Here is a 272,929-nt window from a genome sequence, read left to right as displayed (position 1 = left end):
TTGTTCTTGTTTGCTTAGTTGGTCTTCTAAGTTAGCGTCATGAATAGAATGGCTTTCGACGGCTGACTCTCAAAACTCAACTGTTTAGGGCAGTGGTTCCCAAGCTGGAGGTTGAGACCCACCAAGGGGTCGCAAGATACATCTGAGGGGTCACGAGATGGTTAACAAGACAGGAAAAAAGAGCACGAAACATTACACAACATGGCTTGTTTTAAATTTTGTCTTTTTTCTTGTGAAACACGGGAGAGTTTACCTCTTCAGGACTCTAAAAACTTCTGACAAAGAAACATCACTCTCTGGTTAAATTGCTCAAAGTTCATAAACATCCTGTTATGAGAGGTCACCAGCGGGCATTGCCTGGCTATAAAGGGCCACAAGCCAAAAAGGTTGTGAACCAATGCCTTAGTGATTTATTACCCTGCATTAAACCTATCTAACAGAGCTTAACAGAGGACAAGATTGTGTAAATTATGTTTCAAAGGCTTGTGCATCTTACCAACTGCAGAGGTGTGGAACAAACACTGAATACATTTAATTATGTGGCAATAAAAGAAATACAAAGGTCAACAGTGGGGATGCCACTGGGTTTCGGTCATGCTGCTCCAAATGCAGCTGAACCCGTGTGGCTCTACATAGTGACAGCCCAGCTCGCTGCTCCAGATGTGCGGACTGTGTCTCGTGGGACAGCTGCTCCTGCTGAACCCCCTCCAGGCTGTAACCCCCACTGCCCTGTCTCACTGCACATGCCTCCCATAATGGATGCACACGGACCCCCGGGCCTGTAGCCACGGCAACCGTCTCCTAAGTGGGCCGCAGAGGTCCCCGATGTGCTTGTGAGTTGACCCTTATTCACACCACGAGGGAGCGGAGAGGCTAAGTAGATAATAACATGACTCACAACACGGCTACTGTGACAAGAGAGGGCCGTCGTCTCACCATTAAAACCTCATCAGGAGACCATTAAACAGCAGTTAAACCGACGGAGGTTCACATGTCAGCTTGTGCACAGACATCACTGATTAACTCAAATAAACATGCATTTCTTAATGCCCGATTAGGACTGAAGAGCAACAACACAATAAGTTTATAACTTGTCAAGGCAGACTGAAGTTACATGCGCCTGTTAGTGCGCAGGATTAGTCTGGGATCATTACCGTGACATGGAACAGTGCAGTTAAAAACATAATAAACACTGAGATTGTGCCGAGTAAGCTGCAGCGCCGGTGGTTTCTGGCTGGTGACATGCTGACGGGGCGTCCATAGGAACGGCTGAGGTGCTGTTTACTGGCCCGAAGTCGCAGAACACCTCCGTTTCTCTTCAATTCAGGAGCATCTTAACTAGCTTCACATGATGCTAGGTTAAAGCCTTTTGAAATGGTGTAACGTCACACAACATTTTCTCCATGCTGGCATTTTTTTTGTGTGGTGCGTGAAGGATCTATTGAACTAACTCATCATCTCGGAGAAATGTTTTCATCATTCTAGTAAGCAGTGGTGGAAGGAAGTACTTTTTTAAGATCCTTTCCTTAAGTAAAAGTACATATTATTAGCAAGATGGTATCAAAAGTATTTATAATACAGAACAATGGCCCCTGTGAGTTTTATACTATTATATAAAGATTATTATTACGTGTAGATGCAATTTTACCGTTGTAGTTGGTCAGGCCGAAGCTATTTCTAATGTAGTAATTTAATGCATCATATTTTCTAAAGCTCATCATGTGTTTTGTATATAAAATCTTAATCTGTAAAGTAACCAGTAAGCTGTCAAATAAATAAATGTAGTGGAGTAAAAAGTAAAATATTTTTCTCTGATATGTTGTGGAGTAGAAGTATAAAGTAGCATGAAATGGCTTAACTACTTGAGTAAATGTACTCAGTTACTTTCCACCACTGCCAGTAAGTGTGGCTTGGCTGCTGTGTGTGAACCGGATGGCTGGGAGAGACGCAGCTGGGCACAGATGCCCGAAAGGGTGTCTGTTTTGAAGGGTGAATCGACGCAGAGCGGCCTGGTGGCCTGATGGAGAGCGAGCAGGTGGGTTGTTGAGGAGAGAGCCAACACTGGGTCCAGGTAGTGACCCTTAAAATACAGCCGCAGCCCAAACCGCCAGCTGGGGCACACGGACAAAACCTGACGCCGGCCCGCTGGGGAGAGCGAACTAGCCAATGAGTGATGCAGCTCTAGTCTCTCTGCCAGCATACAAATGAGAACAGCTGTAGAGCAGACTAGATGCTAGCTTCAAGTGATCCTCAGCAATCAGCAGACTGTTTGATATCAATCTGCTGTTTGCTCTTCAGTGTCTTTAATCTCTCTTCTTTGAAACTTAATTCAAAACCTCCCACAGACGGTTTCATCAGGGTGAAGAGTCTGGGAGGCGAGCGAGGGGACAGGAGGTGGGGTGGAGGAGGGGGTCGGAGACGGGGGCGGCTCTGCCTGTCTGAGGGCCCCATTGTGACAAAGCCACTTCCTGTCTGGAGAAATGGCAGCATTTTGTTATAATATTGATTGCTTTAGTGTCCTAATTGAGGCTGGGCTGCAGGGCTGAATGCCTGATTGGTGGGGGGGGGGGCACATTTCCCTTCAGCTACAATGAACAGAAGCTCGGTTTATTCTTAGCTGCATGGCTCCTAATGCCCCCTGCCCTGCCCAGCCCCCCCCCCTCCTTCTCCAGACCACCACATGAGCTAATACAGGGTCGAAGAGGCCCCTCTGGCTATGCTATGTCAAGCACTTACTACCCAGTATTTTTTTTCAGAGCACTAGCTAGCTAGTCACTCAAAAATATCTTACCTCCCCACAAACTTCGCTAAACCCCTCCCCCAAACAGTGATTGTCCAATCATAGCTTAGCAACCGTAACTAGGCACGGCAGACCCGTCAAGCTTTGGATTTCTCCAAATGCCAAAGAGAAGTGATCGGTGCTGTAGTGAGAGCGATACTGGACATTAAACAGTGTGTTCATCTGCAATTATTAGCATGTCCGGCTAACTAGCTCACTACCTACAGTAGCAACGTTATTTCCAAAGGCGCACATCATTAACAAACTACAAAAGTCCTGTCAACGACTAGCACATCCACCGTGTAGCATCTCCTCATCTTGTGGAAGTCGATCCTGGAAGCTACTACATCAGTTCAGGATTCTTGTTTTAAAAGGAGTTAGCTGGAAAGACAGCAACTCATGACGCTAAGGTTAATTAGGTAGCTATAGCTGATGAAATCTGCTAGCGTCGTCTTTTTAGCCGCCACATCGATGGTTGCCAGCGAGAAATTATAAGCCTGCTTTTGTCTGCCTCTGTCTGAAATCAAGCACCCCTTGTTTTAAAGCGGTAAATCTGCCACTGTTATCATTATAAACTGCATAACATGCCGAGCACATAACAACAGTAACTAAGGGCGGGGCTTAGCAAACAGCCCATTTTGCTATCCTTAATCCAGACCTTATGACCTCCAAAGAAACTTTTGCACTCATCCAGTTGGCGCCACATTTACATCACCATCCTAATAATTTAAGAATTACACTGCCCCATAATCTGTCGTAACACAATCCTAATGCATTTAAGGTGCAGGGGGAGTTCAAGTGTCTCCAGTAAAACCCTCCCCAACATGTGTTCAAAGCCCTGACTATTGTTTCCGAAACCCAGGCTTTTATTTCCACTTGAAAGCTTAGATGTGTTCCTCGTGCTTAAACAGGCCTGCTTTCTGTTCTGAAAGAGGCCGCACTATAAACACCGCTCACATTTCTGCAGCAGACTACACCGAGTGTGCCGCTGTCGCTGCGTTCACCTACAAACCCTCCTCAACAACACACATCGGCACTAATGGCTTCACAGAAGTGACATGTCTGCTGCAGCCGTAATTACTCATTTATGCTGGAGGCCTGAGCGTCGAGCCGTCGGTGTATGCGCATGGATTTAGTTGCATGTACTGGATGTGTGGTATCCATCACGGGGTTCACATGTATGTCCCAGGACAGGTGCTCACATCAGTTATGTCAGTGTTTATATATTAAGGCCTGGTCGCCCATCTACAAGTGAAGGTTATGCCTCCCCCCTCCCCTTTGATTGTCTACTGTGCCAAATACTTTGCCAAACAGCTGAGTGGCAGCCATTCACCAAGCCCCGTTTCTACGGCAACATTCGTCTGCCCTGACAGACAGACGACCCTCCCAGCCCACCCACTCATTCAGAGGACTCAATAGAAGAGACCACCAACACTCCCACCAAGCTACTTCCTCACAGGGGGCCTCGCGTGTCTGATCTCTGCCAGAGTCTGTAAAGACACCGTCTGGTGGAGTTCAGGAGAGGACAGGACCTTCGAACCATCGAGGGTCACATGGTTTCATATTAGTGTTGAAACAATTAATCAATAAATCAATCTAATCTAATCAATCTGCTGTTGTCATTGTGCAGGGCTGCAACTAATGATCGTTTTAATAGTAAACAGATCGTCCTGAAATTGATTTCTTTGTCCGACTTGCAGTCTAATACTCACATAGGTTAAGACAACGAAAAATTAATTGAGTAATGATTATCAAATAATTAATCATCAAAACAGATGCTGTTGAATTTTCTGTCGATGGACTAAAGATTAATCAGATAATAATTTTATTTAATATCATTGTAAATGTAAGACCTTCTGAATCTGGACTGTTGTTCAGACAAAACAAGACATTTGTTTATGTTGCCTTGGGATCTGGAAACTAATAATGGGTATTTTCCGCAACTTTTTGACATTTTCTGGATTAAACAATTAATCAATTAATCATTTTAGTCTATAGAATGTCAGCAAATACCCATCATAAGTAACCAGAGCCCATTGAGATGCCTTAAAATGTCTTGGTTTATCTGACCAGCAGTCCAAAACCCAAAAATATTGAGTTTACTATCAAGAAAGACAAAATATAATTGTATAAAATATTATTATTATTAGTTGCAGCTCTGTTTCACATGCAGAACTGAATAGACCTGCTGTTCTTGTCTTTAGAGGTAATAATAATGATGTATATATGAGCCGGTCATGAATTAAACAGCAAAAAACAGAACAGACAAATCAAATTGGTCTCTGATTTGGAGAGATTAAAAAAAAAAAAAAAAAAAAAAAAAGGCAGAATTCTTTCATCAGACAAAAATAAAATCAGCTTTGTTTCACTCACTTTCTGAATACTAGAGTGTGCCCGATGTTGTGCCATCTAAATCAGCCAGGATGAAAGCCAAACCCCACACTGCCCTGAGGGCTCCCAGTGAAGCAGTGTCTAAATCAGCGGTGGCTGTTCTAACTGCCACCTGACCTGAACTTGTGGTCTATTTTAGCAGGAGGGCACATGTGTACCCTCTCTCACAACAATGACAGGCCTCGTAAATCACTGACAAGGACAGGCGCTCATGCAGGCAGCAAGAGCAGGACAGCTACGAAAAGTACTACATTTATATGAGACTCTACACTGAATCTACTGTTAGCCACAGTAGAATAATGCAGCAGTGTTAAAATTAAACTAATCCTGCACAGTTTTGTTTTTGCATGAGATGAGGAGCCTCTGAAATGCAAATTAGATTAGACAGAGTGTCTCAAAATAGATATGTGTGCATGCTTCATATTTTCAGTAACGATTTCACCGGTTCTGTCTCTGTTCTGTAAGTTATAAGAGCCAAGTGTACCTATCATGCCTATAGGCAGCCCGTGTGACCCAGAACTCCCCAGAACTGTGCAGTATTTGGACAGCATTTTTTACTGGAAGTCAACAAGGTGTCAGACCACCAAACCTGAGAGCATGAGTCTGAAACAAAACAAAACATGCACATCAGGCTGCTGGGCCCAGAGCCTGAACTGGGATAGGACGTCAGAAACGTACAGTATCTGCATGTGGAGCCAAGCTCAGCTTACTGTAACAGGCTGCGATCAGAACATTTCTCATCCAGAGAGTTGTCTGGACTGGAACGACCGGGAGGGAAATATATAAAAGGAGACTGAAAGCGGGGGGAGAGAGGTAAGGGAGTCTGACTACAGGAAAAGGGGGAACTAGACTCTGTCTGACAATAGATATTCGTCTCTCCTGACTGCACACGACCTCTCCAAAATCAACACTCCTGATGTTTTTTCTAGCTGAAGGAGATATCTAGTCTGGCGACGGGTTGAGCGCTCCACCTTCGATGACCAGTCTGCCTGCTGTGGGTGAACTTTTGCCTGTCTGCTCCCCAACACCTCCTCCTCCTCGGCCCCTGCCACACCCCTGCCAACTCTTCCTCCTACATGCTCGTCTGTTGGCTGTGTGCTGCTTCTCTGCACGCCGCAGACCGCGGCACATAAATCCTGAGGGAATGAGCGGCCCAAAAGCTTGATGCGTCTCCTCAGAAAGCAGCCCAAAAAAAACACTAAAACAAAACAAAGTCAAAAAAACACTTGGTGTTTGTGTTATCCAATGAAGCCACCAACAGAAGCAGTAATTGTAGTGTTTAAACTAAAGGCTTAACTAATGAGTTTACTTAATGCCAGAGTTACATATCTTTATATATGACCCTTTTTATGCCAGAAATGACAAATGCTCAGTGATTCCCCCATAATTTTCTCCTGTGAAACGACACTTGCATCTCCACTAGGCTCTTTAACTTCCCAGGAAAACCAAGAGTCATTAAAAAGTTAGAGGAAATCCATTTTATTGCTGGTATTACTGACTGGTTTTATGTAGCTGTGGTCAAAGAAGACCCTCAATCATTTCATAACTTGACAAATAAACCCTGGTTAAAGTAACATTTGTATTACTTTTTTGATCTTTGTGAATCAGTTACAACATCCATCAATCAAAAGTTTTTAAGTGTTTGATTTCAAGTTATGAAGCCACTTTTTCCAGAAAATGCCCCAACTTTAAAAGAGCAATCTAGTATTGACTTCCATAAAGTCTAGGGGGTCACAACAGACAGATGTAAATGGTCAAAACTGAAACGAGCTGAGGCCGAGATATCTTGACTTTTTGGTTTCTAGTTTGACCCCAAAAAGAACGTGGGAGAAGTTTGCCTTCAACGCTTTCGGCAAGGAGGCTTTCCACACAACCTTCACCCAACATGTTGCTCTTTATACTACGTCACCAGACTTCCTAAGCGCTTTCTGGCAGAAAGCCTTGAAGGCAAACTCCTCCCGTGTGTCCCCCAAAAACACTGGAGCCTACATTTCCCATAATGAAACTCAATAGCATTTTTTCATTTGACTCCAAATGCCGGGCAAATGTGCACAGCTCCATACCCCCAGTTTGTGACACAACCTTTCTGTTACACATTTGAAGTCTCCAAGTTGAGATAAGTCTTATTTTCTCAAGACTTTAGAAAGCTGTCTGCAAAAGCCTCAGAAGACATTAAACGACTGTTTTCACAAGCTGAGTAGGACTCCTCGTGATGAGTTTACTGATCGCCATGTGTGAAATTGGTGGAATGTCCCTTTGAGAAATGTCCGCCTGCATGAAGAGAAAGTAAAACCATTCTGGACGATCAACACATCTGTCTTTTCAAACTGTTAGTCACACATTTTGTTGCCTATCAAAGTACAGAAAGAGAAGCATTCTGCTGTTCCAAACCCTCCTCCTGTATCAGGCTGCCGGTGTCTTGTTGGACCTTGAACAATGTGTGCATATTTTCAGACCCTCCCTTGGCGAGAGACATTAGTTCTGGCGCTGTCCAAACGACCAACGGTTCACAGGCAGTAAAGCAGCCGGGCAGGCAGTCCCTGAGCCGGGGATAACATTCCCACTTAATCTGAGCAGATGAATCCCATCTTCTAAATGTGCACATGAGGAGAACGAGAACAGAGAGACATTCTTCAGCAGAAACATTCAAATCAAACAAGACTTCTGCAGCCAAGCTTATTCCTGCAAAAACTCCTGCCAGGGCTGTTCGTTGATACGTCCAAGGAAAAAGCCAGAGTCGGGTTTCCATTTGAAGACAACTTTTCATTTCAAAATAAAGGGTGAAAACTATAAAATTAAAAGGAACAGTTTGACATTTTGAGAAATACACTTCTTGGCTTTCTTGCCAAGAGTTAAATAAAGTACATTGATGCCACTCTCATCTCTGTCCATTCAATATATGGCTACAGCCAGCGGCCAGTTATCTTAGCTTAGCATGAAGATTGTAAAGCTAGCCTGGCTCCCTCTGAAGTTCACAAAATCCCCCTACCAGCACCTCTAAAGGTCGCAACATCTTGTTTAGATTAAACACACGAGATATAACCTGTTCATTAGTGAGCTTTATACGTGCAGGTTGGCAGATTATGTACAGAGCTAAGATAGCTGTTCCCCCCTGTTTCAGTATTACTGCTAAGCTAAGATAACCAGTTGCTAGCTTTAGCTTAATATTTACCGTACAGACAGAACGTTGTATCAATCTTCTCAGCTAACTGTATCTAACTAAAGTGTACTTCCCAAAATGTTGAACTGGTTATTTCCTTTAATGACACAAAACAGAACAAGACTAACTGTCTACAGCCACACTAGCAGCCCATACAGTGGTGTTTTGAGTCAAATGCTAATATCAGCATGCTGACATGCTCACAATGAGAAACTAACATGTAGATGTTAAGCAGGGATCGTGTTTACTATGTTTACCAACTTAGTTTAGCGTGTTAGCATGCTAATATTTGGTCATAAACAAGTACTGGACAAATATGACCTGATGATGGTGCAAGATTAAAGTTCATCACCAACGTTATTACAATTCACCCTGACGGGAACATTAATATCTGTGCAAAGTTGCATGGCAATCCCTTCCATAGTTGTTGAGACATTTCACTCAAAACCACAAAAGTCAACCTCATGGTGGCGCTAGAGGAAAAGTCAGGGGATCACCAAAGTCAGTAGGATTCATCCTCTGGGCACCGTGAATGTAAATACAAAACTTCATAGCAATCCATTCAATAGTTGTTGAGATATGTCAGTCTGGACCAAAAGTGGTGGACTGACCAATCAACAGACAGATATAGATGTCCTAAAACCACGCCGCTAGTGTGGCTAAAAAAACTATTTGAAGATATTCAGATTACGCAATCCTTCACACAAACCACTGCACCTTGTTCCAAGCCAAAAGTTAATGTACTAGCAGCTCTTTCACACCTCGACCACTCACGCACACACACAGTACAGTAGAGACCGGCTGCCAAACCCTGACTCCTGACCCCCCAGCAACCCTGTGAGAGTGACCGACCCCTGGGGAGCGAGCAGCTGCCCTCAGCCTCCGTCTGATCACACTCCAGGCTCAGGCAGCACAGACGTACAACCAGACGAGAAGTGGGTTAGCCTGCCAAAAGAAAGCTGCCCCCCCCGTTTGCTTCACAGCCACAAAATAACATGTCGGAGAGCGCGAGAGAGAGACAGGCCGCTGACCAACAGTAACAGCTGAGGTTTCCTTTCCCGCTCTTTTTTAAAATTCAAATTCAAAGCAGTCAGCGCTGACTGATCTACCAAGACAACATGCAGACGGTTCAATCGACTGCATGACGAAGACATTCACATGGTTTGGAATAATGCAAATAAACATCTTAACAAGATATCACTCGATGATAATAAAAAAAAAAGGCTCTGTCAAGTAGAAAATATGTGACAAGCAGTCATTGAAGTCATCCACTGAGACTTCTTTTTTAATGTCTGAATAAAAATAACTTTGTTTCCATTTATAACTCGTCTGGCTCTGGGATTTGTGCAGCAGACAAATGGCAAAACATCTGGATTATCTAATTTTAGCTTTTACTCAGACAGACTGATTTAAGAGTACTTGACCCGCGTAAAGCCAGTTATTAGCTGAATACTTCTGCTTGCGTCTAAAGTACGGAGAGACGAGTCAAAGCCTGAACTCCACAGTTATAAACTCTAATGACCCGTAATGTGGCAGAAAGTTTCTCTCCTGCTACGTCGGGAGTTGGATCTGTGAGCGTTTTCTTTCCTGTGTCAGCCTTTCCACTAATATTTCAAAGCTTTAACTACGGGTCAGCTGTGGAACAGACGTCTTCTGCACAATATCGCCTTTCATTCTGTCGTCAGACAGCTGGATAGATTTCAATACCGAAGACAGTCGTATGAAAGACTCAAAGTGTCTAAAAGCAACTTCACGTCTTATTTATTCTGAGGGGGGAAAAAAACATCTCCCTCACACAACTGACTGTTGATGTTCCCTTGTTACCTTACCTATAACAAGCATCTTTTCAGAGCATCTTGAGCTGTATAGATTATTATTATTATTCTGTCCGTCCCTGAGGGATTTGATTGGTGGCACACCCTGGGTGCCTGGGCGGGTGTGCGTACTGCCTCAGCTCTGCACATTGTATTAGGTGATCAAATGAGGTGTAAAACATTTTATGCAACACAATTTGATGCCACATTTTAAAGGAAGTCTGGTGATGTTCTAAATATTTCTTATTGTCAACAAATCTCATGAAAAGACCGATAATCAATAATGAGCTAATCCCAGGTATTTCACTGTGTATCCAAAGTCTAATATAACTCATTCCTCAGTGCCACAGAGCTCCACTGTTGACCAAAAGCTATTAGAAAGACATGAATGACAGAGTGAAGATGTTCTTTTATTACCAAGAACATTCACATTGTATTTTATTTGTTTATCTTATTTTTTATTTTATAAAAGATTATACAATGTCATTTAATGCTTGAATATATACGTTATTTTGGTATTTCAGATTCAGAAAATGAATCCTCTAAGTGATTTATAAGTAAAAAAAATGCCAATGTTTCTCCAGTTTCAGCTTCTCAAATTTGAGTATTTGCTGATTTTCTCCGTTTTATACAACTGTGCATTGAATATCGTCTGGTTTTGGACTGTTGGTTTGACAAAACAAGACATTTGAAGACGTCACCTTGGGTTGTGAAAAATTGTGACGGACCTTTGTCACTGTTTTCTGACATTTTATAGCTAGATTCATGTAAATATAATCATCATATTCGTCTATAATGAGAATAATTTCTTTAAACAAACCTCTTCATTATCTCATTCTAACAGTTGTTTAAAATACAACTTTCAAGCACCTTTTATGACACATTTTGAGGTGCTGACAGAAGTGTTTGTTCTTGCAGGGCTCACATTTTCCAACTTTCACCACGGACACCTTAACCATCATCTAACTCTGTCAGCTGCAGGAAGGTTAACAGCAGACAGTAGATGAGCATGCTCTCTCCTAAAACTGAAAATTCAAATCTGTCTTGAAGGACAGATTCAATGTGGTTTGTTCCTTTAGCAGTTTTCCACACACCATTTATGTTCCTAAAGGCCTCTGGAGCTTTGTGGTTGGAGCTCTATTAGCTACTAATACATCCCGAGTCTGTACTGAACACTTCAACCACAGAAAAGAAGATTATAGAGATCAGTTAGCAACAACTGATGACACTCAGTCCAGACAAAGAGCCAAATCTACTGTGTATAATACGACAGGATGAGGCCGATCGAGACGGAGGTTTCTATAAATGCAACCGTCACTTTCAGCATACAGTATTTACAGCGAATTTGAATGCAGCCATGTGTTGCTCCCCTCCTGAACTTCCTGCTGACAGCACAGTTCTTGGAAGCTGGACTGGAATGCGGCCGAAAAAAAGAGACAATGAATGGGAATGCGGCCAGCGAGTCCTGCGTGACCTTGAGTCGCTGTGGGTCGGTGCTGAAGTCACTCTGGAAATCCCATAAAACAACAACTCCCACTTTGATATCAACACAGGAAGAAACAACAATCCTGCTTTCACTCCTCTCGCTTCTTTAATGGATAAAACATCAATGTGAACAAAAAGCAACTGCTGGTGTGATGCAACCGACTGTAACTACGCTTGACCAAATTTCACATTTTTTTAAACATACCACAGCAACTTTCTGCTCTCTTCTCTGAGCAACGGTAGAGTGATACCAAAACGTAAAACGATGATGTTGAGCATGTTGGCATAATTCTAACAATACATCTTAATGCTAAAAAGGCATAATCTTTCCTATGTTACGCTAATTAGCACAAAGCTGAGAGGATCACCAAAGTAATTACAATTCATCCTCTGGGGAACATGAGTATCTGTACCAAATTTCATGATAATTCATCCAACAGTCGTCAAGATATTTCACTAAAAACCAAAACATAGTGGTGCCGGATGGAAAAATCGTGGGATCAGAAGTCAGTAGGATTCATCCTCTGCTGACCACGAACGTCTAAACAAAATTTGCATCCAATTGTTGAGATATTTCAATAAAAAGACAATAAAACGATTGAACTAACCTAAACCCCTTGTGTAGGTCTTTGGAAGAAGGCCAGATCATTTCTTGTTTTCAGTGTAAACTTTGAAGCAAGTGAGACTGAGAGGACCTCAGGTTAAACAGAAGTCTCCCCACATGGCACATGGCAGGGAGAAGGTCTTTAATATCGGCTGCAATTACGCTTTTTGACGAACCAGCTGAGTGTAGTCGCCATGCATAATGCAATGCCAGCTCCATCTATCTCCCCATCAGCTGTGGTGGGGGTCGCGCAATTAGGCCACCACGGCCCATGGGGAAATGGCACTTCAGACAGGGAGCCAACAAAGACGATCATGTAGAGGAAATGTGACGCAGATTAACCCTTTCAGCACAACAGCAGTGGTGTTTACACCACTCCTCTGTTAAGACCTGAATGAGTGTGGTCACGCTTCCTGTGCACCATCACAAGGGAAACAGACTTGAATGGACAGTCTCAGATTGTGTGTTTATTATTACATAGGATGCAAGAGGACATAACAGCAGTATTGTAAGAGTGGGTGGGGCAAGGGACGCTGTTGATCAGCGGGGGGGGGGGCAAACAGGAGAAAGGCTGACAGGCCACAGAAAGGTCAGGATATGAGAGGTCTCGGCTGGCGGCGCAGGTTTATATTAACTCAGGGTGGTCCAAGATGACGGCAACACGCAAAAATGTCAATGAAGATATTCGGGACGAGGGAGACGTAAGAAGGAACACACACACAGAGGATCCAGAGGAGGCCCGGGCTGTGAGAACCGGCCTGGACAATGTTCCATTGAAGGGAGGAAGACAATAAAGCCTACAGACGCGGTGCCTCTCGCAGCCTTTTTTTCTGGGCAGCACACCAGACTGCCTGGGTGAAAACCGACGCTCTATTCTGCCGCTCGCTGTAAGCCAATCCTACAGTGCAACACCCTGACATTTTGGTGAAATAGCTGAATTCCCTCTGTGAAAATCCCTACACAGGCGTGATGTGTCCGGCGGTGGTGGGGCTGAGCTGGGAGTCTTCCCGGCATTTTTGTGGGCTAAACATGCAGCTTGGCTTGCACTAGAAAGGCATACCAGACGTGTGAAGCATTCAGCTCTTTCCTGTCTGAAAGCTTGAGAGATGGTGCTCGCAGAAACAACAGCCCCAACAGAAGGCAGATTCCACGTGAATTATGCCGATATCCGTTTCATTCTGAACAGGCTGGAAAACATGAAAACTTTAACTGGAAGTCGGCTGTTTTACATTTGATCCAAAATTTAAACAACTGACTTGGAGACACAGTCCAAACAGCAGATTCATGGTTTCCATGAGCATGTGGAGCCGGTGCTTGTTCATACATCATGTGAACGTCACGGCGTCGGTTCAGCTGACTGTCAACGACAACAGGAGAGGTGGCGGATCCACTCACTTCCTTCTGGGTTTCCCCCAGGTGTTTCCTCCGCCCTGAAGTCAGCAACATGCCCCTATGACGTCGCTCTCTGACTCTCTTCCATGCCCTGCGACCCCTTCCCATCAGTCCATGGACCTGAATGTTGACGTGACTCCTGTGTCAACCAGGAGAGAACTAACCGGAAACTGACACTATCAGCAAGGAAACACAACGAGGAGACAAAGCCAGGGTGGATACAGGGAAAACAGGGATCCCAAAGCGTGAAGTTTTCGTAGATCCACCTGAGATGGGAGCTTTAAATGTGGAAATTAAGAAGACAATAACAGCCAACACTGACACTTGATGTTCAAAAAACAATGGCAGAGTGCAGTGAAGTGAAGCATGGGATAGCTGCCTGTCCTCAGTCAACAATGCTGAAACATGGCACTGAAAATGACTCTCCGGAGAATTACAGCTAGTTCTGCCAGACTCGGAGCGAGGAGAGAAAAGAGCAGAATTATACAGTTCTGTGAGAAGAAGTGGAGTCACAGCTCATTAATCTCTTCAGCAAACCACACTCTCCAGGGAGAACCACAACAAACAACAACAACAACAGTGAGAAGACAATGAAAAATGAGTAAAGTGAAATGCAAAACTCAGGCTGATCTGTACGTTTAATAAATGCAAACAAGGACCAAAGAATAAGATGCAAACTTGGGCTGCAACTAACCATTGCTATCATGATCAATTCATCTGCTGGCTACTTTCTAGTTCATCGATTCATCGTTTTGTCTTTAAGATTTCAGAGGAAATCAAATGTCTTCAAATGTCTTGTTTTGTCCAACCAACCGTCAAAATGCAAAAATATTCAGTTTAATAAAGATATAAAACAGAGAAAAGCAGAAAATACTCGACTGATCGTTTCAGCTCTTTTTCAAAGTCTTGTTTAGTGATTTAAAAAATAGGAGAGGAAATGTCGCGACAAACTCAAACTAAGTCCAGGACAGTGCAGACAGTGAAAGTATCTCCCTGAGGTGCTTCCAATGGCAGGAATCAACATCAATCAATGGTCCTGGAGGGTACAGACATAGGCACATTAAAGCTGTCTTCAACATGCTTTTTTTGTCTGACCCACCGTCCCAAACCCCCAAAAATTGGGCTGCAACTAACGACTATTTTCATTATCGATCAATCTGATGGTTATTTTATCTTATCCATTGATAGTTTGGTCTGTAAAACATCAGACAACAGGAGAAAAAACGCAAGGTGACACCATCAAATGTCTTGTTTTCATTTTACTATAATGTGAGAGAAAAGCAGCAAATTCTCACCTTTGAGAACAATGTTCTGATTTTTTGCCTGAAAAATGGCTATAAGATTTTCAGCAGATCAACTAAGCAATTAATCGACTGATTGCTGCAACTCAACTCAATTTACAATCATATAAGACAGAAACTGGAAATCCTCACATTTGAGAACCAGGAACCTAAATTGTGGTCCATGCATTCTCTGTCCATCATCTAATCACTTCAGCATGACTAAAAATACTTCATTTATTCCACTAATTAAAAAGCATGTTTCTTCACCAATACAGCATATTTTGAATTGGTGGAACAAAGAAATGTCTGAGTAAATAATCATCGTCTTCTTCCTCCTCTTCTGGTGGGCAGTTGTTTAAGTTTTAATAACGCTGGAAGTTGTTTAAGGGCGTTTAAGGGATTTATGTTGTGACTCAGGGATGGGTGTCATAACGGGGCAGTCAGCCTCGCACACATCGTCTCCCCGGGGTTCTGCCCTTTACTCTGAACCTGCTTTTAATATTTGAGTGGACTGACGCATTTCCTGGCCTGTCCCTAGACCCGGTTCTGGCCCAGCCACGACCAGGAGCCTGCCCCCGCACACAGAGGAAGGCAGGGAGGACGGAAAAGGGGAAGAGAAGGGGAGAGTGTGAGGCAGGGAGAGAGAGGGATGGAACAAATCAAAAACAGATGCTTGTACACGTGTGATTCAGCATTTCAGCACTGAGCAGAGACGGAGCTAAGTGCATGTGGAGCCCAAAGATTTCTCCCTTTATCTCCTCCTCACACTTTCAGGGCAACGGCTTCGTATTTGTGTTGGACGTGCGACGATTTCATATTCCCCAGGTGACGACAAACACACAGCTGTATGCTTGAAATCCCCACTTCTATCAATAAGTTTATCCCATGGGGTGATAAACATGTAGCACGGGCAGATGTTGACACACCTGGAAAGTAAGGCTGGTCATCAGGGGAGACGTTTCAGAGACATGACGTTAAACGGCAAAATCTGTTAGTCATAACTCTCTTTTCAGACTTTCTATTTGTCCCGTCACACAGATTCAACTGTGTGTAAAGTTTATTTTATTTATCAAGAATGAAATACAGGAATGAGACCAAATACAGGTCACTGTGTCTGTGAGTCTCCTGACGAATGACGCACAGCCACGACCAAAGAGCCAAGCCCAGTCACTGTCTCGCTGAGAGGACAGCTCCTCACATGCTGCCTTTGACTGGAGGGCAAGCTTTTTTTTAAAAACAGCAAATCTCCTCCGGCGCAGTCTAAAAACACAGCTGAGAGATGGGCCCACGAGATACGAGGGATGCAGCCGAGGAAATTGGGTATTTTCCAATTAGTGTTCTATCTTGAATGCAAAAGGCAGTCTGTGAATTACCGTCCAGGCTAAACACACTGCGGCCCTAATGAGAAAACCTGATACAGATTAATCTGATTTTCAAAACCTAAAGCTGGAACCTCTGTGAAATGTTTCTAGGTCATGCACTCATGAACGAGGTCTTAAACAATCCAAGCTCTGAAAACACTTCATGACAGAGAGTTAGAGGAGAAGATCGATACCACTCTGTAATCCGTGTTGATTCACCCAAACAGCCAATGTACCAAATGTACAGACGTTAGCTGTAAGCTAGCTCGCGACGGACGCATTGACCATGTGTGTGACTAAACTCAAAACTCACCAGAAACTCTTGTTATTTCCCTTTATGAAGCAGATTCATAAATCTTTCTTAGCTTAGCTTAGCATAAAGACTGGAAACAGCTAGCCTGGCACTATTCAAACGTAACAAAATCCAGCTAGCAGCACCTCTAAAGCTCACTAATTAATTACACATTATATCTTGTTTGTTTAATTTGTACAAGTGTAAAAACAACATTATGTAAAGTGGCAAATTGTCAGTATTTATATGGATTAAACAAAAAAGATGTAACTTGTTAATTAAAGAGCTTTAGAGTCGCTGGTAGGTGGATTTTGTTGCCTCTGGACAGAGCCAGGCTAGCTGTTTCCCCCTGTTTCCACTCTTTGCGCTAAGCTAAGCTAACCGGCTGTAGCTTCATATTTAATGGACAGATGTGATCAATCTTCTAATCAAGACACTCCACACAAAAAAAAGCAAGTAAGCTTATTACCAAACATGTCTAACTATTCTGTTAACATGATATGAGAGCAACAAGAAAAGACTGATCAGAGAACTGTCGTCCTGTCGTATTATGCTAGCCTTTCCCGCGGTGCATCTGACAGCTCTACTTTACAGTACGGATAATCCACCAGGAACATTAGTCATACTATTTATATTAACTCAGAATTATAGTGCATTTCACATCGCATAGCCGGCAGCCCTCCGTGGAGTCACGTTGCAGATGAGGCTTAACTCCCTGACGCAGGGTCAGAGAGGGTTGAAGGTGCACAGATGATACTAATCCAAATATGAGGGATTCCAGCAACCTGTTGTTGGCTATGCTCCGATACACACATTTTCAACAAGCTTCTGGATGTTTCTGTCACACGACCAGGCCCGTCTGTGGGCAAACTGGTGCCCTTCCCTCACATATCAAGGGGAACGTTTTCTCTTCTAAACAGTACGAGACATCAGATATCTGCAGCCATACAGAATTGAGATCAGATGTTCGGTCTCCATTACCATAATCCAATCTGCTTGGGAAAACAAATGCGGAGTTGTGAGCGATTTTTGTTCACCCACGCTGTGAAGTAAGACCAAAGGCTTTAGGATTATCAGCGTTAAAAATCTGCTCAGTGTGTTCCAGTGTGTGTGTGTGATGCTGCACTCGCTGGCCCAGCTCTTGTTTTCTAACTCCCCTGCCTCGCATTAGTCATTGCTGGTCTCCTTCGCCATGGGTTGTGATAGGAATACTAATGCCAATTTACTACAACTCATCCATCATTTAGGGCTCAGGATGTTGCCATAGTGCTGATTCAATGTCTGCGGCACAGCATGCGCAACCTGTGGCAACACCGGATGGCTGGTTTGAAAGAGGAGTTGAGCAGAGTCGCGGCCACGAGCTTTGGCTATTAGATTTCATCGCACTTAATAAACCGTTCACACTCTCGCCGGCTGTGCAGCCGACTGATCGAGGTCTTTGTCATCTCTCAGGATGTCCGATGGAAGCAGATTAGCACGGTGTTCAGCATGCAGCACCCTGCTTTTCGTGGATCTTTTGTGCGAGCAGTGTGTGAAACGTCTTGCTATTCATTCAAATGAAATGAGAGGGGCAGCCAGGACTCATGCAGGGAGCCCCGTCCTGCATCACAAAAGACTCAGGGATGACATCATCTCTGCATCCTAAAGCATTTCACCAGGGATTAATCTCCTTTTACACAAATCATCAAATAACTTCCTGGATATAGAACATATAAATAGACACAGTATTACTATATACTTTATGCAGCACTGTTAGGCTTGCCGCCGTAGTCGGTGTTACACGGTGTTTGGGCATATACCGATACCATTACTTACCCACCGTCATTTTGCTTGTGTTTTAATAGAAATAACGTGACGACAGTAAGGAGCGTTGACCGGCAAGATGATGGCGGAGGTCAAAGCAAAAGCGCAGGTGGTTCTGCCATCATGGCCGCTCTCTTGATGATGTCCGGGAGGTCCCTTACGAGAGCCCCGCTGGCAGGCAGGTGACCAACAGGCGGGGGAGGAGCAGGATTCAGCCTCCTTCTCACTGTCAGACTCCGAGTCCATTGGGAAGAGGGGAGAACCAGGAGGGGAGCAGAGTCAGAGGACCCTGCATTGCACCGCAACGGTGAAGCCCAGCCGCCGTCATCATCATCCTCCCGAAGGGCCCGGGGAGTGAGTGCCACACCGACATGTCCAGGACCGAGGCCCGTCTCGCAGCAAGAGTCATCGGCGAATATCTTTTCACATAAAATGTCCGGTGTAATCAGTAACACCGGCGTTGTTTCCTCAGCGTGGCATCCCTAAGAACTGCATAAAATAATTAAAATGTTCCGCGAACACATGGGTGAGAGCAGCTTCATGTTGCTGTTTTCAAAAGGGTCGTATCGACCGGGAGAGAGCGCATAATGGAATGATGCTTAATGTGTTGGCTTGATTGATTGTTTTCCTACATATAGGCTGCATCCAACAGCACTCCTCATTGACTCTATAGTGCTCTTTATTCACCCTTCGCCATTTTATGTGTGTCTGAATTCTGAGAGATATTTATGCACCCTATAGTGCCCTCCTAAATTCCAACAATTCGACGAAAAAAGAAGTGTCCATGACCACCACCTTATTATACGCTGAGCTGGAGGAACTCTGCGGTCTCAATCTAATCCAGCTCCGAGGCTCCAACTGGCAAAAGCCCTTCATCTTAGAAAGATGAAAGCCTTTTCAGCTACTGGCGTTGTGCCTTCTCAGCAGGAGCGCAACAACGCCGTGATTAAGAAATCATATTGCTCTGCGTATCATTAGATCTGTTTGCAGTCCTTCACATCAGGATGACACCAATTGGACGTAAAGCCTCCAGGTGTGACACCTTGCCGTCCAGGGATTGAGCAGGCGAATGTGGGCCAATCCCAGATTAAGACACACGGGCCATCAAACTACACACTGCTGCTTTAATCCCTGGCACTTTCATTACCTGGAGTTGTTAGCTCCGGCGCGCAGAGCTCACTGACGCCCTTTAACAGGATGGTGGAAATGCCCGCAGGCAAGTGCCACTGAGCTTTCTCGGTCATTAAATCGAGTGAAAATTAAAATAGCAGAATAAACTCACAGCGGCGGGGGACATGGTAGTAGAGCATGAGTTTAATGCGTCTAATGCGGAAATCACAAGCAGAGGTCATTAAATTGATGCCAAACGGGGCACAGGCTTTATGGGTAATGTGTTTTTGGTTCAGATTTTAAATATGCAACAGAACACTCGTCTATAAATGATGAAGATATCAGCTGCAGATGGTGATGGATGTGACGGAGACCAGCTTGATTTCAGCAAAGCATTCGTTGTTTTTTTCAACTACAATAATGGTGCGCGCCCCCCTCAACCGGCCAAAGTCGCAGGCTTGGGAGGAGCACTCTTGGCTGAACAGAAGGGCCACTGACACAGATTCAAGATGGAAGGAGGTCAGTCTGAAATGGAGCAGAAGCAACAAGACCACGCAGTAGAAATCCCTTCCAGCTCCATGCAGCTGGAGATGCAGATCTTCCAGAAACACAAGAAACATCCTCCAGCCGCCCAAAAAGGGTTTCGTCACAATCATGAACCTAGATGAACCGGATACTTGGAATTCAACTTGACTCCGAGCATTAAGGGCTCACTTTAGATGTTCCTGGTTCCATTATGAATTTAACTTATATATAGTAGTGTGTAGTTGTTTATACAGGGGCAGGAACATATATGAAATCAGGGCGTTCAACTGAAGGGCAATAAGCTCCTCTCAGTAAAAGTGTATTAAATATGAAGTCAGCTAATGTAATCTCACTATAAACTCCTTCCCCACAGAGAAGGAAACAGATGGGTTAGAGTGCATCAGAATCCAGAGGCTGAACGAGTCGGGTACTTTCCAGCTCGCTCGACAACGCACAGTATGCATACAGGAGCTCAAACTGTAAAACCCCGCCCAGTCCGTACGGGGGCTAACTGTAAGCACCAGCATGTATTATCATCTACTGACTTTCAGTAGAATCATATTATAACAACATTAACATATAGTGTTATTGTTTCACTAAATTCTGTTGTTTAAATCATTGATTCCAGGATAAATTTTTAGAGCTTTTAGAGATTAGTCGATAAACAAAAGATTAATCGTTTAAGGGTCTAAAGATAGACGGTTTCGTATGCTGGAGAACATTTTAAAGCTCTTTGAGGAAAATTTGTGATTTTGGGCTGTATAAATAAATTGACTTGACATTTTTCAAGAAAAGGTGATCTGGTTTCAGCTTCTCAGCTGTGAAGATTTGCTGCATTCATTTGTCTTACGTGATAGTAAACAGAGTATTTTGGGGTTTTGGACATTTGGACAAGACATTTGATATATAATCGATTAATCTGCCGAATATTTTCTTGACAATCACAATCCCATCACAATTTCAAGAGCCAGTTAACCATGATATTACACAGAGAAAAGCAGAAGGAACCAGGTCATGTTTTGCATTTCTTGCTCGAAAAATGACTGAAATGATCAATCAAGATTCTGTTTGAGATTAAGGTTTTGTTGATCAACTAATCCATTGCTGGACCAATTCTTTACATTCTACTAATTCTACTTAAAAACTAACAAAATGAGTTATTAAACTTTTGTAAAACAAAGTGGATCACTTTGCTATTACTCTTACTTTTACTTGGCCGGACAACTTACTAACTTAGTTTCTTATCATTTAGTTAAATTCCCACTTAACAGGCGGAGTTAATTCATCTCTTACAAAGCGAGACATTACACCAGATGCTCTGCATTCCTCCATACCAGACATTTCCTGGAATTTGACATACACCCCCCTCACCATGTCATCTGACTTTGTGTCACAAATCCATCCATCCAGTCGTTCTCTCACAGACGCTGGAGACACAGAAGCAGCGAGCACCACAGGTCACTGGCCTTGGATTCCCTGCCTGTCGAGGCTCTCTGCTCTGCGACTCAACGACAAACCCATCACCATGAAGACGGCTCGCCGCCCCCAGCTGTTCACATGGGAAAGGAGGGAGGATCATCTGGGCTCGCTGCCCCGGGGCCATTCAGACGCAGAGAAAAGAGTCCGTCTCTCAGCGGAAGCAAGACGGATCTCTGGACAATAGTCATATTCTGCTGAAGGACTGTTAGGACACATGGACGGACCAGCAAGGAAAATCCCGCCAGCCAAGTCTTCTTAAGCTCAGCATAAATACTGGAGGCATTCATAGTGGTTCAGGGGCCGTAATCACAAAACATCCTGAGGCTAAAAGTAGCTCCTAAATATAAGAGTGGTGTGAGTCCTGAGTTGAGTTTTTGGTCTAAGAGAAATTCACAAAGCCATTTAGCTCCGAAGCCTCTTAAAAAGACCTGCTCAGAGTCAGTAATATGCTGCAGGTATTGCACTTTCTTGCATCAGTGTTGTCGAAAAACACAACAATAAGAAACTTTTAAAGCATGTTTTGATGGAAGACAAGTTCATACAGACCCAATCAGCTCACCAACAAATCAAAACAATCCAGTAACACCGGAGATGACAGTTTGCACAACTTTCCATGACTTGGACTTTGGAAAAACACAGTCTAAAACGCTGATGAAGTCTTAGCTGTCAGTCAGAATTCTTTATCAAACCAAAAATGCACTATGGCGGCTTTTTCAGACAGCAGCTCATTATGTGTAGGCTGCATTAAACAAACACCAACTGCAATAAATAAATAAATAACTAAACAAATAAATCTGACTCCATGGCCAAAGCTTCAACTTTGTTGAACTTCTGTCTTGACAGCGCTGACCTTTTAGGGGACAGAGTGCCAAAACAGAGGAAGCTATCGTAGCTTGTTAGCCGTGCAGCGCCATTTACTTTTATTGAACCTCCTCTGTCGGAGTAAAAACTGCTCCACAAGAGGAATGGTTTGCAGACAGTTGTGTGAACGTATTGTCTTGTTAGCGACCGAAGCTACACTGGCGAGTTTTCTAAGTGACCATTAGCAAACAAAGTTATCTCTATTCCATCCAATTTAAAAGTGTATGCTTCATATGAACTACAACAGAAGACACTGATGGCTATGTGAGTGAGCTCCCTCAATATTGTCCTCCAACAGTGTGTGAGTGTGACCTCAAATTAACACGTCAGTGGGGAGAAAACAGCTCAAACGTTGCGTGCTGCCAATGTTGTGCCGGAGCAAACACAAACACGCGAGTTCCTGCGGCCGTGTAATCATCACAGACCACTTTCCCAAAACAGATGTGGAGAGCATCACTGGCTGCAATCGCACATCTGCCTGAGTATCCATAGAGACTAAACACATAATACATACAGTTTGTTCAAGAGATCTCCAGGCCCTGAACTGAACTGGTGATTCATCACGTCGTAGAGAAGTGCTTAAAGAGCAGATTTAAAGGGAGAGAAGAAGAACATAACTGAACACCAGGTGATGAACTGCTAAATAGTTCAAGCTTGAGCCAACAAGGCTTACATGTGAGAGATAACCGCGCAGAACTGATTTCCTGCATGATTCTACACGTGGGGGAAGCGGAGCGTCACGCCAATCCTAATAGTGAAAAGCCTTGATTTTCCTGTACCCCGGGCCTGTTGCTTCCTTCCAGTCATCCACCTCCAGGGTTGTTACATAACACTTCATAGCGCTGCTTTTAGCTCCACAAAGGAGCCGTTTGAATGCTCTCTGAAAAACACGTTTACAAGAACATGCGCTCATTTTCAGCGTCTTTCAGCGTCTCTTCTAGTCTTTTAAACACACTGGGCAGCAGATAAAAGACTCTCAACATAAACTGGAGGAAAGCTCACAATATCTGAACATGGAGCGTACAGGAGTGGGTGTTTGAGCCTCTCAAGCTACTGAGAGACATCTGCACAAGTATACGAGGAGGAGGAGGAGGAGGAGGAGGAGGAGGAATATTTTCATTCCACCTTCACAGCTCCAGTCAGATAGGAGATAACTTTATTCACCCAACAGTGAGGCGTCTCAGAGCTCTAAATAACGAGGTAGGTGACTCTTTAGCATGCAGTTTGTCTCGCTGCTTAGCATATGAAACAAGGAAAGAGAAGGTTAGTGCAAATACCCTTCACTCAGCGCTTCCTGAGATGTGCCGTTCTCCGGCCCAGATGGCAGTCATTAAGGTGCTGCTGCCAAGTCTGGAAGTCTTTGATTTGGAAGCAGAGATTTTATCTCCGGGAGCACACACAAGTGCAGTGTTGGAAAGTAACTAAGTATATTCACTCAAATACTGTTACTTTCTTGAATATTTCTATTTTTATGCTACTTTATACCTCTACTCCACAATGTTTCAGAGGCAAATATTGTTCTTTTTACTGCAATACATTTATTTGACATAAAAAACATATGATGAGCTCATAAAATACAATGCATTGTTTAAGATTAAACCAGGCTAGTGACACCTTACAATAAAACAGTGTCTCGTTGGGGCTACTTGTCACGATGTTCAGATGTCTATGAGATTCAATTCCTTCCTTCCAAATGAATCTTCATACGACCCTTCAGATTCATCTTGTGACCCTCTGGAGGGGCCCAATCCCTAGGTTGGGAACCACTGGACTACACTACCAAACTGAACATAAAATTGTTAAAACAACTCAACCAGCTTAGCTTGGCGCCAACACACTGATGCATCCGTGTTAACAATCTAATAATGTCATATATAATAATGTATCAGTACCAGACTCCCTCTGGAGTCCAGCTTCATTTTATGTCTTTGTTTGTTAAAGAAAAGTTCAAAGTTGTAAAAAATGTTTCACTATTTCTGCACACAACTGTCTGCAGAAGAACTATAATACAGTCTATTTAAGGTGATTTTATCCAACTTGTTTTTGTGCCTTTTTCATTGAAAGTAATTAATATTAATTTCACCTGGTTTTCTCAGCTGGTCTCTACATGATTGTAAATGAAGTTATGTTACTAGCTCTGTGTATTCAGTACATTTTGCTGATAATACTTCAGTAAGACTTGTAATGGACTATCTTTCCACTGTTGTATTGGTACGTTTACTGCAGTAAAGGACCTTCCACCAGTGCACAAGTGTAAAAGATCCCCCTCTGACTCCCCTCGCAGCCTGAAAAGCTCTTGACTCTTTGGGAGCAGTGGACCAGGTTTAGATGTGGGTGTAGAAAATTCCTGCCTTATTTATGTAACCTTTGGTGCACGGCGGTCAGGAGCTTTGGCACAGACTGTGTGGGGAAACCTTCAGTTTCCTCTGACTCCAATGACTAGCGACGCTGTTTGAACTGGAGCTGATACATCAATCGATTAGCAACTGTTTTGATCATTGATTAATTGTTTTTAAAGCAAAAGTCTTCCAGATTCTGAATTGTGAGGATTTGCTGCTTTTCTTTGTCTTGTGTCAAAGTAAACTGAATATTTTTGGGGTTTGGAAGGTTGATTGGACGTCACCGTTGGGTTTAGCAACATTTTTCACTATTTTCTCACATTTTATAGGCCAAAACAATTGATCAAAAAAATAACAAGTAGTTTAATCACTAATGAAAATAATCTTTGGTTGCAGCCCTAGTATTATCATCTATTGACTTATAGTGGAATCATATCACCTTGTTGTTTTTAGGGCTACAACAAACAATTTCATAATCGATTTATCTGCTGATTATCTTCTTGACTAATCGATTGATCATTTAGTCTATATAACGTCAAATATCTGTCAAAAAACTAACAATTTAGCAAAACAAGACATCTGAAGACATTTGGAAGACAGGATTTTTAACTTTTTCCTGACATTTTATAGACCAGACGATTAACCGATTAATCGATAACGACAGAGGAATCATTAGTTGCAGCTCTAGTTTGCCTTGCAATCAATAGAGAGTTATAGGGGATATGGTGCCTTTTTAACTGTCAAATGGATGCTGATACATTAAAAAAAAACAAAGTATGGCAGCACGAGGGGAGAACCGATGAAATAATCTGATACTTTGATCTCAGCAGCTCCTACTGAGCCCATGTGACAATTTATATGGCTGCATTGCTCATCATCATCATCATCATCACGCCCGCTGTAGGACATGACTGACTGGGAGGCTGTGAAAACGCACACAAATCTGAGTGTAATTGTAATCCAGGCACCATTTATCGGATCAAAGTATTAATCCCACTGAGATTTAAGAACAACGTGCAATATGACAGAGAAGACAGAGAAGACACATGGACAGACCGCACTCAGTATCTGGGAGAAATAACGTGAAATAACCCGCACACACCAGATGTCGCGCAGCCTTGTATGAGAATTGTGGCGTTCAACAGTTCAACGAGCAGATAAGCATTCTTGAGTTTCATGTTCTTACCTAAACCGGGGTGAATCTTTAATACATTCTTCAAAATCCACCGTCATCTTGGGCCGGAGTGAAGTTTTTAACGCCTTTAAAATGCAGATTTCATGTCCCGGGTAGAGTAAAGCAGAGATGTAAGTATCCGATACAGAGATCCTGCCTCCGGCTCCGGCTCCGGCTCCTGCGGCGGTTCACTCACTCTCTCAGTCCCGCTCTGAGGCTCCGGAGCCGCTTCAGTCAGTACTGGACCCCGTGCTGCCTTCACGTGCTCCTGCTAAACTCGGACTTTTAACATGCCACGTCCGGCGTAGTCTGTAATATAACATTCATCTTATTTTAGCGGGAAACGATGAGCGGTGACAAGTAACATTTACTAAAGTGCTGTACTTAAGGATAATTTTGAGGTACTTTACACGTTTTACTCCATTACAGGTGGAAAAAGTAGATGTATGTTAGAAGTAAAAGTCCTACATTCAAAATTCAAAAAAGTGGAGCTTCAAAGTATATTTAAAGTACCAAAAGCAAAGTAGTAGTGGATTTCAGATTGTGCATCACTATAATGTTGCAGCTGGAAAAGGTGGGGCTGATTTTAATTACTTTATATACCTCTGGGTGGCTTGTGGATTTCCACCCCTGGATCAATAACGTCTTATCTTAACCTATAACAATATATCAGAATAATGCATTGACTATATTTTGTATTATTATCTGAATCTGAAAAGTAATTAGTAACGAAAGTAAAAGGAGGAAAGTAAAAAGTACAATATTTGCCTCTGAAGTAGCAGAAAATGGAAATACTAACTAATAATAAGTAAAGTACCTCAAAATTCTATGAACTTTGTAGAATTTGTAGTCATTCATATTACTTTATATACTGTTGGGTAGATTAATTGTCAAAATTGCATCATATTGTATACATTCCTATGTTTTGTATATGAAATCTTACTCTTCAAAGTAACTAGTAACAGATGTCAAATACATGTAAATGAGTAAAACGTATAATATTACCCTCTGAAATGTAGTGGTATAAAGTAGCATTAAATTAATGTTGTCAAGTAAAGTACAAGTATCTCAAGATTGTACTTAGATATACAAGATATCCTTGAGTATATGTATTTTGGTACTTTTCACCACTGATCACAGCAAATCGCATCATTTATCAGCAGCACAGTGTCGTTTTGCGCACAACTCGGAACGACTTTAACATTTCCGATAGCACTTGAAGGCAGCACGCGCTCAGCCCTCTGCATGAGGACGAGTGGAACGCTGACGTCACGTTCCAGCTCATTTGAATGAACACAACGTGATTTTCCTGAACAATCATCTCTTATAGGTAGTTGGCTACATACGATAAGTATTTGATGCTGAGATTCAGCCATTTTTCATTGTTTTCCATTAAAACAGCAAAAAGAAAACAGTGTCGGTCATTACAAGAAGACATTTAAAATATCCACAGGGCCTATGTTAGTTTGCTACACGTTCACTCTCATTCTGTTATTCTTTGCATTTTCAGCAGCCTAACCAAAAAGACAAAACAATTCTTCATGTGCCTCAGATTTTTCAGCTACATATCCATCAGTGAAGTGTGATGAAGGTGTTTTCATACTCTCTGGTGTTTTAACTCCACCAATGAACAAGCAAACACCCACGATGGCTTCAGTCACTGCTCCTGGTTCAGAGATGCTCCCTACAGTCAGATTCAGCCCTCTCATCTTTTTCACGCCTCTGATACAGTTTGTTTTGTTCTCCTGTCAGATCATCATGTTTTACTGCTGTGCAAGCCGTGAAATCTATTTAATGTAAAAGCCTGACTCAGTGAAACGAATTGCTTGATTCCAAAACACTTCTTTAGACCTTTAACACATCCTAGGGTTGCTATATATATATATCTACATCCCCATGCAGTTGTTAAATGAGGGTGTCTTAAGTGAATCCATTTCCCCATCGAGGCTATTATTAATTCACAGGAAACGGGAAAGCTTGGAGAAAGAGCCCCTGCCTGGGATTTCACTGCAGGTTTTCATAGAGCGCCATTGTTCCTTCTGATCCTGGCTTTAAAAAGGCTGCAGCTCAGGCCATGAATGGAGATGATCTCATCCACTCTCAGCAGAGGTGTCTTGACACCATCAGTCACTGAATCTCAGAGGAGCGATACAGACTTTATCAGCCGTGGCAGCTGCTCGAGGGATGGCAACGTTGGTCAGTTGGTCCACCACCAGACCGAAATATCTCAAAATCTATTGGATGGATTGCCATGAAATTTGGTACAGACATTCATGTTCACCTCAGAATGAATTGCAGTAACTTTGATGATCCCCTGACTATTCATCTAGCGCCATCATCAGATCAAAATGTGATTTAGATCCAATAAAACTGACGACATTCCTATCAGCCTCAGCTGTACTTTGTGCTTAGTGCTAATTAAGATGCTAATCTGAGAAGGTGAACATGGTAAACATTATAACTGCTAAACATCATCATGTCTGCATTCTGACGATAGCATTTAGTTCAAAGCACCACAGAGCTGCCAGCATGGCTGTTGACTCTTTCCTTGTTTTAGCTCTGCTGGAGGTCAAAAATCAATTTCACCGTAACCTGGAGATTATAAAAGACTATCACCATTTATACAGAAGAAGCAGGCGCTCCACTAATTCGGCGGCTGTTTTCCCTTCTTGCATAAATGTCCTTCACTGCTTTGGGGACTAAAACCCCCCACCATCCCTCCTCTCCGTCTTTGCCTCACCCCCAGTTCCTTTTACTAATCTGAGATCAAAGCACCTACTGCTTCTCTCTGAAGCTGTTGAGTCAGCAATCGGCTGATCTGAAAGTGCACACTGCTGGAGAAACTTAAGAGAAAACTTGGTATCATGCATATAATATATACCGTTCTGCATTTTATCACAGCAGCAGCACATGATCGTTGGTCCAGACATTCATGTTCCCCTTTAGCATGAATTGTAATAACTGTGGTGATCCCTTAACTTTTCATCTATTGCCATTGTCAGTTTTCAGGACACATATATCCAATACTGACTAATAATATTCCCACCACCCTCGGCTGTACTTTGTGTTTTGTGCTAATTAGCAAATGTCAGCATGCTAACATGCTAAACTAAGATGGTGAACATTGTAAACCCTCTACTTGCTAAACATCAGTATGTTAGCGTTGTCATTTTTAGCAAGTTAGCATGCTGATATTAGCATTTAGCTCAAAACACCACTGTGCTTAAATGGGAGGTGGGACAGAACAGCCTTTATGCTAAGCTAAGCTAGCTATTTTTAATGGACGGATATGAGAGTGGTATAATTTTTTCATCTAAATTTCAACAAGAAAGCAAACAAATGTATTTCCCAAAATGTCGAACAATTCCTTTAAGACTTGAGAAGGTAATCAGTGAGGTCTTTGGGGGAGATCATATGAGTCATATGATGACCAGAATGACAGCAAGATGATGTCATGTCATATAACTATCATATCAGTGATGGACTGTTCACGACCCATCTCCCGCTGCTTTGTTTTCCTGTGTGGCACCTAACAGGAGCAGGGATGGGGCTTTTCTGCCTTTGTGCAGGAAGAACGAGAGGAAGGGAGCTGTCGACTCAACCATTCTTACTCCCATCAGAGGCCCTCTCATGGCAGACACAAGCACTACTGCAGTGTGTAATCACTGGGAGAGATGTGTGGGTCTCTGGGAGGGTGACCTACTTTTGCTCCCCTCTTTGGTCTGCTGGAGAGAGCTGCGAGTTGCGCTGCTGAGCACACAGCTTGTAATGTTATCCCTTCTGACTGCAGGTGCAAGGCTCTACAAGCCACTACCAATGAGGCATGTACAGATGCTGCATGAATGTCCTGTATTATGCATGCATATGTCTTCACAGCACTGACTGACTCCAAAATGTATTCCCAAGTCTATTCTAAATGAATTTTAATCTTGCCAAAGGACTGCTGCGCTCACACTAGTGGCGATGTGTGTGTGTGTGTGTGTGTGCTGTACTTAGAAGATGAATGAGAGTATAGAGACATACTGGCATGATCATGGTGTTGTAGTATTTGTGTGACACTGTTGATGATTTTGACAGAGCTCTGCTGACTTTATTCATTCTATACAAAAGAGAATGAATGAATTTAAAAGAAAGGGGTTATGTGGCTAACTATTTCTTCACCAGGACTAATTGCCAGGAGACTCCAGGAAGTTACTGGTCCTGGCCAAGAAATAGTCCGGCACATAACTCCCCAAAAACCTGCAAATTGTCCATTGTATACTTCGGCTTTTGTATGGATTAGACAAAGACATATAGTATTTTAAGTAGTGAGCTTTAGAGTAGCAGTAAGTGGTGGCTACAAATCTGAGGGGTCACAAGAAGATGAACTGGATAGGAAAGCAGAAGAAAATTCATTTCTGCTGCACACAATTTTGTTTTCAAGTGTATTTCTGTACATTTATACCTCTACCTACATCTTATGCCTCTAAAAAATATTCAAATAAAACAAGATCATTAGTTAAACTGGTCATAACTGGTAGACTTATGCCATTAGGAACAAAGAGTCACAAGTAGACATAGCATTGTTTTAAGGTGTGCCAACCTAAAATGTTGGGGACCACTGAACTAAAGGATACTGCATGTTGTGATAATAATACTTATTTTGATAAATTATATTCTCGTTCTGCATACTGGGTCACATCCAAAAGCCCTTGACACATGACCTTTCTGAGTTTGAAACCCCCATTGCCCAGAAGCTGTTTGCAGTCATGCTAACACCACTGCTGACTTATTTAGCAGCTCTGCCAATGCACATTAGCCCATGTAGCTAATGTCTCTGCCAAAGTGCCTCTATGCCTCTGCACCTCTAAGCATTGCTCCTGGGGGGTGACACGCCTTCCAGCATCAGCTCCACTGCAGCACTGCTGCTGCAGCAAAATAACTTGGGGCGTGGGGGTTAGGGGTGGAGATTTCCATGCTTTTAGTTTTTCTATGTGTTACATAAATGTATAACTCATGATTCCCCCCCTCCTCCTCCCCCAAAACTCAAAAAGTTCTTGAGATAAAATCTTGATCTTAAATATGCAAGAAATCCAAAGAAAGACTTCTTCAGGGGGGAAAAAAGGAATTGTTCAGCATTTTGGGAAATCCTTTACTTTTTTTTTGAGAGATGAGAAGATCGATACCACACTCTTGATTGTGCTCGGTAGCCGCCAGCGGTTAGCTTAGCTTGGCATAAATACTGGAAGCAGGGGTAAACAGCTAGCCTGATAGGACTACAGGCATGCTAGTGTCTCTCTTATGCTGTGTTGGTAAAAGAAAACAAAGCTGTTAAATATACAATGAAGAAATTTGACAAACTGACAGGGTTTTACTTTGGACAGAGCCAGCCAGGCTAGTTGTTTCCACCTGCTTCCAGCTAAGCTAAGCTAATCATGTTCTGGTTCTGGTTTCATACTTAGTGTACAGACATGAAAGTGGTATTGATCTTTTCATATAACTCCTGGCAAGAAAGCTAATAGCCAAACTGTTCCTTTAAAGTCTCATCTGGTTTTTAAAATACGTTTAGGTCCTTCATGTGTGGAAGAATAAATGCACCACAAATTCTATATTTATGAATGGAACGTGGTTTAGAGTCACTCATCAGCACCTTGTCGTCACTTAATCTTTAATCTTTAAAAATATACCCTCCTAATAAACAGAGTCTCTTCAGAGCAGCGAGTCATTAGAAGTTTTGACCTTGGCTCCATTGTTAATCGTTTAGGGTAAGCCTAATTGCTTAAGGAGTCACAGGCTTTACGGCCCAAAGCCCTTCAGCGCTGGCCCAGCTCCTTATTCACTGGAAAGCTCTTCAAAAAGCTGCAGTATGTTGTTCCTATCAGTGATTCCTGTGACTGGACAATGACAGGATCTCATAAAGAGCAGATAGGGTGAGTACTGGGTCAGAGTTGGAAGTACTTTTCAGGAAGCCTGTTTCACTGCGTCAGCTTAGCTAGTATCAAATATTCACATGCCCAGAAGCAATCCAAATGCTCGCTGCCAGGTGTAAGGCATTTTGCTTATTCATATGACTTATGACATATGAGTTAGACAAGAAGATCGATACCACGCTCATGTTTGTCCATGAAGATGAAGCTGCAGCCTGGACACGATTAGCTTAGGAAGTAGGGAGAAACGCTAGCCTGGCTCTGTTCAAAGGTAATGAAATCTGTTTACCAGCGCCTGGAAAATCATAAATCGTCTTTATTTGTTACACTTTCACACATTTTTACGTTTAGTTTTTTTTTAAGAGAGCCAAGCTAGCTGTTTCCCCTATTTCCAGTCTTAATGCTAAGCTAAGCTAACCATCTCCTGGCTTTAGCTTCATACTTAATGGACATGAGAGTGGTGAGAATACGTGTATTTCCCAAAATCTCACACTACAGTATCTCACAGTGAAAACTGTCCTAATACGGACGAAGTAAAAGCACAGATTTATCTCAAGTGTTTCTATTATCGTCGTGCAGTTTAAAAATAAACAAGATTGAGAGTCTACAGCAATGCTAGCATCTCTGAGACTTAAATGCTAAAATCAGCATGCTAAGATGCTCACAATGGCAATGCTAACATGCTGGTGTTTAGCAGGTATAATGTTTACCATGTTCACCATCTTAACAGCGTGTTAGCATGCTAACGTTTGCTAATCAGCACTGAACACAAAGTTCAGCTGAGGCCGATGGAAGAATTAGAGATAAACCAAAATATTGATAAACACTCAAGACCGCAAATATAAAGGTGTAAATAAATATGCTACAGGAAAAGCCAGAGGGGCTGAATGGAAATGTACACAATTTCATGGCAATCCAACCAACAGCTGTGGAGATATTTCAGCCTTGACCAATGTGGTGGACACACCAACTTTGCCATCCCACACCAATATTATAATTTAATATAAAGGTGATTTTTGGTATCAGTCATATATGAATTAATACTTTTGGCCACAGTTCTTTATACAGCGCAATAATAAGGTCAGATCAGCCAGAAGGTTCATTCAATTCAATACTTAAAATGACCTTTAAAAATGGATAATAAAGAAAAGAAAGTGTAGACTGTAGGCTTTACTAACAATGCAAGTGACTGCTCTCCAGTGATCCTGAGGTGATTGTCTGAGTAAGGGTAAACCAACAAACCACAAGCTGTGAGTGCTTTCTTGTGTACACTTGGTTTTACACACCGTATGATGTCTCAGCTTGGACATTTTGTTCATTTCAACAGTTCTGCTCAGCAAACATGTCTGGCCAATGAAGGTGAACATTTGTTTTTCTGTGCACATTGTTTTGGGGGGAAAGTAGGGCAAGATGAGCTGCAGGCTTGTTAAGTGCCCGCCCACTGAATCACGACACACACACACACACACACACACACACACACACACACACACACACACACACAGACAGAAAAACATGGATACATATGAGCTATAATACCTTAACTGTAAAGTCAGGGATCACGGCGACGGTTCAGCACGTTATTTTGTTGGAATGATTCCTCGATGTCACTTTTTTTTTTCTCGCATTTCTCACAAACTAGTTCAGATTTTAAAGTGTCTGTTCCAACACGTGATGCTTTTAGACATCAAAGGACGGGTTTAATATCAGACGACCAGAAACAACAGATCTGAGTGTGTCTGATTGAGGCAGCCTCCTCTCGGGAACGGCTGGACGAGACCCTGAGAAATCACTAAGGCTGGCGTTGCTAGGCGATGGGGCTCGGCGCTGCTGAGAGGCGGGATGAGGGGATCCTGCGGAGGAGCTGCTCCCTATTGAAGTCTGAGTCTTTGATTCTCAGACGTCCCAGTTGCCTCACATACGTCCTCTGGCCGAGGTCCTTTCATGTGTACCCACACCATAATACCCGTACCAAAGTAATGTAATGTGATCACTGATTTTACACGGTACTTTAGATTAAGACAGAAGATACATCATCATTCACTTTCTGTTCACACTTTTAGTCATGCTAGCGGCTCTGGAGATGGTAATGTTGGTCAGACGGTCTACCACTTTGGTCCAGACAGAAATATCTGCAACTGTTTGATGGATTGCCATGACATTTTGTACAGACATCCATAGTCCCCAGAGGATGAATCCTACTGACTTTGGTGATTCCCTGACTTGTATTTCAGCGTCAAGAGCAGGTCAAAGTTTTCACTAATCCTGTGAAATATCTCCACATCTGCAGGATGGATTGGCACAAAATTTTGTACAAATATTCTTGGACTATTTATCCTAATGTCTTTGGTGATCCTCTGACTTTTCCTTTGTGGTTTTGAGTGAAATGTCTCGACTACAGTTGGAGGGATTGACATGAAATTTGGTACAGACATTCATGTCTCCCCTCAGAATGAACTGTAATAACTTTAGTGGTCCCGACTTCATTCTCACTGGTGAACATAGTAAACACGATACCTTCTAAACATTGGCATGTTAGCATTAGCATTGTGAGAAAGTTAGCATGCCGATGTTTCACATTTACGTAGAGGCTTGTGTTTAACTTCTAATTTGCCGAAAACTATGACAATTCTACCTACACAATTATGTATTTTGCAGATTGGAGGTGATAAATTAAGTTTATATTTAACTGGACAGCAAAAAAGTGAACAGAATAATCTAATAATAAAAAGGTCAATTGAAAAAGGTAAGTGGCTGAGGAGGTACAAGAGGTTATTACTTGTAGTGGTTGGTGGTGAGCCACAATGTTGCACTGGGTGACATCATTTACATGAACACACACACACACAATCCCACATACACTAGTGATGTAAATACTCACTATTAATCCGACACTGAAAATAATCCCAAATATATGTGCTATTTACTCCTGTTTTTAAAAATGAAACTTTACATTTGTGACCCATTTAAAGATTTATGTCTTCAGCAGGTACCGATGGATTTGGAGCTAAATGCTACAGACAGGGTAGTTGGTTTTGGTCTTTTCATGGGATTTATTGACAGCAAGAAAAGTCAAAAGTAAAAACAAATCTTTTTTTTTTTACAAATGATAGAAAACAACCTCACTGTAAAAAGAAATAAATAAAGCACCAGCAGAGGTTCTGGTCAGTTCCTTCACATAATGTTTATGGCTGGAAGTCAACATCCAGCTGCTAACACAATGCTGCCCCCATGTGGTCATTTCTGACAGGAGCGCCTCAATCTTATTTTAGGGTCTTAATTCTTAATTCATCAGTCAGTGACGAGACGCACCATCTTCAAACGTCTGCTCTTCTTGGTGTCAGGAGCTCAAGTTGCACGCTTTCCTCTTTTTCTTGACTTTAATTCTGTGAAACACAAAAACTGGTTATGTTAGATATCAAAGAATGTATGGACTCTTGAAGCAGCTGTGGGGAAGTGAACAGACAGACAGTTGATAACTTACTGACTGAAGCATTGCTGGTGTCACTGTGACGAAGTGCAGCTACTTCACCTGTTGTGATTGCAGGCTTTGATGTCCGTAACAGGTATTTAGGTACATGCTGAGAAACAAGAACAAGAAATGATCATTTATAGAGATTAACACCAAATTTATGGAAGGTTGTCTTTTACAGATCAGAATCAAAAACGCACAAAAGATGATTGGATGGTGCCTTATTTACCAATATATTCACGTCAATGTGTGATCAACTGAATTTTGTGTCTGTATCTAGTAAATATTTAAAGATCCCATTGATAAAATGTACACGGATTTACAACATAATGTGAATTATGTGGTTTTATGAGAATGTATATTTCATGAGAAAGAATAAAAGCTAAATCCATCTTAGAAAAGTCCTTGTTGAGAAGAGGGAAAACGCACTCTGGCTACACACAGATGTCCTTGACTGAGTAAACAAAACGCTGTCTCCGAGTGTTCACCGATGCCGGTAATCTAACAGATTAAAAAGGGCACTTAGAGCTCAGAGGAAGACGACACGAGCCTTTCAAAGGCAATGAAAACAGGAAACCAGGGACCAGGTGTATCAAAAGTCCCAACTAATGTCTACACAAGCAGCAGCAGCAGCAGCAACCCACGCAGATGAACCCAAGAGGGCCAAGACGCTTGTTTCAGACAGTAACCACAAACACCAGCAGTTGCCCCCCGTATGTGTGCATCACTGCTCACTGTACATGTTCAGGAACAGCAAAGCAGGAAGTAAGGTGAAATGCCACAGAGGCTTCTGTACAGTGATGGGTTAGTCTGGAACACAATCTGTACAATGAAGGAAACCACAGACTGCCTGAAGACGTTTGCTTTGCCCCAGTTAATGGCACACTTGAGGTTACTTAAATGACTAGTAATGCATCTTTTTGATGAGATGAAGTTCACACGCTTCCCATACTATCCAATTTTTTAATCTAAGGTTTATGTTCTTAATAAAAATGATTAATTTCACTTGCTGCTTTTGATTGATCTTAGTTGATTTTCGGGGTATTTTGTTTTATTATATTTCAGGGAATCCTAAGAGTCAACAATTTCAATGAAGAAACCTAAGTGAACTCATTGCTTGCTGTTTTAAGTGACAGAGCATCTGTTTTAATAATAATTTAAAAAAAAAAATACCTGGTCATCTTTGAAAAGCACAGAAAGTAGTTTAATAACTCTTACCACAGTTCTGAAGGTATTTCCAGAATCCTCAAAGACTCTTCAAACCACCTGAATGGAAAAATATTTGATCTGATTTGCTGCACGATAAAAAAAGATGTGACTGACCCCAGAAGTAATATTTGTCTATATTGATGTTACTTTCTATCATTTTATATTTTCATAAAAGAATACATATAATATAATAATAAGGAACCGGTTAAAATCTCTATTTAATGCAGCAAAGAGAATATTTTTTCATCAATCAGATGGTTAGAGGAGTCTCTGAGGACAATGGTAAGAGTTGTTACATGACTTCCTTGTTTTTTTTAAAGATTGTCTGGTATATACTTTTCAGAAAAAGGGATGTTTACCTCTGTGACTCGAGTGTAAAGGTGGAAAAGGTGATACATGACAGGAACAAACTGGGGCTAGTTTTTAGCTTGTATTTCCATACTGGCAATAATGTTAAAATATTGTGATGTTTTGGTCATATTGTTGAGCCCTAACTGTACACATATTGCGTATGTGCACATCGTGTAAATTATAAATTCTAACATATTGAAAGTGGGGACCTCACGTTGTCTGGTAGATAAACAGATGACACTGACAATGATGTTGAACTGACCCAGGAGGTTTGGGGGCGAGGATCAGGATCACCGCTGGCTCTGCTCTGGATCCTCTGGCTGTGTCGTCGTTCGGTGGAGCTGCTGGGGCGATTTATGGTGGAGGGCCGAAGGCGGCTGCTGGTAGGTGCAGTTTCCTCTACTTCAGCTAGGAGGTCCGTGAGTTCTCCATCGCTGATCTCCTCCTCCTCCACCATGACGCCATCTGTACCGGGACAATTTCACTTGTAATAATCTGTGAAAATCTACCCCTTTACTCAGTGAAAGTGTTGCTTTTTAATGGTTATTCCTCCTGTCAACGGTCATTGAACTACTTTGGCCACTTTTGGTAGAGCCGTTCCCATTTCATGCCGTTTCACTGCAACATTACAGAACCACATGCACATCTCTGCATGTTATAGTCGATTTAGAGCGGCTCACCTTCCTTTTCAGACTTCCAAATTTAGAAAATGTTATATCTAATCTATAGTACGGATGAATCTATTCTTGCAGGCAGCTACTAGCGTATTATTGTTGTTGTTTTTTATCTTATAATATTGTTTGGTATTTTACCATTGCAGTCCTGAAATGTTTTCATGTTCAACCACGTAATGCACTTTGTAACTTTGTTTTGGTAAGTGCATTTTATTTATTATTTTTATATTATAGTGTCAGTTCATGCCAGTGTGAAATCAACTGTCTCACAGTAGGCCATCACACTCAACACATTGACTACCACACTTCACTTACACTAACTAAAACCAGTGGCTACCAGGAAGTCAGGAGAGACACAATCATCAGATGCTATCCACTTTGGAGATGTGAAATATATGTGATTTTTATTTAATGGGCTCCAAACACCAGTGTGGTCATTTAAAGAAGGGCTACAATTTCCAGTTAGTTCTTGTGCAAAATAATTAGTAAACTACACAGCTTTACCTGTATGCTGAGGACTGATCGCACACTCAGGACAAATCCAGTCACCTTCAGGGCCTGTGTTTAATGATGGTGTCAAGCAGTCCGCATGATACCTGGAACAATAAGTAGCTTTAACCTGTATCTCCAGCAGCTCCGACAAGAGTTTGTAGGTGTTTCAGTGATATAAAACATCAGTGGAAAAAAAGGTCAAAGTCTGTCAAGTGTACCTCACTATAGTACTCAATATAATGCTACTGCTATGACTAAAATAAACACTGGTATGTACTGAACTTTAAAGCCCACAGTAATGTCATACCCTGAATCACACTGTATGCACACCAGCAGCCGGTGCCTGCGGTCGCTGCGCCCACATTCCTCGCAGATAACAGCATTGCTCCCCTCCTCTTCATCATCATCACCATCCTCCTTATTCTGCGTCCTCACTTTGATCTGAAGCAGCACAAACAGTTCAACACTGTCCACGTATATTTACAAGTACTTAGCAGAAAGCTTCCTTCAGCACGCTGCAAATGATCACCTTCTTTTGAATGTCCCCTCCAGGACACCGTCTCTGGTGGATGACGGCAAAACTGATCCGATCCACCGGGCAAGTGTTGGCCATCTGAGGTTCAAGACGGAGCGACAAAATTTTTACTTTTGATTTTTACAATGATATAAAACAGAGAAAAGCTGCAAATGTTCACATTTGAGAAGCTGGAAGCAGAGAACGTTTATATCATTTTTGCTTGACAGATGACTCAAGTGATAATCAATTAACAAAAAAATTGCTGATTACTTTTCCGTCTCAAATGCACTGCAAGAGATATGAAATGATTTTCATGTCGCTGCGTCTACAACTGTGTCTATAACCCTTTTTCTTAAAACAGTGAGCCATCGCAGTGAGGTAATTACACTTGTTTTGAAACACAAATCAACTTGTTTCAAGATATTGATGAATATCTTTATTTACTCAACAATTTTGAGGTACTTTATTTTCAATTTCTGCTACTTTATACTTCTACTCCATTACATTTCAGAGAGAAATATTGTACTTTTTACTCCACTACATTTATTTGATGACTTTAGAATTACTAGTTACTTTTCAGAATCAGATTAATAGTACAAAATATAATCAACAAATAAATTATTATGTATCATTATATATAGATTAAGACTTTATTGTTCACAAATTCACTACCTGGCAGTATATAAAATAATTAAAATTAGCCTCACCTTTACCAGCAGCATCAATAAAGTGATGTATACAAGAAGGCTTCAATAGTAATTATTAGTACTATAAAATACTACTACTTTTGGTACTTTTACTTGGTAAAATTAAGTAACATTCTTAATGCATGACTTTTACTGGTAAAGTATTTCTACACTGTGGTATTGCTACTTTTACTTAAAATATCGGAGTACTTCCTCCACCACTGCTTAAGACTGACATGAGTGACAGGTGAGGTGTATGTTTACCTGAGACCACTGAAGAATACATTGAAGGCAGAAGACATGCTGGCAGCTCTGCAGAGAGCCGACTGCTCGCCTTTCAAACGGGCTCAGGCAGATATAACATTTATCTGAATCTGATATCAAACCTGCACCCTCTCCACCTGAAGGGTTTAACACAGTGCACTTCTCCATGGTTTAAGTGTTACTACTGGACAAAAAAGTCTGTTTAAAGCAGATTTTAAACGTCTTTAACTGTAAAATGATGTCAACAATGACGACCATGTAACGTTACCAAGTATAAGTTACTTAGCTAGGTGTAGAAATACCTTTTCTCAGTCCAGTGCGTTAACATTAGCTACGACACGGGAATAAATTAAATCTAACGTTAGTAAACTAACAATATCGTGAAGCTTTTTTTTGGGTACGGATTTTTTGGAGGGGCTTTTAGCTAGCTAGTTGTACAGCATATATTACAGAAAATGTTAAGTGAAACACTCAGTTAGCTAACTGCTAGCTGCTAGCTACTACCTCTCATGTCACTTCATGTTCCGCGCTACACGTAAAAACTTCCGGTCCTATATTTTCAGAATAAAAGCGCCAGCTCCACTATTCTAACATTTACTTTTTTTTATGTTTTATAAAGTATTTAGGAACCAAACCATACTAAACTGTTGTGAGTCCTAATTCCATGAACAAAACCTTGCTTAGAGTATTTAAAATGTAACTTCAAACTACCAAAACTTGATTACCAACTGGGCAAAGTGGGTAACTGGCCATGGTTTTACTGGGTGGCAACTGGTTTGTGGCAATTTGATAAATGGTCATTTTATTTGGGAAAATGCATTACTAAAGAACAATATCAACTTATATTTGATATATATCTTATACTGTTTCAGTGCAATACGTACATAGTCATACACAACAGTGCAATACATACATATATATACACATGCATATTCATTGTTATTGTATATATCTTTTTACTTTTATTTTTCACTTAAATACTGTAAATGTGTTTATTTTTATTTTCTATTTCTTATTTTTATATTTTGTGCATACTTTCAGCTCTAAATTGATGCTACTTTCTACTCTTGAATGGGAGCACCGGTGCTGTACAATTCCCCCCTCCCCCGGGGACCAATAACGTATTTCTGATTCTGATTCTGATTCTGATATGATAAGGTTCTGTTTTATTGCCCGATCTTGAGGACCTGTCTTGCCACACAGCAAACCTGTGGCCATGTACTGTTCCAGCATAGGAATACTGTACACAATGCACAGAGAAGGAAAAGACATAGGCGGTAACAGGGGTCCAGCAGCTCATCTTTGCCCCTGAAGCCCTCAAGCAGGTTAATGTGGCCATACAAACTATTGACAGGAGTCTGACTTCACTCACAGGAGCTCATGTTGATATATTAACTGTACAACATGGGTTAAGACTTGTGACATATATCATCATCATCATATCATTACAGAGACCCCAAAATCCTGGAAGATTATATTATTTTATCTTGTGGCAAGATATGGATCTTGTGCGCACACAGTATTATCTTGTGTGCACATGCCAGATGTGGATCTTGTGTGCACAAGATCCACATCTGGCATGAAAATGCATCAATAACTTCATTAACAAGAGAGCAACCATAGACTGTATGGAAATCTTGAAGAACCAAATTTAAAGACACTCCTTTAGTTTTTCATTTAGCTCTGCATGCCCATGAATGCAAAACTGGGTAACCTTGTAAATTGTGACATTAAAGGTCTAATATAAAAAGCATGTAAAGCATCAAACTACCAGAACAGCCCTCAAACGACATGTATAAATACACTCAAAATAAAGATTTTGTTGCCTGTTGGAAACGTAGGGGATAGAGATAGATACTCATACTCATCATATATAGTATCTTGCAGTACTGCAGTTATAACATAGCCTCGTGCTATTGTTTCCTGCCCAAACTCTACACCTACAGTACATAAAACAGGAAATGAGGAGGCCTGAGCAAAGAGCAGCATGATATATACTCACTGTTCTGAGGAGCTGCGCTGAGAGGAGCTGCACACACAAAGTGCGGCAACAAAACAAAGCTTTTATCTCACGAGTTTTAAACATGCAGTGTGGCTTTCTGCATTTGGAGATCAGGCGAAGGAGCTCCTGAGCAGGTAAGTGTTTTGTTTTGTTTTTTTACAATATATAGTCTAGCTTTAGTTTGTGTTAAGATTTTACAAATATAAATCTAGTGTTTCAGAAACGTTGTAATCCCTGAAAATGTGGTGAAAAGCCTTCAACATCATACAACTGATTCGGTGCTCAGGATTTATAGTATTTATATACATATATATATATAATTATATGTGTGAGTACACGTGTGTGGTGTCAAGTGTAAAAATGTTTTTAGTCAAGTAAAAGATTTGTTTCCGAGGTAGTGTGAAAGTAAAAGTGGAAAAACTCAACTGTCAACTGTCTTGTGTTTTTTTACTGAATGGAAACATGTTTGTTTTGCTACGGTTACAGAAAACAGCAGCGTTTATGAGAATCAACCTACGCTGTGTGACTTTCATTCGACTACACTTGCAAAACAATCTGCAAAGATGAACGTGACAGACGGCGACTGCAGTGTCCCTTCAGCAGAGTACCAGTACTACCTTTTCCCAGTGGTCTACATCCTAGCTTTAGTTGTCGGTCTACCAGGAAATCTGGCTGCCCTCTTCGTGTTCACCTTCAGGACCACTCCACGCACAGCCTTCAGCGTGTACATCAGCAACCTGGCTCTGGCAGACATCGTCATCCTCTGCACTCTACCCTTTAGGATCCACTACCACCTCAACAGTAACAACTGGGTGTTCGGGGACGTCGTCTGCCGTGTCACTGGGATTCTGTTCTTCACCAACATCTACATGAGCATCTGTTTCATGACTTGTATCTGCGTGGATCGCTACATGGCCACTTTACATCCGCACGCCTATCTGAGGCTGTGGAGCCCCTGGTGCTCTATGGTCGTGAGTGTGGTGCTCTGGTGTGTAGCTGGAGTGGCTATGATGGTTTTTATCCTCATGGGACCTCTGGAAACCAATGAAGACCAACCTGGAAGCCAAAGATGCTTTGAGAATTTCGCCAAGACTGAGTGGAGCTCACGTTTGGCGGCGTACAGCCTGCTGTGCCTGATCTTTGGCTCCCTGCTGCCCTCCATGATCATCCTGGTGTGTTACCCGCTGGCTGCCAGGCGCATTTCCCTGATAAGGACTAAAACAGCCCAAAAAGCCGTGAGGGTCATTTACACCATCCTGGCCATAACGCTGCTCTGCTTTCTGCCCAACCATGTGGTGTACCTGCTGCACCTCCTGCGACGCATGGACGTCATCCGGAGCTGCTCCTTGGCCAACGCCATCTACAACGCCAGGCGGGTCACCATGGCGCTCGTCACCCTCAACACATGCCTGGACCCTGTGCTTTACTACGTCACCACCAACCACTGCAAATGGAAGAACTTAAAGATGACATGGCTGTGGAGACGAGTCAGGAGGAGGAGGGGTATTTATATCATTGCAGAGAGCTGAGTGAACCAAGAGGGGCAACAGCACATGCATACTATAAATATAACTCTGTATATGCTTCATTGTCATTGTATATGTAACTTCAGTGACGCAAAAATTAGACTTTTCTATAAAAGTGTTTATTCAAATGGGCTTTGTACATCAAAATAAAGGGACAAATCAGAATTTGAGTACCTTATTTTTCTTTATCTTGTGCAGTTCTCACTATGAATGAGTCCATGAAAGAGTCTACAACATCACTAAAAAAGAATGGGCCAATCAGGGCAGCAGCCTGTAGTACATTTAGGAAATTGGCTTAATTTAAGGACCACTATCCCAACAGTGAAAAGGAGCAAATTCAGCCTTAATGTTGTTGAAGGATTTGAAATTCTTTGCGCTCAGGAGTTTTCAGCCTCCACAAATCCAGGTTCAAAAGAGTGGCGGTACATGAATTATTTTTAGTGTAAATGTTCCTTCAAATGTTCGTAGTTTTGGAACAAAAGATATTTCAGCACAGTCCAGACGGAAGCCCTTTTTTCAGCAGAGTTGAAAGGAAGCTCCCCAGGTCCTCGTCCTGACAAAGAAAACCAGGACAAGTCAAAAAAAGAAGCATTGTAGGAAATTACAAAGCACCATATTTTCACTTTAACACACATAAACTTAAACAGAGATTCCAGTGATATACTGAGATATCAGTACATAGAGGAAGTGCAGACAACTGACTAAAAGCAGCATTACTAACTGTACATTATATGTCCCAGTGGTTCCCAGTCATTTTACCTTATGACCCTTTCAAATTAAGTAGTTGCTACTTGCGACCCCTCGTAAGCGGTAAAACTATCTGATATCCCACATGAAAATAACTAAATATTGATAAAAAGTCAGAAAAAAGGAATATAAGTTTGTGTTTTTTTCTTAAATCCTATTAATGGGTTTAAGTTTTGTGGCACCTTAAGACACTTCTGTGTGAATTTAAGATGCCAGAAATACACAGTCTTTGACCTTTGCACGGAAAAGATGAAGCCACAGAAACCACTCTCCTTCCATTGCACAGAGACTCAACAGGCAGGTTTCCCCACCCTCTACTCTCATCGTATTCTCACTTTCAAAGCCCCTACTATCATACTGTCCGCCCACACAAGTGTCTTCACTTATTTATCTCTTCTTTATTAATTTTACATTACAGCAGAGCTATAATATTTGAGAGATGTGCTCATATTGTTGTGGTGTATTTCCCAGGACTGGGTGACAGTGCAGAAATACATATTCCCCCATCTGTAGTGGACATAAAGTAGAACATTTCATCATTCAGTTCTTCATGGAGGAGTGACCACAACCCACAGCGGGTTTTCAACATCATTGCTGCATGTGCAATATGCAGTATGTTTTTACGCATTGTATAAAAATAGTATGGGGTTGAATCATTACACCCACTTTATATTCTAATTTGCATTTATGTCTATTCTTTAAGTCATGCGAGTAGCTTGCCAGTGTTTACGTAACGTCTACAATGTAAATTGGTGAATATAATTTTGAGATTTAAGCCATTTATTCATTTTGGTATCATTTATTCAGATATGATCTTGGTGACTAGTTACCTAAAAGTAAATATGGACCCCGGACTCAGCAGGGTTGAGGGTCTCTTGACTCTTTGCAATTTGCCTACAGAAGGGTGGATGATGCAAACGCCACAATGCTCAACAGTCTCAAGAAGATATCAAGAATATCTCCACAGGGCTGTGTCCGGTCGCCATAACTGTTTATTCTCTACACCAGGGGTGTTCAACTAAAATTCAAAGAGGTCCAGTTAGAGAAGATTTCCTCAAGCGAAGGTCCGGAACATCATAATGTCTAACTTGCGTTGTGATTTAGTGTGATATAAATCGAAGTAGCCTAGTAGTTGTATCAACGTCTGCATGTGATCAACAACTGACATTTTGACCATATTTATTGTCACTTAACATTGAACTATATAGATATATAATACTGTAGATATGTATAATGTTCTTCTCTCATTAAGTAAAAGAAGGGCTGCATTTAAAAATAAAATAGAGAAAATAAATAAAATAGCTTTTGAAAAATTGTGCATCTTAAAATTAAGTGTTTAATTTTAGAAAAACTAAATAAAGTGTAGCAGCAGCTTGAGTTTCCCTTTTTCTTTGTTAACCGTTTCACATCTCGACTTCCAGTCTCCACCAATTTCACAATAAATAATGTGTCTTCTCTCCCTCCCGCTCACTCGTCTCTCCGTCTTCTCTCCCTGTGTCGTTCACTCGTCTTATCATCGGTCACTCGCCTCTCACCTCTCTTGTCTGTCTGTATTCAGAGTCGCAATGTTTAGCGCCTGGAATGCACAGATTTGATTGGCTGAGTAGCATCACATGGGCTGGCGTAACTCGTATGCAAATGGTCTGTGAGTTTCCTGAGCTGCTAAACCAGCGCCGCAAAGACTAGAAAAGCTTAAAATAGAAGCGCCCCATCAAAATTTAAAATCCCTTAATAATTTATTGATTATAGGTCCGGGTCCGTATAGGCTGGCATCTGGGTCCGGACTCGACCGCGGTCCGCCTGTTAGTGACCTATGCTCTACACCATCAAATGCAAAAGTCAGTCCAATCTGCAGATAACACAGTGGGTGTCAGCTTCACTGAAGTTAGTGATCTTGTACTGAAAGTGTGAAGATCAGACCAGGGCCAGAAGTGGAAACTGTACAGAGCTATGAGTACTTTTTACTTTTTTTTATCATCAACTCTACAATTATCTTACTGCTCATGGCCTCCTGATAACTGTCTTGGTCCAGACCTCACCGCAGTACAGAAACAGCTCTCGTCAGAGTTGTCAATGATCTTATTAGAAAGACTGGAATCATGGGTGGGGCTGTCTGGCAGAAGTGCTACAGCTGCCATGTCTCCATAGGAGACAGTCAACACATCGTATGGAATTCAACAGGGATCAATCACTTGTATTTCTAACCTGTAAAATGAACTATTGTAATGGCCCTCTCTCTGGCCTGTCAACTGTCTTGTGTTTTTACTGTTTATGTTTTTATGCTGCCTTTCTGCCTCAAGAATGAAGATCAGAACTGACGTCAACGTGTGAGGCATTTAAAATACCATTTAAATGCTGTTGTAAAATCCAATCAGTGAAGCAGAGACAATGAAAATGTTTCACCTGATAACTCCAGGAAAGTAGTAGGACTTTGGTGTTGGTGTCTTCAGCGGAGGAGGAGACTTTGATGACGATTGACTCCACCATGACTGTGCCGTCAGGGAGGTGCTGGATGGTGTAACCTTTCAACACACTGAAGCATAGAAATGCAAAAACAAAGGTCATCTTCTATGACACAAAATGCTGCCGAAATGAAAAATGTTAAACATAAATATGATAAATAAGTTAAAGTGTTCTGCTGAGAGTAGCCAGCTTGTAATAATCGAGCCTCCACAACAACAAGCATCCAGGAATAAACGAGATAAGATAAAAATCATACTGTATATGCTCAAGTAAATAAATGTGAGCAAATACAAAAGAAGGCAGAAAAACATTGATACGGTTCAAAGGAGGATGGTAGAGAAAGTGGATTGTGTAGGTGAATGGCAAAATAATGCAGATTAGTAAGTAGAGTAAGTCTGAGTTAAGTCTTCCTGCAGGGCTGCTCTCACCTCTTGAGGTGTGTGTAGATCCTGTGAAGCGTGTCGGCGTCGCTGTGTGGGTCCTGGAGCTGCACGCGGCAGGTGAAGCGTAACTGATGTTCGTTGAGGCCGAGCTCCTTCAGGGCCTGCTCCGACGACACCAGCTTCAGACTCTGTGCTCGGGGAAAAACAACCAGGAAGTACATCATCATCTGTCGATCGCGATAACCGAGCAAATCCCACTAGATTGCAGGTCATCAACGTAAAGGTCACAAAAGTATTTAAAAACTCACTGACATATAGTTAGAAGTATGTCATAACAGTGAACTTACGTTTTCTTTCATGATCAGGGTTCCATGCATGGCGCGAGGTTTTTTGGGATCAGGAAGAGGCCCTTCAACACAAGAAAGGTTTAGAAAATAAATAAATCAACTAAATTAATAAGTAAATGATTACATAAACACACTGATATTATATTTAAATTTTAGGCGCAAGGTGTAATTTGTGATCATAATCATCTCAGACATGTCTTTTTTATCAAAAAAACCCCCCAACTTTATTAGCAGGCAAAAATGACCCCCCAAAAAGCAGGTTCAGGTTCATTTTTAAGAACAACCAAAGCGTAGTGAAGTAACATCTCAATGAGTAGGATTAATATTTATTGCGTGTTACATCAAAATGTTGTTCTTGCATGGATTGATTGTGTTTTTAATTATATATTTAGATTACTGGTGGTATACCCTTTAGTGGGTATTTATGTATGTTTTATTCTGAATGTAAAATTAATGCTTTATGTGTTTTTACATGTTTGATTTCAAGGTGCAATGTTTTAATTCACAATAATTAAACGATAACACTGTCTGTGGCTGACGACTTGGAGCCGTTGTACTGTCCTGATAAACACCACTACTCATTTCACTGATTTAGAGTCCTATCATCTCACATACATGACATTTGTCATTATGACAACTTATTTGGGTCATGACATTTAGGTGGCACAGGGCAAAATAGCTGGGTACGCCAACAACTTCAATCAAAATGTCTTCATATATAGTCTATGGTCAGGCCCAACAAACAAAGTCCGAAACTGAAACTGTGTAGGCATCCCTAACCTGAACCATCATTACCAAAGACAAACGTTGTGCCACGTTATTACTCCTTCAGCTGTGAATTAAACAATCCCATTTCATAAGGTTTCTAAACCGTCAACAAAACTTACCTCCAAGAGCCATCTCCCTCTTGAGCAGGTTGAGTGAGATATCCACGGGCACACTGGGGTTTGTCGTCACAGTCACTGTCTCTCCATTGGCTGGCATGTAGCAATCTATGCCTGCCATTTAAAAACAGACACATTAATAACAAGACTGACAACATCTCCTCCTCCTACTGTGAGCATGCATATATTAACCAATTCATTTTAATGAGCCAAACAATACTGCTGTGTTGTTCACAGGTCTACTTTGCACATCTGTCTAAAGCTGTAGATGGAGATGCACTTACTGAACTCCTGTTCAATCTTTCCCTTGAGGAACTCCATCTTCGCTGCCTCCCCGTGTACCAGCAACATGTTTCGAGGCTCTGCCATACGAATGAGCTGCATGATGCCCTTGGCATCTGCATGGGCACTGAAGGACATGTACTCCACCTGCAGCTTCACATCCAACTGTAAGAATCACAGAAAAAGTAGTCAATCACTAAGCCAGTGTTGTTTTTTGGGTTAGTTTTAAAGGAATAGTTCAATATTTTGGGAAACACTCTTACTGGCTTTTGTGCCGCGAGTTACATAAGAGGATCGATGCCACTTTAATATCTGTTTCATTAAATATGAAGCTAGCTTAGCTTACTATAAAGACTGGAGGCAGGGGGAAACAGCTCGCCTGGCTCTAGTGGTCCAAAGCTCACTAATTAACATGTTATAACAGGTTTGTTTAATCTGTGCCAAACCAAAGTGTAAAGGTGACATGTTGTGGTTTTATAGGGAGTTATGGACTAAAAATAGTCCCACACATAAACATGTAACACAAGTAAGTGGTAACTTTAGAGCCCCTAGTAGGCAGATTTTGTTACCATTGGAAGGAGCCAGGCTAGTTGTTTCACCCTGCTTTCAGTCTTTATGCTAAGCTAAGCCTCTGGCTCTAGCACATGTTTAACAGACAGGTATGACAGTGCTATCAAACGTATTTCCAAAAATGTTTAACTATTCCTTAAACTATTCTTTTAAGCACAAGAAAGATGAGACAGAGCACGATGAAGGTCATATAAAAAAATATGTGACTTTATCTGCAGAGCTGAAAGACGTAATTCAAGCCATAAAATACAGCTTATAACGGTTTAACTGACTAAGAGGAAATTAAAAACTCTCTTACTGTCGATCTCCCTTCCATCTCCAGTTTCTTCTGCCCATTTAGGATCTTGTGACCGATTGTTCCTTGTACACAATACCCAGGCATGATTACCTGAAACAAAGTTTCAAAAAAACTAGTTGTTTATCAAGTATATTTACAGAAAAAAAAACCCATCTTCCATTTCCTTACGAGACTCACCATGTTCTTCTCATTGCCAGCCCATTTCTTGAAGATCTGCAGAGACTGACCAGCGTGCAGCATGCCCGGCGTGGCAAACACCACCTGGAAGTGTGCACATAATTTGAGTTTTCATCCTGAAACTTCTTAAATACTCGTACACGTTGGAGGAAAAACAATACTTACCATAGGTCCAGGATTATCAGCATAGGAGCGATCGAAGGGCTTGATGTGCTTGAATTCAAACATGTTTCTCTGTACAAAGGTTTTTCGAATCTTCTGGTTGGTCCATGTTATGAAAAGCTTGTAATAATGATTAGCTTTCTCTGTCAGCCCAGTGGAGAAGTAGATTGGGGCCTTTAGGTTCATTCTCTCCCTGGTTGGTGAGAGGAGGTAATTACAGAGTGTGTTAATATGAAAAAAGTTCACTCACCACCATTATCAAGCTGAAAGGCAAAATGAGTAGGATTTTCCTAAAAAGAAAAGTGTATAGACTCATACAAAAACTAGTCCCTCTCAATCATCACTTATGATTGTGTCTGTATCTGCAGAGACCCTCTGCTTGTATTTTCTTATTTAGCTGTGTTTGGGACGTTTCTGGGTGGTGGGTGTGAAGCCCCCAGCCAAGACCAGCCCAGCGTGCAGATTCTATAAAATTTTAGCAACCAGGCGCCAGATCGTGAGCACGCATCCAAGAGGAAGCTATGAGTGAATGTTGTGTTTACAAATCCGACTCATTCTGCCTTTAATTAAACGAATACAAATATTTTAGGTAGTTGTTATTTTTTTGTCCAGACAATTTGTGACCTTTGTGTATTGTAATCATGTGCAATGACACCACAACATTATGCATTATTATATCCAATTGGAACGCCAACAAATATGAACCAGAAAAATGGTCTTTATCTGATATTACTCAGCCAGGGAACATGATTATCTCCACACATCCTCGTTTTTGCGGTCTTATTTCCAGCTTTGACAGAGACTTATTTACATTCACGAACCTATACTGATGTTTAAGAGAATATAAAGCTTATATAAATCTTGCTTCTGGGGTTTGTTTTAAAAATGTAATAAACAACCCTACCAAAATGTTTCCAGCAGGATGCAGAGTTCTTGTGCTCTTCCGAGGGCAAAAACTGGAATGAGAACCTGAACAGAGAGAAAAGATAAGAAAACAAAGATCTTAGAAAAATTACCCTGAATTTGTAAAACCTAAATTTTCTCTTCATGACACCAAACAAAAAGGAAAGAAAACTAAAAGCTCCACCCCAAAATAGAGAATTCCACTAACTGTAACTCTTACCTTTCCTCCTCTTTCTATGCTTTCATGCACTTTCTTCAAAAAGTCCCTCTCTCTGCATCTCTTTGAGTCACGGATGGTGGTGGCATATGTAGACTCTGAGATGAGGATGTCTGGACGGCACTTATCGATCCATGCAGCTCTGCAAATATATGATACAAGGATGAAGAGACTGCGCAGCGTGTAGGCTTAAACTCCAGCATATGATCATTAAATGTCACTTACCCTAAATGCCTGTCAGGTGTCATGTTATAGTCTCCCTAAAAATGAAAAAGACATTATTCTGACATCACGGCCGTCAAATTCACTGACTCTGATACAGTGCAGATTTGTTTACACTCACAGTGTACACCACAGACTCTGATCCCACTTTGATGTGCACCATGGCAGCTCCCAGGACGTGGCCTGCATAGTACGCCTTGATCTCCAACTCATCATCCACCTGCCAGCAGCACAACAAAAAAACAGCTTGATTCACCATCAAAAGAGACGAGCAGCTGGTGCAGAAATGATTAATAGATGGATATCTGGGCACATGAAAAATTATATCGGCACTGCACCTGGACAGTTTGGTGGAGGTTCAAAGGTACCACTTTCTTCATGCAGTCCTTGATCATCTGCGAGGTGAAGAAGTTGGTTTCTCCCTTTTTGTCGACGGTGATCTTCCGGAAGTCTTCCAGCAGAATGGGACAGATGGCCTTGGTGGGATGGGTCATGTAGATGGGTCCATCGTAGCCCACCATCTCACTCATGAAAGGCAGAGCGCCACAGTGGTCCAAGTGGAAATGGCTGAGAAAGGAACCGGTGTAGCCATGTAAAAACACCATGTTTTATTCATTATATTACATATCGATGTGAGAAAATGCACTATATGCTACAAATATCAGGACAACAAACCTGATGATCACGCAGTCCAAAAAGTCTGTCAGACGCCCATTCTGGGTTATATAAGAAAAGTCTGGGAAACGTCTCTGGAATTAAAATGCAGAGTTGCATTTAATTAGGATTATACTGTATCTTCTTCACAAGTTCCAAAACATATGAGACTCACTATATGAAGTTTTTAAAACCAGGTTTTGTCAGTGCATTCAAAATAAAACTCCTTTTGTAACAAGACTGTTGCAGGCTAAAGTCACTGGAGATGCAGCTAAAGAGTAGGGAAGAGGGATTACACTTTGAAATTAGACTACAATTATTTTTTATCATTGTATAATAAGTAATGCTGTATCTCTTATATCTAAATCTTCATGGCACAACTTCAATGTGTGTTGTGTTGTTATCATGATTTGGGGGCAGGCCTGGACAGTGGTGAAAATAAGGTAGAGTCATTATGTTATTAAGTTTTTGTCCTGTGTTGTGCTTCAATTTTAACATCCTGTTTGTGCACCTTTAGTTTCTGCATGTCCAGCTTTCATGTTGGATTGAATCTGTGTTAAATGTGTTACGTGTAGGTTGTTAATGACAGAATGAAACCAAACCAGAGGTTTCACTTACATCATCGTTGTATCCCATGTGCATCCCACAGTCGAGCATTATGTTTTTGCCTCCAATAGAGACCAGGATGCAGCTGCGGCCGACATCCTGTCCAGCACCTTGGAGAGGGAACAGCTAAGTTAAGAGAAAGCTCAAAGACACCCAGTAAAAACACACCAGTAAGTTAGCTTCTCCAGCTAACAACGGCTATTACTTAACAGCAAATGGGGAAACTTACTTGCTGTTTTTTTGACCATCACAACATAAAATACACGAGTTATTACTTTTCAAAGAGAGTCAGACATTTAGCGACAAGATAACTTCAAAGTTATATAAGCTACACACTTATTGTTGACGGAACTAGCATTGCAGATGCTAGCTAGCCACTGTAACGTTACTCACCCAGTGGAGTTACTTTTATTTCAGGCATGTTTTCTCATCAGGCAGCCTGGTTTTGAAGCCAGATGAATGACACCGAGACAACCCTGACGACCTGACTGTTTCCGAGGAATAACCCCTTGTTTACGGGGAAATGTTAATTGTCTAACTTGTATACATGCGGGTCATTTCGAGTAGCGACGTTTTTCTACCAGTGTCAAGCTACACACAGTAAACCGTCAAAACATCCGGCCATTGCCTTCAAAATAAAACCTCTTTTGCGATCCACGTTACAAGACTTTGTTGCTCATGTAAAATTCTGCATTTTTGACCCAGTTTTTAGAGCCAAATCACTGTCGAGATGAGGTAAAGGGAGAGAAAAATTTGGATCAGTGCATCCCCTCTCAATACATTTAAATTTACACAACATATATATTTAAATAAAGAATTTAATATTTCCCCACCTCAATGTACCTATAGTAGTGTGGAGACGGCTTTGAAACAACATTTAGACCTTCATATAAGGAAATAAAAATGTACAGAAAAAATATCTAGAACATTTTTGGTGTCTGGTTAAAATTTTTGATGGGGGTTGGGGTCGATTGGGGGAACTGGGTGACTTAAATATTTATGAAACTACGTCCTACGTCCCTGCCTGGTTGGGGTCTGAATTAAATAAAGTAGTCTAGTTAAATAAATCACAGTAACTAATATAAGTGAAGCTATAGGACAAGAAACAATTTCCCCCGTGTCATTTTTCACACCAGTTTCATCTCATGTCACCAATTGGAATATGGCATTTAAATTTGTTTTAAAAAAGCAGGACAATCATATATATTTTACAAATTAAATAGACATTGTACAGCCTAAATTGATGTCTATTACGTAAAAAAGTAATATTCTTCATATTCTTGCTTAAGTGCTGAACTCCCTACGCCAACGTTTTCATTTTGAAGGCAGCCTCACCAATTTCCGGTGTTTCCCGGCTCGAGTCTGCGCAGTAGCAGCGGATTAGAACAGTAGTGACTTGTACCACGGACACGAAGAGAAATGCTTAATTTTCCTTTCCCTTCAAAGTTTTCTGGCAGGTAATGTGTCCCGTCTTTGATTGTATACCTCAGGACGTACATTTGTTGCCACCTGCAGTTTGTTGGGAGCCGTTAGCCACGTTTGCTCATTCATTTGTTGCCTACCCGCTTTTAGCGATAGCACTTCCGTATAGAAAACCATGGCTGATTCTGTGGCATCAGAAGACCAGAAATTCTGCTTACAGGAGGTGCTCGACACTTTCAAGTTGTGTTTGTCGGAAAATAAAGAAGTCTATCTTGAACACTACGTCGCTGGGTGGCGTGGCCTTGTAAAGTAAGTGATTTAGGTTCAAATCTTTTGGCATGTGTTGGACTTATGTAGGTTCACCTGTGTTAACTGATAATAATAATAATTATAATTTGTATGCACTTACAGCATGGTTATACTGTGTATACTACACTAAGGTGTTCACAGACTGTTTTGTTTGTCCCTTCTAATAGGTTTCTGAACAGCTTGGGGAGTGTGTTTGGCTTCATTTCCAAGGATGCTGTCAACAAGGTCAAGATCCTGGTCAGCTACCTGGATGGTGAGAACGGGTCCCAGTATGTCACTGTCCAGTCGATGGTAAAATATGAGCTGGAGAACGAACTAGTGGACCTGACCAAGAGAGGCAGCCATCCAGAGTCAGGCTGCCGTACTCTACTGAGGCTCCACCGTGCGTTGAGGTGGTTGGAGCTCTTCCTGGAGCGCCTCCGCACCAGCAGTGAGGACAGCAAGACATCTGTCATGTGTGCAGAGGCCTACAATGAGTCTCTTGCCCAGCACCACCCTTGGGTGATCCGTAAGGCTGCGGGCATGGCGTTCTGCGTGCTTCCTGGGCGTCCTGCTTTCCTTGAAGTGATGAATGTAGGCCCCCCGGAGCAGGTGGTGGCCATGCTAGGAGAAGCTCTACCTCTTATCTCTGAGGTGTACCAGATCACAGAGGACCTTTACGCTCAACATAACCTGCTTGACTTACCATAGAGAGCAACAAGTGCTACTATCTGCCACTGAAGGCCTGTCAAGCTACTACTACTGTTTGGTGATTTAAGTGTTGTGCATTCTCTGAACAGTGTTGGGTACAAATGATTAAACATCATTTCACTGACACTTACCTGTACCTACTGCATTACCAGTTTTTAATATAAAACAACTGTTAATTATGGTGTTGCATGATTATCTTTACTCTTTATAACGCACTTCTGAATGATCACACTTGTAGATTTATTTGTTTTTAATTTAAATCAATGAAGGGAACAACAGTGGGGTCCAGAAGTCTTTGCTCACTGCTAACAGCTGTTTGTTTTCATTATCTATCAAAAAAAACTAGTTGATACTTCTTATTTTACATTATTTAAGTAATTTTTTCAAGCAAAAATACCAAATATATGATAGTTTCAGTTCTCAAACCTAAGAAATTTACAAATTTAAAAAGTTAATTGAATATTTTTGGGGTTTTAACCAATTTGATAATCAGCAGATTAGTTGGTAATGAAAATAAATGTCAGTTGCAGCTATTTAGAACTGATACCAATCATGATTTTATACGGAATAATGTAACAACAGGCCCATTAGGTCAGCGGAAATTGCTTCCATCTAATACTAGATGACCTGATATTGGTCGATACCAGATAGTGCATAAATTACTACGGTCTTGTAGTAAATATGGAGGTAAAAGACCATTGGAAAAATGCAGCCTTAATGGCAAAAAAGTCTAAACGTGCCAACAGTACATAATAAAGCAAAACACTCTCTAACATTACAAGACAGAAGTGCTGGAATAATGTGGATCCTTAAATTTCTACAGAAACAGAAACATATTTGCAGTTCAATGGCCAAACCAAAGACTATGTTTTTACTTCAAGGAAACAGATCTGTGATGTTGCTTTTGAAATGCTTTTTGGTAACTTATGAAACAAAACGTTTGTAGTTGTGGACTCAGAGTTGTTAACCCCACTTCAAATGATCTCAAGGTGATTTTGTATTTAATGTATAAATGACAATATATGCTATGGTATTCTTTATTTGAAGTGATTGGTGTATTGTTTTACAAGAATGTACTGTACTATATATATATAATATATATATATATATTATCATGAATTCAAACTGAATTTATAATCATTGTAGCATAATAAAAGAAATTCCACTTGGTTGATGGTTGTGAATTTGTGTTATGTTAGATGTTACAACTGATTTATCATTTGAGAAATGTTTGAGGTACTTGTACTTCACATGAGTATTTCCATTTTCTGCAACTTATTTCTTCTGTTCCACTTCCATGTCACAGGGATATGTTGTTTTTACTCCACATGTTTTTGATCGTTGACAGTTACCAGTTCCTTCACAGAAAATTTACCAAATATCACTAGCCTAATTATCATCCAATAATATAACATGTTTTATTCTGAAATGGGCCTTTCTGCGTAATGAATACTTTTTCTTTTGGTATATTTTGTTGCTACTGTACTTTTAGTCAAGTAAATCTTTGAATGCATGCCTTGAGTATTTCTATACTGTGTGCCTCCTCCACCACTGCTTTTACAGCTGGAGCTCCCAAACAGAACTAATGTGCCAGACTTCAGTTCAAAAACCACGTTTATAAGCAATTCTCATAAATGTAGAAAAAGTCATGAAGCATTATAATGATGTTAAATATGTTTTTGGAGCCGTTAAAGAGGGCGTGAACACTTCAGATCATTATGGTTAAATCGGAGTAATTTGGCTGCAGTTGCGTACTTCCAACACCAGGGGTCTCCCCGCCTCCAACATGCAAGTCGTCGTCAAGGCAACCAGACTGGCATGGCAACCTCGCTGACGCTTAAGAGCAGAGAGGTACTTCCTGCTGAAACTGGATGGAAAGCGACTCAAAAGTAATGCGCACAAACGGCGGGTTTCTTTTTAAAAAAAAAACGTTTTAACCTGTAATTTAGCCTCAGGAGAAGGCGTCTGTTCTTCCAGGAAGTAAAACAGCTTCTAAAACGGTCTTTGCAGCAGCTGGGCATGCTTATCTTCAAGCCAATGTTAACTTAGGTGTGACTTTCTGTACTCGTTTTGTGAAGGCTTGAAACCAGGAAACAACTGGGAATCTTCACTGACAGACTTTTCTCTCCAATGCTAAAAAGAACCTTAACAGCTGGTTATCGATGCATTTAACAAGGCCAAAGTCCTCCAAAGGGCGAAGCAGACCGGCTGTGAACAACTCTCTGTATGCAGGTGACACAGACAGCATCCAGAGGCCACCCGTGTCTCCAGACTCTGCTGTGTACAGCAGGCTGGACAGAAACCTGCGCTCCCAGTCCCAGCCCATAATGTGGCAGGCCAGCCAGCTGAGCCAGGATGAAGTTCTGCAGATGCTGCAACACGCCCCTGCTGCTCCACCGCAGTCCTTAAACAAGTACAAGGTTCTTCCATCCATAGAGAGGAGGCAGTCAGAGGTGAGTCCTGGAAGAGGCCTGGACAAACGGATGTCCAAGCTCAGCCTGTCTGATGATGCTATCCTGCAGCAAAGGCACAGGCATGAGGAGCCAGATCTCCCCACAGAGACCAGTATCTCTGAGGTGAACAAGAGGGCTGCTGTGCACCTCAGGGTCTGGCCTAAGCCCCCTGACCCAGGACCAATAATGACCCAAGAGGCCGGTGCCACTGGCAGTTTGCTCCTAGCTATCCGAGCTCCATGCGGCAGGAGGTTTCAGCAACACTTTGACCCCGCAGACACTCTGCTGACAGTGAGAGCCAGTGCAGAGGTCAGGTATGGAGCCCAATATGGAGACGCCTCCATTGAGACCATGGATGTGCCACGCAGGTCCTTCACAGACATGGATATGACCTTGGCCCAGTGTGGCGTCTTGAACAGATCGTTGCTGTGCATCTCTCAGAATGACGGTGTGGTGGAGCATGAGTGAGCTGGGGGCTTCGTGGTGGAATTTAAAGCCTCCCATCTCCACTCAAAAACATGTTTTGCTTGTTGTTACTTCACTTGGATGTTTGAGCTTCACTTTGCGCGCTGATTAATGTGCAGAGTTTGATGCTAGAAGGCTGTTGTGCTCACCTTAAATCTAAAGTTTAAGATGTGAACATAAAAACATGATTTTGTGACATCACTAATTTGGAGCCAATCGTGGTCCAAGATGCGACTTACACAAGTGTGATGAGGAAGCTTGAAACCTGCAGCTGCACTAAGAATGGACTTAGTGAAGTAGAAGTTAAACTGTCCAGCAGCTGAACTTTTGAAATGAAAAATATTTGCATATTCATAGATCCAATAGGGGAGAAGGACTTCCGGAGCCCCAGAACTTTTTTTTCCTTTTGATCTTGTTCCCACAAGATATGTTGTGATAAAAATATATCTTTCAGGACTTATGGGGGCTCCATAAGGACTAAATGTGCTTTGAAGAGTTTTTTAATGGAACTTCTTTGTGGAAAAAAGACATATTGGACTCAAATTATTAGTATTTTCATGTCTTAAAACATGTCTGGAGGATCTAAGTATACACAAGCTTGTTTTTTGTAACTTTTATTGATTGTAGCAAATTCAAAACACTTAAGTCCATTAATTCATTTCAATTCACTTGTTTTGCTGTAATATTGCACAGAAGACTCCACGCAGGTTCACTTAAGTGTATCCTGGACAGCTATATGTAACCATGGGGAGGACGAGGACATTTAAAACGACATGTTTGTTCTGTTTCAGTTAGACTACACAAGACTTAATTCAAAGTAGCCAGTAATTAGCAAGTTAAGAACTTTGATCTGCTGTCAGTTATTGATTATCTAGAGAAGAAAATCTGGTTCATTTCTGTGATGGTTGCAGTAGTTCTGGCGTATAAACGCAGCAATCTTCCACTTCTTTTCTGTTTTTGGTTGATGTTCTTAAGCACCAAATAAAGTCTTTTGTTAGGACGCAGAGGCACAGAAGTACATTAGTCTAAACACAAATACAGACAAGTTATCCTTACTCTTGTGACTGGGTATGTGTTGAGTCATTAGTCTAGATGAGGTGCAGCAGTTCAAAAGCAGTGAAAGCACAGGTGTAAATAATGAAAATGAATGATGGCTCTCACTATTATTAACACCTGTGCTTTTCTTTCTGACTCAAAATGACTGCAGTGAAAAAGGCCTGTGTCAAACAACCCTCACTCTGTTCTGAAGTACTCCTTTTATGTCTTTTCATACTGAGCCACAAACTGATTTCTGGATGGATAAGAGCTTTTTGTTGAAAAATAAAAGTACCACAATATGACTAATCAAAATCTAACCCTTTCAACACAAATTCAAGACAGACACAACTCCTGCACTCACGGGGGGATTTATTAAAACAATCACTCACTTAAAGTGCAGAGAATTAGGAGGTTACAGGCTTCTTTTCTTTGGAACATATTGTATATACCATGAAGAACTATATTTTTGTCATGTTTAATAAAAGGTTCTGAGCAACTGACTCAGTCTTTTAGATGCACCCAATATAATGGTCTTACTTGATAAGATGCCAAAACTTGTCCTCTGATGAGCTACAGCTGTCTTTAGCATTTCAACTGCTAGAAACTGAATAATGTTTTACATGCAACTGTATATTTATTTATTTATTTATTTTTGTCCACCCCCAAAAAAATGAGCAACAGCTTCGGCTTCACAGTCTGATACACTACCAAATTAAGATATGATGAAGCGAATTGTCAGCTACCACTACGCTGAAAGAGGCATTTAAAAATCACTCAACCCTGATCAAGCCATGCAAACATCTATAGATGAGACACATTCTTATGTCCCACCAATCCTACATTAATAATTCACTTCAGACAAACACTGCAAACCATCAACTGGAGTATTAGCACCACCCTTCTTAAATGCTGTTTTGACAGCTGGTGGTTGGTTTATGGTCTCTGGGAGACAGCTTAAAGGCTTAAGGTGACTTCAGTGATCAATCAAAGTCGGACACATCAAACGAAATTTAAGTGAAAACTTTGGCAAAAATTGCTGCCTTGAAAATAAGTTTGCATAGTCAACATTAGCATGCATCTCTCTTCTATAAACAATAAACCCTTGAAAGAACTCAAGTCACATTTGAGGTAACACGATAACTGCCTCAGTATTGGGTAGTGCATGTAGCAAAGCATTCAGCTCATCAGGCTTTCCATTTCCTCAAGATTGCTGGTGTCAAGTTTCGTGATTCTCCTGTCTGTGGGAGAAGGAGAGAGATAAAAGTCATGTTAGGATCCTCATATTTGCTGTTTTACACGATCAAACGGAAAGAAACAGGAACGCACTGAAATGCATCTCAATTTGGTTAATGATATCCATGCTGTGTTTGCTGTCAACCATATTGACAGCAAATCCTCTTCTGCCAAAGCGTCCTGTGCGGCCAATCCGGTGAAGGTACGTCTCATTGTCGGCATTCCCATCTATGTCCACAGGGAGGTCAAAGTTGACCACAAGTGACACTTGTTCCACATCGATACCTGTAATCAAATGGGTTGACGATATTTATACTCAACTCCCAACATAAAGGCTATGTTTTGATTTTAAAATCTGAATCTTGTCAACCTTCATCTCCCTCACCTCTGGAGCACACGTTCGTGGTCACGAGCACCTTCTCCTTGCCGTTCCTAAAGCGATCGATGACGGCGGCTCTCTGCTCCACGGTCATTTCCCCACTCAGCAACGCCACCTGGTGGCCCTCTTTGGTCAGGTTTGCAGTCAGCCAAGCAGCCATCTTGCGAGTCTGAAGAAAAAGTCAGCTAAACTGAATTGCTCATACTGGGTCCTGTCAGGGGACATTTTCCTGGAATTGGAACATTCTTGTTATTTGTGGTAAATTAGATAAATTTATAAATTTTTATCAAATCATAAGTCTTAAAGCAACATGTTTTGGCTTACACAGAATGTATTAAAACATCTTATCGTCCGTCCATTTACCAGAATTCAACAGCACATTTACACCTGGCATTAACATGCAATATGTATCTGGATATCCTATCTGGACAAGGAAAAACCACTTCCTAACTGCTGTCCGGCAAAAGCTACAAGTAGTAGCAGTAGCTAGCAAGACTTCCCTTCTCGAGGGACATGACAAGTTTGCTGACGTCCTCCAAACCTGCCTAAGGAAAGTGGATATTTAGATCTGATCACACTGCGAGCAGAATGGAGATAATTATTAATACCAGGTGTAAATGCAAAGGTCTGGGTATCGGACGTCATTATCGGATTTCAGATCCAGACACAGTTCACCAGGTGTGCATGGGCTCCAACAGTGAAGCAAAACGTGTCATTTTTAATCATGAAGTGTGGGTTCAAACAGCTAACTTACATGGCAGAAGATCATGGCCTGTGCAATGGTGAGGCTGCCATATAGATTACAGAGTGCTGTGAACTTGTCCTCCTTCTCCTTACAGACCACATAAAACTGCTTGATGGTGTCCAGTGTCTCCTCTTCACGCTTCAGCCTGATGATGTTGGGATCGGGAACCACCTGCTCTGCAAACCTCCACACAGAGTCCTCAAAGGTCGCAGAGAAAAGGAGCATCTGACAGTCCTTTGTCAGCTGTCTGCATTAGTGAGGAGAAAAGGAGGAAAATATTGTGGCAAGAGAAGCTTATTGACAAAGAAAACTATCATCATCATCATCACCATCAGCAGGTTTCTCTGAAAAGGAACCCACCTATGGATACGTATGCTCTGGTCCCGGTGACCCTGTGTGGCGATCATCACATCAGCCTCGTCCAGCACAAACATAGTAATCTTCTTGGGGTCAATGAGCTTGTACTTGGTGCACCAGTCGAGGACTGTGCCCGGTGTTCCTATGACAATCTGCTGCTGCAGTTTGATGCCTCGCTCCACTGAACAGAAAGCAGACATTCATGTAGTAATGTAACCAACACTGGCTCTCCAATGACTTAAAATACCACACTGCTGCTAATTCCATCTGACGCAATTACAATTATGGTCACATTCTTACTTCTGTTGCCCCGAATGCCGTATGCCAGTTTCACATCAGGACAAAATTTCCCCATTTGCTCGATTACTTGACCAATCTGCAGAGCAAGCTCGTATGTAGGCGAGATGCAAAGGCACTGAAAGAACCAAACAGTTTTTAACAGTGAGTATATTTCAGCGTCTACAACTGAACGAGGACGCTGGCTGGCTCTGCAGACTACATGCTGTGCTTACTTGAGTCCACTTATTGGCTGGGTTTACATGGCTGAGCATGGCCAGAGAAAAAGCAGCAGTTTTACCCGTGCCAGACTGCGACTGGGCGATCAGATTCTGAGGTCTGGAACCAGAGAAAAAAAAACACACAAAGAAGTGAATAAATCAAACAAACCTGATATGAGGAATTTTTTTTATATAACTACTGCAATAAGTTTTTGTCATTAAATTAAAAAGGACAATAGTTACAGTCCATTTTCAAGCAGAAACAATTGGCTTTTTGTTAATCAATTTAAATAATTTCTCAAGCAAAAATGCAGAATGTTTTTATAGTTTATCTATAATATAGACAGATGAATCAATAGTGAAAATAATAGTTGCAGTCCTGCATTAAAAGAAGAATGGCTCAACCAACATTCCTTCAAAATAGAGCTCCAACAATGATTATTTTCATAATCGAGTATTCTGTGGATCATTGTTTTTTAATTATTTGAAAAATCTAGATTCTATAGAATGTAAGAGAGAGAGATCAATTGCAATTTTTCAATCCAAGGTGACGTTGTCAAGTTGCTCATTTTGTCAAACTAACAGTCCAGAATGAAGGTGTTCAATTTTCTATTTCATAAAAGAGAGAAGAGCAACACATTTGAGAAGCTTGAGCAAGAAAATATTCTGTATTCTTTTCTTGATAAACATGAAACAATTAATCGATTATTTTGCATCGTCAAACCCATAGTACAAAATGCAAAGATATTCAATTTTAATGGCATAAAAAGGAGAGAAGAGAAACAAATACTTACATCTGAAAAGCTTGCACTTTAAATACTTGTTTTATCCCCTTGATAAATAACTTGTTGATTTTCTGTCCATTGACTAATGTGTGAATTGATTACTTGTTTCAGCACTTCTTCAAAGAGTAAAAATGAACTCACGGCTGTGCCAACATCATGGGCAAAGCATTCTCCTGGATCCTGGATGGTCTGTTGAAACCCATGTCGTACACACCCTTCAGCAGCTCAGGCTTCCTGTTAATCATCAAGTCAAAATAACAACAAAGCGTTTGAGGACAAATACATGAGCTCATCCGTTTCAGACCACTGTCACAACTCACAGTCTCAGCTCCTCAAATGTCTTCACGGAGTACAGAGGAGAGGTGGGGTCCCGCTGCAGAACCTCCACCTGGTTTCTGTTCCGCACCAGAGATCTGCGGATCAATTTGTTCAACAGGGACTGCTCAGCCAGGTCCACTTTGTCCCCGTCTCTTCTCCAGCCTCCATTTTCAGTCCTCTCCGGCATAATGTTGCCTGCACAGGTGGAAACAACGCCAAAAGTCCGTCAAACACCACCACAACTAACTTAGTTGGGATGTTAATAAGTGGAAACCGTTAATTAAGTTACCATTTATGTCTCCTCTCATGTTACGTGGACCACGGACTCGATCCACTTTCTTTGAGAAGTCAAGCTGGTCGGAGAAAACGCAGATTTACCACATTAGCTAAAAAGTAACGCGAATACCGTTAGCAAGCCATATTGCAGACGCTGACAGCACAGAAGCTACGTAGCATATTTAGCTAACCTGCTAACGAACGATGAGCCCGTTAAATGAGCCCATGTTTGATGTTACTTTTGAAGCCGTTTGTCACCTTTAAAACTCACCTGTGTGGATGGAGTTGTAGCCTCTTGAACGTCGACCGCGACCGCCCACGAGTCTTCGGACATTTTAAAACATTAATTGAGTATTTCTTTCGAGACAAACAACACTTTTATCTAAAAGTTTGATGTCAGCGTGAATGATGTGCGTGAAAGTGAAGTGACGACGTGCCGCTGTTCCGACCCGGACCAACCGCAACCCGCTGGACCACACCACTGATGCTGCCTTCAGGTAGGTAGGACACATCGGGTATATCGATATTTTTTAAGACATGGGCCACCAGAAATAACCAATCAAAGGCGATAAATAGGAAGATAGTATTTTACAACGTCACTTAATGTTAGCTATAATTAGGTGGCATATCTTGAAGTGAAAAGTGACGGAAAAGTTTAGGAAACTCCTATTCACAGCTGATTTCACCCTCTGATGACTATTTAAAAGTTAGTATTATGTTTCTCTTTGTACGATGTTAGCTATAAAATATTTGTGTGTTACATTGTCCTATTTATGTCTGTTTGTTTATTTTTAGAACGAAAAAGAAACACTTGAATGCATGTGTTCTTATATTTACGAGGTTTATGAGGAACGTGTGAAGGCACCGCAGTATTCCCACCCTGTCTGTAGAGTGAACCTGCTGACACACCCATCACACATTATCCACACAGAGCTACTACATGATAAGGTATTTTACCAATTAAAGGAAATAGACTGATCTAATCTTTATGTAAATTCATTAGAAAAACGAATTGCAATAATATTGCACGATATGTTTTTTATCAGGTTATTTTTTCCAATTTAAACTTTGCATTTCATAAGTCTTACTCTAATGAAGTGTTGGGTGATTAGTCACTGTTGTAATCTTGAGTTCAAGGTTATGTTACAGTGTATAAATCTCTCTATAAATAAAATATATTATTATTTTCTTATCTCTTTTCACTGTAGGGCTGCAACTAATGGTCATTTTCATTATTGATTATTCTGCCTATTATTATATTTTCAATTAATGGATTATTATTTTCTTTATATTAGGAGGGTTAAAGGCAAATTCCACTTAGATTTAGATGTTTAGATGTTAGATGTTGAACTAGGGCTGCAGCTATTATTTTGATTAATCGTTAAATCGTTTAATCTATAAAATGTCAATCACAATTTCCAAGAGTCTAAGCGGTCATCTTCAAATTGCTTGTTTAGTTGACCAAGAGTTCAAAGCCTTAAAAACATTCAGTTTACTATCATATAAGACAAAGAAATGCAACAAATTCTCACATTTTAGGAGCTGCAACTGTGGAATGTTTGGCATTTTTGCTTGAAAAATAACTTAATCGAAGATTATCTATCGCTCAGATCTATTGACTAATTGACTAATTGTTTCAGCTCTAATACACAGCAGGTCATCTCAGTGCTTGACATGGGAACAGAAATATTTTATTTGTATAAAACGCATTAAACATTAATCAGAACTTCCTGTCTGCCGGTTAACAACACGCTTGATTATGTTGTGTATGACGGGGACACAGACTCTGTTCAAAGAAGAGCTTAGACAATTAATCGACTAATTGATGAATCAATTCAATCAATTATTATTATAAGTAAAAAATACTGAACATTCTGTAGTTCCAGCTTCTCTTATGTGACAATCGGCTTGTTTTCTTTGTCTTAAGTGATTGTAAAACTATATTTTTGGGGGGTTTGGACTATTAGCCTAAAAACAAGCAAGCAATTTGATGACATCGACTTGAGCTTTAGGAATTTAGGGCAACACTCACAATTTTCTGACATCTTCTAGACTTACTTCAGAGGAATTTGCCTTTAACCCATTTGGTTGTTGTGACAATGAGAGAAAGTGAGTGAGCGTGTGTGTGTGTGTGTGTGTGTGTGTGTGTTGGTGTGTGACCATGTTTGAGAGGTTGAGACACAGATAGAGAGTGAGAGGGAAGGGGGGGGGGGTGAGTTTTATTGGCTGCAGGTTGATTCAATTTGGAGGCGGATGTTTCAGCCAACCCACCCCCACACATACACACACACATACACACACACACACAGACAGGCAGACACCATCTACATTTTCACGACTACCAAAATGACTTTATAAACACACATTAATTGTCATGGTAACCTTGCAGGAAAACAGATGGATCAAACCGAGTGATCACAAAACACAGAGGCAGCCAAACACCCACATTGGATTTAAAACATTAAGAGCTTTCCAATCACACCGGAGAGAGGAAGACAGAGAGATTATAGGTGATACGAGAGGGACATGTAGTGCTCCCTCACCCACCCATCTGTTCCTCCAAGCCCTTTTTTCCCTCCTGGTGTTACAGTACATGTCATTTACTCTGATCCCTAGCTATTAAAAAGGATACCTGGATGTTTCCTGTTGTCATCGATGTCAGGGAGGGCTGGTGGGAGTGGGTGGTGCTGATGCTTTGATTGCGCATCTGAAGGGAAGGGGGTGTTTATTGGAAGGACTGGACCCTCTGTCTCAGACCCCCCCCCCACCCCCCCCCTCCCTCTCTCTCTCTCTCTCTCTCTCTCTCTCTCTCTCTCTCTCTCTCTCTCTCTCTCTCAAAGCCCTCCAACTCCAGCATCCACAGGGAAGAAGAGGAGGAGGAAGAGGAAGGGGAGGAGAATAAATGCAACAGTTTTTGCAACCACATGTTGCTGTGCTTGATTGAATTGCTGCAGCAGCTCCTACCTACCTTCCCTTTCTTTGCATTGTGTGTCTAACTAACAATGTGGCCGCTGCATCTGTAGCTTCTGCCACCTGTGGCAGCACTCCTATTCCCTCTACGCCACAGAGAGAGAACAAAAAAGGGGAGCTGAGAGAGGTCGGAGAAGGAGGAGGATATCTTTCATGATAAGTGGACTTCTGACAGAGAGAGATCCTCGCTGCATGCCCAGCTGACACAAATGAAAGGTAAGATAATGAGGCTGATACTGTGATTGTATCAGATGCATTTTAATGCCGCAGTATGTCTTTTTGATGATGCATATATTAAACATCCGTGTCATTTGTTTGAAATGAAGAAAAGGTCGATCGGTCAGATGATTTAAAACTACCGGTGATGCATCTTGATTTACACTGTAAACAGATATGCAGACACCAACAGGTGGTTACCACAGTTCTCCGTTTTGACACTAATGAGTGCAGAGGAGTGTGGCAATGTTGATATGAAATGTTGAGAGTTGATGGTTTGCTGGGCTTTTAGCAAACCCAGGAGGGAAGCAGGGTGATTCATGTGACTGAGCCAACCTGGAGAGAAGCATCCTGGGACTGCCACTTTTAACACTAATTACTAAAAGCTGAAAGACCGTAAAGAAATGATGCCTGGAAAAAAAACCTGTCATGCCAGCTCATATAAATGTAGCATGCAAATGCATAATGTTTATACCACCTTTTGTATGAGGTAGAGCTTTAATTTCACATTAATGTGTCATTGTTTATTCATGTTCAGTGTCTGTATCTCATAACTTATGTTGCAAGCATTGGGAGTTTGCAGTCCAGCTGTGCTTGAATTTTTCTTTTATTAAGTCTTTGTTTTATTCACCTGTACGAGGAGATCGTTTCTATAGAAGGTTAAAGGGGTTGCTTTTAAATCTGTGGCTGACTGGACACATGATGGCACTGTTGAGACAGGCAACTAAATAGTCTGTAATTACATCTGTATGACCTTTTCCTCACCATAAATAACCATGTGGTGCCTAAAACCCCGGTCTGACTATTTGACTATTAGACTGATCGAATTTGTTATTGATTCTGAAGGACTTCTTGTATAGCCAGGCAGTGTGAAGGTTGTGTCTGCGGAGACCAGTTGAACCTTCTAAGTGTATATGATTGTGTGGTTTGTGTGAAGAAAAGAGATCGCCTGGTGTTTTTAAATGCTGTCTTAGAAAACCAGTCACAGTATCACAAATAAAGGCACACTTTAGAGATGTTAATGGTCAGTCTGCTGGCAAACAAGCAAGCAAGCAGACAGAGCTGTCTCTATGGAAATTGCTTTCGTCATAACACTTCCTATCAAGCCTGTGCTGTGGCTCTGGTCGTGCAGCAGACACAGACCCTTGACAGCACATAACCAAGATTGCTGGTGGAGGAGACGACACTAACAATAAAGCACAGCCCCGAAGCAACAGATAATTTTATTGTATATCTTACGTAATTAGCAGCGCTGCATTCCTCCCTAAGCATTTATCTTTATGTATCTGAAGTTTCTTTTTTTCACCTCACATGGCACTGAATACTGTTTTTTTTTCTTCATGTAATGATGATACAACCCTAAATCTGTTTTTACTGCCGTGACCTTTATCTTCAATGCTCAAAGTACATTATTGAGGTTGGAATATCTATAAAACCTGCTGCACTGAACTGACATTTAGAGAGCTGCTTTCAGAGTCTGTAATGAGACACTGCTGTGTGTTTGATGTTATTGCTGGGAAACAAAAGTGATAAAGGAGGAAGGAGGCATTCTGCTATTGAGACCCAAAGTGTTCAATATAAATAAATACATATGCATATATAGAATGAATAACCACTTGTGTGTAAAATTTATAAATAATAAAATGCTTTTTTTTTTAAAAACTCTGTTTATATTTCATATTACTCTTCATGACAGTGGCGTTGATGCCCCCTCCAAGCAAGCTCAACAACTACTGCCAGATTTAGCCATTTAGCACCGGTTAGCTAGAGCAACAATAAAAAGTAATTCTGAATCAACTATCTAGCTGCTTCTGTAAAAAGAAAAAAACAGACACAGAAGCTAATATTGCCCTTTTAATTACTGAGCTTAATAAGGCTGCACATGCTACCTACATGGCTGGCTAACTAGCTACATCAAAATTGAAGAAGCAGTGTTAACAGCGGCAGCTAACATTAGCTAGTTAATTCAGAGTTACCAAGGTTGTATTTTCATTCTCACAATGTTTCTAAGAGAAAGACACACAACTCTGTGAAGACCAAAGAGACAGACAGTCTTTCTCTGTGGTTGCACAAGCCAACAGGTGCTAGCTAACAATGCTAACACTGGCTCTTCACTGCCATCTGGCCTAGCTAGTTAGCCGACTAGGTAGATAGCATGCGCAGCTTTGTTAAGCTAAATAAATAAAAGGAGGTGACAGTACTGTTTACTGTGTTTATTTACAGCACCAGCTATTAATTGATTGATTCAGAATAACTACCAAACTTTGACTGAATAACTGGCATTGTCGTTGCTCTAGCTAACGGCTACTGGCTAAATTTGGTAGCAGTCATTGAGCTTTCTAGCTTAAGAGTGAATAAGGGCATTTGTGAAATGATAATTATATCCAATAAAACAGTGTTATTATTAATAATGAATTTCAGAATAATGAGCTGCGTTGAAAAAAATTCTAAAATTATTTTACACAATGTATTGTATTTAAATGTTTATTTATTTCATTATGTCCTTTTTATGTATTTAATATTGAACAGTATGCCTGTGACAGCTTTTGTTTCTGACATAAAGTATTATTATCTGATGTGTCTTTTTATGACGTGTCGACAAACCAGAATCCTAAAACCAGCACCATGCCTGGACTCATTAACAAGGAGAACCGGAGCGCTCTGCCCCTCAGCGTCTCTGACATCACTTCCTGTGTCAGGGGTTATACTCTGGCTATGACAGCCTCTATGACCTATGAAAATATTGAGGATCATGCAATTGAGGGTGAGTGCATACACTACAGGAGACTCATTTGTTTACTCAAGTTAAGTGAAGGCTTTCAACTAATTTAAACCCGCCTTATGCTCTCAAACACGCTGACTTTTATCGATTGAATATGTGTAATTGCTTGTTTGCTGCCTCTGGTTCATGCCCTTATTTCTGTTTTTTTTCCCTCTTTTAATGCCTGTTAGGGATGTTCATTTATCCTCTGGAGGAAAATTCTATCGTTGTGGGGTTTGAGTCTATGATATCCAGTCAGATCATAACACTGCAAATCAAAGACAAGGCAAAAATTGACGACTGTTATCTGGATTGCTGCAACACATCTAATGGAGGCCTCCAGAGTGGCAGCGGTAAGATTAAAGCTGCTGTAATCAATGTTGTGAAATTAGCAATGAGTCAAATTACTATGTGTAATGTGAAAGGTGTCGCTCGTAGTGATGAACCCACAGAGAATTGACTCTGCAGTTCATCTTCAAGTCTATGGAGCATGTTGTCTATTCAGCTCATTGTTTGGTTTTATGTCCTGCAACTTTACTGTTTTTAGCTATTTTTGAGCGCTTAAACAAGTCTACACTGAATGAGCAGATAATTGAGGCATCAAAAATAACTCTTGGCAGTTTTACAGCTTTACAATAGCTTAAACGCGTCATAGTCATATAAGTTGTGGGACTTTTTGTAAAAATTGGTTGTTTACTAATTTAGTCTGGTGTTACAGGACACATAGTGATGGATGAGGATTTGGAGAGGACAGTGTTAGTGGTTAACCTTGGGATCATCCCTCCTATGGAGACTGTCCATATTCTGGTGAGTACCTCCTCTGAGCTCTCCACCCTGCCCAACGGTGGCATCAGGGTCTCATCCCCACCGGTGTGTACACCCCGGGTACAGAGGACCATCAACGAGGAGCAGGGACTATCCCCAAACTTCTCCAGAATGTAAGAAAAAACAGATACATTCATGAAAACAATATAAAAGCCACTTTCTTGTTGATATTACACCATGTTACATGTTATGGTGTATTTCAAAGTTGGATTTTTAGGCCCTAAGTTTATGTTTGTATTGATGGAAACTGAAAGATGGCTCCATTTTAATATAGTTATGCTGTGCTACTTTTAGGCGGGACAGACATACTTGTGCTTCAAGTCCTCATGATCAAACTCCCAGCTCCCCTCAGCTGTGGTTGGCTTCACTGCTGGAGGAGGAGGCCATCAACTCCATGGACTACGAGTTTAACTTCCAGCTGGAGATTCGGGCTCCCTATCTCCTCGCAGGTTAGAGAAATGCACCCATGAGCTATCTAAGAATAATTTTGCCAATGTGTATAATGATATAACAGGCCTGAGCAATCACTTGAGCTATCCTGTAATCAAGCTTCGGGTTTCAGTGCTCCTTGAAAGCTTTCATGTCTGCAATAAGAAGTTGTAATTGTGACACATCCTGCAGTGAAATACAGAAAAGAGAAAAAACAGCACTGTTCTTTTGTGTCTTTGTTGCATTTTTGGGCAACACTAACCTTGTTAAATGTTTTGAGAAATAGGCTAATTTGCTTTCTTGTTGTGAGTTAGATGAGAAGATTGATGCCACTCTTGTGTTTGTCCTTTCCATACGAAGTGTAAAAACAACAGAGTTGTGGTTTTAGGGGGCAGTAAGTGCTATTTCTTGGTCAATAGTCTGGCACATAACCCCACATGTTGATCAGTAAGCTTTAGAGGCGCTGGTAGGTGGATTTTGTCACCTTTGGACAGAGCCAGGCCAGATGTTTCACCCTGTTTGCTGGCTGTAGCTTCATGTTTATTCTATAGATGTGAGAGTGGTATTGATCTTCACTTCAAACTCTCGGCAAGAAAGCATATTTGATAAGCATATTCCTTTTTAAATAAGTAATATTCCTTTGAACTTGACAACTTGTTGAATTGAGCATCATGGGAATTCTCTCATGCTAATTCATAGTTGTTGGGTTGTTTACTCCTCATGTTTGTTTAAACTGCAACAGCACTTGAAGGCGTTAGTGCATAAGTTATCTAACTATTTAAATCTTTTGGAAATGTGTGCTCCTGAGAGTAATTTCAGTGGGACCTGCTGGTTTGTTATGACTGGAGGTGGAGCCACTGGTTATCTGATCTGCTGTGGTTGTTGCTCTGTGTAGGTGTAGAGAGCCCGTCTCATGCCATCCGAGCTGATGCGGACCCTCTGGCCCGCTCTGCCACCAGCGTTGTCATCACTCTGGCTGACAAGTACACTTACGACTGTCCTGTCAAAATCCTCATCTACCCCAGCGGTAGGTCCACAGCTTCAAAACTCTCTCACTGTGCAGTACTGCAATTAGTCTTTTTCGTCCCCTCTCAAGTGCAATATTTTGAGATTGTTTACTTCAGCTCTGTCAGGCTTCTTTTACAGCATGTTTTGTGTTGAACTTATAATCAGATCATTTGCGAGGTGATTCATCGACTCACTTTGTGTGTGTGTGTGAGGAGAAAAAACTTTCCATTGTTAATGTATGATATGCCGGCAGACTCCGACTCCATTATGTGGGTGTACAGCGTCAGATCTTTTGTGTTTTTTTTCCACCTGTGCTCTCATCTCTCTCTCATTGCTGTCTTGACCTACGCTATGTGTGGGCCAGTTGTGTCCCAGAGGCAGGAATGAGCCCTGGCCTTGCTGATCCAATAGGCCTCTTATGAAGGTTTTGTTCACAAACAGACTTGCTGCCAGCGCTGAGCAATTTAATTCAGCTCAGACTGGTGCTGCAGTTTTAATCACAACATGGATGCTCAGCTTGAGCAGAGAGATGGAGGAAACTGAGCTGCGTAACAGGCATGCATGTTACAACAAACAAAACAGAAAGGAACAGTCTGTTTTCATCATCAGCTTGATTGATTAATGGCCGCAAACACAAGCTGCGTGTCATATAAATCATTACAGGGTTTCTGCAGGGTTCACCAAGTTACATTTTAGACTTTTTAAGACACTTTTAATTCTACATAGAATGCAATTTAATTCCTGTTTTATAGTCATATAGTCGATTATGAAATATCAGTGGAAACCAGTAAGGATGATAAGGCCTAGAGTTATTCACCAAGTACATGAATTTATTGATATTTATATTACTTCTTTGTTAGTACTTCCCAGCGGTATATAACAATTATTCCCAATAATATCATCAATTATTCATTAAACATTACCTGAACCTGGATAAGCAGGTGGATGGATGGATAATTCATTTAAGGTCCATATATTAATTTTATATAAGGTCAGAGGCCTAGAACAATAATATTGGTGATTTCTCTGCCAGTTTTTGCTAAAATCAATGTTATATAATAGTCCAAATTCCCAGGATTCACTCAACTCTCTTTTGTTTTCTTGAGACCTATCTTTATGTGCAATCACCTCTTCTTTCTCACATCAGTATGGGGATAATTCTGCTCAACTGATTACCACACTCCCTCACCCTGTGCTGCTACCTGGTGTCAATTTCAGGCATTGTCCATCTGCTTTATACCAACTGTGTCACTTTAGAGCCTCATCTGCCACATGTGCTCATTGAGAACGGAGACATGATGCAGGAGGAGTACGATGAGTATCTTCACGGCCGCAGCGATTTCATAAAGGCCACCAAGAAGGACTCCAGCAATGAGAGGAAAGTGAGTGTGTCACCGACATCAGCACCATGTACTTGATGGGAACACTAGCAAACCTAATTCATTTTGAGGAGAGTGGTAAAGACTACACAGTAGTGCAATGTCATGAATGATGAAACAATGCCCTGCAACAAATACTATTTTACTATTTGAAGCTGCAGCGATTATGTCACATTGTTTTGTTATCCAATACTATGATACCACAGACTAAGGTTTCAAAATGACTATAAGGTAGGATCCGCTCCCGTCTCACATATTCTTAACAAATACTGAACATCATGATCTATGCAAAGGTTCTAGTTTTGCAGTTTTATTGCATTGGATTGTAGCAACTTTTGTAGGTGTTTATGACACTGTGTCCTGCCTCTGTAGGTTCATAGTTTCATGAAATGTGGAGAGTTGTACATTTTACTCAATAATAATAATTAAGTATTTGTATAGCAGTTATCAAGCTAGGAGCAAAATACACATGATAAATACATTTACAATTAAATAATCCAAAAGGTAGAACAATTAAAAATTATTGAAAATAAATAAACTTCAAGTCAAGTGGTTGCATAACCGAGCAGTATTATTTAAACAAATATGACTAGTTGTCAGTCAAGTCTGTAAAAGTGTAAAGCAGAAACAAATCAAATACTAACTTGGAGGACTGTTCCAGAGCTGAGGTGCCAGTACAGCAATTGCTCGATGACCCTCTGACTTTCACCTGGACTCTGGAACCGCTGGCAGGCCGAACCCAGCAGATCTAAGAGGCCTTTTTGGACAGTGAGGAGTTAAGAGTTCACTGGCGCCTGGCCATGTAAAGGGTTTAAAAAAAAAAAGTGCCAGGAGGCTAAAACTGGGGTGATGTGAGAAGAGCGTTTGGTCTGGTTGCAGAGTTCTGTACAGTCTGAGGTTTAGCTACACCTCGGGCACTGAGGAAGATAAACAAGGCGATGACGAAATAAAAGCATGAATCATCTTCTCTGTGTTGCTAAAAGATAACATTGTTTTGATCTTGTAAATATTCCTGAGTTGGTAGAAACATGATTATACCAATTTTTTTGTGTTCTGTCCAAAGCTTAGCTCACTGTCGAAGATAACACCCGGGTTCTTAGCAGTGACCTTCATATTTGGGATAAGGGGACCTCATTAAAAGAGTTCATTTTCTACTCTGGGTCTACAAAGGCAGAGAGCACTAACCACAGAACCAGTGTGAGAAAAAAAATAGTTTGAAGTTTACAAGCTGTCAGATGCAAATGCCTTCATTATAATGCCTTTACTTTTTGATCATTTACAGGCCATCGTTCATAGGAATTAAATGTATGTTTTGCAAGGTGTCTGTTTGTCCGTCTACTAAAATATCTATATATATTTATAACATACATGTAAATAAAATAACAAATATATTTTCAATTGAATTCAAATATGTGATTTGAAGGTAGCTTAACCACTCAAAATCATATGAAATCTACTAGTCAAAAGCTCAGATGGGAGTAACTGCTACTCAGTTAAGCTTGTTAGCTTTAGCAGTTTAAGTAGCCTTTTCTTTTATCTCCATCATGAGTAGACTTAGCTACCTAAATAAGTTATGTGGAATAACAAACTACCATGATGTTTGTCAGCAAAATCTATATTTTTCTATTACAGATAATAGAAAAAATCAGTAAGTAAAACTAGTTTTAGCTTTAGCTAAGGTTAGCTGTGGCTAACTCACCAGCTAGTTAGCGTTCACTTCACAGCTAACAAGTTAAGGCACATTTCATGTGTTGTTTTCATGGAAATTATGAATTTCTATGGTATGATAATTTCTTCTATGGTGAAACAGAGGAAATTCTGTCTATTTACAGTTCTGCGTTTTGCCTCTGTAGGTTACAAGTTCATATTTATACCAGTTAAGCATCATTGTTTTTCAACTGCCTAGTTAATAGAATAGCTTTGCTTATAAACTTATGAGAGTCATGTATGTGTCCATTCACATCTCTCTGCTATGATGAGGTTGTTAAGTGACCAGCAGACCTAAACAGGAGACGGAGAGAGAGAGAGAGCACTTTGCCATAAAAATGGGTTTCTATGGAAACACTCCAAAGGAGTTTTTTTTTTGCCTTCTGTAAGCGTTAAATTAAAGCCTGCATGCATTCAAGTCCAGTTATCTCATGGTGCCAAATCCCCCATGATTTATGATTTCGATCCCTCTGTCTTTACAGGTAGATATCATTCACAGGCGACTCCATAAGGACCTCCTCCACAACCCTGTGGTCATGTTGAACTTTTGCCCTGACCTCAAGTCCATCAGCTCAGACCTGAGGAAGGTTCACGGCGAGTTTATCTTCCTCATTGACCGCAGCGGCAGCATGAGCGGAGTAAATATCAACCGTGTGAAGGTATTCTAATCTCAGTGTGGCGTGCGGTGTTACATTTCTTGTATAGACGCAGATGCAAAGCTACATTAAGGCACACACTAATTTACATATAAATTGTAAGATATCACACATCATCACCAGTTTAAAGATGGGTTATTCTTAAATGATATTTGCAGATTACACTGAATTTGTTGAAACGTCTAACACAAAAAAACGATCAATATATATCTTATATGTCTTTAAAGAGATTAAATTGAAAGCTAAAGCATCAAAAGACATATCAGAATAAGAAATACTTTATTGATCCCCGGGGGGAAATTGTACAATATATCATTAGAGGGTGTATAACTGCTTTCAAGGCTCACAGCCATACTGATTCTGCAGTCTTTGGAGATTATAGATGTGGTTAGCCAGCTGTATGAAGGACATGTACACAAGGGTATTGATCCGTCAAATCATTCACTATTCACCAAATGTCTCCCAGTTGCTAGGTTTTAGGCAGCAAGTCTTTGAGGTCTTATCAGACTTCATGCGACGTTTCTTCAATACCTAAAGAGCCGAGTCAGGATCATTTAAGGTTTATGTTTGGCTGCTTTTGCACTGACCCTGTTCTGCGATGTGATGTTCATTTGTGACTCAGACTCTGGCTTTTATTGAATGTGTCTGATTCTACAGAGTGTGGGCTTAAAGCCAGGACAGTGATGTAATGACTATTTACCACCGATCTTCCAGGAAATCCTGCAGAACACCTTTTAAAAACTGTGACATTACATATTGAATTTTCTTTGTTAATGCAGCTGAACAGGCATTTTATTGTAGATTGTCTGGTCGATGTGGTCTCTGTGCTCTCCACCTGAATGAAGGTTGAGATAAGTGGTATTCCTCTAGAAACTGCTCCTCTGCTGTAGAGGAGGCAGCGATGGATGAAATGACACTGCGTGATGCCATTCACTCCTCTCCTTGAGAAAAATCTACTGTGCAGATAACAGCTGTGTAGAGCACCGTGCTTCCATCCAACCAGACATCAGCAGACGTAGTCGTATTGCAGTGGAAATGATCAAATAGTTCAACAGGACATTAAGCACCTAATGAGCACAAGAGTTTTGCCTTTTATGTGCGCAGTCTTTGTTCTGTTCTATTCTCTGGACATGAACTTAATCTGCTCTCGGTCTCTCTCTCTCAGGATGCCATTGTGGTGATTCTCAAAAGCCTTGTGCCAGGCTGCCTTTTTAACATCATAGGCTTCGGCTCTACATTCAAATCACTATTCACAACCAGCCAGACCTATGAGGAGGTAAAGAAGTTCTCACTGCATGATGTATTGCCTAATTTGATACAGATGTGATGTACTTAGCTAAAGCAATAAGATGCTGTACTGTAAGATACTGTAACTCTCCTCCTCATCCTCCCAACCCAGGAAGCCCTGGCCCTGGCTTGTGAGTATGTTAGGAAGATCAGAGCCGACATGGGGGGGACCAACATCCTGGCACCGCTCAACTGGATCCTGAGGCAGCCGATGTTCAGCGGACACCCCCGTCTGCTCTTCCTGCTCACCGACGGGGCCGTCAGCAACACGGGCAAAGTTATCGAGCTGGTCCGCAGCCATGCGCGCTACATCAGGCAAGAATTACTGTGAATGCACTCAGGCTGATAACTGATTCTCAATGTTCAGAACAAGGGAAAAAGATCAATAATGAGTGACGTTGTTAGGGTTATTGTCATTATTGTCTAAGGAACCTTTGTTGTCAAAGCTGTCATGGCCTCTGAAGAGTTAAAAGTAAGCATGTGGCAGCCACTGTAGAAGTAACAGCACTGGAAGAGAGGCTACTGTATGTTGTGTCAAAGCAAATTAAAATCAATTCATTTTTTGTTGATGCTCATTATGCAAATAGCAAAAGCGCTGCTCACGGATAGCATAAAATCACATCCAGGGATTGTCTGGGGCTTAAATGGAACATGTGGTTATGGAGCTATAATCCTCTCAAAATGAAATCCAGGAATGAACACTGAATGTTGTGTCAATGTCAAACATATTTATCACTGCAAAGAATCTGTCAGAGGCATTCGTGCGGCGTAGATTTTAGTAAAAAAAAAAGAAAAGAAACAACATTGTTTAGAGTCAGGAAATAAAAAATGCTGCGAACACCAACTGTCAACTGATAGTGAGCGCTGGTCTCTCGCTGTGAATCCCTCTCCTGAGTCACTCTGGAAATAATTCTTCTTCCCCTTTTTAATGGATGACTGCCCCCAGATGATTGCATTAGGTACACAGAGCCAATTCCTGCGTCATTATCACACTATGCTTACAGATCAGCGCGGCCAGTCAGAGACAAGACCAAACAACGATGAGTCTCTGTTCCAAAAATCCACATTAGGTTTTTAACTATGTAGAGGGTGACATTTCCGTTTTAATCTGCACTCTTTCATCTCATTAAAAATGCAAAAGGGATGTAGCTGGTGCAATGAAATTAGCCAGCTCATCCCTCGGTGAAAAATTGAATAAAAATGGTCAAATAAAGCATCAGCCGACCTCCCCGGAGAACTCTGAGAAGCAGCAGGCATGTCTCAACTCTCCACCGTGAAAGATAATTTCCTTTTGACAAATTCGATTGTTTATAGTTTAGATCTAAATGTGTGCACATCCTGAGAAGACACCTGTTATCATGCACGTATCTCGATCTGTCCATGGAGCTGCAGTGTTTAATGTGTCTGTGCAGATGTTTTACGTTCGGCATAGGACAAACTGCTTGCAGGAGGCTGGTGCAGGGACTGGCGACAGTTTCCAAAGGAACAGCGGAGTTCCTGGCCGACGGAGAGAGGCTGCAGCCCAAGGTACTCATTTCCAGCTTTGTGTATCACTCCTAACGACAGCCAGCTATTCTGAGGGCCACTGGAGAGCCATTATGCAGTGGTTTCCAAGCATTGAGTGTCTGCCACTGATACCAATTAGGAAATCATATCTCAGAGACGCCATTCGCTTTATGTACAGGTCACGGTAAAGCTGTTTTTTATATCTGAAAGTCAAATTTTGGTTGGCTTATTTTTGCTCCACAGATGATAAGGTCCCTGAAGAAAACCATGTCACCAGTACTCAGTGACATTTCCATCGAATGGCTCTTTCCTGAGACCAAAGAAGTGCTGCTGTCCCCTGTGGGCAACACTTTCCTGTTTCCGGGGGACAGTCTGATCGGCTACAGTGTGGTCTGTGATATCACCCGCTACCATGCCAACCCAAAATCTGTAAGTACAAGAAAAGAAACAAATGATGGCATGCAGGATGACTTTCTGTATTGTGAATATTTTAGAATGGCTTGTCCGTTACCTCTGAAAGGTGTTACTATGAAGAAGCACTTGTCTTGGATATGTCACCCACTCATAATCTCAACAGGATAAGAGGAGGCGATACAGCATGATGCGCTCCAATGAGTCAGCCAGCTCTGTGTTTTACCACTCTCAAGAAGAGGACCCGGTGAAGTCAGGTGTCGACAGCCAGGGGTCTTACAGGGAAGTCCTCTCTGGACCTCTGTATGACTCCTGCCAGGACTCCCCAATAGACAGCAGCCCTGCCACTACGGAGCAAGACACCGTGGGTAAGAACCTGTGCCCATGCCGACTAGCTAGTTGTTCTATTTATTCCAAACAAAATGATGCTTTTGAAAATGTACAATGAATCGCTCTGTGCATGGCAGAGGATAGTCCTCATTCAGGAAAGAGCTGATCTCAATCAAGAAAAGCTGTGGTGAACTGTGGCATCTTTTGAATCATTATTGTATTAACAATCAGCAAGTTACAGAAACTAACAATTATTTGTATGACGACATCAAGGATTATTGTTTTGACATTTTTTGGATTGACTATTTCTATTTTTGAACAAAACATCAGGGCTGGATTGTAAGACATCTCCAAGAAGGCGTGCGTACAGTACCAACCAGATAGTAGACTACAACCCGGCAAAGAAGGCCTACACTCCCAGTGATCCCAGCTCTGTGGTGCCAAAGAATCCACTGAGGAGAGCCAAAGTCCAGGAGCTGATAGGCCAGATGAGCCCTGAGCACGAGGCGCAGTGGAGGAACGACTACCAGGTATGGTCCAACACTGTGAAGAGTAACATTCACATGATTGCTTTTAAGATGATCTGCAATGAGTTAGTTTGTAAAATGGGTCAGCTATTATTTCTGAATCACTTTGTAATTTAGTTGTAGCTACAGCCTCCAAACTGAGCTTTCTTCAATAATGATGATGATGATGAGAATAACGACAATCTGTTGTGGTTAAAGGCAGGACAATCTTATTTTGTATCAGTACACAGTTGTCATATTGTCATTGTATGGAAAGAATTATATTTGTATTCAGACTGTGTTGACAGATTAAACAGCCATCTGACCCTTGTCTGGACTGGAGTATAATCAAGAACAGACTAATATGCTCTCCACAGTAATGAGGGGCAAACTTTATGAATGGTAATTAGGTTTGAATATTGCTCAGGGAGCATCCTAGTATAACTAAACAGAATTCACTGAGCTGTGAAGAAATGATATCTTCTCTTTGTGAATTCAGTTGAGCCATAGCACTCATGCCATGATTAATCTATTTCTAATAATTAAAAGTCAATATAGTAACTTTTTTTATTTGTTTGTATATTGCCACAGAAATATAAATTAACCAGTGCAAGAGGGCAGAGAAGAGGAAGGCTTGTATGACTCAAAACAGGATAAATAATCCTTCTGTTACATTCACTTGAATAATTTGATCAAACTGCAGAAATTAAAATTGATCTTGTAGCAATTAGAGCTGAAGTGATTATTCGATTAATCAACAGAAATATAATTCCATTATTTTGATAATCGATTAATCGCTTAAGTCACGTTTTAATCGAAACATTCGCTTGTTCTAACCTAATCTAATCTTATGTGATAAAAAACTGAATATCTTTGGTTTTTGGAACTTTGTTACATCAAACAATAAGAGTTTAAACCGAAGAATGATGCTCTTTTAGTGTATTTTTTTTTAATGATTTTATGTGATATTCCTTTTTAATACATAGCCAAGAGTCTGTATCATTTGAAAGCACCAGTGAACACACTGAAATAATAGCTAGAGACCATCTTGTGAAGGGATCACACCAGCCGCGACGCCAAATCAGTACGTATGGTGCAATGGAGCAAGTGACATGAGAGAAGTGAGTTTGGTGAAGCAGGTATACTGCCAGATTTATTCAATATGTCTAACCGTCCTCAACTTTAGCCTATGTTACTGTTGACATACATATATGTATGTCTTAGAGTGATTGAGGAGGTTGATTCCACATCTTGTTAAAACCTGATTGCACCAGGGAATAAAAAAAATGATTTTGTTTTCAGCCACAGCTGGCGAGCCTGTGTGCCACATCTTCCAGAGGGCGTCCCGCCAGCGGTCACAGGCCACCCCCGCAGCAGGAGCCGCTTCTGCAGCAGGAAGCCGACTCAGAGCTTCATTTCCATTCCCAGTCTCAAGACAACCCTCTGCTCAGCGGCATCGGCGTGCTGCCAACAGCTCGCAACACCACTGGGGAAGATGGATCCAGATCGTCCACTGACAGCCCATCTGTTGGCAGCACTGGAGATACAGGTGAGACAACAACACAACTGTTCTGTTTTACTGAAATGTCCATGATTGTCTGTGTTTGTGTGTTTTTGTTTGTTTGGTTTTTGGTGAATATGTCTGCAAGTGTGTTATGTGTAGGTTGTTTTATAACAGAATAAAACCAAACCAAACCTATCAACACATCTTAAAGCAATGAAACATTTTAAAGTTGTCATAAGGGTTTAAAGTAGTAATGGTCTTACACCCTTACTGAAATTACACATTAGGATTATACATTTAAAGGATTAGTTCAACATTTTGGGAAATTCCTTTCTTGCTGAGAGGTAGAAGGTCAAAAGGCTGTTAAAAAGCTACATCCAGGAGTCAGTTAGCTTAGTTTCTTAGCTAATTCAGCTTCAAATTTACTGTACAGACATGAGAGTGGAATAAATCTTCTCATCTAAGGCACAAAAACAATTTTGCATATTTCCCAAAATGTCAAACTTCCTTTGACAAGCCAGGACCACAGTGGATTTATTCAGTCTGATCTGACAAGTATCTTGACATCCATCATGAATGAGACAGGCTGACACTTAAGTCTTGACAGATGATCGAGCACAGAGGTGACTCTATCGCAGAGGGCAGGAAATGTTTTTCTAAATTTGGGAACAAAACAGAAAATTAATCAGGAGATGAATGAGGAACAAAAGAGGTTGCACTTTAGAAAACAATTATTGGAGGTCCATTCAAGCAGACATAGAGCTTTGGAAACATAGGTGATGAATTAATTAAACAAGCTTCAGAGGGATTCAAATACATGTTGAGTAACAAACGAAAGTACACATTCAGCTATCAAACCTTGCTCCTGTGATATTTCAGATGGTTATGGACACCAGTTATGCCAAGCAGAAACCCCACAGGAGACCCCAACGTCAGATCTGTGTGCAGCCAACCAGCACAAAGGTGACTGCAAGGCCGTGGTGTCCGGACTGCTGTGTGGGAAACCAGTCAAGTGGGAGGTCGTCTTTGATATCGAGCCCTTCCTGAACGGCCGGGAACGTGAGGAAAAGGTTCACGAGGAGCTGTGGAATGAGACCTTCCACCATATGGCTGGACGCTCCATCATACACGACTTTGAGCACATGGCGGATAAGGAGTGCGAGATTGAGCACGGTGAGCTCTACGGGGATTTAAGTGTTTAAAGGAAGATTTGGGGACATTGAGTAAATTTAGAGGATTTTAAGATTATGAAGACAGAACAGGAGGAGGCCTACTTCTGACTATTTTGTTGTCTAGCTGTTGTGTCTTATCAACTTATTTCACATTAGTGTTGACAATTTAGAGATAAAAATTTAAAGGAATAGTTTGGGAAATACACTTATGCTTTCTTTGTCTTCATATTTGTCAGCTTGACGCGATAGCCAGGAGACAGTTAGCCTAGCTTAGCATAAAGAGTGGAAACAAAGGGAAACAGCTAGCTTAGTTCTGTCCAAAGGTAGCAAAATCCGCAGCATTAAAGAAAAGGATAGGGTAGGTTGATTTTTCTACCTTTTGAACAGAGCCAGGCTAGCTGTGTCCTCACGTGCTAAGCTAACCGTTGCGGTTGCTTCATATTTAACGGGCAGATATGAGAGTGGAATCAATCTTCTCATCTAAATCTTGGCAAGAAAGTGAATAAGCGCATTTCCCAAAATAATGTAATCCTATAATTTTATGCTTATTGTAATTCACAGGCTCTGGGAGAAAGTACCAGGTTTACGCTATTCACACCAGCAAGGCCTGCAATATACTGAGCAAATACACAGTGTTCGTTCCCATCGACCTGGACACAAATGAGTATTTGCAGACATGTATTGAGTACATAAACCCCAGTAAGTCATGTGGATTTACCACCCATTGTTCAGTCCTCTCCATGTGTTTTAACACAACATAACCTGGAACAACTTCATGTAGTTCTTTTGTTCATAGTTGATAAGCCACGAGAGTGTGGTCTATAATGTTATGTGCTACAGTATGCTATCAAAATGACTGTTTTCAGGTGAAGGTCTGAAGAGGGGCTCACATTCCAGTTCTCGTTCAGGGAGCAGGAAGAACAGAGGGTACTCCATCGGACTGGGTCGCTCTCAGTCTGGCGGCATGTCGGAGGAAGCTGAAGATGTCCTGCTGCCCAACAGTAGGCTGCATTCGATATATTTAGCTCACATTTCAATCTCAACTGCATAAACAGCAGAAGGAGCTTTAATTTCTAGATCACTAACCAACAAGAAATACAGCAGAAAGAATAGAAGATAAGAGCTACAGAGAAAAGTAGAAGGCATCTCTTATTGAGAATGAAAGTAGTGAGTGTACAGTAAAAGGAATATCATTCTTTGGAGAGAAGGTGATATGAGATTTTTCAAGATTTATGTTTATATATTTATTCAAATGTGTCTTTATTTGAAATGGAAAGGTTGCAGTCGCGCACCGCCAACACTGGGAGCTGTGAGATATTAAGGGCTCAGAAAGCTGCGCGCTGCTTTACATTAAAAATACTTCAACTTGAGCAAAAAGGGCACAACATTTTAAATTGGTTTTCAGTGGAGGCATAGCAACAGCAGGAGCTAAGACTAGCACACTGCTTGAGCATCTGCTTGGCACTGCCAGTTCAAAAAGATGTGCACAGTGGGCACAGATGCAGATGAGGTGCTGTTTAAAAACAACCATTTCTAGTTAGGTTTTGTGAGAAAAAAGAGGGAATGATTTTGTAAAGAAAATTCAACAAAATAAAGGACTGACTGACTCATTTTCAATCTTCCTGATCATTATCTTAGATGGAGATGATGGTGTCTCTCCATGCAGCACCCCCACCTCCTCCGGCTGGGATAGATGTAGCTTCCCGGAGGGTAAGTAACTGCAAGACATTAGCCGGTCAGTGCATTTGCTGGATCTCATCAATTTTTCTCCACAAAGACCTTTGACATTAACTGCCTGGCAGCCTCTTGTCATTTTCTGAGCAACATTGTTGTATCGTCCCAAATGTGAAACATGAGATTATTGACATTTCAGTCCCTCTTCTTGTAAGTGATGACAGAACTCAACACAATTTTGTGGCTTGTATTGACGGACACTGTCTGGACCTTTTTGAAAAAACACCAATGAGCACATACCGAAGGCACAAACACACACACACAATAAGGAGTGTTTCACCTGCAGAGGAGAGAATATATGTCCTCCGCTGTCACTGTTAAATCTCAGTGGGTGCGTTTTACTTCTTTGTTATGTGAGACTCATGTTGAGAACTAAATAGTAAAGTGACACTGCTTCTTTCTCTCTCTCTCTCTCTCCTTCCCTGGTCTAACTCTGTCTCTCTGTCTCCAAGTCTCCCAAAGGAGTCCATCTGTGACATCTGACCAATCACAGAAATCGGTGGAGAGCCTTTTTTCTGCCAGGTGGGTGGCTGGAGACTGGCTGGCCACAAAAATGTGCTGTAGCTGTGGTACCGCTGCAGGAGCAATGACTTCAGCCTTATAATATAAACTGCTGCCTTACAAGGCAGAGGATCTTCTAACATCTTCATCTTTATCCATTTCTGTCTGCTGATTTTGACTTTTAGAACATGCTGCTTGAGGCTTATGTATCAGGACAATACTCGACTATTCCATGACCAGTTGTGACCTTGTAATGATGAATGACATTTTCTTCTCCTTCCAAAAACTAGACTAAGAGTCGAGAGCTAGCGGCTCAGTGAAGCTGCACTTATGAGGCAAAGGCTGGGTGAACAGCCAGACGCCATAATTGACACACATTTACAGACAGTCTCTCCTGGCATTCATAGTGTTGCACTTGTTTGTTCAGTAAATTTTGACCCGATGATGGCGTTAGATGAAAAGTTAAGGTATCACCAAAGTTATTACAATTCATCCTGAGGGGGACATGAATGTTTGTACCAAATTTCGTGGCAATCCATCCAACAGTTGTTGAGATACTTCAGTCTGGACCAAAGTGACTCTGACTGCCATAGAGCCGCTCTGCTAGCATGGCTATAAATCCTCATTGCGCTCAATTCAATTTGTTTATCGGATTCATTATTATATGGACATCTATATATATACCAGAATAATCAAAAGAAACAATTGCTTTCCCTATCTTCATAGAAACAGCAGAATAAATCCAATAGTAGTGTGTGCTTCACGTCCTATACACTGTGATGTAAATCTGCTTCTCCCTCCCCTCTGTAAGGTTGGCCCTCAGCAGGACTCGTCTCCTGACTCGGGCTGCCAAAGGATTCATGTGTCGATCTCACAGCAAGTCCGGTGATTCAATTGGAGAGAGTGACAACGAGAACAAAGACTACATTCCTCTGGTGGGTAGCAGATCTATACATGTGAATGCCCTGTCAACATGCAGGTTTTTGGATGGACGCTAATTTGAACCGACTGTCTAAAGAGGCGAATGTGTCACAATCTGTTGAGTCGGTCAGAGTGCATGGGAACAATAAGCTGCAGCAGTTCTAAGCTGTTTTGAATAGAGGGCTGCGGTGGGCAGCATGTAAAAGCATGCTGTATCCTAGATTCAAATCCAACTGAGGGCCTCTGTTATCATACCCCTTTCTTTTCAAATTCATCTCGTCTCTCTGAAAGAAAGAAATAAAGTAGAACAATAAAAAATATAGAGATGATAAACAGAGGAGGTCAATGGTGGATACCAGCAATTTAATCAGTCATATATGCTCAGTTTAAAATAGAACATCTAGTGTAAGTAAATTCATGTTGTAGCTGGCTTACGCGTGACTGTATAAATAGTATTTTGCTGTCATTTTAAACAATAAAAACCTAACTGACTATGGAAGGAGTCCTATAATCTCAGCCAAGTAAACTGAAAAACATTGTGAAAGGGTTTCTTTTCAAAATTGGTGTAAAAGCAACAAGTTTTTTCTGAGCATTGTCTTTTTGCCTTGCAAAATAAATTACCAGCAATAGAACAATCCTCTGTAATTCAAACCTTTGCTTGGGGGCCTTAAGCAATGTCCAGGCTCACTGTAATATTATAAGGCCAAAATCTGCCCCTCCTGAAACCACCGAGACCTTGAAGGAGGCTCTAATTAGGCTTGTTCATGGATTATTCATCACTTTGCAAATTCAATGGTAACAATACATCTGCCAAAAATGATCAGAATAGCTGGTCCCAAAATTATTTTCCCTTCCTTAAACAACAATAACAACCATAGAGGTATCCAGTAGCATGGCACCTCACACCCAACTGGAGCCCAGCTGGAGCAGTTAGTGATGAACCATAGAAGACTGTTGTTACAAAATGTGAAACTCCTCTACAAGTACCACTACACTGCTGATTAAAATAGAAATAAATAAATAACGTACTTTAGTTCAAACTGTAATGTGTTTCCTTTTGCACAGGTGTTGTTGCAGCTGGCTAGTGGTGCATTTCCCCTGGACACAGCTCTGTGTGATGCCATTAACGTGCCCATGGACAAGCTAAAGTGGACGTCCCCCTTCAACAGCCACCGCACCAGTCTGGGCCACCTGTCTCACTCCAGTGGACGTCGTGCTGAAAGTACCGATGATGGACGCAGATCACCATGCGAGCCAGAAATATATCAGCAACCTGCAGAGCACACTGTAGGCATCCACAGCCCTTCTCAACTGTCCAGGAGTGCCTGGACAGATGCTGGTCCTTCCTCATTAGGCAGTCCATCCCCTGCTGCTGAGCCACAGCTCTCCCCACACTCCCAGGTGGACAGTGGACACGGCTCTGGGTCAGGGGGCTTGGAAACAGCATCGCCCGGCGGTGTGCTAAAGAGGATGGTGGATCCAGAGAGCATGGTGTGGGCCACAGCCGTGGCCCTCGCCTGGCTGGAGCACAGCTCTGCCAGTTATTTCATAGAGTGGGAAATGGTAGCCGCCAAGGCCAGCATGTGGTTGAGTGCGCAGGAAATCCCAGAAGGCCGAGACTTAGCCTCCGTCAAGGCTGCTGCCAACCAGCTCTTCATCATCCTCAGACACTGGGATGAAAACCTGCAACTGAACATGCTCTGTTACAACCCTAACAGTGTCTGAGGCCTGCTAATCCAAGACTGGAAATACCGACCACCTAAAGTACTCAATTCCATATGATACTATGCTAACTGAGGCTGTACTATGCTCTGTTCAGCAGTATGTCCTCTGGAGTCTGATTTTGCCGTTGCAGTTGTGAACAATGTGTATTTTCCTCTGTTTGTGTGCTGTTCCTCCAAACATATCACAGGCTCTTCAGAGGCACTTTGTGCAAGCTATTACCTCGCTGGTGCCATATACTGTAGCTGGATCCCTGTTAGCAAGGGATCTATAATCAGAGTTATGCCACAGATTTGAGTTTCATGGAGAATAATGTCAGTATTAAATTAGTAGCATGCTAGATCACTGACCATCACCATCTGAGAAAAGCTCTTATTGTCATCATATTGATGTTATGGGGAGAATGCTGCAAAACAATTGTAAGAGAAAACTTTTCCTCTAATTGACACATACTGTTTTTACATCTTTACAGCATTTCCTGACTTGATTGTATTATGGAAAAAATGTTACATGACAACATCTGGGTACTTGCTAGCAGTACTGCCTGTCTTTTGTAATGCCTGTTACCATTACAGTGTTGTTAATATTTGCCATGTTTGCAGTTTGATTATAGCAGAGAGAGAAAAATATGCAAAAAGATGAAGAAAATATAAAATATAGGTTAAGATTTGGTTAAAAAAATAAGTGGCTTTGGTGGGAATCTATTAATGTGTATCCCACTAGCATGTTTACTGTTTAATGATACATACAGTTTATATTTTTTCACATATCTGAGTATACATATATAGACCGTATATGTCTTGGAGTAGAGTTTTTGATCATGCCTTTGTTTTTTGATTCAGAGAGAGTAATATACCTGGAATCGGTTGCACCATCTGTTTGCAAATGAAAAATTAGCCAAGTTTTAAGTGAAGTGTTTACTATGTAAGTGGATATTTATGCCTCATTAATTTAAAAGGTGTTGCACCACACAAACTAGTTCTTACATAGAGATTAGTTGTTGCTAAATATTTACACCGTGTAGCTGCCAGGTGTAACTGTTGGGTAGCTAACTAAACCACCTGACAAGGCTAACATTACCTTGCTAATATATTGGTCATTCAGGCTAAAAAAGAGGATTCTCTGTACAACAGTTTGACATTCATGGTTCCCGGAGAATTAAGCCTAGTCACTTGGTGATCCCCTGACCCTCCCCCTAGCGTCACCATCAAAATTTTAATTTGTCCAACACTTTGCTTTAAGACCAAATACCTGCAAAATGAAAGAAATTCCCATCAGCCTGGGTTTTACCTTGTGTTTAGTGCTAAGTAGCAAATGTTAACATGCTATGATGCTACACTGAGATGGCGGACGTGGTAAACATTACACCTAGCAACATTAACATGTTAATACTGTCATAATGAGCATGTTAGCATTTAACTCAAAGCACTGCTGTGCCTAAGTATACATGATGAACACGGAAGTTGCAATACCCAGAGTGGCCACAATAAAATCGCTTCACAGCCCAGCTCAGTTCCTGGGGGCTTGCAGTAGGCTCTTAGTGTTGTTAGAGTGATGCTATTGTGACTGATTGGTTGCTTTTGATTGGACGCTGCTAAAGATCTTTCCTAGCAACCGATTTACACATTACTGACTTTACTAGCTAAGGCATTCACAAAGTTTTAATGGAGAAACCTGCTCTAGTAAATCATTAGTTTGACACTAGCGAGCAGTTAATTAGAATTTAGGAAGGACGATACACTCAAATTTAGTAATGATTTACTCACAGCTGGTGCAACCCAATCATGAGGAATAGGTGCCGCGATCAACAGTCCTCCTCTGGGAATCAGAGAGGAAAGAGGAAAGCTAGTTCTGTCATGCTCACAGCTCATTTACCGCAAGTGCCTAACCAAGGTTTAAAGTCGGCAGAAAATGTTCACTGCAGTTTAATCATTGTGGGTAATGATTGGTTCTTTTTCTCAAATATATAGTAGGTACTCTTCTTTCTTTCTTAAAATGTTTGTGGCCTACGTAGGCGTCTTTCTGTACTGATTTTCCTCTTTCTTATTCCATTGCAGTGTTGTTTTACTCAGGTATTTATTCTTTTTTTTTTTTCTCAGGCTGAGGTACATAAATCCTTCTGCATGAACGCAGGTGTTTATGTTATGATGTTTAATGATTGAAATGCCACATTGGAGCTCTTACCGCAGTATTTTGCTCTCTGAAATGAGAAATAAAGTAGATGTCATATAGTAATATTTTTGTGCTGTAATTGCAGTAGTAAGTGCAGCTGTAATTGTTTTAAGTTGTATTTTTTATGTACTGGGTCAGTTGTATGGTGTTTCAACTTGCTGTGTGTGCCTTTATAAATGATTGTTGACTGTTTGAGGCTGTTGAAAGCGTCTGTAGTGTCTTTATAACTGTTGATGCTATGATCTGCTCTGCAGGTGCATGTAATAAAATAACTACAATCAAAAGAACAGGTTTTATAGCTTTTATTACCCCCCTACTAATAACAAGGGGTACCTCAAGGCTCAATGCTTGGATGCCTTCTCTTCTTAATATACACCCATTTACTTGGTGAGATTATCTTCTCACATGGTTTTTGCTATCTTTGCTATGCTGATGATACCTAGCTATACTTATCCTTCCCACCAGATGACCCCACTGTCTCGAAGTGGATCTCGGCTGACCCTTGAGGGAACGGAGGGCCGGAGAGTCCAAAATAGAGGAAGCTATCATAGCTTATTACCTGTGTGTCATCATTCTCTGTTCAAATATAAACTGATCTACAAAAGATGAATGATATGCAAACAGTTGTGAGACAGGAGTCTATCGTACAAATATGCATTTTAAATGAGTTGTGGGCTGCCAGCATGCACATTAAAACCTCCTCAAATGGTCCAAATTTTGGCAGCATGTCTGTTCTTCAATCAGCCAAAAAGAGCACGTCTGTGTGCTTTTCACTCCTCCCCACTGGCTCCCTGTTGCTACTCGCATTTCATCATTCATGATCACCAACAGTTGCACCCACATACTTGAATTCCCTCAGTACCTTCTCACCTAACATACTTTATCTCATTTCCTACGCACTTTATACCCTGCATCATGCACCTGAAGTCCTGTGGCACTTGAAACTGAATTTGAAACTGAGCGTTGTGGCACTTATTCTCAATGGCTTCTCCTCGATCCACTGTGGCTTGGACTGTACCTCATTTGTACGTTGCTGAAGCGTCTGCCAAATGACTAAATGTAAAGAACCAATTATTAAGTAACCCTTTTTGCTCCACACTACATACAGTACATACCATATCTACTTATTGTAATTCACAATGAACAATGCCTTCTCTAGTAAATCCCAAAGTGAGAGATGTGCTGTATAATCCCATCTGGCTCAGTAGGTGATGTGATGTCAAGGTGACATCTACTGCATTGGTTGTATTTCTTCCCCAATTGACACAGAACATGCCTCATTTACAACAAATGCTGCCATAATATGGCTCCTTGAAATCAAAGACGACACTAGTAATTAGGATGACAAGACATCATTTACACCATTCAACCTATTACAAGGTAAAAACATGCACAGCATGGGAGATAGAGATTTCAAAAGGGTGAGTGAAGGAGGAATGGAGGGGGAGAGGGACAGAAAACAGGCTGTCCAAGAAAAATGATAGCTCATTACTGTGGCGCTAATATCCACCTTCACGCCTGCTTTACACATCAAACAAGACTCAAACAGTTCCTGACAGTGTACAGTGCTTTGAAGAGCACACACACACACACACACACACACACACACGTTATATTATCTGGCAATTTATTCAGGTGCATTGTGATATTACATGTGGGAACAGCAAACATAGCATGCCTATTAATTTCCCCAATACACAGACAAAGGACAATTACCTTATAAGAACTTTAAGCAATGTACTGTTGCTAGGCTACTAACTTTGAGATAAGGCATGAGAAAATATATATTTGGAACTCATTTAATTTCAATTACAGTATATATTCTCTACGTGTGCTTTGTTTAGTATAATATGTGATTAACCCAAGTGAGAAGCTGCAGCAGTGTGGTTAATTTTCTTTTTTCCACTGATGGACGCAGTATTTTAATTTAGATTTAGGTTGAAAAACATCAAACCTCTCATTTAGCACCACTCAGACAATCATCCTTATGTTTTTTTTTCTTTTTTCACACAGGTCTGACTGTACCTCCAGTGCCAATTATTCTCTTACATTACAGCTACTTAAACTCCTTTGGCTGCAGAACGGAGGCTGATGTCTAATTTAATCCGGGCCGCTATATCACAGCAGTTTAATGTGCTCATAAATAGCGCATAAAACAAAGACGAGTAATTGCACTGTCTGGTTGAGAGCTAGTCTGGAGGTTGGTCGTGGGGTACAACAAATGAATCTTGTCTCAACTTTGGGGTGCAGGATGATTAGCAGTTCCCATGGAAACCAGTTTTTTCCCCCAACATGTTCTATCTGAACCGCCGCAGGGAAAATGATCTCAACAATGATGTTTATTTAGCGTTGGTTCAAAGTGTCCCCAAATATGTCTCATTTATTAATTTGTTTACATATTGACTGACTTAATTACTCTATTTATTGGTTTATATTGGCTTTATCATTGGTAGTTTTACATGAGGCATTTGATGAATATAAAATTAAGTCTATATAAGCCACGTGACTGGGTGTGTGCAGGCTGGGACAATTACCAGCCAGATTGACATGAAATTTGCTTTGGATATTCACAGTTCCCTGAGGATGACCCCTGACCTTTTGTCTAGTGCCACTGCCTGGTCCAAATTTACCTTGACCAGCACCTGCTTCCCCAACGTTTTAACCATACAGTATAATAACTTCTATATAGTGATTTGAGACTTTGTCGGGAAAAACTGTTGAAAATGTTGTTTTATTTGTTACGTTTAGATCAGAGTTTTATCTGTATGCGCTCAAAGCCGGAGAGGGGGGACCATTGTTGCCGTGTAGCAGGATCGGGATGTTCGTCATCAAGGACATCAACAATGAAGTCATGGGTCTTTCTGACAGTTTTCTTGGTCTCCTTGTGTGTGTGTGTGTGTTTCCTCCAGGTGATCCTGTTTCCTCCAACACCAAAATAAGTTTAGGAATATGTATTAGGAATGCTCCTGCCACTGTCTCTGACCAAGATCCTAAATAGTTAGGATTTCTCCCACATGACTGTGCTTCTCTACTCAGTCTAATTTTGAGTCTTTATTCATTTGACCTTTCATTATTAAGTGGAGCTGCTCTGTGGCCATCGGATCAGACCGAGGTTGTTCTGGGCAGCTTCCAGGTGTGAAAGCATGTAACTGTGTGAGTGTGAACAAGGCCTTCCTGAAAGAGACAGCGTGGCTCTCAGCAAAGTAAAATATGATTAACTCTCTGCTAATGATGATATCTGTTTAATCTGTATAAAACAAGAAAAGGAGGAAAAGAGACAAAAGTTCTTTCTTCAGCGTCCTAAAAACAGACAAAACCAGCTCATTTGAATTTGTCTCCTACCCTATTGAGTATATATGTCAAATAAATGTAGTATAATGTAAGTAAGTCAAATATTTCCCTTTGAAAGGCAGTGAAGTAGAAGTACCATAAAATGTGTATACTCAAGTAAATTCAAGTACATCAAAACTTCAGTGAAGTACATTACTTTAGTTCTACTTTAATTTATATTTTCTTGTAGGCCTGAACAAATTATGATCATGTGAGATGATTGAAAGCTCAGGAACAGCTACTACATGGACCTTTAGGTTAGTTAGCTACCCAACAGTATAACAGTATAACATTTGATCCACCTCAACCAGCTACAACATTAAAGCGCTGTTTACCTATTAATGCATTAGTAATATAATATATAATAATATAACACTAAAAGGGTTCATTGTGCATAATAAGTACTGATACATTAAGTACATTTTGCTGATAATACTAACACTTTTAATGGAGTACTTTTACATTGTGGTATTGCAATTTTTACGTAAGAAATATATTTGAATTCTTCTTCCACCACTGACTTCAATCAACACTGAAACCTACAGTCTGATGATGAGAACATGTATGTGTGTATGTATGTAGGTATTTTCATTGCAACATCTCATAGCTGTGTACTGAGATCATGGATCAAAACTGTATTATTTAGTTGAGAGACACTCAAATACTTGGTTTGAACAAGGTGCTGGAGCCTAATCGAATCGAAAAATCAATGCACCGCCTTGACAGCTAACACTGCTTTTTTCAGATAAAAGAAGAGAATAACTGAAGTGATTCCAGGGTGCAGTAGAAAATAACTTTTATGAGCTTTCAGTGAAAAACGAAATACAATATGAATGAATTCGTCAGGATTAAGACTTTAATCCGTATAAACTGCCTCTGATGCCATTCTTATTAATTAATTGCAATGAATTAAAGTACAGTGCTAAACAGGAGTGAATTGTACATTTAAATGTGTGTATTTTGTAAAACCAACATATTTACAATTATATTATTATTCATTTGAAGATTTAGCAGCCAGTCTCCGTGGTTTGTTTGAGCAGATTACACAGTAATCCCATGTGCTATTCAGATCAATGTCCTGTCTGAGGTGTTATTTGCCTGATTAATCTTACTGTCTGACATAACCTTTGTTTTAAAAAAACACCCTCACATCTGACATGTTAGTAGTTTTGAGGGTCACACCAGACTACTGTGTGAATTCTGAGGATTTAAATCAGGGCCAATTGGTGTATGTGCAGGAAAAATGCTGTCTCTTTTAAATTGCAAATGTCGTTTGTGGGAGAGTAAATCCTGCACAGTAAACATCTCACCTCCGTCATTAAGCCCGTGTATGCCTCTTATCATGCAGTTCTTGCACAGCCCTCATGTGGCATTGAAATTCAAAACTCTTAAGTGGGGAATAATAAGAGGGAATGTCTTTGATGGTTCACTCACTGTCAGTACAGTGACAGCCCCTGCCGATAAAAGCATTGGAGGACTCGAAGGAAGGGTTTCCATGGTGTTGGGCCGGAGATGCTGCTTTCATGTTCGGAGCACAATGGGAAAGAGTAGTTTGTTAATGCGTGATTAGTGGCTGAACAAGTGAAGCTTTCACAAGTGAGACCTCTTTTGGTAACATTGCTTGATTTATAGCCATACTTAAAAACAAAAGAGTTAAAGTCAGAATGTACGGCAACCACCTGGCAACAAATGTTCGAAAGCTGATACGACATCTTCATGAAAGCTAAACACATTACACAAAAATACGTTGGCCAGAAAATATTCTACAGCCGTGCTAGCATCTCCGTGAGGCTGGACTCGTGTCGCTTTCAGGTCATACAGGATGGTAAAGATGGGAAATATTATGTTATCAACATCAAGTTGTATGGTTGTACAATAATTAAAATATTGTATTGACAATATATCGCCATATTATCGTTGCTTATTCAAATTCAAATGTTTTTAGCGACCTTTAACGAACACAATTTCCCACAAAACCTCATGGGCTGAACGTCACAGCTCGACATAAGCAGTCCGTGAGAGTCGAGGAGCTGTGGAAGTTTTTAGACGGCAGAGATTAGAACTTGAAAGCTTTAGTTTTTTTTTATCGTAAAAGTAATCGTTGTTTAACTTTTTAATTTAAACAATTTCTTATAAAACTGCTGTAGTGGATTTTCTTGTCTGCTGCCATTTTCTTGTTATTGTACAATACAACAACTTCTCCACCTCAGACAAGCGTAAAAACTTGTTTGCGATATTTTGACTTTTTCCAGTCAGGTTTTTCTTTATTTTTTTCATGGCCATGTTGAAAATGTGAATAAAAACATGGATGGAAATGTTTTTTTTTTCCCATACCCCTACAGCCACACTGCTAGCATGACAAAAAAAAGCATGTAATTAACAATAATGCTGAAAGAAAAAATGGAAAATAAACCAAGAAAAGGATCAGCATGAATATTTGAGTAGCTCAGGGTCAGATATGGGCCTGATGGGACGGTGGCCATGATAAGGCTTTTAGTGCCATTAATTCAGTACTTCAACAGAAACGACAGCATAATGCTCTTCCTGCCTGATTACACTGTAAATCTGACATTTAGCTCAGGTTTCTTCAGAGACCAACCGGCATCAGCTCACTCCTGGAAAATAGATGTGTGCCAGCTGCTGAATACTAATGTAATGATAATACCAAGGTCCCAATTTAATGTTAACTAATTCATCTGATATTTCTTAGCATAATGTGGGATAATAAAATGTTTTTTTAAACAATACAGAATCATTTAAAAGTACAAAGGGCATTCTTGTGTGCTCAGACTGCTTTAAGTCGGCCTCCTCTGGAGCCTGATATGCATCCCTGCTGGCTTAAATTGAATCGTGTGGAAGAATCTTCTCCTGCCTCCAGTCTCCATCATTTGCTTTTCAATTGTCTGACTAAAAATGTGCTTAACCGATAATCTATTTTCTAAAAAATAAAAGAATTTCATTCTTTCCTCACTGACTTAAGATGACAAACTGTGGCTGGCTCACAGTGACAGAGCCATTCGAATCATTAAATGCCACCACCGAGACAAAGCCGAACAGCATTTCACGCAGAGCTGAGCAGCTGGACATTTAAAATATGTAAAGGCAGTTTTAAATGAAGCAAAAGAAAAAACAACAAAACAAATAAAAACCCCAGCAGGTGTTGAAAACAGCTGCTTGTGGTGGGGGAGCACTTCATGCTCTCTGACTCTGAATCCTGAATTCCTGATCTCCCTCTCAGGCAGACACCCCCCTCTCCTGGCAGAAACCTCCATCTTCTTTCTCCTTGTGTCTTTATTTTACACAATGACTGTGACAATTATTACAGTATTTCAGTTTTTCCACAGCATTTGGTCAACATTGCATTTGTTTTTAATGAGGTTTCAGTTGCAAATAGACAGTGAGTTGAAATGTTTTTGCCGATTCCCAAAGAAAAGCAGGTTCAAAGTCCAACCATCAGAGGCTGTGATGGTGCAGCGGCTGCCCCTGTGCTGCACTCTTTAACAAGTTTTACGTTGCCACCTGCTCGGTGTACTCTAGCCGAGTGTCTGTAGAGCCTGAGCACGTCTTTATTAGCAGGAGGAAGAGGACAGGGTCAGCCTGCTCCCTTTCACCAGAACAAGGAAACGACCTGACAGAAGCTTGTACAGTGATCCCCCACCACCCCGCCTCACTCCTCAGACTCTTACACAGATATTTTAGTGTGAACCACAGCCTTTCCTCCGCCTCATCTGCGCTGCACAAAACACGACCTTAAATGAACCGCGAGCCCTCACCATGGCTGAATCCTACAGACTGAAAAGACTGCACACACCAAATCAAATGTCAAGAATGAGAACAAGACGGCCCCAAAAAGATTTTAGGTGAAGTTGTAGCTAAATCTGATAGAATGCATCTCTTCTCTTTGTATGAGAATAATGGTTTTTGTACATGATCCCTGACAAATAAATGTAATAAATTAAACATGACGCTTTCTGTGAAGTGACATTTGATATAAAATTAGAAAATGATTTCATTTGAATTGTTTGTTTGACAGTTTCCGTCATCACCGTCCTCTTCTTCCTGTATGTATATATATATATATATATATATATATATATATATATATATATATTGTATCTTCTCGCTGAAATGTTCTGATGTTACGTTAAGTCAGTTTTCATCTTTTTTCTTTCTAATTATGGTGCATATGTTGTTTACCACACACCTAACCCTAACCCTGACAACACGATTATGACAGAATGACATTCCTATCAAATGACGTACATATCCATGAAACTGTCACTGATTTGAGGTTTAATATGTGCTAAATAGTAATGAATTCGAGCAGCAGTAAGATGAATCTTCAAGGGCAACAAGATAAAAGCTGTAGACAGTTGGCTGCACACTAAACTCTGTTTTCATACTGATGATTAAGTGCAAAACATTTCTATTGTGTTGTTTACAACATTTAGGCTGTGTCACTGATGCACTGTATTTCTAATACACACCACCACTTACTGACAGTTAAACGCGTCTCGAATGTAAGAACACTCTCAGTAAATGCTCTTAACTTCTAAGATTGATCGTTGTCGGGACACAGGGCTGATGTCTGTCAGTGTCTAAGTAAGATGAAATCTCATTTCCTCTAATTTTACAGGTTAAAAAGTTGATTTGAACATTTGATGGTAAATGATTCAGCACAGCTACCTACTATTTATCTATAAGTATAAGTACAATTTCCCCCCCGGGATCAATAAAGTATTTCTGATTCTGATGTATGAGTACAAGTAAAAAAGTGCAACAAAAACCACTGATATCACCACAGCTGAACAGACAGCTTTTGAATGACATATTTCCAGCGTTACCATGACTGTGAAATGCTAAGTAGTATTACACGTTTCTATATTTCCACATTAGCTGTTGTAAAGAGGCACCACCCTGTCTATAGTCGCCCTGCAGATGGGGCACTTCTTTGGCTCTGGCAGGGCATCATAGCACTGGACACAGGCACACACGTGACCACACTCTAGAAACACACAAGACCGTTCCCGGCTCAGGCAGACAGTACAGCTGGTGGGCGACACGCTGCTTTCCTCCATGTTGAGTTCACGCATACGTTTCTTCTGCAGCTCCTTGAACTCCTCCAGCATGCTCCTCTCCTTCTTACTCTGTCGGCGGTGAACGTATCGCTTCCACAGGATGAAGAGAAGCGTGGAACAAGCGGCGACACCGAAGACAACAGTCAGAATCCTCCACAGTCTGACGCTGTTCCCCTGCTTCCTGAGAAGAGACTCGTAGTCCAGCCGGGTGAGGAAGTAACGGAAGCCCTGTTTAGGAGGTTGGAGCTTGATCAGGTTGTTATCCAGGACCAGCTCTCCTACACCTGTGACGCTGTCTCCCAGCCGCAGCATCTCCTCAGTTTCGTGGATGCCCTTGGGTCGCTCCCCGCTGATGAAGTGGCCGATAACGTTGGACAAGGACTGGACTGTGGGGTGGAAGTTCTCGTAGGTGGTCTCCAGGTCCAGCTCTGCAGCGTCTAGTGGACGTATCACCCGGACTGTGGCCGCGATGTCGTCATCATGAGACCCGAGGACAAATGGAACTGTGTTGGTGCGCTGGTGGATGACTTTCTCTGTGTTGTTCCTGGTCACAAATATCACAGTTATTAACGTTTGTTTAGGGTTAACAGTTATTTTCATGATCAATTAATCAATTAGTTGCTTGGTCCATAAAATGTCAGAAAATGTCAAATGTCTTGTTTTGTCTGACCAACGGTCCAAAACCTAAAGATATTCAGTTTGCAATTATGTAAAACCAAGAAAATTTTAATTTTTGGCATTTTTGTTTGACAAATCACTCAATGTATTAAAAGATTATTAAAATAGATGGATTGACCAATCAATTAATCTTTTCAGCTCTATTTTTCTTAGCTGTCACTTTAAATTCCAACTGAAATCCTATTTAATCGTCTCCTTTTGCATTACAAATACTTTCAACATGTTTTTAAATATATTGTTAATATTGAAAAGAATAATAAAGGTCTTTTGTGAAAATATGATTTATACTACTTTTCCTCTCAGTGACTGCAGTGACTAAATGGACCTGAAGTGACATTTGCAGGTACATTTACATGCTGTTTAACGTGCTGCAGCTGAGCAGCTAATTGGCTATCTCGCCTGCAAACTGTGCACTTTTTGTTTGGTGATTGTCTCTTTGGTGGCTCGTTCGACAAGCTGAAGTGCAGGTCAAGACGTCTGTTCATGTCTGTACGTAAGTTAGACAATGGTTCAAAAATGCAATTTTATTTCAGGTGCACACAACAGCACGAAACTCCCAAGAAAGCTTCATCATGCCTTCTGACTGTATACACTTTACTCAGAATAATTTAAGTGTTTCAAGCCACTTACTGACTTACCAGAGATGAGTGGTGCGATTCCACACCATCTTTTCCTCCTTCAGGGTCAGCCTTTCAATCACTCCTTTGCAGTTGTCAACAAACTGGCTGTTCAGAGTTTCCTTCACAGATCTCACAACACCTGCAGAGTACAATAAATAGCACAAAGTGTAAAACTATTGTTAGAATTATTACATTACATGAACGAAGTTAATTAGTATAAGTTAGAATTTAATAGTAAAAGCGCACTCCCCAACACAGTGGGAATGTGGCTCAACACACCTTCTATAACAGCATATGGGACACATCTTCCAGGAGTTTCAGACAGGATGTTTTTCAAATCCTGGTCAATGGAGACTTTCTTGGCTTCCTGTGTAAACAAACATTTCAGATTAACAAATGGAGCATACCAGGGAATAAATTCACACACTGCTGACATTCAGCTGACTAAGACAGAGTGTGCTGAAACGTGGCAGACCTTTAATCTGGCAACTGTCGTAGCTCTGCTCCTGTAAATGGAGTAGAAGAGCGCAGTCAGCGCTGAGCTGGTGGCTAAAACCACGATCTGTGCAGTTGAGGGTTTCCCACTGGAGTCCATCCTGTGATCTGCTGCATTCAGTGCTGCTGTGACAGAGATGATTAAGAACTTCACTTAAAACTGTCAGTCAAATATATGTTTGTTGTTGTTACACAAAACCAAATGGTGGAAAATGTGTTCAAGTTTGAGCTAATTGTACTTTTACTACTGCTACTTTCTACTTGTACTCTAAAGCTGCAGCTAACAATTATTGTCATTATTTCACAGCCCCAGATGACAGCTTCAAATGTCTTGTTGAAGATAAAACTACTCAACACCATGTTAAATAACCTCAGTCTCGATCAGACACTACATTAAAATGCTGCAATAAATAATAATAACAATCATATAATATATGATATAGTACTCTCAAAGTACTTTCGATGCTTAAACTTACACTTTGCTAATATTTCTCTACTTTCACATTGTGATATAACAACTTTAAGTAAAACGTATTAATATTTCTTCCACCACTCCAACAAAACATTTATAACAACACAAACTGACTGTAAATGAGCCCAGGGGCTGTTAGGTTTAACTGAACTTAAGTTAAAGACTAACTGAACTGCCTTGATAGTACTCCAAAGAGACTACAGTTAGTAGACATTGACACAGTCCTGAAATATCGATCATTTTGATGGCTATGGCTTCTTTAATGTCAGCCATGACCTTCCTTCAACGGCACATTGATTGATTGATTGATTACTGGACTCCATTAAGTGACACCATTTGACACTGCGAATTCTCCACTAGCTTAAGTTAACACACGATAACTTAATGCTAACGCTAATTAAATCCCAACCTTGATGATGACATTGCCCTTCTTATATAATACTTTATGTATATCCTTTTGTTTGAAGCCTCTAAAACCCTAAAACGTAGCGTTTGCGAGCAAACTAGCCTATTTCCTACATTTCTTGTAGCGTCACACACTTCCTTAATTGAGCTCACTAGCTAGCTAAATTAGCACTCTGCTAGCTAGCGACGCTTCACCCAAGTTAACGTGATTTAACCACCCGTTTAAAAGATACTGGAGCCGCCATGTTACAAAGCATTGTAATGAGTAATTATAGTGTACGGAGCGCTGTCAAGGGGTTTGTCAAACCTGTGTTTACACTCGTCCCACTGTCAACAGAGCTTTAACAACAGCCGCGGGTCTCCACAGTTCAAAACAAATGTCAGTGAAGCAGCTGAAGCGCAATATTCCTCCCTGCCAGCAGGTGTCGGTGTAGAATCATTTATGGTGAAGAGAAACACTTTGACATTACACAGCAGGAAAAGCACAGATCATAAAATGCTTGATGGCTGAGCTCCACTTTCTGGGCTTACTGGGACACTTGAATAAAACACCTTCATTAATGTTATTAGTAACACCTGTGCTTTTCATCGGCTGTGAAAAGGCCACACTACCAGCGGTGGAAGATATTACTTAAGTGAAAAAAAGCAATAAAACAAGTATAAAAGTAGTCACTATGCAGCCAAAATGGGCTCTGTCTTTGTTACATTATTATATATTATACTATTAGATTATTAGCAGTTTTAATATGCATTTTAATACTGAAGCTTGCTGTAGTCCAGCTAATTCTATTCAATTTACTAAATAACACAATATTACAATATTCACATGGGAAAAAGTTACAATATTACTCAAAAAAAGCCAGCATACATACTACAAAACATGTGCTGTTTATAAAAATAAAAATCAATTGTAAGGGGAACGTGTTATTAATGATAATAGTTACAAGCTAGGCCTGTCACCTCTTTGCTTCTCTGTGCCCAAAATAAATATAATTTGATGATCCAATTATTGTTAATTCACTCATAGGTAACTGCCTTTCATAAAGTAATTAAGTAATAGGTCAAATTTTCATATATCAATAAATGTCATTATCATGTCTAAACAATAAATGTCTCATTCTTACGCATTCGTCTTGTGTCACTGCAGAGGACATAAAGTCAGTGCGATAATGACATTAATACAGATTCCAGACCATAATAATGTGAGGGGGCACCCACAGGCCACCAGGAGGGTACAAAGACTTTCTCGCCCTGAGTTGACCCTCTGATGATGCTTTCTTCACTAGTATTGATGGCAGACTCCAACCTTAAACCATGACTTTGGGTCTACTTATAATTCCCACACACAAACACACACACAGCTACATTTGGATGACAAAAGAAAAACACAGGAGTAGATTGGGTGTTGTCAGACGACACAAGGCAGGAAGTGTGAGTCAGTAGATTTATAACAAGGAGTTCAGTCGAATGAGTAAGCCTTTTGTTTTGATGAACTCATCGCTGACCAGAACCATATTTCAGCAGAATAACTGCCTTTTTATGGATTGCTTCTTTGCACATTCTCATTGCATCATGTGAATGATGTATTTCTTCAGTTCACAACAGGCAAACGTTGTTCTGAACAAAGATGTTCTTTTACTTGAAAATCCATGCAATGAAGTTCAGCATAAGTTCAATCAACCCCCCCACTTTAAATATAATGATGTAATGGTATCACGATGGGGTCTAATCGCCAAAGACTCTTCACATTTCTTATCTTTATATGCATGTGTCAATAAAATATTATGTGGAGAAACTATATGCAACTTCAGTGATTTTGTTATTTTTGATCAATAAATAGATTATAACAGACTACATAGAAAACTGGGGACATCCAGATGATGGGTCATATCGGCTATGTACTTATTTGCTCCATCTGTCAAAAACACCCCACTACAATCCATTAAAAACACTGGTGGAGCACAGCGTTGTGAGCGAATAACCCAAAAGTGAGCCATGGAGCAAATAACCAGCGCCCAGTTTCAGTCAATGATAACTTGCGTCAGAGCAAACAGAGCTGCTCTGGGTTAAAAACAAATAGTGCATCTATATTAGTGGTGTTTTGCAGGTGAACCACACGTCTGAACATCTGCTGTTGTAGTATATGTTTTCTGTCAGGGTAGAATAAGATTATATGTCCGAAGTCATTACTGGTGATTATATATTACACTGTTCTGGCGTCATTTTCAGCCTATATGTTGTTTTAGCCCGCGTAGAGTTAGCATACTTCAGGCTAACATGATGATCAAGATAACATGTGAAAAAACTATAGATTACAGGACGCATCCTGTAGACATGGATGTTCTGCAGAAGTCATCTATTTTGATGAATTTCTGGCCCTTTTTGTAATGCACAAATTGAAAATGTGCATTTAAAAAAAAGGTTGAAAACGTACTTTGAAAGGCACTTTAGAAGGTAAGGTCGCCAAATGTAAAGGAATGGAGTGAAATAATAACTCACAAAGGCAAAGAGGACAAAATGTGATGAATCACAAAAGTGTTTAAGGATAGGAATCAATGGATGATCTGTATCGGCCAATCCAAATCTTGGCGGCCAGTGAAAGCCTTTGTCTGCTGTCTCTGCATTCACTCATCTAAATACAAATCTAAAAACACAGTACATGCTTTGGACCGGCCTCAACAAAAGTTGTTAATATAATATGTTAGATTTGCCCCTGAAATTTAAATGTAAACATTAACTTAATGGCCTCTTCGCTGAACTCCCCTTTAAAAACTTTATTGGTTCAATAATGTAACAGGAACAGCTGCCACATAAAACTCCTCTGGCTGAATCAGTCTGACATAATCAACCTGACGTGAATGATTAGCCTGCGAGAATTTGCGGCTTGCTTCTGACGGGAAAAAAGGTGCAACCTTGTTTTCAACCCCGGCAAAAGAACAGAAAAGTCCTCTGGGCTTGTATTCAGCATTAGTCACCTCGTTTTGTGGACAGTCTACCTTGCAGATCCAGTGCCCCCTCTGCCCACATAAACCTCCCACTTCCTTACTTTCTTTGTGTCTGTCACATAACGACTTCCGATCAAATGCTGGCCTGACACACATTCACGTGGATTTCAGACAGAAATAGCGGCAGCAGATGGAGGCAACAGCTTTATGGGAGGAGTACAAGAGGCGAGAAGAACATCATATGTGCCCTCTTGATGCTGTTGAAGGGATGACAGTTTAAGAATTTGCTGTGACTGGTTCAGATAAACCTGGCACCTTGCCGACCTGTGCAACTTCCAGACAAACCCTGTAGAGGCCAAACACACAACACACCTACATTTCAGGTGTCCGATTTACAGCACAGATGTTGAAATTACATTAAAATACCAGAGTAATTAAGTGCAAAAAATATATAAATAATGAACTAACTTTTGAAGTGTCAGATTTTAATAACGAGCTGCAGGAAGCTGGCACTCAAGTCTCAAAGTTTCAGCACACCCTTAACTTTTATGTCACTCCGACTTGACAAATAGCATTGTGAAGCATATGAATAGGATACAGCATCGATCTTTTCAAGTCTTTTTTAACTTCACTCAGGTGCCTTTCATGGACTCAAACATTTGACATCAAGGATGCGATCAAAAGTTTTTGGGCATTTGGACAAAGACTTCAAATGCAGAGTCTCTTGTGTAAAACCCATTTGGAATAATTGGAAGATTCTTTCTGTTCTCGCACCGAACCTTCCAGCTCTATCCTGGCATACAGTCTGCTTATTCTCCCACTGAAAAGCACATTATTTGGAAAAGTCTCAGTTCCTCGAGATATTGAAATCAGCTGGCACTCTGTGCCTGGAGGATTGCCTCTGACGATTACTCAACAAGAGCGCTGGATGTATTTAAGCTATTTGGCACAGACTCATATTCTGTCTTTCAAAACTTGCAGAACCTGCAACACATGATGAAATGCTAATGATGCTAATGATACTGAATATGGGGATATCAGTAATCTCCAATTATCACAGCGTGAATAAGGGAGGATAGAAAATGCTGTATTTCTATGAAAGTGTGCATTTCATGGAGCTTTGAATTTGAGCATGGATCCAAAATGTGCTTTTAAACTGCAGGGACTGATCCTATAGAGAATCTGAAAGAAATACTTTGACATTTTGAGAAATGAGCTAATTCACTCTCTTGTCAAGAGTTAACAACCAGGCTAGCTGTTTCCCCATGTTTCCAGTCTTTATGCCAAGCTAAGCTAACCGTCTGCTGGCTCCAGCTTGGTATTGAACAGATAAATGTAGTATCAATCTTCTCATCTAACCCTCTTTAAGAAAACAACTAAGCATATTTCTCAAAATATCTAAGTATCCTTTAAAATGCTCTTTACCTGACTACATTCAAAGGTAACACAACAAAATCCGCCTACAGCACCTCAAAACCTCACTAATTAGCATGTTATGTCACATTTTTTGTTTTAAAAACAACAATTTGCTGGAAGTCAGTGTGTCACGTGAAGAACCACAGAGACTCCAGGAAACCACTGGCCTGGCAAAGAAATAGTCCCTGTAAAACCACTAATTGTCGTTTTTACACTTTAGTTTTTGGACAGATTAAATAGATGAGATGTAACGAGTTAATTAGTCCATTTTAGCGATGCGGGTTGGCAGATTTTGTTACCTTTGGACAGAGCTGACAGAGTCTTTGTGCTAAACTAAGCTTCATATTTAACAGTATTTAACACATTTATCATAAAACATAACATCAACAAAGAAGATATAACGCGTTAATAAGTAATCTGGTAGGTGGATTTTGTTACTTTCAGACTGAGCCAGGCTAGCTGTTTCTACCTGTTTCTGTCTTTATGCTAAGTTAAGCAACACGCGAGTGGTAAATCCTCTCGGCAAGAAAGCAAATAAAGGCATTCCCCAAAATGTTGAACTATTCCTTTAAGTGCTGATCAAAAACTGAAGCTATGTAAAATTCAAATGCAAACATGCACTAATTGGCTCTCATTTCTAACTTGTCTTGGCTAATTGGCTCTTATTTTGTCTTTGACCTTACATGTAAACTAATAAATCACTTAATGTAGAGCAGCACTTTCCCTATGGTACAGTACAGGAGTAAATGAGGGGGAGTTGACCCGCGGGTCTCCTGTGACTGAATTGTTCTCCTGATTAAAGGAGGGAAAGAGCCTCCTGTATCTAATGTCCTACACTCTCCCTGTTTATTAAACTATGATTCACTCGAACTGCATTATGTATTCAGGCGAGCCAATGGGAATCTATAGCGTGGGAACGAGATGATATTGATTTCCATCCCTTGAGGCTTATATGTCCTTTTTTTGTAAACAGAGAAATTACTTCAGCTCTAGTGTTCGTGGCATTCCCATATCATTTTTGTGAGACTTGTTTCTTTCTTTTTTTGATTGTGTGTAGGCGTGTTATCTATCGCAGCAGTCTGATGTATGAAGAGAACAGCATCCCTTTCTGTCATCATCCCCTCTCTCTCGTTCTTTACTGTGTGCTGGGCTGCCTCGCTGCCGCCCTCACGTACAGCCATAAATCAGCCATCTACGAGCTGGGACCTTCTCTGCAAGGCCCCTCTCATTGATTACGCCGCGCTCGGTAAGTGTGGCGTGATGAAGAGAGAGCCCAATTCAATTAGGCTGGCTTGCTAGACAGAAATATGTAGCATACGCTGCCCCGGATAAAAGGATGTCTTCAAAGGCAAGGAAAAGAAACTTAAGGGTAAGGAAGGAGAATTTGGGAGGTGAGGGAGGTGTGTCACTCTGATAAAAGTAATTGAATTGCTACGATAACATTCTGCACCCTGGGTTGCCTGCGTGAGGTGATGATGGATGTAAGGAGAGCGAGAGATGAGGGTAGAGTTACAGGAAATGAGGACAACTCCGGAGACAAGGGCTGAGCTGGAGATCAGGTTGCAACCTTTTTCAAATGTGCAAATGTGTTAAGTTTTGTACATTTTTGACGTTCATGGTCCTCAGAGAATAAAGCTTACTGCCTCTGGTGATCCCTTGATTTTTTGAGGTTGACACCTTTGTTTTTTATTGAAATGTCTCCACAACTATTGTGTGTATTGGAATTAAACTTAGGGCAGATATTCATGGTGCCCAGAGGATGAATCTCTATGACTTTGGTGATCCCCTGACTTTTCCTCTAGAGACACCAGGAAGTCAAAGTTTTCACTTATCCAGTAAAATATCTCTAAATGCACTAGATGGACTTTGTATTATGTATTACTTATTCATGGTTCCTAGAAGATGTATCCTAATGACTTTGGTAATCCTCTGAATTCTCATCTAGCGCCATCATCAGGTTATAAATGCAATTTTAGCAAAATACTTCAAACCAATGATATTCCCATCATCCTCAGCTGCACTTTGAGTTTAGAGCTAATTAGCAAATGTTAACATGCTAACATGTTAAACTTTACATGCGAACAAGGTAAACATTAAATCTGCTAAACATCAGCATGTTAGCATTGTCATTACGAGTATGTTAGCAGGCTGACCTTAGCATTTAGCTCCAAGCAGCTCTGTGAACAGTACAGCCTCACAGAGCTTGGCTGTAGACTCTTATTAGTCATAGTTTTTTTACTCCACTCCCCATTTTTTAACAGATGAGTTCATGGTGAAGCTCTGATGCATTTGCTGAGTGTTTTAAATTGACATTAGTTCCAGTGGAAAATGCTAATGAATACAAGCCAGAAATACTTTCCATTAGACTGTTTGATGAGTATCTCTTTAACCGTGCCAAAGGAACTGCTAGTCTTCCAACAAGATGCAACACGTTTATATGTTGATGATAGTAAGTGCATACATAAGGTAGCTTCTAACATTCACCTTGAATGCAGACAGAGTTATTAAAATGTACCACGCTCTCTGAGAGAACAAATTCAGTCCTCACAGTTCAGAGCAGTACACACTTAAATTGACTGCATGCACAGATCAGTGTATTATATTGCTTTTCATCACAGTTAAATCTCTTATGAACAAGTTGTTTCACACTTTCACTTGCAGGAGATAAAGAGACTGGACATGTAACACAGCGGAGAGTCGAGACATTTCTGTAATTTCACTGAACAACCCTCTTATACAGGATGGGAACTCGGATGGCAGATAAGTCAATACCGAAAACACGCGTCCATTTCTGTAAAGGCCACGATTGATTTTTTCAATTTAGCATATCAGGGTCCGCGTTAAGCTCCTGTGGTTAGAGATGAGCTATCTCGCAGCACAGAGGTGATTTATGGGACTACAGCTGTTTGTATAAAGCCTCAATCTCACTGTCTTTGGAGGCTCAAGAACATACTGTACCAGCTCAACCTGGATCAGATCCTGGTCCCACTCTTTTTATTCACTAAACATCAACAACTAGTCTGAGAGCAAAAGTCTCTTAATCATCTCTACAGGGTAGTGTCTCCTTTATGGCAACTGCCTAGACTATTCCCAAACCATTAAATCAGTTTTTACCATTTCCTAACAGTCTCAAGTTTGGCCTCATACCCTCTGGCGATGCGTGTGGTTTACAAAGAAGCTCTTTTCAGCGCGCCTCCCTATTATTCCCTGAGAATAACAGGGGTTTTAAAGAGAAGTGAATAGATAAGAACAGAAAAGAAAGTTAGTAGAAGAGTCAGTTCTGCACTAAAATCTGCTCTCTCCTTTAAATAATTGGTATAAATCACATTTACATATGAGGCAGTGCCTCTAAAACAATTCAATTTATTCTTCTATTCATGGTTTTGTTCAATTCACAGCACACACCAGTGGTAGAATAAGAGACATTTATTTCCAGTGTTGCCACAGTAACTAACCTCTCCGCAGAGAACTTCATCCACCATCTACACATGACAGTGCAGTCCAAGCTGCCTGGCGCAGCTCGGTGGCAGACACAGATGATATTTGTTTTGATTCACTGCACCAGAATCCTCCATTTAGAGAGCAGTCGCCCTTTTTCTACCCTCGTTATACAGTTGGAGCGGTCACACAGATGTTTGGACACACAGCATTAATGTAAGACAGATGTTCCCATGTTCCCAGACCCATGTTCTTTAACTCATTGCACTGAATGTCAACCCATTCTCCTAGAACTAATTTGCAACTGCAGATATGTTTTTAGGGAAACATAATGCCATATGGATTTTTTTTTATCAGCATAATAAAGAAACATTTTTAATGAATGTATCTGCAAAGTCACAAAATGTTGATACTGAATGTTTCTGCAAAACCTTAACGCACAACGTATTTTATTTAGTTTCCTACATTATCTTTACTTGATGATTCAACTTTTTAATGGTTATGTTTCGCAGCTCTGTGAGGCTGTACTGAGCTAAAAGCTAACATTAGCATGCTAACATGCTGACGTTAAGCAGATTTTTACCATGTTCACCATCTTAGTTTACTGTGTGAGCATGCTAACATTTGCTAATTAGCACTAAACACAAAGTACAGCTGAGGCTTCTGGGAATATCAGAGATCTGCTCATAAACCAAAATATTGAATTTGTGATTAATAATATAATAATAAATTAATAATTTGGAATAAGATTATTAAAAATATTGAATTGAATGAAAAATTGCCAATCACCAAAGTCATTCAGATACATTGTCTAGGAAACTCTCTACTACATATTGTAGTAGACCCAGCAAATGTGATATTTCACAGGATAAGTGAAAGCTTTGACCTGCTGGTGGCTCTATCAGAAAACAAAATCTCTCGGTAATCTATCCAAAAGTTGTTGAGATATATCAGTCTGGATGAGACAGGATGTCTTTACTTTATTAACATTTAACTGAAACTATCTTTTTGTCATAAACCTGGGTCTGTGGCGTCAAAGTCCTGCTCTTTGTCCGCCCACCATCCACAAGGTAGCATTTCCTGTACTGGAAAAAAACCCATTCTCGGTGAACATAATCCAGGCAGCTGTTCCGTTTACTTCAAAATGTAATTGACAAAACAAATGAGTATGAACACAATTTGTAGGCGAGAGGGTTGAGAGTTTATACATTCTTTTGCTTCATTGCTTCTTTTCAAGAACTGACATGCAATTAGAAACAAATTGTACGGTGTAGAATATAAATTACATTTTCAGTAACAAATATTCTGGGACTCCTTATTTCAAATGCATAATTTATAGTTTCATCCACTGAATGTTTAGATGGAAGTTCTTACAAACTATTTTTAATTCCTTTCTTTTCATTTCCTGCTTAATTATTTACTAATATCACTCTAATGGAAGTTTTAAATCCAATCCATAATTGACCATACATTATATATATATTTAAGGTACTTCTTTCACCCACATATTTGTACAGTCTGTCTGTTGTGTGTTTCTCAAAATTGCTGATGTAAACAAAGAAAACTAACCTACAGCATTAGAGGACAGTACACATTTAAATTTAGTTGTTATTCAATGTTGCTGAATTGCAGCCTCAGGCGGGGCTCTGTTGGCTGTTCCTAAAAACTAAAGGTGACCAGGCTTTTGCAGTCATGGCCACATTAAAAAAGCTTTTTATTAATGCTAGCACACAGTTTTATTTCTGTTTTTATTGTTGTTGTTATCTTTTATTATGGTTTGGTATTTTATTCCATCTTTTTTTTTTGTATTTTCATTGTCTGATTATTTGCCTCATTAGAGTGCTGAAATGTTTCAAGCTTTCTTTTGAAGAGTGCTGTATAAATAAAGTTTATTATTCTTATTTTTAATGTTAATCCATGTATTAAAATACTGATTTGAGAGTAATACCAAGTTGTGATTTTGTGGTTTGGATCCATACCTCTTTTATCCTCATGCTAACAATGCTAACAAGATCATTCTGTTGACAGACTCATCTAAACATCACGCTAAACATGAAGTATTAATTAAAATCTATGGACCCGACTGACTTTTTACTCCAGAATTCACATAAGTTCACGTAAGTCCCCTGAGAGGGAATGACTGGGCGATGTACCCACTTCCTTGTGTTTACAAGAAACAAGAATGCAGTGATACCTCAGTGCAAAGCTGGACGGATAAATAATGCTTTGGTAGGGAGCCATTTGGAAGCAAAACAACGAAGCAGGGAGGGGGTTGAGGGTGCCTGAGCGCCGGGCTAAGGCTCCTGCACTGATCAGCGCTGCGTGATGCAGACAACAGAGGAGAAAGAGGAGGAGGAGGAGAGGAAGGAGGAGCGAGCGGGGGCACAGACTGGCTGAGGCTCGCAGCTCTCAGTCTCTCCTCTGAGCTTCGTGAAGCAGCTTCGCTCTTGCTTTTCCTCTCTCCCTCACGCACACACACACACACTCACACACACACACACCGGCTCTCCTACTCTTTTGCCTGAGCTGATAAGAGCAAACGCGGCGGTCGAGGGGCTCACTCGCTCCAACTCCTCCCGCACCATGCTGCCCTGGAAAAGGAATAAGTTTGTGCTGGTGGAGGATGAGGCGAAGAGTAAACCCAAGAGCCTGGGGACCGGGCTGACCTACCACTCCATCCTCTCCTCTCTACTGCGCTCATGTCCCGACTTGCTGCCCGACTGCCCCTTCGACTGGGTGGGCAGCATCTTCCATACCAAACGCCAAAAGGTGCAACTGAACAAAGAGGAGCCTGTTTACAACGTGCGCTACCTGGGCAGTGTGGTCACCATCACGGCAAAGGGAGACGGCTGCACCCAGGAGGCGGTGGCCAAGATCTGGGCGAGGAGCAACTACGGGGAGCAGAGTGTCAAGATGAGGTTAACGGTGGGACCCCAAGGCATCCGGATGAGTGCTGACAAATCTGGGAAAAAGAAACCCATCCATCTTTACTCTCTGAACAGAATCACCTACTGCAACGCTGACCCGTGCCGGCCCAAGATCCTGGCTTGGATCTACAGGCACCAGGTCAAGAACATGGCCGTGGTGCTCCGGTGTCACGCTGTCCTGGTTAGCAAGTCAGAAAAGGCCCAGGCCATCGCCCACAGCCTCTACCAGAACGCCACCTCCGCCTTCAGCGAGTTCAAACGGCTGAAGCGTCAGAGTGATTTCCGGCACTGCCAGCAGCAGCTGCTGGGTGAGGAGGCGGTGCCCCTGATGCCACTGAGGAGGCTGCTGAACGGGCAGTGCCACTACAGACCGCCTGCTGACAACCCTGGGACCGCCACCCGCCTGTGCTCCATCACAGAGGAAGAAGAGGAGGAGGATGACGAGGACAGCGAAGACGAGAGGCAGGAGGTAGAGGAGCCAGAGGAGGATGCAGAGGAGCAGCAGGAGAAACAGAAGGTTTTAACAACAAACACAGACCCAACTCAGTTATTATCAGAGTTGGACATTGGAGATATTGCCAGACTGGAGCAGTGCCAAATCAACTTTGTCAGTGACAGCAACAACAACACGTTTACATTTATAACCTCTCTGGTGTGACGGTGTAAAGAATGCGATTCTGCAACACTATAGTAACACATTCCTCTCTCTGCCCTTCACTGGTACCCCACTCAGGCTCCCTCCTGCCCCCCCACCCCCGTCCACGCGATGTGAAGTGTTTACCAGAAACTTCTCCTACTGCCGGGTGGTGGAGAAAAAGGGCAGAAGATCGTCCTGTGGGATTAATTTCTATCCTGTCCAGGTGGCTCGGATGCTGGTTTTGACTGTAGCAGTTTGGGAAACTGCGTGTTTACAAAGAGGGCTGGTGATGCACAGACCAACGATAGCACAATGACGAACGAGGACAATGGTTTCAGAAAACACGAGAGCGCTGAGATCACTGACACAGGGGGGGGGGGGGTCACATACTGATCGCAGCACCGAGCAGGATGTGTTTATTAGTCCTCTGTCTCGTGTTTTTTTGTGAGTATAATTAACGCCGTGTTTGCCAGCAGGGACACTTTTTCGGATCGACTTGTAATATTTTTTCAGGGAGGTTCTTTGTAAATTTGTGTAATTTTTCTAACATGACAATCCTCACTGAAATTGTTCACAGACTGACCCTTCTGAGCGCTCACAATCCCAAGAAGTTTATTACGGTTTTACTAATGACACAGCCGACTAATGAAAAAGGCTATAATTTAGGAAGCAAGCCATTGAGTCGACATGTTTATTGCTGTCATTTGTTACCACCTTATCATTTATGCATGACATGTCAGCAGTAACCTTTTCGTGCTGAGCTTTTGTCTTTTTTCATGTGACATCTTTGATCCATCTTTTAAAATGAACACTGTGATAAATGTGTGACCAGGGACGAAATACACAACTGTTCATGCAGCAAAGTCTAATTTATGTAATTCATATATATATATATATATATATATATATATATATATATGTATATCTGTGTCACCTGGTCAACAAAAACAGATCTCAACTTGCCATTTCTAGCCAAGTTTTGTTAATGCAGTTTTTCCACATGAGCCCTCGCAAAAATGCAGATGGACCCTTACAATCTAACACACTGTTTTGAATATGACTATTCATAATTTCCCTGTTGATAATATCTGTGCTACCATCTAAAGATGCATTGTGATTATTATGAGATGAAGCTATTTATTTTCCAAATATCATGAATAAAAATTACCCTCACTTGGGCTTCCTTCTTGAATCTCGGAGGGAGGGTATTTCTAGATGTTTTCAAAGAGATTATTCAAATGAATCCAACAACTTTGCATTCCACTAGTGTGCATTTGCATTTTCATGATGTGAAAATGTGTGTAACCTACACTTCAAAGACAAAAAAACACAACATATTTACACAAGCATAATCTGCTTCCTGAGCTATAAAACTGTAAAAAAAAAGACACACAACGTCAAATGTATGCCAGTAAGTCCCATCAGATGTTAATGCAGTTTGATAAACATCTGCAGGCCTTGTATTGGCTTCTCAGCCTTTTACTCTGAGGGGAGCAGTTAATCAGCGGATTGAATTGTTCAGGAAATGAACATAAAGCACCTGCCTCGGCAGGACGGCTGTCAGGCTCTGACGGTAGCGAGTGATCCAAAACGGGGACCTGGAAGTTGACTCACCCATCAACCATTTTACTGCAAACATCAGCCATTTTAGTGATGACGGAGTCTTTAAAAGGTTTTACTGGAATCACACAAACATCAACAATGAAACATGTATAACTGGAACATGTTATGTGCAGTCGGGCAGATTTTGTCTTTCAACAACGAATAATGTTTTTTTTTTATATTCCATATCATATCATCACAATATAACATTGCAGTGCAATAAATATTTCACTGCTCTGTGAAATTATTGATGGTAAAGCTGTTCATAAATTCCGTTTAATTGTCTTACATAACAACATCAAAAGCTGTTTGATTTGACAGAGGAGAGTCCTCATTAAGAAGTGTGCTTTTGAAGAGGAATAGGTGCTGCCGCTCTGTTGATGGAAACAGAGTCATTAGAAGTTGGTTTGAATTACTGAGATGGATTGTTCTGAAGGTATACTTTCAGCTGGAACCTTCAAGATCAATATTTTTCTTTTCCTCGAAGAAAAAAACACCTTTGAAAAAGAGCAGGTCAGAGGATAGATAATAATTCCCGTGCCCTTCCCGCAAATCCACTCATAGCAAGGATAACAGCAGAATCTGAATACTAAGAGAAGCTGTTTTTATTGCTTTATTATATTTTCCCTGCATTTTAATCCCCAGCCAGTTTGACGGGCTGCTGTTCGGCATAGATAAACAGTCATATACACACATACGGTGCACAGTGTGATAAAGTCAGACTGTTTGCTCACTGACATTCATGCAGAAATGCATTGTGTCTGCCACTGCTATGTTAACATGAAGTGGTTAGCGGAGGCACCACAGTGCTTTTATGTAAACATAATTCTTGTCAAGGCAAGCAGAAGAGAGGGAGCAGATGGCAGCAGCAAGGTGCACGCTGGGCTTTATCACAGTCATCTTCCAGAATAACAAGGGCTCAAGCCCAGATCCAAAGCTTGTTGTGTTTTGTCACAGAGGAAGCTCCTAAACAACACGAAACCTCATCAAACATGGCAGACACTGGCCTGTCAAGTGCCACATATTACCGTGGTGTGCCATTTTGCAGCAGGGTGTCTTTGGAGACCCAAAAAGCTGCTTTTGCCTGCACACAGCTGTTCAAAGGTTTCGTCATCCCCACGCAGCGTCTGTGAGGCAAACACAGGACAGAGATGAGTGACAGCACCGCTCGCCTCCATCACGACGAGGAGGAGCACAGGAACAAAACGTTGCGTACCAGAGCAGCTGGCAGCAGGTGGCAGTCCGTTTTGTTCCAGTGAGAATTGTACAAAAAAAAAAGAAGTGTTAAGCAGCTTTTGTGTGAAGATGGCAGAGAGGAAGAACAGTCCGTGCAGAGGAAGGAAGGACACTGTGGATCAATGAGGCTCTGCTCAGTAACAGAGAGAACAGTAATGAGACCTTGTAAAAGAAAGTGTGTGTGTTTTAGAGTTTATGCTGCTGACTGTACAGAAATCTTATTCCACATATTTACTACGAAGCGTTTTCTGACCTGATGCTCCCGTCAGCAGGTTTAAAATAAGTACTTAGTTAAGTTTAGAGAAAAAACGTAGTTTGTTGACCAACCAGTCTTCACCCTTTCTCCAAAACATACTTTTTGAAAACACTTCCGATGAAGTGTAAATTTTCACATTTGTGTCGCAAGTCCAAGTTTTCTAGTGCGGCGTCTTCATTGCTTCATTATTCTGCACCTAACCACAAAGGGATCATTACTTCCCCCTGAAAACACCCCCTGGTACCTCAGGTGTACCGGTACTCTCTGTGAGAACCGCAGTTGTACTGGATGTTCTTCTCCTCAAAGGCCACACGGGGCAACAATGAGCCCATTCCACGTTCAAACACAAAGTTCAACAAACGAAGGGGAGATTTATGCTTCTCAGAAGTGTTTTCGCAAGAGAAAAGACTTCAAAGAAGAAAACGAACTGGTTTGTTTTTGCAAATGCACATCTGGTTAACTATAACCTATATAATACCTTCACCTGACGCTTAGAGGGCTTTGTCACTTGAACGTAAACATTTTGGGGAACTTGTTGAAATGACCGATGCTGCGGTTCTTCTTGGGAGGATTATTTGACGCTGCGGCCATTCTACAGTCGAAGGAGAAAACTTGTGTGAAGAGTTACGAGTTCAAATGATCAGACTATCAAAGCTAACAAGCATCGTTTTCCATCTCATGCATATCTTACAGCATATTCTGAGAAAAGAGTTGCACACCTGGCAATTTGCAAATGAGATGCCCGGCGTTTTGCCGCTCAGCAACACTCAAATCACTCTGTGACAGGATTCTCTCTCTCTGTTGGTACAAACAACAAAACTGCACTCTAACTGTAAGATGCACATTCATGATTTTTTTTTTCTGGCTTGACTGAAATACTTTGCTTTGAATATTGTATGATACAGCTTCTCCACGTAGTCTTAAAGTGAGTGAGAACTCATTAGACCAAGTTGTCAAATAATCTCCTGGGGCCACAACTGTTCCAGTTGAGTGTGAGATGCAGTCCAGACCTCTGCCAAAAAAAAACAAAAAAACCTTCAGTGCCAGTGAGCACAACTATACAGCTAACTAATTCATGAGAATCAGAGATTAGTTACTGCCATGAAACATTTATGGTTTTATCCCATAAAAACATAATAAGTACCGCCAAAATTGTCGGGGAAGAAGTCTGAGATGAAGAATCATGCCTCAGGAAATGCATGCGTGCATTTTGTTTAATGAATTCAGAAAAGTGAATAATATCTCCGTTGTCTCTTTTCTCCCTGGAACACTGCATGCTTCTTTTTTTTTTTGCAGCAAAGGCTGTAGATGAATCTATGGTGGTGAAACGACTGAATCCTACAGTCTTACACGGTGTTTCAGTCAGCTGCTCATCCCTGCTCTCCTCATTGCTGCCAAGTTTATTGAAAACGAGCCACAGAAGACATTCGCTGCCCTTTCCACCACTATTCCACTATTAAAGCTGTTCAAATTACCCTTTGCAAAATTGGAAAAGGGTTCTTTAAAGATTTTTGGTAATAATGTTACATAAATGAGAGCAGATCCTTTTTATAAAACCTGCATGAGGAAATTTAATAACCTGATGTCTTTCTACCACGGGCTACAGAACGGGAGGATTGCAGGAAGGGTGCACGTCACCAGCTAGCCATAACAGACTAATTATGACATCAATAACCTTGAAGCACAGTTCAGTGTTTCCATAGTGTTCTTTTATGGCACACAATTGGAGACGGTGCTGCTTATATCCTTGTCAGGTCTGTTTAAATTGTTCTGTGTTCGTTGTGCTCGTGCGTCAGATGCTTCGCTGACTGTGATGTGGTTTCACGCTGCATCAACCTTATCCGACACCTGTGATGGACGCTGACTGATGTCATTAGATAATGACATTTAGTCCTGGTAGATGTGTCTACCCCCCAGCCCCCCCCCCCCCCTGTTCAGACAGATTCCCATCCGGCCTGATTCAGGTCGGGCCAATCACACGTTTATCTAGCATGAGGCGGGTTTAAGTGAACAACCAAGATGGCTGCCGCTGATGTGATACATTCTGAATCCGCTATCGCCTCAGTGTTAAACAAACTGGACGTTATGTACAAATGGTAGTTTCTAAATCATGTCATGCCAAACGTCTGTGTACTATGTTGAACTAGAAGCCATATGAATTGGATGTTGGAACTAGCTACCGAGCCTAGCAGCCTAACCGCTACCTCACACGCTCTGCTGGTTGTTGCGTCCAGAGGCATTTGGTCTTCGCCCGTTGATGACATCCCTTGGAAATCAAAGAATTTCCAGACTCTTTTGCATTTGTGAAATGGTCTGGTGATACCAGGCTAACTGACATCAACAGCTGGTAGTTGGATGAGAAGTTCAATAGGTGGCAAAGGCAGAGTAAGGGAAAGGAGATTCATGCGAGCGGGCAGGCTTACAGAAGGCAACTCACAGTCAGTCCAAGGTCAGGTAAACAAAACTAAGAGGGCAAAAAGTAGGCTGGCAGGAAGACATGTCTGGACCGCTCGGCACAAAGACCATCTGGCAGAAGTGGGCAGGTATACGCTGCATACTAACGGCCTGATTAGGGGAATGAGGGGCAGGTGTGCTGGCAGAGGAACATCAGGTGAAGTCAAGTTTTCATCCAAATGCAGCTCAAATGTTTTTTAAAAAATCCAGAAAATTAGCAAAAGAAAATGCGAATTAATGTGCATTTCCATCCAGTACTGTTCCACACTCTCCAGTCGGTGCCATTAAACCAGAAGAAGAGGGCGCAAACAGATGACTTCATTAATGGAGCGCCAGTCAAAACTCAAACATTACAACTAGAAAACCACGGAGAGAACATAACGGAAATTTGGCATCTCTGTTTGTTTCACGTATTTATTTTCGTCTCTTCAGTGGAAGCTTAAGTGATTTTTTTCAAATTTTTATTTTTTATTTAATAATGCACTTTATTTAATTGGAACTGGCCAAAAAACATTGGATGGACTCTTAATGAGAGATTGCATTAAGTTACAGACGCTGGTGGAACAGAGGCTAGTGACATCAGGACTTCAGCTCTCTATATGAAGCTACAACCCGGATACAGTTTGCTTACCTTAGCATAAAGACTGGAAAAAGGGTGAAATAGCTAACCTGGCTGTCCAAAGGTAAAAAAATATGGCTACCAAAACCTCTAACCTCAAAGCTCATTTTGTTTTTCATACGAAATCAAACAAACAAGATTTAACATTGAGTTATTGTGCACTTTAGAGGTGCTGTTTTTTTTTTAACCTTTGCATAGAGCTAGGCTACCTGTTCCCCCCGCTTCTCATCGTTATGCTAAGCTAAGCTAAGTGTCTCCTGGCTGTCGCTTCATATTTAGCAGATAGAGAGGAGAGTGGTATCAATCTTCTCATATGCTTTTCCTTTCACCTTCTCCCTGTACTTGTAATGCTATCTCTGATAAATAACATCCACTGGGTTGCAATGAAGACAATCTACCCTTTAGATGTCTTTTTTGTCTTTGTTTTACACCACTGCTGCAGATGGAGAGAGGAATAACATTACAGTCGTGTCATTTGCCTCCTTGCTACAGGCTCACGATGTTTAGCTCTCACAAAACACCAGGGGGCAACAGGAAAGTAATTGGCTGCAATTATCATCACATTTGCTGCTATTTGCAGTAACAGTGGAGGTGTACTTGTCATTATACCTGTGGGTCTGTGGGTTCAGTCTGAGGCAGCATGTTCAGCTCTTTGATGTCTTAGTAAAAAGCGTGACTAATATCATGACGAAACGGAAGCACTTTGGAGAAAGTTTTGTGAAGTAGAAGAAAACGAGGCTCCATCAAGAAGAGCAAAACATCCCTATTTACCCCCGAAGCATTCTGTTGGACAGTGAAGAGGCAATCAGTCCAGCATCCGTTTGTTTCCAAGTTTCCTATTACCTGGGGAACAAGGTACCAGAGAGCAATCACTTAGGCACACAAAACAAAGTCATATAAGAAACTGGGCCAACACACACACACATGTATGCGCAAAGGCTGCAGGCATTTCATTTAGGTAGACAGTGTTTGAGGATAAGATAAAGTTGTTTTTTTTTCTGTCTTTGATGAGCTACAGAGAGTGGCAGGTGGATAGAGGGGGGCAGTAGAGTGGGTGGACTTGGCCGGCATGTAAGTGGGTTGGCGCATGCCACAGAGGGGGCCGTCTATGGACGCGAGCCATGGCCACAGTACCTGAATAAACAAGGATGCACAAAAACAAACAGGCTGGACCTCTGCAGCCTATTAGAGGGGACACGCCAGGGTACATTTCAAGCTACGGCAGCTTTATTTTCGACATCTCTCTATGCACTGCTGACCATCAGTGTAATTGATGGGTTGATTTCCCTCAATCGAATTTTTCTTTTAAACAAAACAGCACAGACAACAACAAGAGAGAAAATAAGAACAGAAATATATGTGAAGGTTACACAATTGCAGACATGTTTAGAGTATAGGTGTAACATAAAGCCTACTCATGCATTACAATGCCAGAACAAGGCCATCGTTCTGCAGTAGGCCTTTTAGTCAGGGTGTAGGTGTTTAAGGACCACGGCAACGTATACATGTATACATTGTTGGCACATGCAATAGAAAGAGCTTGAAATGTCTGTTAATGAATGACATGGGTAATGTTAGACTCTCCACTTTGATGAAAGGAAAACGGATCCACTCAAACTTAACCTCAATTTGAAGACATGTCATCGTCATCATCCTTTTTAATCTACCGTATAAAACAGGGAGAGCAGGCAGCCTTCCACCTGTTGAGGATTAATTGTCCAGCTAACAACGAAGCAAATGCTGCAGCAGTTGACTGATGCTTTGCTCTGCAGAAATTGTTATAAAAGGATTTGGTTTGCACACTTCCCATTGTTGATGGTGACATCAATTGGAATACATTTTTGTTCATGTTTCTCTGGAAGAGAGACAGTAAGTTACAAGCAGTAATAAATACAAATAGTTGGGGAGTGCATGCAATCACTAATGAGATCCCAGGTGGAGTGAGGTATTGTCATGTCTTGTTCCCATGCATCTTTAGTATCTGCCATTATTAGAGGATTTAAATGTGTTGAAAAATATCATAATAATGTATTGTAATATTGTCATATAATCATATAACCTAAATGACAAATTAAGGGATCACCAAAGTTATTGCATCCAGTTGCTGTTGAGACATTTGACTCAAAACCACAAATGTGAATTTATGGTGGCTCTAGAGGAAAAGCCAGGTGATTCACCTTCATCTGCTGGGCACCATGAATGTCTGCACACAAAAAAAATGGTCATGGAAATCCATCAAATAGTTGTTGAGATATTTCAGTCTGGACCAAAGTGGTGGACCGACCAATGAACCAACCGACCGCCATCTTTAGATGGCTGCCAAAAAGTGACGTACCGCTGAACCTTTTAATGAAATTGAACTCTCGAGGTACGTATTGCAACTTTTCTTTCCAGAGGTAAATTCAATTAAACCCCTACAAAATACTACAGATATTTAATAACACCTACTCGTGAGACAATTTAGGAATTTTCTATTTTCTTGGGCTGTTTCATCAGTCTAACCAGAGGTATTGCGTTCCACTTGGATTATCCCATTTGGCAATTTACATGCATGACAAATCCCTCTTGCTCTCTCAGACAGTGTCCGTGTTCATTTGGGATCAGCAGGAATTCATTATAAAACCTGCCAATCTCCACAGGGTGCAACCTTGAAGCTAAGGTTAAGGGGGGGGGGGGGGGGGGGGGGCGACGTCGTCATCAGGGACGTGCTTCAATAAAGGATAAAATAGATTAAAGATGCAACGCGTTACATCACACGAAGCTTTATGTCATGCTGAAAGATGTACAACATTAGCTTTGTGTATTTTTAACAGCAGCACATGACACATAACCGCTTGAACATTCAAGCATCTATGAATTTACCGTGTCTGCATTTAGCCGCTCTCCCAACTCACTCATTTATTCACAGCCAACTTTTCTTCATCGTTTCAGTGGAGGTGAGTGTCCTTGTATCCATTTTGTCAGTTATCTCTCCACCACTGCATGACACGTCAACTCTGAATATGTTGACAAGAGCTGGAGGGGAATACTGATGTGGTCCCCAAAAGCAAAACACACACACGCACACACTGTAATGCTAATTAATTTTAAAACTCATCATCTCCTGCGTCTGAATTAGGAAAACAGACAGCCATCGCTGCAGATCACTCAAAAAATGTTCCCTGAATATCCTCCAACCTCCTGCACATGCTGTGCTTGATTTCTTTCATCAAGAGCCTTCATTACCTTTCACTAGGGACTGAATGTGTGCCGTTGGCTCCAGCTGTTACCGTGATATGTATCTGACTTAAAGTTTAACTGATATTGGAACTCTCCAAACATTTTGTGTGAGAAAATATAAACTATGACGACACTGCACCTTATTTGTTGTGCATATTTTTCAAAAGAGGATAAAACCGTTTTTATGACATATTTGTGGAAACTGTGTGTTCAGACAGAACCCTGCATACAAAGTCAGTGGAAAGAGGTGATTAGATGTGGACTGATGTGACGACGCGTCTGTGTGAGTTCAAAATGGTTCAACTTTTGCAGAATTTGCATATATCCTGGGGCTTAATGGATCTTTAAATGTACAAAGATGTGAGGGAAAAGGAGCGAGACTGGAGGGAAATAACTGGATTTCTGGTGAGTTCACTCAGAAGTCTGAGCAACCACGCAAACACACACAAAGGCAGTCGGTACGGCTGTTGCTAGCTAGCTTACAGCTAACATCATCAACGGTCCAGCGGTCACTTCTGGCTGAACACAGAAGTCTCTGAGCACGTTAGCCCACGGCCTACGAACGTTAATACAAGACGCCCCTCCCCCGTTTTTCATCAACCCAAATGTCGATTATGTACCGCAGTTCAAGTCATCCGTCCTTTCACAGCATTCAACATTTAGAAGGATCCTTCGTACAGTTAAACAGGATTACCAACTTTGGCTGCCTGACAAACAAATATTATATAGTTTGTTACGCTCTTGGTTCCTTAAATAATGAATCCAAATTTGAAAGCTGTCCCTGTCAATTAGCTTGCTTCATGCCAGGTTAGTCGGAGTGTGGCCGGCTTGCTCGACCGCCTTCTGGGCTCCCGGCGCAGGTGTTTCGGTTTAACGAGCGACTCTGTTAACTGGCGACTTTCAGCCGTCTGTTGTTGTCATAGTTACCGCAGCTGTTGAGAGCAACTTGCTCGCTTCCTGTTTTCAACAAGCAACATTCAAAATGCGACTGAGTGTTAGCACGTGACACGTTTCCTCAAACAAAACTCCAAAGACAAATCAGATAGGTACATTTTGATGAAAAACTTTCTGTTTTCAACAATATTACAATTAAATTTCTTAATTTTTAGTACACACAGATAAATAAATGATGCAGAAAAATAAATACAACGTATTTCTGGTAATAGCAATTTTGACGAAATAAGTACACATCAAAACATCAAACAGAGTGCATATAAATATATGTGTGTGTGTGTGTGTGTATATATATATATATATATTTGAATGTTAACTAACGCATTATGGCAGGAACACAGACTGAAAGAAGCTGTAATCCCTGCTGAAGTGGACTTCCTGAGATGTATGAATGTATAAATGGAGCTGCCATTTTGTGAGAAGACTTCCTAAATGGAGCCTCAAAACCTCTGAACAGAAGTTTCATCTTCTTCACACCACGATATGTATTTTAGCGTTTAACACTAGCTTACATTACAAAGCCAGTTGTAGTTGGTGAATGGTGTGCCGCCACCAGTCTGTTTATGAACAATGACAGACAATACAGTCACACTGGAAATGAAAATCACATCTCTTTGCATTTCACATTGTAGCTCTTTGTCATATTTTGTAATGAAAGTAATTTTGGGATGCAGTTTTTGTTGGATGGTTTGCGATCCCATAGACAAAATGAACCCAGTAATGTGGGCTCTGTTTTTATCAGGAAGAGCCACTACAGTTATTTTTGCACTGTGATCTTACATTAAGTAGATTTTTGTGCTCTTAACTAGGGTTGTGGTTGCATTTTATTCCATCTATTTTAGCTCGTGGTCATGTGTTTTATACTGAATATGGTGAAAAGTCAATGATGATACACTTTAAAACTGACTAGATAGTCTGAGACGGAGACACTTTCATCAGCTTCAGAGACGTAAGACACATGACTTGGACGGGAACCGAGGTATTCAGTTTAGTACATGTTGGAGTTTTAAATATTCTGCCTTACAAGACATAGATTGATTGAGAACGATGGAAACACTGAGAGAAAGAATAAAAGAAAGATGAAGCTTATTCATTTGAGCAAACATATCTTTTCGTATCTCATTTAAATCACATTTCTGTTTAATTCGAAGCCCACACAGTTCTCTCCAGACGCCGAGTCTGTCCTCAGGCTACGCTCTCTCCCTCTCTGGCAGACTGGTTTTCTGGCCTTTGATCTGCGAGTGCTAAGCTACTGTTTGCACACTGTCATGAAGCTCTGCCCTGCTGTATCAGCTCTGTGCCTGCACACTGGCTGTATGGTAAACAGATTGATGAGGGGGATTTTATGATGATTTACCATGGATAATCGAATCAAAAGAAATAGCCAGGTCACTTACATAACATTCATCAGTAGCACTTTGTGCTCATTTGGAGTGTGTGAATGTCTGCATTATGCACAATAAGTACACTTGCCCTTAAATGCAGCTGAACAAGATGTCCTCATATGGAATTATATTTGTGTCTTCATTCTGCTTTGCACGCAAATACATCTGATATTATAGAGAAATGTTTGATACACAAAAAATATTGAATCTGAGTGAGCAAAAAATCTGCTGTGTACTTAATACATTTCAGTGTTTGCTATTATCCAAATCAGAGCACAATAATAACTTCTGTCACTCTGTTTTACTGTGGATGTATTATAATGACTGGAAACCGGACTCCAATTCATTTAAATTAAAACTACAGAGTGTATAAGCCAAAAATGTTTTCTAGCCTCCAGGTTTACTTCAGTGTTGTGCGTCCCACTGCACATTTCTGGTTTGCCAGAGTCCAATATTGACTCAGTTTAAGCTCTGTTTATGGTCTCCACCAACTCCTGAGGGAAATGTCTGCCTCTTTAGCAGCTAAACGCTCCAGTATGTTCACCAGCTAGTTGCTAACTGTGTCTGTCTGTCATTTGGTGCTGGACAGGTGGCACACTAATATGATCATTTTAGCCAATCACTGCTTTTAGTATTCATACAAAGTGCATGAAATTGATGCCAGTCTCGGTTTTACATTTTCTGTATATCTCCCATATAGGTGTCTATCTTGAATCTGCTTCTCTCAGTCTGGCTCAGTCCTTTTTTGCTCAGCTTCCCAGTTGATACGGATGAAATGCCATCTGTAGATATGAGGCAAGCAGGAAACCATGTAGGCCAGGCAGGTTTGTGGCCAAGGATCATCTCCATTTAGCCATGAACCAGGGTTTGCTTGGCAGTGTCCTTTTAGCTTCCCAGAGACTCTTTAGGCCGAGACAGCTGCCGCTCTGCGCTCAGCAGCCTCAGAGCTGTGACCCAGAGCGCCACAACAGAGCTCACCGCCTCACATCCTGTACCAGACTGGAATATCTGTATCTAATGGCAGAAGAGCACATTTACAGTCTCATTTAAAGGCAAAGTTAGATTTTTAGGAGGACAAAAACAACCTATCACGCTAGGACCTCTACATGCTCACAATGACAATGCTAACAGGCTGATATTTAGCAGGTGTAAGGGCTGCGTTTTACTACAAAGGAAGTGGTTCATGCGATGTGTCAGAAATCAGAAGTGTTTATACCTGATCTTAACTATCACATACGTTAGAACCTTAAAAAAAACACTATCTTCATAATTGATTGTACTGGAATGATTGAGGAAATGTTTAATCCTGTGCAGTTATTACATCCATCATGACACTATGTGGACGCTGGATATTTACACACACTGATATCATTTAAATATGGGGTTGACGCTGGATATTTTCATTGTCGTGGCAATCAGAGAACCTGATGCAGTCTAGTGTAGGTGAGATGACGGTAATGAAATACCTGAACACAAAATATCTGTCTCAGTCTCTTGTTCCTAAGAATTCTTTATTGCTTGCGTGCAAGAGTCGCCCCGTACAAATACAGGAGAGTCTGCCCAAGAAATTATTGCACTGCATATATACTCAGAAACAAGTCACAAGTTTCACCACCTCCTGCAATTGCCCCAGCCATTTTGCTTATCTAATGAGCAACAGTCTCTGCTTTGTATATTCTATATCTTGTGATACATAAGACACAGTACTTGTCTTTATAATCCTGTCAGGAGGTTGTCATGCTACACACACACACACACACACACACACACACACACACCAAAGTATCGGATAAATTGAGATTTTGACCTGATGACGACAATTATTGGATGGATTGCAATCAAATGTGCTACAAACACTTATATCCCCTGTACAAAATGTGCAATATTTGTCTATATATTTCACTCAAAAGCACAAATGCATAGCCATTATGGCACGAGAGGAAAAGTCAGGGGATCACCAAAGTCATCAGGTTACATCTTCTTGGAGCCATGAATATCTGTGCAACATTTTCTGCCTATCCACGCGGTAGATTGAGGTTGAGTTATTTCACTACATGAGGGAAAACTTTGATCTGCTGTTGGCACCTGATGAAAAGTCGGGATCGCCAAAGTACTTTAATTCATCCTCTGGGCATCCTGAATATCTGTACCAAATTTCATGAAAACCCATCCAAGTTGTCGACACTGAAATGTCAACCTCATGGTGGTGCTCGAGGGAAAGTCAGGCGATCAGGATACATCCTCTTGGAACCTTGAATATTTGTAAAAAAACAAACAAACTTTGATCTGCTGTTGGCACCAGATGAAAAGTCAGGGGATCATGAAAGTACTTAGGATTCATCCTCTGGGCATCATGAATATTTGTACCACGTTGTTGAAACAAAAATGTCAACCTCATGGCGCTTGAGGAAAAGTCAGGGGATCACCCAAGTTACAAGGGTTCATCCTGTGAGGACCATGAATGTCTGGACAAAACTTCATGTCCAATCCAGTTAATAGTTTACATAAGGGACCAAAGTAATGGACTGACTGAAAATTACAACTGCAAAATGAATCCCTTCTACCTTTGAGAGGAGGTGCTGCTCGATCCCATAGACATAACTTTTTAGCACTACTCAGATGCAAATCTTGTCTGACTGTGAATATGTAGAAAACAGGTTAAAATGGGTCAATTCTGGCTGAGGGAGATCTAAAAATTAGAGTTCCTATGCGGAAAGTTTTTAAGAAAGAGCTGAGGAAAGTTGTCATGAAAAAAACACCCCAGTGACCTCAATTTGCAACTGGAAACTTAGAGTCGTCATTTGCAAAAAAAAAGAAAAAAAAGAAGAAGGTACGTAGTAACATCTGCTGATGCCGTATTCAATAGCAGCCCTGCCTGGAGAAAGAAATTGATGCCAAATCGTCCTCCTTCCACTGATAACGAAGACGGAAGTCAGTCACACACCATACAGTGAGTGAAAACCCTCACATTAAAATGTCATCACCATGTTTAAAGAAAAAAAAAATCTGTGATAACAACACCACTAATTGTTAGGAGCAGCAAATCTGACAGACAGAGATAGGCTGAGACGAAGTTGTCTCCACTGTTGTGTGTCTGTTTTTTTTGGCAGTTTATTGCTTCCTGGAAGAGTTTCAATGATTTATGCTGAAAACAATTACCTCCGATAGTGCTAGGGAGAGAGAGACCAGCAGGATGTGGCGCTAACAAGGCATTTAACATCAGAAAATGATTGCTGCAGTGCACACAGCAAGCCACCTCGAGTCTTCATTACTCATCCATGTACACTATTTGCCGAAAAATGGAAGGAATAGCACGGTATGGTAAATCCTCGGTAATGACCTGGACAACTCCGGACCACTGTGGATAAGTGTGAGCTATATTCATGACACTGAAAGACATACATTTGCATGCAGGCTCAGTATTTTCTTAAATCTTATTTGAATCTAAAAATGCTGGAAACCAAAGAGTCAAAGCCTCCATCTGTGAAATCATCAAGAGACCAAACTTGGAGCTGTTCCACTAATAATTAATGGCGAGAAAGATTTTTTGGGGACTCAGAGTTTAGCTGAGTATCTTACATCAATTATCTTTTATTTTATTTTTTTTTTACTGTAGTGCTAGAGGCTTTGAGCTGAAACATTATTATCTCCACCAGATTTTCATTCATTGACAGCCAAGCAGCTGTAGGATTTGACTTGTTGTATCACCGAGGCAGTCGGGGCTCCCTTGTCTCTTGCTTGGAAAAAACATTTCATGTTAAAAAAAACCCCACACACAATCCACATAAACAAGACTGAGAAATAACATACTCTTCCTGAATTTCAGCTGAATTTTATTGAAGATCTGTCATCAATATTTACTATTTTGCTTTTGTTCTTACTTAAAAAAAAAAAAAGAGCCTCCACACCATATGCTGAGCTCTCTGAGCATATGCTGTGAAATTTTAGGGGCTCCTGTAGTTACGGCTTGTGAGATTAGTTTCTAATCTGAGTTAGAGGTTTGGCCTTACCCACAAGAAAACGGCAGTCCTTCTTTGAAGTTGATTGGCTGTAAAATATGTAAAGAGAAGGCAGAGGGAGCCATGCATAATCAAGTCCCATCTCTAATGTCAGTGGAGGGAATAGACATAGAAACACAGAGTGCCAAACGCTGAAATACTATACAAAAAGGAGAGGAGCCGTTTTTTAGCCTATTTTAATTTTACAGACAATAACACTTCAATGGATATTGGTAGTTAAAATATAAAGCAGCTTTTACAATATACCGGAAGATGTGATGTGTTGCTTTATTGGAGATGTGAGAAATTAATTAACTGTCCAGATAATGAACATGACACCCAGTTAATATTATTTCATTTGATTAGCTTTCCCCTTGTCAGCTGTAGTTATCAGTGGATTAGCCCTATGTGTGCTAGTCTGAGGTTGGAAGTCCTGGAAAGCCATTAGTTTGTATGGAGGCTCTGTGTCAGCCCACTCCAGAATAAATTGGATCCGAAGGATTTACGGCATACCTGATTGCAGTGGCTTGGGGGTAATGAGAACCTTTTAAAATGAGATTGCCTTTGGGTGGGGGCATCGCCGGAGGGCCCTAACCTCTGGCCCCATCCCCCATGCTGCTCTAACAACACTGCAGACATTTTCAGCGCCCCAACTCGTCTGTTAGAATAAGCACACCTGCCTGTCACGGCCACCAGAGAGCCAGACCCGAACCCGACTTCCATTCAGCGGGCCTGTTGTGAATTCGGCAGCAGTCATATCAGCTCCTGACAGTGGCTGCGGCTCAGTTAATCTCCTGAAGCCTTAAACAATGTGGAGGCAGGCAGAGGCAGGGCCTGCCAAGCCCCTCAGCTAAGCTGCGTCTCAGAGTGGCGAATGATCCCCAGCAACACTCGTCTCTCTGCTCTGCTGTGCTACAGCCAGATGTGGAGTGCAGAAATGTGTAGAAATGCGTCTGACTGCTTGAAGCAAGTCAGCTACTGCAAAGGAACCTCATTCCTTCATATTTTAGCGATGCTAGCTGTGTGTCTCAAGGGATGGCAATGTTTGGTTTATAGGTCAGTCCATCACTTTGGTCCAGACTGAAATATCAACCACAACCACTGGATGTGTTGCCATGACATTTTGTACTGGCATTCATGGTCTCCAGAGAATTAATCCTAATGACTTTGTGATCCCCTGACTCCACCTCTCGCACCATTATGAGGCTGACATTCATGGTTTTGAATGAAATGTCTCCCTAACTATTGAATGGATTGGCATGGCATTTTATACAGATATTCATGTTCCCCAGTGGATGAATCCTAATGACTTCAGGGATCAACTAACTTTTCATGTACTGTAGTGAAATCATCAGGTAAAGGTTCTCCCTTATCCAATGAAATATCCCAACAGTTACCAAAAGATGTATCCTAATGATTTGTGTAATCCTCTGACTTTTCCTCTAGCGCCACAAGTAGGTTGATATATGGGTTTTCACTGAAATATCCCAACAACTTTGGTTCAGACATTCATTCATGTTCCCCTCAGGATGAATTGTAATAACTTTGACGATTGCTTAACCTTTCCTCGCCATCATCATGTCACAATTTAAATTTGTCCAATACTTTGCTTTATGATCTTTATGACTACCTGCACAACGAATGACATTCAGCCCCAGCTGTACTTTGTTTTCGTTAGCATGGTAACACTAAACTAAGATGCTGAATATGGCAAACATCATACCTCCTAAGCATTAGCATTGTCATTGTGAGCTTGTTAGCGTGCAGATTTTAGCATTCAGCTGAAAGAACTGCTCGGCTTTAGTACAGCCTCACAGAGCCGCTAGCATGGCTGTAGACTCTTAGTTTTATTTTAAAATGCATGCATGTGTTCATCAGGGCCACATTGTAATTCATGTGTTTTCCCTCCTTGAATATAAAGCATATGCTTTTTTTCACACTTCTTCTTCTATATTATAGTAACACAGTGAAGGGCACCGGGGAGGCAGGCTGCAGATGAGATACCAAAGCCATTAGATAAATCAAATGTGCAGAATCAGTGGAGAGGAAGGGTATGGTACAAATTTCCCAGTGTTTGAAAGCATTGCCTCCCACACTTGACACAGTTAATCATGAAGCTCTCACTGACGTCCATAAATAGCCCCACATTAGTCAGTTCACACCGCCTCAGCGTTCTGCATGAGACGCGTAGATGACACGACTGTGACTCCGTAATAATAAGTAGGAGTTGTTATGTCCACACACTGGCAAAATCTATTTCACCAAAGCCATTAGGTCTGTGCTATTTATGAAAGCTGTTGTGTAGAACTGCCTCACATCCTGACCCTTTGTGAAAGAAATTAAAACTGGCTGATGGGAAAGATAAGCTCCGGCTGAATATTCCTCAAGAAGATCGGCGAGGGAGAATATTTTGAGCTGATTCAGTGGAAGTTAATCAAAACATGTCGCCTAACTCTTCCTCTCCTATTCACCGTGCTTAATTCACCATACGTTTTTTGGTTATTTTGCGGATTGAGTTGCATTGTGGGTACTGTAGGTAATAGGTTTTGACAAGGAAGACGAATGCATGGAATAAAAAAGATAACATCTCTGGTTCTACTGTATGGATTTGATTTGACTTTTTAAAAAAACTGTCCATCATGAGTCGGACAATGTTGTTGGAGTGAAATGCTAATTCAGTATAGTACTCTTTCTAGATCATTCAGATCACAGCATAGAGAAATTACATAGATAAGGCAAGAAACTACAATTCAGTGTAGATGTAGGTGCTCCACAAATGTGTAACTGAGCTCGTAAGACCGTCCCTCTCCACAGACAAGTGACTAACAAAGGAATACCACTGTCCACTGTTTGAGGACAGTCTTTCGCCTAGCAGCAGCCTCAGTGGCCTAATGGATAAGGCACTGGCCTCCTAAGCCAGGGATTGTGGGTTCGAGTCCCATCTGAGGTGCGAGTTCTGAGCAGAGTGGCGCAGCGGAAGCGTGCTGGGCCCATAACCCAGAGGTCGATGGATCGAAACCATCCTCTGCTATATTGGCACTTTTACAAATGAACTGGATGTCTTTGGACTGTTTGATTGGACAAGAACACATTTGAAGTCTCTGGCTGTATTCGAAATGGTCTACTATACTAGCAGTACGTAATGATTTGGCCAAAATGTAGCGTGCAGTATGTCAAAAATGGCAGGGGCATGATTATTACTTCTGCTTTCCAAAACTGGACACTGGCTAAGCCTGGCCTGGCATACTGTAAAATTAAATCAATCTAACAGTTTCATACTACGACTATGAAAGGGATGTCGTACACATACGTGCTGCATTTGTCAGTTGTGTGTAGTCCGGCTCCGGCTCTGGGAAACTGCAGCAGGTTGTAAAGGGCCTTTTGTGGCTCCAGGTGGAGCTGTGTGAAGTCTAATAAATTGCCTCAAGTCATGTCACGTGAATCAGCGTTGGTTGGGGCTGACTTCTGTAGTCTGCTTCCCATCTCTAACTACATTAGCTGCGACTAGCATAACACACCCGAATTACCTCCATCCAAAGTGGACTGTACAGGAAGCCAGAAACAACCTCAGATACAATCCTGATGAAGGCCAGATAGCCTTAATCATTTCATGACATCACATGATGCACTGAAGAAGAGTTGTTAAATGTGCTCCAGTCTTGAATCAGTTATTTGCGTATGCTGTGTGATCACAACTGTCATCTTTAAAAACAGGTTGGACTGGCGGGAACGATTCTGAGACTGAAATTGAACCATTTGGAAGCAGCATCATTTGCTGCAGCCGAGGCCTTCGTATTTCATCTTTATCTGTTTGGAAAAGGCGCTGTACCACTGTTATTCATTTCAGAATGAAATAATCCGCCGTTAGTAATAACATAATGTCAGTCCGTTTCCACTGGGCATTTGTGTGATTCACATTTCGGAGCTGAGGTACAGTAATCACCTGAGAGAGGACTGACAGTGGCTGTGCAAATGTCAATAAGTTATTGCCTTTCAGAGCTGAGACTGAAAAATCTCCTCTCCAGCTCTCCTCACAGAGGAGTCCTCGTGAGGCAGTCTGGACTGGAAAATAATAAGTAAGCAAAACTCTAATTGTTTCATACACAATCAGGTTTTATGAACCCTTCCTTCCTCGGAGCCGCTCAAACCCCCAAGTTAAGATTCATTAAAAAACTGCCTCCGCAAAACGCATCTTAAACCTCTCTGAGTCGAGATCAGACACACAGCTTCAGTCCACGCAGGCACGCAGTGTTTCTCATCCACTGAGGCTTTGAATAATAAATGCCAGAACGTTTCTTGACTTCATATATTATAGTAAAGCTTTGTACACTTCACCACTTTTATTTAAAGATTTACATACAGCCTCTGCTGCACTTTAACGCCCTGAAAACCTATTTTCTCATCAGCTTCTTAGTGCGAGCAATAAAATCCTACATGAACACAAAATGTTCTGCCAAAGTTAAAACATGTTTTTTTTGTCTGAGGTATTTTCACTGGTTTGAGATTCAACTGGGCTCAACTAGAAAAGGCGGTGTCACATACTTCTGAGCACCAATCAGGATTTAACAATATTTGAATCCGAATTCAACAAGTCCTTCACATTAAAGGACAAAATCCGTTGTTTGTCCATGCACTGTAGAAGGACACAGAAGCGTTTTCTCTATCGGCAGGATGTCATCACTTCTCTGTGTCTTCCAAGATTGGTTCAAATCACTATTGTTAGGTTTAGGCATAAAAACGACTTGGTTAGATTTACATCGTGTTTTGGGTTAAAATTAATACTTCATTCAAGTTAGGGGAACTTAGAGTTAAGGTTCAGGAAATAATCAAGTCAAATCTTATCAGACCACATCCTGATCCAGACACAGTCCTGATGAAGCAGATTAGATGGGTTTCTCAGTGTTAAACTCTTAATGAATAATACCTATTGGTGTTTTAGTCGTTAATATTTAAGGTTATGGAGAAATACTTAAGATTTGAAACCAAATCTTTGGGGGCTTTAAAACTGTTAGCAAGCTACGCTAAGTTTTAACATTTCAATGGTTACAGTGGCGCAGTGTAACAGTAGTATAAGAAAAGAAGCGTGAAAAAGTCAGCAAATTAATTCAGTAATATGAGCTACATCAGGAATTTCTATCTAAACTTTGCCAGCATCGGCTGCTGGTTGTACCGCTCAAGTGAGGCTGTAACGGCGAAACTCTGCATTTTATTGTTTATGAATTGAACTTTTCATTTGTTAAGAGAAATCATGTTATTTCTTCTTTTAAAAGATACATGGCCTTGCTTGTATTATATACATTGCAATGTATTTATTAACTCTTAGACTTCAAGCATCTGCTTAAATGCACTTACTAATAAAACATATAACATGCAGTGTGGTATATTTACTGATGAATACAGCAGGGCTGCCCCCTTGTATCTCTCTTCTATATGTAGTTCTTATAGCATTTTGGTAATATCTGACACATATACTGTAAAATGCAGTTAACCACATGGGGTTGAAAGTGTAATATACTGTGACTTTATCCATTAGTATGACTCGTGACTATTAAAAAGACTGAAGTCGTTCATTATTCGTCTTAGTTCAAGGAGAAATATTTCATGTAGTAACAGTCCAGCTCATAATGAAAGCCTCTCTGAAAATAACAGAATGAACGGAGTTAATTCAGTACAGCGCCCTGCGGAAAGCTGACTCGACTTCTTTATTAAAATTTCAACCACCAAATATTTATACAACTACCAATATGCATGAATCACAGATCTCTGCAGAGAGGCTCCCCTGATGGAAGAGCGAATAATGAAAGAGCAGAAAAAGCATTTGGGGATAAGCTTCCTTCCTTTCCTCAGTATTTTGACTGAATGGGGTCTAAATCTCACTGATGGTATGAAGGAAACAATAATAGCACTCGTCTGCAGAATAATGGCAACGGTGAAAAGGACAGGGAGAGGCAGACAAAACAAGAGCAGATTTGGAAAGGGGCTTAAACAGCCACGAGGTTACATCAAAAGGAAATAGGTCAGGAAAAGTGGAGTCAGTCTTGGAGATCTCTCCTCGGAGCATGCATGCGGAAATATCAAAAAGAAGATTCCCAAAGCAGAATTGTATATTTATAAACCTCATGGTTGTTTTGACGAAGCAGAACGGAGCGACTGACTGAAATATTCTGCAGCTAACTCACAACACATTCACAGCCAATAACTGCGAGCGGAGCAAGAACACAGCCAGAAGCACAGAACAGATCTTTAATTTGCATTAAACATTCAAATGGAGTCGCATCAGCTTTCTTAAACAAAACTACGACAAAAAATACTTAATAATCTCCCACAACCTGCTGTGCTCTTTTCACTGGGCGTTGCATGCTAATACACCTTAGCTTTTTGAACATCCTTTAGTAGTAAAGGCATCTTATGTAGCTATGATTTAAAACATGCTTTGTATTCAGCGCCCATGTGGATGTGCTCCGAATGTGACATTACATCCTTGAAGTCTGTTTGACAAAGCGCACCTCTTTGTCTTGTGCTTGCACTGCAAACTGTTGAAGTGCTCTGCCTCAGTACGAGAAGAAAGAGCAAATTTACATTTCAATTTAGCAGCTGGTAATTAAGCCACACAGCAAAGCTCCTCCGTAAAGTATGACTCGAGTTAATTGTAGATTAAAAATAAAATCGCTCACATTAATGGGCCCCAAAAGTCCTTGCATTTGTGTCCTCGCATGCCAAAATAATAATGTCAGCAATGATTTACTGCTCAAAAAGCATCATCCTCCTGGTGGGGCTTTAGTTTTGTTAGTTCAGTAAGCCGCATCCCCGAAGTCGAGAAGCGACATGAGCTGCATGAAGTGAACGGCAAGTTTGTGTCTGCAATGAATCCTGCAGATCCAATAATTTCTCTTGATGAACACTGGGCTTCATGCTGGTTGATGATAGTTTATCTATTTATATGGCTCATAAAATCATTTTTATAATCATTACTCCTCTAAACACAGTGTGACATGTCGTTAAACAGAAACTTCTCTGGTCTGTTTTCTGCCTGCCTGCCATCACGACTTCCTGATGAAACACCGGAGAAATGTAATGTATGAGTGTACATATATACACACACACACAAATTAAAGGAAAAACCTGAATAAAAGAGTGGAGAGACATATCAGATGCAGATGCTTCCATACACCAGGGCTCATTGAATGGTTTGGTAAGTATGAAAATGAGCTGTGCTTTGCTTTTAGTGGTCATTAACATTTGCATGCTAACACGCTAATCTAAGATGGATTACATGGTAAACATTATACCTGCTAAACGTCAGCGTGTTGGCATTATAATGTGGCTCACAGCACCGCTGTGCCTACGGTTGTGTTTCATAGCATCCTCATTCATTTGAATGGGGCCGCTGCGTTGGCTCAGTGGACAGAAAACACTGTCATCGGGCAAAAAGTTGAACATGGCTCAGCTTTTGCCGCAATCATCCGGCAAGGCGTCGGCAGATTAATTAGTAACCTGAACACTGTACTTCCACTGTTTACCTTGTGATTGAGGCGAGAAAACAATGATCATAACCTGTCACAGTTTCCTCCTCAGTTCCCCTCAGCCCTCTTCTCCCAGGCCATGTTCACACCCCCTCGTTGTCCACCACCTGCCTCACTCATTCACACACCTGGTCCCTTTCCTCATCAGTCCTGCAGCCACCCTTCACTACATATACCGGTTCACTTCCTTTGTTCCTTGTCGTATTGTAAATCGTTTGGTGTGCTTCGTGTCTCCAACGTCTGTATGCTGTTTTGCTCCTGAGGCCCGTTACCTGCCTGTTTGGCTCTCTGGTTTTGACCTTTGTTCTGCCGCACCATCCTGTAAGCCTTTGTGCCTCTTTTGTTAATAAATCTACTCAACTGCATCAGTTTGCCTCCTGTGTCTGTGTTTCCCCATTGCCCTGTATACCCACCGTGACAACATCCTGATCACTTTCCAGAGTTGTTAAATCCTGTATCGTATAATAGACCGCTGTGCAGTGTTTTGGTGTCTGATAAAACTTCAAACTCACAGATCTACTACTCAAACTGGCCATCCTGGATCCTATTTCATCATTTTAACGGTACCTGAACAACACACCCCCACAAACGCTGCTCCTTGTGTTGTTTTAACGCAGAACTTATTTAATCTTCTTTTCATTCTTTCCAGGTTTGGTTTTCCACAACATTGCACAGTGGCATGCATCAAAACATTTTTATTTGATATTTACTTTGTATGATACAGATGGTTTCATAACACAGCAGTGATGAGGTCAAAGGCTGCAGCCACTCAAGTAAAAAAAAAAGGTACTTTATGTATGTCACGCTCTTTCACTTTCATGATCTACAAGCCTAAACTGAGAGCCGATCCTGCTGTTAAATGACCCTCTGTGGGTTTCTACCAATTGTCCAGTTTCACAGGATAGACTTCCTATTAGAAAGCAGCAGCTGGAAAATGAGCAGTCTGAGTGAGGGAGCCCAAGTGAGACATTAATGTGGTAGGTGGGAAAGAGGAATGGTTTGCAATTTTCTTCTCCCAACACACACCAAGCTCTCTGTGCATAAACCCATAACTTGTGTTTCAATCTGCAGTCGTTGAACCAGAGATGCCACAAAAATACAACAACTATTAAACAGATATTCAGCATCCAATGGGGGCAAGAAAAAGCTACTTCACAAACTTTCTGACGTGTTGTTGGAGTTGTGTATGAACATCTTCAGGAGGGAGGAGGGGTCGAGAAAGGTGCGAGCTGAGGGGAGGAGGATCTTAAATTATTGAGAGAGCAACTTTCAACTTTCATTCACTCATCCCCGTTAATAATTTATTTTATATCATTCCCTTATCAGATTTATTCTAAAAGTTCAAAATAAGAAAAGATCAAATAGTTACATCAAACAGAAGGCTTTTGTGTGTGTCACAGGTCATAAAGGAGAGCTAGCCATCCTGTCTCTGTGTCAGGGCGTTATTCTCCTCATCATCTTCGCTAGAAAAACCAATATGATAAACAATACGTCAGTTTTTGGATACAGAAAAGATGTGAATCTTTTGTTATTAGTGCTTTAAAACTGTCTCTCCAGAGAGTGCATCATTTTTTATCAGCCTGCCTTCCACTTTCATTTTATTCCGCATCATAACAGAAAGCAGTACACAGCTGTCTCTCTCTTGTCCCCGAGCTGGACTTTAATCTGTGTTTTGATATTCAACGCGACGCTCTTTGGAGCAGCTGTCTGAAGGAAAGGTCTCCAGCGCACCTGGCCATGCGACTCGAGCATCATACAACTGGTTTGATTATGAGGGACAGTCAGACATCTGATCTCATACATACCAGACAATATCATCTCATTTAATTCACATTTATTTTCATTATGTGGAATCTGGTGATGGGTCTCAAGTCCATCAGCACCCAAAAGATTCTGACCCCCTCCCCGGCCCGATAACTTTCACAAGTCTTTCAAAATCATAAGCTGTGTCCCAAATATATACTACATACTAATTCTGTAAGCATGTGAGTGTGTGGTGCGTTCACACAGGAGAAGTTACTAAATAAACTATACTCAAAACAATCAATTTACATAAAAAAAAACCTTGATATTTGACTGTGCTGACACTATTCTCACACAATGCATATACATACTTATACAATACAATACAGCTGGGAAAAAAACTCCCCACAAACACCTCAGAAAACAAAAAAAATCAACTATTAAATGATGTCGTTTCTTTTGGAAGTTTAACTGGCATTGTTACTTTAAAGTCACAGTTTGATTGACACCTGACAGCGCAAGAATTTGATCATTTCCTGTTAGTATAAAACAGTTAAGTATGTTGATTGTACACTATCATATACTATATCCTATTAAAACAGATGAGTATATACTGTACATGGTCAGTGTGTAGTATGGAATAGGGACAGAGCGATAGTATTTATTCTTAGAAGAAAGTGACACATATCATCCTGACAATGATGCAAACATGTCTTGCAAGAAACAACAGTATAAGTTTGTAGTAATTATAACTTGATAAGTTAAAAAGTAAAAAAACAGTTTTACAATGTGCCTTTGTAATGGACTTTAGGTTGATGATGTATCGTCTCTCTGACCCACATGATGAAGGATAATTATAATGGAGAATGGGAACATGTCCAGACTTCTGGCTTTATCTCTCTGAGGGTAATATTTCTGTGGATTTGTCTGAAATGCGAGGAAGGTCATGCAGACAAGAAGAAAACTTTTGCAAAGGCTGAAGAAAGCGGAGGGGAGAGAAAGAGAAGGTTACTTTGAACATTGACAGAGTGGAAAAACCAACTATTTTCATTCAGTATTGAGGACGTGAACTGTTCTTACTGCCAGGTAACATCCATTTGACGGAATGAAACACATCGATCTGGGAGTCAAGCGTATTTTGAGCTGGCCCAACAGACCTTTTTTTCATGAATAAAAATCAGTGTAATTGTCCAGGTAGCTCGTGGAGAACTGCGGGTAGAAAACAAGTTTCTGGGGGAGATCAGCTGCCAAAAGGAATCACTGTCTGTCTCACTAAAGAAGATATTTTCTGAAAAACTAAGCATTTTATTTAATTTACACTGAATCCATACCCTTTGTTCTGTTTCAGCACATTTATACTACAGCAGATTAAGAGAGTATCAAGGCTTTCGGGCGTATTCGCTGGGGATTTTTAAGCTGAACCAGCAATATTCCAGCAACTTCATATATCTGCACAGTGTGCGGCATTTAAAAAGACTACTGTAGCTCTGGACTATCAGACAGCTTTTCAAATTAAAAAGACTGAGACCGGCATGAGTTGGTGGCTCGGGGCTTGGATAAATTAAGTTGTCAGTGGCCACTCCGTGTGATTCATAGGTTTACAGGCCGTTTGTTTGTAGTAACAGATGCTGCTTCGCTCTCAGGGCTCTCAAGAAGCACAAGACATGGGAAGAAGGACCGTATAGTAAACACAGCTACCACAGAGTATGATGAAAGGATGTGATGGATGCAGGGATGCTCCCCGAGGGGGCCACAGCTTTCCACTTAATGATGGTATTATAGCAGCTGGCGGTGAAGCCTTGGCATGAATTACAGTATCCGCTGCAGATAAAACCGAATCCACATTGTATCCCATAAACAGCACCTGTGCTCGATTGGCATATATTTAGTAATTTTGCGTATGCAGACAGAATTGTATTGTTTATATAATATTGTTTGCACCAAATGATCTTATTGCTTATTTTTGCATGGACAGCGAGTTTACGAGTAGCTAATTTACATCTAAACATTTAAAGTTACGTTTGTGTTGTGATATTTAAAAGAACAGTTCAACATTTTGGCAAATACATCATATCTGTCTATCAAATGTGAAACTACAGCCAGCAGCCAGATCCCTTATCTTAGCTTAGCATAAAGACTGGAAACAGATGGAAACAGCTAGCAGCATCACAAGCACCGTTATATCTCCACTGCTTGCCTGGCAATGTCACTGTGACGACAAGATGACAGGAAGTTGCTGCACGCGGACAGGAAATAGTTCCAGCACGTAACTCCCTGTAATTCCGAAAATTCATTTCCGTTTTTGTATGGATTAAACAAATGAGATGTAGCGTGTTAATTAGTGAGTTTAGAGGATGGAAGGTGGAATTCTTTACCTTTGAACTGAGCCAGACTAGCTGTTTCCCCCTGCTTCTAGTCTTTATGCTAAGCTAAGCTAATTGGCTGCTGGCTGTACCTTCACATTCATCGTACAGACAACCAACTATATTCAGTTTAGCATAATTTAGCTTCATCCGCTGCACTACCTCTTTGAATGTTCTTTATGAAGCGAGTTTCAGTTACTGTAATTTACTGAAATGGCGACTCTAAACTCTAACTGATCTCACTTAAACCAAATCGGGAATGAGCTAAATCAGAATTTGCTCCAGTCTGACGTAGCCAGCCCCTCATCAAGGGCGCCATGTGAAGTCCACTTCAAAGAATTAATATAGTAAACATAGCGAAAGCTGACGCAGATGGAGATTTAAGTGCAGGGATGTCGGCTTGTTGTGGCGACGGCTCGTTAATCCTAATTAGAGCCCTTCGCTAATGAAGCCATTAGCCCCGTTATATAGCCAGAGGCATGATGGGCCATGCTGCTCCTGCTGCTGCTGCTGCTACAGATGCACTTGTTTCCATCTTGTTCTGTTTTACCTTCACAAGTGGCCTCTAATAGACAATAAATCTCAGTCTCGTGCACTTTAATTTGGCAAATAAGGCTTGTTTATGAACAACTGATTTTCTATTTTAATACTTTCCAACTGATGGAATTTCACATGCAGCCAGTGCAGTCTGTGCATCCTTTTAAAATTGCATACCAACGCCACAAATTGATTCTTGAATTAGGCGATACCTCTGAATAGCATCTTTTGTAGCTGAGGTTTGCAAGGACGTTTGTTTGTACTTGTGAGGAAGGGCGACAGTTGGCCCGAAGGCCGAATACTGAATTAATCTACGGTGAACCCGAAACGCTAATGAATAAAAGACTATCTTGGCAGCGGATCTGTCCGTACTGCGTGTTGCCAGAAAGTCACTGAATGAATTATTTGGTAATCAAACATCATCACAAAGTGGCAGAGAGCGCTGCTGAATCAAACAGACGCCACAACACAACAAACGATTCTGTATTTGATTGTGTTTTATGGTTTTTTTTTGCGTGCTTTCTCAATTTGGTTGTTTGCAGCATGTTTCAGCATGCTGCATGCAGTATTTGTTGTCATGTTTGTAAAGATATTTTCTTCATCTGCTTGTGTTTTGTCTTTTTTGTTTTTTCTTAATCTGCAGTGCGTTGAGCTCTCAGCATCATGACTCCTGTCTCTGTTCGGAATCGGCCAGGACGTAACATGGATCTCTTTAGATCAGGTCGTTGTACTCCAACATCCCATCAGTCTCTCTTTCTCCCCATTGATCGCCGCCCCTCCTCTGCGAGTAATCACTGGCTGGCAGCGAAGGGAGGGGGGTGACAGCGATTCCTGCTTTCTGCATATGGATGAGATGTAATCTGTCTGCCATCTCCAGCTGGAAGTGCTATCTGGCGGCCGCGGGGCGCAGGAGTGGAAATGACTCTGTTCTGTTCAATCATTGTTCCCTCTTGAACCGGGTTTCTTGAACGTAGCTGAGAGCTAAAAGATTTTGCTTTCACACACACACAAGGAGAGGGCTGTCCCTTTGATGAGAAGCATCCACTTAGAGTATATAGTTTCAAGGCGACAGTCTCTGCGACCACTGACCTCTCGGTGTCCATCTCCGGTCCTGCTATATTCTCTCAGCGACAGAGATAATTTTCTTTAAGTTTCAAGTTGCCGGATCACCCCTGACATTGCGGCTCTGCAGAGAGCAGGCTAGACATCCTCTCAGATTGGTAATCTGCAGAGCGCCGCATGATGAAAGCAGCTCAGACTCGGATGTGACATCGTGTGTGCTCTCTGACACGGGATCGAATGTATTTCTTTTCCTGTGAGACTAAAGAAGCTTGTTAAAGTAGCTTTTCTGTGTGTATGTGTGTGTGTGGGGGGGTCCATTGAAGATTCAGACTGTTTGCCAAGTACATTTAAGATTCCGTCTGAGTGGTTCAACTTCAAAAAGAAATTCAGAGCCAAACCACAGCACACCCACCAATCACTGTCAAAGCCTCCCTTGCTTCTCTTTGCGCGACAGCTTTGGAGATCTCTCCTGTCTCCTTCGCAGATTTGGATGGAAGTGTGATTATGGTCTCTTCTGAGTGGCAACATCAATTTTACACAGTGGAGCTTCAGAGCACAGGAAGATTAATTGCTCCACTTTACCCTCTTGCTTCTTTTGCCTTACGCAGTTTCAACTTTGTCTCGTTCCATAGATGTCAAAAACAAAAGTCTCTTGGCGCCGATAACGCAGGACTTTTCTCTCTTACTTTGCGCTATGTTGCCGCCGGTTTAATCATTCTTGTCTGATCAAAACATTTCAGTAACTGTCTGGACACAGGTAGTGCATTATTCAGTGTGGACAGGTGTTCTCCTCTTCTGTACTATGTGGCATGTACACTGGAGGCGTGTGAAGTACACGCCGAGAGCAAGATGTACAACAACGATGTTGCCTCCGTAGTTTGTTGTTCCGTGAAGATGCATCTTATTACAGGATTAGACAGGAGACATTGGATGTGTATTATGAAAGTAAAGGCAGTGACAGTTATTCACATCCAAACACAACAAGCCTCATGGCAAGTTTGAGACATTCTGTCAACTCTGATGGGATCAGATATTTTGTTTAATCCCCTCGCGTCGCCCCCCCCTCTATCACTAACTTTTTCCTCCACACACGTCCTCCATTCGCACCCCAAATGTTCTCTTTCCCACCATCTGACAGCGACACCTAACACAGGCAAGACATGAGTGTCACTTCTGCTTCATCAAGTTTTAAATTAGCACAGTCGCTTACTTATAATTATCTTACACTGTGTGGACCAACAGTCACATTAACTGCACAGTAGTTTCAGCAACTTCCTGGTATAAGACAGCACTCAGATCCTTTACTAAAGTAAAAGTATCAGTACCACAGTGCAAATGTTAGGTTACCTGTCCGCGCTTTTCTTTTTCTTTCTTTTTTTTTTTTGTTGCTGGATATTTGTGTTATAATACTGAGTAAAACTTCAAATTACAAAAAAAAGTACAAATACATAAATATTATCAGTGTTCTTAAATGATCAGAAATTAAAGTACTCATTATGCCAAATGGCATATTATTATATAAATTATATCACTGGATTATTGTTACAGACATGTTGTTAACACGTAAGCAGCATTTCACTGTTATAGTTGGTCGTGTTGGAGCTAATTTGAACTATTTCATATACTGTTAGTCTTTAACAAATCATCTTATTTTATAAACTCTTCACAGGTTTGGGTATAAAATCTTAATCTGCAAAGTAACTAGTAACTTCTTAGACTAGTAAAGCTAATGCCAGCTGTGTCGCAAATATCTGCGATATTCAATATTTTTCTGTATTTGTAGTGCGTTTCTGTATTTCGTTGTTTCTTCTGTTTTTGTTACACACTTTCCTATACGGTTGTACTTTCTGTAATTGTGGCATATTTTTGTATTTGTACATTTTTTCTCAATTACAGTACTTTAGTAAATGTACTTTACCACTTACAATTAAAGCAACCACGACAATACACGTGTTAGGATGTTTTCACAAGTGAGTCTGTCTTGTTAAGTCGGTAAAGAGGTGGGGGAATCATGTCAGTGAGCTCTGATCTGAGGCTTCGGGGGGGTTATCAGCAATATCTTTTCACCAGAACAAAGCTCTGCCTCCCTTTGATGGCAGCCCTAAGTTAGGAAACATGATTAAAGTGCTCTACTTTCTGCTAATCCTCTGAGGGGAAACTTGATAAATCTACTGAGCAGCGAAAAGGACGTGGAGGGGGGTGGGGGGGGGGTGAAAGCAGCATTTCAAAATGTGTCTTGTCATTCAGTCTTTACATGTTAAAGACCAAAACCAAAGATGCATTTTTTAATTAATGAACAAATAAGTTCAGTGAAATGTTTTCAACTGTGCATCCAAAGAATTTCCTTCCACACTGTCTCCCTTCACTGTCTCGGGGGATGAAAAGAGAGATGACACACTTCACTTCTCTCTCATCCTCCGCGGTAAATGTCTTTCATGGAAACTGAAGTGCTGTTAGTTGCAATTATCGTTCCCGTCCTGCATCTCAATGCTAATCACTCTCTATTTTGCGGAGCCTCCAACCATTTCAGGCAGTCTGACATTTTACATTGTACTTGAGCCTCAAACTCTTTTTTTTTTGTGTAATTGTTTACTACTTACACTTGTGTTGTAGCTTAGCAGATGTCCTTTGTCTCGAGGTTTGCATGTTATGTAACAAAGATAATCTCCCGCATCTGGAGGGCCGCCAACTTGATGAGTTACACCTGCAATGTTGCTCCCAAATCACAAAGGCCCTGCACTGTAGAGATTTAAGGAAACGCTCCCACACACAACAACACAATGGCTCACTTTAAAACACTGCAATTATTCAGAGGAAAACAGGCAGCGGCAAGCTCAATTATATGTAGCAGGGATGGATTGCACCATTTGCGCACCATTATGTGGCTACTGTGGAGGATATCTCGTCGTCCAGTGCCACATCCCTGACTCCATAAACGTGAGTGGTTCTTAATATTCAGCCGTGCTCTCCCAGGTGAGCACTGCCAAACCTGTCAGGGCGTAACACGTGAGCTATTCATCTCCATTTAGCCACAAACTCTCTCTCAATGGACAGAGGAAACAAATGGCCCCACTTTCCACGTAATGGATTTTATCGCCGACTGCTTGTAAAACCTCACAAAGTGTCGAATTATGAGATAAGATAACTATTAAATTGAGGATTCTGTCTTCTCCAACTAGAATCGACGACTTATTTCTGCATTAGCTAACGGTTCGCTTTCTCTCAGGTTTGAAGCTCGCCAAAACAGTTGACTCTGAGTGCTTTATTTTGTCGAATGGAAGTAGTCTGAACTCGAGCGGCTGATTCAGTCGCTCAGCCTACTCATTATCCTGTGGATCTGTCCTCCTGTTCGAGACCAGCATCTATTTTTGGTGTCTAATTCAGCCATCATGATGGCTTTTACTATGAAAAGCAACACAAAAAAAGCTTGACTGTGCAGTAAAAATGCAACATTAGACAAATTAGAGGAATCACAGAGGGACTCTTCTCTGGCATCCCCTCTGTCCATTTCCCTTTTAAAAAAAAATCAATTGCAGAATGCAGTAATGATCATCCTTTCTAATTTAAAAATAAAAATCATAATTCAGCCTTTGCCTCTGAGCCAATTATTCCATCTTCTGCATATTTTACACATGCCAGTTGTCCCAGATTCATGAAAAAAAAAAAGCCTCCTGGCTGAAGCCATGTCAAAGAATTAAGGGGAGAGAAATTATTTAAAAAATAAAGTAAAGTGCATGAATCTCTGCAGGGTCGGAGGAGAGAGAGGGAAAGTCAGGAGAAAGAAAAGGCAAAAAGAGGCTGTTTGTGAAGATGAATGGCTCTTTGGTTTTGAAGAGAGGGCCGCACAATAATCCGGTCACGTTTTCATCCCAGCTTCTGTCGTGCCTCGGAGCTTCCTGGCATCCCACTGAACACCAACAGTTGTCTGGCCTCCAAGACTCGCCTATAATAAGTATAGAGGACCAGGGACATTCAGGCTCTCCTCTCTCTCGGCCCTGTTCCCTCCATCTGTCTCATTTCTCCTCTGATGAAGCCTCTCTGGCCGAGTAAAAACACATTCATGACCGTGTTGCATTTTTGTACATTTCAATTAAAAAGTCTGATGTAACGTTTTCATGTACAGACACAACACTTCACAGGAAGGGCTTATTATAATCAAAGAGGAGGAAGTGCCAGCAGGCCTGCACCTCATCTGTTGTTTTCCTGCTCCTCATGCTTTAATGATCAAATGCCCCCTGGTGGTTCAAATCAGTCATGTGCATTTTAATTTTCCTCTCCTTTTAACAGCCACTACTTTTCATCTTCAGAAAGTTGCCTGAATATAAGAACATCTTTTGTTAGCAACAGGAGTAGTTTTGAAGTACTTGTACTTTACTTGAGTGTTCCATTTTATTCTACTTCACACTTTAATTCACTACATTTCTGAGGGAAATATTTTACCTTTTACTCCACTATATTTATCTCACATAAAAACACCTTAAATACAGCACATTGTTAATCAAACCAGTGCTTCCCAGTCGTTTTGGCCCTTCAATAAAACAGTGTCTAGTTGGGGACCCTTGTTATGTTTCAGACGTCTCTAAAATTCTCAGATGGTTCTCATTTAAATAATAATAGTTTAAGGCCCAAAAGAGGGACTCTTGTGACCTTTTAGAGGGAGAGACCCTTAGGTTGGGAACCACTGGACTAAACTACTTTAGTTAAAAGTAGTTCCACCTCAACCAGCTACATCAGTAAAATGCTACATGCATCAATCTGTAAGTAGCATTTACTTTTACTTAATTTTGCTGTTAATATATCTGTAGGCAGGATTTTTATTATTATGATTATATTATTGTATTGGAGTATTTTTTACATAGTTGTATTGGTGCTTTTAAGTAAAATGTCTGAGTACTTCTTCCACCCTGCCTAAATGTCTATTGATGTGTACACCTTCTCACCCCTGATCTCTGCCTGAGGCATTATAGTTAACTTTGTTCTTTGAATGAAAAACACATATTGTAAAATAATGGATGGCCTAGTTTTGCATCATTATCATTGTAAAACATGTTTTGTCATCCCAGCTTCCACAAAGCCGAGTCCGTTGGGAGAAGCTGCTCGGGGAGCGGTTACAATCTGTATGCCTCGATCAATACTTTTCCACATGAAACACACAAACCCAGCGAGGGACATTTCCCTTTGTGAGCACATATAGGGAACTGTGGATCAACCATGTCAGGCGATATACTCCAACACTCCCCGGAGAGGCCTTCTCATGCCACAACAAAAAGGAATCAGCCTTTATGCAACCAAGCCTGTAAAATCAGAGGCATAAAAGCCCTGAAACCCATCAATCACATGGGGCACTGACACACCCATCATCACAGAGCAAACGGGGCCGAGCGGTGAAACCAGAGACGCCTCTGAAGTAGGCCATCAACTATTCATTCTGTTGTGATACGCCAACACCTATCAGGTGTGATGCAGTCTGTACTGATTTCACCTCTTCCTCACAGGAATCACTGCTGGCTGAGGAAGGAGTCAGTCCAGCAACACCTGGACTTTACATTACACAGATTGCTCAGAGGGGAAGACTGGCTCCATGCATATTTCATTAAGGCAGTCCCGTTTGGGGGATAATTCCTCAGCTGCTTTAGTGGCTGGTGACAAGAAACTAAGAGTTACACTCCGTACCAAAAGGGATCGATGTAGTTTTAAACCATTATCGGTGTAGTGACTTATTCATTGTAATGGCTTTAGGTATAAATGACACAGCATGAGGAGGACTTTGCGAGTTATCTGTCCGAACAGCTTGTGTAATCCGTTGTTCAGAAGCAACAAGCGGCGACGAGCCTCCGAGCTGCGATATCGGCTCTGTGATTACAAATAAAGAAGTCACCCTCAGAGTGGGGATGATCGGCACATTTATTAAAGTGTATAAAACAAGAAAACACCACAGTTCACGTCATTGTTTTATAACACGCTCACAATTTCAATCTCTCTTTCTGTTTGTTTGTTTTGTTTACCTAATTCCAACTCTCACACTTAAAGGTGCTTTATGCAGAGTGCCAGGTTTACAACACCACTAGTCCATAAACCACAGGAAATTGGCAGTAATCATTGACCTACTAATTAAACTAAAGGACATGCTCAGAAAAGGCAGCTGCTTTGACTTCCTCCACACACACACACACACACACACACACACAGTATATAGATTCCTAATCATTGTAACTGATAGTTCACATTCAGTTTGACAGAAATTCTGTGTGTTAATGGTTTTATCTTGATTAAAATGGTGTGGAAAATGACTCTATAGGGGAATGAACAATTTCCTGGGCTGCAACTGATAATTATTTTCATTATCAGTTAATAGTATGAATATTTTCTTGATTGATTAATTGTTACGTCAGAAAATAGTAAAAAAAAAAAAAAATGCTTTCCACAACTTCTTTGAGCCCAATTTAACATCTTTTTTGTGCCAAACCTAAAGACATTCAGTTCATAATAATGTAACAAAAGGAAAATCTGCAAATCCTACTTACTCAAAACAGCTGCAGTTTTCTTATTGTTTCAGTTCAAGTCTTAACAAAACTAACTAGCTACTGTATTGGATTGCATTGTATTGTGCAGTTGTTGCTGTTACTGTGTCAATGACCTGTGCACGAGCATCGAATGCTCCTGCGATCTTTGATGTTGCAGTTGTAGCACCGGTTAAACCTGGTTCATTGTGCATGCATGTGCTTACAGCATTTCCAATAGTTCTCCATGAGGCTTTGAAAGCATTGATTTTGAGCAGTGATATGGCACCTCATTCTTGATGTTGTGGAAATGTGATCAATATATCCTTCTTTTTTCTTTTCTTTTTCTTACCAGAGGGGTGTCGGTGGATTATCCATCGCTTGCTTTGTTTTTGAAATGTTTTAAACGGATCAACAACAGACTGATAAATATTCAAGCTTGAACATTTTAAGGAATAGTTCGACTATTCTGTTCAATATGAAGGTGGAACGTGGAAATGGTTAGCTTAGCTTAGCACCAACAAATAGTCACATAACCCCTGTAAACGTTTTTACACTTTGGTTTTTGTACGGATTAAATAAACGCGATATAACTTGCTGGTAGGCGGATTTTGTTACCTTTGGACAGCATGGTTTCCAGTCTTTATGCTAAGCTAAGCTACCCGGCTGCTAACTTCATATTTAGCGTACAAACATGACAGTGCTTGTGACATAACTCTCAGCAATAAAGTGTGTTTCACAAAATGTCAAATGATTTCTTTAACACATAATCAAATGTACATAAATGGTAAAAAGAACATTTATTGAATCAAAGAACTGAAATTGAAATGAAGAACCCACATTCTCCAATTTCTTGTAATCTCAGTAACACTGGCTTCTACTTCTTGTTACACCTGCTGTAGTAGTTGAATATGATGTTGTCTATCCACCTGCGGTACTTGGACACAGTAGTATAGACTCCAGGAAACTGAGCATCAGCACATCCTCTCCCCCAGGACACCAAGCCATAGACCCGGCCCTCACATACAAGTGGACCCCCAGAGTCCCCCTGAAACAGCAGGAAAGAAGGACACATCAGGGGTGACATGATATTCTTCCAGGCTTCCTACTAGAGTTTTACTAAACAAGAAACTTAAAGGACAGGTCTGGTGATATTCTCTATTTTTCTTATTGTCAATAAATCCCATGACACTGAACTGATCCTACTCATATAGCTGATAAAGCTTATTCTTCTGTGCCATAGACCTCCATTGTTGTCCAATTGTTGCACTGGGTCACATGTTCCTTCATTACGAAGAACATGGGCACTGTAATTTATTACATACACCATCCTGCTGCCGTAAACACTCACTACTGTAGTAAATGCGTATTAATCCAGAGCTGAAAATAGTCCCCAACAAATACACACAACTTATTCCTGTTGAGTAACGTTTGCTAAGAACTACAGTGGCCAGCTGTTTCAGGAAATTACTTATTTGAGACCCCTGGTGGAAGAAGTATTAGTAGTGTTAGTCGTTTACTTAGTATGGAAAGTAAAAGTACTCGCAGAAAAATGGTTTCTGTCAACTACATGTGTATATGTAGATACAAATATAGTAGTATAGTAATATAGTAAGTCAGAGTGTGTTTTTTTCCCTTTTGTTCAGACTTTTATAAAACTGTAAAAGTATATGTACTATTTATAGGTCCTCTTACCTGACAGGCATCCTTTCCACCGATACTGTAACCGGCACAGAGCATGTTTTCTGTGATCCTGCCGTCGAGGGACTCGCTGCTGTTGCATTTTTCTGTGGAGACGATGGGGAGCTTGACAGTGCGGAGGGTGGAGGGGATCTGGCCTTCAGTGGGGTTGGTGTATCCCCAGCCTGACACTCGACACACTCTGCCCTCCGCTATGGAGACGCCGTGTCGGGGCAGCAGAGCGATGGAAACGTAGCTGTTCAGATAGACAGGGGCCTTCAGCTGGAGAGACGGTGGACAGTGAGATCAGTAAACAGACCTACTGAGTGTAACACCCTCTAAAAATATACCAATAGTTTGAATACTGTACCTTTATAAGCATAATGTCGTTGTTGTTGGTGATGCTGTTGTACTCTGGGTGGGGGACCAAAAGTTGGGGCAGGATTTCCTGCTCTGTGCCCTCGTAGATGGCCAGAGAGTAGTCTCCTGCAACTATCATCATTCTGTTCACCCTGCAGAGACAAAAAGCACATTACAGTCAGGTGATGCAGAGATGCCACGTTAGCTTTTAAATGGTTCTCGCTAATATTAAAGGAATATCTATCTGTCTGTTAAATATGATGCTACAACCTTGACCATGCAGGGACAAAAAATGCTTTTTAAAATGTAGCAGTGGTTAAAAACCAGACAAACAAACTGATGAGATGTTAGTGTCTAATTAATTATTGGAAATTATTGAATTTCCTAGCCGGATTATATGTGTCCTAGTTGGATTAAAAAAAACATAATCTACTTCAGGTTAAAATATAACATTTATTTCTTCAGGTAAATCCCGTAAACTGTAGATAGAAATTCATTTTTTTGCCAAAATAACTAAATTAATGTAAAGAGAAGAGAAAAAGATGAATGATATCAGTGTTTTACATAATAAACTGAATTACTTTTTAGTCACTACACAATAGATTGTCATTATACGTTATACGTTTCAACCTTTTTTCTCTGAATTAGTAGTCTAGATTTAATCTAAACTTGTCATAGCAGGAAAAGCACAGGTTTAAATAATGATGGCTCTGCTCCATTTGGGCGTTCCAGTAAGTTGTGACAGTGAACCAGCAAGCAGAATACCAGGTTCCTGGAACTGGAGCACTGAACTGGAATGCAGCCTTTATTAAGGTTATTCATTTCGCCTGCTTTTCCTGCTGTGACGTCCAAATGTCTGCCATGAAAAAGATCCGTGAGGAACTTGCAACCTTAGCTTGACTCATTATCACTGTATTAAGTTTTTTGCAGTGAACTTGTTTGCAAACAGTTGAACATTTACACGACCAGCAGTTAGGAGGCAACATTAATATTTGAAGTCATGTTTCTTGCCACCTGACAAATATAAGTCCAGTATTCACTCTCCTTTTAGCTTTCTCCGGAGACAAATATCTGCCTTAAGGGTTAGAGTTAGGGTTAGCTGGGAACGTTTTTTCCAGGGCATTGTGCTGTAAGTAGCAGAGAGGTGTTGAGGGTGAAGAGTGGGGGTACAAAGTGCAGGACTTTGCCTGTGGAGACCGGGGCGCACATCCTGAGTCCTGCTTGTGGTTAGGTTTAGGCAGCAAAAGCCCTTTGGTTGAAGTTAGGAAACAATTTGCCTTTTTAAATATTATACCAAGACCTTGATCTTTCCCTAAACGTAATCAAGTGCTTTGAGTTCCCTAAATATAACTATAAAAAAGTGGATGTTGTGTTTCACTAAGCATTTTACAGATACGTCCAGTATCAACTAGAACCGCAAAGGACGATTATTTTCATTATCCATTCATTTCAGTCTGCAAAATGTCTCAGAGTCCAAGGTGATGTCTTCAGATGTTTTGTTTTGTGCAACCAACAGTACAAAACTCAGAGATTCACTTCACAATGAAATAAAAGAGACAAAAGAAGCAAATCTTCACATTTGAGAAGCTGGAACAAGAGAATGACTTGAGTTTTTCTCTCTCTATATATATAAATACATATAAACATAAATGACTAGTAAAACAATAGTGACTCAGCACTGTTATTGGACAGCTAACTGCTGTTAATACGTTGAGGGTTTTTGAGGACAGAAGCTGTTGTTTGTTGACTGAAAGGGAAGCAGGCAACACTGACAGAATATCAGTTTTCTGATGTACTACCGTAACCCAAGAGTCTGGATTAAACACCAAACACTGTCTAAAATGATTGCTTCCTTATATGCCAAACTGTTTCCAGTAAAGAACGTGTGTTGTCAGTGAGCCTTGAGGCCATCACATGCTTGTGTCAGATTCCAGATACCACAGAGCTCCATTGTCACTGGCGTGCTTGTATCACTTTCATGTGCTTTCTCTCGATAACTTGCAGATCTGACTATCTGATTTGGTTTGAAATGACTGGATCTTTGAATGAAACAAAGGTGCGGAGTAGACTGTGACCCGGGGTTTGTTTTACCACTTTGTCTTCCAGCCTGGAGTTCAGTGCCTTTCATACACAGCGGAGGTAAATTAAAAGAAATCAGCTCACCCAATGTTACAGTGCGCTGCTGTGATCACCCAGAACTTATTTATCAAGGAGCCCCCGCAGAAGTGTTGACGCTCTGTTGTCTGTATCGACACGATGTACTTGATTGAATGTGGAACTGGTGCGTATCCTCCCACAATACGTCCCGTTGCCACGTCCTGACCTGCGACACACACAGAGGGGAAATAAAGACGAGCTTAGATCGGATTCATAGAGAGAGAAAAACACATAAAACAGTCCATAAGGTCTGTGTGCAAACCACACAGGGCTAACACAGTTGCAACGTTATTACCGCGGCTGCAGCATCAGCAAGAACAATACAAGTCATAAAGAAAACAACAGTTGACTTCAGTGCACAGATGCTTCTGGCTGAGCAGATCAATGAAAAGCAATCTCGCTCTCTGAGGTGCATTGATTCACAGTGACCATCATTATCTATCTGATGTTAACACACAGACGCGCTGACTTGATTTGGATTTGTACTCTTCATGTAGTGGTTTGAATCCTAAACAGCAGCAGTGGAAAGTAACTAAGTACACTTACTCAAGTAGTGTTACTGAGTATTTCCTTTTTGAAATATTGTACTTTTAACCCAACTACATGAGTTTGACAGCTTTAGTTACAGATTTGAGTTTTTACATACAAAACATATGATGAACTGAATACAGAATAAAATAGTTAAATACCACAACTTTGACCGACTACTTCAATAAAATGTTGCGTACACATTAACTATTATTATTATTATTATTAATAACTATTATTATCAGTAGTAATAATCCAATAATATATAATGTATAACTTTCAGGGGCTGTTTGTATATTTTTACTTTGAAGCTTAAATACAAATAATTTAATTAAGTGACATTTTCAATGCAGGACTTGTAAAGGAGTATTTTTATATTGCAGTATTGCTACTTTTACTGAAGTAAGAGGTCTGAATACTTCCTCTGCCACAGCTACATAGAGGCTCTTATTCTGTTACAGTCAGTTAGGTTTAACCAGGTTTAACACTAACCGAGAGAGCTTCAACGTGTCTTAAGATCATTTTAAGATTGTGTGAAGAGAAAAAATGAAAAGAGATGCAGAGCACTCAAATGGATCAGCCCCTTAAATGTGAGTTCCCAGGCCTGTAGCTACCATTGAGGACACATCCTCTGTGTTTCTTTCCTGGGAGTTTTGGGGGTTTTAATCAAGGAGCACTTTACATTCTACAATTAAAAGTAAAATCCAGTACTTTTACAAACTTATGACTACTTTTAGGAGAAGGATTCAATATTAACCCATCAGAATTTTATTCCTGGCCGTATAGAGCAGGCCATTACATTGGGAAATAAAGTTTGTTAACTCAATAAATAAAATATGAACTATTGGGGTGACTTTGGGGCACTTGGACTCATGACCTCGGTATTTTTAAATTCCTGGCTTCGACCCTGAGAGTATCCACGCTGTGAATATTTAAAACTTTTTGACACTGACTGAAACCGTGTGCATCACAGAGACTGAGACACAGAACTGCCATCAGGGACGAAACAACACCCTCTCATTACTGTCCTCGATATCGATCCCAAGCTGTAATTAGCGGCAGTGGTGTGTGTCAAGAGCAAAACACACCGCATGGATTGGGTGTGTGTGTGTGACATAAACACACACATACAGGTGCCTTAGAAAGCATTATGTAACGACCTTGGAGTCGAACCTTGAAAAAGATGGGGCTCCTGTTGTGTGTCCTATGGGCTGAACTGAATTTGGTTACTGCACACGGATCAGTACACGAAACTCACTGCTTGCTGCTAATGTAGTTAGCTGCCATTAATGCAGACACACATTAAATATTCTGCTCATATTTTCAAAACACGATAAAATGATTAAGTCTGTCTGTCTAAAGCAGTGTCTGTTACCTGCTACCCAGATCCTAGACCAGATCAAGATGTTTATCGGAGTCCCCTTTCATGTTTTATCTTTGTGACATAATTGCCAGGCACAAAAGGGGGTGTTGGCCACAATGACTTATTGTTATCTTATTATTCGCCTTCATCTGCTGAGGTTTCAAATTCTTTGGGTGAGTAAGAACACTTTTACTGACCTTTTCGCTTCAAAAACTCTTTATCTCAGAAAGATGTCTTTGCACAGTTAAAACAATAAATAAAGAAGACATTATGACATTTAAAAAAGGAAAGATGTCTTTGTTACAGGGATTTCAACTATGTAACTGACTATACTAAAGTTTTAAATGAAGCTTTAAAATGTAAACAAGAAGATCAGTTCATCACAGAACTGTCGTTACAAAGGCGAGCCTAACTAGATATTACAAACATCACAAAACAAAATGATGCTGTCTATTTTACGTGTGAAATATTCTCATGTTTTCATTTGAAGTATAATCTATGCCAGTTCTCCCCCTTTTTCCTGATCACTCTGCTGCTGATTTATGATTTAAAGCACTAAGATTTTAAGATGTCGTGCCCAAATGAAAATGGCTCTGAGTCACACTTTTTTTTGTCAAAAGACCATCTCAAGGGAGCATCAGAGCTGAAAGTGCCTCAGCTAAAAGGGATCTTTTGAAACATTAATAGAAGGGATGCTAATAACACATTAGAAACACATTCAGCCCATGTAAACACACTTTCAATCTATGAACCCAAAACTGTGAGTGTGTTGTTTTTCAGGATGTTAGACAACACAGTGTGCATCCCAACTTTCCTGTCATCGTAACCCAGAGGCTTAACATCACCTGAAGACCTCTCATGCATACATAAATAATCTGTAAATTCAAGATAAAGAATCAGAATCAGAATCAGAAATACTTTATTGATCCCCGGGGGGGAAATTTTACAGGACCGGTGCTCCCATTCAAGATTAGAAAGCAGCATAAATTTAGAAATAAAAGTATTGTACAAAATATAAAAATAAGAAATAGAAAACAAAAATATACACATTTACAATATTTAAGTGAAAAATAAAAGTTAAAAATATATACAGCAGCAAGCGTACTTACAGTTTACAGCCAGGACTTCCAGCAGTATACAAAGCAATAAAGACGGCAGGTCCATAGTGAGACAATGGGATGAGCAGTCTGCACGCAGAGAGAGAGCCTCACCTGTGTGCTACTTCTCTAATGTTAACAGGAAGACATCTCACCTGCACTCTCGGGGTTCCAATTTCCGTTTCCATGGTCACCTCCTTGTCCTGGACCGATATATAATTGAAGCTTCCACAGCTCGGCCCCTTGTTTCACCTCTTTCGTGACATACGCGAGCCGTCCTATACTGCTATCATTGCTTATATAATCCCCCAGTTTACTGAAGGCCCCATTCACTGTCACATAAAAGGTGAAGCACACCTTGCGTTAATTGTGTTGTCATCATTCTGCACGTCAGGGCCTTTATCATGTTATTGTACAGCCACTCGGCGGCTGTAGCCCTGCCAGCTACGTCCAGTATTTGACATATTTCAGCTTGTGATTGAAGCTCCTAACGTGGATCAAATGGGCTGCTCAATAAAAGAAGATACAGTAAGGGTCTCTGTAGCTCTTCATCACTGTACAGTCTCCCCTCGCTGGTTCTCCCAGGAGGGATTAATAAGGGTTTTGACTGATGACAAGCAGCAGAAGCTTTTGTATGGGACCAGGTCGAGCCAGCACTGCTGCTCCACATCTATTCTGGGGCCGGGTGTCATTAAAAATGGAGCACAGCTCAGGCAGGTCTCATCACTGCTCCCATCCCTCTGTGGAGTTCCTGACCTCTGCTGGCTAATAGCCCTCTCTGTCGCCCTGCCTGCTACTGATAGCTATAGCCACGCTCTCTGATACCTCTCACATCCCCTGAGTGCTGACCGCTGCCTTTTTTCCACATGACCTGCTCCTCAGTCCAAGTGCTGTCATCATTGCACATGGCTGCCAGCTCCCGGTTCTCACATTCATCTGTCTGGTCCTGGAATGAAAAGACATCTGTTTAGGACAAACCACGATGCTGTAATCCCTAAAACTCTCCTCTTTGTTTTGATACACTCACTTGTTGTATAATGTTCAGTTATGTTATCAATAAAGGCTTTTCTTGATTGAGTGAGTTAAGAGGTTCAGCAGTATTTGACTTTATTCAGGACTTGACACCAAAAAACTGAAGTCACTTGAAAAACAACTAAATGATGACTCTGTAACCAAATGTTTTACTGGAATGGAGGCATGTAGATCCTGAGATGATCTTGGTTTACAGTCTTCAGACTGGGGTGGCACTAATGTTTTATCAGTCCAGTATCACAGTCATCACGTCCCCAAAGGTACCAATGACTCAGCACTGGATTTCTGATCAAACTGCAATTCCTTCTTGGAAAAAGGCCTTAAGTTACAAATATGTTCAGCTAGTCAACGAGGGATTCCTATTATATATAAGTAGATCATTTTACTTTATCGTAAAATATTGGTTGTTATACAGTATTACAGTACAGCAACAAGGTGCAAACAACATGACGTTTTTATCATTTAACATAGTTGTTAAACTGTAGAAACTACCGTATTTCATTTGTGACCAGTAGCCTGAGGAAAGAAGCTCCTTTAGAGTTTGGTGCAAATTTCCCCTAAGATAAAAGCACATAATCAAAATATGATCAGACATTACTTGCTAAGGAAAATGTACTGAATGACACGAAAATACAACAGAAGAAAACAGAAAATATACTTACTAGCTGGTAACATTAGCATACCAGCTAACGGCCCAGACACGCTCAGGCAGCCTGGAACAGCGGCATCTTGTGGTTGGTCATCGCATGGGAAGCTTCATTAGCGAGATTCATTGTTAGCAACTATTAATTAATAGTTAATTTAATTTAATTTAATAGCTTGCGCAGTCCTCATGAGGATAAGAAACATTTTACAGTGTTTGCTGTGCCAGGGGATGTTCAGGTTAATTAATATTCACTACTGAATGCCAAATATAAAATAAATATCAGGTTGTATAGAATGTACTTTTGTACTTTCAAATTACAAATTACTTGAATTTTAATTAAATACATTTTGTCATACCAGTATTTTGTATTTTATTTTGATACATTTGATGTATTTTTAATTTGTAACAAGATACTTTTGGATGCTGAATGTGTGAATTTACAAAGAGCTCCTGTATAGTAGCCCACACCCCCCTGGGGTGGATTAGCTTCATTCTGAGGCCCTGGTCGAGTGTTAGAAGTGATATGGGCGTTGTCTGCTGGCTGGTGCAGGTCGTTACGGTGAAGAGCGACCTGAGCCTGAAGGTGAGAAGAGCTGCTGCTCCTCCCTATTTCAGCTGCGGTGATCCAGGCTGATCAGGATGCCTCCTGATACCTCATGAGTCTGTCACCTCCCTGTGGAGGTACTCCGGGAGGAGGAGGCAGACCGGAGGATTACATGTCCCTGGGAATGCCTCGGGTTCCCCCAGGAAGAAAGTGGCTCTGGATATATCTCGGTTAACTTGCTGGGCCTTAAATGACCATTTCTTTATCATTTTCTATTAAATATATTGTCTCTTACTCACAATTACCTGTCTGATCAATGCCTCTCTTTTTCCTTCTAGTTTTAAAACACTTGTTTTTACACACCTCTTGCTTTATGCTCATTAATTTATTATTTTATTTATAGCTGAAGGGATTAGTCCATTAATGGAGTAGGCAATAGTCAGAAAATTAACGGGCAATTATTTTGATTATTATTCATTTCTTTAAGCAAAAATGCTGCATTTTCTCTGTGAGGATGTTCTGTATCATTGTAGGATGAATGTCTTTGGGAGTCTTTTGGAAATTTGAAGAAGAAATTGTAATTTCTTTGCTTCGTGACATTTCATAGACAATTAATGAATGAATGAATAAGAAAATATGTTTTAGTTTCAGAGGTTTCCAAATAAGAGCTATATTATTGTTTTTAGTAGTAGTTGTGGGAATAGTAGCATTATTAGAATCAGTTTTTATTACTATTTATTACTCACTGAATAATCCATTCCTATGTTAAATTCAGAGGCCGTAGTCAACATTATCTCTGGTGTGATCAATCTGTGAGATACTGCACTAATGTGTATAACGAAACTGGGACATGTAGAACAGTAGAACCATACCATGGGAATAGTTGGTAGCCGCCTATTGTAATGGAGAGAACATTATGTACAGCCAGAGAGCAAACTGAGAATGACTAAGATGAAACATCCTTTGATTTATCTATATGTAATTCACAGATTTAAAAAGGGAAATCAATAATAATGTCTTTTACCTGGCTTTGATCAGTGTTCTCCATTTTAAAAAAAGGGGAGAAAAAAGACTTCTTTAGTCAATAAAATTGTCACTGAGACTTTTTAAAATTATATCCGCTACGGAACGGGCAAGAAATTCACATCACAACAATAAGTCAGAGCAAATCTCATCACATCAACAAGGTCATAAACATTTATTCTGTCCATAACCTGGTGATGATGATGACCATGTAGAGGCGTTCCCATCCCAAATACCTTCATATCCCAAGGTGCAAGCAGAAAACTAGAGCTTAGAAACAGACATAATACAAGACAACACATTAGCTTTGTCAAGTAGTAGGTCAGTTTCATTGTTGCAGCGTGAGATGGTCACAGTACAACACCTGACGAAAAGATCATTTCAACAAAAGCTTTGGCCGAGGTTACAGTTACACTATAAAAGGTAACAGGAGAGCATTGGTCCCACCAGTTGGAGAAACTCTGAAGGTTGCTGTGTTTGGGCTTACAGGTAAGTAGAAGGTGATTCTAACCATTTCTGTTAATATATATATATATATATATCTATATATATATATATCCAGGAGTCTGCCCAGATATCAGGGAAAGATGGTGTTTTCACAAAGAAAACTCTCTATTAACAGTTTATTTTGTGTAATATATGTTAAGATTCTATTAGAATATATTCATACTGAAACTAGAGCATAACTCTACTGTAAGATGATGGTAATTTAGTCGAGTATGATCATGAGACATTAACATTTTAAGCGAGGACCTGATACTTGTGATGAATTACAGTTCATTAATTAATAAGAAGGTTATGAACTTTTTGTCATTAATTAGTTTCACTACAGTAACTTACAGCTGAATCTAAAGATTATCTACAAAGTGACTTTAGGTGTCATACATAGTCCAGTAAGGGTTAAATTGAGACGTTTCACAGACTTAGGCTGCAAAGTTGTACATGTGTACAGCCTATTGATAAAAGGTATAACTCTATCATAATTTGGGATAATGCATTCCTTTTCTTTTATTTCACACAGCGTTAATTAGGATTTTATCCTGATTGTAATAAAGTTAATTGGCACATTATATGCTGTGTATAGAAGCTGCCAAAAAGTCATGTTTCTGCATTACAGATAATAAGTAAAAGAATATGGCTCCACTGCGAAGGTCTACTGTGCTGTTGCTTTTGGCTTTCTCAGTATCAGGTAAGTTCCCCAATCACAAAATGTTAATTCCTGCGTGCATAATAAAAGGTATCCTGGATGTAGAACCATGTTGAAAGGAACTTTTACAGAGCATCGGCTGACCCGAGGGTGAAAACAGAAATGTATATCAGGATAAACCAAACGTGGTGACGTGGCCTAAAGACCGCCTTCAACCTCTCTCTTCTGTAGTGCATTAAGATTGTAAACACCAAAGAGCATTAAATATGAAATAAATTAGAAAAAGAGCTCACATGGTGCCTATTCTCCATGTCTACAGAGACATTTGCAGCGAGGATCATTGGGGGTCAGGAGGTCTTGCCGTACTCTATCAAATATCAGGCATCCCTGCAGACTGAAGAACAGAAACACTACTGCGGAGGAACCTTAGTGCACCCTCAGTGGGTGGTGTCTGCTGCCCACTGCTGGAGACCGTGAGTACTGACACCGCACAGTTGCAGTAATAAACGCTGATGTTTTGAGCAGTGGTGGATGGGTATAGTAAACACTGTAAAAAAAAGTACTCAAAGTACTAAAAGTAAAAGTATTCAAAGCAGAAAATGTGACTGATGTATTATTATTACTCAGGCATTAATGTAAAAGCAGGAGTTTACATTTGATTTGTAGTTCGCTGAGGTGGAGCTCATTTTGAACTATTTTGTATCAGACTGCAACTAATGATTATTTTCATAATGGATTAATCTGCTGATTACTTTCTAATCAGCAGATTAATCAATTGATTGTTTGGTTTGTAGAAATTCTGAAAATAATGAGAAACGCCCACTGCAATTGCCCAGAGCCCAAAGTGACACCTACACAATGCTTTGTTTTATACAACCAACAGTCCAAACATTGAAATTATTAACAATAAAATACAATTTCTGCATGAAAAATGACTGAGAGATTATCCCTAACCCTAACCCTGTCAATCGACTAATTGTTTCTGCTGTACTTGTACATTTTCATATGTTTTGTGTGCAAAAAAACATGTAAAGTAACTAGTAACTAAAGCTGTCAAATAAATCTAGTGGAGTACAATAAAGTACAATATTTCCCTCAGAATTGTAGTGGAGTAGAAGTAGAAAATGGCATTAGAAGAAAGTAGTGTCAAATTTGTACTTGTGCAGTACTTGAGTAAATGTACTAAGTTCCATTCCCCCACTGGTTTTGAGAAGAGTTAAGATGTGAAATTGATGTGAAATTGTCATTTTACTGTATTTTACAGTTAAAGGGTGAATTCTGAAGCACTGTGTGTCTGTTTTTGGCCACCAGGAGCAGCTTGATGAAGGTGGTGTTAAGTGAACACAGCCTGGAGAAAACAGAAGGATTTGAACAGGTCTTTAATGTCTCAAAGATATTCGTCCACAACTATAACTACAAGACATTCAACAATGACATCATGCTCATCAAGGTAGGCAGAAGTGACGCAGTCTTAACACATGCATACACTCTTCACTCTGCGATTGCTTGGTCAGCATGTCTAAGCTGTGGTACCATAACTTTGGTTTTGCGTTACAGCTGAGTGAGCCGGCACAGCTGAATGCCAACGTCCAGCCAGTCGCTCTGCCCGATGAAAACACTCCTCCACTGACGCATGATGTCTGCACAGTGAGCGGCTGGGGTGTGACACAGATCTACAGTTACTACCTCTCTCCTGTGCTTCGTGCTGTGGACGTGAGAATAATGCCTTACTGCACTTATTACTACTGGGGGAGGATCACGTCAAACATGCTGTGTGCTGGATCTCGATTTGGTGGAAAAGATTCCTGCCAGGTACAGACTTTTTCGTTTTTTCTGATTTTGTGTATTGGAAGCTTGCGTTGAATGCTATAATAAGTTCATATTATTTTATTATAATTAATATTTCCCTTTTTATAGCTGTGCATGCTGTGTGTCATATATATAAAATCAAAGTACACACTCATGTAAGTTTCAAAAGGGAGTAAGATGTCATGATGTCATGACTGACAGCTGTGATTGAGCAGATCATTACTGTGCAGACTCTGGTTCCAAGTGATGTCACCAGCGCAAGATGGCAGCGGCCGTTTTGGTGTAATTTTTGTACAGTGGAAGGAAGTGGAGACAAATTCACAGTTCATCCTGAATTCCACCTCCTAGTTGTTAAGTTTAATTTCACTAAAAACCAGCCTTGTGGCGCAACAGGAAAAGTCCTGGGATCATTAAAGGCAGTAGTATTCATCCTCTCAGGACCACGAAGGTCTAAATAACATTTCATGACAAATCTAGCTGTTGAGATATTCCGGACTGGATCAAATTGGCGGACCAACAGACCGACGTTGCCATCTCTAGAACCACAACACATGCTGCTAGCATGGCTAAAAGTCGCCTTTTGGCTAACTCTGGCACATTTACATTAATGTTTATTAATATGCACAATCCCTGTTAAATAAAAAAAAATGACTTAAATACTATGGAGTTAATACTGAAAACTAGTGTATACCATTCAAGACTGGAACTGAAAAGATCTTAAGACCAAAATATGTTTGTTCATCGTCTCGAATTTGTCTTGATGATCCACAGGGTGACTCCGGTGGTCCCCTTATCTGCAATGGCTACCTTGAGGGCATTGTCTCCTGGGGTATCAGCTGTGCAAACCCATACTTCCCAGGAGTCTACACCAAAGTAAGGAAATACAGCAACTGGATCAACTGGATTATCAACAATGACACACCATGAACAGTCGCCACAATCCTTGATGAGCAGCCTGTAGAGATGCTTCTGGATTTATTCATTTTGAAAACAAACCTTTGTTATTACTAATTACTTTCTTTGTATTTTTATAGTACTAAATGTCAACTTCACACACTTAGTTTAATTGCAATGTATAATGTTCGGGTATGCTATATAGAGACAGTTTTATCAGTCATTAATAGATATATGGTTTCCTGGAAATATGTTAATATGCATATAATTCATTGATTTTCATTCATTCATCGCTCTGAAATGAGATACAGAAATAAACCCATTATTATTAGCATTATTATTATAATTATTATTATTATTTGTAGTAGTGGGCAGCTCTGCGGACTGCTGTTTGTCACTAAGAGCGACACCTTTCATATTACATTTAGTCATTTAATCCATTGTAAATATAAAAGAAATATTGATTAGTGCAGCTTTAGGGACATCATACCAAAGTACTGGGTCAATACACTGACTGGTGATACTTTCCTAATGTTACAACAAGCACTGAATAAATGAATAAACCATCCACAGTGACAATAAAGATGAGTTGTTTCTCTTATGCCGAGAGCTGTCTGTACATGCTTTTAGGAATCTCTTGCCTTGCCATCACAAGAGTGGCGCAATTAGTAATTAGGAATTGTTTAAGTTACATGATGTATGATCTTGTGTGGTCGTTGAAACATTAAGTTGGACAAAATCAAATATGAATGTAACCAATAACATGCAAATTGACAATTGATGTCTCACATGCAAACATTAAATAAGCTAGATGGCAATAAGGCTCAGGTTATAGAAACATCGCATCTGTCTATCAGATGCTGTCAGATTTTTAAAATGTAAAATAAGTGAAAAAAGTTACTTTTATTGTTTCAAATGAAGATTAAAAATGAACCAGAAATGATTGGAAAGGCAGAAAAAAAAAACCCTGACATAACTTATTTAAATAAATCTCGCTAACTTTTTGTCTCATATGTCAAGGTTTAAGACCATTTTAATGTGTTTTTTACATACCGGCCCACATAATCTCACAGCTCATTGAATACGGTTTACCTGTTTGTGAAAATTATTGGTTATTGGCTCTGGTTTTTGATAATTCTGCCCCTAGTGGTCAAAACCATTAAGGCTTTGCATAGACTACCTAGGAAAAACTTTTCCCCAATACTTTTTTTTAATATAAAACTGTAGCCTGTACAGAATAACATTGTGTTGTACAGTAAACAAAAATAAATAATAAAACAAACAAAGATATTTAGCTTCTCGCGCATGCGCAGTAGTAGTTGTTTTGTTTATACAACACTGTCGTTGTCAGGTAGAGCGTTAGCTGCGGACTGTGTGACACAAGCGGACTAAATACACGGCTTAAGTTACCTTTCTGGGTAAATTATGTCTGTGAAACACGCCATTAGCCGGGGGGTCGAGCTGGGCCGGTCGGTCTTTCATCTGGGTCTCCTCAAATCGGGTGGCCGAGTCGTAGCAAAGCTCCGAGCTGACCGTTTGCGTGTAGGCCCGTCGGTCCGCACCGTTCAGCCTCAGGCTTTCCTGCCGTCTCGGTACCGCTATTATCGCACCTCTCTGAAGGGCCTGGCAGCTCAGCTTCAGTCCGCCGGCTTCAGGAGAAGGTTTGGCGGCGGCTCTCCGCGAAACAGGGCCGTGTTTTTGGCTTTCGGTCTCGGCGTGGGGCTCATCGAACAACAGCTTGAGGATGACAGGAAGAGTGCGGCAACTTGTCAGGAGATCCAGGTATGTATCACCTGAGACACTGTTGTTCCTGAAGTAATGTTGGGGTACTTTTACTTTTGTTTCCATTTTATGCTACTTAAACTTCTACTGCATTATATTTTACTGACAACCAACTGTTATACAATGTTAAGGTTAAACTACCAAAGGAGTTACCAGTTGTACCAACTACACCACTAAAATGCTGCTTACTTTATAATGTACAATATATATATTATAATACACAATATATACATAGTAATATACCTTATTGTCCTGCATAAGAATTTTGACTCTCAAGTATATATTGCTGATAATATTTGTTATTTTACTTAAGTACTAATTTTAATCAGTTTTCTTGTAATGAGATGTTTTAACACAGTGGTATAACCATATTTAGTAAAAAGGATTTGAGTACTTTTTCCACCACTTGCAGTTATTATTAGGTTATTGTATATCGTCATGAACTTTATTGAGACTGATAATATATAAAAGTTGTCCACCTGCTTTGCACTAATGGTGTCCATTTCCCTCTTACTACTACCACTACTGCTACTACAGGTAGGGTGATGCCTTTGTAGTCATCGCCTGTTGACATGCACTTTGGTTGCTGACCTGACATATCTAAAACTATGTAATAATGTGTTTTTACATTACCTACAACTTGTTATTTTGTGTTAAGAAATATTACTGGATTGAAGCTCTCAAAACATTACTGGACGGAACAAAGGAAATGTTTCTGCCTTACTGGGTCTTTGGACAAATTGTTTGCAATTTAATTGCATTTTTTGTTTTGTTTTAGGAGCTGTAATCCAGTGTGGAAATACTCTCTATTTTTCTTTGAATTAATCTGTTAATCTTTCTGCATCTTAAAAAATATTTCTCCCAATCTGCAGGCAGTGTTTAGCAAGAAAAGATTCCAGGGCCCACTGAAGCCATTCACCTCTGGATATAAACTGGAGGATTACATTATTGGGAATCAGATTGGGAAAGGCTCCAACGCTGCCGTGTATGAGGCTGCAGCTCCGTTTGCCCCTCCGAAGGAGAGTAACAGCTCCCTGGTGCAGCTGAGAGAAGATGAAGAGGAAGGGGGGACAGAGCGATCTCTGACATGCTGCTCACTAAGAACCTTCCCTCTGGCTATCAAGATGATGTGGAACTTTGGGGTAGGTATTCTACAATATTCCACACGTCTCCATTAGTAACGTGTGGGAAAACAGACGGCAGACACACATTAGTAGTGACAGGTATTTTGTTATGCCATTTGTTTGCAGGCAGGGTCATCAAGCGAGGCAATATTAAAATCCATGTCACAGGAGCTGGTGCCTGCGAGCCCCCTGGCCTTAAAGCAGGAAAAAGAACAAATCACTGTGGATGGGTGAGTATTATACCTTCAGTGCTGTCATAGTTCATTACTAGTCCTGCAGTGCTAAACACATCTGTGCTGTGATCTCTCTACATGCAGACATTTTGGAGTCCTTCCCAAAAGAGTGTCAGCACACCCTAATGTGATCAGAGTGTACCGGGCTTTCACAGCGGACGTCCCATTGCTTCCAGGTGCCCAGGAAGAGTATCCAGATGTGCTACCAGCAAGGCTTAACCCCGATGGTCTGGGCAACAATCGTACTCTTTTCCTGGTCATGAAGAAGTAAGACCTTCCATCTTTCACCTCCTTGATCAATTCAAGTGAATTTGAATGCTTTAAAAACAAATGTCACCAGCTTCATCTTAAAGTTGTTATCTTTAAGTCCTGGTGGATTTGGTGATACCTGTGCTTAGTCAGTCATTCTCGCCACGAGCAGTCGTGATCTACCTTGCTGAGAAGTTAGTCGCCTACAACTCTTCATCTAACAACTCCCTGTGGCTGCTCCTTCTTGTTCCACTACTCCCTGTAATATTTAAAACTTGTCCACTTTCAAAAAATTATAAATGATAAAAATACATTTTTTTGATAAACAATCACTGTCAGCGCTAACTTTGATTTCCTGTTACTGCTTCACAATAGAAGCCATCTCATGTTTTGCCAGTTGCTGAATGCTTTTAATGTGAATTAGGAGCAGAAGGAAATGTTCGGTTTGAATTAGCAGTAACTTACAGCTCTGACACAGCGGTAGGTGAGTGAACAGTGATGCTGAAATCAGTGAGATAAAATGACAAATAGTAACGCTGGATTACATGCTGCATCGTTTCCTGAAGGAGAAAAGGCTGAAGGCATCCAGTTCGGTAGCAATAGCATCCTGTCTTCTTCTGTGCTGTAGTTACCCCTGCACGCTGCGACAGTACCTGGAGGTGTCCACACCGGGCCGCCGGCAGGGGACTCTGATGGTGCTGCAGCTCCTCGAGGGGGTCGACCATCTGTGCAGACAGGGTGTTGCCCACAGAGATCTCAAATCAGACAACGTGCTGTTGGAGTTTGACTCTGGTCAGAGAAATATTCAGTCAGTAAGAGAACAGCTCCAGTTGTGATTCCATCAGTGCTATGTTAAAATTGATTTTGCTTTTATGCAGGTGGTTGCCCTCGTTTAGTCATTACTGACTTTGGCTGCTGCCTGGCTCAGAGTGACTCCAGTCTACAGCTGCCGTTCAACAGCATGTGGGTCAACAGAGGAGGGAATGCCTCCCTTATGGCCCCTGAGGTAGGCTTAAGTAGCTCTTAATTGTTATTAAGTAAAAGATATTCTAATAAAGAAGCAGTTATTTGTTTTCTACTGTTTTGTCTATATTGTACTAATGTAAGACAAGATGGTACATCTCAAGGGGTTATTCCTAATAAAGAATTTCCATAATAAAGAAGCAGAGCATTATTAGTTGCAGACAATAAAAGAAGACTATGTTCTAATGTCATTTGAGGGATGATAGCAGCATCAAATTACCCATAATCACAATTTAAACAACCCCCAAAGATTTGCCTTTGATGCAAAGGTTACTCACAAAAACACATGGGCTCTCATGAAAATGTTCTTGATTGTCCTTTGGTGCAATAAGTCATTGTGCTAAATACAGACTGACACAAACAGAAGTTTGACACATCAATAAAAATGTTTAGTTTAAATAACTACTGTACTTGATCAATAATAAAGGTCATTACAGTTTTAAGTAAACACACTTTTAATCACTTTAATTTTCATGTGTCTGCCCAAAGGTGGCCACTGCAGTTCCCGGGTGTGGCGCAGTGATTGACTACAGCAAGGCGGATGCCTGGGCTGTTGGTGCCATCTCCTATGAGATATTCAGCCAGCGTAACCCATTCTATCGAGCAGTGGGACTGGAGAGCAGGAGTTACCAGGAGAAGCAGCTTCCTCCTCTGCCCTCCAGTGTTCCAGCTGATGTGCAGCTAGTGGTCCGATTACTCCTCAGGAGGAACCCAAGCAAGGTATAGCGGGGGCTGTGAAGTGTTTGTTGGGATACTGTGTGCTCGGCCAGTGTAAACACAACATTGGTATATTATTATTATTCCGTTGATATCTGTTGCTTATTTAACAATCCAATCTAAATCCAACAATGACTTTGACTGGTAATATTCTGTACATGGTTAGTGCAAGACTCGTACTTTGGAGTTTTGTTTTTTTGTCCTCCTGATGAATGATCCACTATGATCACTAGCTGAAAACGGGGGTGATGAGAGCAGTGAGAGTGAACCAAAACAGCAAAGTTGTGGAAATAATCCCAAAACAATGCGCTAAAAGGTGATTAAAAAGCTCTGCATGAACATATAAGGTGATCATTCTCTGTAGATTAATCGCTGCCACTGACTTCTTTCACATTACACATTGTCATTTTTGGCCATTGTTAATATGAAAATATTGATTGTTGGTGCAGCTTTAACTCTTTGATACTATAATACTCATACATGCTATTGTTACTCTGCAGCGCCCCAGTGCCCGTGTGGCAGCTAACATGCTGCATCTTAGCCTCTGGGGACGGAAGGCCCTGGCCAATCAGGACAGCGTTGGCATGAGGAAGCTGGCTGATTGGCTGCTGTGCCAGTCTGCTGTGGTTCTCCTGAGGGGCTGCAGAGGACCCAGTGGGAACATGGTGGAGGCAGAGCTTCAGAGGAGCTTCCTATCTATCCTGGACCTGGAGGACCTGCGCACCGCTGTCGGCTTCCTCCTGTATGGACGAGACCAGCGTCAGGCCTGCATACTGTCTGCATAGATCCACTCTCACATAGAGTCACTGATATGGATAGACTGGGAGCCTAGAGTTAAAACCTGCTTCTGACATCTATATTTGTAATATTTAGGCTTTTCCCACTGACACTGTACTCTTCCACTGTTCTACATCCTCTGTCTGACTGTTAGTGTATTCCAGCAGTTATTGTGAATTATCAAATGGTGTAATTCACCTTTTTTAGATTTCCTGGTCCCCTAAACCAGTGTTGTCTATTGCTGCTGAAATTGCTGATCTGCATTTTCAGGAATTTATTCTCACAAACTCAGCATCACCACAGCATCAGTAGGAGTTAAAACTAAGTACTAGTGCCCCTTTATGCAAAAAGCAACAGGTGCTTATGGGTGCATTGCATCATGGACTATTGAGGCTACTGTTGGTGGAGAAAAAATCTTGATATCTCTGTGTTCTACTGTTAATTTCTCCTTAAATGAGTGCTGTTTGTCAGCACCAAACGACTAAATCAGCCCAGAAATGCGAGGTACCAATGGCTGCTGGTATTTCTGTTAAAAGAGTGGATATTTTGTTTTACAAGACCCAACACTCATACAGTTGTTGATACCTGTATGTTTGATTAAAATTGGTCCGTGTAGGAGGTTTGGACTGATGAAGGTGAAAGATGTTTTACATTTGAGTAAAAAGTACATGCTGTACTTATCATACTCTACTGTGTAGGGCAACATTAAGTGGTACCAGTGGGTGTCTGTGTAAGGTTACGACACAAACAATCACTTATTCACCCATTCTGCACAACGTAATGTGTGTAAAAAAAAAACAACAACCCTGTGACATGTTACTACTCAGTTATCACAATGATGATGGTAGATAGCGTGGATGATGCAGATTATTGACCGACCTAAAGGATGTGAATGTGTTTTGTTTTGGTTCCCGAGGTTTGCACTTTATGTCCATGTTTGCACTCGCTCAGAGCCATTGTTATGGCTTACTGGTGTTTGTTTGTTGACAGTTTATCTATATTACCATTATATTCTACTAAATTATTTAAAAAAATAAGCCAAATCCATTTTTTGAATAGAGGAACTTCACTATGATTTGTTATCAAAACTAGTCACATTAAGCCTACAATCATATCATGCATAATTAAATATTATAATCATGTGGTCAGTTAAGGATACAAGATATAGAGTGTTTAAGTTTTCATACTAAAGATGGGGAGATATATATTTGGATATATGTAGATTTTCCTGCTGTGTTTCAGAATAAAAGCATCGGTTTGAAAAGAGCTCTGAATGGATCATGCCTCGTTTATTTAACACCTTGTTTCTATGTTAACATCTCTGCAAGGTAAGTGAATTTAGATACATTTTTCAAGTTGACAGAGTTGGTGAACAATAAGAGGATTTAGCAATAACAGGAGGAAAAGATTTGATACACAAGTGCACTTGTTCCAAAATATAAACTACAAGCTAAACTATATTTTTTAAAAGGTTATTTAATATGGATTAGAGTCAAATATCTTTGGGGTATTGGAGATCTTGCAAAGGGAAGCCATAGCTCAAATATGATATTCTGCAAAACTTCGTAATGTTATCTTTTTCTCCAATCAACAATTTCCTCATCTGATGACGTCTGAAGGCGTTGGATTTAGTATTTCAAGAATATGAAAGACAAATCAATGGTTAATTTGTCATTATTCACAAAAACATTTAAGTAATAAGTAGGTTCAATAAACAACACAGAAACAACTTCACGTTACAGGATTTTTATTTAGGACAGAGCAACTCTGAACATAGCCGAAACTGGACAAACACTTCGTTTCTAAATTTATTTAAGAACAAATGAAATCATTTGTTTCCTGTTGAGCTTGTGCTGTTATGTCACTTTTAATTAATACTCCTCTCCCTCCTCTTCTCCCTCACCCTCAATGGAGTCGACTCCAACCTCCTCATAATCCTTCTCCAGAGCGGCCATGTCCTCTCTGGCCTCAGAGAACTCTCCCTCCTCCATACCCTCACCCACATACCAGTGAACAAAGGCACGCTTAGCGTACATCAGATCGAACTTGTGGTCGAGCCGAGCCCAGGCCTCTGCAATAGCAGTGGTGTTGCTCAGCATGCACACGGCCCTCTGGACCTTGGCCAGGTCTCCACCAGGAACTACGGTGGGCGGCTGGTAGTTGATGCCAACCTTGAAACCAGTGGGGCACCAGTCCACAAACTGGATGGAGCGCTTGGTCTTGATGGTGGCAATGGCAGCATTCACATCTTTGGGCACCACATCACCACGATACAAAAGGCAACAAGCCATGTACTTGCCGTGGCGGGGGTCACATTTCACCAACTGATTGGCCGGCTCAAAGCAGGAGTTGGTGATTTCTGACACTGAGAGCTGCTCATGGTAAGCCTTCTCAGCAGAGATAACAGGAGCATAGGTGGCCAGAGGGAAGTGGATACGGGGATATGGCACCAAGTTGGTCTGGAACTCTGTCAGATCAACATTGAGGGCACCATCAAAACGAAGGGAGGCAGTGATGGAGGACACAATCTGACTAATCAACCTGTTCAGGTTGGTGTAGGAGGGACGCTCGATATCGAGGTTCCTACGACAGATATCGTAGATGGCCTCGTTATCTACCATGAAGGCACAGTCAGAGTGCTCCAGGGTGGTGTGGGTGGTCAGGATGGAGTTGTAGGGCTCCACCACAGCGGTGGACACCTGGGGAGCTGGGTAGATGGAGAACTCCAGCTTGGACTTCTTGCCGTAGTCGACGGACAGACGCTCCATCAGCAGGGAGGTGAAACCAGAGCCGGTGCCACCTCCGAAGCTGTGGAAAACCAGGAAGCCCTGAAGGCCAGTGCACTGGTCAGCCTGGGGACAGAGAGGGCGAGACAGTGAGCATGGTCATTTAATTAGATATTTTGAATCAAAATTAGGAATTGGTCCATCCTGACTACCAAATTACACACCAGTTTGCGGATCCGGTCCAGCACCAGGTCAATGATCTCTTTGCCGATGGTGTAGTGTCCACGGGCGTAGTTGTTGGCAGCATCCTCCTTGCCAGTGATCAGCTGCTCAGGGTGGAACAGCTGGCGGTAGGTGCCAGTGCGCACCTCATCTAAAAAGGACACAGGTTGAATCACAAATGACTTGAGGGTTTGACTAAATGAAATCAAGAGACAACAATGAGATCTATATTTCCTGAGAGTTTACCGATGACAGTGGGCTCCAGGTCCACAAAAACGGCCCTGGGGACGTGCTTTCCGGCTCCAGTCTCACTGAAGAAGGTGTTGAAGGAATCGTCTCCTCCTCCGATGGTCTTGTCACTGGGCATCTGTCCGTCCGGCTGGATCCCATGTTCCAGGCAGTAAAGCTCCCAGCAGGCATTGCCGATCTGTACACCTGCCTGACCGACGTGGATGGAGATACACTCGCGCTGCGGAGCAGAGAAAGAAGATTTGCATTAAAGAAATTGACAAAGGAAACAGATTTTCCCAAAAGACTGATGCAAATTAAAATGGAGGTTCTTGAAATACAAACCCTTTTTTTTGAGAAAGCCTTTAAATGAACAGATCAGCACTAGCTGCCTGCTTCACCTTGCATGTTACTGTTACACCAGTCTGGTTTCTGTGACGGCCTCCCTGACTGAGCTGCAGTCCATCATTTATTTGACAGGCGCTCGTGCATTTTCTGCTGCGACATAAAACTGTGTCTATTGCGCATAGGATGAGAGGATTATCTAGGTCATACTGGACATGTTGCAGTGGGCGTCTCTTTAAAAAGCCACATTCACGTTCACACTGACTTATTATCTTATCATCTATTTTATTTTTTATTTTCTAGTACATATTAAATGGTGATATTATAGGTGGCTTTGTTTTATGTAACGCATAAAGACAGACGATTTATAATTTCACATGAAGTGATCTCTTGAACAGGGAGCCCTGAATTGATGTTATATATATATATATATATATGTATATATGTATATATATACATATATATTTATTTATTTATATGAAAGCTGCACAAAGGCCCAGAAAATGGGGTTGACACACTTGCACATTCGTGTTGAAAATAGCGGTCAAGCGATGGTATCTAAGCTGATTAAGACGAGTTATGTGGGAAGAGGATTAGAGGTTTGTCGTGCAGGAATGCATTAGACTAGACTACGAGAAAACCAGGGCTGTTAATTATCATGCTAACAGCGTTTCTAGAGACAATAGGCTGCAGCGTACAAGGAGACAAAAGAGGGTGCCGGTGGAGAAATCTCCTATGGACCTACGCTCTCCTCCCCATCACCTTTAATATAGATTACACTTTCAAACCAACACATGTGGACATAAGATGCTACAAATGACATTTAAAATCGCACTTACCATGATGGCTTGTCGTTATTATGCAATGTAATGAGACAAGTCTGGGGAGTGTCGGAGTCGGAGATGTGCGGGTGTCTGAAGCGGAGATCTGCTGACGCGCCACGTGCTGCCTCTTGAGGCGGATAGGTGAAGTGCGCGTGTTAAAAAAACCCCACCTTCCCTCAGCCTGCCGCAGTAACCGTTTCACGTCCAGAACCAGAGCAACCGGGATGATGTAATTGTAATAGGACTGATTTTGATCCCAAAACCTCACGTGGGGGAGGATGTGTTGATGATTTAGTCCAGGCCCGCGCAGGTTACACGTGCTACAAATGCAAAAAATAGGGGGATGGAGAAAGGGGCCATTTATATGTTAATTTAAACCCACTGTCCAAATCACAGGAAGTGGAAACTATCTGATGGTGCTGGGGGTCTGGGACCAGGACTTGATGCTGCCCCTCCCACCTGCTCCGTTACTGATTTGTGCACTCATGCTGCCTTCACGCTCACAACCATGTCGTAACTTTGAAAACCCATCATGAAAAGTAGCAAATGTATATATCTCATCCGAGGTGATGTGATACTGCGTGGCGTTTATGTGATGATCAGAGATGGCGCATTCAACACAACAACGTATGGCAATTTAATTACATATTAAACACTATCCTGGTGGTCTTTTTTTTTTTTTTTATCATTTCCCTACTTCTAATACGGCAGGGAAAGGTACGAGCTTTGGAGGAGACACTGAAGGTAGCAGTAGAAGTCCGTCTCACCACTACTCACACAGCTCTACACACTCATAACTCTCAGCAAGTATGTTTTCAGCTCGGAAATACTTAAATATAACTCGCACTGTTATTTGGCCAGGGACTGCAGTGGACGTCTTCTGTCTAGGGTCGAGACAAACTGTGTCTCTCTGCAGCGACAGACGAGGTCTGTGTAGAAATCCCAGCAGAAAGTGTTCAGGGAAACGCTTCAATGTGCCGCCGAGCGCCGAGTTTGTTGCGAGGGTGTCCGGGATCCCCACCATGGCCAAGTTACCGTTCCAGGAGACAGCGGACGGGCTCGATGCGGCGTTTGTCGGCGTCCCAATTGATACCGGGACCTCCAACCGACCGGGGGCCAGGTGGTGTTTTTCTCTGCAGCTGCTGTTAAAAAGTGTGGACCTGTTGCTGCTGACCATGAGTATATGTGTCAGCAGCAAGAGTCACTATTACATTACACTACTACTGGCAGTGGTGCAACAGTATATCCCTCAGCGCAAACACAGCTATTATTTATTAAGGTTGTAAAGATACATTTTAACTGCAGTTTAGTTCATAAGGAGAATAACTCTTACATATTATGTATGTTCTCTACTTCTCTACTTAAGTTTTTTCAAGTCAGTTGATCATATGGCAACAATGCATTTAGGCCTATCTGCAACCACATAATAAATGATCAGTGGTGGAAGAAGTATTGAGATCTTTTACTAAAGCAAAAGCAGCAAAAAAGACTCCACTAGAAGTATGAAGTATATAAAGTCCTGCATTGAGTTTTCATTGTGCAGAACGGCAACATTCAATGTTATATTTACCATAATTTATTGGAATATTATTAGTAATGGATTAATGTGTAAGCAGCATTTTAATGTTGTCAAAGTAAAGCTAATTGTAACAACTTCAAAATACTGATATTTAATCTATGTCATTGCTTCATATTTTAAAAATGCTATAAATGTTTTGTGTGCAAAAGTAACTATTGTTGTCAGATGAATGCAGTAAAAAGTACCGTAACATGGAAGTACCTCAAAACTGTACTCATGTACTGTTCTTGAGTAAATGTACTGGTATATTCCTTCCGACACTGCAGGTTTGGTCCCAGGCAGATCAGAGTGGAATCTGCCCTGCTGAGATCTTACAACAGTGGCACCCGGGCAGCACCTTATGAGTCCCTCATGGTGGCTGATATTGGGGACGTCAATGTGAATGTGTACGACCTGAAGGACACCTGCAAGCGCATCAGGGAGGCCTACAGAAAGATCCTGGCTACTGGATGTATTCCTCTGACAATGGGTGAGAGTGACTAGAGGAAACAGAGGAATGTGTTTACATAATGTCTTCACTTTCTAGACAGATGAGCTCAGTAAATATTTTATAACAGCGAGCTCTGCAATGGCTGTACAATTAATAGCTCATGTTCGATCAAAGGTCACACGTTAAGGAGGTTTTGGTGTCTGCAGGGGGCGATCACACAGTTGCATATCCAATCCTGCAAGCTGTTGCTGAGAAGTAAGTAGGCTGTGCTTCGTTGCATGTGGCTGTACATGAAACATAGCCTGTGATCAGATATTATTATCATATTATCATCAGTCCACATGGCCTGGACACGTTTAGATAACTTTTTCTTTGTTTGGACAGTGAACAAAACAATGTTTTTCATTATCGATAAATCAGTTTGATTATTTAATTTGTCAATTTGTTAATCATTTAGTTAGAAAGTTGTGTGACCAACAGTCCAAAACCTGAAGATATTTAATTAAAATGATGAAGAAAAGAGAAAAGCAGTAAATCCTCACATTTAATAGTGATTTGTCAAATATCAAAATTGTTGCTGATTCATTTTCTGTTGATCAACTAACTGATTAATCGATTGTTTCAGCTCTGGAACAGATATTTTCATATACATTTTCTCATGTGTTAGAGACATGAATGTGCCCTTTGATAAACTGTATGGCTTTTTGCATGACTGTACATTATTTATAGATGTATGTCAACCCGCAACAAATCAAGCAACATCTAGGACAAAGTTTAGACAAATTAAAATCTGAACCTGAATATTAATTATCTCTTAAGCATTTCATACACTGTGCCCCCGTGCCTCACTCAGTCTGTTCTGTCATCATTTGTCAGGCATGGCCCAGTGGGTCTGGTCCATGTGGATGCTCATGCTGACACCAGTGACGTGGTCTTGGGGGAGAAGATCGGACATGGGACTCCTTTCAGACGCTGCGTGGAGGAGGGGCTACTGGACTGTAAGAGAGTGGTCCAGATCGGCCTGCGCGGTTCAGGCTACTCTGCAGATTCATATGAATGGAGCCGGGCGCAGGTACCTCTGCTAGAGTACTGGAGGTCTTGTAGATAACAAGGCAATGCCTCAGACAGACGCCAATAATCTGGTTTTACTGCACAGCCAATAGTCCATAGGGGCCTGACAATTTCTTGGCCAGGTGCAGTGACTTGAACCCCCATCTTTATGCTAAGCTAAGCTAAGCTGCTGGCTTCATATTTACAGTATAGACATAAGAGTTGTATCCATCTTGTGAGCTCAGATGCCTGCACTTGGTCAAACAATCATTGAGTCCCGCCAACAGAGACTATCCTAAGTATTGTAAAGTTATGTTTCCGTTGTTGGGCAGTAATCATTTTCCATATTGTCCCTTTTAAACCAAAAAAGAACGATTGTCTTTGATCAAACAACCCTAATGTGTATATTGTACAGGGTTTCCGTGTGGTACAAGTGGAAGAGTGTTGGTTCAAATCTCTTGCACCTCTGATGGCTGAGGTCAGGGCCCAGATGGGCAGCGGCCCAGTTTACCTCAGTTTCGACATCGATGCTCTTGACCCAGGCTTTGCCCCTGGAACAGGCACACCAGAGATAGCGGGGCTTACTCCCATACAGGTAAACATTGTGAAACAGACTTTAATCCTATCTTCTATGACTTTAATCTGAAGACACAACCATATTCAGTCAGACAATGAATAAAGAATTTAATCTAATGTTCATATAGGAGGTACTTTTTTAACACAAGTTCATTTTCTGTACTTATTTATCTTCTCAGCTGTATGAACACTAATATATTTTTGTTATCTTGGTTGGATTTAGGGCGTTGAGATTATTCGGGGCTGCCGTGGTCTTAACCTTGTTGGATGTGATCTAGTGGAGGTGTCTCCACCCTATGACACCACAGGTACTTTTCACATTTTATTTTTTATCAAGTTATTCTTAATTTTGCTTTAGTACCATTATTTATATATTTTTTATTCCAACAGGGAACACTGCACTGACTGGTGCCAACCTCCTTTTTGAAATGTTGTGCGTGCTCCCAAAAATGAAATACTACTGATCATTACAGACCACACAGAACTGAACTGAACAGAACAGGTGGTTTGGTAAAAATGAAAACAGATACCCAAAGGATGTCCTGCTGAATGAACCAGTATGGAAGTCCTCCAACAATTACAATTGAATGTTTTAATCAATAAACATATTGCATTTTATTACAACCATCAAGATGATAAATGCACTATTGGTGACCAACTGAAACATCTGTCAGTAGCATCATTATTTGCACTAACTTGTAAAAGAAAGAATTTTCAATAAATCCATGTAATATATTCACCTCATCTTTCATGACATGATTGTGTACAATATTTACAGTTTGACCTCACTTTCATGTGTGCGATATGTAACATGATTCTACATCACATCAATATGATAATACATCAGTCAGTCTTTGCCGCTTGGAAAACATTAAGACCATGAAATTGCCCGTTTGTTATTTTTGCAACATCTCCATTCACACAGTAGAACTGGCAGCTGTATTGAAATGCATGAGTGTATCTGTGGCAGTCACTGTGTAAGGTCCTTGTTCTGCGTGAGGATGTCACGAGTGGTGTCTGTCGCTGTTCGTACTCACAGGCAAATCTCAAAACTTCCTTGCTGTTGGTAGAGGCAAATGAGAGAGGTCCATAAAACAAAAGGTCTTTTCATCACCTGTGATTAGCAGGATGCAGTATCTGAGTGGAGGATATACATTACAGTAAGTTAGCAAATACAAACTCATATCTTGTCTTATCTTCAAATTAAATGTTTTAGTCATCCTTTCTGTACTGCACTGCCTGTACAATGTATTTACTCACTCCAGAAGTCTCTGAGGGAAGAAGGTCTAACACAAACTGCCTCTGCGCCTCCTTTGCTACATCGTCATGGAATAAAAACTTTACTTTGCCATTGAGAACTTCAAGTGTCGATGGGGTGCCATCAGTACTGAGGTGATTGGCTAACCGTCTCTCATATCCCATATAGGATATCCACAAACACACACACCAACCCTTTCAGCTTACATAGAGGACAAGGCTGTTGAATAATATTGGATGATTTACAGAGACTCCACGTCCTGCTCCATCTCTTCAGAATCAGAATCAGAATCAGAATCAGAAATACTTTATTGATCCCCGGGGGGAAATTGTACAGTACCGGTGCTCCCATTCAAGAGTAGAAAGTAGCATAATTTAGAACTAAAAGTTTGTACAAAATATAAAAATAAGAAATACAAAATACAAAATATACACATTTACAGTATTTAAGTGAAATGAGGTGAAATGAAAAATGAAATGAAAATACAAAATATACACATTTACAGTATTTAAGTGAAATGAGGTAAAAATATATACAATAACAATGTATATGTATGTATGTGTTGCACTAAAGTGTGTGACTATATATGTATCGCACTTAAACATTTTGAATAAATAGTGAGGTGGTGTATGAACAGGTGAGGTAGATACAGATACGGATTCCAGTCTCTTCCTGAGTGTCTGACATTCAGAGAGAGGAGTTAAACAGTCTGATGGCCACAGGCAGGAATGATTTCCTGTGTCGCTCAGTTGTGCATTTGGGAGCAATGAGTCTCCCACTGAAGCTGCTCTTGTGTCCGACCAGTACGTCATGGAGAGGATGTGAAACATTGTCCAAGATGCCCCGCAGCTTAGACAGCATCCTTCTCTCTGACACCACCGTCAGAGAGTCCAGCTCCACCCCCACAACGTCACTGGCCTTGCGGATCAGTTTGTTTAGTCTGTTGGAGTCCGCCACCCTCAGCCTGCTGCCCCAGCATGCAACAGCATAGAGGATAGCACTGGCCACCACAGACTCATAGAACATCCTCAGCATAGTCCGGCAGATGTTGAAGGACCTCAGCCGCCTCAGAAAGTAGAGACGGCTCTGGCCCTTCCTGTAGAGGGCATTAGTGTTCTTTACCCAGTCCAGTTTATTGTCTATGTGAACTCCCAGATACTTGTAATCCTCTACAATGTCCACACTGGCCCCCTGGATGGAAACAGGGGTCATCTGCGCCTTGGTCCTCCTCAGATCCACAGTCAGTTCCTTTGTCTTTGTCACGTTGAGCTGTAGATGGTTCTGCTCGCACCATGTGACAAAGTTCTCCACAACAGCCCTGTACTCCTCTTCATCACCCTTACTGATACATCCAACTATTGCTGAGTCGTCAGAAAACTTCTGAAGATGGCAGGTCTCAGTGCAGTAGCTGAAGTCCGTGGTGTAGACGGTGAAGAGGAAGGGAGAGAGGACAGTCCCCTGCGGGGCCCCGGTGTTGCTGACCACTCTGTCTGACACACAGTGTTGTAAGCGCACATACTGTGGTCTGCCAGTCAGGTAGTTGACAATCCAGGACACGAGGGGGGCATCCACCTGCATCTCCGTCAGCTTCTCACCCAGTAGAGCCGGACGGATGGTGTTGAACGCACTGGAGAAGTCAAAGAACATGACTCTCACAGTGCTCGCCGGCTTGTCCAGGTGGGCGTAGACGCGGTTGAGCAGGTAGATGATGGCATCCTCCACTCCAAGTCGGGGCTGATAGGCGAACTGAAGGGGGTCCAAGTGTGTCTTGACCAAGGGCCGGAGCTGCTCTAGGACGAGTCTCTCCAGGGTCTTCATGATGTGGGAGGTCAGTGCCACGGGTCTGTAGTCCTTGGAGCCACTGGGTCGCGGCGTCTTTGGTACAGGAACGAGGCAGGATGTCTTCCACAGCACGGGGACCCTCTGAAGACTCAGGCTCATGTTGAAGACGTGGTGAAGTACTCCACATAGCTGGGGGGCACAGGCTTTAAGCACCCTGGGGCTGACACCATCGGGGCCTGCAGCCTTGCTGGAGTGGAGTCTCCTCAGCTGTCTTCTAACATGGTCGGCAGTGAAGCACATTGTAGAGGTGACCGGTGGGGGAGGGGTGGAGTCATCAGGTTGAAGAGTGCCGTCAGCCTGGGGACTGGGGGACGAGGTGTGAGGAAAGCTCTCACAGGGGGGTGGGGGGCTGTGAGGAGCAGGAGGGGGAGGGGGGAGTGGAATATCCATCCAGACATGCTGGATGCAGCTGAAGCACCGGTCAGAAGTGATCTTTATTAGGTATGGTCTCCTGTAGCTGTCAGGCATCACGTCGATGACATTCTGGTGACTGTACAAAGGAAAGTTTAAGGATTTGTTGAAACAAAAGCTGACATGATGACCGCAGCAACCACTGCTGTGTGGCCGGGTGTCAATAGTCTCATGGCCATAATTGGCATGCTTAACTGATGTTGGGCAGAACAAACCAAACATTAAAAAAAAATGACTGACCTCATAAGATTTGTCAGTCTTGGTGAACATGCCCTCAGCATTGTTTTAGCAGGATGCCTTGAGAAGAAGAAGGTCATAGTTCAGCTGTTGTAATTCTCTTCACTGTGGTACTCTCTAGTACCCACTGTCATTATATTATTGGCTCAAAGAATTGACTGAAGTTTTTGTAACAGGAGACATATTTAATCCTGCAAGGATGAAGACTACCTGGTTGCTTTCCACAATATAGTCTTGTAACGGTGAAGACAACCAGTTTGCTAAACAGGGTGAAAACAGCAAATAGCTACTAACCTAGCTAGCTAATTGTACAGCTAGGCAAGCTAGGTACTGTAAGGTTATATGAGCCCACTAATACAACAACATAGTCCTGCTGACATGTCACGACTCCAGTTGGTTTGTGACATTATTCCTCGAGAATAAAATATTACACTCTGTTTTTTTTCATGACAACCGTTGTCTTGCCATAGTTGTAAGTTTTCAGCAGTTTGCTTTATTCTTGTGTTTTTCGGCAGCGGCGCGCCGTAAACTAAATCAAATGTACCCTGTTTCCCCTCCCCTTGCGCTCTTCAGTGGACCAATCACAGCAGACGTCGATGTAAACAAGGAAGTGGCTAATGAATCCGTGCAGAGATTAGAGAAATGAAAAGCAAACTTCCAATATTTGTACACGACCAAAGTATCATTTCACTTTCACAAATGAGTGGAATCATTGCGCATATTTTAGGACACCGGCTGACTGACATGGCAAGAGCTACATAATTGGTTTGTTTAAGCTTTTATGACTCTATCCTCCTTACTCAGTTTGTTTCTAATGGAGACAATATAAATCTCATGAGAGGCTTGGAGCCATCAAACTACTATGGTAGCCCTCTTGAAAAAGCAGGAAAGAGTTTTCACCCGAGACATAATCGATGATAAAGGTAGCATAGCTGTGCAATTTATGGCATTGTGGTTCAGCTTAATTCTTTTGTTTGTGGGATAGTTATGGACGCTAGAGAGCCACCCTTAATGTGATGCTGCAGTGCTACACACCTGAGTAGTAATATCATAGCTGTCTCTAAAGTTAGTCTTTGTGTACAGTCCATGGTTAGCCCCCATTAAATAAATAATCTTTTTTTTTTTTACAAAGAAAACCTGGCCAAAATATCAGAAGTAAGTTTACATTTTATAATAAGCTAATTCACCAAAAGGGAATCTCACAGATGAAGAGATGAGTCCATTGACACTTTACAAGCAAAAAAATAAATTATTTCCTTTTCTTTGTGTTTGTATATAAAAATTATAAAATGGTTATTCGTCTATGTGGCGCAGTGTCCTCATCATAAACAGTGTGGCAACCTGGTGAGAAGATTCAAAGCACTCAACTTTATTGTGAAAGTCAAGACAAACTTGAAACGAAGACTAAGAATCATTCTTCTGTGTCTGAAACTTAAATGACATCTAAAACTTTGAGCTCATGTTTGATAAGCAATTTTTTATCTCCACATTTCAGCAAATCAAACATAAACTATCAGAATTACCTAAAAGGGATCATAGCCAATATGACTGCTGTGTGGTTCACTTTGTCTCGTGGTACAATCCACAATGATTGCAATAAATAGAGCCATTCACAATATAAGTTGCTGAATCATCTGGAGCGTTCTAAAGTCCATGTCATAGTTATCTCAGTTTGAGCTTGGAGACTACAAATCAAATAAAAAACAAGTTGCATGATGGGAGGTGTAGGATATTTTCGGGCTTGACACATGTCAGGGACTAGAAGTCATAACATGTATTCCATTCACTGACCCCTTCTCAAGTTCAGATCCAGATGAGTTGTAAGACCTAATGTAGTGTAGTGCTCATATATATATTCATAGGTGAGTCACAGTCCCTTCCCCAGTGCCATGGATGATGTGGGCAAACAGCATGTCCCAGTTCAGCACAAAATACTTGAGGTAAAGAGACACGTTTTGAGGTGTTCCCTGATAGGTTACGCTATCCATAGGTGGAGCAGATGACTGGACGCAAGTCACTTTGACGTCATCCAGCAGCGCCTGTCTGAGCATCTCCAATGGATGGACTGGATGCCAGAGCCGTGCTGCTCACCCATGAGGGACACTCTGATGTCCTAGTAAACTTTTCCCGGTGTGTCTGTGTTTGAATGTGTGTATGCGTCTGTGTTTATTTTGGTTAATGATAGCACAGTCTTTTGGATGCAAGTCACTGCTATAGATAGACTTGACTTGCTATGTATGTCTTCCTGATGCCTCTTTGTCCTTGAGTCAGGCTCCTGATGCGTCAGGACACTGGACTGAATCCCCACCAACGACTTGATGACGTTGTTGATGATGGTGAGCTTCCCTAATTATACCCCATTGAATCCTCTTGACCATTTGGCGCTTTTTATTTCACACATAGACACATCTGATTATTGACTGTGCTCATCTCTAGGTTAATCATGATGTCTCTCAAAACTCTGCAAAGGGACGAGAAAATTCCCAGTTAATTTAACTTCCTCTGCAAATTAGAGGCAAAGATTAGCTTAACAAAACTCCTTCCTTTTCTGGCTCTTATTTAAATCCTCTTTAATAAACTGCTCTTATAGACAAAATGCAATTTTGTGGAGTTATTTGGTAGAAATGGGGGGCAGGCAAGGACATACATGTTTGGGAGATGAATGAAAGGAAATGGGGGAAAAACATTCTGTGTGTCCTCCTCCAGTATAACTTTATGTGTATCAGAGTCCAAGGGCGTTGACCCCCACTGAGAGCGGAAGTGTTTCATATTCTTTGGCTGATCTTTCGCTCACTGTCACAGCTGTTTTCTACAGCTGCGTAGTCCAGTTCCAGTTGGCAACACACAGTTTCTCTAATGGAATACACAGAGCCGGTGCTGAAGTGAGTCATCTGACATCTTCACCACCATACCTCATGGCTGAATCTAATAATGTGTGCAGAATGCAAACACAGCAACTAAACTGGGAGTCAGTCAGATTTGGCTTCCGCTCCGAAACTTCATGTTATGAAGGATCGTCCCTGCTGGATAAAGTTGTTTCTCAGTAGTGACAAAAAGCTGTTCAATAAGCCTGACGTTAATATCTGAATTTGGTTATTTGCTTCTGTAGTTTATTCAGCTCTCTACCCCAGCTGTGTTAGCACTTACGCCTTTCTAAAAGCCAGAGAAAAATGAGACATGCAACTTTTGTACTACATTATGTTGTTCTTCTTTGGGAAATATATACTGTAAGCATGCAAGTGAAACATAAGTGTGCTTTACTAGACTCTAAACTCCAAACACCATGTTTGTGAGTCACAGAGGACTTGGCAACGCAGAAGTGGAGGATGCCGTAGCATCCTTAAGGTTTCGTTGAAGGGTACATTGGTTTTTGGGACCTATAATAATGGCTTGAGACAGTTTTTACTGAACATGTTTGACACAATTTTTCCAGTAGTTTTCTGCTGACAGGAGGGAAGGGAGGAGTCCCTAAATCACACCACTGTGGTCAGTGAGATGCTTCTAGTATGCATTCACAGTCAAAGACCAGAAATGATCTCTCTGTGGTATTCAAGAGGAGTCTAGAGAGCAGAGGAACACATTTCTGCTCCGTGGCCTGCAGTTGTGATTCAGCCTCTGAGAAGAATGTTGTGGTAGTCTTGAATATCGTATAAATAAAAAGGGAAATAATAAATATTTCAACTGTTGATTATTTATTTGTCCTATGGCAGTGGTTTCCAACCTTTTTGGCTTGTGACCCCTTAAAAGTCTGTGGGGTATATCCGTCTATCCCCCTGAGGTCCCATGTCTTCATGTCTGAATTCTACACATGCCTACAGCATCCACTCACCTACAGTAGCTATTAACACAGCTATTGTACAGTGAGACGCTGAATGAATTTAAAGTCCCACTCAACAACATGTTTTGCTAAATGTTACTTCACTTGGATGTTTGAGCTTCACTGTGCAGAATGATGTATGTGCAGAGTTTGACGCTAGAAGACTGTTTTCACATCCACCTGCTGAAGGAAGAACATTTCTCTGCGCTCACCTGAAATTTGAGTTTAAGACGAGTTTGTCATAACTAGTCGGGAAGCCAATCATGGTCCATATGCATCTTAAACAAATTAGAGAAAATTGAAACCTCCAATGCACATACGCCGGGAAGGAAGTCAAAGACATCTTGTGCGTAGTATTTCAACTTTTGAAACATTTTGCATAATCATAGATTCTGGATGTTTCAATGAGAAACAAGCAGTACATTTTTTTTTAAACTTGGTAATTGATTGTGGATTTGTGGAAGAAAACGTGTCTGAAAACATGTCTGGAGGGAACCTTTAATTTTTATAACATAGCTTTTGTAATCAAATTAGATCTCACAAGTGCTACATTCAGAACATACCGAGCAACTTGACAAGCCCATCCTGTTCATCTCCCTTTTAGCCTATTTTGGAGAACAGCTCCTCAACATTTCTATTCAGGGTTCAGCTTTTAAATTAGCAGCAGCTGTTGTCTCGCATCTCTAAGTGTTACAGTGAGCTCGTCACACTGGTTACATGAATGGACACAAACATACAGTCCTCCACACAGCTCCTGACTTCGGTCCTGACAAGTAGTTTACAGTGTATTTCTGTGTGTGGCTTATATTTAGGACATTTTCTCTGATGGGACAGCAACACGGGACAGTTGTGTTTCTATTTTTATTTGATGCTTGAGTTGGTCCTTTGTATCCCCTGCATGGAGAAGTCATTTTAGTCTTTGGTGTAATGCCCCCTCTAATTCCAGTAGAGGGCACTTAATGCTCAATTATACTGTGTTTCTCTTTTTAACTTGTTTAACAGTGACATAAAATATTTTTCTTATATTTATGGAAAGTAACTGAGTACATTTACTTAAATATATTTTTGTACTTTGCTTGATTATTTCCATTTTATGCTACTTTATACTTCTACTCCACCACATTTCAGAGAGTTATAGTTACTGCTCACTTTAATATTGTACTTTTTACTGCTCTACATTCATTTTACTGCTCACTGGTCACAAACGTAGTTACTGGTCACTTTGCAGATAAATATATGAACTGTATGATTTGTTTATAAAATAGGATGCAGTATAAAATCAGCTCCACCATGACAACATTGAAATACACCTTAAGTTAATGCAGCAGTAATAATACTCCAATAATTGCCTACATACTGTATATACAGTGGTGGAAAAAGTACTTAGATCTTTTACTTGAGTAAAAGTAGCAGTACCACGGTGTAGAAATACTCAGTTACAAGTAAAAGTCCTGCTTTCAAAATGTATAATGTATAATAATACATCATAGTTTTTTATTAATATTTTGTATTAATAATCTGAATCTGAAAAGTAACTAGTAACTGAAGTTACCAAACATTTAAAGGGGAGTAGAAGTATAAAGTAGCAGAAAATGGAAACACTTGAGTAAAGTACAAATACCTCAAATTGTACCAAAGTACTGTACTTAAGTACATGTACTCAGTTACTTCCCACCATATAGTAAATATAGAATCTTGAAAAGGGTAATTCTGCCTAATGAGTACTTTTATAGTTTAGCTGCAAATACCTCTGTACTTTTACTCAGGTGAAAGTATGAATGCAGGGCATTTACTTGTAGTGGAGTATTTTAACACTCTTTTATTGATACTTGGACTTCCACCGCTGCGATAAACGCAGACGGTCTTTCCGTCCGTGTTCGGGTATGATGTGAGTCGGTTGGTGGGCAGTGTGTGGCCATGTAGAGAGCCAACATGGTCTACTAGGTGGCGTCTCTCCACACTGGGATGAGCCGTCTTCTCTTTCAACACTCCCTGAATTCCATTCCGCCTTTTACTTTTTCTGCAGCTCTCTCTCTCTCTCTCTCTCTCTCTCTCTCTCTGCTCAGGACTTCCCAGTGACTTTGCAAGACTGCATTTAGCCCACAACAAGTCCCAAGTATCGGAGTGCACAGGAGAAGAGTTTGGAGCCTCTCCGAGTCGATATTTTACGTCCAACACACATTAAAAAAAAAAAACCCCAGAAACAAACAAGCGCGAAAAAGGATCCGTGTTACCTGTTGATGAAGTCCCACCGGGTGCGGGACGCAGAGGAGCAGCCGGGTTTCTTCACAGAGAAGAAAAGTCTGAAAAAGGTGCAGGCATCACACCGCTCCAGCGGCCAGGAGGAGTGAAGGACCTCGGCTTTTTCCTTTCCCCCAGCATTTGCAGCCTGTGCTGGGTTGGTGGAAAATGGGCACTCCGACCACTTCGATCTGTGGACTTATCCTCTCTTTGATACTCACATGCCAGCTGGTTACTGTAAGTCAGCTCAAACTTTTCTCTTTGCTCTTTCTTTTCACTTCTAAACTCTCTCCTCTTTGGATCTTTGTGTTTCATTCACTCACAAAAACCGACCAGTGGAGCCATTTATTCCCCCAGAGGTCAAGTCAAAGTTACAAATCAGTGCTTTTATGTCCTATTAAAGGCAAAAAAGAAAGAGAGAGGCATGTGTTGATGTTGCTATTTATGTTCAGTGAATAGTGTGGTTTGCTGGTGCAGGTCTGCTCACATGCAAGTGGGCTGTATAACAGATTCCAGCCCACTCTGTCATATCAGCATGTACTGTAAAGATGCTTTTAAAAGTAATATGACAAACTAGAACCTGCTGTTGAGTGAAGCTGGGCTAAGTTTATCCATAGAAACAAGCTATTCATAGTCTCCCAGGAGTCCTCGGCTCCTAAAGCTTCTCAAACTTAGTCAGGCTACACTTTGCATTGCCTACACTGCCTTTTTGTTATTGCACATGTGTGGAGTTGACTTTATTTTATGACATTTTGTGCCAAATATATATGAAAACGTGCATTGATCACCAGTATTTCTGTTTAGTCCTTTGTGTCATCACACATTTAGACTGACTTCTTTTATTTGTCTTCCTTATCAATTAATCAGTCTTGGAAATCCTTCAAAATAAGAGTTGGGGTTCATTTGCAAAAAAAAAAAATGGCTTAAAAAAAACAAAGAATCCACTTGGTGCCATGATTATATTGTCAATTATTGGATTAATCATTTAGTGTATAAAATGCCCAACACAAGCTCCCGGGGACCAAGATTATGTCTTCAAATTGCTCGTTTTGTCCAACTAATAGCCCAAAACCAAATATATTTCATTTACGATGATATAAAATAGAGAAAAGCAGAAAATCCTCATATCTGAGAAGCTAGAAACAGAGAATGTTTGGCTTTTTTGCTTCATAGATGACTGTAATGATTCATTGATTACAGGGCTGCGCGATATGGCAAATAAATAAGATCACGATATTTTTTTCCACGTTGATCAATATCGATATATATCGCGATAGATAATTTGCCAAGTTGCCCCACTAGTGCTAACATGTGCTGGGATGGTACCTTTTCAAATGATTGCGTTTCCCATCTTGTTTGGCACCGACCGATGGCATATTTTGCAGACTGCCTTAATCTGAGTTTTGTCACTTTTGAGATATCCAAACCACTTCCATATAATTGACATCATGTTACCTTTTTTTCAATTTCCTCAGCTTTGGAAGATACCGCAAGTTCACTTTTGTGCACTGTTTTCGCTTTCAGGCCCCTTGGTTCCACTCATTTTCCCCTCTTTTCCAGGAGACATCCACTTTCACATCCACTGTAGCTCAAACAATGCTTTGCGTTCTGAAATGGGCGTGTACTTTGACGTGCAAGCCAAATACTGCAGACTGATTGGCTGTTGTTGCGTTTATTTCTGTTGTGTGATAGGCTGTTAGATCTCTTCATATTGAGTAGAAATGTCCAAACTTTATCATCGGTAACGACATAAATGTCACGATCCCGTATCGAGATCGTTATATCAGCCAGCCCTAAGTGTTTATCAAAATTGTTTCCGAATAACGTTTAATTGTGTCATCTCCAAGATACTGCCCATGGACTGTTGGGTGTGTATTCTAGCCTAATTAACGATATTTTTACGCTGCTATATCTGTGGTATGAATCATATAGAGGAGCATTGCCTTGCTGCTGAGAATAGACCCCCCCCCTCAACCAACCTTTAGAAATCCCGTCTGGTCTCTCACCTTTATGCCCTCCAATAAACAGAACTGTCATGGCTGAGATATCTGTGACTCCTCCTGTGTTGATTTGATCTGAAGCAAAGCCTTCTTGAATGATGGGACGTAGTTGCGGTGGCCAGCAGACATAAATCTTTCACCTGCTGGATGTAGAATATATGAGCTATGGTGTTGATGACTTCAAAGTAAATTTAACATCCGTGTTGAGTTACGTAACAGTCGCTTTGTGTCAGTTCACAAGGTTGAGACAAAAGGTGCTTTACCTGCCTCCTCAAAGTCCACACAAGTTATGTATCATCAATATCATGGATCCACTAAAGCTATCCAGTCCCCAGAGGGCTATCATGATTGTTGTGTGCTGACACCGGAGGGTAATAGGAGATGGCGCTCTAAACCTCAACCACAGCCTTGATTGACTACTAGGCCAACAATAGCAACATAATTGAATTATCTGGAACCACAAGCATCTGTTTCTTGCATTACGGCTTTGAACTACAACAGGCGGCCTGTCTCTTGATTCAATTAAGCACACGTAGCGGTGTTACTACGTGCCCTCCTTTCTCCCCGCTGGAATGTCAGGGTCATGCGCATCAACTCAAACAATCAAAGTCAATAAAAACTCTCGGTGGGTGAGAGCTCTCCGTCACAAATGAGTCCCCCATAGCCTGCTGGGAACCACCAGCAGTACTAGTGTGAGAAATTATCCGAGTCAAGTATTTTTACAGCTCGATATTAAAAAAAAAAACGGACTCATGTTGAGTGTTTTACAAGTGAAAATGGATTGATAAGGCCTGTGGTCTGTGCTTCTGGTCTTATGTAATCTTATAAAAAAAAAAGAGTGAGGCCACTTTTCTGATGTATGACATCAGTCCAACCGTGAGCACCACTGCTGACAATTTTGGCTCAGAGATCTCTCCCAGTATAGACGGTCATAAGTGTCCCTTGACTTCATTGGGGGTTGGACTGGGGGTTGGGGGAAGGGCAGCCTGGATTCCTACGACTATAAAGTCTGCAGAGTGTGTGTCGTTGGCGTAAGTTGTTCTCTCTCTGTAACTCAACCCCGTCATTTGCCGCTAAATGTTACGCAGCGACAGTTTGATCTGATGATTTATTTAGTCTGTGCTGGGTAATGTATTGGCTGGTGGCGAGGTGGTTGGTCTCTCTGTGTGGCGCTTTTAGTCATTGCCGGCTACCTGGTGTTTAATTCCCATTCAGAGTCGATGAGGACTCTATGGAGTTGCAAAGCACAGCAGTGCAAACAGCGACTCCACTCCACAGTTTGAACAGTAGGGGAAGGTCTGCCCCCACCAGACCCATTCACATAATTGCTTGAAGACTGGGTTCAGTAAACAGTGCATTGTTGAATTATAGCCCCAGGAGAGAGGCCATCTTGGCTGATGGGACAATGCTGCACTGAAGTGGCTCGCCCCCTCCTCAAGCACGTTGGCACATATGGAGCGCAGGCCGGGAGGCTGGCATTTGTTGACTCTGCAGTGAGGTGTGACTTGGGCCGGTATAGAGGTCAGAGAGGTGAGGACTCTGAACCTGACTCTGCTTCTCTGTTCAGCGGGGGGGGGGGGGGTCCTTGTGATTTATTCACAGCTGAGATTATATCCCACTGCACAGTTTCCTAAACTTTTCACTTTTAATTTGTGTGTACAGTTGCACACGTCACGCTGCTCTTTTCTTCTCACCATTTGACTGCAGATATTAAATGTTTTACATGTCTTTGTGAAATGCAGTCATTCTAAAAAAAAAAAAAAAGGTAAATGAACAGGACCAGCATTTGTTCAGCATTTGCTGACCATTTTCTGTGTGTATTCCTCTACTATTAAGCTGAAAATATTTCAAATATTTTTTAGTTCTTCCCCAACAGAGAAGTGAGCTTAGGTCGGTTTTGATTCAGCCTGTAGCTCGGTATTGGTAGCAGAGGCACATCCTCCTCTGCCCGACTTAAAGGAGCTTCTAGGCTTTTACTACTTTCTAGGCTGCCATTGGCATCTATTCATTTAACTAAATCAACTCTTGTCCAGGTGATCTAGAAGTGAACACCGTGTCTGCATGTATTGTTGCAGTAGTGTACCATACTGATGCAGTGCAGGCACTGTAGTATTTGTCTGATTCTATTTGCAGTTTGCAGCCAATGCCAGTGTGTATTTTTGTATTATTAGAATATAATCAATGCAGACATTCTCTTGAAAGAATCTTATTTTCTCTTAACCTCAGAGATCAGTGAGATGCATGTGCTGTGATGCTAATTAGGAATTTGATTGCAGAGATGCATCAAAGCCTTAAAGATGGATAAAGTAGAATGGGGTTTCCAACCCTGCTTGAGACACACCCTCACACACACACACACACACACACACACACACACACTAACGTCTTCTCACAATGCATTGCGCTCTGTGGCTACAGTAGTGCCGCACTTTCATGCCCCAACATCGCATCCGTGTCGGACAGAAGAGCCGACTCCAAACACAGCTGCACCTCAGCTGGTACAGCGGCAGCGCTGTGCATGTGCTGACATGAGCATGCATACTCTTGAGTGCCGCCTGTTGTAACTAGAGTCCCACTCCTTCCATTCACACCTCTTCACGCCTTTATGTTTTCCCTCTCTGAAGCGCATGTCTGTGTAGTGCTTTTGTTTCAAACCACTGTTCAACAGACTCACATTTATGTATCATTCTGAAGCTTCTGTCAGGTCAAGTGCCTCTCGGTAATTAAATCTTCAAGGCTTTACGTGGAAGAAAGTTTTAATGTAAGTATTCATTTTGAGGTAATACATTTCAAGCCAACCATCAAACCTCTCTGATTACCACACCTGTCTATTATTTTCACTTTGACAACACAGTGCATTCAACACACCTCCAAACACTGAGCAATGTTTGTTAAAACATACTGTAAGATCAGTGTGGTGTGGAAGCAGAGCGGCCAAGGGATTAAAGTGGTCATCCTTTAACTAAACAGGCCCAGCTTGAAAATCTGAAAATATCTGATTTACTGAGGTGCCTGTGAGCAAGACACTAAATTACTACCAATTTCTGCATTTTGCTCCATAGTAAACCCTGTAATTTGACCTATGTGCTGTGCAGGGATTTCCTGGCAAGAGTCATTAAAACAGCAGGTTCACTGTCCACATTGTATAATGTGTAATTGTTCGTATTGAGAAGCTAAAAAAAGTGATCAGAGCTGATAAACTGCGTAAAAAAGTATATATCACTCTTCATTCCTGTGTTATGGAGCTACAGGCGCAATAAACCCAACAGAGTTCATGGTGAGGTCACAGAATGTCTCGAGGACACAACACAGTCTACACCACAAGCAATAAAAAAACAGCTAATCTCCAGAAACTATTTGTGGTAGCAAATCACAAATGTCAGATTTCTTCCCTCACCGTGTTCAGTCACTGCTTGTGCGAGGAGTATTGGATTATTATTATGAGACTTAAGAGAAACTTACTTGTTCACTTTGTAAAAAAGTTAATACAAAGTGTTTTTTCTTCATTTCCTTTGGAATTCACTCATTTTTGCTAAATGAGTGGTGAGCTTTCATTAGATGTACTTTAATGCCAGTGGTCACTGTGGAAATAGTGATCTTTACATCCAACACAAGTCGCTAAAGGACTGACAGACTGGTACAGACTTCAGTCTTTTCACATTGTATTACCAGCCTTTTTCCCAGGCTGTACCCCCAGCTCGCACTCATTAGAGATTCATTGAAATGCTAAGTTAACTGTATTGCACTTTCCCTTTGAAGGTGCTCTGTAGTTGTCTGTGCCCTATTGAATCTGCCATTGTCTTTGCAAGCGGCATTGATGTGAAGTCACTTGGGCATTCTGCTTTTTTGCTCAAGGGAGCTGCTGCATTGTCTTGTATGGTCCCCTCCCAACTTATACAGCTACTCTGATGGGGGTTGCTGCCCTTTTCACCGAGACGTTTTTGTGTGTGTTGTGAACAGAGTAGATTTTTTTTCCAGGGTACTTAAGTTTGCTAAAGGAATGCTATCATTTTTTTTCCCTCCATTGTCTTTTAAAACCAGGTTTGACCCTCACATCCCGTGAAGTGTTTATAAGAAATCCCACCCTGGAGTCTTATCAGAGCTGATGATTTCTCACTCCCTGAGACTCCACTTCCTCTTACTGTACAACAAGTCTCTACCTGTGAAACAGAAAGGCTTTGCAAGACTTTATTGTTACCTTAAGAAGATGCAAATTCACCTAAGCTGTTGTTAAACCCTCAGTGTTCACAGAGGGAGGTCGGCGAGTGGAACTCTGCAGGCTTGAGGGTGTAATTGCTCAGTGAAAAGTAAATACAGGGGAAACACTGGCTTCCCCTTTCTGCTCACTTTTATTTAATTCGGGAGCTTGTTTGTAGGCAGTCATACAAGCCTGCTGCTCTTCAGGAGCCTAATTAGAAGTCTTCACAAATTAAAGGTTTGTGTGTTTTGGACACTAGAGCTGACTATTCTTCTTTTTTTATAACGAGCTACAGCAAATCTGAAGACTGAATTGAGTTTTTAGGAAAGTAGATGTGCAGTGTGAGAATGGAAAGCTCGACTGTCATAGCAACAGTAACTAAGGGGGGCAGGCCTCTTGATACCTTTTGAACTATTACCATTACAGACATAGCAAATATCATAGCAACACGTAAACTGCTACAACATGTCAGCCTTTGAAGCCACTGTGGAAATATGTGCCATATTGCTTTTGTTTATGGAAGAGTTCAGCTCTCAGGTAGTGGGCCTTCACTGTGCCCCCTCACCGAGGCTGCAGAGGCCCTCAGGAGAGACCGGAGGAGAGCTGCACCAGTCTGGTCTGTGTTATCATGTCAGCTGCCGTCCCAGGAGACAACTCTTTTACTTTGTTATACACACATCCTCACATCCTTGTGTTCTCACAGGATTTTTTTTTCTGTTTATCGTTTTCACCCAGTTTGTCCTCTTTCTGCTCACTCTTGCGAGCAGCTTTTTACTGTCTATCAAATCTCTGAATCCTTGCACATTTTTGAGGAGTGGTGAACCAGTATTTATATCATAGTTGTTGCAGAGAAGTCATTTGTACCCGCCTGGCTGCCTGTGTCTCCAGTAACAAGGAAGGCTATTTGGACAAGCGATTGGCTCCATGATGAGATATCTTTAGAGCTGAAAAGCAAATGAGTTTGTGGTGAAGAGGTTGCCGTCTGTCCCATTGTTTTGGTGCAGTGACTTGTGATGGTCTAAAACGTTTGTCCCTTGCTGAGTCACCATCCTGTTGGGGAAATGAAACCTGGAATTATCTACAGGGCAAGAGGACCCCATTTCCCCTGAAGCAAAGTTTATTCAGGCTTTCCTGTGAGCAGTTCAGATGTCCTGCTCTATATATGCTGAAAGAAATAACCCAGTGTATTTGTTGTTTTTCCAGCCCCATACCCATTTTTTCCCAACTAAAACCTTTTTGTCTGTATATTTGAATTTGAAAATCCCCATAATCTGTAGTAATTCTACTTTTTCTGCATTCATGTCTCAACAAGGAAGTCTTATTTAAACATCTCCCCTGCGTCTTCAGTCTTTGTTTCATGCAGTAAAGATATAGAGGCTTTTATCACAGGTTTTTATTTCTTGCACAGTGAGATCTACTTCTGTGACAGCTGGTCACAGAGTGTAGTTGTAAAGCTGTACAGAAGTTTTCACAAGTTTTCACATCTTGGCAAGTAACACGCTGAAACTAAGGATTAATGAATTCCCCTGGACCTAATTATGCCAAAGTACAAGCCCTTGTTGTTTTTATGTCCCTCTCTTAGCTAGAATGTGATATTTGAATTTCCATCACAGTGTGTTTCAGCTGAGAAGAAGTGCTTTGTTGGAAATATTTTCCATTCAGGTTTGCTGCTTTTGAAGATGCATGTTCCATGCCATGAGCCAAACTGGGTTGTAATGGAAAAAGTCTTTGATAGACAGACAGACAGACAGACAGACAGACAGACACACACACACACACACACACACACACACACACACACACACACACACACTCATTCATATACTGTATTTTTAATGAAAAGTAAATATTACTCACAGAAATCCACAGAGACCTTGACCTGATCTCAGGACGTAAAGAAGCAGAAAACCTCTGCAAATATATAATGATAATATGATATGTCCTAGTTGCTTATTATAATACATCTGAATATATAATATAATGTTTAATATTACAATGAGTAAAAAAACATACTGTAAGAATGATCTGGTGCAACTATTGCAACTTGGTAATTGACTGTTTGCTGTAGCTAGCTCGCTAATAAGCTAACTTTATTTGCATGAGTTGGTTGAAATCACTGTCTCTGACTGAGTGTTAAATGTTTCCAGCCAACTTGTTTTAAAATGAGAACCTGTGAAAGGGGTCTTAAATGCATTTGATGGCTGCATACTGTACATGATATTGTGCTAAAAGACTGAGGCTAAAGCTGCAGGAAAAGCATTGCTCTTGTACTGCAGTGTTGAGCTAGTTAGTCTTAGTGTAAGTATGATAAGGAAAACTTAAAGATGAGACTGTTTTTTTTTTTTTTTGTTCTAACAAAACCCTTCTACTTAGCTCATTTATAGGCTTTTCACACTGCACCTAACCCCAGGCTAAGAAAACGTCCTGGCACATTCCAAGAACCCCAAATTTAGCATAGGGCTGACTGGCCCTTCTCCAGAGCAAGATTGGCCCCAAGTTTGCGGGGTTATCCCCTGAAAATCAACTAAACACGGGGCTAAAAGGAGCCAGTGTGAAAGGGACTAAGAATATGCAGTGTGAAAAGCCTAATACTTATTTGTAATGTTAGCTTAAAGTTTGATAGCATTCAGGAGTTACAGCTATGATTGCACTGTTGCTGCTTGGGGAAGCAAACGGTCAATTGCGCTAGTTTAGTCTTTCCTACTACCTCCCTGGACCTTTGCACTTTTCAAACAACTGCATGTGTCTTTCAGTTGATATGGTCTTCATGACGCTACCAAGAGATGCATGACTTTTTTTTGAAGTGGGGTGGTAGACAGTACCATGCCATTGATAAGAATGGAATGTGGACCCTGTTGGTGGTTGAGCGTTTCACTAGATTAAAATCACAGCTCCTTGTATGCTACTGGAAACCATCACCATTGAGCCTTCTGATCATTTGCAGACACAATTCTTATTGAAGCCGATCCAGATCCCCATCAGGGAGAAGCTAAGTGAAGGATTTCAGATTTTATCTTTATTCATGTAGACTATTTCCAACTAAATACAAAGACTCCTTAACCACCACGCTGACTAAAGTAGCTTAGCATCCATCATGTGCCCGGAGGCTTGACAGTATGTGAGTCTACCCAGTACCTGGCAGGCCTATTGAAGCTTAAGGTTGGCCCTGTAAAACAGTTGGTAAGGCAAGGGGAATTTCTGTGGTTTTAGACTAAAGTGGCTGTATGTAATTTTCTCTCCACCCAAACCATCTGTTGATCCCGTGGAATGAGGAGTCATCTAAATACCCAGCCGAAACGCTTGTTTATGTACTTCTGAAAGCTGCAGTTTACTGTTCGATCAGAGATGTCACAGACAGAGACACCAACAGATGAGGAGATCTATTGGGAAAATACTATTTTGAAAGTTCTCCACTGTATATGTTTCACGTTTCTGACATAGCAATATGTAACTTCTGTGGAAGCATGAGTCAGCCTGTGTTCCCAGTTGAGACATACAGTTTACAGTAAGTAGCTGGTGACCACTAACAATGTCTTAACAACACCACATCACTCAAGTCCGAGTTATGGGAACAGCAGCTGTCGAGCATTGCAGATTTTCTTTAAAATCAGTGCACAGTTGTTGGGATGTTGGTTAAATTTTGAACACTCATGAGGCCATTTCAGATTTATTTCCTTGATCTCTTTTTATAACCATGTGAGGTACACATATGGGATTTGCTAATCTAAATTACAGATCTAGTTTGACCTTGGTGTTCTTCCGTAATCATCAGAGACAGTGAAGGCCCCACTTTTCTGTTCGGCTTCGTGCAGGCAGCACCTCAAGCCAAGTCAGGCAATTATTGCTTTAAAAGGGGTAATTAAATGGTTCTTCCCCTGAACTGAGGGTCTGTGTGATTTATGTGGACTGTGAGCACATAGAGGAAGCTCTTTCAGCTGTGCCAGGATGAAGAGGCCCTGTCTTCCCTACCAGGCTCCACCTGCTGAGGCTCTATTATGACCCTGTCATGGGTACAAGGGGTGTAGATGGGGGCACACTGGGGCTAAAATTTGGCACAAACACTAGACTGCAGACTGCAGTCAGATTCTCTGGCACAGACATCAGTCTTGCCTTTTAGGCACATGGTTAACTTCAGTCTGTTGTTTCACCAGGGCTTTCCTGGTGCAGGGATAATGGAAAACAAGATTTGAGGGAGATAATAGAAGAATGAGAGAGTTGTTTTTTCATGCCTATTTGTTTTTTAGAACGGGCCGGCCAGACAGGCAGAGATTAGGGTCTGATCAGCCCTGGGTGCTGTGTCTCTGAGGGCAAGTCAGCACTATTGCTGCAGCCCAGGGGTAGAGCTTGTCCTCCTGATATCATGTACCCACCCATAATATGTCTAGTCTGCATTCAAAAAAAAGTTGTATAACTGTTGTAAATATGCTGCTGTTTTGTCTCGTTGCCTGTAAATACATTTCTAAAAAAAGAAAGAAAACACTGTTGCACTTTCCTTTACACAGCGCTCTTGAATGTCACCTACACAATCTACAGAGCTTATGCTCGATGTAAAATATGTGTATGGAAGTTGGCACTTGAACTCTGAGTGGCACTTTAAAATGTGTTGCATGGATCAGTGGAAACAGATTTTTCCATTGAGTGGTGGGCAGCAAGAGCCGTTGTGTTTCTCTCAAAAACATTTTAAAGAACACCACAACAATGAAAAATAATAATAATAACTGTTCATAACATTTATTCAAAATACTGATATATTTTATTTTTCAAAGGTAAATGTTTATTATATTCTAAGGGATAGCATGCATTTTCAGTCATGGCTCATCCTTCTCTGGTCCAGCCCCCTGGGCAGGAATACTTGGGTAAGCGAGGAATGGACATTGTTATGTCTATTTGTTTTACAACATTTTTATTCATGTAAAAATGTTCTGTTTTTGCACATTGTCTTAGACAGCAAAACATTCACTGTAAAGACCTGTCAGGAGTGACGGAGTGATGTAACCTCGCTGGTGAAAGCTGAGTTTTAAATGATCCTCTTTCTGCTCTTTTTTCCCCCGTGAAAGGTCATGAACTGGCTTGTGCTGGCTTGTCCATTAGCACAGTGATGATGAGTCACACATAGAGCAGTCTGCAGTTAGTTTCACTGCCTTCTCTCGTATACCTGACTGGTTCACTTCGCTGATTAACCACCGGAGCTCGGCGCCTTTTCACACGAACACACAGGGCCCCTTTGCCTATAATTACCTCTTATTACAGTAGGAAATGGATCCTTCACATCTGCTTCCAATGAATGGCCAGGTTAGCCCCCCTGCTTTCTTGTATTATTGCATAAACTCCTGGCAAACAGATGTCTTTGTAGGTGTGAGCGCACCTTCAAATTAAGGCCTGTTGTTGAATTATGAGGACAGGTGAAATTTGTCTGTCAACTGTTGAGAGGAAGATACTCCCAGACTTTGTTTATGGTTGTCAGATGTTGGCCCTCAGGTTTGTTGTGTAGTTGGTACAAAGCCAAACGCATTCTCTTAAGTCTATATATGACCTGAGCACAAAGTGTTATTAAAGTGAATTATCTGGTTAAGTTTTGTTTCCCCTGCAGCCTCAGTCTCTCTAGGCTCTATCATGGTGCTGATTACAAATGTAGCCCATTTGATAGACTCACACCATGTATAGTCAACAACGGGGGTTGAAATAGGAATGCAGACCATGTGGACGCTTTTGTTTGGGGCCTTAAATAATGATTTTATACTTTAATCTATGATAATGCTTTTAAAAACGTCATCTGTAGTCAAGAGTGCTTCAGTCATATAGCCTCTAATATCATACGTTGTTGTTATGAAAAAAATTGTAAACTTACCAAATGTGATACCAGTTAAATTAATTGAATAAGGGCTCCTGTTTAATTCACCACCTTTTTTAGGTTAACTGCTGACTTTTATGTCTTTTTGTAATGGGAGCTTTTCACAAAGCACAGGACCGGGATCGTTAAAAAGCCTCTGCTGGCAAGGTAAATGTCTGCAATGAATGGCCTCAATAAAGGTTTGTGGTTCCAATTAGCTACCCAGTGGTTGGATTATTGCTCATTAGTTTAGACACAAACAAACAAGAATATTATGGGGTGTTTCCATTTCAGTCACTTTGAGAAAAAGTAATTTAATCGCAACCTGGGTCTTATTTTTTATTTTCTAGTACATTTCTTTCGATTAAGATAACAATTTACCCAACAGTGTAATTGTAGAAATATAGGGACATAGAGTCTCTGCTAGAAAGGCAGATTTATGGCCTGTCACACCAAAAACTGGTACAGCAAAAAACTGGTCAGCTCTCCGTTCCCTCAAAGGTCAGCACTCAAATCAAAGTGGCTTGTTATGGGTCAACGGCGTGAAATTTGCATGTCAAACTTCACAAAAAAAGTCGATTTGAAAATTGAAAGTTGACTTGATGCAGGAGAATTGCATGCATTTACTTTGTCCCTACAAGGCGATTCTATTAAAATGAACTGCAAAATTTCATCATTTAAATGCTGGTGTGTGTGCTGGTCTCCATAATGAAGTGCAACACAGGTGATCCGACTAATCTCTAATTGAACCACATTATCTGAACCAAACTTAAAAAGAAGACTACTAAATTAAAATCCAGGCTGTGAAAGGTCCATTCAAATGTGTATCATTTTCTTTATAGTTGCATACCCTTGTTTTTGTACTATAGTAATGTTCAATAACTTATGAGTAAAGTAATGCAGATGTGCCAAAGTTAGGCATTTTGCATTTAGGTATGTTTAGGTACGAACATGCAGGCGGTTTATTTTTGGGACTATCTTGTGGAGGAAGGGTAAGTGAAGTAAAGGAAGTGTTTAATTTAGCTTTGGGATGTTATCTGGCTTTCAAAGCCTAAGATCCAGCAGGCGTGGTCCTGTCTGGGGGAATTCCTTCTCCCAAGTTCATCAAGGAAAATGGGATAGTGGTCAGGCTCACTGAAGTGCTCTTTTATCATGCTTACGATCCAGATATACATGCTGGTAGATTTATCAGCATAGTCGAAATGCTGCCTGCGGTCTGAGGAGCATTTAAACCAGATGTTCTTGAAATGTTGATACCTATTGACTCATTTTAGGAATCTGTTTGTTTCAGAGGTGATCATTTGCTTTTTTTTTTTTTAAATCAATCTGTGAATCATGACAGCTGAAACCACATCACAACCTGCTATTCAGTCTGAGTGATGGACTGGTGGATGATACCTGCAGGGAAACAGTCTAGACAGGAAGATTCCCAGTCTAGGTGAGTTAATATATTGTAGGATATTTTGCTGATACAGTCAGTAACTAAATACAGAATGTCTGAGCTTTTAAGCAAGACTCATACTGAAGTGTTTTATCTTAAGTTGAACAGGATAAGTAGTGATGATTAATGGAAAACCCATTAAAAGCAATAACATGGCCTTCAGCCATTGTGTTTGATGGGAATATAGGGATATAGGTGTAAAATTAAAAATACCTGTGACTGTGCTGATGTCTTTGAATGTTTTCGCATGTTTTACTCATGTACGGTAAGACACTGTGCGAGAAGCCAGGCTTGCAGAACTGTAAATGATGCAGGAATAGTCAGAGACGTCTCAAGAGGCTCTTGTTGAGAGCCCCTTGTTGACCTTGGACAAAAGTAATGACGGGACTACTGTTTATCTCCCATCCAGCAGCTTTTCCCTAGGCCCTCATTCATGACCATATCTTCATCCTGCACTCTCTCTGTTTGCTTATCCAAAGTCTGCTGTGAGACTGACTAAGGTTTTGGCTGGCTTGGATTTCCATACTTGTTTCTAAAGTTGGAGGCACTGCAGCAGTATAAGGAACGTCTTGTGCAAGTGTTCAACTGTTAAAACAACAGCTGCCAAAACTTGTTAAAAGTTTTAGCCAAGTGATTTTTCTCATAAGTTCTTCCCATTACCAAGAGAGAGATATAGATATGGAAGTTGTAAAATACAGAAAAGATGAAAATAAAACACTGGTTACCAGTAATACAGGTAAACTAATCCTGTTTATAGGGTTGGGGTTTTCTGATCGGCCAAAACAAAAGCGCTTTACACCTGCAGAAATCCAACCCTCACATCACTCGGATTCCCCAGATCCCCCAGATCCTTCTCCTTCAGCCAGCCTCCAGAACATAATCCGGTTCTTTGCAAATGTCCTGCCCCCTTGATCCTTTGTCAGGGGGTGACAGAGGGAGTCTTGAATCAAGGGTTTAAAACTATGAATGGAGAAGGTGAGAGCCAATCAGAATGAAGGCATTTTATGCCGACAAAGTGGGCACCTGATCCCCTCTCACATGTCGAACGCAATAATTGGCTTCAGGAATGTTCACATTTCTCTGCTTTAGGGTATCGTTAAAGAAGCAAAGCTTTCTGGCTTTTTGGAGGGTGGTTAAGATTTGCCTTGATCCTTGGATTGGGGAAATAAATGACTTCCTTCACCAAACATTGAAGACAACCTGCAGGAAAGTCCCTTGTTAGGCGGAAGCTTAAGGTCACATCTCTGCGAGCTAGAGTGTGGGCGGATTTGCTCCAAAACATTCATGTCTATTTTTGGTCATTAAAGATTGGATGGTGTCAAAACAAAATTGCTAAATCACTCTATTCTGGCAGGCGAAAAAAGCAAAGTTATAAAGTTATAAACAAAGTATAAACAGAAAACTGTGTTCTGTGTGTAATATCTTCTCAAAGGCTCTGAGGTGCATGTTCCAGTTCGAGGAGATCTGAGTCGAGTGCTGCACAGATGTGGGTGTGCTGGTATGCTGAGCAACAGTTGGCTGTTGGCTGCCACCACTCAGAGCGTTTTCTGAAGCATGGCTTTCTTCAGTGTTTATTGGTTCTTGTCCAGGCCTAACCTCAAATGGGGAGGTGAGGTGGGTTGCCAACCACAGCAGCAGACGGCCTACTGTACCGAACCTCTCTGACGATAGACCTGGAAAATGCATGTGTAGAGTTTTGCATTGGGGAGAGACTTGCACAAAAGCATCTTTGAAAATGTTGGCTGAAATAAATTCAAGTTGCTACGCACAACCACTGAACACGTGACTGTTATGAATGCGCAGTGACTAGCAATGTCTTTTAAACACGGGTTGTGGCAGGTTATACATTACTACGGTTTTGGTTAAGTTTAAGTATTTAAAGTATTGATGCAATTTATAAATGCTAAGACATTAGTAAACATGACTTTGCTGAAATGGCACAGAGGTCTGGAGACGTCTCCTCTCTTGACCTTATCCCCTGTTCTTGTCCAGCACCCACTCTCTCAGGGCCTCTGGAGGAGGGTGTAATAACACCTGCAGCTACGCAGCTCCTGAGGTATTTTTATCTCCCCCTGGAATTCCACCTCTGTTCTCCCCGTAGATCTCCTGTCTGAATGCATGGGAACTAAGTCGATGGTGGTCCTTGACACACATTTCTACAAGTCAACGACCACACTATCTTTCTCTTCATTCCCGCTGACATCTTGCTACATTAAGTCAATGTTGGACCCAGCGCACACTTCTACCTTTGAGAAATGTTAGTTGTGTTAATAAGCATGCACACAACTTTCCATCAATCCAAATGAGAGCAGCGTTTTGTATCAGGATGATGTTGAACATCTGGTTGAACTGCTGAGGCAAACTTGCCTCTTGATTTGAATTTCACCAGTTCTCCCAAAAGGCATGGGCAGTGTGCTCTTTCCCAGCCTTGAACAAAACAAGCGTGGAGGACTCGGAAAATATGCTGACATTTGGAACAGAAACACATAAATGGTTTGTTGCTGGTGGATTGGTTTATGGCATTGTTCTGCCAAAACATACGGTACGTAATGCGGCAACAGCTGAGGGCTTTCATAATAGAGTTATTTCTAACGACCCATAACTGTGACTACTCTAAATGAGGGTTCAGCCATAGTGCCTTCCCATGTCTGTTGTGAATGAATGAATTTCATCTGCAAAGGAAAGAAGAGTCAGTGTATGGGGGGGCGGTAACCTCAGTTGGTCCACCTATACTTAAGATGTCCCTTCTACAGTACTGCAGGTCTTTGCAGTTAATAGTGTTTATACTTTCCCTTCGTGTCGTCCCCTTCAAAGGGTGTGACAGTGTTCCTAGCTGTCCATGCTGTAAATGTCTAGTGGAGGAGTCATTTGATATGGACGTTTAACAGAGAGAATCATTTGCTCGACTCTTTGATGCGACAGGTCAGATTCACTACCTGAATTAGTGCATGGTCAGAAAGCAGGAGCACTCTCCAAAGCATTATTTGAATAAACACATTTAACTACAGCAACAGTGAAAGCTGTTGTTTATGCCTGAAGACGCAATGATCATCTTTTTCTTACCGTATTATCAGATGACCCTCCAGTGCAAAGTTGGGTAAATATGTTTCAGATTCCATCTTAATCGCTGACTGTGGGCGCCTAGCCCACGACACTCACGTGGATGTTTTTTATCTGGTAATTTGAGATTGATGTTAAAGATCACAGAACTCTTTTCATGCTTGTCTGTGTGGGCTATGATGAAAGCTGACCTTTTCTTGTTGCCCATGGATATTTTGTGCTGTTCTGCAAGTGAAGCCAGGCCAGATCTGATTTCTTCTCTTGTCTACTCCCACTGTCGGCTTTCCCATGGCGCACAGGTTAGCAAAAAACAGCTGTCAGGTAATTTCCAATGGAGAGGATGGAGGGGGCTCTTGAAAGACAAGGATAACCTCTGAATACCTTCTCCCCTCCCTCCCTTTGATGATTTTGTCAACATCAGACTGCAGCGTCTTGTTTGCTCTGCAGCACACAACATCTGGAGAGGAGGATAGCCGTCTTTTCTGCTACAGCCCTATTATGTTTATATTAATGGCATAAACAGCTGAGGGAGAATATTTTTGTTCTCACAGCCCATCACTTCTGTGGACTTTTTCTTTTAGTCTTGGCAGAGCTCACGAGTATTATTGAAAAAGTTGTGGGGAAAAAAGGAAAAAGACTTTGATGTGCAGATGGCGCCCAGCAAAGAGTTCTGTTCAGTTAACAGCAGGTTTTGTTGGGATGTTAAGCTCAAAGTGCATCTTGGGTTACCAAACAAAGGCCGCTCAAAACTTTAAGATGCTCAACATGTTGGAACTGCTTCGCGTTCCAAAAGCCTCACCATGGTACCCTGCCAAATCCCAGTTAATTAAGAGATCGCCATCCCAAATAGCATGACCTTGGGAACTGGTGAAAAGTGATTTTACCAACATGAAATTATTCCCTCCGGCCTGGACGCCTGGAGGGCATTCTCTCCCTGGCCAAAGGGTCTGGATGCTATTCTGTTCTCACAGTCATGAGCAATCTTTTATTGCAAAGATGCAAATGTTTTATTTCTGCACCTCAATGGAAAGCTTTACATATGTTGCTACTCTCAAGGATTCAGTTTGCTCCAGAAATTGTTGCATAAGCTGCGTACTTAGAACGATTTTGTCTACTTTGCCTACTTTTCCCACACAGTGTGACCATGAACTAATCGAATGTGATACACAGGGGGGGAAGTGAGTTGACAGACTGAGCTAGTTATGGCCTGTGATTATGTGGGACAATACGAGTGTGGCCAAGTCAACAGGTGGTGTCAGATTAGGTGGTCCTGAGGCGAGAATGCGCGAGAGAGGAAGAGAGGAGGGTAAATCTAACACTGCCGCTTCCGTCAGTGTCGGGAAACCAGAGCTTAATCGCAGAGCCATCACACAGCTGCTGCTGCTTCCTATGTAAAGCTGAACTGCCCGCAAAACTTTAAATCAACTCAGCAGAATCTGTCGTTATGTTTAAAAAAAAAGACTGGTAAAAAATTGCATTTCACATGCACAACATTTTTAACCACACTAGCAGCATGGCTCTAGAGGCAGTAATGTCGGTCTGTTGGTCCATCACTAAAATATCTGTTGCTGGATGTTGGATGGATTTCCATGAATTCATGGTCCCCAGAGGACAAAGCCTAATGACTTTGGTGATCCCCTGACCTTTCCTCTAACGCCACCATGAGGTTGTTATTTGTGGTTTTAAGTGAAATGTCTCAACAACTATTAAATAGATTGTAATGACAATTGGTTCAGACATTCATGTTCCTCACAGGATGAATTACAATAACTCTGGTGCTCTTCTTCTAACTTTTCATCTAGCGGCATCATCAGGTTGAAATGAAATACTACATACCTATACTTTGCTTTATGACCCCCAGCTGTACATTATACCTGCTAAACATGAGCTTGTTAGCATTGTTACTGTTAGCATGTTGACATTAGCATTAAGCTCAAACTACCACTCTCCCTACAACCTCAGTCCCCAGCCTAGTCTTGTTACTATGCAGTTAAAATGACTTTTTGCATATATTTAGTATATTTGTTAATTATTACAATCGAGCATCAAGTTAAGAAGTATATATGGGTTTTTTCTTCAGTGCAGGGAGCTCTATTCTGTAACTCCTGTATGTATAACAAAAAGTAAGTAGCACAGTTTCCATCCACAGTTTTTATGCATTCATTTGCTGCAGCTGAAGCTCAAGTCGATCTTTGTCCTGAGGTGTTCCTGTAGTGCAGTGTCAGCTTAACGTTAGGGCACCTCGGATGCCTGATCCCTCTGAGTTGTCCAGTGGGAAGAAAAGCAGACGTCTTAAGTGACACAGCAGCGCTTTCAAAGGGTCTCTTTCTGTTATAAATAAACCGGCCGGGGCTGGCCAAGCCGGAGCTGCTCTTCCCCTCCGAGCTGCCACCAGTCTCCGCACCTCGCCTGTCAGCTGTCGTCTGGGGGAACTGGAGCTGTCCCCTGAGCCCCCCCCCCCAACAGGTCACTCTCTCAGAAATGTTACCGGAAACACACATGCTATTTATAGACCTACAAATTACTCTCACAGTGTTTATGTTTGATGTGACATGCAGGTGAGATGGGATTTGATTGTATTTTTACGGTTATACATATATATATATATTTTTTTTAATCATTTTGTTATATTTTTTGTTTATGCTGTAAGTTAAACATTTTAGCTCAGCCTGGTTTTGCCCATTAGAGTATAAACATTCATCACAATAAGAGCGCCAGTAGCTTTAAGAGCTAAACCTCCAATCCAGTAAATTCGAGGTTCCACAAACCACAGAGCCCTATTAAAACAGAATAGGTTCATTCCTGGCATAAACAGTGGGCTGATAACTGTCCACCTTTTTAACAAGTAGTGTTTCCAGTGTTTGTGTTCATGTGTGTAGCCGTCCGTGTGTGTGTGTGTGTGTGTGTGTGTGTGTGTGTGCATTTCTTAATACCCACATGTGTAAATAAGGGGGTGGTTTCAGGGCTTTTGTTCATTGGTGGTGAGGGCCGTCAGGTTCCACCACTGGACAAAGTGTGACTGTGATTCTAGGTGGTCTGTTGACGCAGGATCCTGCTGGGGCCCCTGCTGGGGTGATAATTAAAAAGACTGGGCTTCTGAGGGTGTCAACTGGGCCTTCACGCCTAGGGACGTTTGGGTGGAATGTGTTCACGCTCTATTATCCCACCTACAGTGAAAATGAGATACAGTATAGCTTTTAAAAACACTTTTTGAGCTACCTGTAAAGTAGCCTGAAGAATATTAGTTTGCTCAGCTGAAAAAAAACAAACATACTTTTGGCAATTTTCCAGTGAGATGAACTCCACCTCTTTCTTTCAAACGTCTAAAATGACAAAAGAAACGAATAAATGAGGGGACTCATGAGGCTTTGCTCTACTGCTCTTTACACATATTCCAAGTCTTGTGATTCTGCTATCATTGACGCTGAAAAAAGCCCGTCACAGATAGCATTTCGGTTAGTGTTAGGCCGGGGTGTCTTGTTTCACAGCCCGCTTACGATCTCTGCTCTCTGTCTGGTCGTGGTGTCGCCAGGCTGTGACCTTTGGCCTGAAATACAAATATCGTGACTCACCCCCAGTTTGCAAATTGTGCTATTTTGGGCTGATTCAGACAGAGATGACACATAAAGTACAGTAAGCCTTTGCTTTAATCTATGTGGGGTATCTGACAAAGGTTTATGTGGTGCCTCAGGAGATTCAGTTAGTGTCATTCACAGAAATGTGTGCTAAATAGTTTTGCAAGTACTTTTCACACAACACCAAGCACACAAAAGTAAAAGCAAAAGCTTATTTTAATCAGTTGTGGTGTTAACTCACATTGCAACCTGTCTGTTTTGCGAGCATGTTCAGCTGTACATGTGTGTACATGGTAGGGATTCATTAGTTCACCCTCCTGTTCCTTTGATCCCAGAAGCAGAACGAGAAAGAAAAAGCTCACAGACAAATTGAATTTCTTTTTTTTTCTTTTTTTCTTTAATTGTCGCTCTCTAGACATCCTCTCCCGCCCTGTGTTGCTGCACCACGTACACAAGTCCACACAGGCTGGATGCTTATTTTGACATGCCTCCCTAAACAGTAGAGTGTTGGTATAGAGAGAGAGGAGTGTGTGAGGTTGTGTGGCAGATTCTCACTAGCTGCAGGCGCTGCTTTCTTTCCACAGAGAATTTTTGAATCTGGTTGTACCTCACATGGAGAGACAGAGACATGCAGAAACAAAAACACAACAGACTATTATAACTTTTGTTGAATTTGTTTGATCACATAAAGGAGTGGTGGTTATGATTGTCCATGCATTGGATGCTTGTATAGTGACAGAAGTGATTTACATCTCCATGGTTTCAATTTTTACCAACAAACAAAAGGGCGCTGCTGATTTTACACATCAAAGTCTGTTTACAGGTCTGGGGCAGTACTACTGCATATGTGGAAACAAAAAGTTGTTTTAAGCCTTTTGTGGCTCCAGAGAAAGCTGCGCAAAATCCGATTAATTGCCTCAAGTGATGTCACTTGAGTCAGCGATGATTGGGACTGAAGGGGGCGTGGAGTTAGAAAGAAGTGAGCTTACCAGACCTCTGTAGCCTGCTACTCGTCTCTGCTTGAGGCTAGCTCCTCAAGACTACATTAGCCGCCAATAGCATAACACACCTGACTCCCCGGCTGAACTGTCAGAGGTTGAATTACATTGTGGGTAATGTAGGCGCCAGGCACTGACAAGAAAAAGGAATTTGTGGAATAAAAGAGACGATATCTCTGGTTCTGGATCTTTTTTTTCTTTTTTTTTTCTGTATTTGAACTGAATATAGGAGTGCTAAATCAGTGAAGTACGCTTTTAACCTCTTATTTTAAGTAGTTTAGCTCTTTAAAATATGCACCACAGAGACAAAAAGATACGGCCCCTCTCTGCTCTTTCAGTTACCTGTGAAATGTATTAAATGGCATAGTCCTCAGTGCATTGCTCTGCTGCATCACCTTGCAATACCAGAATATATCTGAAAAGACATCATGCGTGTCAAGAGAGGGTTCCACTGCCTATTTCCAGTGGGAGACCAAGCTTATTGCAAAATGCATGGCATGACCGTTGTGTGGGAGAGAGAATGAATGACCTGGGGGAAGAGGGCCAGGCAGGCACTCTAAGCATGTGCTCAAAAATGCTTCACTTTTTACTCCCTGGCCGCCCTCCCTCCTCTCTACAAGTCCCTTTTTCCGAGAAAGTCCAGCGTGTTTGTTGCACCCACAGTATTAGTCATGCAACACTTTGAGAAGACGATCCGTGCATGTTGTCAAAGAGTGTTTGTCTGTTGAATGAAGAGCCTCCTTCCACTTCCTCCCCGTCCAATCAGTTTGGATTAAACCCTGTAGAAATGTCAAAGAGCTGCGGAGAGCAGAAGGGCCTCACTCATCGGGCCCTTTATGCAGCAGGGGCCCAGACAGAGGTTTAGTGTCAAAAGTGGCAGTTTGTCAATTCACCCACTCCAAGCAAGGGTTAAACACATAGGAAACTCTGTCTCTCTCACAAAAACGCACACAAACATACACAAAGCTTCCCTGTTGCCACAGTTTTGTTGTCAGAAATCTCAAGACGCCTGTGTCTCCTGTACCTGCAAGTGGAAAAGGAACATTTCTCCTGGGCTTATCCTTTTTCCTCCTTCTCTTTCATCACCCTTTACAACACATAACGTCAAGAACATAACAAACCACCCATACGTGAAGATCACCTTATACGTGCTGTAGCTGTAAAACATGTTGTGGTATCAGTTAAAACAAAAGGGCAACCATCTTTATTTTATTTTCTCAGAAATGAGGCATGATACAAGGAGTTTGCCATATAATGCAGTGTATTTTCACACCTTAATCCTGGGCTTTGGCCTTTCAAATCTCTGTGTCTACATGCGCACCCATTATTTATTTTTACATTATCAAGGTGCTGTAATGGACCTGATTTAATGCAACCCTGCTAATACTCCTGCACCTACTCCACAGATAACAGCGGGTCAAGTAAAGGGAGTGCTGGGGTTCTGCAGCTCAGTCCTTGTTGGTGCCTGGTAGTGCTTGACGGGCTCCTTCTTTTCAGCCTATTCTACCTAAAGAGAAGAGTATGTGTCAAGCTTTCATCCACTTAATGCTCTCTCTGCAGTTTACATTCCATTCCTGTTTGGTACTCGCCACTACTTCAAGTCTAAGCAGATATTGTTAGTCGTAAAGAGGGAGAGAGTAAAAGAGAGGGGAGGGTGGTTAGGGTGGGATGGAGGGTCAGGGAATTCATCTTGTGAAGGTTTTCTGTGAGTGCATGCGCTGCTTGCTTGAAAGGTCACAACTCGGTGTTTAAAACGATTGATTGGAATGAGCAATATGCTGCCTTTTTCAGCCTTCATCTTTCTATGTTTGCCTATCACACGCTCCGGTGGGGACAAAAGCAGATAAGTTGCGTTTTAAATGCTAAACCTTTTCTGCTGATATTACATATTTTCATGAGATCATCACTCCTGTGAGACTCTGGTCTGGTATGAGCTTTGTCCGGCTTCTTATTTTCTGCAACACATTGGCTATGGCTTTAAGATGTTTCTCACAGATCGTCCTGCAGCTGCATCAGTGGGTTTATTAGCTGGAGTGGGCGAATCGAGTCCCCTGATGAATTCTTCTCACACTGCCTCTGACAGGCTTTGGCTGTCACAGAGATGTAACCAGGATGGGAATGCTGGGTTGTGGGTGTATGATAATGTCTGTCTGTTGGTGCATGTGTGCATGAGAATGTGGGTGTGTGTTTGCATGTGCGACCACATGTCAGTGTGTGTGTGTGTATGTGTGTGTTTATGGACACATTTTTGTATTTGTACGTTTGAAGGACCATTCCAGTGGTTTTGGATGTTTTTATCATGTGTGCTTTATAGTACAGCTGGACATTCTTTTTAAAGCATACTATAGTCTTTAAACGCACTAAAAGTCCACCCGGTTTCATCAACAGGTAATCCATCACCGTAAACATGTAGTCATTTTTATGCATTGTGAGAGTTACTGTATAATTCATGTAATAATGTAGATGCCAGAAACACCCATTTGGAAAGGCCCATTTTGAAAGGTCTTCTTTGTTGGTGTCTCACAGGAAAGTGGAGATTCTGGTATTTTTAGATTCTCTAACATCTGAGAAAAGTTAGCAGTGGAATAGCAAGAAACTAGCAAAGTCACAGTATCCCTCATATCCCTCATAAAGCCCATGCATGCTTATTACTTGTCTTCTGGGTTTGATTTCCTCTGGAGAAATTGCCTGCGAATGCTGTTTGGTAACTGAATCTTAAATTTCTGATGTAAAGGCTTATAGGATGAGTCTGGTGATATTCTGTATTTTTGTTATTATCAACAAATCCCATGAAAAGACCAAAACCAACAATGAAGAGATCCTACTAACAAGTAACAAAGCTTATTCCTCAGTGCCATAGAACTCCATTGTTGTCCAAGAACTATTAAAACACATAAATGAGCCATGCTGTTGCATAAATGTGGGAACTGCAGTTTATTTTGAGTCAATTAATTTTTTTTAACTATATGTTTGTTACACGTTTGTAAAGATTCATGTCTTTAGTAGGACAAAATGGGTTTGGGGACAATTGACACAGACAGGCTGGGGTTAAGAAGAGAGAAAGACTTAACGCATTGGGATTTATTGATAATAACGCAAATATCTGATCCTTACCTTTTAGATTAAATGCACCACCAAGGAGCAGTTCTTCAAAATCAATAATCATGCAATATTCTCTATGATTGAACAGATTTCAGGTCTCTGCAAATTAAAAAGAAAAATTAATGGAAACCATTGGCATCCTGAAAGGTAAAGCATCCTTCCAAAAGTGTATGGAATATTATTCAAAAAGTCAACAATGAATAGTGAATAGTGATAGTGCACTAGTGCACCGTTGTCCATCTTACTGTGGATTCACACTGTGAGCAACTCGGTAGAGGATTTGCTCTTCTAACAAATCGTGAGTGATGCAAAAATGTGATGCACATATGTAGTGGTCTAAAGCATCTATGAACTGGTCTAAAAGATTAGTGAATGTATTGTCAAATAGAGTAGGTAGCAAGCAAGCACCAGTTAGGGAGTACAGCAGGTGTGGTTTATGTGGAAAAGTGAATGCCGAATTAGTTACCATTATCTCAGTATCGATGTTACGATACTAAAATCTCATGATAATATGTGTCATACAGTTTTCTCCCACTAAGATGTCATAACGGGAATAAGATAACAGAAAAAAATGGCTAATGGACACAGTCATTCTTAGTGATCTAACAAATAAAAGCTGTGGAGAATTGGGAAGCTTTGAATGGCTGTAATCAGTTTCTTTTCCATTTCGGGAAACAAAGAAGCCAGCAAATCTGATTGGCTGTTAATGGCCAGTGACTGTGAAATGAAATAAATGGGCTTGCAGTATAAATGTGCATCTTAAGGAGCCAGCATTTGTTTGGAGGTGGAGATGACGGCACGTCTCCAGCTGCAAGATTTGACAGCTGATGGTAGTACCCTCCTAAATGGATCTTGGCAGTCCGACCAATCTTTCTCCAGAATGTTCTGCTTCTGTCCCATTGCTTATCAAATGGTCACGGACCAAAAAGCAGTTGTTTCCCTTGCTCCAGCTAATCAACAGCTGGGAAAACTTAAGGCCCGTCCACAGGCTTCTGTATTATCCATTGACTCTGTTGTTCCCTTTTTCTGGAGCTGCTACTACTTCATCTCGCAAGGCAAACATTGTGCATTGTGAGCAGAGTAATTCATAAGTAAACAGTGGAATTCCTTTTGGCTGGAATGTGTATTTATGTGCATGTGCGTGCCTTGTTATTTTCAAGCATATACCTGGTTGCCATATGTCCCACTTGAAATTGCAACAAGTTACTGGAGCGAGGAGAGCTTCTGAGGCCGGTGTCCTCTGGGTGGGGTGGAGTTCAAAGAATTGCAGAGGCGGTCAAGACCTCTATCTCGAGGGAGAGATAACTTTAACACAACAGACGTGTCTCAACTCCTCGACTGAGAGTAGAGGTCGCGGTAGCTTTTTGAACTAGAATGCAGTAGCTTAGTGAGAAAGCAAGTTCATATGTAGTTACCAACTCTCCCGAAGATGAGGCCTGATGACGTTCTCAAACAAGCGTAGCTTAACATGTTCGCTTTAAGATCAGGTGCAAATACGGACTTGTCCATCAAAGACTACTCTGTAAGTTAGTGGTGGTTTTCGTCCAGATGGCATCCGTCGTGTCCAGATGATACCCCATCCCAAGGGAGTGGGAAGCAGGAGATGATCACACTGATGGTTGGCTGAGTGGCACCACTGAAAAGAATTTGGTTAGTCAGCAGTTTCCTTTTGAAAATGGCCCGGGATTGTTGTTGTAAGGGTGTTCAGTCAGGGGAGAGAGGATTTGGGGGGATAGATCTAGTTATTTATTAGCTGGAGCCATTTAAATGGGAAAACTACCATGACAGAGTTTGGTGGAAATACGAACTGGCGGGCCATGCCAACTGGAAATGCCAGGGGTGGCATCCTGCCAGAGTCGTATCTAAACTTATAGCCAGAGTCTGGGCAGTCTGGATGCTGAGATGGTGAGAGCAGAGATAATAAACCCACACTGTGCTCCAGTCGGGCTGGCACAGTGAACTTTATCAAGATGATCAGATATGAGAGCAGCTGGCTAAGCTTTGTCTCTCCTCATTGAGAGTGTGTACGGGTTCATCAAGTGCACTGTGAGAGGAGGATTGCCATTAGATAATGTTGATAGAAATCTGCACTCATATAATCCTTTAGGATATTCATACACCATTACTCTTCACTGAGGCTAGCTTTCTGTACTCTTTCTAAGTTAAAAGGAAATGTGGATGTGTGCTGAGTAGCGATCGGCGTCATTTGAATTTTATTTTGACTAGTGCCAGTACAATAGCAAAAGTTTGTTTGTGGGTCATCACCTTGATCCAGGCTGAAGTATTTCAACAACTTTGGGAGGGATTGAAATGAAATTTTGTACAGTCATGGTCCCAAGAAGATGAATCCAGTTGACTTTGGTGATCCCCTGACTTTTCCTCTTGCGCCACCATGAGGTCGACACTAGTAGTTTTTAGTGAATTGTCTCGACCTCTACTTGAAGGATTGGCATGAAATTTGGTACAGACATTCATGTCCCACACAGGGTGAATTTCAATCATGTTGGTTGTCCCATAACTTTTCATTTAGCTGCATCATCAGGTCCAAATTTTAATGTGTCCAATACTTCTCACAGAGCCGTTAGCGTGGCTGTAGATTTGGTTCATTTAACAGTGTACGAATCTGAGCTAGAATCCAATGCCAGCTTACAGTACCTGACAGTTTTCAATACTTGGTGCTACAGATACATTTTGGTTGGTACCAAAAAGTAAAAAAGTATCAAGTTTGATCTCAGATTCAGATCAACTTTATTATCCCACACAGGGAAATTTACTACCACAACTTAATAATGATCACCTTAGATCACATTGAGACAGAATAAAACAGTAAAGTCAAATAAAAACTTCCGTTTTCCAACGTCATTCCAAATCAATAAAATCAAATTTGCTATAAAAGTGCAACTGACCAGCTAAGAGACCTGTCGGTTGAACCTGCATGTTATACAGGCTGATGGCTTGAGGAATAAAAGAGTTAATACACTAGTATATGTCGTAGAAGTCTCTCGGGTCAGGTTGCTGCTGCAAGTTTGGTGTAGAGGCTGGTGGCTGTTTCTCGGTCAGTGCCTGTGATTTTTCTTTCTGTCCTGATTTGTTGTTGCAGCCTGGCTTGGTCCTGTTTGTGCATGTTGCCAGGCACACGGATGAGACTGAGAGATGGAGCAGTCTGAAGCACCGATGTGATTTCCAGCTCGAGCACGGTGTATGCTCAGAGTTTTAAGCTGAATGAAATGTTAGCTTTCTGTGGCCCGGAGCACGTACTGCATTTTCAGTTTCACTCCTATCCCTCAGTTACACCCCTGCTTTTGTTCCACTCATATAACATGCTGAATGACACGATGATCACAGATTTTGAAGCAACCTGTCCTCAGAACTGCTGCGTTTGCTTGAGGTGTTTTTACTGCTGCTGGAGGTGACATAATGTTTCCGTGATAGACTCCTTCCTAATTCCAGAGCGAAGAGCCGGTCATAAAGGACTCGTTGTGGTATGCTTGATATTTTCTTTTACCCAGGGGGGACGGAGTTTAGAGCATACTTAAACAGATTTGTGTCATCCAGTCATTCTGATCTCAGTCTCAGTTGCTGGCTTTCAGAGTTTTGTGGAGTGTGTGTGTGATAGTTTGCTTGTACTTGTGTGTGTATTCATATGTGGGTCATTGGTCTGTTGCCAACTTCCACCATTAAGTTTACACACAACAGCAAATAGTAAATATTTCTTTGGCCATTCGTGCAGTGAAAAAACTTTAAATCCCGAATGTGCCCCGTTCATACTGGTGTCATGAACTTTTATTTGCATGCGAACTCTTGAGAAGGCCTCTAAGAGATAATAAATGGTAAAAGTAAACACATCACAATGCCCCGTTTCCCGTCTCAGCTTTTGTTTTCCCTCCACCCTTCCAGGGTCCATGTATAGCACTGGGTGTAACCTTTCTCTGTGAGACTTCAACCCCTATAAATCTCTCTGTGTTTGCTGCAGGTGACTCAGGCCTCCAAGGTGTGGGGAGAGGTGCCTCTACCAGAAGACTTGGAGGCGGAGAAAGATGTCCTGGCGTCTCAGAGCTTACTGGATGACGACGAGGACTTTGCTGCTGATGAAGCCTCGGGAGGTGGGCTTGGTAGAGGCTGTAGTGACCACAAACCACAGCAACAGCTGCCCTTAATTCATGGGAGATGTTTTTCATTATGCATTCCTTAGATTGTTAACCCATCCCAAAACTGAAAATGAGGGAGTGTTGCTCAGAGATACATATGAACACTAACTTGCAGGATTCATGCTTTTCAAGAGGAATTTAGAACTGCGGATTTTATGTTCTACTTGTTGTTTTTTCTGTCCTTGAAACCTGCACATTGACCATATCCTTATCCTTCTCTTTCCGTCTCCTAAGATCTGCCCAGTGGAGAGGACGATGGAAGCACACCATGGCCTCCAGTCTCCGAGAGCACAAGTAAGGGACCAGAAAAAATAGTGAATCTAACAATTCCCTCTGACAGATTTTGTTTATGTGTTTTAGATCACTCAGCCCTCTAAAGCTCCCCCATCTGTGACTCTGACTTCAGTGGCTGCATGCAACTTGTGTGTGTGTGTGTGTTTGTGCATGATGCCTGTCTGTGCCTGACTGATGATGCCTTCACATCCTGCTACACCCTCTCCTCCCTCACCGCCAGCTTGCCAGGGTCTGGTCATAACACACGGTTTCAGCTTTGTCTTTGAGACATAAACATCTCCTCTCGTCTTTCATCTTTTTAACCGGCGGCAGAGGTGACAGCACAATAAGATACATGAAAGCACGATGAACAATAAAAGCTGCAGCAGAGCACCTCTGTTTTGCGTTCCATTCACTATTGCGCTTCTTTTTGTAGACTTGAAAAGTATTTATATGCAGGGACCCCACTATATCACACCGAACAGTAGTCAGGGCAAAAAATATCTAAATACGTATTAAACTTTGCCTGATGGATCTAACTCTTTAATCATACCTGTGGTTTGCTGCTGCTTGTTACGCTTCTCTTCTTCGGCCATGTTTCTCGTTTTTTTGCTGTCTGTTTTTATTGCAGACAATAAAAAAAACTAAGAATTACTGTCAATTGACTTTTTCACTGAATATGTCTGCATGCTACTTGGCCTTAGCCACCAAGGATGCCTTAAGAGTGTCAGCTGGTTATAGTTTATTTGGATAGACCAATGCTGATACTCAACCATAGTTGTGTTTAGTCCCGCCATAGGGTATCTAAATCCAGCCATAGTTGAGCTGGATTAGGTTTAGGTTTTGATTTATAGTTCAGCCCCCCCACAACACTACATGAATGTATTTTTCGTGATGGGCCTGTTACTGAAACGGAGAACGCTACTGATTCTTTCTTCAACTTCCTTAATGTTGTCTTCCCTATCAATAATCACCACCAGCATCGGAAACTTGTAGGAGAAAACACAAGTGGCTAAGTAGCCCAGTGCTGACCAATCACAGTTCTTGCGGTCCCCATGTGGCGTCTCCTTAGTAACTGTAGTCCCAACTATAGCTACTGAGCCTACACATACCCCTTAACGAACAACTGTAAATCCAGCTTTTCACGTGCCTGTCTCTAGGGTCTGTCTTTTCAAAAAGTTTACTTTCCTGTGTATAAGCTATTTTAGGGCAGCCTCAACATTTCTATTCCCATACTTATCCTTTCCCCCCTGCAGGAAATTCATTTAACCAAAGCAGATAGATGTTAATATCCTGACAGGTCAGATCGTTTCCCTTCTTATTAAAGACAAAGCCCCGGGAAAAGCTGCTGCTGCTGCTTCTTAGTTTGTCCTTGTTTCCAGACGCCGGCACTGGACGGGTTAGTGGAGCTGATTACATCATGGCAGAATGATTGTTTTGGCAGCGGCATTGTGAGCCATGACATCAGAGCTGCGGCATATAGCATCATGTGCCTCGCTCTCAGAAATAGCACTGCTGTGAGGCCTCGCTGCATTTGGAATTTAAAGAAGCCAGAGGAGCTTTTTTCAGTCATTAATGTGATTGTGGCATATTAGGCTCGTGAGGTTTAACTGAAGGCTGATAGTTAATATTGACAAAGACTGATTGATTAAGACATAGTTGTAAGAAAGTATATTTTGTCTTGTAAACACACACACAGCTTTGCACATCATTTCCGCAGCTGAAAGTTTTATTTCAACCTCCTGCAGCAAAGCTGAGTTGTGTGTTTGGTATTCTGGTACCCTCGGGTCAACTTGACAGATACAAATGTACAAAAACAATTTGGAAGTCGTGGAATACAAAGCCAGTTTGTGCTTTGTTGACGGCACACGTTGGGAAAATATTTTCTGTTAATGTGCTCACATTTTGTGGTGCAACGTGAGCCTACAAACATCCCCCCTCCCTCATTACGCTGGTTTATTGCGTCTGTTTCCATAAACTTTCCGGCTTTTGTAACCACATAAAGGTCAATGTTGCTTTAATGTGGCAATTAAATAGGTTGCGGTTGAGATTATGCAGTACTTTGTTTAATATATTGTCTTATCTCAAAGCATTTGCATTTTCCTCAGTGTGATCATGGTGCTATGATTGGAGGAGGCAAGCTATTTCCATATATAGATCTGAGTACGATAGCAATGGGAAGGAAATTCGGTTTCCTGTGCTGAATGCTGAATACTTTTCTGAGTGTCTCTGTCCTGTTGGCTGTCCAGACTGTTCTCCCAAGCCTCTGCCTTCCTTCCCCCTCCACTACTTTGAAGTGGGAGATGTAGGTGACACAGTTGCACTCATTGTGCCTTGTATCCTGTTGTGTTACAATTTGCTGTTGGTTAAGAAATTCCCATTTCCTGATGTCTCCGCCTCGTACGTTGAAGCTGTGAAAAAAACTTCTGGAGCCTAAACTGTTGATGAGATGAGGCTATTTTGAACCTCTTTTGTCCACTGTTGTTCTGTGTCTCCTCTAATCATAGTCTGCAGTCTTCTCCAGAGATATGAAGGTTTGTGTCCCATGTCCTCCTAACCTCTCGTCCTGACCTACACCCTCAGATCCCTGAAGAGATTTCTGGGAGGCAAAATCCAGCTTATCTCATCTGTGGGAGCCTTGTCTTGTTCCGCAGGCTCCATTACAGCCACTTTGTTTAGAAACCAAAGGTTACTATGTCCACTTAGTAACGGTGGTTGGTGTGGGTCTGCTGGGGTTAAATTCTTACCAGTGCTAATTTTGAATGAAAAGCGTGAGAAGACATATCTTTAGACTAGTGGTTCCCAAAGAGGGTGCCCCAAGATTTGTCCATCTGGCTGTTTATTTATTCTGTATTTTTAATGTTTCACTACGTTAATAACATTTCATGATATTATCAAAACACATCAAAACAGAGGAAATAAGCAATAAAAATCATTGTTTGAAAAACTCCTGTTTTCCTGTTGTCATAGTAACAACTTGGGGTGCAGTGAAGAAATTCCTATGAAGCGGTGACGTGGTTTAGAAATGTGTGGGAGCCACTGCTCTAGACTACTCCAGCTTTTTGTTGTTGTTTTTTTATTTAACAGAAATGCTTTAAACATTTAAACAGTTTTAACATTTGGTCAGAACCCGAGCTTGACCAAATGTTGAAATTATGATCAGATGTAGTGGAGAAAGGTTTATTAACTGTATTTCTTGTAGTTATGTAGCCGTGAACTACCTTTAATTTACTTAGTGCTCTGTGACAAGTTGATTTGAGATTTGAAGACGCGTAACTTGGAGTTGATGATGATGAGCGGAGAGATGTGTACTGTCTTCATGGGACGTTTTGCTTAAACTTGAGGGCCGGGCTGTCCTTGATCCAGTGGGATTCTGGATTTTTACTTCTGATCACATCAATTGCTGGTGGGTGCCTGCTAGAAAAACACAACCCAGGTTCATATTCCTCTGTTATCTCTAGTGGAGAACAGATGTTGCAGCATAAGAGGACAATACATCAGGGTAATGTAGCCTGTCTGTCAGTCTGGTCTGGGCAGTGGACAGGCCACCCACTCGGTATTCCTACTGTTTTCATGGGCAGTTTGTGAGATGTGCGTTTACAGTGGCACTGCCTCTGTGTGTGTCCCTGTGTGTGTCCCTGTGTGTCATACACTCTGGGGTAGTTACACAGAGGGACGAGTGCTGGCAGCTGCAGTTATTTTGGTGAGGTCTTTGTTGTTTCACTGCTGGGGGCCCTCAAGGTGGTCACACACTGACCTCAGAGCACCGGAGAAACTTGCCTTGCATTATAATCAGATGCATTACTCACTGTGGCGGACAAGACAGTAACAGAGCAGACAAAACACGAGCTGCTTGTTGAAGGACATGTTCAGTCTAACCTTTGTCTAAATTGCCAGCCACTGATAAAAGCCTCCATTTTTAAACAGATAATTGTCAGTGTGACTGTGTTCTGAAAGACTACTTCTGATTGGTCGTAGTCACTGACTTGAGCCTTGTTGCTGCACCTAGCTCCATGCTGCGCTCTGTTGTACCAACAACAAATGTGTTTCCTTGGAGACGTGGCTTGTGCCGCTCCTCTTAGGGAAAGATTTGTCGAGGGTTTCACTGAAACAGAGTGTGTGTCGGCTGTTTAAATGGTCTCTTTTCTTTTCCTCGCGGCAGTGTCAAGGACGGGCCTGTAACTGATACATCTGTTTATTTTGGTGACCTCCGTGATGATCTATGCTGCAACAGGAGATAATACCTTAAATTGGAGAAAAAAAGAAAACGGTTTGTTGTGTTACAAAATAAATACTGAATTAGAACTTGTGGTTATTGGCGGGGTATTTTAATTGTCCTGTGGTTTTCCCCAGATCTGAGAGTTTATTTGGATAAAGCTCCACAGTTAATCAGTGCCTTCCTGGTTGAACACTAGAGACTATCCATATCAAATAATAATAACTCTCCTTAGATTTGTCAAACTCTTTTTCTTCTCTTGGATGATACATGTGCTTACTTATGATATCACTCTTAATTTCTCTCCCGATAGGTAAGAGTGTCTGTTCGTGCTTTTATACAGTGACTGCTTTGTTTCAGTCAGTGATTGCGGCCTGATCAGCACATAAAAGAGTGGAGAGTGATACTCAAGCAGTTGCCCTCTTCTCTCTGGCTCTCACTCCCATTCTGACTCTGACAAGGATCACACAACATTTCTGCAGCCTTTGAAGTAGCAGATATTTCATTAGCTTTAATTAGTCTGGGTCACTGTTCTTGGGGGGAGACCTCAGATGGTTTGGGTAGGGCAAGTTATATGTCAACTGTTTCCTGGCTGGACTTTGTAGACTTTAAATTGTTTTTTCTGACTGTAGCGCCAGGCAGCAGCAGTTACAGTCAATCTGAAATCAGGACTTCACACCGACTTTTTCCTAAATCTCCTCTGCTCTGAAAAACATGCCACAACTAAAGTAATGTTGTATCAGAAGCCATATGTTTTTTGTATGTGCAGCTGTAAAACAGCTGGATCCAACTCACTCACTTGATCATGAAGGAGCCGTTGTTTACTGCTGTCTGTCGAGGTTCATGGAGTGGACTCATACAGAATCTGGATCGGAGTGTGAAAATCTGTCTTGTTTTTCAAATCTGTTTTTATCTACAAGATAACATAGTGCCCCTATTTATTGAAAGACATACTCAGAATAACTCAACCTTTGCACAAGGATCCCTCCCTTAAAACCCATCCGTGTTTCAGAGCGACCGAGAGGCCTCCTCAGTTGACATTTCAGAGCATGCCCCTCGGTGTAACTGCATCCAAAGCAGTGGAAGAATGAATGAGTCACCACAAAACAGAACATGGTCATTGTTGCCCGTGCCAGTGCAGAGGGATCAACTTTTGGTAAGAAAAAATGGTTATAATGGTGCTCAGTTCTTTCCATTTAGGAGGGAAAACAGGAAGCAGCTCCTCCCCACATCGCTGCAAAGCCCCAGGGTGGATGTGGTGCCTCGGACAGCAGAAATGTGAAGAGCGGTGCGTGGAAGTGTGTGTGTTTGGTTCTTAGGATATCCTCTTTGTTCTGCTGGACTGAAGAGGAGTTCGTTGGAAATAGATGCCCTCTGACGCTGTCATGCAAGCAGACTTCCTTGTGTGTCTCTAGACAGACACTGCCTGGACTCATTAGTCGACAAAAACCACAGGATGCGTTGTCCCATTGAGCATGACTCTCCACAGAATGTGGATGGTAATGATTAGTGGAGCAGTTGATAACAGCAAATAGATGCTGACATTTGTAGCTTCTCATAAAATTGCGATGACAACTTTACTTTCATTTCTTGTCTTCTTTCTTCTGTTTATTTCACTGATATTTTCCAGCCCATTTGAGCAGATATACTTGATTTGCTGTGTATTTACATTCTGACCAGCTCAGTTTCCTGATTTCCTGTTTCTGATAAGACACCTCTTATGGCGTTTCTCTTTCTGATTGTCACTTTCTATTTTCTCTCCTCGCTTCCAATCACTTCCTGTCTACTTTCCTGAAACTTTAACCCTTTCTGCACCTGCCTGGCTAACTTGATCTGTCTCCCTGGTCCTTGTGTCGCTTTTCTTGTTTGATCTTTGACCTTTGGATCCTGTGCCACGTTGACCTCTGCACCCCCCTTGTCTCTTGCTCCTTGCCTGCCATTGCCTGCCATAGCACACTGGTTGGACTCTTCATATCTGGGGAACATACAGAGCCCAGTCGAACCAGACTACAGTAAGTCCTCAAGCACTCCTTTGGTTTTTTTCTCTCCTCTCGGGTCTTTGGCACACTCTCCTGTCACCTGCTCCGCTCAGTTATGCACTCTCATTTCCAAACATGCTCTCAGATAACATTCCAAGGAAGACTCAGCTTGGGCATGCAGTGTTCAAGTCTAGCGAGTCTGTTTTTCCAAGTGTCTTTCAGGCGTCTCCCAGTGCTTTCTGATGCCAGCGGAAAATGATGGGCTTGTTCCATCGAGTAATACCGTAGTTCATCACACTCGAGTGAGAATATAATATATTATGTTGGAGTTACACACAGTGTACTGTTCATCTTTGTGGACAGCCAACACTTGCAAAACTGTGTTCCGCAAATTAATTTGAAAAGTGCCTTTTGTAATTTCAGCCACATGCAGATGGCTCATCCCAGTGATATGAACCAGCTGTTTCATAGAATCAGTACAACACGGGTATAAAGAAAAGTGCTTTTTTACTCACAATGGTGGTTTTTGATGCTTACATTGCAAGCCGTGGGAGAGCACAACAGGGCAAGCTTACTATTCAAGCCAGAAGTCATTCCCAAGAGTTCCCCAGAGGGCAATGAGTGGACTTGGAGACAGAGTTGTTTGGCTGGCCACCAGCAAGAGGGTTAAGTAGCAGGGGTCCTGTCTACACGAGTTAAGCTGAGAAAGAGGCAGCTGGCATATGAATATATTACACTAAGGGAGAGAGAAAGATTTAGAAAGAGGTGGAGATTAGAGAGAGAAAGAGGAAAAGCCCACAGAAAGGGAAAACATGTATTATTAAAGATTTTTGATGGGATAGCTGAGGCAATGTGGTTTGGGCCTTGCTCTTATAGATTCCGCCCCCCCCCCCACTCCCTCTCTAAAATGGCTCGGGTGGTGTTGGGCCGATGCCGTGGGCGCTGCCTTGGGGGTTGAAGGTCAAGCCCAATGCGGCTGGGCTTTAAAGGCCAGGCTGGGCTCACTGCTCAATCAAGTCTTTGTCTTCCGCATAGGCCTCTATGTGTTCAGAGGGGGCCCATTGCACAAAGCCGCCACAGTTCTACTGAACAGCTTTAATAGCTAAATAAGTTTGTGAATTAAGAGTGTGGAATGCTCCATATTTTTTTTTCTCATCCCACCCGTCATGTCTGCACTCTGACAGTTTCATCACTCTTGATGGTAGCGGTGCTTGACGAGGGGATTTCCCCCCGCTGGAAACAGTGAGCGATGCACAGGAGAATGGGTTTTGGAGTAAAAGAGCCGCTCGTTAGCAGCGGGGCACAACCCGGGCACTCTAATCAAAGGATCTCAGGCGGCGGTAGTCCCACACTCGCCAGTCCGTAACGTCAAAGCGGCAAGCTCAGAGAGAGTTGGGGCTACGAGCTGTTGTTGACCGGGCGGCGAGTACCCACTCAAGAGATTAGATTATATGCGGGTCAAATGAGGCGCTTTGATGACTAACTTTGATGTTGCCTGTCTTCTGGTTCCACATTCAGGCCTAACAATTATTCCTATAAGTCTGACAGTAACAGCCTGCAAAGCAAGCACTCAGGCACCCTGCCAGGCTGCGCTAAAGCCTGCAGCTCTGTTGTTACATGTTCACCTCACTGCGTGTTTTCATAGGCAGCGCTCAGTTTACTTTGTCATAAATGGAGGCTTTTCCTCACCAGGAACGGGGACGTCTTGTAGTGCCAATAGTTTGTGTGTAAGGAAAGAGAATTTAGCAGTAGTTTAGAGAGGACAGCTGTTTACCAGCCAAAGCTCAGGCAGTGGAGCATAAGGCGGCAAGGTTCCCCACAGGCCTTTAACACAGAGAACACACAGCCTGAGTGTGAGACACAAAATCTTTAACTTTTAATTAAGTAGGTCCTGGTGAGCGTGATAAATGTCGGCTGTCGGTGTCGACATGTCAAGTGATATGTAATTATCAAAGGAGAAGGGAAAGGGAGGGCACAATACACACCAAGAGTGTCCTCTGCACGCTGTATGTGTGCAGACGTATTGTTTAGCACATATCTGCATGTGCATGTATGTTTGTGACTAGAGGCTCAGCAGACGCCTACTTAGAACATGACTCTTTGCTTTTGGCATGGCGAGTAGCATCTGACTGCAAGAAACAGTACAAATATTGACTTCCTCCCTAAACTCACACTGCCAGTCTGAAATCAGAGGCTGGCAGGCCCGTCCTAACAAAGTGTTGGCAGGAGTGTGAGAACGGGGCACCCTGCGGGCCTGGGCTATTTTAAGTTTCATGGGCTAAGCCTACGGCAGTGGACTTACAATAATACAGCTGACATTTTTCGGGATAATGAGTCGTTCATATAGCTCATCAAGTTGTTTCATACTGGTAGTTATATATATAATGTTTCACAAAGTATCTATAACTGGAGTGGAAATATTGATTAGTTGAATTCATCTTTTTTTTGGCATGTCTGTAGAAGATTGGGACGTAGAAATTCTCAAAAGTCAACACAACAGTCGATCCTATTAAATGCCAAGCTTTTGAGTTGTGGAATTGAAAATGGCACTGTTGTGTACCACTGTAAATACGTGTACCGTCCATTCATTTATTTTGAGTGGTGTTAATGTGCAAAACAGTTTGACATCATGATACATTGGATAAAAACTATTTTTTTACAGTCTATGTCCTGACCCACATACAGCATGTGGCAGATGGGTGGAGTTTTTTTTTTTATGCAGGGCAATATGAGTGCTAGAAGAGAAGGGAAGAAGAACTGTCACTGCACAAAAACGACATTGAACTTTGTGTTTCTTCCCTCGCTACATTTCTTCAGAGTGATTAGGAGCCAATGTCAGGAAAAGTGTAGCTCAGTGCCGTAATCAAGGAAACTCTGGCAGAGACAATGGACACAGTAGAAAAACCAACCAGCTGCTTGTCAGGTTTTTGAAAGTGAATCTGAAGTTAACCTGAAAAAAAATCAGGATTGCACCGATGGGATTCTCCCACTTCACCTGACACTCCAAGCTAGTTAAAACAAAGGGATCTAATAGCAGCTTCTGTATGATTCATGTCTGAACACCGAGTGCCTTACGTTCAGCCAGTTGACCTATATGTTTAATGACCAGTCAGACCAGTTTACGTAGCCTCTCTACTGTAAACCATTGATATCCCTGCTGCAGCCCCCTCCGGCGCTCTGCTGCCTGATGTGTTTGACTTGGTGCATGTGGAGGGAATGTTGAGGCCCCCTTCCACAATCGTTCACAGAGGATTTTCTTCTTCTTCCTCTGCAGCTGCTGGCACAGTAGTGATGGTGACTCAAACTCCCACTTACCTTCCAACTCTCTGATATCATCAGCGTTCAATCAGGAGATCTGGTGCAAACTCGTGGCCCTGCTATTTTCGGCAGATAGCCACGTACTGTGTTTGAATGTTTGCATTGATTAGGTGTACTCAGTTCAAAAAAATGGGGCTTTATCAGTATCTGTCTGCCACTATTTGTGAGTATGTGTCCCCACGTCCATGACCCACAGAAGGACACATACAGAGAGGAGGACACGCCTCGATACTGTAATTTCATGGTTATATTTGAGTATGTGGGCGAGCGCGCCTGTGTCAGCATGCGCCTCTTGTTTGGGCCTATGTGTGGTGCAACACTGCAGTGGTCGGTTTCGGCACAGACCTGACCACAATTGAGATATGGAAATAGACGCTATAATTTGTATGTGGCTCTTATTTAAGCCACAGTCATGCTCTTCAACTTTTACTTTCTGAAACATTTAACCAAAGGCTTTCCTAAGGGAAATCATTCCCAAACAGTATCCCGTATCACATTGTCTTTCATAAACTTAACGGCTTGAGTCTGGCTTATGATATCTAAACCTGGCAACAGACGGGCGTTAATGCTGAGCCTGTGGTCATTTTCTGTTATTGTGTGGTTTAGCTGACAGACCCCCCCCCGTCTTGTGTTTCTAGTTTATTACAGAGCTCTCGTCAACTTCACTGACTCCCTGGTCTACGGCCCCGAGCTCGAGGACATCTTCTCTTCAGCCTTTAATGAGATCTCTGAAGCAGTGGTGGACACGGTATGTCCTATTCAGTCATGTACAGTACGCCAACGCTACCTTATAAGGTTCAGGCATGTTATTCATGACTTTGCTGATTTAAGTATGTGTGCATCTGAAAATAAGGCCCAAGTTTGTTTATTTCAACTTAACCAAGTCTGGTTTTCCCCCCACAGCTGGAGTCGGACTACAACAGGATTCCAGGTGTCCAGACAGTCAGCGTGGTCCTCATTAAGTAAGAACACATATCCTTTAAATCTCGCTGTGTGACACCCGGAGTTGATACCCTGCAGCTGCGTGCTGCTGCTGCCTGGGTGTCTTACTCTGGCCAGGTGATATTTCTTTCCCTTTTTCCAAACTGCACAAGGCCAACAGTGTAGGCCTATACTCAGTAATTCATCAGCAGTGAGTAATTTCTCTAAGAGACATCCAAAGAAAAACCTTACCTTTAAAAAGCTTTCCCGTTTAACCATCTGCTTTGCACTCCACACAGACTGTAGCCTTACCAGGCCTGTCTTGCTCTTTGCAGGAAGATGATAAGAGAGGGTGGCGTTGATGTATTTGTGGAGTTGGACGTGGGTTCTGACTACAACAGTAACGACGAACAGATCCGCAGCGTGCTGTACAACGTGGTGAAGGAAGGAGCCATCGCGTCCTACGTCACATCAGTCCAGGGCTTTCAGTTCAGACGGCTTGGAGAAGGTAAGACTTCAACGGAGATCAACAACTTAACACAGCCGAGAAGTGACCGACTCTGTTACACAAGAGTTTGCTGTGTGTTTACAGCCAATTAAGGTCCACCAGAGCCGTAGGCAGTGTCCTTATCATTTCCCTCTGGTTTCTAGTTCAACCTCTGCCTGCAGTGGAGCCTATAGCAGTGCCAGGTTTGTACTGTGCCATGCCTTCTGCATGGCGACTGAGCCGACTGTACTGTAGAAACCGTAGGACGACTGTAGTGCCTTTAGAAAGAACGGTCGAGCATTTCCTTCCTTATGATGTTGAAATTTTTTACGATGACCCTTATTTTGACGTGTTCAAGCAATGGTCACGTGGTCTGAGGAATGTTTTGCATGAAAGCACCAATGTAAAGCACAGTAGCACACAGTGAATAAGAAGGACCTTTGCATGGCATGAGAGTGATTAGGAATGCTGCTGTTCACTGCAATCTCAACCAGCTTTTGATTTTACGCAAGTTCCACCAGCTCACAGATACACAGGCGTGGCAACGGATAGGATAGGATACGATAGGATAATGGTAGCTTTATATTTAATGACTTGTCTCAGGTGACAGGATTCACATCTATGTATCTGTCTGTCAATCTAACTGTGTCTGTCTGTCTTGTCCTGTCTGGTCTGTGTGTCTCTCTCTAGTTTGTCTATCCAATCTGTGTGTCTAGTCTAGCCTTGTGTGTCTGGTTTGGTCTGTCTAGTCAGTCTAATCTAGTCTGGGTGTCTAATCTAGTCTGTGTGTCTAGTTTAGTCAGTCTAGTTTAGTCTGTGTGTCTAGTTTGAACAGTCTAGTCTAGTCTGTATAGCTACCCATCTATGTGACATGTTATTTTAGATTAAGCACAGAGTTGATTTTACACCGAACAGGAAACTTAATGCAAAACGAACATTTACAAAAATGTTATAATATCCTTGAAATTCTCCTTGAGTATCTCAAAGCTCAACTCTTATAATAGTTTTTAGGATGCTGTTGTGTTTCACCTCACTTTGTTTTATTTGTGCTGTGACATGATAAACAACATTATTGTGTTGTATCGGTCGTACTGTAGCCTTGTCTTGCATGTCTTTGATCCTTTAACACCCCCCCCCCCCCCCCCGCATCTTTCTTAGTAACCCCCGGCATCAGACCCTGCATGCCAGATGAGCACAGGTGTGGTGATGGGACATGTATCCTGATGGAGTACCTGTGTGACAACAGACCCGACTGCAGAGACATGAGTGATGAGATCAATTGTGGTGAGTGGCTTCGGCTTGACCGGCCAACAAGTTGTAACACGGCCGGCTGTTGCATGGAGCGCTGGCTGGATGTGAGATATATTCACAGCTCTAAGTAACCACTTTGAACATTTGCTAAGTTTAATCAGAGATTTGTTTTAGATATAAAACGACCGGCCCCTCCGATCACCACTACCCCTGCCACCTCAACCTCCACCATCAAGAAGGCCCCGCGGCCTCCCAGCCCACCTGGACCCTGCAGAGCGGATCAAGCCACATGCCAGAGCGGAGAGTGTATCCCTCGAGACTACATCTGTGACGGAGAGAGGGACTGCTCCGACGGAAGCGACGAGTTCAGATGTGGTAAGTAACACAGCCTCGTGCACGTGCACACTCTGAGACAACAACATGCGCTCTAATTATCCTTTATCTTTCTACAGGTACTCCATCTCCTTGTGAACCCAATGAGTTCAAGTGTAAAAATGGCCGCTGTGCCCTCAAGCTCTGGCGTTGTGATGGAGACAACGACTGTGAGGACAACTCAGATGAAACAGACTGCCGTAAGTCTCCTTTTCTTTTGTGAGTCATTAAAAGTCTGCCTTGAAGGAATAGATCAACATTTAGGGAAACACACTTGGCTTCAGGCTAAGAAATAGTTCCAGCACATAAAACCACAGTTTGTCAAACAACACGACGTGGTATTCAGCGAGTTTAGAGGTGCTGGATTTTGTTACCTTCGGACAGAGCCAGACCCTGCTTCCAGCCTTTATACTAAGCTAAGCTAACCAACAACTGGCTGTAGCTCCATATTTAGCATACAGATATCTCAACCTTAATTTGATGCTACAGTTTACGAGTGATTAAATGTAAAATCTCCATACAGCCACCAAGGGTCCCGGTGACAGGTGTGCTCCGGAGCAGTTTGAATGCCTGAGCGATCGCACCTGCATCCCAGCCAGTTACCAGTGTGATGAAGAGCCAGACTGCCCTGACCGCTCTGATGAGTACGGCTGCAGTAAGTCTCACACCAACAGCTGTCTACAGCATTCACTCAACATCTTTCTCTCCCCCTCGTGCACATTTCACTCTGTTCTTTCTTACTTTCTACACTCTCTCTGTGCTTCCTCGCCTCTTCTCTATAGTCACCCTCTGAGTTCCTTTGTACGCTGTGACTAATTTGCTGTGAACCAGACCCGTTTCACACATGTGTTGACTGAGACACAGAGCTTTTTGTGAACCATTCCATTCCTAAGAACTGAAAGGGAATTGTCCGTCCATAGTGGAGAATTATGTTTCCTCTGACTTTCAGGCATTTATGAGCTTCAGTGGATCGCCAAATTCCAGTCACTTGCCAGCCTTTTTGTACATGTGCATTTATTATGCGTTCTCGTCTTCTTGACACTTTACAGCCCCTCCCTCTGTGACAAGCCCACCAGAAGAGTCTGTTCAGGCAGCGCGGGGGGCCACGGTGACGTTCACCTGTCAGGCTGTTGGAGTGCCAACACCCATCATCACGTGGAGACTCAACTGGGGACACATTCCTGTCAGCGGCAGGTGGGTTTGATGAGAAGTTCCTTATCTGTACCGTAATTAAAACTAATTTACAAACTAAACTAACTCATTCTGACAACATTACAGATTATTCAGGGTTTCTGGAAAATGCTGTCCAGATAATTTTGAATATCTTTGAAACTGACATGCTCTGAATGTTTCAGTAGATTTTTGTTGATGCTGCTTTCAAAAAAACATGTGTTGCACTGTTTTGGCAAGCTGTCTCAAACAAAACATGCACATCTGCTGAAAGCCAGTCTTGTTTAATTGATCGGCAGCAGACGTGAAGATTTTCAAATGACTATTAATCTGTCTTCTCTGCACTTTTGTCACCTGACATGTGATGAGTGTGGTTTGAGACCACAGTATGATTGTTGACAGCTCCATTAGATCAGTGTTTCTATGCTGACTCATAACTATATTTAGACCTGTGATTTTCATTAATTCTGGGCGTAGTCTGCTGTGTGCATGGTTAGGCAATTACAGACTGTTACAGTCAGTTTATTACTGTAAAAGTGATAATTTGTGCTGTTTTTCTTGTTATCCTGTTCCCAGGATCTCCATGACCAGCGAGAACGGTCGCGGCACCCTGACCATTCGTGATGTGAAGGAGGCGGATCAGGGGGCTTACACCTGTGAAGCCATCAATGCTAAAGGCCTGGTGTTTGGTATCCCTGACGGAGTGCTGACTCTCGCATCGAATCCAAATCCAGGTACTGACACCTCCGTTTTAACTATAAATGAATTGTAGTTGCAGTAAGAGAATAAATCGATTTGTGTCTTTTCTTGGTCTCTGTAGGCAACTGTCCTGACGGTCACTTCAGTGTGGAGGGCCGCTGTGTGTCCTGCTTCTGTGCTGGAATCACCAAGAACTGCAAGGGCACCGGTCGCTACCGCAACCAGATCAGCCTGCGTTTTACTGACGAGGAAGACTTCAAAGGCACTGAAGCCATTAATGCTTATGAAACTGATAGAGAGCTAACACAGCTAATGTGCTCTCAACTGAGATACCTTTACAAGTTTGTGCAGTCCTAACATTTAGAGCATAAACCGGGCTGAGTGAATCTGTTATTCTTACTTCCAGGAGTGAACGTCACCTACCCCTCCAGGCCAGGCACTCCTCCTCTCTCCTCCACTCAGCTCCTCATTAACCCCGAGATGGAGGAGTTCCAGCTCGTTGACCTGTCGCGCCGCTTCCTCAACCTCGACTCCTTCTGGACCTTGCCTCGTCAGTTCGTGGGAAACAAGGTAAAGTGTAAAATTATTTACAGACTTTTTTTTCCACTAAACTAATTATCAGACTTTAGCATGAAAATGATTTAATCTGTTATTAGATTGACTCCTATGGAGGATCCCTGAAGTACAAGGTGCGGTACACACTGGCCCGTGGTCTGTCTGAGGTTGTGGAGAAGCCGGATGTGATGCTGGTTGGAAACGGACGCAGGCTTGTGTACCGCAGAGGCAACGCCACCCCTGCCCAAGTGGCCAACCAGAAGGAGATCAAATTCACTGAAGTAGGTCTTTGGTTAAAAAAAGTTTTTCTAGCGAAAACCAGAGCAAAATCTACACAATCCTGTGGTAAATTTGTGATGATGACGTGCAAATTTGACTTGCAATGTAAAAAAAAAAATGTATATATATATATATATATATATATATATATATATATATATATATATATATATATATATACATATACATATATGTATGTGTCTACAGTACATCAGTAAACCTACTTGTTATTGTCTTAGGATAACTGGCAGCACTCCAATGGCCGCCCTGTGAGCCGGGAGGAGCTGCTGATGACGCTCGCCAACCTGGACAGCATCAGCATCCGCACCATCTACGACAACCACATGGTCAGCGTGGGACTCAGTGAAATTGTCATGGATACCACCACTGTGGAGTTCAGCACTCTGGGTCATGCTAAGCACGTTGAAGAGTGCAGGTAAGAAACAAAAAGTCTTAAAAAATTCCAGCATGATACTGTGGGGTTAAGTGAGATGAGAGATCCTTACAAGCCGTCAGTCAGCAGTCTGCAATCAAAGCAACATGTTGGGACGTGTCCAGTGTGCTCATACTTCGAGTGAAAAGTGCTGCACAATAATTCAGTTACACTGAAATGTATTTTGAGGGACGGCTAGGTGGCCAGTGGCCTTTGTTGCATGACATTCCACTCTCTCTCGACTTTTTGTCAGTAACTCCACTGTAAACTATCTAAAAAAGGGTAAACATGAAAAATAGAAACGTATTTAGGGCGCTTTAGTCAGCTGTTTTTTATTTACAATGTTAGGAAAGTTTGCAATGTGTGGTGTTGTAATTTGAGTTGAGTTCTAGAAACAGCTGGATTGAAACACTGCTTCATGATACTCATATTTATCATTCCCAGATGTCCTCCTGGATATTCAGGCCTGTCCTGTGAGATGTGTTCCTCTAGTTTCGAGCGTGTCCCTGGTGGCTCCTATCTTGGCACCTGCGCTGGTTGTAATTGTAATGGACATGCAAGCGCCTGTGATCCAATCAGCGGACACTGTCTGGTAATAGCTAACTCTTTTTTGGCAAGAATCACTTGGAATTTGCTGATAATCCTTAATTTCCTCACTGTAAAACATTGAAGAGTTTAGCTTGTTGATCATAACAGATGTTGTCTGCTTAAAGGAAATATTCCCTTTTGCTTTCTTGCCAAGAGTTAGTTGAGAAGATCAACACCACTATTGAGTATGTACGCTAAATATGAAGCCAGAGCCAACTGACGAACTTAGCTTAGCTTATAAATAAAGCCTGGAAAAAGCTTCCCCCTGCTTCCAGTCTTTATGCTAAGCTAACTAATCAACTCCTGGCTCTAGCTTCTACGTACACGAAAGTGGTATTGATCCTCTCATCTAATTCTCAGCAAGAAAGCGAATAAGTGTATTTCCCAAAATGTCAAACTATTAAAGTATTTCGAGTGGCGTCCATGTAAGAGAATGACCAGTGTGTTCTCGTTGCCACAGAGCTGCCAGCACAACACAGAGGGCTCTCAGTGTGACAAGTGTCGCACAGGCTACTTTGGTGACCCGAGCCGAGGACGCCCCGATGACTGCAAGCCCTGCCCCTGCCCGTACTATGAGACCTCACGCCGGTAAGGTCACAAACCCACCCAGACCACACACACACACACATCTACAGTACAAAACGGGGCAGACACATACCACACGCACGACATCAGTGGGAAAGGAAAGAGTTGTTTCAGCCTGCAGTTTCTTATTTCCAAAAGCTGAGCTCATTCAAATATTTGAGCGCTGGTTTATTCATTCAACATGCTACTCCAGTCCACTATTGTAATTGTTAATTGATGGCTTTTTTTTTTTCGTTGTGCTTTGTAGGTTTTCTGACACCTGCTTCCTGGATGTTGACCAACAGCCAACTTGTGATGCCTGCAGGCCCGGCTACACAGGAAGACGCTGTGAAAAGTGAGGAAGCTGATATCATTAACTGTGCCTCTAAGTTACAGTTTAGAGTAAAAGAAATCTTTAATGTCATCTTTATACTGTATCATATGGTTAGTAACACAACCTGCTCTAAAATCTGGTAAATGGGTCAATTGTATCTCTTATATTTTTGTTTTATTTCAGGTGTGCTCCTGGTTACCAGGGTAACCCCCTTCTGCCTAATGGAAAATGTATTCCTAACCGTGAGTATAAGTTCAACAACTGCACCGACATTTTTGAAATTCTCATTTCTCGGCATGAACTCGACAGCAGCTGTACCTGGATTGTTTTACCTGTTGTCCTTCAGTCATATAGCGATATGACCATGAGGACGGCTTAACCCTGTGTAATGATTACCATGGCTAGCCTGTAGTATGTGGTCATGGCTCAGGTATGCAGAAAGGCTGGAACACTCCCAGGTGTACTTTCCTCCCCATATGTCTTCTTCTTTCCCCTGTTCTCTCCCTGCAGAAAGCTCCAAGTGTGATAACAGAGGAACTATCAGCTCCAACAGTAGACCATGCAGCTGCAAGGTATATGTGCATTATGATAAACTGTTTGGTGAAATATTATTATATCATAAACATTTATTGTGAAATCTGTTGTTCATTTGTAGTTTGTGCAGCTGTTTTATTTTCTCTTCTATGAAAGAAATGAGCTCGACAGGCAGATGGATTACATATGTGTTTGTTTCTGTGTGTGTGTGTGTGTGTGTGCAGAACAACGTGGCAGGCACTCTGTGTGACGAGTGTAAGCCCGGCTTCTTCCACCTATCAGAGGCCAACCCCGAGGGCTGTCTACGCTGTTTCTGTATGGGCGTCACCAAACAGTGCGCCAGCTCCTCTTGGAATAGAGATCAGGTGGGTTGCCAAGCTGCGAATGGTGGCAGAAGGGAGGGGTGAATATTTTTGGTATCAAGGTTTGACTCAGTGTTTGTGCAGTCATGCTGCATCAGCAAATCCTTTCAGATGCTAAATGGTGAGATGCAATGTGCAAACATGTGATTGTGCTCAAGTGCGAGCACATGTAAATCTCAGTTCCCATCTGTCTCTCAGGTGCGAGGAGGGGTGAACGGGCAGCTCTTCTCCCTCTCTAACAGCGCCAACACTAAAACTATCTCTGAAGGGATCTCCCAGAGGGGCTCCTCTGAAGTTGTCTACCGCTCGTTCTCCAGTGTCCCCAACGACATCTACTACTGGGTCCTGCCTGAGAGCTTCAGAGGAGATAAGGTGAGAGAAAAACAACAAAGCAGAAAGCAGGCAAGGGAAAAAACTGTCAAGTGTTAGTCAAGCTAGATCTCTCTGCCCTTTCCGTCCCACTCAGTCATGCCTCAACATGTTGTCAAGTGAAAAGGCTGCACACAGTGAGCCTCCTTTGAACCTTTGGCTTGAATTCACAGTCGAGCCCAACATGGGTGTCTTATGACTTCCCTCACAGTATCATAGAGGTGAAATACCTTTCCACTACTCACTTTGTTGAGATGAGCTTCTCTTTTCACCATGCTGCTACCAGGTGACGGCCTACGGAGGGGAGCTTCGCTACACAGTGCGCTTTGAACCGTTTCAGCGCTCGCTGGTGATTGACGGTCAGCCAGATGTGGTTCTCCAGGGAAACGGCATCTTCCTGGAACACTACTCTCAGACCAAGCCTCTCCCACGTATCCCACACACTGTCACTGTGACCTTCAGAGAGGTGTGTCTCATTGTTTGTTCAGCTAAATCTGAATCCTCACACAATGTTAGTAGACTAACTTTTCTCTTTTCTCCATCCCTCTGGCCGATAGTCTGCATGGCGCCGCGCTGATAGGCAGCCGTGTACTCGTGAACACTTGCTGATGGCTCTGGCTGACGTTACTGTCTTCATGATCAGGGCCACTTACGCAGACAACATGGCTGAGAGCAGGTACGGTGGGAGATTCGTCTGTCACTGCACAGCTCATTCACACACCTCAAAATGAAGCCAAGAGCATTACACTATGCAAATATAAAATGTATTGTTAAATGTGTGTTTTTTTGTGTTAAATTAGTATCTCAGACATCAAGATGGACATTGCTGTTCCTCAATCCACCGGTAATGAACGTGCTCTGGAGGTGGAAGAGTGTGCCTGCCCTCAGGGATACAGAGGACCCTCTTGCCAGGTACACATGCAGATTTCAAAAAACTTTAATTTAAGAGAAGAAAATCTGAAGTTACGGTCCACTTACTAGCTTTTTTGGAGCATTCTCGCAGTCTTCATCATCAGTAGGAGTCTGCTCAGTCGTCGTGGAGATGGCTTATTTGTCATCATGCGAACTACGGTAGGATCACAATTGGGCCGTCTCCATGACATCTGAGCAAACCCATGAAGACTGTGAGATTTGGTTGAAAGCTCAGAAAAAGGCTAGTAAGAAACTATTATGTCCAAGGTCAAGAATGAACTTTCGTGCTCTAGATTAGTTAGTTTTAGTTTGAAAAAGAATGAAAAGTCAGGCAATCACAGCTATGCCTAAACCTGTTAAGAATAGCACAGTAAAGTCTATTTTTCCATTACAGTCCTTGATGATAATTGCAGTCTGTCTCCCTGCTGCAGTGGAACAAAGACATATTCCTCTCTGTCATCACTTGTCTCTCACCTGAGGTGCTTTTCCATGTCGTTGCAGGAGTGTGATGAAGGTTACACTCGGACCAGCTCTGGCCTGTACCTGGGCACTTGTGAGAGGTGCGACTGCAATGGTCACGCCAGCGGCTGTGACCCGGAGACCGGCAGGTGTCTGGTAGGTTTTATGCTACTCTTCTTCTCTCTCTCCTGTCTTTGCCAGCGTTGAACCTGCTTTGATCTCTGCAGTGGAATGCACTAATGGTTTCCTGGCGAATCCCAACATGTGGAAACACACTGTCACTCGCAAGTACTGTGTATTCAACTGTTCCGCGGATCTCACCTCTTCTTCATGAGATTAGATTAATAAAGCTGTCTAATCACAATCTTTGTTTGTGTTTGTCCTGACCAAAAGCAATGTCTCCATAACACCGCCGGGCCCAGGTGTGAGCGCTGTCAGTCTGGTTTCTATGGAAACCCTGTAACGGGCGGTGCGCAGGCCTGCCAGCCCTGCCCCTGTCCTGGAACCGCTTCCAGCAACCAGTGAGTTCATGTCTTAAAGTCTTTTCAACGTGTGTCAGTTTTATTCAGCCAGTATATATTACTGTTAACTTTTCTGTTTAATGCTAGATTAGGCAAAGTAAACTGTGTGCAATGCAGGAGCTGATAAACCGCTTTATTCAACTGTCCCATAATAACCAGAGATCAAACTGTATGAATATGAAACAACATGATTATTTCCAAAAAAAGAGTGTCCTCATGGTGTGTGTGTGTGTGTGTGTGACCCTCCTTTGGCACAGATTCTCCCCGACCTGTTATCTGGAGTCTGATGGTCAGCCGACCTGTGACAACTGTCCCCCTGGATACACTGGCCGACGCTGTGAGAGGTAAGCCCCCCTCCTTCTCTTTCTGCTTTTTCTTTTCCTCTCTGTCTTCCTCTCACGGTCCTGTGGACACTGCTCAGTGTTTGGGGTTACGAGGCGGGCCGGCAGCAAGGTCAGCAGGGGCTGGCAGTAGCACCCAGTGGTTTCATTCACAGGAAAGGGCTATAAGCATGTCTGTGGTTCGCATCTCTCTTGTGTTTTTTTCGCTGCAGTTGTGATTGTGTGGTGTCAGTCGAAGGATGGGAGACGCAAAGCAGTGCCACCCATTCTGATGTATCTGTGAAGTTTTGTGCTGTGTCCTGTTTTTCCAGATCTGCTGGTGGATATGGATTTCTTAGATTTATTGATTTGGAAAATGAAAGGTCATTTCTGCTGTGGTAGAATTATATATCTTTGTGATAGGATAAAGGGCCTTTGGTGGTACTGAGAATGTCATCACTCATATTGTATTGTTCTTGGAAAAGATATTTGCCAAAGGAGAAATAACAGTGCTGTATGTCCTGAGGAAACCTTTAGTTAAGTTGGCTTTAGGTCTTACTTTTGCTTTCTTCTGTCCTTTGCTTTACCCTTGAAAGCCTTCCCAGAGGTTGCTTTCTGCTTCAGCTTTGCGCTTTGCTGGTAATTACATTTTAAGGTGTTGGTTTACATGTCTGTGCACAGACCAAATGTATTTTCTGGGTCTATACGACATAAATGTAGACGTGGCATTTATGAGGACTCCTGTCTGGCTAATCAATCTTTGCCGCTCTGAGGGCAAAGATGACGAGGTGACTTGGGTGTAAGCCGCAACTTATAAATAATTTATTATTTGAACGTATCTGCCTGCATCCTACCTGATTCTGCTGTTTTGACATTAAGAGAAGAGATGCCGTCTGCAGACAGTTGTGGGGACCTCTTCCTGGAGAAGCAGATAGAGGGCTACCTACCTGTGGGATGTGGAGCTGAAGCAGTATTTAATTTCAGCTGGGAGAAAAAAATAGTACTGGATGGAAGTGGAGATGATGATGACATTGACCACCAGTTGCCTACCCCCATAGGAACAATTGTCATCCCTACAAGGACTTTACTGTCTACTGCAGCTCAACACCCCACTACCCATTCCACTACAACAGCTGGGGTGGGCATTGTCTCAGTCACCCCCAACAGATCAGCATCCAGACTCCCACCACGCTTCACACCCAGCTCAGAGAACAGACACTCCAGCTTCCAGCACCTGCTCCGGATTCACCTGAACACCTTTAACCAGCGCCTGAGCATGCTGGAAAGAAACACACTTGATATGAAGGAGGGCATTCTCAGTATGGAGGACCAGCAGAGTCATCTCAGCTCCCAGCTGAAGGAGCTCGTCGCTATCCAGACGGCTGGGGAGAAGAACAAGAAGGTTAGCGAGCTGGAGAAGAGTTACACAGACATGGACACGCGTCTGAGCAGACTAGAGGGAAGGCTGGAGATCCTGATTGACGGGTTCACTGCCCTGGCTCAGGAGATGAATAAACTGAAACGTGCTAGACACACTTCCCGTTCGCCCCAAGAAAAGAGGGCTCTGCCTTCACTTGCCACAGTCCTCGCAATCCCGTTGTACTCAACACCTCAGCCTCCAGTCAGAATTATACCCACTGAAACCTCATTCACCAGCAGAGCCACGGTACCCAAAAGCATACCTACCCCAAGCCTTCCCGCAAACAGATCCACTTCTACTCCTCACAGAGAGAGAAAACTCAAATCAGCAGCCACCACTCGACCAGTAAAAAGCGCTACACGGCTCCAATCAGTCACTAGGTCAACCAAAAGTCAAGTCTCAACAAGGTCACCGAAGTTGAAGACAACCCAGAGTAAACGTAAGACTACTTCAAAATCTACATCTCAAGCTACAGTGAACCCTAAAACAAAAAGGCCAGAAGGTAGGAGGTCCGCTGTGACAGCTAAACGTGTTTCACAGCCAAGCAAAACAAAACCAAAGCAAGTTAAAGAGGAGGCAACAACCACTAAATTTCAAGTGGAGCCACCATCTCACAAATCAAAGGCTGACCAGGCCATTAAAAAGGATTCTGCGTTATCTGTCAAAAACAATGGGCGTAACAAGGCGTTTAGATCAGATGCACCAGTTCCAAAAGAGGTTGAGGAGGGTGGAAAGTCTTCAGAAGGTGATTCAAAGAAATCATCAAAGTCACCCAAGGGTAACTCTAATCAAAATGAGAAAAAGGTCTCTCACAAAACAAAGACTTCTGCGAAGAACACAGTCACAACCACCAAAGCTACTACTGCAAAGAAGTCTAACACAACAGTAAAACGGAAATCGACTACCCCTAAAACCAAAGCTACTACTGCGAAGAAGAAGAAGTCTAACACAACAGTGAATAGGAAATCAACTGCCCCTAAAACCAAGGCTACTACTGCGAAGAAGAAGAAGTCTAACACAACAGTGAATAGGAAATCAACTGCCCCTAAAACCAAGGCTACTATTGTGAAGAAAGTAACTAAAAAAAAACAGCAGAAAAAGAAGAAAAACCCTCATTCGGGGGTTTTGGACCTACTGCAGCTCTTAAAAGGAGATCACAAGTATGCAAAGCAGAAAAAGAATCAAGATGGTTCTCTTCATGTTGTCTTGGGAAGGCTGGCCATTCCTATCAAAATTATCCCTGATGACTAGGGAATAATGTGTTGTGTTTCATTATTTTATTTTTTTCTCTCCATTGTTTATATGTCCAGACTCTGATCCTGATATTTATGTATGTTACTGCGACCACGTCACTGGAACTTTATGAAGGGACTAACTTTATGACACTGTGTTATTTTAGAGGGACTTGCCAGATGTTTAAAGCCATTCTGATGTGGTGTTATTTTTGATACTAATGGCTTTTAAGGTGTATTTTATTATAATCACATTGCACAAAATCCTGCTATGAAGAGATAGCTTAGCATTAGTACCTCTTATGTGTATGCATTTGTCCATTGTGTTTGGCCAGACTACCTCAAGTTTTAAAAGTATCACCCCCAACCCTTTGTTAGATCACTTTGAAAACCTCATGCCCGCCCCTTGTGTCCTGCATTCACATGGGTATATCTTTAATGGTGTTTTCAATTATACGTATATGTAGGTGTCCTGGATTTTGGGACAAAGTTACATATTGTTTGCAGTGTAAACGTTCTGTGCTGAATGTTTTTAATCAAAGAGCCCTAACATCATCATTCATTTTGGGTTTTATTTTTTCAATTGTCTTAAGAAGATTGGTTAAAATCTTAAATTTCAAAGATGAGGAACCTGTACATGACAGACAAAACAAAGGTGCTGTTCAGATGTTGCGTCTAAAACACCGGCAGTGCTGCTTTCATCCTTTTATCCAAGGTGCTTGGGAGGCTGTGCAACTGTTGCGCCTGTCATTATTAGTAAACTAAAACCACTTGCCATGACGTTGCCTCACAATGTTAACCTTTAGCGTTAATGGCCTCGTAACCGCAATGGCATTGCTTTCGGTTTTGCGCAATGTGTCTCCATTGAAAAGAATGAATTTGTGCACACAAAAGAAGCAAGATCTGGAAGATCTAACATCCTGCTAGTCACTGTAGATTCTGGTCTAATAAATATATGCATCAATATGAGAAAGAAATTTCTTACTAATATTTATGGTCCCCAGAGGGTGAATTCTAATGATATTGACTGACTTTTTACGAAACACCACTTGCAGGTAAAAGGTTTTAATTTACCCAATACTTTGGTTTGTGCACAAATACATGAAAAACAAAAGACCCATCAGCTTCAGCTGTACTTTGTTTATTGTTAATTAGCAAATGTAAGTATGCTAACATGCTAAACTAATATGCTAAACGTGGTAGAAATGATACCTACTAAACATCAGCACGTTAGCATTGTCATTGTGTCCTCTGTGGATCAAGAATGTCCACAGTAGATTTAATGGAAATCCAGCCTTTTGTTTTGGGAATCTACTACCAGAAAGCTCATGGTGAGGCCAAAGTGGAAAGGGATCATTCTCTGTGGAGCATGACATTTTACTGCAAATGGTATCTTGAATTTTGGCCCAATGATGGCACTAGAAGAAAGGTCAGATGCACCTGAAATTCATCTTCTGGGGACCATCAACATTCATAGTCAATTTCATGGCAATCTGGCCCATAGTTATTTAGACCACTGCATTGGATGATGACCACCAAATATTTCCACTAGTGGGGTGAAGGTTTGGTCTATCACTGAACTACATATATATCATATCATCAGCATTTAGAGGAATGTTAGGAATGCATAGACCCAGTTTTCAAGATCATATCTATATGATTTTTAGGAAAAAGTTTCAATTGTTTGTGAAACTGTTTAGTTTCATTTTCATGGGATGTGAGACCACTTTGTTTGTCATGTTATGTTTATCATGAGCTGTATGTCCTCTCTGAATAGCCTGTAGTTATGAACCTTTTTAAGCATTTGCACATGATGTATTTCGATGTATTTTCTATTTCCCTATGTAACGAGAATTATCCTCATCTTTAAATCTTAAAAAACAACACTGACTGGAAGGACTGAGTTAACCACACTTTAGAAACTACTGTCCGTCTCAGGAGTTAGTTTGAATAGGGTTTCCCAAAGCAAGTTCATAGCATGGCTGTCTTCTTGTTGGCTGTTGACCTGCGGACCTGCCAGAGGACAGGTGAGGTAAGACTGACAGGAGCTATCCTCAGGGCAACCTTCACAGATCTGTGGTTGGATTAGCCTTTGCTCTGGTGGCAGTAGCGTTGTTTGCTTGGGTTGAAGGCGTATTGCTTTGCTGTGTCACAACATCCGAAATAACTTTCCTCTTTAGCAGCTTAGCATCTTCTTCTGCAGCTCATTATCTCAACTATGCTCACCTGTGCTTTTTTCTGATATCAGTTCTGTATTTGTGAAGCTTTTATTTTAACATTTATTTTTATATCTGGTGACATTTTTCCAATTCTTTCTGAATGTTTCTGTTCCTGTGCAAATGTGTTCCTCAGTTTCAGCTGTGTCACCCTCATATGAGAGATGGAATCAACATCTGAGACATGTTGAATGTTTTAGCAGCGGCTATGCTTCATCCATCCAATATTTCATGATCTTTTTTCTCTGGGAGAACTGTTTGTATTCAGTGCAAAAGCTGGGTGATTCTTATGCCATGTGATTATAAGACTATTACTAGTGCTTAGTGTATGTATGTGTACTTCGTTTGTTTGCTCCTTGTCTGAATGACTCAGTCCTTTGTTCGTGGTTGATGTCTGCCTTGGCTCAAGAAGACTCCCCTAAGGACACGATTCATCAAATGTGTCATCTCTTGCAGACTTTCCAGCTTCCTGCCTCAATGTTCTTTGGGTTAAAACTTGCATCCTCCTTGACTGGAAATATTTACTTTAACACATTGTCTATTTTTATTTCAGATGTGCTGCAGGATACACTGGCAACCCACTGCTTGGACAGAGATGTAGTGTTGGTAGCAATGAAGTCAATGGTACATACTTTATTTTATCTTCTGGTTTGTTCTTTATCGTAACAAAAGTTGCAAACATACTGTATCCATCTGCTTTACTGCCTTGTTTCAGGTAACTGCTATAACTGTGACCAAAGAGGAAGTGAAGGCTGCAATGGTGGTGTGTGCCGCTGCAAGGTGATCAAACAAAGACATTTTTTCCACCAACTTTCTGGTTGTTGTTATCTTTTGCATCCTTTTTCTGAATAGACTAGACTTCTAGCCTTGTATCTAATTTCCTCAATACTGTGTTGCAGATGAATGTTGAAGGCCCGTCTTGCTCCACTTGTAAGTCTGGAACCTTCCATCTCAGCCCGGAAAACAAAGATGGCTGCCTGTCCTGTTTCTGTATGGGCGTCACTCAGCAGTGCTCCAGCTCTACCTACTACAGAGACCTGGTAAGGCCTTCAAGTGGTACATGACACAATGACACAGACACAGTGCAATGGAGGATATTTAAACCTTTGAAGAACCAAACCAAATGTAAGTTTACACCAGATAAAGCAGCGAAGATCATATCAGGAAGTGAGTGTTCTTTTAGAGAAAAGATATGTGTGGTCCAAGTCTAAATTCGCCCTCATCATACCAACTTTAAGTAGTTCCAATTCAGTGAGATCACATTCATCTGTGGTGTTGGCCGGACATTTACTGACATCGCCCCACGTAGGCAATTATTTCGGCACACATACCCTCTACTGCTAAGTGAATATCTGCAAGGATAACTTTTGACTTCTTGTCTCTCAGAAATTCCCCAGGGTAAAAGGGTGAGAAAGATGACGTCTATAAGGTCACATATAGACTTCACATTTAGAGTAAGCCTTACACAGGAAAATGTTAAAAGCCAGCTCGATGGGATGGGAAGCAAAACACTTAAATGCTGTGGCCTGCTGTGCCTGGCAACACCAGCACCGCCCACGCCTGCGTACTATAGTTTTTAATTCTCTTTTGCCGAGGTTGTTGCATAAGCACCCTATTGTTTTGTTGTTTTGGAGGCTTTCTTTCTTGCATTTACTGCAAAGATAGTCAACAGCAGCCCATAGAACTGATCAGACAATCGTTATGAAAATCTGCTCATTGTTAGAGGTCAGTCCAGTTTTTGACATTTATCCCTGAGGGAAGTTCAACAACTAAAGTCTAGTTCATTTTGGCCTACTCAGTCAGTTATGAGTTTTCTTATAAATTGACTTTGCCTCTTTCCCTAAATGTTCAGGCAGTCAGCAAATTGAGCCATGTGTCCAATCACAATCAAATTAGCTGCACAGAGTTAGCAATCACTTATTAAAATGTTTTTTTTTAATTCTTTTCTATTGGAGCTTGATTGCATTTTCAAATGTGCTCTTGCAGGTGTCCTCAGTATTTTCTCCAGGGAATTTCCAGGGATTTGCGCTGGTGAACCGTCAACGCACCAACCGCATCTCCACTGGCTTCACTGTGGAGGTCTCCACTGAAGGCACTCAGCTGTCCTACAGCAACTTTGACTACCTTGGACAGGAGCCTCATTACTGGCAGCTTCCAGGGGTCTACCAGGGAGACAAGGTCAGTATCTCGAGAGATCACACACAGCGGCTAACTTAGTGGAAGTAGCCCAAGCAAGACCATGGACCCCTTAATGCTGTATATAAGGGGCTGAGCAGCACTCATCAGAAACGTGTAGACCGCTCTTATTCTATCACTGTCTCCATTTTGCTGCTTTGTCTTACTTCAGACCTCAGCCAATCTTTATTGCCTTTTCAGTCTCTTTGCTTCAGCCTTCGTTTCATCTTCTTAAATCTGTGTGTTCACAGGGCAAAATAATGTGCTCAGATTTGAATGGCCCCAGTGCCCACTCACATAACATAGCTCTCATAGTTTTTTTTCTGTGTTTGCCCCTTAAACTCTCTATAGAAAGATTCTCTCTTTGCTCGCGTGAAACGAGCAGAGCAGGTACAGTAATGTCAGTCACTGGTTGCCATGTTGTGACTGTAGTTTTAAGTACAGTGATGTCTGGCACGTTTGAAGTAACTGTTGATGTGGCATTGTGTGATGTACTGAATGACATACATTGTACTTTTTATGTGGCGCATATTCACACATTAATGGATGCCCATCGTGTTTTATGGTGTTAATCATTTCTTGATGTTGACTAAATTATTCATGAGAAGCATGGTATTTTACAGCAGTGTCTGCAGCTGACGGTGGCCAGTAAGTGTCTAGGTTTGACCACTTACATGGCAGTGCACATTGCACACAGAAATTGCTTTCTGCTCCATGTCACATGAGCCATGTAAATGGATTGATCATTAATGGTCCATTAAAGAGCTTCACACAGTTTAACTTTGCTCAAGTAACGCTGCCATAACACTCCCAAATACCATCAGCTCAGTGATAAGGAAAGTGATCAAAGAGCTTGCTTTATCCACATCAATAGAGTGACTCGCACTTGCCAGAGGGGCAGCTAAAGAAGGATGCTTCCATTTGGAACCTAATGGCCTCTGAACGTAAAGACACCCACAGATCCAAAAGGGCTAGCCAGGTATTTGGTATGAACGGCACCGTAGATTGTTGTAGTGAAGGCAACACTTGCACGTCTAATGAGAAGAATCGATGCGGTGTCATTATAAGCTAACACACTGAGGGTTTGCAGACATCTGTGGAAATAAATCCCCTCGTTTCGTAGATGTGTCGCGCATGGAGAATCACCTCAGTTTGATGAAGGGTCACTGAGCAGAGGCATGTTGTCAGACTCTGCGTGAGCATTTGCATGTGTGTGTCTGAGTTTGTATGCAAAGTCTGAGGGAAGTTTCTGCAGTGCAAGAAGTTGTTGATTTGTGTGTTTCATCTGTTTGATCCGACTGTTGGGAGTGAAAGCAATTCACCGGAGCCTTGTTGTACAGCACATCCAAGCAGCATCGACTAAAAAGCATGACTCGGCATGTTCACCTTCTTATAGTGATGCACATCAGTGTACATCGTGGAAGAACTAAATTCTAAACCCCGCCTCTGTCATTTTGACTGTTCCCATGGTTACGTATCCTCTGTATCTCCGGTACCCCACTTCCCAGGGTGATGTCAGACGGCTGGATGATGAGGTCTGGGCGCTCTTCTCTAACTTTTCCAATGGACGAGGTGGTTCCCCTCCATTCTTTCCCTCCTCTAAATCCTCCTCCTCTTCCTCTTCTTCCTCCTCTTCTTCTTCTTGGGTCCCAAATTCCTCTTCCTCCTCGTCATCCTCTCGATGGTCTTTGCGTAACCTGAGCCCCCCATCTCCTCCGTCTGGTATCTCCTCCTCCGTTAGGCCAACCAGACCCCAGCGCTATTCCGCAGGCCCCGCCCCTCGTCTGCAGGTACACTCAGTGGGTTTGTCAGAGGTTCACGAGTCTTTTTGTTTCTCGGTCATGTCGGTGACTTCTTGTGTTTCTCTTTGGGGTCCGGCCCTGCTGTGGATCGACAGAGCAAGAACACAGTGAGCAAGACTTCCGCTAGTGCTTCTGGGGACAGCAGCAAGGTAGACAGTGGCATGACTGACTGGATGACTTCATGTCTCGCCTTTTGGCACATACTCATAGGAAACTGTAGCGCTGTCTTTGATAGTAAAGCTTTAAAAGTTAATTAACAACCTCCGTTTTTCCAGGGCAGTTAATGTTTAGTTCAGAAACTTGTAACAACACCCAACAGATTAAAGTTATGTAATGCAGAATATATTTAGTTTACAGTTACCAAAGAGTGGATATTTCACACAATCCCAATGCTTGACTGGGTGGTATTTTCCATTGTTAAGCAAATAGCTCCCACTCGGTGCTGTCACTGTAATTGTCCACTTGTGAGAAACATTGGTTTTACAGCGGTCTGTCATTATACTGTTGTCTGGTTTAAAACAGCCTCTTATTGAAGCACGTCTTAAGCTGTCATTTTCACATTATTGACAGTGGAAGTTGTTGTTTTAGTTGTCAGACAAGGCACAGTGCGACTTCTGTGCTGTTATCAAAATGTCAGTGGAGCCTTCAATAGCACTCGCACTAAAGAACGTGTACTTAAAAGAGTTTAGCTGTATGTCACACATTTGTCCGGAGATTCTTGTAGAGCTTTGCTTTTCGGCGTGCTTGCCTGCTTGTACTGCTTCTCTGCCTGCTTATGATTTAGTCTCGCTGCCTCTCTCTCCTTCTGTGGCTTATTCTCCTTCCTCCTCTGCCTCTCAGTACGCTCTGGTCTACAAAGGTTTCAGCTTGCACCAGGATGATCTGCTCTACTGGCAGCTCCCAGCGCAGTTCACAGGGGATAAGGTAACTGTGAAAACTTTGGGGTGACGTCCCCTCCTGACCTCTAGTCAATCCTTATACAGCACCTTTAGTATCCTCCAGCCTTCCCACCTCATACTCCCTTCTATCCAGTCCCTCACATGTCCACACTGCCTATGCCCCTTAACTTTGTCCCAGCCCTCCCTCCAAGTGACCTCTTGACTTTCTGTTCTACATTCCTCCTCTGTAGTAAGAGAGGCTTGTGTCTTGATACCATAACAAGTGTAGTTTTTTTTTGTTCATAATCCACACACACTCCATCTGTTACATACAATTAGATATGGAAACTAAAATATTCCTCACTACTCTTTTGTCTACTCCGTCTATGATGTAACATTTAATTCAAGAGGGGCTCAAAATACAAATGTCAGAAATCATATAATTGCCCTCTGTGTCATTAAAGGGGTAATCCAGTGATTTAGTATTGTACTTCCATAAAGTTGGGGGACAAGAGAACAATAATAGCATATTTTATTACCCCCCCCTGAGCTCTAAATGCCCACTCTTTTAAACCCCACACACCCAGCTTGTGATGCAGGCTTTCTGTCAAAAAATGTAAGCCTCAGTCCAAGCTCAATTAACCCTGATGACATCATCAGGGTTATTCAGAAGGCTCCCTCCAGAGCCACAGAAGACATTATACAACTGTTTTCACAGGCTGAGTAGTGCTCCCCATCCTGTAAACATGGTAACTCTCACATGTTCAAAAAAACATTTTAGTGCATCGGATTTGATGTAACTCCACACACTGTGCTGCTCTAAGAAGCCATCTGGCATTGCTTTTACAGCACTGTTTGACCTGGCGGAAGATCTAAAGCCTCTTCCTTGCTAACCTTGTTTTAGGTGGGTTCTTACGGCGGTAAGCTTAAATACACCATCTCCTATGTGGCTGGTCCAAGAGGAACACTCCTTGATGATGGTGACGTCCAGATTATTGTGAGTATGACCTCATGCTGATTCACTGTTTGCTCCCATGGTTACATGCGTTTGTAGCATTTTCTCACCTGTTATTGTTGCCCCTGTAGGGTAACGACATCACTTTGGTAGCTCGTCAGCCCTGGCAGAGGAGGCAGCAGGGCAGCAGAGAGACTCACCAGTTTGAGGTCGTCTTCAAAGAGGTGAGTGGCTCATGACAGCACTGTTGTGATCTGTGACTGAACCTGACCCTAAAGGATTTCCCTGCAGTATTAAATAAATGATCACATTATGAATTGTGATTTATCAATAATAAAGTAATGTTTTTATTACAAATTAAAATGCACTAAATTCAACAATAAACTGTCATTTTGTTTCACAGGAAAACTGGCGTCGTCCTGATGGCATGCCCGCCACCCGAGAGCACCTGATGATGGTTTTGGCCGATCTGGATGACATTCTGATTCGAGCATCCTACTCCACTGAGATGCGGTCCTCCAGCATCTTTGATATCAACATGGAAGTTGCGGTGCCTAATTACAGTGGCTTGGCACAGGCCATCGAGGTGGAGCAGTGCCGCTGCCCACCTGGATACCAGGGACTCTCTTGCCAGGTGATTATTCATTCTTTCTGAATTCTTTCTGAATTGTTGACTTCACTGGAAGCAGTACAGGCTGATTGTGCTTCATTGTGCAAATCACATAATGTCTCTTTAAGGACTGTGCACCTGGATATACTCGCACTGGAGGAGGTTTATACCTGGGCCACTGTGAGCTCTGTGAATGCAATGGCCACTCTGACTCCTGCCACCCTGAGACTGGCATCTGCACGGTATGAAGCACCAGATTAGTGTGTGACTGATATTGATCTTGTTGTGGCTAGATTATAGCACCCTGACAAGATGGACAGATCTCTTAACACGATACGTTTCTCCTTCCAGAGCTGCCTGCATAACACGCAGGGTGAGCTCTGTGAGCAGTGCGCTCCTGGCTTCTTCGGTGACCCCACTGTTGGCACTCCAGAGGACTGCCAGCCCTGCGCCTGCCCTCACACTGACCCAGACAACCAGTGAGTACTGGCACAGATACCAAGAACTCAAGAACTCACATTCCACCTCCATTTATAGCTCAAGACAACTCTGTGTTCGGCTCACTTGCTCTTGTTTACAGCAAATTCTACTGTCTTCATTCGTTTCCGTTATCAACCTGTTTCTTGCCAACTAGCATGAAATATTATGTATTCACTTTCCTACTGAAATCATCTGATTTTGTATCATCACTTACCTCATTTTAACAAATAAGGATTTTGTTGCCTAGCGCTACTAAAAAGATACAGTATATTGAAGAAATAGTGAGGAAATCTTTGAGACAGTTTCAGGCAGTTGCTTCCTGTGCAAATCCACTATTTTGTTTGTATAAACCATCACACATTCCTTTTCCATGCTTCAAAATATTCATAGCTGTGTCTTTCCTGAAACACATGAAATTGCTTAAGAAAGATTCTTTACTGTCAATTCACAGCAAAAAATGAATGTGACACTAAATCACTTATTTTTACACTTTGGTTTGGTTGATATTGAACCTTGTTTCTGCACCACAACTTAGCTTCTTGTCTGTGTGTGTAACTCTTGTAACAGGTTCTCCCCCACCTGTGAGAGCCTTGGAAATGGAGGCTACCAGTGCACTGCCTGTCAGCCTGGGTACACTGGCCAGTACTGTGAACGGTAAGCCGACCCAACGTCTTCTCCTGGTGTGGGTCGAAGCAGTTACTTAAATCATTTCAAGTTAATTTTGATAACTTGAACATGCTGTCACAATAAGATGGTGGTTAAGTTCTGTTTCTATGTCTGTTTCTACCATCATCAGTTGTGCTCCTGGATATGTTGGCAACCCACAGGAGAGAGAGAAGTGTCGTCCATACGATGGTAAGGCTACACTTCTCTTCACTAGAAATATGACTAAACAGTGCTCATGTTCATGATAGAAAAGATAAAAAATGAAAAAAAAAGTGGCACAATGCTGCATGTGCTTGAAATATTTACTGTGGCTCAGTGCTGCTGTAAACAAAACAAACAGGAGGGTATTTCGCAAATACCCTGACATGTGACTTCTCCTGGTACACACAAAGATAACCCGAGGCCGAAAACACTATATACAAACATCTTGCACAGCTTAATAACAATACAGATTACAAGCAGCGAATACACAGATGGACTATTCTTTATGAGTTTGTTATTACCTTTGCACTTTGCAGCTGCAGCCTCACTGGTGGTGAAGGTCTATCCAGAGAGGGTCCTGGCGTCTCAGGGTGGCCCTGTCACTCTCCGGTGTCAAGTGTCCGGCTCTCCTCCACACTATTTCTACTGGTCCAGAGAGGATGGACGACCCATCTCCAGCAGTGCTGACAAACGCAGACAAGGTACATGACACACTTCATCCTGTAGATCAGAGAAATCCCAAAAATGTTACTGAAGTATGTTTTATGAACTCTTTCTTTTGCTTTGAAATACTTTGTAAAATGTTCTGATTTAACAGATCTGAATACACAAATTGCATATAATTGAGATACATAAAAGAAGACATGTTACATGTGAATACACCTGTGCGTGCAGGAGCAGAGCTGTACTTCCCCAATGTCCAGACGAGTGATGCCGGCGTCTACGTCTGTACCTGCAGAGACCAGCGCAGCACCAACAGGAGCCGGGCTGAAATTGTTGTCACAAGTGTGTATGGTCTCACTGCCCTATTTGCAAATAGGTTTTTCCCTCATGCGGCTTATTGCAGCACACTAAATAGATACCATGCGTGGTTCAACACATGGGTTTGCTTATTCACGGATTTTGTAAGACCTCATTCTTCAGTTTAGTTGACTTTGGCGTGGTGCATTCTTGGTATTTGGAGTTTTGAAGGTGCTGGGATAAGCTATGTATAACAGAGCTGGCAAAAAACAATGACTCTGACGAATCAGACGTGTCCTTTATTGTTATTTTAGCTTTTATAGTGAATTTGAAAGAGCTTCTCGCGATACCACAGATTATTGGAATTGTTTACATCTGATGTTGAGCAAGCCTGATAAGCAGCTTAATTTTTAAAGTTTATCAGCTTTACATTTCATGTCTACCTTCATCAATCAAGAAAAGGCTGACAAAAGATGTTTTACTGGTGTTATGCCAACATAAAAACTGTCATTAGAATTTTCGATTTTGTTTGCAATACTCTAAACTGTGTTTATGAACAACCAGTATGAACTGATTGTGTCTGCATTTCACCAGGTGTCCCATCCAAAGCCATTGAGGTGACAGTTGAGGAGCCCAAAGCCCAGACTGTCAGGGTGGGGTCTACTGTCAGCTTCATCTGCACTGCAAAGAGCAAGGTAACACTGGTCGACGATTGTTATTTCACTTTATTATATTTTAATGAGAACTATCTGTACATTTAAAGGAATAGTCCGACATTTTGGGAAATACTCTACAAGTTCACTTTCTTCCCGAGAGTTAGAGAAGATTAATACCACTCTGCTGGAGCCAGCAGCTGGTTAGCTTAGCTTAGCATAAAGACTGAAAACAGGGGGTTAAAGTAAAAAATCTCCACCTATCAGCACCTCTACAGATTAAACAAACAAGACCGCGCTAATGACTGAGCTTTAGAGGTGCTCATATTTTTATTCTGTTACCTTTGGACAGAGCCAGTCCAGCTGTTACCAGTTTTATGCTAAGCTAAGCTAAGCTAATTGTCCGCTCTAGCTTCATATTTAGCGTGCAGACATGACAGAGGTATTGATATTCTCATCTAACTGTTATCCCAGAATGTCAAACTATTATATTATTAACATTTATAATTTTTAACTATATGCTCTCTTACTATATTTTAATTTATTTTATCTATTTTTTTAAAGTCTAAAACTGTGACAAATTCCACTGAGGTTTCAGTATAACAGAAGGTACATGATAGAACATGTAGCCTCTATTGAATAGTTGGTCTGCAGCCGAACAACAAGAGCATTTTTCTGCCATGTTTGACATTGCATGCATGTTGTGATTGGTGCATCTGCCCACCCCTCCGCAGTCCCCAGCTTACACTCTGGTGTGGACCCGGATGGGTAACGGGAAGCTGCCCAACCGGGCCATGGACTTCAACGGCATCCTGACAATTCAGAACGTCCAGCCCGAGGATGCAGGCGTGTACGTTTGCACGGGCTCCAACATGTTTGCCATGGACGAGGGCAATGCCATCCTCTACGTGCCAGGTTCGTGATCCTCGGCACCGCATTCCATTGCCCATCACCCCCTGCTACCCTACTAGCTCTGGCTCCTTTAGTTCCCCTCCGCATAAACTTGAGTCCCCCTTCCAGCTTGCAGTGGTGCATGCTCTTCTGTTTTACTGCATCTCTCATCATGCACTGTAAACGCTCACCTCTGGGTTAACAGCATAATAAGCTTGCAGTTCTAACTCCCAATGCTTTTTGCCTTCTGCTGTCAGATACCAACATGTAAGCCATGTCTTGTTATCATACTGCCAATCTAGCTCTTCTTACTGCCTCGCTGTCTTGTATGTCTCTAATCAGTGGTTTTTCCTGGACTTTATATGAAGAAATACAGCTTGTGGGTTTGGTTAAAAACTAAAACTGTAGGGTACATATTTTCCAGATAACATATGGGGTCAAGAATGCAGTTTTAGATTTAACAAATGGGAACTCAAAGTCATGACACATCGACTGCACTGAGGCCAAATCACTCGGATCAGTGATTTGTGGGTAATGCTTTCCGCCAACACTCTACTGAAGCTACTGCAGATTTTTTTCTTTCCTCTTGATTTTTTTTTTCTCACATGGGTTGAATTAATCGGTGGTGGTTTGGTTGCTTCTCGATCACTGTTAGAGTCGCCGGTTTCTGCTGTCAGAGGTTTCACTAGCAGGGTGCTGGATTCTGGTGTCTTTAACTTTGGGCTCCCGGGGCCCCTCCCTTCCTGAGCTGTAGTGTATAATGATGAGGAGGAATGTGGATGCCACGATTGGTGCTTAGTGACTCTGCGACTGACATTCAAACTGACTTCAGTGTATCTGGAAGAGAGGAGATGTAGGAAGATCCCCACTACCCACGATATCGAAATTACTGCTGTGTTGCTCTCCTGATCATCCTGATGATGAATGTCAATAAACAGAACGGTGCTATTAGTCATGCAGTTGGATAAACCCTGTGGTTGAATTCACTCTCTAAACGAGCTATTTGTATCAATTGTTACTTGTCAGATTTAATTGGTAAAATATTCTAATCTGACTGCGGAAGAAAAAGGGGGAATTTCTTTTAATCCTAATTTTGTCAATAATCAGCTACAACTGTATATTATGGTCTTTTTATTTACATCCTGTCAATGTTGTTGGCACATTTTCTTTTTTGATTGACTGAAATATGTTATCCTAAAATGTTTCCATGAAATCAAATATATCAGCAATGTTAGAATTGGGAATTGGCCATGTGAATGCGATTACCTTGCATGATGTGTGTTTACATTTAGGCAATTTCAAGTGTTTTTATAAGAAAATATTTTTTTATATATCTCTGAGAACATCTTACGCCTCAACAATCACAGGTCACATTTAGAACAATTTTTCTTCATTACTTTACAATGCATTTTCATTCGTGACTCACAGGCTATATGATTGCAAATAAACCCAAAGGTGCTTCTGTAAAGATTTTACAATTTTTTTTTTAAAGAATACCTAACTGATGTAATGTACACATGTCACATTGTAATGTATTTATCTTAACTGTGAAAATATTTTGTGAAAAAAAGAAAATTGATTAAAATAACAACAATTGATCAGAGTGATTTGCTAATTAATGGATGGGGCTCATTTACGTACATTATTTTGATCAGTTCAGGATAACCACAAGCTGTATGTCAGCTTTTTAACAGATGAAAAGAAACCTGTGTTTTAATGTTTAAAACTGCTTCTCGCTACTAACCTGCATGTCTCATGTGTGGCATAACTTCATATCTCCTTGTGCTGCTGCTGATCTTTGAGCGTATGTGTTTTTGTGTATCTTGATTTTGAATTCACAGCATAAGAAGCATTTTGGAGCATTGTTGTGTTTGGTATTTGGTTGGTGTAGATAAGCATGAACTGTTGCAAACAAATGGTCATTCTAGCCAACATATTCAATTCACGGTTTTCTTCATTTTCTCTATAAATATATATCAGGTAAGTGTGATAATTGAATGCACTTAACTATGAATTAAATGGCACCAACCAACATGATAAACACATTTTTTTAGCATGTCTATAACATGTGTGATGCTTTTTGGAATCAATTGGACAAAACCACGACGGCCCACATTTGGAAATGGATAAGTGTCTCCGGGGAGATGGGAGGTAATCTGCTGTTACCCTGATACCTGACCTGTCAGTTTACATGTCCCCTCCCCCCTTCCCTCCCTCCCTCCCTCCCACAACTCCAGAGGCCTCACAGACTCAGATGTTTTACACAGCCTATGAAATGTTTGAAGGACACAGAAAGCGTAAGTCCGCATGGGCATGGTTTCCTCTCTGCCGGGCTCCCTGGAGGGACCCGCCTCTCCCTCTCTATGTCATGCATGCACTCATCCTCCGCAGCATGGATATGCTGGTGGCCTGGTAGCGCCCATGTACAATCAACCAAGCAGCAGCTGCAGAAACTCGCCACACTCACTCTCACACATGACGGCCCAGAGCATCTGTGAAAAGCGTCTTTAGTTCAATTTAGATCTAAAGATGGATATTTGTTTTCAGCATTTCTAAGTTATCAAGTTCCGGCCGATGCTTGGATTGTACATGAGCATTACTGGCTCCTACCTGGCTCTTTGGGTTCATTGGGGTCCATCACTGCAGGAAAAAGTGCATGTTCATTCTTATGGGCAACTCCTCATGAATGTTGAGTCAAGTTTCCATCATTGAAAAAGATCACAGTCAGTGTTGTACAGCTACTATAGGCCTAAAAGCCATTACGTTACTCAGGAGAACTGATGAATGTTGGAAAATGTCCCTCTAAAATGGAAAAAAACATCATAAAGCATATTATTTTATGAATTTTAATTTGATGATTTGAAAAAAGTAATAAATCACTTTAAGTTAATGGGATTACATTATTCAGCCACTCACTGTATCACACAAACAGATTTAATTGCTCTTTAACCCATGAAAAGGGTTCATTTTATTACATCTTTAGTTGGTTATTACATTATCGGGAATCATTCATATTTTCTGGGTGACAGTGTCTCCACATTCAGAGACAAGAGATGTCCCTTCTTCTTCTTTCTCTTTGCACTTTGCTCTTTCCGTTTTCTCCTCAGGAAACATGCTATACTGGGAAATAGCTGTCATCTGGGCTTCAAACATCATACTGTGCTTAATACATCCCATCACAATCTCATTGCATCATAGCTGAATGTGGGTAGCAGACTTGTGTCCAGTGTGAGAGGCCTAGTTTCAGTGCTTCAAACAGATGGAAGGGTATTTTAAATAACACAGTTAGTGTGATATTAATAGATGGAAATGGACAGATAAAACCACTATCGTCCTCCTGGATAGATATCACTAGAGGTAGTGAAGTGACAAGTTACCTTAATATGGGTAAAACCCTTCAAGTTTCATCTCGTGATGCACTGATTCTATCATAGATCTTTACAAAACTCATGACAGAGACTCTAGAAAACACGTGGATACTCACTATCAAATAATTTATCAATCTTAGATAGTGACTAGTTAGTGACTTGTGTGCTCAGTGTAGACTTACGGTAGTCTTGTCTGCACCATGTCCCACCGCGGACGATGAAACTTCTCTCTGCCACGGGGCATGGGTGTCACTAAGGTCAAAGAGAGTCAAAGCACAGCCCAGGCTACAACAGTCCCCGAGGTTTCAGCCTGCTTAGATAGCCTCATACTCCTCCCTCCCTACTGAAAGAGGCCTTTCTATTGCTCTGTCACCCTGGGATCATATGGGATTGAATACGAGGTCTAGCTGCCAGCCAAACTGGCACAGACGGCAGTATGCCCAGAGGCCATGCCAAGGCCTGCCTGCCACATCTCATCTGTTTCGTCTGCTCTGAGGATCTAGACTGCCAAGGGTGAGGGTGGAGGCACGGGCAGAGGCCGTCACTCTCTCTCTCTCTCTCTCTCTCTCTCTCAGTCTGATCAGTTCATTAAAATCAAAAGCAAGCAGCCCACAGCTTAATGCCAAAGCAGTGACTGTAGACTCCTGACAAGGTTTCACTTCACCACCAGTCTGCATTATCACGCTTTATTTCTCCACGTGCCTCTGGGAAGTCTAACTCTCCACTTTGAGCAGTGTTTGACTGGTGTGTCTCCTTCTGTAGCTGCTGAGGGGGCCCAGCCTGTGGCCACCATCACTCCCTCAGTGCTGAATGTCCAGCACGGCCAGCGGGCAGAGTTTCGCTGCACGGTGACTGGGAACCCAACCCCTGCCGTTGAATGGATCGGTATGACCAGTTAGAACTCCGCGTTTGTCGTGTTTCATGCAGGCCTTGTTGAGCTATATTCATAGTCATTTGAGTTGAAAGGCCATTTTCTGTTGGATAATTCTGGGAAAATTTCCCCTGCAGCCTTCAGTGACAGGGTGTAACTGTGTGATTGTTACAGGAGGTCTGGGGAACAGAATGAGCCCCAGAGCTGTGGTACGAGGTGGGGTACTGACCTTCACTGCAGTGGACCCAGCTGATGAGGGAGAGTACACCTGCAAGGCCCTGAACACTCATGGGGAGCACACAGCGCGGGTTTCCCTCATTGTCCAAAGTATGCTTTGTGTTTATGTGTGTGTATGTGAATGTGTATTACATTTTGTGGGAACATAAATCTGTTTACACACTTGCATTGTGGGGACTTGTCTCCCTTATGGGGACAAAATGCAAGTCCCCACAATGTAAATCATTAGATTTTGTGCTTAAGACTTCAGTGTCCCCTTAAGTTATGGAAACAAGTGTGTGTGTTTGGACCTCACATATAAGTTGAAAACACAGCAGTTACATTTTTTTTTATAAACAAGATTGTATCACCATTTTCAGTGCATTTTGAAAAACAACTAGCTTGAAACAAGAGAAGCATCTCACGACATGATTTTTGAAACCTGTACAGATATCAGTGGTTGGTCATTGTCCTCTTGCTTTAAAGTGAGACTGTGCAACTCTTGAAAAAAAGAAATAACATAATCTTCCTCTTACAAATGAAAAGTTTAATTCATAAGCAATAACACACACCCTCATGCTCAAGTCAATACACTCAGGGGTTTTGGTCTGGTATGACCAGTAGCTTATGCTGGCTAATGTTAGCAAATTGTAGAGAGATTGCTGTGTAAGTGACATTGCTTTGCCAGTTCATTGACTTCAAAGTAAAACGACTGTCAAACTCAAGAAGTTGGGGTGGTTGTGATGGATATATTTATCTTTGAATGATCACAATGCATTTCTTTGGTCAGAGTCTAACCCAAGTGGCCTAGGCACCCAGCCCCAAGTCCAAGTCAGTCCCCAAAATCACCATGAAGTCCATGAAGGCGACACCTTGAGGTTGTATTGCCGCGCATCAGGAACGCCAACCCCGAAGCTCACCTGGCTGAAGAACGGAGGACAAATCCCTCCACAGGTGAGACACCTCCCGCTGTCTCAGTGCCTGAATGATGACTTTAACATGGATTGATCAAACTGTATTTATTTTCTGTGCTGTATCTCTATCTTGCACTTCAAGGTGTGTCCGGTGCCGATGGTATTTCATCATACTGTGTCAGTTTTTATGAGAGTTTCAGCATTTTGACCATTTACCTATTTTTTTCCCTCCCTTCTGTTTGTCTCCCCCCTCCCTTTTTTTTTGATCCCACCCTGTTCTGACGTTTGCTCAGGCCATTCCCTCTCATGGTTTCCATCAGTTTAAAAGCAACAGTCTCGATGTGTTACAGAGACGTATTGAGGAGCTGCAGGTCTGTCCATCTGTCCGCTGTCTGTCTGTCCTGTCTTGTAGTTCACATCAATTGTCCACTACTGACCCCGTCTTCACACATTGTCGACTAAGTGCATGATCAAACGTGTCCCTGATTCACACCTTGTAAATCACGTTAATTTACCACAGCTGCTCACTAAGTCCAGTTAGAGCTGATGCCAAATACATTAAAACCAACTAGCTGGGTCTGGTTGACTTCTTAGTGTATTTGTACATGTTTTTATGTTGCGTTTTATTAATTCAAGTGTTCCATAGTCTTTTGTTTTGTACTGTCCACATCATACCATCCCTGACGTGTTTGGGCTCTCAGCACCCAGTTGACCCTCATCATTCCACTGAGTGTATTAACAGGACTAAGTATACAGTAGGTACTGTAGGTATTTCAGACATATTTTGCTCCGTGCCAGGCGCAGCCCGCTGCCCCCCTGCCCATAGGGGTATTGTGTTAGTCTGGTTTCTGCACAGCCCTCCTGGGCTCTGTGAGGGCTCCGGGGCCTGTTTAGTTCTGCCTCAGAGAGCCACTGCGTTGTGTCAGCCTTTCCCAGGGGGAGCTGGGCTCTGCCGTGCGACCACGCAGAAATTCTGTATGCTCTAGCAAACGGCTTGCTTTGAAAACTCGTCAATGGGTTCAGACACACATTGAGCCAGGGCCCGCCTCAGCCACTGCTCGGTTTAGCCTCCCTCACGGTTGAATGGGCCGGAGCTAAGCAGCTTTGTCCATGGATGCCCCAACACCCCCCGGATACAGTAATCCCCCAGACCCTCCTCTCCTGATTCCCCTCCCCTCTGAGGTGTTTCCAAACTTTATGAAAGCTCATTTTCAGCCTTGCTGGGCCTCTGACTGCCATGTGGAGTAGTGTACAAACAAGTCAAGTTGTTGATAGCTCACCATGAGCCAGAAAGTCATGAGAGTTCTTAAACGTGAGTGCTGAAATCGATGCAGGGTTTTGCTTCTTATTCTATATTCGCTCTTGAGATATTTGACGGTGGATATTTGGACTTCCAGGGCACTGGCTAGTGATTATTCCCAGATTTTACAGTCAACAACTGCTTTGTAATGCTTATTGAGTAACCTCAAATCAATGTGTCTCAAACTGTCAATTCTAACTCTAACCTAATTTTTTTCATCAAATCATCATTCATCTTTTTTTAGAATAGAGATGATAGTGTAGTAAATTTAATTATCACTGATCATGATGTATTAACAAATTATAACCCCACCAATCATTGTAGAAATATTGACACTACTTTGTACTCAGTTTCGTGTACAAAGTACAAAGTGTCATGAGTCAAAATTCATTTACAGAAAGACTGAACTGTAGCAATAACAGCTCTTGTCTTGTCGATCTACGCTGTAGTGCTTTTGTGTCGCTATTAGCTAGTACTGTCATATTGTCAGCAATGTCATGTTTGTGTTGTTTCAAGGGACATGAGACAGGTAAGTGATGCGCTTTGTCTTTAGTATATGAGTTATGTGTGTTTCTATGGTGTACATATTTGCAAAATACTATTTCTGAAATGTAATGCACAGTGCTGTATATCATGTGTGTAACTGGTGTCTAATCTGGTCACTTGTTGATGTGTCCTCTTCAGGCACGCATGGACCGCACCGACATCGGCACTCTGCTCATCCCCAACATCAAGATGTCCGACTCTGGCACATACATGTGTGTTGGTAGCAACAGCATTGGATCAAACAGTGCTCCCATTAAAGTCACAGTGCTCAAAGGTGAGATGTCATGATAGTCAAATGGAATCAGCCCAGCTCAGGAGTTTGTCGGTGATTGATTCCAGGGTCACAGCATTACCTTTGATTTTGCTGTCTGCTTTGGTTTTATCTTTTTTATGACTAAGTTCATTTCTGTTCTGGGGGGTATACTGACATGGGAACATTTCATGTGTCGTAGTTACACAGAATAAAGAAATATACATAAATAAATAAATGAAACAAAATAGCGATAGAACATACATATGAACATACATACACATACAAGTTTGTATATATACGCGTATATGAGTAACGGCACTATAACAACAAAAGTTATATTAAAGTAAAGAACTTCTGTCTTGCTTTTTTCACTCCTCTAAAGACCCATAACTCTCCCCCTCTACCCTTTCACCTTTTCTACCAATATCCTTCCCTCTTTGTACAATCTCCCCCAAGTTTACCCAGCACCTGACAAACACCAAATCACGCAACAGTAGTTTCATAGTAATCATGTCAGTCAATGTAATTTGAATAACTTCATAATACATCAAAAAAAGTATTTAAAAAAAAAGAATGAGAATCTGAATGTCAGAGTGAGTCTTATAGAGGAAGAACATTATGTGGTGCTTCTGTTTGTGTTTGTGCAGCGGACCATATCTCCTCAGTGGTCAGCATCCAGCCGTCTATAGCTGACGTCCAGGAGGGCCAGAGTCTGGAGCTCAACTGTTTTGCCCCTGGAAATCCTCCTCCCCAAGTCACCTGGACAAGAGCCAGCGGACGCCTCTCCTCCAACCACCAGGTAATCACACAGAGATGCAAAAATTGATCTTTGAATATGATGCAGCAGAAACATACTTTTCCAAACCCCTCAAAAATCACAGTTTGAAGCTTTTTGAGCGTATGAACAAGCGAGCAGAAGGATCCAGATTCTTGCTGAAGTCCGATGTGTACTACGAGTTCTTCTAGACATCAATTTAGGAAAGCTAATTCTTACATTCCAACATTTTTAATATTAAATCCCATATTCATATTGCTGTTTATTGGCAATATTGTGCATATTAGTATTATATCGTACTATTTTCAGTAGTAGCAGTAGTATTAATGTATCAGAAGTAAAATGATGAGTTTTCTTGTAAGCTGGAGTGACTCCATTCCTCGTCCGCTGTGTGCAGGTTCTGGGCACTCAGCTGCGTATCCTGTCAGCCACTCCAGAGGACTCAGGGGAGTATGTCTGTCGGGTGCAGGGCAACCCCGGAAACCCAGGATCTCATGTCCACCAGGCCTCTGTCTCTGTGTCTGTCACGTCATCTTCTTCACGTAAGTTAGACAACACTTTATACAGGGGGTACATTAACTGTCGTGCTTCACAGACAGATAAAGAAAGTCTTTTTCACGTTGAAACAGAATAACAACAAAGAGCCCATTTTGATGTTTGCTCCTTTTTTCAAATGTTCCCACTGTACTCTACTGTGCTTGATGTCCGCCTGATTAGACTGGACAGTCATTACTTTCTCACCAAGGAAATTACAGTTGATGGCAGCATCAGTCGGAGGCTGGGAAAAACACATTAAGGGCAGGGCATTACATGGCAGGGTGTTGTTCTCAGACTAACACTGTCTCACTTCATGAATGAACTTTCCAGTTTTACTTTCCAGTGGAGCTCAGTGTGACCTCAGATTGAATGATTTTCCTCGTTACTGTCCCATGATCTCATCCTCATTCACTCCCTCCTGGACTTCAGCGATGTTTAACTTCTTTAACTGTTGCCAATAAAGCCCATAGCCACATTGAATAGTCATTTGTGACTTTTTTTGTGAATAATTTGCCCGCTAAATGAGGTGAGATCGTGAACAGTAATGCTCAAATAGAATCTGTCCAGAGCCCAAACCGCTGGTTTCTGCTGCAGGTCTTCAGAGTCCAATCATCGCCATTGAGCCCCACAGTGCTGCAGTGCGTGTGGGGGAGTCGGCCAGCTTCAGGTGCCGGGTGTACAGCGGAGCACAGCCTGTCAGATTGGAGTGGAAACTGGCCAGCAACCAGCCGCTGCCAGGTAATAACCACACACACGCTGGGGAATAAACCTGCTTAATGAGTTCTGATTTTATGATGTCATTATTTACAAGCAATTACAGCCACTATCCACGCATGAATTACTCCTCTGTTACTTCATTTAATGACTAATTTAGAACTCTGTTTTTCTCAAATCCATTTTCTCCAGACTTTTTTTTGCATGTCGTTTAACCTTTAGAGGTTTGTGAAAGAGTGAAAATACATTGTAGTCTTTCCTAGATTTCCTAAGATTTCTTCAGCTTAGTTTTTCTTAGACTTTATACATCTCATTTTCAAAATCTTGATCCAATCTTTGACCCAAGATTGAGAACCTCTCAACATATCTTCTCCAGCAATTTAGTTTTGCTCTTCCATAAAATTAGGGGACTGAAGAGAGACAAAAACACTGTATCATACATTTCCCATAATGCAACTAAATAATACCTTTCATTAGACCCTTATTGTCTCCTAAATGCCTACTTCTTTCAGACCCCACACCTCCAGTTTGTCATGCAGACTCTCTGTTAAAACATTTTGAGTCTCAAGGCCAAGCTGAAACACTTCATCATCAGAGTTAATTTTTGAGTCTTCAGAAAGGTCCCTCCACAGCCACAGAAGACATCATGCTACTGTTTACACAGGCTGAGTAGTGCTAACCATGATGAGTGAACTGAATTTTGTGTATCAAACCAGTGGACTGCCCCTTTAATGTTCTAATGATCTAATGTTTCATTTGCTTCTCTGTTCTGCAGATAATGTTAAAGCTGGCGCTGATGGTTCTGTTATCACCATTACCAATGCCCGCCCTACGAACCACGGCGCCTACCGCTGTGTGGCGAGCAACCCGTTCGGTATCACCCACACCATTGTGTCTTTGATTGTCAAAGGTGAGCACACATGGACACATTCACACATTCATTTTACTACAGAAGGATATTTCAGTCATCACACACCCGCAAACCTCTAAGGGAAGGGTTCCCTCTAGTGGCTGATCAAATACAGATCCATACCAGTATTTTGTATTTGTGCCCTCAGAGTCTCCTGTGGCCACGGTCACCCCTGGTGGACCTGTGCGGATCAGGGTGGGTGAACCCATTAACCTGGAATGCCAGGCATCAGGAGAGCCCCGCCCTTCAGTCTCATGGCACAGGCTGGACAGCAACCGCAAGACCATGCTGAGCAGCCCTGTGCCCATGGAGTCCAATGCAGTCATGCAGGTGCTGATACACTTCTGTGTTGCTATTCAGAGACTCAGCTTCGACGTCAATCGTTCTGTTCTGTTTTGAAATTGTGTCTATTTATATGTTGAGACAAATTTTCCCCTTGCACAGATACTAGTGGCACGTCCAGAAGACAGCGGGACGTATGTATGCACAGCTCGGAACAACGAGGGCTCCACTGAGACCAGGGTGGAGGTCATGGTTGAGGGAGGCTCTCAAGTGCCCACAGTGCCCAGGGCCTCTGTTCCTGAGCCACTGATGATTGTGGTGGAGGGACAGACTGCGACGCTGCGCTGTGAGGCCCACGGTAATGAAGATCTCATTTATACAGCTGGAATTCACTTGAAGCATTTTTTTATATCTTGCCTTTGTGTGGCACTTTGTATGTCGCACCACTGTGCCAAAGACAATCTAACAACACCTGTATTTATTGTACGAGAATGCCAAGAATACAATATTTTCATTCCTGTTTGCCAATTTGCCTTTCTAGGTTTCCCGTCCCCGACGATCACCTGGTCCAAGCTGCGGTCTCCTCTGCCTTGGAGACACAAGGTGGTGAACAACAGCCTGGTGCTGCCCAACGTGGGCCGCCAAGACTCTGGAGAATACATCTGCAGTGCCACCAACAACATGGGCACCACTGAAGTCACCATCATGCTAGATGTAGAGAGTGAGTGTTGAATGTATTACTTTTGTTTTACAGCTCACAGTGAGTAGAAATTTCTCTGTTATCTGTCTTATTTTTCAATGTATATCTTGAGAAAACAAATAAACCTAGTTCACTTTTTTTCTCTAGCCCTTCCTTATGCCACTTCTGTGCCTGATGATGTGGCCGTGCGGGTCGGGGAGGTGATCAGGTTGCAGTGCCTGGCCCATGGTACTCCTCCTCTGACGTACTCTTGGACCAGGCTGGATGGAAACCTGCCCCCGAGGGCCGAGGTTAGCGGAGGGGATCTCCAGATCAACCTGGCCACCGCCGAGGATGCCGGGAGCTACAAGTGCGTGGCCAGCAACAAAGTGGGCAACAGCGAAGTGGTCGCTAAAGTCGCAGTTAGATGTAAGTTTGCTGAAGATATAATGATTTGACATGGTTTGACATGTTATGAATAAGGTGTAGCTAGTTAGGAACATCTAAAGATTAAAATGGACAGCAAGACCTAAATCATGTCTCTATCCTTCCCCCCCTGTAGCCCCCTTGGCAGTGCGAGTGTCACCCCAGGTGGAAGTAAAAGCCCAGGGCAGTGCTGTGGAGTTCACCTGTTCCACAGCAGGTGGCATAGAAACCAAAATTGAGTGGCTGAAGGAAGGAGGAGCTCTGCCACCGAACCACCACATCAAGGATGGGGTGCTCAGGTGACTCAGAAACAGACAACAGTACAGCATGTTTTACCCACTGACAGCTTGTATTTACAGCTGAGCCTATTCCAAAACATATTTAGCACACTTTATTCATAGTATATACTTAAAAGATAAGGCTGGCGAGCTTCCATATTTTTATTATTTTCAACTATTCCCATGAAAAAAACCAAAACCAAAAATGTGTGAGTCTCTCAGTAACGCTCAGTGTTAGTTCCCTAGTAAGTATTTAAAGCCGCAGGGCAGCGTACAGTATGGGAACTACAGTGCTCATGTTCATCTTAAAAAAGGTAATCCAATGCAGTGGTGTTGACACTGTTGACAAAAGAAAAATATAATATATCACCGGACGTATCTTTAGTATTGTGTACTATGTGAAGTAAAAACCTCACCGTGGCTTGTTTTCATGTGTTTAATTTAATGTTTCTCTGTAGGATTGAGAACCTTGAGCAGAGCAACGAAGGTGTTTACATCTGCAGAGCCAGCAGTGTGTATGGTCAGGCCCAGGACACCGCCAGGTTGACCATCCAAGGTCTGTTACATTCACTGCAAATATATGAGTCTATAACCTGCTTCAAAACCAAATATGACGTGTTGCTTTTCTTTTCTTTTCCACAGCCCTGCCGAAGGTGATGATCAACGTGCGTACCTCAGTGCAGACCGTCATGATAGGGAACTCTGTGGAGTTTGAGTGCCAGGCTGTTGGGGATCCAGAGCCCACGGTTAAGTGGAGTAAAGTGGGTGGGTCTCTGCCCGCTCATATCATGGTGAAGGGCGGCATGCTGAGGATCGATCAGGTGACGGAGGCCGATGCCGGGCAGTACCGCTGTACGGCCACCAACGACGTAGGCTCAGTACAGTCCCAGGTGGTCCTTAACGTCCAGTGTGAGTGTACAAGAGAAGAAAAAAAAAAACACATCACACGCACACTGATGCGTTATCTATATTTCCCACCCTCATTCAAATCCTTTGCCTGTTTGCACAGCCCTTCCTCAAATCGCTGCGCTGCCTGAAACTAAGGAGGTGACAGTTGGGTCTGATGCGGTCTTACCGTGTGTGGCTTCAGGATACCCTGTACCTGAGATCAAGTGGTCCAAGGTAACCAAGATATTTCTGTAATTCAAGAAACTTGTCTTAGATGTCTTCGTCTAAATGCTTGCCAACTTTAAGAGAGTCAACCTTTTTGTTGATGCTGATATTATTTATAATACTCATTTTGTTACTGTGTCTGTTTCTGTATCTAGGTGGAAGGAGAGCTTCCTCCTAAGTGCTTCCAGGACGTCAACGTGTTGACAGTTCCTAGGGTCACCCATGAGGATTCTGGGACGTACGTCTGCACCGCCTCTAACAAACAGGGAAAAGTGGAAGCCTTTACTACACTTGAAGTTCACGGTTAGTCTGCGGACTGGAGAGTACTGTAGGAGGGAATGTTAACAAATGAAAGAAAAGCTTTGAGTATGAACTGCACAGTTATCTGTATCTAACTAGGACATTATGTGCTTTTTCAGAGAGAGTGATGCCATACTTTGCCCAGGAACCCTTGTCCTACCTCACTCTGCCCACCATCAAAAATGCCTACAAGGCTTTCAGCATTAAGATCAACTTTAGACCTGATAATGTTGATGGTAAGGAAGAACAACAATTTTACACTTTTCTCTTGTTGAATCTTGCAGCGTGGTAACATTTTTTGTGTACTGTGTTTGTCATATTTCCTCATGTATAATTTTACTGCGTCTTCTGTCCCTTCCCTCTCTCCCTGACCTCTTCCTTTCACCCACGTGGTGGGAAGGTCTCATATTGTACGCTGGTGAGTCTCAGTGCTCGAGAACCACAGGAACGTAAGACTGATGTTGGCAGTACTGCTTTTTGGCTCCATCAGACTTTCATATAATGCAAATGCATCCAGCTCAAGGCTGATTTTGGGGCTGTGAAAGAGATGCAAGATGGTGCATGGCCTATGTTTTCATACAGACTTTTCAGTCATGATCACAAAACCATTTTTAGGAGCATTACAGTCAGCTGTGTTACTGTATGCTTGAGCCGTATAAATGCAATGCTACTCATGTTTCTATTGGTGTTTTTTTATTTTAATATCACTGCAGATCTGAAAATAGTGAGAGCTTCAGTAATTCAAATTGCCCTCACAAGGACTTACATGATTTCTTTTAACTTACCCACATTTGGTGCTGGATGTGTGGGGACATTACAGTGAAATGTTCAAAGGAATATTATTATATATATATTGACTGGCACCCTTGACTCCTTCTGCTACAGCATAGTATGTGTAAACTTTAAACTTAAACTTTACACTTAAACAATCAACTTTGTGTTGCACATTTATGCAATCTACTCTCTTGATCACTCCTTTTCACAGCTAGATGACATAGATAGACGTGTAAGAGGGCATGTTCCCACTTCCCCGTGAGCCTCCGTGGCTCATATAAAGCATGTGTTCCCAGCATGTGGAGACAGAGAAAGGAGGACTGGCAGTATGGTGTGACTGGTTGCACTTGGCAGCCAAGTCATACCCAGATAGGATGTCAAGTTATAACTTGGCTTTGGTTGGCTTTAAACTTGCCTCACCATGGCATGCTGCTTTACCATCCAGCTTTCAAAGGGTTGAAAGTGTGTATGAATGACTCCATTGCAAACAATGTCCATCCTAACAAGTCGCTTCTCGAGTTTAGTCTAAAATCTTGATTTTCTTGAGTCAAACATTCTACCAGTGGGATCAGACGATTATTTCAGAAATGTTACTGGCATTATCTTGAGACAGAGCTGAAGAGTGGAAATTGTTCCACCATTGACTTCATCAGCTTGATTGAAATATTGGAAGATTCCACTTTGAAATCAAGCCACTAGATTTATTGACTTATTAAGATGGATATTATTGTAGGGTATGCATTTAGGTTTACGTTTTTATTAGTACTCACTCACCCTGTTTTTGTGGTGTAGGTATGATCCTCTATAATGGCCAGAGAAGGACCACAGGAGCAGACTTTATCTCTCTGGGACTCGTGGGCGGACGCTTAGAGTTCAGGTCAGTTTATATTGGTCTTAAAAGTTCTCCTAATTGACTGAAACACCAGCACGACGGTCTCGTTGATAATCACCTGTCACGTTGTCTCAGGTTTGACGTGGGCTCCGGCATGGCCACCATACGCGACCCCAACCCTGTCAAACTGGGAGAGTTTCACACAGTTGAGCTGTATCGCAACCACACCTTGGGCTACATCAGTGTAGACGGAGGGGAGCCCATCAACGGCAGCTCACAGGTACTTCTGTCAATGTGAATGTGAACTCCTGCTGTCACATATGTGCATTCGATTTATTTATGTCAGTTAATATGTTCCACAAATGCACATTCCCCTCTCCTCAGGGCAAGTTCCAGGGCCTAGATCTGAATGAGGAGCTGCATGTTGGTGGTTACCCCAACTACACAGTCCTCTCCAAAACTGCCGGCATTAAGACTGGTTTTGTTGGTAAGGCATCACTCTGTTTACACCATGACAGAAAATATGGAATGGAGAAAAAGTCTTCTGGGTGTGTAGATTTGCTCTTATTTGATATTGCTATGCAGGCTGTATCCGTCAGCTGGTCATCCAAGGTGAGGAAGTCATCTTCAAAGACCTTGACCGCAGCTCCACTGGAGTCACAAACTGTCCCACCTGCAAGGACCACCCATGCCAGGTCAGTGACATCCATCCACTTCATGCATTTGTAGTATCTGTCCTGCATTTAATGCCGTAATAACCAGTTCATTTCTTCCATGTCATTATTCAGAATGGAGGGAGGTGTGAGGACTCAGACGCCAGCTTGTATAAGTGCAGCTGCCCCAGAGGATTCACAGGCAGCAACTGCCAGCACCACTCATCCCTGCACTGTCACTCAGGTACAGACTCCACCTGACCTCTCCGCCAGGATGTTGCTATCAACTCTATCAGCATGCACCATTAAGAGTGCAATATTATACAAGTAAAGTGTTTTATGTGTCTTTCTCTGTCCTGAACTCCCACAGAGGCCTGCGGACAAGACGCCACTTGCATCAATCGTCCAAATGGCCTGGGCTACGACTGCCGCTGCCATCTTGGCAAGTTTGGAAACAAATGCATGGATGGTAAGACAGGAAGTTACTCTCATCTCCCATTAAGATATTCCAAGTATTTTTAGGAAGATATATATATATAAAATATTCTAAATTTTAATGCATTTCCTCCTTTCACTAGGGGAACTGGTGACCACTCCACTGTTTGATGGTGAGGAATCATACATTGCCTATCCTCCCCTCACCAACATCCATGATGACCTGCGCGTTGAGCTGGAGTTCAAGCCCCTGGAAAGAGATGGCCTGATGTTCTTCTGTGGAGGGAAGAAAATGAAGGTGGAGGACTTTGTGGCCATCTCCATGGTGGAGGGACATGTAGAGTTCAGATATGAACTGGGCACAGGTAAAGTATACTATAACTGTGCAAAAATGTGTCTAGGCTCTTGAAGAATGCTTTCTATATATGCACTCTGTGCAGTGATGTGCGCTTTTTTAAGATTTAACATTATAAAGATTTGTACTGTGGTTAGAGTAGCTGATGGCTTGTGTGGCTAAAAGATATGTTAAAAACGATGGATAGTAAGATGGAGTAGATGGATAATAAGATTTAAGGTACGTTTGGTACTACTTACCACTACGCCGCTGTTTATTTTTAGAGGGAGTAAAATCTCTGAAATCTCATTTTCAGGCCAGGCAATCCTTCTCAGTCCAGAGCCAGTCTCTCTGGGCCAGTGGCACAGAGTTGTTGCCGAGAGAAACAAGAGGGCCGGCCACCTGAGGGTCGACCAAGGCCCAGTGGAGAGGAAGACGTCTCCAGGAAAAGCCCAGGGCCTCAATATCCACACCCCCATGTACCTGGGAGGAGTCCCCAACATGGACATCCTGCCTAAGCCCGCCAATGTCAGCGAAATGTTTGAGGGATGTATAGGAGAGGTGAGGTCTCTCATTAATAAAAAAGGAAATAAAACAAAAGTTAACAAATATTTTTTCTGTAATGCAGTAGCTTGAACTTGTCTGCACTGCCTGCTTAGGTTTCCATCAACAACAAGAAGCTGGATCTGTCCTACAGCTTCACAGAGAGCAGATCTATCCGCAAGTGTGTGGACAACAGCCCCTGCGACCGCCGGCCCTGCCTGAATGGTGGTCACTGCATGTCTAGTGTTGAATATGAGTACCAGTGCCTCTGTAAGGATGGATTTGAAGGTCGGTGCTCGAGTTTAAATTCCTCTAAACACTGAAAACGACATAGCATGCATCAGATCTGCAACTATAATCTTTCTACATGACTCATTATTTGAATTTATGTTTTTCCCTTCACCTTCTACAACACATGTATAAGATTTTCAGGCGACCTCTTTAACTATCATCAACTTTTAGGAAATACAACTTGTGCATCAGGACATAAAATCTGGTTAAAAATCTATTTAAGCAGATCTTCTCCTTCAAAAATTTTTCAGTTAAAATTGATAAAATCCCAAAAAACAACAATGAACATTTTCCATGTTTTAGCTACAAACCCTTTGAACACACCCTGCCCTATCGTGTGAGCTCGACCATCGACCTTTCACCCCTGACCCATAACTGGCATGTGACCCTGCAGGTGAGCGTTGTGAGGTGGTGAAAGACGTGTGCCTGAGCGACCTTCAATGCCAGAATGGCGGCAGCTGTGTCGACGGCCAGTGTCTGTGTACACCCGGCCACACAGGCCTGAACTGTGAAGAAAGTAAGTATCGACAAGCTACATAACCGTGTAAACCAAATATTATATCAAAATCAAAGCCAGAAATAGCAGAACGTGTGGGAAAAAAGTGTTGAATTGTATTGTTCATGTATAATTATACAATTTCAGTTGCCGCCAAGTTGTCTAAAATCAGCTCTCCAAACAATTCTCCAAATCTCCAAAGCATTTGTTCCCCTACAGCACGTTACTTATTGCATACACCTGCATCCTATGGACAAAGATGTTCGTAGACATACATCCAGAAATGAGCCCATAAGACTCACATTCTCCACAGTATGAAGCCCTACTAACATCAGACAGCTGAGGGTTAACATAAGTGATTACGTATGTCTCACCCCTGCACTCTCATGGCTATATCCTGCACACCCAGGCCAGGTCCCCAGCTTCCCAGAGGCCCTGTGGAATTTGGAAGCTAACGAGGCAAATGGTACAGTATCTCAATATTCAGTCTGCCTGACACGACCGTGACTAACAGGGGCCCGTCTGAGCTCGAGGGGCCCCACGTCCCTTCCAAGCTCAACCCGAACTGCCTATTGCCTAACACATGTTCGCGCATAAACACAAACCAAACATGCGTCTGTACTCAACTGGCAACTGAGGCTCTTATCCCCATTGGAAAGTTGGGAGAGGGGAATTCTGCATCCATGCTAAAAGGTAACAGGATGGTAGACTGTGGTTGGGAGATCAACTGATTTGTGCTGCCTGTTTTTGGACCGACATGAAATGTGGAATTCCCCTTATTTTTGTTTTTCCCTATCATCATGTCAATGCCTGTAAGATGGCTACTCACAACATAAAATCTTGTTTCCGTCTACTTCAAGAATGCCTGTCTATAAAACAAGAAAATACACAAAAATACTTGTTTTTCTCTCTGAAACTGTCTGAGCCAGAACATTAATTCTCCTCCACACATTTACGCTGTTACTAACAACTTCAACTGTCTGTTGAAAGCACAGTGTGGTGGTGTTTGGGTGAGCTGAGATGTACTTCAACCATGTTCTGTACTTAATGTGGTGTCTGTGCATGGACCCCTGGTGAATTCAGTTTGAAAGGTCGGAGACTGTGCAGCGTGTGAGGAATGGCAAGTAACTTGCTCATGTGTCGGTGAGGACTGTCAAATGAGTTTGCATCATGGAGCCTGGTTTTTGTTTTTGAAATTGCAAACGGATTTTGGGTATATAATGCAATTATTTCATATATATGTTTAAAGTGAGATTATGTAGCTTTTGAGAGAAGAAATAACATTATCTTCCCCTTACAAATGAACTTACAAATTCAATTCCTGAGCAATAAAACACATCCGCTCTCTCGTTTCTATACACGCGACTTGCTTGGTCTGATATGTAGCTTGTGGTGGCTAATGCTAGTTTGCTGACTATAATCTTTCTTTACTTGTGCTACTGCTAGCTATACTTTAGCATGTCACAAAAATAAAACAATAAGTAAACACACCATGTTTATTGAATTAATCTGACATGCTAAAACATAGCACAAGCAAAGATTAATAAAGTCAGCAAACTAATTCAGTAATATCAGCTGCACAGCAATATCTATCTAAAGTTTGCTAACAGTAGCTAACATTAGATACCACAAGCTACTAGTCATAATAGACCAAGTCAGGCTGTAGAAACAAAATCCCTGAGTGTATTTAACTGAGCACGGTGCGTTTTATTGTTTATGAATTAAACTTTTCATTGGTGAGAGGAAGAATGTGTTATTTCTAATTTCTAATTAAGCTTTAAACGCCACCAACAAATAAAATACTTTGCGACGTGATTTCAGTGAAAGATCACTTCTGTGTGTGTAACTGCTGTATCTAACCAAGACGGTCTTACCAGGGTTTCACCACTGGAGGGCACCATAACAGTGAGGACGAAAGCTCACAGCGGCCTTACTGTTATTCGAATGTCGTTTTGATTTGTATTTATTTGTATTTTTTGTAGATTCACCCTATCAGTATGCAGCTCATTTCCACAATGATGGATACGTTGCCCTTCCTAAATCCATTTTCCCAAGAAGGTAACTGTAGTTTGCTTTTCTTTGCTTTACTCACACATATGCTGTATTATTAGGATGTAATAGATGTAACGATGCATCGAGGGTAAAATGATTATTTTTTTCTTTAAGTGCCCATGACTCACCAGAGACCATCGAACTAGAGATCAACACTGGCTCCTCTGAGGGCCTGATCTTGTGGCAGGGAGTGGTAAGTCCTGGTCCTGCCTTGAGACTTATCCAAAGGACTGAACCATGGTTTAATAAAAATCTTAAACTTGATACTCACATCCTTCTCTTTCACCTTTTCATCCTCACCCTAACTTGGCTGCAGCACTAAGCACTCTTAATCATCCCCATTACCTCAGTGACACTCAATGTTCTCATGACGTTCTGTGAGTTTTGGACTCAACAGTAATACATCACTGACACAATGCTGCATTTTCTCTCATTTTGAGGATTCACTGGCTGCCTTCATCACACTGTCTAATTCATATTTGTTGGGCATGTTGGCTGCGAGCCCAGCTCGATCTGACACCACTAAATAAATGCATGTTGCTTCTCTAATTCACCCTCCATTTTCCTCAGGAGACCAATGGCGCACGCAATTTGCGAAAGGTGCATGCTAGTAAAAAGGTATCCACTCAAACACAAGACACTCCTTTTTTATTTGACATGTTTCATAACATGTGGTTTCCATACAATTATGTATAGTGGAGCAATTATAAGATACGTCTGGAGAACCACGTGATTTGAAATGACAAGTATCTGTGTTTGATGGCTTTTCTTGTCTCTGTTATTTTGCATTAAATGTTTTATGTCACATACAAATACTGTCGGGAGCGATTTGTCTGCCATTGGCTCATGTTTGCTATTTTAATACTTTGTGAGAAAAATTAGTGAAAGCAAAAGGGCGGTTGGTCAGTGGTTCACAGCATTCAGTCACGCAACATCTTCTTCCTCTGTTGACTATACACATTTATTTCCAGGAACTCGGAGAACACGGCAAAGGAAAGGACTTCATCAGCCTCGGCCTACAGAATGGACACCTTGTTTTCAGGTGACTCAGCCCTGTAACCCTGTAGTTCTGTTGACATATGGATGAGTGTTATTCTTTGCAGCTCATATTAATGCTGTAGTGATGCTGATGATTGGTATCATATCCAGCTACCAGTTGGGCAGTGGAGAAGCAGAGATCTTGTCCCGGAAGTCCATCAATGATGGGAGATGGCATAAGATCACAGCAGTCAGGTATGACTACTTATTATATATATATATATATATATATATATACATGTACAAAGTAACTTTTAGAGATTTCAGTAGGTTTCAACAGAGTTCTTGCACAACATGAAGTCTTAATTACAGATGTGTAAGACTGAACCTCTGTAAACTGAGAAGGAACCAGAAACCACTGACTCATTTACAGTAATTGTTTTGGTTGGTAAAACATCAGGTAAGATTCCTGACTAAAGGTGGCCAACATTGTGCAGGATTTCTGGTGCCATCTCAAATGCCTTCTTGGTTACTTCTTTTCAAATTAATGTGTGCTTACACATCAATACAAATGTACATTTACAGCAACAAAAGCAAACTCAAGCAAGCGTTTTTAAACTGATTTACCATACAACAGTGAAATGAATGACAACCAATGGCTGAAAAACACATCCAAACATTTGAAATCTTTTAAATCCGCATCTGCAATGCTATTGTTCTTTTTTTATGTATATATATATTTGTGTTCTCTTGTGCTATAATTAGCTCAGTAACTTTGGATCCCACTAATGGTTGTTTGTAGCTGTATTGATTTAATTGATATAGTGTACCAACTATATCAGCTATTATCAATATATCGACTGCATCTACAATTTTCAGATTTGTCTATATTGAGTCGTGTTCGTCTCTTTTTTTGCAGAACTGGAAAAGATGGATACATCCAGATTGATGGAGGAGCCGCGCAACATGGACAGTCTAAAGGCAGAAGCCTCATGGTCAACACCAAAGGCAGTATATACCTGGGTGAGTCAACAAATATAATGTAATCATCAATAAATTATAGTATTGGTTAAATAATTAAAATGGAGTGTGAAAAAGTATAAAACTTAATACTTTTACTTTAAAAGTAAAGTAGGTGTGACCAGGGTTTGTGTGTGTGTGTGTGTGTGTGTGTGTGTGTGTGTGTGCATATCAACAGTGGGGCAGAGGACTGTGTGTCTAGCTAAACACACTAAGCACCAGCCTTTTCAGCTAGCTACCTGGCTAGCTTTCTTCATGAAACTACTGCTGTATAACCACTGTAACAGTAACTAAGCATTTTAGCCGGCAAGCTAACGCTAGCAAAGCTAACGTCACTTGGAAGTTCACAGATACCACTTTATCATCTTCAAATGCTTTAGTGAGTTTAGCTTCCAGTGTTTTCAGTTAAGCCAGCTATCCGCACATTGCTCCACTGATGTTACACATTTTTTACCTTTTACTACATTTTGTCACTTCTTCCAAAATAGAAGAAGTTATCTGGACCATTTACTTAAAGCTGTATCAGAGATCAAAATTTCCTCAAAACTGTTCTGTGGGTCCAAATGTCCAAAGAGGAAGTTAATCACTGGTTGCTCACTATGTGACAGGCGGAGCCCCGGACATGGCTGCTATGACAGGAGGGAAGTTTTTGTCGGGAATGACGGGCTGCGTGAGGAACCTGACACTGATGAACGCCCGGCCGGGACAGCAGCCAGCCCAGGCCATCGACCTGCAAGCCCATGCAGCCCACGGCATCAACGTGCAGCCGTGCTCTTCATAGATCACAGCGCACGCACGAACACACATACACAAACACACACGTATACACACACACACACACACACACACACAGAGACTATGGAGTGATGTCACACACACACACACACACACACACACACACACACACACACACAGAGACTTACACACAAAGAGGCTGACACAAACTTGGTGCTTTGCTGCTACCAAAAAAAAAAAAAGCAAGATGACACAACAGGATATGTTTCTCTGTGTGCAGTAAAACCAAAAAAGAGAGAAAAAATGAAACGATATTAACAAGTCTTCTCTTCCTCAGTGTTGTATTCTCAATGAAGGACTATTAACACAGGAGAACCAGTACAGTTTACATACTTCCAGCAGTAGTTTTAGCCATGAGAAGAGTAAGAGTAAAACATATTAGGCCTTCTACGATGGGTCAGATCCTATGGAGTTGGAGATGTTTTTACAGCACTGAATTTTTATTTATATACATATGAATATATATATATTATATTTGTGGGGGAAAACATGCAAACTAACCATAACTGCTCTTCAACTTTCCTAGAGTTTATTCTGGGTTCTAATACTGTGTGTCCAGGGCCTTTTATAGGCCTGACTGTATTAATACTTGAAGATGTTTCGGTCTTCTCTCTTTACTTCTGTAGAGGAACTTTTTTTTCTTTCTTTCTTTTTTTTTTTGGCGCACGCGAGCATGCTTACAGTCTTTGTTGGGAGAGGAGCGCACACGGTCACGGTCACATGCAGCTTCAGTACACAACTCAGGTCGTCAAATGCAAATTAATAACCGCAAATGTTACACGTAGTGCCGCTTCAACGCGGCTGAATTTTTCGCTTCGCCAGTCATTCACAGCGCTGTTGTGTCTTCTATGTCTGTTATTTGTTCTTTTTTTTTTATGAAAAAGAAAGAAACCTTGGTGCTAATGTCAGACATAAAGATACAGCACATAGTCGTATGGTTTCCTGTCTGTCACATGTAGGTGTGTGTTTTTTTTGTTTTTTTTTTAGGAATTTGGTTACTTAGATTAAGAAAACTATCTAAAACAGTATACAGTAGTGTCACATTTGTTGATATGCATGGCATTTGAGGTTGATTTTATAAGAATATGGCATGATTTGTTGCCTCCACGGCCTTATTTGATTGAGTAGATCTCAAAAAAAAAGCAGTTTTAAAGAGCTGAAAAGGGTGTATTTTTTATGTGTGGTTGTTGAAGATATTGTTTTATGTGTAAAACTATCTGCCAGTCAGGTAGATATCTCTATCAATTGAGAATGAGTGTGTATGCTTGTAAATGTGTTGGTTATGTATGTCTCAGCTCTTTCCATTTCTCACAGGTCACTCTACTTTAAGCCCCAGTATGGAGTCAGGTGTGCGTATGTGTGTGTTTGTGTGTGTGTGTGTGTGTGTGTGTGTGTGTGTGTGTGTGCGTGCGTGCTTGTGTCATTATCCATATCCTCAGGAGGGTCAACCCAGAACTGCCTCAAGATGTTACTTAATTTTCAGGTTTGGTAGCTTTAGCGACAATTCAGGAAGCTATAAAACTCTGAAGGCTTTGTGGTTCTGTAGGTTGTTTTCTCTGCAGAGGGAGATTCATCTGCAGCTGACAGCAGTAGGACACAGTTGGGATAGTGTTTGGTCGTGTGGGAATGCAGTGGAAGCCTCC

The 272,929-nt window shown here is 41.7% G+C and overlaps 15 protein-coding genes and 2 non-coding genes across 20 annotated transcripts; 11 read left to right on the top strand and 6 right to left on the bottom strand.

The window, feature by feature from the left end:
* Window positions 1-34,816: 34,816 nt before the first annotated feature.
* LOC139289517 (PHD and RING finger domain-containing protein 1-like) lies at window positions 34,817-39,767 on the bottom strand. The gene is made up of 7 exons (XM_070911134.1): window positions 39,429-39,767; window positions 38,486-38,574; window positions 38,264-38,397; window positions 37,969-38,060; window positions 37,053-37,255; window positions 35,243-35,339; window positions 34,817-35,144 (listed from the first exon to the last, which is right to left on the bottom strand). The coding sequence occupies exons 1-7, from the start codon at window positions 39,589-39,591 to the stop codon at window positions 35,107-35,109; spliced, it is 816 nt and encodes a 271-aa protein (XP_070767235.1). The 5' UTR covers window positions 39,592-39,767; the 3' UTR covers window positions 34,817-35,106.
* Window positions 39,768-41,988: 2,221 nt separating this feature from the next.
* LOC139288905 (lysophosphatidic acid receptor 6) lies at window positions 41,989-43,097 on the top strand. The gene has a single exon (XM_070910364.1). The coding sequence runs from the start codon at window positions 41,989-41,991 to the stop codon at window positions 42,952-42,954; it is 966 nt and encodes a 321-aa protein (XP_070766465.1). The 3' UTR covers window positions 42,955-43,097.
* On the bottom strand, window positions 43,051-52,384 carry ints11 (integrator complex subunit 11). 2 transcript variants are annotated; one of them, XM_070910362.1, is made up of 17 exons: window positions 52,260-52,384; window positions 51,879-51,976; window positions 51,282-51,355; window positions 50,945-51,173; window positions 50,728-50,826; window positions 50,610-50,644; window positions 50,388-50,526; window positions 50,169-50,233; window positions 49,268-49,457; window positions 49,103-49,186; window positions 48,926-49,015; window positions 48,060-48,222; window positions 47,779-47,889; window positions 46,892-46,953; window positions 46,590-46,732; window positions 46,102-46,231; window positions 43,051-43,504 (listed from the first exon to the last, which is right to left on the bottom strand). In XM_070910362.1, exons 1-17 carry the CDS (start codon window positions 52,285-52,287, stop codon window positions 43,439-43,441), a joined length of 1,806 nt encoding a protein of 601 aa, XP_070766463.1. In that variant the 5' UTR covers window positions 52,288-52,384; the 3' UTR covers window positions 43,051-43,438. The 2 variants fall into 2 exon arrangements, with proteins under 2 accessions (XP_070766463.1, XP_070766464.1); XM_070910363.1 differs by lacking the exons at window positions 50,945-51,173; window positions 51,282-51,355.
* A 934-nt stretch (window positions 52,385-53,318) lies between these two features.
* cptp (ceramide-1-phosphate transfer protein) lies at window positions 53,319-54,495 on the top strand. The gene is made up of 2 exons (XM_070911103.1): window positions 53,319-53,597; window positions 53,765-54,495. The coding sequence occupies exons 1-2, from the start codon at window positions 53,464-53,466 to the stop codon at window positions 54,285-54,287; spliced, it is 657 nt and encodes a 218-aa protein (XP_070767204.1). The 5' UTR covers window positions 53,319-53,463; the 3' UTR covers window positions 54,288-54,495.
* A 1,954-nt stretch (window positions 54,496-56,449) lies between these two features.
* On the top strand, window positions 56,450-57,208 carry ubxn10 (UBX domain protein 10). The gene has a single exon (XM_070911188.1). It carries the CDS (start codon window positions 56,450-56,452, stop codon window positions 57,206-57,208), a length of 759 nt encoding a protein of 252 aa, XP_070767289.1.
* A 2,211-nt stretch (window positions 57,209-59,419) lies between these two features.
* On the bottom strand, window positions 59,420-63,167 carry ddx19a (DEAD-box helicase 19a). Of its 2 annotated transcripts, XM_070910033.1 has the most exons (11): window positions 63,105-63,167; window positions 62,847-62,910; window positions 62,560-62,752; window positions 62,381-62,473; window positions 61,470-61,572; window positions 61,258-61,372; window positions 60,961-61,138; window positions 60,610-60,847; window positions 59,862-60,024; window positions 59,570-59,761; window positions 59,420-59,481 (listed from the first exon to the last, which is right to left on the bottom strand). In XM_070910033.1, the coding sequence occupies exons 1-11, from the start codon at window positions 63,165-63,167 to the stop codon at window positions 59,420-59,422; spliced, it is 1,464 nt and encodes a 487-aa protein (XP_070766134.1). The 2 variants fall into 2 exon arrangements, with proteins under 2 accessions (XP_070766134.1, XP_070766135.1); XM_070910034.1 differs by lacking the exons at window positions 62,381-62,473; window positions 62,847-62,910; window positions 63,105-63,167 and having other exon boundaries at window positions 62,560-62,696.
* Window positions 63,168-68,608: 5,441 nt separating this feature from the next.
* Window positions 68,609-86,381, top strand: vwa5b1 (von Willebrand factor A domain containing 5B1). Its single transcript, XM_070910641.1, has 21 exons — window positions 68,609-68,783; window positions 68,972-69,133; window positions 69,499-69,718; window positions 69,900-70,054; window positions 70,930-71,061; window positions 72,300-72,424; window positions 74,611-74,787; window positions 75,950-76,060; window positions 76,184-76,386; window positions 77,484-77,598; window positions 77,821-78,006; window positions 78,155-78,356; window positions 78,649-78,848; window positions 80,127-80,373; window positions 81,208-81,501; window positions 82,062-82,199; window positions 82,367-82,501; window positions 83,139-83,210; window positions 83,687-83,756; window positions 84,547-84,670; window positions 85,722-86,381. The coding sequence occupies exons 1-21, from the start codon at window positions 68,645-68,647 to the stop codon at window positions 86,379-86,381; spliced, it is 3,867 nt and encodes a 1,288-aa protein (XP_070766742.1). The 5' UTR covers window positions 68,609-68,644.
* A 10,228-nt stretch (window positions 86,382-96,609) lies between these two features.
* mul1 (mitochondrial E3 ubiquitin protein ligase 1) lies at window positions 96,610-99,988 on the bottom strand. The gene is made up of 5 exons (XM_070911002.1): window positions 99,936-99,988; window positions 98,732-98,877; window positions 98,536-98,623; window positions 98,275-98,395; window positions 96,610-97,502 (listed from the first exon to the last, which is right to left on the bottom strand). Exons 2-5 carry the CDS (start codon window positions 98,849-98,851, stop codon window positions 96,773-96,775), a joined length of 1,059 nt encoding a protein of 352 aa, XP_070767103.1. The 5' UTR covers window positions 98,852-98,877; window positions 99,936-99,988; the 3' UTR covers window positions 96,610-96,772.
* A 10,022-nt stretch (window positions 99,989-110,010) lies between these two features.
* Window positions 110,011-111,012, top strand: fam43b (family with sequence similarity 43 member B). The gene has a single exon (XM_070911099.1). The coding sequence runs from the start codon at window positions 110,011-110,013 to the stop codon at window positions 111,010-111,012; it is 1,002 nt and encodes a 333-aa protein (XP_070767200.1).
* Window positions 111,013-129,591: 18,579 nt separating this feature from the next.
* Window positions 129,592-129,664, top strand: trnar-ccu (transfer RNA arginine (anticodon CCU)). The gene has a single exon. It is a non-coding gene; the product is annotated as a tRNA-Arg (tRNA).
* Window positions 129,665-129,673: 9 nt separating this feature from the next.
* On the top strand, window positions 129,674-129,745 carry trnam-cau (transfer RNA methionine (anticodon CAU)). The gene has a single exon. It is a non-coding gene; the product is annotated as a tRNA-Met (tRNA).
* Window positions 129,746-147,319: 17,574 nt separating this feature from the next.
* On the bottom strand, window positions 147,320-153,694 carry LOC139288567 (trypsin-3). The gene is made up of 5 exons (XM_070909885.1): window positions 153,640-153,694; window positions 150,646-150,805; window positions 148,493-148,634; window positions 148,138-148,404; window positions 147,320-147,490 (listed from the first exon to the last, which is right to left on the bottom strand). Exons 1-5 carry the CDS (start codon window positions 153,692-153,694, stop codon window positions 147,320-147,322), a joined length of 795 nt encoding a protein of 264 aa, XP_070765986.1.
* A 4,312-nt stretch (window positions 153,695-158,006) lies between these two features.
* Window positions 158,007-160,755, top strand: LOC139288383 (trypsin). 2 transcript variants are annotated; one of them, XM_070909663.1, is made up of 5 exons: window positions 158,007-158,061; window positions 158,339-158,492; window positions 159,331-159,469; window positions 159,577-159,831; window positions 160,600-160,755. In XM_070909663.1, the coding sequence occupies exons 1-5, from the start codon at window positions 158,007-158,009 to the stop codon at window positions 160,753-160,755; spliced, it is 759 nt and encodes a 252-aa protein (XP_070765764.1). The 2 variants fall into 2 exon arrangements, with proteins under 2 accessions (XP_070765764.1, XP_070765763.1); XM_070909662.1 differs by having other exon boundaries at window positions 158,306-158,492.
* A 1,324-nt stretch (window positions 160,756-162,079) lies between these two features.
* On the top strand, window positions 162,080-167,893 carry pink1 (PTEN induced kinase 1). The gene is made up of 8 exons (XM_070910143.1): window positions 162,080-162,504; window positions 163,377-163,646; window positions 163,755-163,858; window positions 163,946-164,128; window positions 164,739-164,902; window positions 164,989-165,116; window positions 165,623-165,853; window positions 166,351-167,893. Exons 1-8 carry the CDS (start codon window positions 162,148-162,150, stop codon window positions 166,633-166,635), a joined length of 1,722 nt encoding a protein of 573 aa, XP_070766244.1. The 5' UTR covers window positions 162,080-162,147; the 3' UTR covers window positions 166,636-167,893.
* Window positions 167,894-168,498: 605 nt separating this feature from the next.
* On the bottom strand, window positions 168,499-169,957 carry LOC139288434 (tubulin alpha chain-like). The gene is made up of 3 exons (XM_070909732.1): window positions 169,822-169,957; window positions 169,578-169,726; window positions 168,499-169,479 (listed from the first exon to the last, which is right to left on the bottom strand). The coding sequence occupies exons 1-3, from the start codon at window positions 169,940-169,942 to the stop codon at window positions 168,499-168,501; spliced, it is 1,251 nt and encodes a 416-aa protein (XP_070765833.1). The 5' UTR covers window positions 169,943-169,957.
* Window positions 169,958-171,994: 2,037 nt separating this feature from the next.
* agmat (agmatinase (putative)) lies at window positions 171,995-184,523 on the top strand. Its single transcript, XM_070909883.1, has 6 exons — window positions 171,995-172,092; window positions 172,818-173,020; window positions 173,188-173,236; window positions 173,858-174,053; window positions 174,447-174,626; window positions 184,419-184,523. Exons 1-6 carry the CDS (start codon window positions 171,995-171,997, stop codon window positions 184,521-184,523), a joined length of 831 nt encoding a protein of 276 aa, XP_070765984.1.
* On the top strand, window positions 184,472-271,376 carry hspg2 (heparan sulfate proteoglycan 2). Its single transcript, XM_070911042.1, is given in 90 exon segments — window positions 184,472-184,650; window positions 212,591-212,720; window positions 213,000-213,059; window positions 219,207-219,266; window positions 223,190-223,299; window positions 223,455-223,513; window positions 223,808-223,980; window positions 224,124-224,162; window positions 225,118-225,243; window positions 225,385-225,585; window positions 225,663-225,782; window positions 226,106-226,237; window positions 226,632-226,776; window positions 227,329-227,486; window positions 227,573-227,713; window positions 227,858-228,021; window positions 228,108-228,287; window positions 228,525-228,721; window positions 229,163-229,310; window positions 229,767-229,894; window positions 230,139-230,225; window positions 230,388-230,446; window positions 230,715-230,776; window positions 230,963-231,103; window positions 231,299-231,472; window positions 231,756-231,935; window positions 232,027-232,145; window positions 232,270-232,381; window positions 232,883-232,996; window positions 233,234-233,361; window positions 233,619-233,705; window positions 239,103-239,173; window positions 239,265-239,329; window positions 239,449-239,589; window positions 240,536-240,727; window positions 241,076-241,114; window positions 242,233-242,525; window positions 242,527-242,551; window positions 242,553-242,675; window positions 243,367-243,450; window positions 244,309-244,401; window positions 244,491-244,583; window positions 244,763-244,993; window positions 245,098-245,211; window positions 245,321-245,448; window positions 246,017-246,103; window positions 246,246-246,304; window positions 246,634-246,798; window positions 246,992-247,102; window positions 247,652-247,752; window positions 248,445-248,625; window positions 250,839-250,898; window positions 252,732-252,854; window positions 253,015-253,167; window positions 253,847-254,010; window positions 254,264-254,341; window positions 255,955-256,090; window positions 256,717-256,868; window positions 257,242-257,386; window positions 257,976-258,119; window positions 258,871-259,005; window positions 259,154-259,335; window positions 259,450-259,645; window positions 259,829-260,008; window positions 260,135-260,395; window positions 260,529-260,691; window positions 261,129-261,226; window positions 261,313-261,579; window positions 261,680-261,792; window positions 261,939-262,086; window positions 262,203-262,319; window positions 262,484-262,501; window positions 263,650-263,734; window positions 263,825-263,969; window positions 264,074-264,176; window positions 264,275-264,384; window positions 264,478-264,586; window positions 264,713-264,811; window positions 264,921-265,142; window positions 265,428-265,672; window positions 265,771-265,942; window positions 266,340-266,462; window positions 266,851-266,907; window positions 268,424-268,499; window positions 268,608-268,686; window positions 269,064-269,111; window positions 269,465-269,535; window positions 269,643-269,726; window positions 270,391-270,494; window positions 271,100-271,376. Coding segments are annotated over 90 exon segments (11,337 nt in total). The 5' UTR covers window positions 184,472-184,581; the 3' UTR covers window positions 271,273-271,376.
* The last annotated feature ends 1,553 nt before the right edge of the window (window positions 271,377-272,929 follow it).

Source organism: Enoplosus armatus, chromosome 8, assembly GCF_043641665.1.
Source record: "Enoplosus armatus isolate fEnoArm2 chromosome 8, fEnoArm2.hap1, whole genome shotgun sequence".
In the NCBI taxonomy this organism is placed as follows: domain Eukaryota; kingdom Metazoa; phylum Chordata; class Actinopteri; order Centrarchiformes; family Enoplosidae; genus Enoplosus; species Enoplosus armatus.
The sequence above is the reverse complement of the archived record's forward strand: the minus strand, read 5'-3'. Positions and strand labels throughout refer to the sequence as shown.

What these genes read in the sequence shown, in the direction of transcription:
- LOC139289517 (XM_070911134.1), bottom strand. Translation starts at nt 39,591, where the DNA reads ATGGAGAAGTGCACTGTGTTAAACCCTTCAGGTGGAGAGGGTGCAGGT. An exon ending in TCAATGTATTCTTCAGTGGT is followed by an intron (nt 38,575 to 39,428) that starts CTCAGGTAAACA and finishes TCCGTCTTGAAC; the next exon opens with CTCAGATGGCCAACACTTGC. An exon ending in CTCGCCCCCAAACCTCCTGG is followed by an intron (nt 35,340 to 37,052) that starts GTCAGTTCAACA and finishes CTTGTTTCTCAG; the next exon opens with CATGTACCTAAATACCTGTT.
- LOC139288434 (XM_070909732.1), bottom strand. Translation starts at nt 169,942, where the DNA reads ATGCCCAGTGACAAGACCATCGGAGGAGGAGACGATTCCTTCAACACC. An exon ending in CCTGGAGCCCACTGTCATCG is followed by an intron (nt 169,727 to 169,821) that starts GTAAACTCTCAG and finishes TGTCCTTTTTAG; the next exon opens with ATGAGGTGCGCACTGGCACC. An exon ending in TGGACCGGATCCGCAAACTG is followed by an intron (nt 169,480 to 169,577) that starts GTGTGTAATTTG and finishes CTCTGTCCCCAG; the next exon opens with GCTGACCAGTGCACTGGCCT.
- ddx19a (XM_070910033.1), bottom strand. Translation starts at nt 63,167, where the DNA reads ATGTCCGAAGACTCGTGGGCGGTCGCGGTCGACGTTCAAGAGGCTACA. An exon ending in CCCATGATGTTGGCACAGCC is followed by an intron (nt 61,573 to 62,380) that starts GTGAGTTCATTT and finishes CTCTGGTTCCAG; the next exon opens with ACCTCAGAATCTGATCGCCC. An exon ending in CAGAGCATACGTATCCATAG is followed by an intron (nt 60,848 to 60,960) that starts GTGGGTTCCTTT and finishes TCACTAATGCAG; the next exon opens with ACAGCTGACAAAGGACTGTC.
- LOC139288383 (XM_070909662.1), top strand. Translation starts at nt 158,007, where the DNA reads ATGGCTCCACTGCGAAGGTCTACTGTGCTGTTGCTTTTGGCTTTCTCA. An exon ending in ATGACATCATGCTCATCAAG is followed by an intron (nt 159,470 to 159,576) that starts GTAGGCAGAAGT and finishes TTTGCGTTACAG; the next exon opens with CTGAGTGAGCCGGCACAGCT. An exon ending in GTGGAAAAGATTCCTGCCAG is followed by an intron (nt 159,832 to 160,599) that starts GTACAGACTTTT and finishes GATGATCCACAG; the next exon opens with GGTGACTCCGGTGGTCCCCT.
- pink1 (XM_070910143.1), top strand. Translation starts at nt 162,148, where the DNA reads ATGTCTGTGAAACACGCCATTAGCCGGGGGGTCGAGCTGGGCCGGTCG. An exon ending in CTTTTCCTGGTCATGAAGAA is followed by an intron (nt 164,129 to 164,738) that starts GTAAGACCTTCC and finishes TCTGTGCTGTAG; the next exon opens with TTACCCCTGCACGCTGCGAC. An exon ending in CCTCCCTTATGGCCCCTGAG is followed by an intron (nt 165,117 to 165,622) that starts GTAGGCTTAAGT and finishes GTCTGCCCAAAG; the next exon opens with GTGGCCACTGCAGTTCCCGG.
- LOC139288905 (XM_070910364.1), top strand. Translation starts at nt 41,989, where the DNA reads ATGAACGTGACAGACGGCGACTGCAGTGTCCCTTCAGCAGAGTACCAG.
- vwa5b1 (XM_070910641.1), top strand. Translation starts at nt 68,645, where the DNA reads ATGCCTGGACTCATTAACAAGGAGAACCGGAGCGCTCTGCCCCTCAGC. An exon ending in AGGCCTCCAGAGTGGCAGCG is followed by an intron (nt 69,134 to 69,498) that starts GTAAGATTAAAG and finishes CTGGTGTTACAG; the next exon opens with GACACATAGTGATGGATGAG. An exon ending in AGATGTCCTGCTGCCCAACA is followed by an intron (nt 82,502 to 83,138) that starts GTAGGCTGCATT and finishes TCATTATCTTAG; the next exon opens with ATGGAGATGATGGTGTCTCT.
- agmat (XM_070909883.1), top strand. Translation starts at nt 171,995, where the DNA reads ATGGCCAAGTTACCGTTCCAGGAGACAGCGGACGGGCTCGATGCGGCG. An exon ending in TCCAACCGACCGGGGGCCAG is followed by an intron (nt 172,093 to 172,817) that starts GTGGTGTTTTTC and finishes CCGACACTGCAG; the next exon opens with GTTTGGTCCCAGGCAGATCA. An exon ending in ATGTATTCCTCTGACAATGG is followed by an intron (nt 173,021 to 173,187) that starts GTGAGAGTGACT and finishes TGGTGTCTGCAG; the next exon opens with GGGGCGATCACACAGTTGCA.
- LOC139288567 (XM_070909885.1), bottom strand. Translation starts at nt 153,694, where the DNA reads ATGGACCTGCCGTCTTTATTGCTTTGTATACTGCTGGAAGTCCTGGCT. An exon ending in GCAGCGCACTGTAACATTGG is followed by an intron (nt 148,635 to 150,645) that starts GTGAGCTGATTT and finishes TTGTCTCTGCAG; the next exon opens with GGTGAACAGAATGATGATAG. An exon ending in ACGACATTATGCTTATAAAG is followed by an intron (nt 148,405 to 148,492) that starts GTACAGTATTCA and finishes CCGTCTCTCCAG; the next exon opens with CTGAAGGCCCCTGTCTATCT.
- fam43b (XM_070911099.1), top strand. Translation starts at nt 110,011, where the DNA reads ATGCTGCCCTGGAAAAGGAATAAGTTTGTGCTGGTGGAGGATGAGGCG.
- ints11 (XM_070910362.1), bottom strand. Translation starts at nt 52,287, where the DNA reads ATGCCTGAAATAAAAGTAACTCCACTGG. An exon ending in ACACCTGACAGGCATTTAGG is followed by an intron (nt 50,527 to 50,609) that starts GTAAGTGACATT and finishes ATATATTTGCAG; the next exon opens with AGCTGCATGGATCGATAAGT. An exon ending in TACTTTCCTGGAGTTATCAG is followed by an intron (nt 43,505 to 46,101) that starts GTGAAACATTTT and finishes TTTCTTTGTCAG; the next exon opens with GACGAGGACCTGGGGAGCTT.
- cptp (XM_070911103.1), top strand. Translation starts at nt 53,464, where the DNA reads ATGGCTGATTCTGTGGCATCAGAAGACCAGAAATTCTGCTTACAGGAG. An exon ending in GGGTGGCGTGGCCTTGTAAA is followed by an intron (nt 53,598 to 53,764) that starts GTAAGTGATTTA and finishes CCCTTCTAATAG; the next exon opens with GTTTCTGAACAGCTTGGGGA.
- ubxn10 (XM_070911188.1), top strand. Translation starts at nt 56,450, where the DNA reads ATGCATTTAACAAGGCCAAAGTCCTCCAAAGGGCGAAGCAGACCGGCT.
- mul1 (XM_070911002.1), bottom strand. Translation starts at nt 98,851, where the DNA reads ATGGACTCCAGTGGGAAACCCTCAACTGCACAGATCGTGGTTTTAGCC. An exon ending in CGACAGTTGCCAGATTAAAG is followed by an intron (nt 98,624 to 98,731) that starts GTCTGCCACGTT and finishes TTGTTTACACAG; the next exon opens with GAAGCCAAGAAAGTCTCCAT. An exon ending in AATCGCACCACTCATCTCTG is followed by an intron (nt 97,503 to 98,274) that starts GTAAGTCAGTAA and finishes ATTTGTGACCAG; the next exon opens with GAACAACACAGAGAAAGTCA.